The 269,411-nt window shown below is 56.5% G+C and overlaps 17 protein-coding genes, 1 long non-coding RNA gene and 1 pseudogene across 42 annotated transcripts; 9 read left to right on the plus strand and 10 right to left on the minus strand.

The window, feature by feature from the left end:
- The first annotated feature begins 25,222 nt into the window (after positions 1-25,222).
- LOC116781458 (class II histocompatibility antigen, B-L beta chain-like) lies at positions 25,223-84,052 on the plus strand. 2 transcript variants are annotated; one of them, XR_004354873.1, is made up of 6 exons: positions 25,223-25,675; positions 26,190-26,456; positions 27,158-27,439; positions 27,738-27,844; positions 27,949-28,125; positions 28,432-29,190. XR_004354873.1 is itself a non-coding variant. In XM_032677140.1 (5 exons), exons 1-5 carry the CDS (start codon positions 25,591-25,593, stop codon positions 83,991-83,993), a joined length of 750 nt encoding a protein of 249 aa, XP_032533031.1. In that variant the 5' UTR covers positions 25,223-25,590; the 3' UTR covers positions 83,994-84,052. The 2 variants fall into 2 exon arrangements, 1 of the variants encoding a protein (XP_032533031.1); XM_032677140.1 differs by lacking the exons at positions 27,949-28,125; positions 28,432-29,190 and adding an exon at positions 83,985-84,052.
- Positions 33,230-132,626, minus strand: LOC116781455 (class II histocompatibility antigen, B-L beta chain-like). 5 transcript variants are annotated; one of them, XM_032677137.1, is made up of 8 exons: positions 132,457-132,626; positions 131,943-131,956; positions 108,866-108,872; positions 106,182-106,185; positions 34,732-34,976; positions 33,765-34,046; positions 33,358-33,464; positions 33,230-33,253 (listed from the first exon to the last, which is right to left on the minus strand). In XM_032677137.1, the coding sequence occupies exons 1-8, from the start codon at positions 132,539-132,541 to the stop codon at positions 33,245-33,247; spliced, it is 753 nt and encodes a 250-aa protein (XP_032533028.1). In that variant the 5' UTR covers positions 132,542-132,626; the 3' UTR covers positions 33,230-33,244. The 5 variants fall into 5 exon arrangements, with proteins under 5 accessions (XP_032533028.1, XP_032533027.1, XP_032533025.1 ...); XM_032677136.1 differs by lacking the exons at positions 106,182-106,185; positions 108,866-108,872 and adding an exon at positions 128,159-128,169; XM_032677134.1 differs by lacking the exons at positions 106,182-106,185; positions 108,866-108,872 and adding an exon at positions 130,327-130,337.
- Positions 35,250-51,579, plus strand: LOC116781462 (C-type lectin domain family 2 member B-like). Of its 2 annotated transcripts, none has more exons than XM_032677148.1 (6): positions 35,250-35,267; positions 49,530-49,650; positions 49,982-50,092; positions 50,342-50,523; positions 50,816-50,916; positions 51,222-51,579. In XM_032677148.1, exons 2-6 carry the CDS (start codon positions 49,563-49,565, stop codon positions 51,379-51,381), a joined length of 642 nt encoding a protein of 213 aa, XP_032533039.1. In that variant the 5' UTR covers positions 35,250-35,267; positions 49,530-49,562; the 3' UTR covers positions 51,382-51,579. The 2 variants fall into 2 exon arrangements, with proteins under 2 accessions (XP_032533039.1, XP_032533038.1); XM_032677147.1 differs by lacking the exon at positions 35,250-35,267 and adding an exon at positions 47,257-47,470 and having other exon boundaries at positions 49,493-49,650.
- On the minus strand, positions 37,148-162,631 carry LOC116781444 (C-type lectin domain family 2 member B-like). Of its 2 annotated transcripts, XM_032677116.1 has the most exons (7): positions 162,592-162,631; positions 160,101-160,258; positions 159,634-159,744; positions 159,205-159,386; positions 158,793-158,893; positions 158,348-158,541; positions 142,388-142,423 (listed from the first exon to the last, which is right to left on the minus strand). In XM_032677116.1, the coding sequence occupies exons 2-6, from the start codon at positions 160,186-160,188 to the stop codon at positions 158,382-158,384; spliced, it is 642 nt and encodes a 213-aa protein (XP_032533007.1). In that variant the 5' UTR covers positions 160,189-160,258; positions 162,592-162,631; the 3' UTR covers positions 142,388-142,423; positions 158,348-158,381. The 2 variants fall into 2 exon arrangements, with proteins under 2 accessions (XP_032533006.1, XP_032533007.1); XM_032677115.1 differs by lacking the exons at positions 142,388-142,423; positions 158,348-158,541; positions 158,793-158,893; positions 159,205-159,386; positions 159,634-159,744 and adding exons at positions 37,148-38,010; positions 38,319-38,419; positions 38,708-38,889; positions 136,059-136,169.
- On the minus strand, positions 39,215-46,350 carry LOC116781447 (C-type lectin domain family 9 member A-like). 3 transcript variants are annotated; one of them, XM_032677123.1, is made up of 7 exons: positions 46,070-46,350; positions 45,577-45,693; positions 45,353-45,484; positions 45,081-45,235; positions 44,736-44,851; positions 39,588-39,745; positions 39,215-39,246 (listed from the first exon to the last, which is right to left on the minus strand). In XM_032677123.1, exons 1-6 carry the CDS (start codon positions 46,152-46,154, stop codon positions 39,691-39,693), a joined length of 660 nt encoding a protein of 219 aa, XP_032533014.1. In that variant the 5' UTR covers positions 46,155-46,350; the 3' UTR covers positions 39,215-39,246; positions 39,588-39,690. The 3 variants fall into 3 exon arrangements, with proteins under 3 accessions (XP_032533014.1, XP_032533015.1, XP_032533013.1); XM_032677124.1 differs by lacking the exon at positions 45,353-45,484; XM_032677122.1 differs by having other exon boundaries at positions 45,081-45,484.
- Positions 52,088-57,844, minus strand: LOC116781451 (killer cell lectin-like receptor subfamily G member 1). Its single transcript, XM_032677131.1, has 6 exons — positions 57,429-57,844; positions 57,018-57,146; positions 56,436-56,590; positions 56,105-56,214; positions 55,753-55,899; positions 52,088-52,197 (listed from the first exon to the last, which is right to left on the minus strand). The coding sequence occupies exons 1-6, from the start codon at positions 57,541-57,543 to the stop codon at positions 52,089-52,091; spliced, it is 765 nt and encodes a 254-aa protein (XP_032533022.1). The 5' UTR covers positions 57,544-57,844; the 3' UTR covers position 52,088.
- Positions 59,314-138,378, minus strand: LOC116781440 (early activation antigen CD69-like). 3 transcript variants are annotated; one of them, XM_032677112.1, is made up of 9 exons: positions 69,279-69,379; positions 65,262-65,296; positions 64,010-64,064; positions 63,894-63,973; positions 63,518-63,578; positions 60,449-60,483; positions 60,175-60,359; positions 59,972-60,072; positions 59,314-59,887 (listed from the first exon to the last, which is right to left on the minus strand). In XM_032677112.1, the coding sequence occupies exons 1-9, from the start codon at positions 69,350-69,352 to the stop codon at positions 59,770-59,772; spliced, it is 744 nt and encodes a 247-aa protein (XP_032533003.1). In that variant the 5' UTR covers positions 69,353-69,379; the 3' UTR covers positions 59,314-59,769. The 3 variants fall into 3 exon arrangements, with proteins under 3 accessions (XP_032533003.1, XP_032533002.1, XP_032533001.1); XM_032677111.1 differs by having other exon boundaries at positions 63,894-64,064; XM_032677110.1 differs by lacking the exons at positions 59,972-60,072; positions 60,175-60,359; positions 60,449-60,483; positions 65,262-65,296; positions 69,279-69,379 and adding exons at positions 63,004-63,104; positions 63,206-63,390; positions 137,729-137,790; positions 138,105-138,378 and having other exon boundaries at positions 63,492-63,578; positions 63,894-64,064.
- LOC116781469 lies at positions 74,579-76,681 on the plus strand. The gene is made up of 3 exons (XR_004354877.1): positions 74,579-75,132; positions 76,275-76,365; positions 76,474-76,681. It is a non-coding gene; the product is annotated as an uncharacterized LOC116781469 (long non-coding RNA).
- LOC116781446 (class II histocompatibility antigen, B-L beta chain-like) lies at positions 81,477-83,451 on the plus strand. 2 transcript variants are annotated; one of them, XM_032677121.1, is made up of 3 exons: positions 81,477-81,580; positions 82,078-82,347; positions 82,983-83,451. In XM_032677121.1, the coding sequence occupies exons 1-3, from the start codon at positions 81,496-81,498 to the stop codon at positions 83,423-83,425; spliced, it is 798 nt and encodes a 265-aa protein (XP_032533012.1). In that variant the 5' UTR covers positions 81,477-81,495; the 3' UTR covers positions 83,426-83,451. The 2 variants fall into 2 exon arrangements, with proteins under 2 accessions (XP_032533012.1, XP_032533011.1); XM_032677120.1 differs by having other exon boundaries at positions 81,481-81,580; positions 82,051-82,347.
- LOC116781450 (class II histocompatibility antigen, B-L beta chain-like) lies at positions 85,976-230,950 on the plus strand. Of its 5 annotated transcripts, none has more exons than XM_032677129.1 (6): positions 85,976-86,266; positions 86,792-87,061; positions 87,807-87,987; positions 88,287-88,321; positions 97,848-97,919; positions 230,859-230,950. In XM_032677129.1, the coding sequence occupies exons 1-6, from the start codon at positions 86,182-86,184 to the stop codon at positions 230,933-230,935; spliced, it is 720 nt and encodes a 239-aa protein (XP_032533020.1). In that variant the 5' UTR covers positions 85,976-86,181; the 3' UTR covers positions 230,936-230,950. The 5 variants fall into 5 exon arrangements, with proteins under 5 accessions (XP_032533020.1, XP_032533019.1, XP_032533017.1 ...); XM_032677128.1 differs by having other exon boundaries at positions 87,706-87,987; positions 230,859-230,932; XM_032677126.1 differs by lacking the exons at positions 97,848-97,919; positions 230,859-230,950 and adding an exon at positions 88,503-88,674 and having other exon boundaries at positions 88,287-88,393.
- LOC116781453 (class II histocompatibility antigen, B-L beta chain-like) lies at positions 93,928-96,396 on the plus strand. The gene is made up of 5 exons (XM_032677132.1): positions 93,928-94,151; positions 94,640-94,909; positions 95,504-95,785; positions 96,085-96,191; positions 96,301-96,396. The coding sequence occupies exons 1-5, from the start codon at positions 94,067-94,069 to the stop codon at positions 96,307-96,309; spliced, it is 753 nt and encodes a 250-aa protein (XP_032533023.1). The 5' UTR covers positions 93,928-94,066; the 3' UTR covers positions 96,310-96,396.
- On the plus strand, positions 139,092-158,026 carry LOC116781463 (C-type lectin domain family 6 member A-like). 2 transcript variants are annotated; one of them, XM_032677149.1, is made up of 6 exons: positions 139,092-139,406; positions 156,033-156,131; positions 156,413-156,541; positions 156,712-156,866; positions 157,088-157,197; positions 157,482-158,026. In XM_032677149.1, the coding sequence occupies exons 1-6, from the start codon at positions 139,334-139,336 to the stop codon at positions 157,552-157,554; spliced, it is 639 nt and encodes a 212-aa protein (XP_032533040.1). In that variant the 5' UTR covers positions 139,092-139,333; the 3' UTR covers positions 157,555-158,026. The 2 variants fall into 2 exon arrangements, with proteins under 2 accessions (XP_032533040.1, XP_032533041.1); XM_032677150.1 differs by lacking the exons at positions 139,092-139,406; positions 156,033-156,131 and adding an exon at positions 139,831-140,140.
- Positions 140,565-150,037, plus strand: LOC116781464 (killer cell lectin-like receptor subfamily B member 1C). Of its 2 annotated transcripts, none has more exons than XM_032677152.1 (3): positions 140,565-141,142; positions 141,350-141,459; positions 149,626-150,037. In XM_032677152.1, exons 1-3 carry the CDS (start codon positions 140,894-140,896, stop codon positions 149,783-149,785), a joined length of 519 nt encoding a protein of 172 aa, XP_032533043.1. In that variant the 5' UTR covers positions 140,565-140,893; the 3' UTR covers positions 149,786-150,037. The 2 variants fall into 2 exon arrangements, with proteins under 2 accessions (XP_032533043.1, XP_032533042.1); XM_032677151.1 differs by lacking the exon at positions 149,626-150,037 and adding an exon at positions 141,764-142,039.
- Positions 142,643-148,347, minus strand: LOC116781459 (early activation antigen CD69-like). 6 transcript variants are annotated; one of them, XR_004354874.1, is made up of 6 exons: positions 147,874-148,347; positions 147,559-147,654; positions 147,273-147,457; positions 147,047-147,171; positions 146,590-146,882; positions 142,643-142,926 (listed from the first exon to the last, which is right to left on the minus strand). XR_004354874.1 is itself a non-coding variant. In XM_032677145.1 (6 exons), exons 1-6 carry the CDS (start codon positions 148,037-148,039, stop codon positions 143,101-143,103), a joined length of 642 nt encoding a protein of 213 aa, XP_032533036.1. In that variant the 5' UTR covers positions 148,040-148,347; the 3' UTR covers positions 142,643-143,100. The 6 variants fall into 6 exon arrangements, 5 of the variants coding, with proteins under 5 accessions (XP_032533036.1, XP_032533035.1, XP_032533034.1 ...); XM_032677145.1 differs by lacking the exons at positions 146,590-146,882; positions 147,047-147,171; positions 147,273-147,457; positions 147,559-147,654 and adding exons at positions 143,380-143,480; positions 143,582-143,766; positions 143,868-143,954; positions 144,180-144,219 and having other exon boundaries at positions 142,643-143,215; positions 147,926-148,347; XM_032677144.1 differs by lacking the exons at positions 146,590-146,882; positions 147,047-147,171; positions 147,273-147,457 and adding exons at positions 143,380-143,480; positions 143,582-143,766 and having other exon boundaries at positions 142,643-143,215.
- LOC116781456 (class II histocompatibility antigen, B-L beta chain-like) lies at positions 189,959-193,021 on the minus strand. Its single transcript, XM_032677139.1, has 5 exons — positions 192,295-193,021; positions 191,516-191,785; positions 190,587-190,868; positions 190,180-190,286; positions 189,959-190,070 (listed from the first exon to the last, which is right to left on the minus strand). The coding sequence occupies exons 1-5, from the start codon at positions 192,377-192,379 to the stop codon at positions 190,062-190,064; spliced, it is 753 nt and encodes a 250-aa protein (XP_032533030.1). The 5' UTR covers positions 192,380-193,021; the 3' UTR covers positions 189,959-190,061.
- On the minus strand, positions 197,829-201,553 carry LOC116781437 (class I histocompatibility antigen, F10 alpha chain-like). 2 transcript variants are annotated; one of them, XM_032677108.1, is made up of 7 exons: positions 201,424-201,553; positions 199,682-199,945; positions 199,219-199,494; positions 198,739-199,011; positions 198,513-198,623; positions 198,376-198,414; positions 197,829-198,046 (listed from the first exon to the last, which is right to left on the minus strand). In XM_032677108.1, exons 1-7 carry the CDS (start codon positions 201,488-201,490, stop codon positions 198,033-198,035), a joined length of 1,044 nt encoding a protein of 347 aa, XP_032532999.1. In that variant the 5' UTR covers positions 201,491-201,553; the 3' UTR covers positions 197,829-198,032. The 2 variants fall into 2 exon arrangements, with proteins under 2 accessions (XP_032532999.1, XP_032532998.1); XM_032677107.1 differs by having other exon boundaries at positions 197,848-198,049.
- A 1,463-nt stretch (positions 230,951-232,413) lies between the features above and the next one.
- LOC116781428 lies at positions 232,414-242,454 on the minus strand (annotated as a pseudogene).
- Positions 242,455-258,068: 15,614 nt separating this feature from the next.
- On the plus strand, positions 258,069-260,191 carry LOC116781454 (class II histocompatibility antigen, B-L beta chain-like). The gene is made up of 5 exons (XM_032677133.1): positions 258,069-258,197; positions 258,457-258,726; positions 259,291-259,572; positions 259,873-259,979; positions 260,089-260,191. Exons 1-5 carry the CDS (start codon positions 258,113-258,115, stop codon positions 260,095-260,097), a joined length of 753 nt encoding a protein of 250 aa, XP_032533024.1. The 5' UTR covers positions 258,069-258,112; the 3' UTR covers positions 260,098-260,191.
- Positions 260,192-262,216: 2,025 nt separating this feature from the next.
- LOC116781420 (zinc finger protein 239-like) lies at positions 262,217-264,596 on the minus strand. Its single transcript, XM_032677074.1, has 2 exons — positions 264,572-264,596; positions 262,217-264,522 (listed from the first exon to the last, which is right to left on the minus strand). The coding sequence occupies exons 1-2, from the start codon at positions 264,594-264,596 to the stop codon at positions 263,792-263,794; spliced, it is 756 nt and encodes a 251-aa protein (XP_032532965.1). The 3' UTR covers positions 262,217-263,791.
- Positions 264,597-269,411: the final 4,815 nt, after the last annotated feature.

The raw sequence follows: 269,411 nt of genomic DNA on the forward strand, positions 1-269,411 counted from the left end.
GTTGTACAAACGCCTATGCAAGGTATATCTTAAGTTTACCATGTTCCAAGAATTTAAAGGGCAACCCATATAAGGAAGACAGCTGCTGCCAGAGCTAGAGGGCAAAAAGAGGACACCTGAGGAAGACGTCTTACTTCATCCTGAACGACCACCTGGAGGCAGAAACGACCCCCTAGCAACAGCCCAGGCATGCGCAGAGTACTATAACCACATCACAGAAGACGGAACTGGAAGGATATAAATAACTACTTGCTTAACATGTTAGTGCGGCAGTTGGTGGAGCGGAGACTCCCCTGTCGCCCAGCGCTGCATTTGTTCATATTCTGCTTGCTCTATTAATAAATTCCAATTGATAATTTGATCTGTTGTGGTCTAAATTTATAACAATTTGGTGCCGTGACTCGGATCAGGAACGGTGGGCTACGGTTCTTCGGGGAGGCACCCCGCGCTTGTCCGCGGCCCCGTAGGAGACCGACGGCTCACTGCACCCTGACCGACGAACCTAAATTTGGAATATTGAGCAAAGGAAGAACCGGTCAAATCCCGTAATATTTTGTGCACAAAAGTCCGGACGAAGACGCAGGAGGCGTAAGTGTATCGCGATTTTGGTTCGCGGGGATTACCGTTCGGGCGGGATTGGGATTCCTGGAATATAACGAATGAGAGGCTCGACACACTGAGCCAAGTGAGAGCGGACCCTTTAGTACTGCGGTTCCCATCTCCCGCGAGGGACTGGGCCAGGAATAAGGGGAACGAGTGTGTGTGTGGTTGTAGATATTCCAGAAGATGGGGGCAGAAGACAGCAAGCCTTCTGTCACCCATGGGAAGGGTACCTCTGTACCTAGGAATACCCCTCTTGCTTATATCTTAGCTAATTGGAAATACTTCCCGGGAACAATAGGGAAGAACAAGCAGAAAATGGTTATATATTGTACTAAGATATGGGGAGGGAAGAAAATTGTAAAAAATGTCTTCTGGCCAGTTTATGGGTCTGGAGAAGACTGGGTAAGGCAACAGTTAAAACTTTGGTTTAATAATAAAAAACCACTTAACTTGAAGTGGAACCCTCTGGGAGATAGACAGTCTGCACTAGGCAGCTGCGGCTCTCAGAGCAGAAGGAATCTTGTTAGGGACTTGTCTATCGCAGAAAAAGAGGAACCTCTGGGTGAGGTTAAAAATAATGAGAAAGAGGAACCCCAGAGAGAGATTGGAAATAGTTCTCTGGAGGAAAAGAGATTAATAAAAAGAGGTTTTGAAGTTAAGTTGCAGGGGATTCCACCTGAAAGCCCCCTTGGTAAGCTCCTTAAAAATTGGAGCTACTACTCCTGCACTTTTAGAAGATCGAAAGAAAAGATGGTCTATTATTGCATTGAAGAATGGGGAGGTAGAAAAATTGGAAATACCACTTACTGGCCAACATACGGCACTTTTGAGGACTGGGTCTGTGAACTTTTAAATTGGTATGTCAGTGATAAAAGACCCTTTTGTCCAGAAGAAAGTTTTTATGCTGTCATCTGGTTGGAGGCCAGTGAAAAGAATTATTTATTCCCCTTAAGGGAAAATAAGCAGGGGGACTCATTTAAGAATTTAGTGTCTTGGAACTCTCCTCCACCTTATATACCCCCTTGCAATGGAGGGAGTGTGACCATGCCAGGTGCCCCGGCGGAGTTAGAGTGGGGGTCTACCATCTTACCTACACAGGAACGAGGAGGAGTAGTTATCTTATCTCCTACCTCTATACATGCCACTATAGAAAAGCTTAACGAAATGAGTTTCAATATGACTGAACCTGAAGATTTTAAAGATCCTTTACTTCACTCCCAATTATACCCCCCCCCTCTGGGAGACAACATTACCAGGCAGACAAGATGAAATAGAGTTTGTGTCCGAACTGTTAAATTCCGGAGATGTCCGGGCATTTAAAAGAGAAATGGGAAATCTATTAGCAGATCCTATTGGAGTCTCCAAAAGATTTGATCAGTTCCTAGGGCCCAATCTTTACACCTGGGATGAAATGCAATCAATTCTAAGCCAATTATTTACTACTGAAGAACGAGACATGATTAGGTGGGCTGGGATGAGAATCTGGGACTCGCAGCACGCCCAGGGACCACAGGCAGAAACCAAGTGGCCACTCTGGAGACCTAATTGGAATGATCAAGACCCGGCCCACCGAACCAATATGCAAGATTTAAGAACAATAGTGATTCAGGGTATTAGGGAAGCTGTGTCTCATGGTCAAAATAAAGTATTTAATGAGATGCAAAAGAAAGATGAGAGTCCTACTGAATGGCTAGAGAGATTAAGAAAAGCTCTCCAGCTGTATTCAGGTGTCAACCCTGACAACCCATCAGGACAAATATGGCTTAAGCTACAGTTTGTGGCAAAATCATGGGAAGACATTAGAAAGAAAATTGAAAAGTTAGAAAATTGGCAAGATAGAGGACTGGATGAGTTGTTGAGAGAAGCCCAAAAGGTATATGTAAGAAGAAAGGGAGAGGGTAATAAACGACAAGTAAAGATGATGGAGGCAGCAGTAAGAGAAGACCATAGAAGGATGCTCAAAGACCGTAAATTTCTGGGAATGAGCAGGGAGAAAGAGGTGACAAGGCGAGAACAAAGAAGTTGTTTCCATTGTGGAAAAAAGGGCTATGTGAAGAGTTGTAAACAACAGATTCGAGATGAAAAAGACTTGAAGGAGAAATAAGACAGTCAAGAGCTCTATATTTTAAGGGACTGTAGTCATCCTGAGCCCTTGATGAAATTAAAATTAAGTCCCTGTAAACAAGAGTTCACCTTTTTAGTCGATACAGAAACTGAAAAGCCAACAGTTAAACAAATCCCTAATTCCTATAGAGCATCATCTGAAAGAGTGCAAGTAATTGGAGCAAAGAAAACTATTTAAAATAAGTAAAATTAAAATTGTGGTATTTAAAAATAAATTTAATATAGGTGAACTCTTGCTCGTCTCGAAAGCGGAATATAATCTGTTGGGACGAGATTAAATGAATAAATCCTAAACGAATTAAAGGTATTATAAACCTGCAGATTCCAAAGACAAAAATGATAAATTCGATATTGGTACTACTCAACACATTATGTAGAGGCATTCCCTACCTCAAGGGTTACAGCCAACCAAGTTACAAAAGTAAAGAATGAATGGGGAACTAAAAACAATTCTGTCCTGGTTAGAACAGCTGGGACCGATTCATCACTGAATGGGTATAGCCCAAACTGTGTATTCTATAGCCCTCCATGTCATTTCCCAGAAACTGTTGTCAGTAGAGGCCTGCGGGGGGGGGGGGGGGAATGTTCCTGAGCACCCTCATATCCTTTTATGGAATGAGCACCCTCATACCCTTTTATGGAATTCCCCGCTCTGAGGGGAGGACTGAACATTCCCACCTGAACTGGAGAGTATATAAACCTGGAGTTTCGGAACCCTTTTACCACTCGTGGGATCCAGAGGAGGACTGCAGCTCGTCGCTCTCAACCTGCAGCTCATCACCACCCTCGGCCGGACTACAATTACCACTTTTGGTTGGACTGCAGCAGCTCTCCCACCAGCAGGTTTTTCCCTTCTCCCTTTGCTTTGGACTCAAGGGGGGGCCCAGGGAGCACTGCTTTGTTTGTGCCCCGGGGTGCTGGGTTGTACATTTGGGCTTTTGTGGGTTAGTGCCTGTTGCTTGTCTGTGTGGTTGTACTTATTGTATTATTTTATTAAATTGTTATTCTGACTTGTAATCTCTCTTTGAGTTGGCTTGGTTTCCTCTGCTGGTTAACTTTCAAACCAGCACAATTTTGGCGCCCACTCGTGGGGCAGAGAGAGAGAAGTCAGAATCACAATTTCATTTTAAGCATTTGTCTATTTGGATATAGAAACTCCCTGATCACCATGTTGTTTGATGCATTCACGTGGATGTTGTATCTGAGCATGTTCATATTTCCACAAATGGGGAACTATTTGCCTGTTTTGATGCTCTTTTTAAAACCAGGGAGAGGGATCCAAATTGCTTTATTAGTTTACTATATTTATGTCATCATAACATCAGAAGCAATGAGTTTCATTGTAAATGTGTATTCAGTCCTGTTTGCCTGTCCTGGTTTGGGTTGCTACCTCTGGGGCCTCATTAAAAATCGCACCCAGCCCTTTGGGGAAACAGGGGGGAATGGTTGTTTCCAGCCTCTCACCTCCTTCTTCCCCTTCAGACCTGCTACGACAGTTTTTGAAAATATTGAGTTCCCTTTTGATGTTAAGGACAGCATAATGTTATTGTTAGTGTTGCTTTGTCTGCTCTGTACTGTCTACACCATGTTTAGGGTCAGAACAGGGCCTTCTAGGGAGGTTGTTTGGGCGCCTGCCCTGGGAGCAGATAATGCTGAGTGGCACGGGAAGTGGGAGGACATCGGCCAGTATTTGGAGAAGTTTTCTCCTCCAATGATCTGGAAATTCACCCCTGAACAACTGCAGGATCCTGTTAGCATGATAAGACTGGTGAAGGGAAAATGCTCTGGCAGCTCCAGAGATGGCCAGCTCACAGCAACCTGCTGGGCCCTGGCCACTGCCTACCGGACACTACTTGACATGGTACAGTGCTGTCAGGGGGAGGAGAGAAGGAGCAGATCCACAGGTACCACGTTCACCCAAACCACAACTGAGTCAGAGGGAGAAAGGAATGAATCAACCGGCACCGTGTTCACACAAACCATCGAGGAGCCAGAAGAACAACCCAAACCAATAGCAGTCGCCCCTGTCCAGAAAAGGAAATCAAAGACTAAATCAGTCCATATAGCAAATGATGATGAAGAGGCAGGACCTTCACATCCACCGGAGGAGACAGAGCCAGAAATAATCACTCGGTCCCTATCCCTGGGTGAGCTACGTGAGCTCCGGAGAGAGTTCACACGACAGGCGAATGAGTCCATTCTGACCTGGCTGCTCCGAATCTGGGATGCCGCAGCTAACGATACAATCCTAGATGGGAGTGAAGCCAGACAGCTGGGATCCCTGTCTCGAGATGTAGTCATTGACCAGGGGATTGGAAGGAGGCAGGAAACTCTCAGCCTCTGGCGGCGACTGTTGTCCAGTGTGAGGGAGAGATACCTTTGTAAGGAGGACCTCCACGTACAGCAAGGACAGTGGAACACGATGGAACAAGGTATCCGGTGTTTAAGAGAATTAGCTGTACTGGAGATAATCTTTTCAGAGGATGAAAGATTCCCTAAAAGTCCAGATGCTGTACAGTGCACATCCCAGATGTGGTTAAAGTTTGCACGACTCGGGCCAGAAATGTATTCCCGCTACTTAGCAACGCTGCAATGGAGGGAAGGAGAGGACAAGGTGGGCGCGTTGGTCAGTAAACTCAGGATTTATGAAGACACTGTCACCGCTCCACTGCAAGCCCATGTCTCATGTGTGGAAACCAAACTGGCCGAACATGTCCGAAGCCTGGAAGAGAAGATTGAAGAGGGACACCAGAAGCTAAGAGAAGAAATTAAGGAAGGGATCTTCCATATCGCGCCAGGACAAACAAGAGTCTCTGCTATTAGGAGCCAGCGTCCCCCAGCTAAGGAGAGAGAGCACACTCCACGTGGTAATCTATGGTTTTACCTCCGTGAGCACGGAGAAGATATGAGGAAGTGGGATGGGAAACCCACCTCTTCCTTAGCAGCCCGGGTACGTGAACTGAAAAGAGGAACAAGTGCCACAAGGAACTCTTCAAGGGTAAATGTTGCTCCAGTCTCTCGTGGGCAAGACTCCAGACGGTACAGGAATGATGACACGTCTGATCCTCTTGAAGGGACCTCCAGGTCATACTCACAAGAAGAGCACAACGAGTACCATGACCGGGATTAGGGGTGCCCTGCCTCTAGCCAGGTAGAGGAGAGGGACAATCGAGTCTATTGGACAGTGTGGATTCGGTGGCCTGGCACACCAGAGCCACAAAGATATAAGGCCTTAGTGGACACCGGCGCACAATGCACTTTAATGCCATCAAGATACGTAGGGGCAGAATCCATCTCTATTTCTGGGGTAACAGGGGGATCCCAACAGCTGACTGTACTGGAAGCTGAAGTGAGCCTGACTGGGAAGGAATGGCACAGACACCCCATCGTGACTGGCCCAGAGGCCCCGTGCATCCTTGGCATAGATTACCTGAGGAGTGGGTATTTCAAAGACCCAAAAGGACTTCGCTGGGCTTTTGGCATAGCTACTGTGGAGACAGAGGAAATTAGACAGTTGAACACCTTGCCTGGTCTCTCAGAGGACCCCTCTGCTGTGGGACTGCTGAAGGTTGAAGAACAGTTGGTACCGATAGCCACAGCAACAGTGCACCGTCGGCAATACCGCACCGACCGAGACTCTGTGACCCCTATACATAAGATGATCCGTGACTTGGAGAGCCAGGGGGTGGTCAGCAAGACTCGCTCACCCTTTAATAGCCCTATATGGCCAGTGCGTAAATCCAGCGGAGAGTGGAGGCTGACAGTGGATTACCGTGGACTCAATGAAGTCACACCACCCCTGAGTGCTGCTGTGCCGGACATGCTGGAGCTCCAGTACGAGCTGGAGTCCAAGGCAGCCAAGTGGTATGCCACCATTGACATTGCCAATGCCTTTTTCTCCATTCCTTTGGCAGCGGAGTGCAGACCACAATTTGCTTTCACTTGGAGGGGTGTGCAGTACACCTGGAATCGACTGCCTCAGGGGTGGAAACACAGTCCCAGCATTTGCCATGGACTGATCCAGACTGCACTGGAAAAGGGTGAGGCTCCAGAACATCTACAGTACATTGACGACATCATTGTATGGGGGAACACAGCGGGCGAAGTCTTCGAGAAAGGAGAGAAGATAATCCAGATTCTCCTAAGAGCTGGTTTTGCCATTAAACAGAGTAAGGTCAAGGGACCTGCTCAGGAAATTCAGTTCCTAGGAGTGAAGTGGCAAGATGGACGCCGCCTAATTCCAATGGAGGTGATTAACAAAATAGCAGCCATGTCCCCACCAACCAGCAAGAAGGAAACACAGGCTTTCCTAGGCGCTGTGGGCTTTTGGAGGATGCATATCCCCGAGTATAGCCAGATTGTAAGCCCTCTCTACCTTGTGACACGGAAGAAAAATGATTTCCAGTGGGGCCCTGAACAACAACAAGCCTTTGAACAAATTAAACAGGAGATTGCCCATGCGGTAGCCCTTGGGCCAGTAAGGACAGGACAGGACGTGAAGAACATGCTCTACACTGCAGCCGGGAAGAATGGCCCTTCCTGGAGCCTCTGGCAGAAGGTGCCTGGGGAGACCCGCGGACGACCGCTGGGATTCTGGAGTCGGGGATACAAAGGATCTGAAGCCAGCTATACACCAACTGAGAAAGAGATCCTGGCTGCTTATGAAGGAGTTCGAGCTGCCTCAGAAGTGATCGGCACCGAAGTGCAGCTCCTCCTGGCACCCCGACTACCAGTGCTGGGCTGGATGTTCAAGGGAAAAGTTCCTTCTACACATCACGCCACCGATGCCACATGGAGTAAGTGGATCGCTCTGATCACGCAGCGAACCCGGATAGGGAATCCTAATCGCCCTGGGATTCTGGAAATTATCACCAATTGGCCCGAAGGTGAGAGTTTTGGACTATCCTCTGAAGAAGAAGAAGAGCAGGTGACACGGGCTGAGGAGGCCCCACCATATGACAAGCTACCAGCAGATGAAAGGCGATATGCGCTCTTCACGGATGGCTCCTGTCGCATGGTAGGGACAAACCGAAAATGGAAGGCAGCCGTATGGAGCCCCACACGGCGAGTTGCAGAAGCGACTGAAGGACAAGGTGGGTCAAGTCAGTTTGCAGAGCTTAAAGCCGTTCAGTTGGCTTTGGATATAGCTGAACGAGAGAAGTGGCCAAGACTCTATCTCTACACTGACTCATGGATGGTGGCCAATGCTCTGTGGGGATGGCTGGAACGATGGAAAAAGGCCAACTGGCAGCGCCAAGGGAAACCCATCTGGGCGGCAGAGATGTGGCAGGACTTCGCTGGCCGGGTAGAGAAGCTGAGTGTGAAGGTCGGTCACGTAGACGCTCATGTAGGCAAGAAACGGGCTACTGAGGAGCATCGTAACAACGAGCAGGCGGACCGAGCTGCCAGGATTAAAGTCTCTCAGGTAGATCTGGATTGGCAGCACAAAGGAGAATTATTTCTGGCTCGATGGGCCCATGATGCCTCCGGTCACCAGGGGAGAGATGCAACATACAGATGGGCTCGTGACCGAGGGGTGGACTTAACCAAGGACATTGTCTCACAGGTCATCCATGACTGTGAGACATGTGCTGCCATCAAGCAGGCCAAGAGGGTGAAGCCTCTATGGTATGGTGGACGGTGGTCAAAGTACAGGTATGGGGAAGCCTGGCAAGTTGACTACATCACGCTCCCCAAAACCCGCCAAGGCAAGCACTATGTACTGACCATGGTAGAAGGAAGTACTGGATGGCTGGAGACATACCCTGTGCCTCATGCCACTGCCCGGAATACCATCCTGGGCCTTGAAAAACAAGTCCTGTGGCGACATGGCACCCCGGAGAGAATTGAGTCTGATAATGGGACCCATTTCAAGAATGGCCTCGTAGACACCTGGGCCAAAGAGCACGGCATTGAGTGGGTGTATCATATCCCCTACCATGCACCAGCGGCTGGAAAAGTTGAGCGGTGCAATGGACTGCTGAAAACCACCCTGAAGGCACTGTGTGGGGAGACTCTCAAACACTGGGAGTTGCATTTAGCAAAGGCCACCTGGTTGGTCAACACCCGAGGCTCCATCAATCGAGCTGGCCCTGCTCAATCAGAACTTTTGCATACTGTAGATGGAGATAAAGTCCCTGTGGTGCATATGAGAGGAATGTTAGGGAAGACTGTTTGGATTAGTCCCACCTCAAGCAAAGGCAAACCCATCCGAGGGATTGTTTTTGCTCAAGGACCTGGTTCCACCTGGTGGGTAATGCAAAAAGATGGGGAGACACGTTGTGTACCACAAGGGGACCTTATTTTGAGTGAGAATGGTCTGTAATGTTTCATTGTATATATATATATATATATGTAAGTGTATATAGTTTTAAGGAGACATAGTTTTTAAGGGGGTTAATTTGGGCATGACATGGACGGCATAGAATAAGGGGTGGATAATGTCCTGGTTAGAACAGCTGGGACCGATTCATCACTGAATGGGTATAGCCCAAACTGTGTATTCTATAGCCCTCCATGTCATTTCCCAGAAACTGTTGTCAGTAGAGGCCTGCGAGGGGGGGGGGGGGGAATGTTCCTGAGCACCCTCATATCCTTTTATGGAATGAGCACCCTCATACCCTTTTATGGAATTCCCCGCTCTGAGGGGAGGACTGAACATTCCCACCTGAACTGGAGAGTATATAAACCTGGAGTTTCGGAACCCTTTTACCACTCGTGGGATCCAGAGGAGGACTGCAGCTCGTCGCTCTCAACCTGCAGCTCATCACCACCCTCGGCCGGACTACAATTACCACTTTTGGTTGGACTGCAGCAGCTCTCCCACCAGCAGGTTTTTCCCTTCTCCCTTTGCTTTGGACTCAAGGGGGGGCCCAGGGAGCACTGCTTTGTTTGTGCCCCGGGGTGCTGGGTTGTACATTTGGGCTTTTGTGGGTTAGTGCCTGTTGCTTGTCTGTGTGGTTGTACTTATTGTATTATTTTATTAAATTGTTATTCTGACTTGTAATCTCTCTTTGAGTTGGCTTGGTTTCCTCTGCTGGTTAACTTTCAAACCAGCACAAATTCTTTTACTTATGGCCTTGCTAATCATTCGGACAAGGTCTCGGGCAGACTTAGGCGTATCAACCTTTGAAATGATGTATGGAATGCCCTACTGAATCGAAGAACCCTAAAATCATGTGGTAATAAGTGATAATAGTATTAACGAATATGTTTTTCAACTTTCAACCACCTTTAGATCTAAAAATCCATAACATCGAGCCAAGAGACTGGGTAATAGTAAAAAACCTGGAAAAACAAAGAGACATTAAAACCTAGATGGAAAGGACTTCATTTTGTTTTGTTTACTATAGAAACAGCAATTAGAGTTGCAGAATGTGAATGGACACATGCCAGTCACGTCAACGGATCAGTGAATCCCTCACACTGGAAAATAATCAGCATTTCTAGAGATACCAAACTGGTCCTGAGAAGATAGGCTATGATAGAGACATTGAATAATTTCTTTGCTACTAATTTAAATTTTTGCTGCTAATTTTAATTCAGAACTAAGTATTTACTAGTATTTATGGTATAGTGGGATTCTTTTTATTGATGTTTGTATATTATCTATGGAAAATTGCAAAGTGGGGCCAGGGCTTACTATAAGATTCGGGGGACGAGCAGACCTGGAATACCTTTATTGCCACAATATAAGAGTTCGGTGCAACATACTGGGTTGTGAATGCTATCCATTCATTTGTGTCAAGTGTAAAAAGTGCCAAGAGAAGTGGTGGACGCACTGTAGAGGAGGATTTCCTCCTAGAAGAATCTGCGAGCAGTGCTACCGAACAGAACGAAATTTTACTATTTGGGCATTGAAAACAACGGGGATCCCGTAGAAATCCCCCAGATGGTGGAGTTATTTTGCATTTGGAATTAATCCTCAATATTTCTGTTTCCACCTAAATGAACCAGCGCCTTTTTGTGGTAGATATAGTGAAAATCCAGTGCCGACGGGAAATTAGTGCCTTGCCGTGTGTCGGGTATATGGTAAAAGCCACCTCGTGGTCCGCGTATACATTACGGCTCACTAAAAACAAAAGGCATATTCCTACCTGGGACTTCTGCTGCCGAGAAGATGGAACACCCTGTGACTCGAGGCAACCGAGCCGACAGGTGAGGCAGAGGAGGAAATCCCGGAGAAGGAGGAAAAAGCCTAAGCCATGGGACACACAAGCTGCAATGGCCGAATTCCCCCACGACTGGTGAAGGTAAGAGGGCTGGTAATACCCAAATTAATAAAAGAATTGGAATTAATAAAAGTCAAAGTTTTTCTCTAGGCACTATTTACATAATTGCAGTCCCCATTGCACTGTTAGCAACACCAATACATGCGGGTAACCCCCATGAACTAATGACTTGGAAAATTTACAAAGCCATACTGCATCAAGAAGTAATTAGAATTTCACTGTACACTTATATTCCCTAATACCTATTGAAGCTGGAGGATGTGTTGGACAAACATGCCCAACATTGAGCAAGAAGCAAGTGCAGTGTAAAGCATTTTATATTTGTCCAGCCTCTAATCCAGGAAAGAGCTATTGTAATTATCCAGGGCATTATTTTTGTGGGTATTGGGGTTGTGAAACCATTGCCTCTGATTGGTCTACCGGAGGAGGCAGATATATAGATGTGACCTGGGGACCTCCCGGTTGTATTAAACCAAAACATAGCTATTCAGGAGGGGTACAAGGACCTATATGTGAAAAGTGATGAATGGTTAGCTGGGAAAATGTGGGGAATTAGATTTTAGGAACCGGGAGAAGACAGAGGGAGTTTTTTTTTTTAGGATTGTTAAAGAAAGAACCCCTTATGACCCTTTCCCCGTGGGACCAAATCCAGTTTTGAATCCCCCTGCTCCTAAAGAGGAATACCATCAGGAAGAGCCAAATGGGTATGCTCAGACATAGGAGTAACTCCATGCCTATCTCTCAATGTCTTTAATGAAAGTGTATTTTGTATCCAAGTAATTATCATACCCAGGATCATGTATCACACCTCAGAAGATGTATTTCGGCACTTTGAAAGAGGACTATCCAGACAAGTCAGAGAGCCTTTTACTGCGGTAACTATAGCAACCTTGTTGATTACAGGAGGAGTGGGAGCAGGAACTGGAATAGCTTCTTTGGTAAAGGGAAAAGAGATACAAAATTTACAACTAGCTGTTGATGAAGATTTAGCAAGAATAGAGCAATCTATACAAAACTTAGCTACATCTGTTAAGTCACTATCGGAAGTCGTTTTACGAAATAGAAGAGGGCTAGATTTATTATTTCTAAAAGAAGGAGGGTTATGTGTAGCCCTTAGAGAGGAATGCTGCTCCTATGCTGACCATACAGGGGTAGTACAAGATGCTATGGCAGAATTAAGGAAGCGGTTAGAACAAAGGAAGAAAGATAGAGAAAGTAATCAATCATGGTATGAAAACTGGTTTAATGTTTCACCATGGCTAACCACCCTGCTTTCAACCTTAGCAGGCCCAATATTCATGATCATACTAGAACTAGTGTTTGGACCATGCATTTTAAAGTATATCTTGCGCTTTATTAAAGAACGCTTTGAGATTGCAAAATTGTTAATGATTACTTCGAGATACAGTGTTGTAACCACCGATGAAGCTGATAATGATTTTGATTATGTACGTGATAATTGTTGTAAGCGAGAAAGTAAAGTTTGATAAACAAATTTTGATTGTGAAAAATAAAAAGGGGGGATTGTAATAGACTATGGTAAGTGGCATTGTTTATCAAACAGGATGTTCTGCTTAAAACCGCTATGCTAAGGCAAAGGCTAAACCACAAAAAGTTGTACAAACGCCTATGCAAGGTATATCTTAAGTTTACCATGTTCCAAGAATTTAAAGGGCAACCCATATAAGGAAGACAGCTGCTGCCAGAGCTAGAGGGCAAAAAGAGGACACCTGAGGAAGACGTCTTACTTCATCCTGAACGACCACCTGGAGGCAGAAACGACCCCCTAGCAACAGCCCAGGCATGCGCAGAGTACTATAACCACATCACAGAAGACGGAACTGGAAGGATATAAATAACTACTTGCTTAACATGTTAGTGCAGCAGTTGGTGGAGCGGAGACTCCCCTGTCGCCCAGCGCTGCATTTGTTCATATTCTGCTTGCTCTATTAATAAATTCCAATTGATAATTTGATCTGTTGTGGTCTAAATTTATAACAGAGGGGACAGGCCGTGACATCCCAAGAGGGCCCATGGCACAAAGGTGGGGCTTCACTTTGGGGTTGTAGGGCGTTGGTTCTTTGGTTGCCAGGGCCCATTGCGGAATGGAGAGGATAGGCTGTGACACCACAAAGGAGCCCTTGGCACACGGATGGGGTTGAACTGTCACATCCCTTTCCCCTGCGCTCCTTTCCAAAGCCCTCCTGGCAATTGCCAAGCCTGGACCCGGCTCTCATCCCTTCTCTGGCTCAGAGCCCTTGACTTATCTTGCAGGGAGCTGGGCCTGTTAATCCACCGTCCCTTTGGCTGGCTCAGAGGTTCCTGCAGTCGCTGGCTTCTTCTCTTTGTCAGCTCCAAGAAAGGAAACCAAAATCAGTGCAGGACTTTAGCAGCACATCGGCCAAAGCCCAACCATTCCACCACTCACCATCTCCTAAGTGCTCTGAGCTCCTCCAGTCCCTGGCTCCGGCCAGAGTCTCAGCCTGCGGCTCTCCCTGCATGGCACACCTGGAAGAGGGAAAGAAAACCTTCTGTGGCATTTCTGAAAGTTCCCTGGGCCCCTGCTCTTCCTCGCTCCCTCCCCGACTCACCTGCAACGCTCATCTCTTTCCAAAGGCTACCGGGACGGCCCCTGCAGAGAGAAGAGGGAACTGCTTCATTGCTGAGCCCTGCAATCCCCTGCCCTTGCCCACCAGGCCAGCACAAGAGCACTTGACCTTGTCGCTCGGCTCCTGGGCCTGTGGCTCTGCTCCCCTGGCAATAGGCACGGCCACTGCAAAGAAATCCCCCAGGGAAGGCACACACTGACACATCCCCTCAGAGGGCAACATTCTCACCAAAGCTCCCCTCGCAGCTCCCTTTACACTGACCTCTTATTGCAGGGACCTCCTTCCCACTCTGCTGATGCTTCTCAGGTTGCCAACCACCCGCAAAAAAAACAAATGCCAAGGGATGTGCTTAGATTCCCCAAAGATACAGACCACCAGAAGTAACATCTGATTCAGACTGGCAGGAAAATGCTCACCTTGCTCGCCGTCCCTCCGGTGCCCAAGGCCCAGCCCACCGCTTGCATCCCACCTGGAAAGAACAAGAAGACACTCACAGAACGACCTTTGAAGAGAAGTGCCTGTCACAACTGCAAGGAGGGATGCAGAACAATCTCACGGGGGGGATATTCTAAGCTCTGCCCTGCAAACCCTAGTGCTGGGGGCAAAACACAGCCTCTCTGCTTCCCTCTCCTGAGGGACTTGTTCTTAGCCATCCCTTTCCCCTGCCGGCAATTGCCAAGCCTGGACCCGGCTCTCATCCCCTCTCTGGCTCCGAGCCCTCAACTTCTCTTGCCGAGAGCTGGGCCTGGCAACCCACCTGCCAAAAGCACGGCCCTTGGGCTGCCTCGCAGGTTCCTGCAGTCGCCCCAGGCCCTGCCCGAGGCCCTCCCATCAGGGGCTGGGCCCTGGGGGCCGGGGGAGAACCCACCCGCGGCTTGGCCCTTCTTGCCCAGCCCTGCTCTGGCCCAGCCTCCTCCCCCCTGCACACTCCCCACTGCCACAGCCTGCGCTGGGGCAGCACTTCCTTCTTGGGCCCTTGCCAGCTGCCCCCATGGGGACACTTCCATTTGCTGGGCCAGGCCCCACAGGCAATCCCAGCCAGTCCTGCCCCTCGGCCCCAGCCCGGCTCACTGACTCCTGAGGGCCCCTGGAAGCCAAGAGCCAAAGGCTGACCCCCGCAGAGTGCAGCCCCACCCATCTGCCCTGGGGCCCCAGGGCTTCCCTTTCCCAAGCAGCCCCTGCAAAGCCTTGTCCCAGAGAAAATTGGGTGACCCGAGTCCTGGAGGCTTTTAGGAAAGAGGTCTAAACATTTCTTAAACAATGGAGGGGGATGACTTTTTATTCTTGACATTCCCTGTTCTCCATTTGGGGGCAGGATGTCCTCTGGGCCCATGTTTTGTTCCCTTTGCAGTGAGTGCAGCCTCAGAGGGCTGAGCCCTCTCTGGCTGGGCTTGGCCTCTCCTGGAGAGACTCAGGCCTGGCTGGGCTGCCCCAGGCAGATGGTGCAGGAAGAAGAGCTCAGGCTCTGGCTCTGGTGTCCCTGGGGCTCAGCCTGTGCCCCATTGCTGGGCAGGGGCTGAGCCCCACCTCTGCCTGGGGGCCTTGGCCAAAGGGCTGCCAAGGAAGAGGCCCAGCAGCCTTGGGGCCTGCCCAGCTTTCCTCCTCCCTGGGGACTCTCAGTCCCCGCCTGACACCGTCTGGGCCCAAGGCCTTGCTGCTTTCGGGCTCACGGCCCGCCGGCACCATCCCAGCGGCCTGACCCCCCTCCTTCCCCTCTCTCCAGCCTCTCCTGCCTTTTCTGCCAAGGGGCCATCCAAGGAAAAGCCCGCTTCTCACCAATGGCACCTGTGGCACGGCTGCAAGGCTCCAGTGGGCCAGGCAAGAGCAGGAGCACTGAGAGCCTGAGGAGCCAGGAGATGCCCTGGCTGGGCATGGTGCTGCTGCGGGACGAGCTGACACCTCTGCACAGTCTCTGCCCGTCCCTGCCAGCCGACTTCTGCCCAGGCTCTGGGCACGGGGACGCAGCGCTGACACTTTTCAGCCCCCGCGCTGTTCCACAGAGGCTGTGATGTCACAAGGCCCTTGCCTGGCAGCCAGGAGATGGGCAAGGCAAGGCAAGGACGCAGCCTCTGAGCCACCAGCACGCTGTCCCCAAAGGCTGGGCTGCCACAGAAGCCCAGAGTCCCTGAGCTTGGCAGACACTTGGGAGATCAACCGGCGTCCAGCCTACGCCCCATCCCTAGCACGTCAAGCAGAGCACGGCACTCAGGGCCATGGCCAGTCTTTGCTTAAACACCTCCAGGGACGGTGACTCCACCACCTCCCTGCGCAGTCCATTTCAATACCTAATCCCTCTTTCTCTCCAAAAAGTCCTGCTCCTGTCCCTGACAAACAGCCCCTGACAGGCAGGTCCTCGTGTCCTCTTGTCCTATGGCCTGTTGCCTCGCAGAAGGGGCTGACCCCCACCTGGCTCCAGCCTCCTGTCAGCAAGTTGTGGACAGGGAGAAGGTCAGCCCCGAGCCTCCTCTTCTCCAGGTTGGAGAAGCCCAGCTCCCTCAGCTGCTCCTCACAGCACATGCACTGCAGACCCTTGCCCAGCTCCATTGCCCTGCTCTCCACCCACTGCAGCCCCTCAAGCTTCTCCCTCAATTGAGGGGCCCAGAGCTGGACACAGCACTCCAGCTGTGGCCTCACCAGTGCCCAGTCCAGCAGAAGCATCCCTGCCCTGCTCCTGCTGCCACACTCTTTCTGATCCAGGCCAGCCTGCCCTTGGCCTTCTTGCCCACCCGGCCACCCGCTGGCTCAGCTTCAGCCTCTGTCCACCAGCACCCCCAGGGCCTCTCCCACGGGGACCCTTTTGCAGCTCCTCTGCCCCCAGCCTGGAGCTGCAGGGGGTTATTGTGGCCAGAGGCCCCAAAGGCCCCAAAGGTACTCTTGAACCTCATGCCCATGGGCTCAGCCCAGAGCTCCAGCCTGTCCAGGTCCCTCTGCACAGCCTTCCTACCCTCCAGCACATCCACACTGCAAGCCAGCTTGGGGTCCTCTGCCACTTTGCTCATGGAAGACTCAATGCCCTCCTGCACATCCCCACCAAAAATAGGCAACAGGACTGGGCCCGTTCCCCAACAAGTTCTAGTGCTTGACAAAGGAGCCCAGTCAGCAGTGGGGAGAAACTGCTGGCAGGAGATTGAATGGGGGCAATAGCCAATGGGGGATGGACAAGTTCTGGGCCATGGCCATTTGTTAGAAAAACAAAGGCAAAGTTGAAGGCCTGCCATATTTCAATGGTCAGAGACCTGGCAGAGAAATCTCTTTTGGAGATCTGGACACCAAGAAGGCAGAATTTCTAAACCACAAAGACCCTGAGAGAAAGCAGAGACGAAGACAAAACTAACAGACAGTTCCTGAGGCTCTCCCTATCTAGGGAAAAGACAAGAAAAGGACAACAATTGTGGACTAAGTCTCATGCCAAGTGAGAAATCAAGAGCCAATGGAAGAGAGAAGAAGAATTCCTGCTGAGAACTGGTAAGCCAATGGACAGGAGTTCTTTTGTCTGCTAAAATGTCAAAAGAGTTCCAAGTTTTGAGAACTGATGTCCAGGTGTTAGAGAGCAATTGTTGTGTCCCTTCAGTGCTGAATGAAGTAGGGTCACCTCTGGAAGCCAACCAACTGCTGCGAGATTTTATTGCCCGGCTTTGGCTGACAGTTTCTGGGGACCCAGATGAGACAAAGCAGTGCCGACAGGGCAGAGCAGAGGAATCGTTGGCCCTGCAGCGTGTAGCAAAGGAGTTTGGGGGAGATCTTCCAGTTCCCTGGTCTGGAGAGTTCAGCACGCCTTCTCTTCTGGGAAAAAGAACAGGCCATGAATTTTGGGTCCTTGATTTGAAGGCCTTTGGCCTGCACAGAAGGCACAGCAATGGGAAGGAGGCAGCGTGCGGCTGAGAGGTTTCTGTCCTGGTTTGTGGGCTTGGGTGAGATTGGGCCAGAATTACGGGACGCCTGTAAACTCTGGGCTTTGGGAAAGGTTGGGGAGGGTTGGCAAAGGTGTTCAAAGGGTGGTTTTGCCTGAGGTGTTAAACATGGGAGCGGGTCTATCTTGCCAATTGCCAAGAGAAGAGATCCCAGAAAGCTCCCCTGCAGGTTGTGTTTTAAGGAACAGAAGAAGAGCCTGAGGGTAAGGGGTTTCTTTGCTGGAGGGCAGGGCTGTCCTTGGCTTGCAGGAGCCCTGCGCTGAAATTGCCAGTCTGACTGGCCAAAGCGAACAGAGCTGAAGATTCCTGCCAGACAAAAAGGGTCAGGACAGAAAGCTCTTGCTGCCCATGCAGTGCCCAGGGTGGCCCCCCAACTGCATGTGAAACCCAAAGGTTGCAGGCTTTCTTTGCTGGGGGAAAGGCCGGGACATCCCCAAGAGTCCCGTGGCAGACGGGTGGGGCTGCACTGTGGGGGTGTGAGGGGTTGGTTCTTTGGTTGCCAGGGGCTATTCCAGAATGGAGAGGACAGGCCGTGACATCCCAAGAGGGCCCATGGCACAAAGGTGGGGCTTCACTTTGGGCTTGTAGGGCGTTGGTTCTTTGGTTGCCAGGGCCCATTGCGGAATGGAGAGGATAGGCTGTGACACCACAAAGGAGCCCTTGGCACACGGATGGGGTTGAACTGTCACCTGGTGGGGGATTGGTTCTTTGGTTTCCGGAGGCTATTGCGGAATGGAGAGGATAGGCCAGAATGGAGAGGACAACAAAAGGGCCCAAAGCACATGGGTTGGTCTGCACTATGGTGTGGGCTGTTGGCTCTTTGGTTGCCAGGGCCTATTCCGGAATGGAGAGGACAGGCTGTGACAAGAAGTGCCTGTCAGAAGGGACGCACAAGAATCTTCTGTGGGCATATTCTCTGCTCTGCCCTGCACATCTTTGTGCTTGGGTCAAAACTCAGCCTCTCTGCTTCCCTCTCCTAAGGAACTTGTTCTCAGACATCCCTTTCCCCTCCCGGCAATTCCCAAGCCTGGACCCCGCTCTCATCCCCTCTCTGGGTCAGAGCCCTCAACTTCTCTTGCAGAGAGCTGGACCTGTCAATCCACCATCCCTTTGGTGGCTGTGTTGGGGAGGGGTTCGGATCATACTGAAGCTGAAACCATGACACCGTTGAAAGCTCAACAAAACCAATATTTATTACCAAGAGGTGGCCAACAAAACAAACAAACCCAAGGAGAGGAAGGAGGAGAGAAACAAACCCCCAGCACAACCTCCCCCAGTCACCCAGTTGTTGGCCATAAAGTTCTCTCACTGACCCAGCAGGCCTGTAATTACCCACAGCAGAAACTGCATCCTTGGAGAGTCAGGAAGTGGCTTTCCCTGCGCCTGCGTACTGTGCTGGGGGGGTCTTTTCCAAATGAGTCTGGGGGCGTCCTTCATCATTATAGTCTTCATTTTCTCCTTCAAGCGACCTTGGAGGACGATTAGCCAATCACAGAACACCAATTAAATATAGTTTATACCAAAACTCCCTTCAAGGACAAAGTTCCCGTTTTATCAGTGCTTGTTTTCTCATAACTTTGCAGGGAAAGAACAAACCTGTTGCAGGTGGCTGGGCCAAACACAGACCAAAAGTATCAGGGGAATTAACCCCTGACACATCCCACCACGTGCTCTGTGGTTGGACCATGACACTGGTGAATGACTCAAACAGCATAGTGATGAAGTGTCATCTCCAAAAATGTAAAACAACCTAACAACTGAGTAACAGCAAAAGTACAGACAATAATATAATCATGTCCATCCCCAGTGAGGAGATCCAAGTGGGTTACAGTGGTCATTTCCTTGGAGTCATCAGTACCTGAGACAATCTTTTCCTGGTTGGCAGACCTAGTTCCCAGGTTTGGACAGGTGAACAGGTGTGTCCAATCGTATGGGCCCGGACAACGCGATGAATCTGGGGAATTTCTGCAAAATATAAAGTCTAGTACAACAGAACTTCTCATTTCAGACTTTTATAATTTGGATTCATCTTTTATAGTAGGAAGTAGTTGACTGCCAGTCACAAATGTAAGGGCCTGTTAGGAGCCATCACAGGCAATGTATATCTGGAGTTTGATGCAACACCAGACAACATCCTGGTCTCACCAACCGCTCCCCCAGAAAGCTTGCACTCTCTGTACAGATTCCAGGCCTCATCGGGGGCAAACCGTCCTGCCCCAGTTTCCCCCTGACTGCAGTCAATCCCCTCCACCTCATGCAGTGATAGCACAGGTTATCTCTTGCCTCCGTGCTATAAAAGAATTTTTTATTTGTCTTCACATTAACTATACCACTGAGTGTGAAACCATTTCTGTACTTAAATAGGACGTTACCAGTTCATCACAAGAACATTGCAGGCATGATGCGAGCCAGAGCCCATAGGGAGGTCCACAAACATTAGTCCTCTCTTACCCAAGAGCTCCTCGCCTGCAGGCAGGGGGGCTGCCAGTAACACCAGTGCCCATAAATGTCCCCCCAAAAAAGGGGTTAGGTGGGGTCCTGGGTGGACTCTGAGTGGGTTTGGGGGTTCCTTGGGGGGCTGTGGGGTGGTTTAAGGGGGTCCCAGCACACTTTGGGATGCGTTGGATGCCGTGTTGGGGTGCAGATGTCCCCCCAAAGCTCCCCCAGAACAGGGTGACACAAGGGGGGGGGCACAGAGGGGTCCCCATTCCTGATCCATCCTGGAACAACCACACTGGGGGCAACTGGGATCAGAGTGGGTGTCAGAGACTGAAACAGTTAATGATTTATGCATTCTAAGAGACCTCTGCAGGCTTTTGACTTTCTGATGGGCAACTGGGCCCATCCCCCTCCTCCAGTGCAGAAGATGTCAAGCCCCGAAAAGGCGGAAGAGCCGAGTTTCCCACGCCCTCCACATGAACTCCACACCAAAAAGGGGGACAGCGCCCTATGAAAACAACTCCCCGCCTTGGGGAGGTGCAAAGGATATGGATATTGACTGGTGACTTTGGGGGGGATTTTTCCTTCTTCTCCCCCCATCGCCTGCGGATCAAGACATGGCTGGATCCAGTGGGCGGTGATTATACCACTCTCATCTTTTCTTTTTTCTTGCTCTCCCTTACTCTTACCCTGTCTTTCTCTCCCCTGTGCATTTTTCTCCTCCCCCGAAAGGTTATGACAGCCCCCAAAATGCTGGCATACCTGTTGGTACAAAATTGTTAAAATAAACCTTGTCAATATGTTTTCAGACACCGATTATTCAGTGTCGTTTCACTTTAATCCACCCCAAGGGAATTATTGATAAAACCTGAGTTACCCCCCTGCCTTTTTCCTGGGGCGGGTCGTAACAGTCACCGCTGTCCCTGTGATGTCACTGCTGTCCCTGTGATGTCACTGCTGTCTCTGTGATGTCATCAATGTCTCTGTGATGTCACCAATGTCTCTGTTATGTCACCGACTTCTCTGTGATGTCACCGCTGTCTTTGTGATGTCACTGCTGTTTCTGTGATGTCACTGCTGTCACTGTGATGTCACCACTGTCTCTGTGATGTCATCGCTGTCGTTCTGATGTCACTGCTGTCCCTGTGATGTCACTGCTGTCCCTGTGACGTCACTGCTGTTCCTGTGATGTCACCACTGTCTTTGGGATTTCACTGATGTTCTTGTTATGTCACCGCTGTGCCTGTGATGTCACTGCTGTCTCTGTGATGTCACCGATGTCTCTGTGATGTCACCACTGTTTCTGTGATGTCACTGCTGTCTCTGTGATGTCATCAATGTCCCTGTGATGTCACTGCTGTGCCCGTGATGTCACTGCTTTCCCTGTGATGTCACCGATGTCCCTGTGATGTCACTGCTGTTCCTGTGATGTCAACGATGTCTCTGTGATGTCATCGCTGTCTCTGTGATGTCACCGATATATCTGTGATGTCACCGCTGTCTCTGTGATGTCACTGCTGTCACTGTGATGTCACCACTGTGTCTGTGAAGTCACTGCTGTTCCTGTGATGTCACCACTGTCTTTGGGATTTCACTGATGTTCTTGTGATGTCACCGCTGTGCTTGTGATGTCACTGCTGTCTCTGTGATGTCACCACTGTCTCTGTGATGTCACTGCTGTCCTTGTGATGTCACTGCTGTCTCTGTGATGTCATCACTGTATCTGTGATGTCACTGCTGTCCTTGTGATGTCACTGCTGTCCCTGTGATGTCACTGCTCTGCCTGTGATGTCAGCGATGTCTCTTCAACCAGACTGCAACCACCACTTTTCAATCAGACTGTGACCACCACTGTCAACCAGACTGCAGATCACCACTCTCCACCGAACTGCAACCACCACTCTTGACCACACTGCACCACCACTCTCACCAACAGGGGTTTTTTCCCCTCTCCTTTTACTTTGTGCTCATGGGGCCAAACAAACATCACTCTGTTCCTGCCCCAGGGTGCTGGGTTATACATTTGGGTTTGGTGGGTTAAAACCAACTGTTTGTCTGTATAATCCTACTTATTGTGCTATTTTATGAAATTGTTATTCTGACTTATAATCTCTCTTTTGGGTTGAGTTCATTTCCCCTGCTGGTTTCCCTTTAAACCAGCACAATCAGACTGCTCAAATTACCGGGGTATTACTCTGCTCCCCATTGCTGGCAAGATCCTGGCAAGAATACTCTTGAACAGACTAATACCCACTATAGCAGAAGGAATTCTCCCTGAAAGCCAATGTGGTTTCAGAGCCAACAGGAGCCCCACAGACATGGGATTTGTTCTCAGACAACTGCAAGAGAAGTGTAGGGAACAGAACAAAGGTCTCTATGGAACCTTTGTTGACCTCACCAAGGCTTTTGATACTGTGAGCAGAAAAGGTCTGTGGCAGATTTTGGAACGTTTAGGTTGTCCCCCAAGTTCCTTAAAATGATCATCTCACTCCATGAGGATCAGCACAGCCAAGTCAGATATGGCAATGCACTTTCTGAACCCTTTCTAATATCCAGTGGTGTGAAACAAGGCTGTGTTCTCACACCAACCCTATTCACAATCTTTTCCAGCAGGATGCTCCAAAGGGCCACGGCAGACCTCGAGGATCAGGACGGGATCTACATTCGATACCGTACTGATGGAAGCCCTTTCAACCTAAGGCGACTGAAGGCCCACACCAAGACCTTAAACCATCTTGTCCAGGAGCTGCTTTATGCTGATGACGCCGCCCTCGTCGCTCACACAGAAGCAGCTCTGCAGCGTTTAACATCCTGCTTTGCTGAGGCTGCTGAGCTCTTTGGGCTGGAAGTCAGCTTAAAGAAAACACAAGTTCTCCATCAACCTGCACCTCAGGAAGTCTTCCATCATCCCCATATCACCATTGGCCAATCAGAGCTCAAATCAGTCCAGCAGGTTAATTACCTAGGGAGCCTCATCTCCTCGGATGGTGAGATTGATGGAGAGATGGACAACAGGTTAGCAAAGGCATAGAGAGCTTTTGGGAAACTCCATAAAAGAGTTTGGCATAATAAACACTTGAAGAAAAGCACCAAGATCAGTGTTTACAGAGCCATTGTGCTGTCTACTCTCTTATATGGGTCCGAATCCTGGGTCATCTACAGCCACCACCTGCGACTCCTGGAACGCTTCCATCAACGCTGCCTCCGTACAATCCTAAACATCCACTGGTCAGATGATGTGACCAATCCATCTGTTCTAGAACAGGCAGCAGTCACAAGTATTGAGGCCATGTTGCTGAGAACACAGCTGCTCTGGGCAGGGCACGTCTCCAGGATGAAGGACCAACCACCGCCTCCCTAAGATCGTGCTCTCTGGTGAACTTGGCACCGGCTGCCGCAAGAGAGGAGCCCCGAAGAGGAGATACAAGGACTGCCTGAAACAACATCTCAGCCTTGGCCACACTGATCTTCATCACTGGTCTACTCTGGCCTCCAGTCGGGAGGTCTGGAGACACCCCATCTCTAACGCTGCTGCTTCCTTTGAGAACGCAGCAGGATCAGCATCGAGGAGAAAAGACAACGCAGAAAGAACCGTGTCCTGTCGATCCCATCCAAGGAGTCTTTCTGCTCTACCTTTGGCAACTGGACGTGTCTATCTCCTGTTGGCCTCTTTAGCCACCAGTGTGCTTGTAGCAAATGTGGGCAGAGCCCTTCCCAAATCTTCATTCACGCAGCCCAGCCATGATTCTGGATATTAATTTGGGAGTCTGGACTCATTGGTTTATTTGGTTGTGGAACTGGTATTTGGTTTAGTTGGTTTTGGAAACAGGTATTTGGTTTCTTTTGTATTATGGGTGCTTCAGGTGGCAAAGAAAGAATCTTGAAGAAATTCTTTCTGGTATTTTGGATATTAACTTGTGATTTCTGGACTTATAAGTTGATTTGGTTTTGGAAACTGGTATTTGGTTTATTTTGTATTCCTGAACCATTGGAAACAAATTGGGACCCCTTTGGAGGGACAAAGCTGTTGATGCTCCAGGGGTTCCAGGACCCTGAGGATTCCAGTGCCCACTGAAAGTGTTATTCAGGGAGATCCTCTCGGTCCCTGGAACCAGGGAGTTCCAAGCAAAATCCCTGGGAATTCATTAAGGCGTTAAAAGGTTTATAAAAGGTATATAAAAGTATATAAAAGGTATATAAAGGTTTATAAATGGTATATAAAGGTATATAAAAGGTGTACCTACCCAACATAGAAATGGAGCTCTATAATATAATATGACTGACTTATAAAAAGGTGTGATAGAACTGTAAAAGAAGAGGTGTGATGCCTCAGAGCTTTTTGGAATTTTTAACTTTGGTAGATTATAGAAGTAGTGGTGTAGTGATTGTAGATTTTAATGGAGCTGCATTCCATCCCTTACCCTGTATCATAATGTTTGCACATCCCCAACCCTGTTACCCCATCCCATATCAACCCCTCTAAATCCTGTTAGCATGTTTAGTCTTCTTTTCAAGGTAGAGTTGTAGAAAAGCCTGGACCAGAAGACATCACACAGACACAGCCACCTTCAAGCCCAGAACTCTGGAGGAGCTCCAAGGACTGTGGGAGGTGCGAAGAAGATGAAGCTGAGGAAGAAGGGGTCCCAAAGACCCCAAAGCCAATTCCCAAAGGGGTGTGTCGGGGGCAGAATGGGGCAGAAGTGGGGAGTGGAGAGATCTGGGGTTGGATGGACCTTGTTATAAAATCACAGAGCCACTGCCTGGGGGGTGCACGTCGTGTGTGTTCCCCTGGCCTGAGGCTCCACTAAAGGACCTGCTCTCTTTATCTCATCTCATCCACTCCCCTGGCAATGAGGACTGGACCCACCAGGTGCTGGGGATGCTGGAAATCCCCCCGGTGCCGGGTGGAGTGCGTCAACCTGGAGCACCCCCTCAGCCGGGACTGGGGTACGGCCCGGCCCCCCCAGCACCGGGGGCACACTGGGAGGGGGGTGAGGGGCTCTGGGGGCTGTGGGGGGAATTGGGAAGGAGTTTGGGGGGTAAGGGAAAGGGTCTGGGGGGGAATGGAGAGGTTGAGAAGGAGGTTGGTGAGTGCTGGGAGGGCTGAGAGGGGCTTTGGGGAGTCCTGGGGGCAACTGGGAGGGAGTTTTGTGGGAGCCTTTTGGGGATGGGAGCGGCTTTGGGGGTAAAATGGAAAGGCTGAGAAGGGATTTAGAGGGTCCTTAGAGGGATGACGGGGCCAAGCCTGGACCCCTCAATCCATCCCCGTGTTAATTTTGGGGGTGTCGTGTGTCCCCCTGTACCTGCATTTGTTCTGACACCAACAGACTGCTCCGGGTGTTCCCAGTAAAGCTTCCCAATTCTCTGCACTCCCTGGATGCCCATTTTTGGGTTCACCTGAGCTCCCCCCTCCCCCGCAGCCCACGGACCCCCCGAACCCCCCAGCCCCGGGGCTGCCGCGGGGGCCCCCAACGGCCCTCAGCCAATCCCAAAGCGCCCACGCCGCCCGCGCCCAATCCCAGCGCGCCGCGCTGATGACTCATCAGTCGCCGGGAAGACGCCTCGAAAAAAGGGCCCCAACTGCGCCCTCAGCCAAGCCCAGCGCGCCCCAAACCCCCCAAAACGGCGCCGCCCGGCTGGTTTGGGGCTGTCAGCAGCTGTCCGGCGCTGGGCATGGAGCGTGTGCGGGGAGCTGGGGCCGTGCTGGCGGTCCTGGTGCTGCTGGGAGCCCCCCCGGCTGCGGGCGAGGAGCTGTCGGGTGGGGGGGGGGGGGTGGGCTGGGGGTTGGGGTGGGAAAGGGGGGGCAAGAGGGGAGAAAAGAGGGGGTGGGAGCCCCAAAAGTGAGTGGGAGGGTGGTTGGAAGTCCCGGAGTGAGTGGGAGGGGGGTGGGAGCCCGAAAGTGAGGGCGGGGGGGTCTGGGGATTGGGGCACGGTGGGAAATGGGTGGGAGAGGGGGGAAAGGGAGTTGGTGGGAGAGCAGACAGACGGGTGCCCTGGGGGTCCCTGGGTGTCCCTTGAGCCCTGGAGCGGTTCCCTGGGGCTCTGGGGGGGTGGGATCGGCATTGAGGGGGTCCCCAAGGCCTCTGTCCATCCCCGGGGGGCTGATGGGGGGGTTCCCCCCACCCAAGAGCCGGTGCTGGGGCGTCCGTGGGGCAGAGGGGGGTGGGAAAGGGGGGTTCGGGGTGGCCCCCTGAGCTCCCCGCCTGCTGTGGGGGGCTGGGGGATGATGGGTGGGGACGGGGCACCCCCTGACCCGTGTCCTGCACACACAGGGGTGTTCCAGGAATTGACTACGAGCGAGTGTTACTTCATCAACGGCACTGAGCGGGTGAGGTTCTTCGAGACATTTGTCTACAACCGGCAGCAGTACGTGCACTTCGACAGCGATGTGGGGGTCTATGTGGGGGACACCCCGGACGGGGAGGAGGTTGCCAAGTACTGGAACAGCGACCCGGAATGGCTGGAGCACAGACGGTCTGCGGTGGACAGATGCCGGTACAACTACGAGGTGTCCACTCCGTTCCTGGTGAACCGCAGAGGTGAGCATGGGGCAGAGCGGGTCCCCTCGGCCCCGACTCCGGGAATGACCCTGGAGCCCCTCAAACCCTCCCTGGGAATCACCCCAGACCCCTCAGCCCTCCCTGTGTCCGTCCCCGTGCCCTCTGGCCCCCTCCCAGTTTCCCCCAGTCCATCCCAGCCCCTCCCAGTCCTTCCAATGCCCCCTACTCTCTCCTAGTCCATTCCAGTTTTTCGAAGTCCATCCCAGTCCATCCCAGTCTCTCCCAGTGCCCCCCCGCGTCTCCACCCCGCTGGGACCACCGAGCTCACGCCTCTCAGCCAATCCCAGCGCGCCTCTCTGATGACGCTCCAGTTGCCAGGCAGACCCAAAGCAAAGAGTTCCCACGACTCAGCCTCCCAGTCCCGAGCGCTTCCTTGCCAGTCCATACCAGTCCTTCCCAGTCCTTCCCAGTCATTCCCAGTCATTCCCAGTCCATCTCATTCCATTCCCAGACCCATTCACTCCATTCCCAGTCGTTCTCACTTCACTCCCACATCTCCCAACTCTCTCCCCAGTGCCCCCCCAGCCCAGCCCCTTCTACCCCACTCTATTCCCAGTCCCTCCCACTGCCATCCCAGTCCCTCCCAGTGCCATCCCAGTCCCTACCGATGTCCTCCAAGCCCTCTCCCCTCCCTCCCAGTGCCCCCCATCACATCCAAGTGTCTCCCCCGTCCCTCCCAGTGCCCCCCAGCGTGTCCATCTTGCTGGTGCCGTCGAGCTCCCAGCCCGGCCCCGGCCGCCTGCTCTGCTCCGGGATGGATTTCTACCCTGTGCCGGTGCAGGTGAGGTGGTTCCAGGATGGGCAGGAGGTGCTGAAGGATGTGGTGACCACCGACATGGTCCCCAACGGGGACTGGAGCTACCAGGTGCTGGTGCTGCTGGAAATCCCCCCCCGGCGCGGGGTCACCTACAGCTGCCAGGTGGAGCACGTCAGCCTGGAGCACCCCCTCAGCCGGCACTGGGGTACGGCCCGGCCCCCCCAGCCCCGGGGGCACACTGGCAGGGGGACCGGGGGGGAAAGGGGGCAACTGGGGGTGACTGAGAGGGAGTTTGGTGGGTGCTGGGGGTGATGGGAGGGGGTTGGAGTGTCCTAAAGGGTCTGGGAGAGGCTGGGTGGGATCCCTGCAGGGGCTGGGAAGGGACTGGCAGGAGGTTGGAGGGACCCCCGGGTGGGCTGGGGGAGAGCGGGCCAGGCTCTGTGGGGTGCCGGGGGGTGCGTGGGAGGAGGTTTTGGGGGTGCTGACCCCCCCGCTCCCCCCAGAGATGCCACCGGACACCGTCCGCAGCAAGATCCTGGTGGGGGTCGGGGGCTTCGTCTTGGGCTTGGTCTTCCTGGCGCTGGGGCTCGGCTTCTACCTGCGGGAGAAGGTAAAGGGGGGTCCCCAAATGGGGGTCATGTCCCTACCTTTCCCAGACCTTGTGTGCCCCCCTGCCCTTCCAACCCACTGTCACCCCCTTTTCTCTCCCCACAGAGCTCCTGAGCCACCAGCGGCCGCAGCCCCTCCTCGTGGCCTCGGGCCCAGCCGGGACTCCCCAGTCCATCCCCACGCTGAGTTTGGGGGGGCCGTTTGTCCCCTCCATCCCTGCTTTTATTCTGACCCCAGCTGGCTGCTCCCAGTGTTCCCAGGAAAGCTTCCCACTTCTCCCCAGTCCCTGTTGTTGGGGGGCAGTGAGGGCAGGGGGAGGGGATCCCTGTCACAGCTTTACTTCTTCTAAAAAACCAAGCAGGAATTTTTCTTTCCCCTGCCCCACTGCAAAAGAAAGATGTTCAATGGGGGAGGGGGCTTTGCCTTGGGTGACTCACACCCACCAAAGAACTGGCCCAGCCCACATTGCAGGTTGGGAGCCCTCAGAAGGCTGGGGGGGGGGGAGTTTTTTGCTTTCTCCTGGGCAAAGGGCAAGGCCCTTCACTTTGGCCTTAACTCAGGCAAGGGGTGTGTTGGAGAGGCTCCGAGGTCCTTTTGTTCTGGGCCTGCTCATCTGGCTGTTTGCTGGTTCCCGTTTGCCTTCGTTTCCTGCGCCCTGTTCTGCCCCCAGCCCGGACCTGCTCGGACTTCATGGGACAGGTTTGACCCCCTGTACCAGGGTGAATTTATGCTGATACTTTTGGTCTGTGTTTGGCCCTGCCACCTGTGAAAGCTTTGCTCTTTCCCTGCCAAGTTATGGGAAAACAAGCCCTGATATATGGGAAAGTTGTCCTTAAAGAGAGCTTCTTGTATAAACTGTTGTAATTGGCATTCTGTGATTGGCCAGTTGTCCTCCAAGGTCGCTTGAAGGAGAGATTGTGGAGGAGGATGAGGAAGGCTTGGCTCCAGACTCAATTAAGAAAGACCCCCAAAACACTCTGTGTGTGCGTGAGGGGATTTCCCAAGTTCTCACATGTGTACAGTAGAGATGCACTGACATAACCGGGGGTGGGACTGAGGGCCTCGGGCTGGGCGGTGCTGGCCACACCTGGGAGGTTGTGGTCACTCAGTTAATTGTTTAAAAAGCAGATAGTGCTTTCTTGGGGAGAGCTCACTTCACACCAAGGACAATGTTGCCTTTGGTGGGGACGCCTGCCAGTTTGTGAACTTACTGACTCTCCAAGGATGCAACTTCTGCTCTGGGTAATTATAGGCCTGCTAGGTCGGTAAGAGAACTTTATGGGCAACAGCTGGGGAACTGGGGGCTTATTTCTCTCCTCCTTCCTCCCTTTGGGTTTGTTTGTTTTGTTGGCCACCTCTTGGTAATAAATATTGGTTTTTGTTAAGCTTTTAATGGTGTCTTGGTTTCGAGTTTCAGTATGGTTTTGAACCCTCCCTAATACAATCAGGAACAGTGTGGTCAGCAGGTCCAAGGAAGTGATTCTTCCCCTGGACTCAGCGCAGGTGAGGCCACCCCTGGAGTGCTGTGTCCAGTTCTGGGCCCTCAGTTCAGGAAGGACATTGAGGGGCTGGAGCAGGTCCAGAGAAGAGCAACGAGGATGGGGAAGGGACTGGAGCACAAGTCCTATGAGGAGAGGCTGAGGGAGCTGGGGCTGTTCAGCCTGGAGAAGAGGAGGCTCAGGGGAGACCTTCTCACTCTCTGCAACTCCCTGACAGGAGGGGGGAGCCAGGTGGGGGTTGGTCTCTTTTCCCAGGTAACCATCAGCAAGACAAGAGGGTATGGTCTTAAGCTGTGCCAGGGGAGGTTTAGGTTAGATATTAGAAAGAATTTCTTTCCAGAGAGGGTGGTCAGATGTTGGAATGGGCTGCCCAGGGAAGTGGTGGATTCCCAGTCCCTGGAGATTTTTAAAAAGAGACTGGATGTGGCATCAGTGCCATGGCCTAGTAACTGCAGCGGTGTTGGATCAAGGGTTGGACTTGATGATCCTTGTGGGGTCCCTTCCAACTCGCACATTCTTTCATTCTGGGATTCTGTAACACTTTGCCTGCTTTGCTGCTTCTGTGAACACGAGTTCCTTATAGAATCATAGAATCATAGAATCAGCTGGGTTGGAAGGGACCTCTGAGATCAAGTCCAACCCTCAGCCCTGCAAAGGTCCATCCCCAAGAGTCCCAGCCTGTGCCCCAGAGGATCATCCAAACTCTGCTGGAGCTCTGTCAGCCTTGGGGCTGTGCCCACTTCCCTGGGGAGCCTGCTCAGTGCCAACCACCCTGGGGGGGAAGAACCTCTTTCGAACATCCAACCTGACCCTGCCCTGACACAACTCCAGGCCATTCCCTGGGGGCTGTCCCTGGTCCCCCCAGAGCAGAGCTCAGGGCCTGCCCCTCCTCTGCCCCTCCTGAGGAAGTTGCAACTGCCATGAGCTCTCCCCTCAGTCTCCTCTTGTGCAGCTGAACACCCCAAGTGCCCTGAGCTGCTCCTCCTTTGGGTTCCCCTGCAGAGCCTTCCCCACCCTGGTGGCCTCCTTTGGACACTCTCTACTGGCTCAATCTCTTCCTTCCATTGTGTCCCCCCAGAGTGCCCCACTCTTGAGGTGAGGCTGCCCCAGGGCAGAGCAGAGCGGGACAATCCCCTCCCTGGCCCGGCCATGCTGGGCCTGATGCCCCCAGGACAGGGTTGTCCCTCCTGGCTGCCAGGGCCCTGCTGACTCCTGGCCAAGTGGGCACCCCCAGGACCCCCAGGGCCCTTTGCCGGCACTGCCCACAGAGCACTGGCCCCCGGAGTGGCCAGCTGGGGACAGCTGCGTGCCACAGGAGCCCTGGCAGCCCTGGAGGAGCCCGAGATGTGGAAGGGCCCGAAGCAAAGCTTCCCCCCTGCTGGGGGGTGTCAGCAGCAAGGAGGTGCCGCTGTGCCGCTGTCCGGGCTGCGGGGGGGGATCCCCACACGCTGCCGGCGGGCAAAAGGTGCCCCAGAGCAGCTGAAAGGGCCCCGCCCTGAGCGGCTGTGCTGGAAGGGGCTGCTGGGGCCGCTTGCAGCCGGTTGTGGGCAGGGGCGTTTCCATGGCAAGTGCCAGGGCTGTGTGATGTGGGGCCTGCGGGTGCCCAGGGGCCACTGTGACCCTGCGGGGCCTCCTGGAACCGAGGGCACATTGTGACCCTGCGGGGCCTCCTGGAACCCAGGGCACATTGTGCGCCTTTGGGCCCCGCCCTGGCCTGGGGTGTTTCAGGAGCCCCCCGGGCGCCCAGTGCAGCTGAGGGCCGGGGCAGGAGGAGAGGCCGCTGCTGGGCCGGCGCCGGGCTCCCCAGCACTGTGGCGAGGCAGCCGCCTCCAGCCCAGGCCTCCTCCTGCCGCCGCCCTCAGCTGCAGCAGCGGCAGCCTCAGGGCAGCCGGGCCGGGCCTGGTCCCTGAGCGGGGCCGGGCCGTGCTGGCCCCGCAGCCCCCGCAGCTGCAGGAGCCCCGGGAGCCACGGCAGCCCGGCCCCGGGGGCACAGGGCCAAGGGCCGCAGCGGGGCAGGGCCCCCGCTGGGGGTCCCTGGCAGCCGGGCAGCCCGGCCAGCAGCAGCGCAGCCCGCGGCCAGCGCCGGCGGGGCAGGAGCTGCCGGGGCTGCGGCGGCTGGCGGGGCTGGAGCCCCAGCGGCACGCCAAGGAGCCGGCGGTGCCGAGCACGGAGGGACACGGGCAGGGCCCGGGCCCGGCAGGCTCCCTCTGTGCCGCAGCGCTGCAGCCCCGGCAAAATCAATTCCTCCCAACTCTTCTCTCTTTCCCTGTGCAGCTGAGCAGAGGGCAATGCTGAGGAGTGCTCAGGCTCTGCTGCCTGGAGCTGTCCCTGCCAGCAGCTGCTTCCCTGCGCCCAGGGCTGGGCCCTGGCAGTGCCTCCAGAGCCCATCCCAGCCCTGGGTGCTCAGCTCTGCCCTGCAGAGCCCTCCCAGCACAGGGCACTCTGGTGCCCAGGGGCACCTCTGGCTGGGCAGGCTCTGATGGCAACAACAGAGCAACCCTGAGGAGGCTGGAAAAGCACCACTGCTGCTGCCTGTGAGGCCCAGGGTGCTGATTTCTGACACTCCCTGTGCCATTGCCCTCGAAGAAGAAGAAGAGCTTTGGATTTTCCATGCTTCCTCCTGAATGGAGACATGAATTGATCTTTCTCATTGCCTGTCCCTGGGAACCCGAAGCAGAACACTGGAAGTACAGGATCCTTCCCTTTCAGGATGGCCCTGCCTTGCTGCATTTCTTGAAAATTGCTCTTAGAAATCTCCAGCAGTGCCCTCAGCCCTGCTGGGCTGTGCAGAGGAGCTGCTCCTGGGCAGAGCTGTCTCTCTGCAGCGCTGCCCGCTTGCCAGGAGCTCCCTGTGTGCCAGGAGCCCGGCCCAGCTCAGCAGCACAGACACAGCCCCAGGCACTGAATGACCCTCGGGGGTTGGGGATGAGTCCCTGAACATCAGACAAAGAGCAAGTTAAAGAAACCTCTGAAGAATTCCAAGTCAGATCCAAGTCCACAGTTTCTCCTGGCGTTAATGGGTCCCACTGAGGGCCAGCACTGAGAAATTGTCCCCTGCTTCCAGTTAGAGCTGAAAACTGGAGGCAGTGATGACAGGTGGGGACAAGCAAAGTCCCGGGGGCTGTGATGCTGAATAAATCTGGCTTTGTTTTGTTCTTGCAAAGGGCCAAGGCCTGACCCCCAGTCCCTGGGAAGGGAGATCCTGTGCCTGCCTCATTCCTCAGGGCTCTTGCTGGGGCTCTGGGATGTGGGGATGGGCAATGGCAAGGGCAGGAGCATGGGGCAGCACCTCTGTGTCAGTTGAATGAGACTGAAGTGTTTTGTTAAGGAGGATGAATTATGAGGAAACTGAAACTCCTCCCTGTAAGCAATTGTAAATCCAAAATTAAGAGGCTCCAATCGAGGAAGTATGGAAAAAGGAAAAATAACAGCTCTTTATTAAAGGATATCTGTGTATTGGCAGAACAACAAAAAGGGGAAAAAGTGGAAAAGGGCTCTTCCCACGAAACTCCCGCTGGCTGTGTCTGGCTGTGGCCGGGAATTCCCCCTTTTGGCCGATGAACACACGCCACTGCCAACACGGGAGCGCAGGAGGGAAAGGGCGACCTCCTCCCCAAAAGGTTCCTCTGTAGGGGGGCAGGGCAAAGAAAAATTCCTGCTCGGTTTTTTAGAAGAAGTAAAGCTGTGACAGGGATCTCCTCCCCCTGCCCTCACTGCCCCCCAATAACAGGGACTGGGGGAACTGGGAAGCTTTACTGGGAACACTGGGAGCAGCCGGCTGGGGTCAGAATAAAAGCAGGGCTGGGGGGGACACACACAACCCCCCAAACTCAGCGTGGGGCTGGACTGGGGGGTCCCAGCTGGGCCCGAGGCCACGGGGAGGGGCTGCGGCCGCCGGCAGCTCAGGAGCTCTGTGGGGAGAGAAAAGGGGGGAGAGAAAAAGGGCGGGGGGGGCCCAGAGGCTGTGGGAAAGCAAGGGGGGGGACACGACCCCCATTTCGGGACCCCCCTTTACCTTCTCCCGCAGGTAGAAGCCGAGCCCCAGCGCCAGGAAGACCAAGCCCAAGACGAAGCCCCCGACCCCCACCAGGATCTTGCTGCGGACGGTGTCCGGTGGCATCTCTGGGGGGAGCCGGGGGGGTCAGCACCCCCAAAACCTCCTCCCACGCACCCCCCGGCACCCCACAGAGCCCGGCCCGCTCTCCCCCAGCCCACCCAGGGGTCCCTCCAACCTCCTGCCAGTCCCTTCCCAGCCCCTGCAGGGATCCCACCCAGCCCCTCCCAGACCCTTTAGGACCCTCCAACCCCCTCCCATCACCCCCAGCACCCACCAAACTCCCTCCCAGTCGCCCCCAGTTGCCCCCTTTCCCCCCCGGTCCCCCTGCCAGTGTGCCCCCGGTCCTGGGGGGGGCCGGGCCGTACCCCAGTGCCGGCTGAGGGGGTGCTCCAGGCTGACGTGCTCCACCTGGCAGCTGTAGGTGACCCCGCGCCGGGGGGGGATTTCCAGCAGCACCAGCACCTGGTAGCTCCAGTCCCCGTTGGGGACCACGTCGGTGGCCACCACGTGCTCCGGCAGCTCCTGCCCATCCTGGAACCACCTCACCTGCACCGGCGCAGGGTAGAAATCCATCACGGAGCAGAGCAGGCGGCCGGGGCCGGGCTGGGAGCTCGACAGCACCAGCGAGATGGACACGCTGGGGGGCACTGGGAGGGACGGGGGAGACACTGGGCTGAGCTGGGGGGCACTGGGAGGGAGGGGAGAGGGCTTGGAGGGCATTGGGAGGGATTGGGATGGCACTGGGAGGGACTGGGAATAGACTGGGGTAGAAGGGGATGGGCTGGGGGGGCACTGGGGAGAGAGTTGGGAGATGTGGGAGTGAAGTGAGAACGACTGGGAATGGAGTGAATGGGTCTGGGAATGGATCAAGAGGGTCTGGGAGTGGAGTGAGATGGACTGGGAAGGACTGGGAATGACTGGTCTGGACTGGGAAGGAAGCGCTCGGGACTGGGAGGCTGAGTCCCGGTGAGGGAACTCTTTGGTTTGGGTCTGCCTGGCAACTGGAGCGTCATCAGAGAGGCGAGCTGGGATTGGCTGAGGGGCGTGAGCTCGGTGGTCCCAGCGGGGAGGAGACGCGGGGGGGCACTGGGAGAGACTGGGGTGAACTGGGATGGAGTAAGAAAAACTGGAATGGACTAGGAAAGACTAGATGGCATTGGAAGGACTGGGAGGGACTGGGATGGATTGGGAAGAACTGGGAGGGGGTAAAAGGCCACGGGGATGGGCAGAGGGAGGGCTTAGGGATCTGGGTTGATTCCAGGGAGGGTTTGAGGGGTTCTAGGGTCGTTATCGGGGCATGGGCCGAGGGGACCAGCTCTACCCCACGCTCACCTCTCCTCTCCACAATGAACGGAGCATCAAGCTCGTAGTTGTGCCGGCAGTACCTGTCCACCTGAGCCCGTTTGTACTCCAGTATTTCTGGTTTGCTGTTCCGGTACCTGGCCTGGATCTCTCCATACGGGGTGTCCCCCACATAGACCCCCACATCGCTGTCGAAGTGCACGTACTGCTCCCGGTTGTAGATGTACCTCTCCACGAACCTCACCTGCTCGGTGCCGTTGATGAAGTGACACTCGCTCGGAGACAACAACTGGAACACCCCTGTGTGTGCAGGACACGGGGCAGGGGGGGCCCCGTCCACCCCCATCATCCCCCAGCCCCCCACAGCAGGCTGGGAGCTCAGGGGGCCACCCCGGACCCTCCTTTCCCACCCCCCTCTGCCCCACGGATGCCCCAGCACCGGCTCTTGGCTGGGGGAGAACCCCCCCATCAGCCCCCTGGGGATGGATAGGGGTGTTGGGGACCCCCCCACTGCGGATCCCACCCCCCCAGAGCCCCAGGGAACCGTTCCAGAGCTCAAGGGACACCCAGGGACCCCCATGGCACCCCTCTGCCTGCTCTCCCACACCCCCTTGCCTCCCTCTCCCACCCCTTTCCCACTGACCCCACAATCCCCAAACCCTCCCTCCTCCCCAAAGCCCCACCCTCACTTTGGGGCTCCCACCCCCCTTCCACTCACTCCGGGCCTTCCAACCCCCCTCCCACTCACTTTTAGGGCTCCCACCCCCTCTTTTCTCCCCTCTTGCCCCCCCTTTCCCACCCCACCCCCCTTTCCCACCCCCCCGCTCACCCGACAGCTCCTCGCCCGCAGCCGGAGGGGCTCCCAGCAGCACCAGGACCGCCAGCACGGCCCCAGCTCCCCGCACACGCTCCATGCCCAGCGCCGGACAGCTGCTGACAGCCCCAAACCAGCCGGGCGGCGCCGTTTTGGGGGGTTTGGGGCGCGCTGGGCTTGGCTGAGGGCGCAGTTGGGGCCCTTTTTCGAGGCGTCTTCCCGGCGACTGATGAGTCATCAGCGCGGCGCGCTGGGATTGGGCGCGGGCGGCGTGGGCGCTTTGGGATTGGCTGAGGGCCGTTGGGGGCCCCCGCGGCAGCCCCGGGGCTGGGGGGTTCGGGGGGGTCCGTGGGCTGCGGGGGAGGGGGGAGCTCAGGGCCCACCAAAAATGCCCAGCCAGGGCTCCCGCAGCTCCCACTGGCCCCCAAAAATCACCTGAGGGCAGTCTCTGATTGGCTGAGCTCCGGGAGGGCTCCGTTCGGGACGGGGCTGGAAGTGCCCAAACCCCCCCGTTCCCACAATTTTTGCCGTCTGGGAGTACCTCAGCCTCTCTTTCCAGGATTTCTTGGGGCTGGGAGACCGCAAACCCCCCTGTTCCTGGGTTACTGGGAGGATGACATTGCCCAAATCCCCCTGTTCTGAAGAGTTTTAGGGTGTCAGTGTTCCCAACCCCCCTTTTCTGGTGGTTTTGAGGGGCTGACGTGTCCCAAACCCCCCTGTTCTCAGGATTTTGAGGGTCTGGGTGTGTCCCAAAGTCCCTGTTCCCAGGATTTCTGTAGTGTAGGACAGTCTAAGACCCTCTTTTTCAGTATTTTCTGCTCCAAGAGTGCCTCAATCCCCCAGTTTTTGGGATTTTTAGGGTCTAGAAGAGCCCATACCCACGAGCTCCCAAGATTTTTGGGCTCTGAATGTTCCCAGCCCCCCTGTTCCTAGGATTTTTTGGCTCTGGGAGTGCCCAGACCCCTCATTCCCAGGATTTTTAGGGTCTGGATGTGCCTAAACCACCTTTCTCCAGGATTTTGTAGTTCTGAGAGTGTCTAAACCCCCCCTGTTCCCCGGATTTTTACTGTCTGAGAGTACTCAAACCCCACTGTTCCCAGGATTTCTGGAGTCTAGGAGTGTCCATGTCCCTCTTTTCTGATATTTTGGGGTCAGGGAGTGCCCCAAAAACCTTCTCCCTGAATTTTCATGGCCTGGGAATACCAAACTGCCCTTTTCCCAGGATTTTGCGGCTCTGGATATGTCCAAACCCACCTTTTTCTATGATTTTCTAGTTCTGGGAGTGCCCAAACACCCTGTTCCTAGGAATTTTAGAGTCTAAGACTGTCCAATCTCCCCTTTCCAATATTTTGTGCTCTGGATGTGCCCAAACCACCTTTCTCCAGGATTTTTAATGTCTGGCAGTGCCCAAACCCCTCCTGTTCCCAGGATTTTTGGAGCCCCCCCACTGCCCCCCAACAACCAGGACTGCAGAGCACTGAGAAGCTTTATTGGGAACACTGGGAACAGCTGGGTGGGGTGCAAAGAAAAGCGGGGCTGGGGGGGATACACGACCCCCCCAAATCAGGGCAGGGTTTGGGGGGTCCCGGCTGGGCCCGAGGCCACGGGGAGGGGCTGCGGCCGCCGGCGGCTCCGCTCTGTCCCCCCCTCTTGAGTCCCCCTTTCCAGGGAGAAACAGATGGGGGAAATGGAGGGGATGGACAGGGGGAAAACAGGACACTAGGGAAAAGAATTCCAACATCTCTCTTCAAACCCAGGACAATATTAAACAGGACTGGGCCCAACGCTGATCCCTGGGCGACACCACTGGTGACCAGATCCCAACTGGATGCAGCTCCATTCCCACCACTCTCTGGGCCTGACATTCCAGCCAGTTCCTAACCCAGCACAGAGGGCTCTGTCCAGGCCATGGGCTGCAGCTTTTCCAGCAATGTGCCCTGGGAGACAGTGTCCAAGGCTTTGCTGGAGGACTTTTCAAGGTCCCCAGGGAAGGGCTGGAGCTGTGTCAGGGCAGGGTCAGGTTGGATCCCAGGAAAAGGTTCTTCCCCCGGAGGCTGGTTGGCACTGCCCAGGCTCCCCAGGGCAGTGGGCACAGCCCCAAGGCTGCCAGAGCTCCAGGAGGGTTTGGATGATCCTCTGGGGCACAGCGGGTGACTCTTGGGGATGGACCTGGGCAGGGCTGAGGGTTGGACTCCATGATCCTTGTGAGGTGCCATCAGATACAATATATTTCTGGGGTTCAGTGCAAATTTCCTGGCCAGACAAATGGCCAATCTGTTCCCCCAGCAGTTCCACTTGCAGTGCTGGGGTGAAGCTCCCTCATCTGGTCAGAGATTTAGGCTGAGAGTCCCGGTTTGGGGTCTCTTAATTTCCCCTCCCACAGGACAAAGTTGTCAGGGCGGCTGCAGATCCAGTTCTTCTCCGTGTGGCACAGGGACGAGCTGATCCACCAGTCATCGAGGTACCCACAGGGCCCCCCACCCCTCACCTCAAACCTGCAATGCCAACGGGACCAGAGTGAGAAAGGGAAAAGGAAAAGAAGGAAAATCCCCCCCCCCCAAAAAAAAATAAGAAGAGCTGGGATTTCCCCTCTGGCAGAGAAGGGCTTTGGCTGAGGGGGGTCTCTAATTCTCTGATCAGGGTTGGGGGGCAGCAACCTCGGCCCATCCCAACCCCCCATGGAAAGCCAGGAGCTGCCTGGACATGGGGCAGGAGAAGGTGCCCATCCCAGGATGGGGCATCCCAGACTCCAGGAAATCCCTGGGGCCCACCCCGGGGCTCCAGCACGGACACAGGGACCCACCTGCTGTTCAAGGCCGTGCCATTGATCCACTCCCAGCCGTTATCCCTCTTTCCCAGCCCGATCCAGTGGTTTGCTTCGCCTTTATAGCGCAGAAGGAAGGCCTGCAAAGCAAAGAAACGTTGGCTTTGGCCAGTCTTGCCTTCCCCACCTCCTCTTTCCCTCCTGTGTCCACCCCCAGCCAGACCTGGGGCTTTTCCCAAGGGGTTGACTCCCGGCTCCAGCACTGGCAGCACTTTGGGGCCAGCCTGGGGGGTTTGGGGCTGATTTATCCTCTGGGTTTCCCCGTGTTTCCCACCGTGCTGCTGCAGAGGCTCAAGCCCAGTCCTCACCAGTTCAGCCCAGTCCTCACCAGTTCAGCCCAGTCCTCACTAGTTCATCCCAGTCCTCACCAGTTCCTCCCTCGTGCTTATGGTGGCCAGTGAAGCTCCCAGGGCCTCACACCTTTCCCGGCCCGTGGTCCAGTTGCCCTCAGCCTCAGAAAAATAATAACATTTTCCTTGGAAACCAGGCCAGGTGTCTGGGCACACGTGGGAGAATTCCGGCTCAGAGAACCGGGGTCTCACGCTGAGAACTGAAACACAGAAAGCTGAGTCAGACACGTGGGCAGCCCTGAAATCAGCAAAATGGGGTTGATTCCTTGGGGTTTTTTCCAGCAGCTGGAAGAGGGAAACTGGGAATGATTCTCTTGGGTAAAGGTGTGACTGAGGGAGGAGCAGATGCCTGGAGCAAAGTGCAGGGAAAAAAGGGAGTCACCCACTTTGGGAGCCTCCCTGGATGCCGGGAAGGTCCTGGAATCCTCCCCCTGGGTGGGACTCACCAGTCACTGCTCCAGCCAGGCTCAAGCTGAGGATCCCCAGGAGCACACACAGAGCGAGGAGAACATGCACCTCTGGGGATGTTCTCTGGTCTGACTCGGTTCTGGAGGACCCTGGGGCAGGAAAGAGCAGGGTGAGGATGGCCTGGCTCCTCTCCCCTCTGCTTTGCCCTCCTGTGCTGGACCCTCAGTCCATCCCCAGCCCCACCCAGGCCCATCCAGGGACCCCTCTGGGGGCTCAGGAGTCCTTCAAAGCCACTGATGTGTTTGAGGGCCTGGAGACAGATCTTCAGCCCCAGAGGTGAATTCCACAGTGTGGAATTCAGTGCAGCTGTGCCTGGGCTGCTCCACACCCACCCAAAGGCTCCATCCCCATCCCACTGGTTCCCCCCCGGAGCAAGATGCTCTTCCCGCCCCCTGCCCTCCCCTGGAGCGTTTGGTTTTCCCAGCATTACCCCATTTGGACTGTTCCTCTGCATCACTGCAGATGTTCAGGGCTTCCTCTTGGCCTGAACAATTTGGCTTTTGGGTTTCTTTCCCCATCCTTGCAGAGAAGCCTCAGGGCCTGGGGCTGACGTTCCCTGGGCTCTGTGGGGTGGATGCACTCGGCAGCCTGGGGTGGAAGGAGAGGAGAGGCTGAGGGGACCTGCAGGGAGCTGAGACCCTCCTGGGCCACAGCCCAGCCAGGCACAACAGCCCTTGTGGGGCACTGACACACAAGGTGAATCAGCCTCTGGCAGGGGTGGTGGGTCACAAAGGACAGAGGGACAGGAAAAGAGAGGGGAGCAGCAAAGATCAAAGAGGGAAAAAAACCCAAACAAATTTAGCAGAAAGGAAAGAAAAAGACAAGTTTAAAAGGACTTGAACTATTAAATAAATAAGTCACTGAGAGCTCACAGCTCAAAGGCAGCTGAAGTGTTTGCAGGGGACAGGAGCCTGTTCAGGGATGGGGGCGGTGAAAGGCACTGAGGGCTCGGAGCAGACTTTGTGCTTTGGGGCCCTTTTGCAAAAACACAGAGGATTGAAAATAGCCTGTAACAGTTCACAGCATCTCTTCTGCTCGGGTTTTCTGTGTTGAGCTCGTTTTGCTCACAGGAATCCCTGCTCTGGTTCCCCCCCCCTCCCCGTGCCCACTGTTGCAGGAGCACGACCTGGTTCCCCGGACCCCAAACCAACAGGGGCAGCAGCTTTTGGTCCTTTTGGGTCTTGTGTAAGTTATTACCAGCACCAAATGTACCAACAGAAGCTCATCAGGAATTGTGGGTAAACAGATGTGAAAAAAACACAAAGCAATTCCCTCAGAGGGGATTTGCAGGAGGAAAGCTCAAGGAGTGCTCAGATAACAGCGTTTCCAGAGCAGTGGGAGGGTTAAATTGGTAGGTAAAAAAAACAAAACCAGGATGACTCAGGAAACCTAGGAGACCTGCTCGCAGTTTGTAAATTTGTACAGGATAATGGGCGTGTGCTTGACAGGAGATGGGGTGCCCTGGGCATTTCTGTGTGCAGAAAGGAACGAGAGAATGGGAGCTTCGCCTGTGCGGACAGTGCCATCGTGGGAGATGAGAGGGGAGCCCCAGAACACACAGAAGAGAAGGACAACTCTAAACCCGGGTAGATGGAGCTCATCAGCCCTGTAAGGCCATCCGTCTAAGAGAAGGTCACTCTAAACAAACCTACGTCCTGAGGACCTCACTGCCACCGTCCAAGCTCGCTCGGCCCCGGCAGATGAACCTTAGGATTAAAGGGTGGGCTCAGCTCAGCACACACTGTATCTCACCTAAAAAATCCACTGCGCAGGCTCGAAGGCCTTACCCGCATTCACAAAGCCCTGTATCACCAGCGTGCTTGTAACAAATGTGGGTAGAGACCTTTCCCAGATCTTCGTTCGCGAAGACTGGCCAGACTTTGAGACAGACCTTGTGCAAGCTCTGAGCTGAGTCTGATCCCAAAACCGGGGCAGATCACAGTACAGTACAAGTGAAGGGTTTCTGATTTCAAAAACTAAAGTTTCAAGTGCCTGGACCTGCTTGACATGGCAGAAGTCCCAGGGCACAAGTTCCACCCCCTCATTTCAAGCCAAAATTTCAGTCCTACTTTCATTTCTGCCTCACAATGTTGACTGTAAAAATTCAACAAATTTCCTTAAAAAGACCCCCGAAGGTTCACCTTGTAAGACCCCACCTGGGGCAGCTCGAGCTCCTGCTCGGGTTTAATCCCTCCCAAACCCAATTCTGAGCCAGAAACCAGTGGGCTGATGAAGGTTTTAATATTTGCAAAACTGAAGTATCTATTTGAAGCTAAAAGAGAGCCAGTGCAGTTACTGATTCACCCAGTCCCACTGTCATTTTTGCTCCTTTATGATGACTGTACAAATTCAACAAATTCCCTTAAAAAGACCCCCAAAGGTTCACATTGTGAGACCCCCCCTGGTGCAGCTCAAGCTCCTGCCCAGGTTCAATCCCTCCCAAGCCCATCGTGGTTTCCTCCAGCTCCCCCCAAAATCACTGTTCATTCCACTCAACTGAAACAAATTAAAGTCCTTTCTACCATATCATTATTTGCCTCTTTGCACCACGATTTGCTCAAATCTCTTTCTGAGAAGCAACCCTGTCAGCAACAAGGGGCTGAAAAAACCCCAACAGAACCACTGCAGAAGCTCTTACAAGGCAGCAAAAATGACAAACCAGCCCAACCCCGCAGCAGACACTCAAACCAACCCCACGGCAGCAAAAGCCTCACTAAACCAGCTGTAAAACTGTGAATTTTGGGGTTTATTCCCCCCTTCCCTTCAACGTGCCACATTTAATTAATCAGGTGGTCATTGCAGCCCCCCCAGAGACAAGACCCTGATGTGGGGGCTCAGCCCTGTCCCAGCCGTGGCTCACTGTGGGCAGGGAGCACCCACCACCCCGAGTTTGGCAGCCCAGGGGCTGCTCTGGAGTACTCACCCTGGCAGGGCAGCTCTCAGTGACTGGGAGATCTCCTGGTGCTGAATCTGTTGAGCCACAGATAGGGGAGGAGAGCCAACACAGAGGCGAGACTTTTTTTTTTATAGCTTTTGGACTGTTTTGCTCTTCTCCAGCAGATTTCAGCATTTCATCCAAGGCATTTTTTTCAACCCTTCCTTGCTTAAAAATATTTAAGGGTTCTCAGCCAAGGGAGATGTCATGGGCTGGCACCCTGATTGATGCCAGATGCTGCTCTGTCACCTCTCTCCTCATCTGGGCAGGGGACGGAATTATCCCAAACTTTCACCTCGTGAAAGCTGCACAGTTTGGAGCCAGAAGAAATGAGAAGCTGTTGGAGATGTATGACCACTGGTTGGAAATCTGAGAAACCCAGGGGGAGGTTTTTGGCTGAAGAGGTCCCACGTGGCTGGGATGGGGGTGTGCACTTTAAATGATACCCTAAGAGGTGGACCAAAATACACCCAACCCAAAATATTGTCCTAACTATATTTATGACCTTGTTATACAGCCTTTCATTATCAGGGGGAAGTGTTTAATTGAAGAAAGATTCTAAAGTCGTGCTGAGGGATCAGGGAGAGGTCACCAACCAGTAGTTCTTGTGGGCACAAGAAAGGAATGGATTAATGACTAAAACCAGTTTTTTCTAAATCCATCCTGGTGTTCTTTTAAGAGGAAATAAGAAAACACACGAACTTCAAACTGCAAATGCACGGGAAACTGCAGGCAGGGAACTGGAATTTGGTTTTTTTCACAGTTTTTTGTTGTTATTGTTGTTGTTGTTTTGTTGGGTTGGGTTTTTTTGAAAAAAAAAAAAAAACACCTGCAGACAAGCTCCCTGTCGTGACATGGGGGTGCCATTGCCAGGACGCTGCTGGCCCAGGGCAGCTGCAGAACGGGCTCAGCCTCCCAAGGGGAAGAACCAGCACCCGAGAGGGTGCTCAGGATTGTGCCCAGTGGCTCCTGCCCCCGCAGTTCGGAGCCCAGGGGCACCCAGCGCTGGTACTGAGCCCATTTGTGTGTCCCTGTTTGTTAATGTGGCTCGGCTTCTGGCAGGGAAAGCACAAGGGGAGTGGCTGCACCCCGAGGCGAACCCGGTCGGGACGAAGCTCTCGTCACCTCCCCGCGTCTCCTGAGTGACAGAAAGGTTGGACTTGAACGGGATCTTAAAGGGAGGGGGTTCGTAGGGACCCCCAGCTCCCCTCGCTGCCCACGAGGGGAAACGTCCCGAGGGAGCGGGAGCTGCGGGGGAGCTGCGGGCGGGGAAAGACCCGAGGGAACGTCCGCGGGTGCCGGGGGGGTCCCCGCCCGGCTCGTGGCCGTTCCCTGCCCCGAGGCACAGGAGGGAAGTCAGGCCGACCGAGCCATAACTGGGAAGGTCATTCCAGCAGTGGGAGGTCGCGACCACCGACTCGTTGACCACCCCAGAGTCCAGCGGAGAACTGCAGCTGCGACCGATCAGCACGAGAAGGAGAGAGACACCCGGCAAATGGGGGGTTGGGTGCTAATTAATAAGAGAATAAGGTCACGAGATAAAAACTTCACGAAAAGCTCCTTCAGTCCGTGGAAACTGTTTCCCGGCATTTCTTGGCTCCGCGGGGGCGTTAAAATCGCTGCACCGAGGGGTCCGAAAGAGCCGCAACGAGCGTGGGAACAGAAGAAACGGCAAGAAACAGAGTAAAATAGAATAAAAGGCTGCACCGAGGGGTCCCCCCCGCCCCGTGTCACTGAACGGGCGCTCTCGGGGGTGGCCAGAAGGGCTGCGCCGAGCGGGGTGGGAGCTGCGAATAAAATATACAGAGAATGGAATTAAACGCGATAGCAGAGCCGCGGCGGTGCTGGAGGAGCTGCCCGGAGGGACAGACAGATCCTGCCTTGGCTCGTGGGACCCACCCCCTGTCGCTGAAGAGATGCGACGAGGGGCGGGCGAGGGGCGGTGGCGGCGAAAGGGCCGCCCCGGGGCGGGGAGATGGGGGGCGTGAACGGAAAAAAAAGCGAGAAGGCAATAAAAGACCCGCACGGGGAGTGGCCGCTGTCCCGCGACCGAAACAGCGGCACCGAGGGACACTGCGAGGGGGGACGAGCGGCCCCGGGGAGCGTCCCCTGCCCCGCGTCCCTAAAAGAGCTGCCCCGTGGGACGGGCGGGTCCGCTCCGCCCTCGGGCACCGGGGCGGGAATCGGGGGGTTGTTCGCAACCGACTCCCCTGCAAAGTGAATGTCACAAGTTATTTTTAGTTTTTATTCTTTTCGCAGTTCGATTTCTCCTCCACCCCCCGTCCTCGCCTCGCCCATCCCAGGGCGACTTTCCCCGGCCGCGGTTCTGCCCGTGCCCCGGGAGCCGCCGGTGGGTGCCGAACCCGCGGGAATCGGGATTTTTTCCCGCATTAACGGTGGGATTTGGGTGCGGTGGAGGCTCAGATCCGGGCGGACTCCGTCTGGCAGATCCACTGCAGCCCCGTGTCGCAGGCGCGGGGGTCGATCCTGTCCCCCTTGAGCGCCCCGCAGGCTCCGCGACCCTCCCCGGGGTCCTGTGGGAACCTGCGGGTGCGGGAGGGGGCCCGTGTCACCCCCGGGGGGCCCTCGGAGGACAGGGGTGTGCCCACCCCGACCCCCCCAGCGCTCCCCCCCGGCCCTCACCGGCTCCAGTCCGGGCGGGAGCCGTTCACCCACGTCCAGCCCATCCCGGGCGCGGGCACCGAGAGCCCGATCCAGAAGTGGCGCGTGGGTTTCCTCAGGGTCTCATTGAGGGAATCCTGGCCCGGGGAAAGGGGCAGTGGTGGCGCTGCCGGGCTGTCGATGGTCACCCCAAAATAGGCTCCATCCTCACCCCGGGACCGAGCCAGACCCATCCCCCCTCCCCCCCCGGTCTGCCACGGGCACCGCGGGGAATTTGGGAATGAGAGCTCTGATCCCAGGCTTCTGGGGAGCCCTTCGCCCTCCCCTGGGGTGCCTCCAGCCCCTCTGTCCCCTCGGTCCCTTCACCAGCTCGTCCTTGTCCCACGGCATCGCCATCGCGGCCCCGCGGTCCCCGCAGTCCTCCCGGCTCCCGTGCCACGAGTTCATCCTTTCCGAGACCCAGTAGCACTTGGTCCTGCCCAGCATCCAGCCCACGGGGCAGAGCCTGCACCCCTCGGCCTCTGCGGACAGACAGACAGACAGACGGACCCCGGTGCGCTGAGGCACCGTGGGGGGACTGGGGGAGGCTCCAGTTTGGGGAGGGGGCATCGATGGGACCCCCGGGGGGTGGGGGTTACCTCGCGGGGGGCACAGGATCCTCCTCAGCTCCCTGAAGGTGCCGTCCAGGCTGGCACAGGGGGGTCTCAGGGAGGTGTTCCCCCACCCCGAGGTCGCCTCGGGCTGTGCCCTCTCTGCCACCCACCAGGACACTGGGACAGGAGGATGCCCAGCCCGGTCAGAGGCACTGGGGGGGGAAAGGGGCAGAGGGGTCCGGGTGCCCCTTCCCACCCCCCAAACTCACCCCACAGCACCAGGGACAGCGCCAGGGCAGCCGTCAGGGCCCCGAGGAGGCAGCGGGGACAGCAGGGGGGGGCTGTGGTGGGGACCCCCCGGGGTTCTGGAAAGTCAGATCCTACAGCTGAGGGGTGGAAAAGAGCACCCGTCACCCCCTCACCCACCCAGAGCCCGGGGCAGGGGGTTCTGGGGCAAAGCACCCTGGTGAGACCCCCCCAAACCCCTGCAGCCCCCCCTGCCCAGGAGCAGGAGGAGGTGGGTGCCCCCCAAGAATCCGTCTGCTCCCTCTGTTGGGTGGTCCCAGCTCGGGGGGTGGGACAGCAGCCAAACACAGCCCCGAGAACAGCCCCCCCAGCCCCTCCTTCCCCAATCCCTGCCTCAGTTTCCCCACCCTGAGCAGCTCTTGGGGACCCCAGGGGTGACACCACCCCCTGCCCCCGAGTCCCTCTTCCCCCCCACCGATCTGGGGGGGGCCCAGCGGACACGACCCCCCCCAGTACCTGCCCCCGGGGAGGACGGGGGGCTCCCCGCAGCCCCTCGTTTCCTCCACTGCTCTAAGGCCGTGTAGCCGTCCTGGTCCTCCATGTCCCGCCGCTCAGGGCCGGGGACCCGCAGTGGTCACACGGAGGAAGGGACAGGAAGCCAAAGCACCGCTGCCCCCCCGGGCTGGTGTGAACTGGCAGCGGGTTCAGAGCTTCCTGTCCCCAAACCAAAGCCCCACAACTGCTGGGGGGACTCGTCCTGACGGCCCCGAGGGGTGGGGGGTCGGGGGTCTGTGCCCAGAGGAAGGAAACCCACGGGAAGGGACAAGGAGGACAAGGAGCCACAGCACGAGGTGCTGGGAGAGAGAAATCACTCCTCACACCCCCCAAAAATGGTGAAAATAAGAGATCAAGGTGTTGATCGTGATCTCTAAGAGATGAGAGTCGATAAAATACCATCAAAAGGAGAGCAAAATGAGAGAACTGCTCGATAAAACACCAGTTGTGTCCAAAAATAGACACAGTTTCACGGAGCTCATGCCTGGTTTTCCCAGCCGTGTCTCACAATGTCTGTAGGGTAACACGGGCTCAGCCAGAAGCCCCACTTCTCTTGCCCCCTAATGAGGAGCAATTTTATTAGGCTAATTAATTAGTCCCTGATCTTTGCTCCTCTGCCAGGCACAGGCCAGCACGGGCTCCACAGGCTGCAGGGCTGCTGCGTCCTGCTGGGGCTTGACCCATCTGTTTTATTTGCCCCCAAAAGGGGAAAACAGCCCCAAATCCCTTTGGCCAAGCGGAGGAGGGGACAGAGTTCTGGTAGAAAAGTCCAAAAATCGGTTTTGCCCAGCTTGGGAAGAAAAAAACAAACAGAAGTGAGGTGGGACCCCCCCAGGAGCACTTGTGTGCCGTCCCCCCCCGAAGCCCTCCCTGGGGTGCTGGAGGGTGACTGGGCACATTGGGAAGGGGCCCCGGCCCGGGGCTCAGCCACACGTCCCCCCCGGGAGCTCCAAGGCTCCCACAGCCGGGATGGAAAGTGCGTGGATGGAGCAGGGGAAGGGACGGGACTGCCGGCGCTGGACGGGGCACGAGGAACAGGTGGGGAAGGCAATAAACAGTAAAACGACGACGAAATATAAAGCTCGGAGGCAGAGGAAGGTAGCCAAACCCGTCCCAGTTCACACCCAAAAGGCAGAGCCAGGGCGGGGGCGGCATCGAAAATCAGCCAATGGGAAGCGTCGGAGAGCCCCCGGCAGCCAATGGGAAGCCACGTTTCCTGATACCAAGTAAAGCTACCGAGAAGCTGCTGGAGAGCAGCCAAAATCAACTCAAATTGCGTCTGTGGGGGAGGTTTGCTCCTTGTTTATGACTAAACACACCCTACCGGGAAATCTCACAGTGTCTGAGAGCTGCCCTGCTAAGGTGAGTACTCGAGAGCAGCTCCTGGGCTGCCAAACTCGAGGTGGCAGGTGCTCCCTGCCCACAGGGAGCCACGGCTGGGACAGGGCTGAGCCCCCACATCATGGGCTTGTCTTTGGGGGGGCTGCAATTAATTAATTAAACGTGGTACGTTGAAGGGCAGGAAGGAGTAAACGCCAAAAGTCTCAATTTTACAGCTGGGTTTAGTGAGGCTTTTGCTACCATGGGTTTGGTTTGAGTGTCTGCTGCGGGGTTGTGCTGGTTTGTCATTTTTGCTGCCTTGTAAGAGCTTCTGCAGTGGTTTTGTTGGGGTTTTTTCAACCCCTTGTTGCTGACAGGGTTGCTTCTCGGGAAGAGAATTGAGCAAATCGTGCTGAAAAGAGGCAAATAATGATATGACAGAAAAAGGACTTTAATTTGTTTCAGTTGAGTGGAATGAACAGTGATTTTGGGAGGAGCTGGAGCGAACCAGCTGGAAACCACGGTGGGCTTGGGAGGGATTGAACCTGGGCAGGAGCTCGGGCTGCACCAGGGGAGGTCTCACAACGTGAACCTTTGGGGGTCTTTTTAGGGGAATTTGTAGAATTTGTACAGTCACACTGGGAGATAGAAATTAGTCATCATAAAGGAGCAAAAATGACAGTGGGACTGGGTGAATCAGTAACCGCGCTGGCTCTCTTTTAGCTTCAAATTGACACTTCAGTTTTGCAAATACTAAAACCTTCACCAGCTCACTGGTTTCTGGCTCAGAATTGGATCTGGGAGGGATTAAACCTGAGCAGGAGCTCGGGCTGCACCAGGTGGGGTCTCACAGCGTGAACCTTTGGGGGTCTTTTTAAGGGAATTTGTTGAATTTGTACAGTCGACACTGTGAGGCAGAAATTAAAGTAGGACTGAAATTTTGGCTTGAAATGAGGGGGTGGAACTTGTGCACTCGGGCTTCTGCCATATCAAGCAGGTCCAGGCACCCAATAGTTTCGTTTATAAAATAACAAAGCTTCATATCTAACGATCCCTCCCCCACTTTCAGGCTCAGATCCAGGTCAGAGCTTGGGCAAGGTCTGCCCTCTATCCTGTTGCACTTTAGAAACCCCCCGGATGAGGAAGCACCACCTCCTTCTGGCTCATCCTGTGTTTGTTTCTCCTATCAATTTAACCCTCTCACTGCTCTGGAAATGCTGTTATCTGAGCATTCCTTGAGTTTCCTCCTGCAAATCCCCTCTGAGGGAACTGCTTTGTGCTTTTTTCACATCTGTTTACCCACAATCAAACCTTTGCAGCTTTCAGAGCTCACTTTGGCAATGAAATATTGCTGTTTTATCAGGACACGTTCCTGATGAGCTTCTGTTGGTCCATTTGGTGCTGGTAATAACTTATACAAGACCCAAGAGGAACAAAAGTTGCTGCCCCTGTTGGTTTGGGGTGCAGGGAACCAGGTCGTGCTCCTGCAACATGGGAGGAGGAACCAGAGTGGGGTTTCCTGTGAGCAAAACAAGTTTGTGGGGAGCCACAAACAGAAAACTCGAGCAGAACAGGTGCTGTGAACTGTCACAGGCTATTTTCCACCCTGGGTGTTTTTGCAAAAGGGCCCCCAAAGCACAAACTCTGCTCCGAGCCCTCGGTGCCTCTTCTGAGCCCTGAACGGGCTCCTGTCCCCTGCAAACACTTCAGCTGCCTTTGAGCTGTGAGATCTCAATGACTTACTCATTTAATAGTTAAAGTGCCTTTAAACTTGTCTTTCTCTTTCCTTTCTGCTTAATTTGTTGGGGTTGTTTTTTCCTCTTTAATCTTTATCCCTCCCCTCTCTTTCCCTCCCTTATCTTTTCCCCTCCCCTCCCTCTGTCCTTTGTGCTGCCTCCTCTCCCAGATGTGTGTTCAGCCCTGCCAGATGGTGCCCCTTGGCACCAAGATAACGCTGAGAGCCAGTGCCAACCCCACAAGGGCTGTTGTGGCTGGCTGGACTGGGGCCCAGGAGGTCTCAGCTCCCTGCAGGTCCCCTCAGCCTCTCCTCTCCTTCCACCCCAGGCTGCCGAGTGCATCCACCCCACAGAGCCCAGGGAATGTCAGCCCTGGCCCCTGAAGCTTCTCTGCAAGGATGGGGAAAGGAACTCAAAGGCCAAATTCTTCAAGCCAGGAGGAAGCCCTGAATACCTGCAGTGATCCAGAGAAAGAGTCCAAATGTGGTAATGCTGGGAAAACCAAACGTTCTGATGGAGGGCAGGGGGTGGGAAGAGCATCTCACTCCAAGGCAGCACCAGTGGGATGGGGATGGAGCCTTTGGGTGGGTGTGGAGCAGCCCAGGCACAGCTGCACTGAATTCCACATTGTGGAATTCACCTCTGGAGGCTGAAGATCCGTCTCCAGGCCCTCAAACACATCAGTGGCTTTGAAGGACTCCTGAGACCCCAGGATGGGCCTGGGTGGGGCTGGGGATGGACTGAGGGTCCAGCACAGGAGGGCAAAGCAGAGGGGAGAGGAGCCAGGCCATCCTCACCCTGCTCTTTCCTGCCCCAGGGTCCTCCAGAACCGAGTCAGACCAGAGAACATCCCCCAAGGTGCATGTTCTCCTCGCTCTGTGTGTGCTCCTGGGGATCCTCAGCTTGAGCCTGGCTGGAGCAGTGACTGGTGAGTCCCACCCAGGGGGAGGATTCCAGGACCTTCCCGGCATCCAGGGAGGCTCCCAAAGTGGGTGACTCCCTTTTTTTTCCCTGCACTTTGCTCCAGGCACCAGCTCCTCCTTCAGTCACACTTTTTCCCAAGAGAATCATTCCCAGTTTCCCTCTTCCAGCTGCTGGAAAAAAACCCCAAGGAATCAACCCCATTTTGCTGATTTCAGGGCTGCCCACGTGTCTGACTCAGCTTTCTGTGTTTCAGTTCTCAGTGTGAGACCCCGGTTCTCTGAGCTGGAATTCTCCCACGTGTGCCCAGACACCTGGCTTGGTTTCCAAGAAAAATGTTATTATTTTTCTGAGGCTGAGGGCAACTGGACCACGGGCCGGGAAAGGTGTGAGGCCCTGGGAGCTTCACTGGCCACCATAAGCACGAGGGAGGAACTGGTGAGGACTGGGATGAACTGGTGAGGACTGGGATGAACTGGTGAGGACTGGGCTGAACTGGTGAGGACTGGGCTTGAGCCTCTGCAGCAGCACCAGGGTGGGAAACATGGGGAAACCAAGAGGAAAAAACCAGCCCCAAACCCCCCAGGCTGGCCCCAAAGTGCTGCCAGTGCTGGAGCCGGGAGCCAACCCCTTGGGAAAAGCCCCAGGTCTGGCTGGGGGTGGACACAGGAGGGAAAGAGGAGGTGGGGAAGGCAAGACTGGCCAAAGCCAACGTTTCTTTGCTATCCAGGCCTTCCTTCTGCGCTATAAAGGCGAAGCAAACCACTGGATCGGGCTGGGAAAGAGGGATAACGGCTGGGAGTGGATCAATGGCACGGCCTTGAACGGCAGGTGGGTCCCTGTGTCCGTGCTGGAGCCCCGGGGTGGGCCCCAGGGATTTCCTGGAGTCTGGGATGCCCCATCCTGGGATGGGCACCTTCTCCTGCCCCGTGTCCAGGCAGCTCCTGGCTTTCCATGGGGGGTTGGGATGGGCCGAGGTCGCTGCCCCCCAACCCTGATCAGAGAATTAGAGACACCCCCCCAGCCAAAGCCCTTCTCTGCCAGAGGGGAAATCCCAGCTCTTCCTAATTTTTTGGGGGGAAGAGTTTCCTTCTTTTCCTTTTCCCTTTCTGTCTCTGGTCCCGTTGGCATTGCAGGTTTGAGGTGAGGGGTGAGGGACCCTGTGGGTACCTGAGCTATGGGTGGATCAGCTCATCCCTGTGCCACACGGAGAAGAACTGGATCTGCAGCCGCCCCGACGACTATGAACTCTGGAAGGGGAAATTAAGAGACCCCAAAACAGGAGTTTCACCCTAGATCTCCAACCAGATGAGGGAGCTTCACCCCAGCACTGCAAGTGGTACTGCTGGGGGAACATCTCAGTTGTCTGGCCAGGAAATTTTCGCTGAATATCTCAAAAATATCTTGTATTGGAAAGCACCTCACAAGGATCATGGAGTCCAACCCTCAGCCCTGCCCAGGCCCATCCCCAGGAGTCACCCCCTGTGTCCCAGAGGATCATCCAAACCCTCCTGGAGCTCTGGCAGCCTTGGGGCTGTGCCCACTGCCCTGGGGAGCCTGGGCAGTGCCCCCCAACCAGCCTCTGGGGGAAGAACCTTTTCCTGGGATCCAACCTGACCCTACCCTGGCACAGCTCCAGCCCTTCCCTGGGGTCAGCATCCAGAGGGACCTTGAAAGGTCCTCCAGCAAAGCCTTGGACACTGTCTCCCAGGGCACATTCCTGGAAAAGCTGCAGCCCATGGCCTGGATAGGGTTGCACAGGAAAGCAGGGATGGAGCCGCTTGGCTTATTGTTATCTATAGTAATATAAAAGCATAAAAATAACTCTTAAGTATCAGGAGCCAACATTATATGACCCTGAGAGAATCTCAAGGGGAGCTCAGCAACTTTAATGCAGACATGGTGAGATGTATCCATGTGTGTGTGAAATTGGGAGTATTTTTCTCCTGCTCTGTAAATGCTTAATTAAAAAGTAGATACAGAGAAAAGTCACTCGCAGGAATTTACTGCTGATGTAACGGGGTGCGTAAACCATGAAAAAATGGTAATAAAATTTTTTTTTGTACCGCACGGGGTCCGTGCCCGAGTGTGTCAGATGGAGGCATCATCCAGCTTCCCAACCGTGGGCGGGGAGAGCTGGAAGGGGGCTTTTTGGCAAACCCACTTGTGATCAGCGGCACAACCATCACCATCCAAGCACTTCCCTTTCAGGGTACCACACCCTTCATCCAGCTCTGGCAGGCTCCCAAACCTGCACAACAAAGGGTTTATTGGCTGAGAGGAGCAAAAAGTGTCCCAGTCCTGCCGCAAAGGAGACAAAGGGGTGTTTCTCTTGCCCTTTTCCTGCACCGTTTCCCGCTGGAGGTGCCCGGCTGTGAGGGTGGTCAGTGCAGTGCAACCTCCTCTCTGCCTCGTCCCCACTTTCCTCGCCGACGTAACAGGCCCGTCGGGATAAAATGCTCCGGCCGTCAAGAAGTCGAGGCGGTGGCTGCGAGCACGTGTTCCAGGTGCAGGTGGGAGCGCCGGAGCTCGGGGAGCGGGAGGGGGCGAAAAGGGGGGTCTGAAAGGTTTGCCCTGCCCTGGGCCAGAGGAGTGCCAGCGGTGCTGGGGAGGGGGCTCTGGTGGGCACCGGGGGTGAAGTGTTTCGAGCGGCCGCCCCCGGTGGCTCTCACCGGGTCTCAGCGCCGGCCCCGCGCAGCCCGATCGCTCATCGCGCCGCATCGGCCGCGGGGTCGGGGAGGGGGGACCGGGGGGGAGCCACCGACCGGGCCGGCGGGGCTGTCCCTGTACCCAACCGTGCGCCCCCGTCGGGGATCGTCCCGGTTCGTCCCGGTCGGACAGAGTTGGCTGCCCCGTCCCCGGGAGTGTTCCCGGCCAGGTGGGACCGGGCTTGGAGCCACCGGGGCTGCTGCGAGGTGTCCGGGGCAGCGGGGGGATGGGACCGGGCTTGAAGGTCCCTCCCGTCCCAAACCATTCTTGCATTGAATTGATGCGATCCTGCAGCCAGCCTGGAGAAGATCGCGGTGCTGCTTTTCCTGCCGCTCCCTGGCACATTTTGCAAGTAGTGACTCATTGTCAGTGCTCAGTGCACCTGGGCTCCAAACTGCTGGGGCAGGAGCCACTGGGCACAATCCCCCTCTCTGGACTGTTCTCTATGTATTCTCTACGGTCTGACACAGTGCTCCTGTTAAATTTGCACTCAAAGGGGTTTTTTTCTCCCCTAGTGATGGCTCAGGTTCAAGATGGGGCTTGTCCCGGTCAGGAAGGTGTCTCTTCTAACTGGAATGATGAGAATGCAGAGAAGTCCCTGAGTCTCCGGGATGGATCACAAACAAGGAATATACACAGAAGGATCCTCAGAACATATCACGGTGAGTGCAGGGCCACCTGTGTCCTGTAGGGAGGGGACAGTGTTGCCCCACCAGGGCTGGGCTGGCAAGTGTGAGGCTGCTCCAGGGGTCTGCAAGAGGCCTCTCGGCCCCATCAGAGGCTGGTGCCGACACTTCTGGCTGCTCTGGTGTTGGTTGGGGGGATGTGAGGGCTGGGCCTGCTCAGCACAGCCCCGTCCTCACAGCCAGTGGCTCTTTCCTCCTCCAGGCAATTGGTTCAGATCCCATTCAGTGCTGACTGTGCTCCTGGTGCTGTCTGTGCTCCTGAACGTGGCTTTGGTGGTGGATAAGATTGTGTTGGCAGGTAAGGAAGGAGCAGCTGCCTTAGCACAGAGGCAGCTCTAGGCACAGGGCTGGGCTCCCTGCTGCCTGTAGAGGGGAATCCTCAGGCGTTCTCCCTTTCTCTATCCAGTAAAAAGTCATGGAGAGATTCCACCAGTTACACCTAAGGGTCCATGCTTGGTGCCTTGTCCTGAGGCCTGGGATCAGCACAACAGGGTCTGTTACTACCGCTCATGGGATTGGAGGACCTGGGAACAGGCTCAGTATCGGTGCTCCGGGCTCAGGGCCTCCCTGGCCGTGTTCAGCAACAAGGAAATGGTGAGTGAGGGGCTCTGGGGGGTGTGTGGGTGGCAGAGGGGAGGCTGAGGGGGGTTCCTGGGCTGGGGCAGCTCTCACTGCCCACTCCTCTCTCCCTCCCAGGACCACCTCCTCTCTCCCTCCCAGGACCTTCTCTTCTGCCTCAGTGGCAACCTGGATTACTGGCTCAGGCTGCGGAGACGGGGTGAGAGGTTTCAGTGGGTGGACGGCAGCAGCTACAACTTCTTGTGAGTCCCGGGGGGATGGGGAGGATGAGGCTGCTGGGACTGTCCCTCCTGGGCAGCGCTTGTCTCCTCATCTGCTGGGGGGAATGGGCAGAGACGACCTGTCCTGTTCACAGACCTGCCCTGTAACAGCGCTGTCTCTGCTCCTCATTGCAGGCTGGAGGTCCTTGGCAATTCAGAGTGTGTGTACCTGGCAGACCATAAACTCAGGAGTGAGGACTGTTCAAAGCAGCTGCCGTATCTCTGCAGCAAACCCCAACCTCACCTGTAATGGAAGTGAGGGAGAAAGGACCTTCTCCATCCCGAAGACTCACAGCTTTCCTTCTTCCACTAGCACAGGGATGTCCTTCTGCGGGTGAACATTTACTTTGTGACGCATCTCAGCACAACCTCAGGAACCTTCGTGCCTTTTGTCATTGTCACCTCAGTAGCTGGTCTCAAGGAGGTGAACCTGCAAGGACATGATGTGGAAGTGGATGTGTGCCTTCGTGGACTATGGGTTTCTTTCTCCACAAGTTTTCCTAATTTTCTATGGCTGTGTATTTACACCTTAACGGTGTAGGTGGATAACACTATGGTGCTTTAATGTGCATATATGAAGTATTTATCCGCTGCTGAACGCTATATGAATCTATCAATGTAAATGCAGAATGTCCTGATTGTGGCCCCAGCAGAGTTACTTTATCAGTGCTGCCGCTGTGCAACTCTCTCCTTCTCCTTTTTTTCCATTTTTATAAAGTTTGTACGACCCCCACCGCTGTCCCTTGTGTCCTGGTCGGTGCGGGAGCTGCGGGGGCCGCTCGCCCCGTCCGGGTGGGGAAAGAACCGAGGGAACACCCGCGGGTGCCGGGGGTGGCACGTTCGCCCTGAGGGAGCCAAGATGGCGGAACGCCCTCACAGAATGGCCCTCACAGAACCACCCTCACAGAGTCGCCCTCACAGAGTCACCCTCACAGAGTCGCCAGTTCCACCTGTTGGTGACACCCATTGAGGACGTGGCTAAAGGGCTGTTTGACTCATCATTCTTGGCTCCCGTGGGGTGGGTTTAGAGTGAAGACACCGAAGGGACGGGTGTTGGAATGTGTGTGTTTATTTTAGGAGAGTTTGGTTGCAAAGGAAAGCAGGGATGGAGCCGCTTGGCTTATTGTTATCTATAGTAATGTAAAAGCATAAAAATAACACTTAAGTGTCAGGACTGAGATTATATGACCCTGGGAGAAACTTAAGGGGAACTTGCAAGACAAATGCAGATGTGGTGATAAAGCTGTGTGTGTGTGAAATTGCTTGGGAGTATTTTTCACCTGGGCAGAGAATGCTTAACTAAAAAGTAGATATAGAGAAAACTCACTAGCAGGAATTTACTGCTGATGTAATGGGGTGGATAAACCATGGAAGAACTGTAATGAATTATTTTGTTATACCACACGTGTGTCAGGTGGAAGCATCATCCCAACTTCCCAACGTCTCCTGCCGTGGGCGGGGAGAGCTGGAAAGGGGTTTTTTGGCAAACCCACTTGTGGTCACTGGCACAGACATCAACATCCAAGCTCTTGCCTTTCAGGGTCCCACACAATTTATCCAGCTTCGGCAGGTCCCCAAACCTGCACAACAAAGGGTTTATTGCCCCATAACCAACCCCAACATACCCCATGCCCCCGATGTTCTCCAGGACCCCGACTCTTTGTCTGCAGAGTGTTGCCAGAGGAATAAGAGACCCTTGCATGGACCCCAGCGATGTGTGGACGTGGATCAGGGTCTCAAATGGACCAAAGCTGCTTTTTACTCCCCCAGACCTCGGACACTCACCTGTGGGGGTCGTAGGGGGTGTTGTCCACCCACGTCCACTCCTTCTGCTGCGACCTCAACCCGACCCACACTGACCACGGGCACCTGCCTGTGACACTCTCGATGTTCTCCTGGGACGTGGAAGGGACCAGTTGCTCCAAAAAAATATCTCTGTGGGGAGTTCCGTGGGGTGTGAAGCCACAGAACAAACCTGACCCCCCAAATCCGTGGGACATGAGTGTCCCGTGCTCTGAACCCCAAACCCTCCTGCTGCTGGGAGCCTTTTGCTCCCCTGCCCCCCTAAAAACCCAGGAATTTGGGGTCCTTTCCAAGCCTTCTCCTCCCTGTTTACCATTTCTGTCTCGTTCTTGAGCACCACCAGCTCAGAGCCCTGATCTTTGCAGCTTTTCCTGCCCTGGGTCCAGTTCCCCGATTCCTTGGAGAGCCAGTAGCATCTCTCCCCACGGAGCTGCCAGTCCTGGGGGCACAACTTGCAGCCAGCAGGGGCTGGAGAGGAGGAAAGGCCACGAATGAGACACCCCAAAGGTGGGCAAGGTCTTCCCCGCCCCCCCAAATGAAAGGCACCAAACCCTCGAGTCATTTCCCAGCATTGTGGTTTTTCTACTCTGCCACCACGGAGGAGGAGGAGGAAGAGAAAGAGGAGGGGGAAGAAGAGGAGGAGGAAGAAGCTGGGTGACCATAAGGGCACAGTGGGTGGTTGGGGTGCAGGAAGGGTGGTGAGAAACATCCCCCTTGGGCTGACTGTGCTCCTCCAGGGAGGTGGGACCACCAAAAATCCCACGGAAAAGGGAATTCTCCCTCAAAATGCTCCTTTTTGCCAAAGAACCCTCAGTGCAGGGCCTCCTCGCAGGAGGAGCCCCCCGAGGTCCCACCTGAGCCTCTCCCAGCAGAGCCAGGTGGGAAGGGGGCTCACCTGGGGGGCTCTGCCCCTGGGGCTGGCAGAAGTACCACACCAGGAATGGGAAGATGCATCGCTCCGTCTGGTTCCTGGCCTGGATCTCAACTCTGGGGTCACTTTCAGGACCTGGAGAGCCCTGAAAAACTGGGAGCAAAGACCTGGGGATGAGAAGCTGAAGCCAAACCACAAACCCCACAAAGCCAGGGTGGGTTTTGCCCCGCAGTTAATGAAGTTGGCCCGAAGCCCACGGGTCTTGCCCTCCTTCCTCGTTCGTGGGGATGCTCCAGGTGTGCCCAGAGGGGGTTTTGCTCTTGGCTCTCGTGTCTGCACCAACCCTCCAGGGCCTGAACTGCTGCAACAAACCCAGATTTCCGCTACCAGGCATCTTGCCAGGGTGTGAGATGGAGATAAGAGCTGGTTACTCACCACTCACATTTCGGAGCACCACCAGCACCAGCAGGACGAGGTGCCCCAGCGCCCCGGCTGTGAGGAGCACTCTGTGCCACCACAGGCACGGGTCAGGAGCTGGAAGAGGCCACATTTAAGCTCAAAAAAACATGAAGAAGATTGGGGGTTTAGAGCACAAAAAACCCCTCTGCTGAGCTGTGAGTTCGAGCAGAAGTTTCTGGTTGCTTTGCTTCCTCCAAAGCCATAAATTCCTCCCTGACAGGGCTTGAGCCAGGGCAGCATCCCCGGGGGGGACTGGGGGGCTCAGGGGGTGCAGCAGCCTCGGGAGCAGCCTCGAGGACCCAGTGCCAGAGGGCAGGACCTGGGAACTCCCAAACGGGCTCAGTCTCCAGCTGGGAGTTGGTGGCCGCGGGTCCCTCCAGCCCTCGACTCCTCCGGGGTCCGGACGGGCTCGGCCCCTTCCCTGCCCTCCCAGGGGTGGTGGCTCCCCTGGGGCTTCCTGGGGCCCCTTTTGACCACCAAGTGAAGGGTCTGGGAAACAAAACTGTTCTAGTTCTGGAGATTTTCCAGCCCCTCCTATCCCTGTCCCACTCTGGACAAGCCCAGACCCCATTTCAAAGGCCACCCCATGAGCTTGGAAACCTGAACGTGGGGATGGAGGAGCGAAGGGACCCCAAAGGTAACAGACCCAAAACTCTTCCCAGGGCCTGAAATAAGCCTTTTTTCCCCCCAAAATACACTCACCAGGACAATTCTCAGCTGGGGAAGGCCCATTCCCAGGATGTCTTAGATTGGCATGACCCATTTCCCCAGCCATGGTGGCTCTGGAGGTCGTTGGCGTGTCCCGAGAGCGACACCAGCCTCGGACACCTTCTCACCTCGTGACCAACGCGCGTCCGGTCCCAGGAAATGGCACCAACCAGGCCTTTTATCTGTTTCTTTCTTTTTTTTTTTTAAACATATCTCTATATTCTGCAGCCTCCCCTGTGCCTGGGGAAAGCGTTTGGGTGTCCCCAGCCAGGAGGAGGAGGAGGGGGGCTCACCTGGAGGTGCAGGAACACGGGCAAGGTTGGGCCGAACAGGCGGAAAATTATTAAATTAATCAAATTAATTTATTAAATTAACTCAAAAAGCCTCTGACTGAGGTTTTTAGGGGGTGAGGCTGAAACGTGACAGGTGATATTTGGTGTTGCTTCCCCAAGAAGCATCTTATGGCGAGGGGGGGTGGCAGAAATGCTGCAGCCATGGGAGGGTCAGAACCAGGCAGGGCAGGAGGAGCTGACACCCCCCGTTCATTTAGGGGGGGTTTTCCTCACTTGTCTGACACCCCCTCGTCCCCCTCAGCCCCATCGGTCGGGCACGGCCCCGTTCTGGGAGCACCGGGGGGATCCTTTACCCCTCTCGTGCAGCTCCAAGCGCCCGAGGGGCCGAGTCCTGGTTTCTGGGGCTGCCCCCACAGTTGCTCTTGGGGTCCCGCGGGGGCTGCGGGGACCGCTCGCCCCGTCCGGGGCTGGGACGGGACCGAGGGAATGTCGGCGGGAATGTCCGCGGGAATTCCCGGCTCGTGCGCATCCCCTGCCGGTCACGGCGCACAAACGCACCCGATTTCCCTCCGAAAAGGGAGGAAAAAAACGGCCGCAAATCCCTTTTGCCCGAGTGGAGGAGGGGGGCAGAGTTCGGGCGGAAAACTCCAAAAATCCGTTTTGCCCAGCTCGGGAAGAACGAACCACCCAGAAGTGAGGTGGGACCCCCCCCCAGCAGCCCCTGTGTGCTGTGTCCCCCTCCCCAAAGCCCTCCAGGGTGACTGGGCAGACTGGGAGCACTGGGAAGCAGCCCCAGGTCAGTCCCGGGAGCTCCAAAGCTCCGAAATTTGGGATGGAATCCCGGGGGGAAGGGACAGGGGTGGATTTCACAAGGTTTTATTGCAAAACTGAACAAGGTGAAAGAACAGAACAGCAGCACTGGTGGGGATCACTGACCTGTATCCAAGGTGGGATCTCCTGCTTCACTCCTGATGGGCAGCATCATACTCTTAGCTGTATGCAGGGTTAGGGTACAATCAGGGACTGTTAGAGAAGCAGGATGAGTTCTGGGATGGTTCTAGGAGGAGAAAGAAACCCAGAGCCCCCGGTCCAGGCAGCCACACATTGGCTTCCACATCATCTCCCCTCCCTGCAGGCTCATCTCCTTCAGCCCAGGCACTGAGGTGACCCTGAGGGGTTGCACTGAGGTATCCGTGGCACCAAACTCTGAGGTGATGCAGATAAATAACTGCAAGGCAGGTGGAGAGCTGAGGTGTGCTGGGAGAAGATGCAAAGCTGTTGAGTCTTCAGGATGGAGAGGGTCCCCTTCCCACCATTTATTGCAGGCGATCCTGGGGTCTGTTGCAGAGGTAAGGCCGCTGAGCCGAGCAGACCCCGCTCCTGAAGCGCCGGTGGCCCAGGTACACACACTCTGAGTCACCGAGGACAGGGACCCTGCAAGGAGGGGCAGAGACAGCACTGGCACCAGAGGGGGGATCAGTCTGTGGCCCCCTGTCCCCCCATCCCCCTGGGACTCACGAGGAGTTGTAGCTGCTGCCGTCCACCCACTGAAACCTCTCGCCCCGTCTCCGCAGCCCGAGCCAGTAATCCAGGCTGTCATTGAGGCAGAAGAGGAAACTCTGGGAGGGAGAGAGGAGCGGGCAGTGAGAGCTGCCCTGGCCCAGGAACCCCCCTCAGCCTCCCCTCTGCCACCCACACACCCCCCAGAGCCCCTCACTCACCATTTCCTTGTCACTGAGCACGGCCAGGGAGGCCCCGAGCTCGGAGCACCGATCCCGAGCCTGCTCCCAGGTCCCCTCATCCCTCGAGAGGTAGTAACAGACCCTGTTGTACCCGACCCAGGCCTCAGGACAGGCCAGAAACTCTGGAGCCCCGGGCGTGACTGGAATCTCTCCAAGTCTTCTCACTGAAGGAGGAAAGGGAGAACGTCTGAGGATTCCCCTCCACAGGGAGCCCAGCCCTGCTTCTGAGTTGAGGCAGCTGCTCCTCCCTTACCTGCCAGCACAGCCACGGCCACCACCAAAGCCAGGAGCAGGAGCAGAACCACTGCCAGGGCGAGATGCCCCAGGAGCCTCGTGCGTGGGGCAGGAAAGAGCCGTGAGGACGGGGCTCACATCCCTCACAGGGCTCCACCAGACCCCTGGAGCAGCCTCACACCTGCCAGCCCTGCCCTGGTGGGGTGACACTGTCCCCTCCCTACAGGACACAGGGGTGGCCCTGCAATCACCCAGAAGGCGTTTTCTTGTTTGCTGATCAATCCTGGGGACCCCGGGGGCTCCTTCACAATCCCGTCCCTGGAGCAGAAGCCACCCTCCACATCTGAACTCACGAGTGCCCTCTCTCTGCTTGTCACAACCTGCATCTTGAGTCATCAGTGGTGCTGGCAAAGCCTCTTTCAGCCCAGGCTTGGGGGTAGTTTTACCACCACTGTTTTGGCAGAGTGGAGAGACCATGATGAGAGGACACGGCTGGGCCCTGTGGGACACTCGGGCTCAGGAAGGCGATGCCAGCAAAGTCCTGCCCTGTCCGTTCACAGTGACCCGTGGAGAACAAACGGGAGCTCAGGGTCCAGCTCCTGAAGCCTCAGCCCCGTCCCCGGTCCCCTCATGGGCCCTTCCCAGCCCGGGAACAGCCCCTGCCCTGGCACTTTGGAGCATTTCCATGAAAAGATTCTGTTTATTGGGATATACTGATTATGAGAGGGAGGTGGCTACACCACTATGCAAGTCTGGGCTGTCCTAGTGGCATCTCACAGAATCATCGACCAGGTTGGAAAAGACCTCCGAGATCACCAAGTCCAACCCTCGATCCAACCCCTCCGTGCTTCCCACACCATGGCACTGATGCCACATCCAGTCTCACCTTCAACACCGCCAGGGACGGGGACTCCAGCCCCTCCCTGGGCAGCCCATTCCAATGGCTGATTACTCACTCTGCAAAGAATTCCCGCCTAATATCCAACCTAAACCTCTCCTGGCACAGCTTGAGACAGCGCCCTCCTGTCCTACTGCTGGTTCCTGGGAGAAGAGCCCGAAGCCCACCCGGCTCCCCCCTCCTGTCAGGGAGTTGTAGAGAGTGAGGAGGTCTCCCCTGAGCCTCCTCCTCTCCAGGCTGAGCCCCCCCAGCTCCCTCAGCCTCTCCTCAGAGGACCTGTGTTCTCACTGCGTTACGGAACCATTTGGGCTGAACGGGACCCCAAATTTACCTTTAAAACGCGGGGAAGGACCAAACCGCCAGAACCCCCGAGCGCCTCCAGCCCCAGGAGAAGCGAACGCGGGTCTCACCTGCGCCGGGGCCGCGTCCGAGCTCCGCCGCCGCCTCACCGGGGTCCGGACACTGCCGTCGCTCCCGGTGCTGCCACGACTCCGAGGACTCCGTGGACGACTACTCCGTGGACTCCTTCGTGGGCGTGACCCACCCTCACGGCCGTGACCAATCAGCGCACGGGAGCCGAGAGTGACGGGTCAAACAGCCAATAGCGAGGCTTTGGCCCCGTCCGCAGTGGGTGTCGCTGATTGGTGGAACCGTGAGGGCGTTCCGCCATCTTGGCTCCCTCAGGGCGAACGTGCCCCCCCGGCACCCGCGAACTTTCCCTCGGGTCTTTCCCCGCCCGCACGGGGCGAGCGGCCCCCGCAGCTCCCGCACCGACCAGGACACGAGGGACAGCGGTGAGGTCGTACAGACTTTAATATAAATGTAAAAAAAGGAGAAGGAGAGAGAAGCACAGCAGCAGCACTGATACAGTAAGTCTGCTGAGGCCACAATTAGTTCATTGTACATTCACATTGATAGATTCATATAGTGTTCAGCAGCAGATAAATACTTCATATGTGCACATTAAAGCACCATAGTGTTATGCATCCACACCGTTAAGGTTTATATATACAGTGATAGAAAATTAGGATGCAACTGGACATGCCTGTCTTGTATTGGCCTTTTTAGCCACCAACGCGCTTGCAAGAAACGTGGGTAAAGCCCTTCCCAAATCTTCGTTCGCGAAACCTGGCCATGAGAAAATTAGGAAAACTTCTGGAGAAAGAAACCCATAGTCCACGAAGGCACACATCCACTTCCACATCATGTCCTTGCAGGTTCACCTCCTTGAGACCAGCTACTGAGGTGACAATGACAAAAGGCACGAAGGTTCCTGAGGTTGTGCTGAGATGTGTCACAAAGTAAATGTTCACCCGCAGAAGGACATCCCTGTGCTAGTGGAAGAAGGAAAGCTGTGAGTCTTCGGGATGGAGAAGGTCCTTTCTCCCTCACTTCCATTACAGGTGAGGTTGGGGTTTGCTGCAGAGATACGGCAGCTGCTTTGAACAGTCCTCACTCCTGAGTTTATGGTCTGCCAGGTACACACACTCTGAATTACCAAGGACCTCCAGCCTGCAATGAGGAGCAGAGACAGCGCTGTTACAGGGCAGGTCTGTGAACAGGACAGGTCATCTCTGCCCATTCCCCCCAGCAGATGAGGAGACAAGCGCTGCCCAGGAGGGACAGTCCCAGCAGTCTCGTCCCCCCCATCCCCTGCCCGTCCCCCCGGGACTCACGAGGAGTTGTAGCTGCTGCCATCCACCCACTGAAACCTCTCGCCCCGTCTCCGCAGCCCGAGCCAGTAATCCAGGTTGCCATTGAGGCGGAAGAGGAAGCCCTGGGAGGGAGAGAGGAGCAGGCAGTGAGAGCTGCCCCAGCCCAGGAACCCCCCCAGCCTTCCCTCTGCCACCCACACACCCCCCAGAGCCCCTCACTCACCATTGCCTTGTCACTGAGCACGGCCAGGGAGGCCCCGAGCTCGGAGCACCGATCCCGAGCCTGCTCCCAGGTCCCCTCCTCCCTCGAGAGGTAGTAACAGACCCTGTTGTACCCGATCCAGTCCTCAGGACAAGCCACAAACTGTGGACCCTTAGGTGTAACTGGAATCTCTCCATGACTTTTTCCTGGAGAGAGAAAGGGAGAACGTCTGAGGATTCCCCTCCACAGGGAGCCCAGCCCTGTGCCCAGAGGTGCCTCTGTGCCGAGGCAGCTGCTCCTTCCTCACCTGCCAGCACAGCCACGGCCACCACGTTCAGGAGCACAGACAGCACCAGGAGCACAGTCAGCACTCGGCGGGATCTGAACCAATTGCCTAGAGCTGAAAAGAGCCGCTGGCTGTGAGGACGGGGCTGTGCTGAGCAGGCCCAGCCCTCATATTCCCCCACCCAACACCGGGGCAGCCGAGGGTGTTGGTACCAGCCACTGACGGGGCTGAGAGGCCTCTTCCAGACCCCAGGAGCCTCACACTTGCCAGCCCCGTCCTCTGTTGGCACCAGCCACTGTTGGTGGTGCCAAGCAGAGCACGAGGCCTCTAGCAGACCCCTGGAGCAACCTCCCACTTGCCAGCCCTGCCCTCGTGGGGTGACACTGTCCCCTCTCTACAGGACACAGGTGGCCCTGCACTCACCCAGATGTTTTCTGAGGGTCTTCCTTGTTTCTGATCCATCCTGGTGACTCAGGGGCTCCTCTGCATTCTCACCATTCCAGTTGCGTTCACCCTCCATATCTTGAATCCCTGCAAACTTAGAAGAGGCACCTTCCTGACCAGGACAAGCCCCATCTTGAACCTGAGCCATCGCTAGGGGAGAAAAAAACCCCTTTGAGTGCAAATTTAACAGGAGCACTGTGTCAGACTGTAGAGAAAACATAGAGAACAGTCCAGAGAGGGGGATTGTGCCCAGCAGCTCCTGCTCCAGAAGTTTGGAGCCCAGGGACACTGAGCGCTGAGGAATGAGTCACTGCACTCATACTGTGTGTGCCAAAGACCGGAAAGAAAAGCAGCAGCGCGGTGGCTCCAGCCCCGGGATGGCAGGATCGGATTTCTCATTCGATCCAAGAATGGTTTGGGACGGGAGGGACCTTCAAGCCCGGTCCCATCCCCCCGCTGCCCCGGACACCTCGCAGCAGCCCCGGTGGCTCCAAGCCCGGTCCCACCTGGCCGGGAACACTCCCGGGGACGGGGCAGCCAACTCTGTCCGACCGGGACGAACCGGGACGATCCCCGACGGGGGCGCACGGTTGGGTACAGAGACAGCCCCGCCGGCCCGGTCGGTGGCTCCCCCCGGCCCCCCCTCCCCGACCCCGCGGCCGATGCGGCGCGATGAGCGATCGGGCTGCGCGGGGCCGGCGCTGAGACCCGGTGAGAGCCACCGGGGGCGGCCGCTCGAAACACTTCACCCCCAGTGCCCGCCAGAGCCCCCTCCCCAGCACCGCCGGCACTCCTCCGGCCCAGGGCAGGGCGAACCCGCCAGACCCCCCTTTTCGCCCCCTCCCGAGCCCCGGCAGCACCGAGCGCATCCCACCTGCCCCTGGACCGCCGCCGCCCGCCGGCTCCGCCCCCCCGCCCGGCTCCGCCCCTCCGCCCGGCTCCGCCCCTCCGCCCGGCTCCGCTCCCTCTGCTCCCTCCGCTCCCTCTGCTCCCTCCGCTCCCTCCGCCGGCTCCAAACCCCCGTCTGCCCCGGCAGAGGGCGGGACCGCCCCTCCGCCGGCTCCGCCCCTCCGCGGGCGCGAGCGCCGGCCGACTGCAGAGGGGGGACACGGGAGGGGCGGGGGGACGGGGAGGAACGCGGGGACACGGGGGTGACCCAGGGATGCGGCGCGATGAGCGATCGGCCTGCGCGGGGCCGGCGCTGAGACCCGGTGAGAGCCACCGGGGGCCACTGCTCCAAACACTTCACCCCCAGTGCCCGCCAGAGCCCGCTCCCAGCACCGCCGGCACTCCCCCTTTTCACCCCCTCCCGCTCCCCGAGCCCCGGCAGCACCGAGCGCATCCCACCTGCACCTGGTCCACACGCGCTCTCCTTCTCCCTTCTCCTTCTCCCTTCTCTCTTCTCTTTCTCCTTCTCCTTCTTCTCCGCCGCCGCTTCCCTGCGTTTGGGTAACTGCCGTTCAGTGCTGGCGGGCGGGTGTAACAGGAGCCGTTCCCCGGACGGCCCCGTGACACCGAGGGGGCGGTGGCGGCTGCGGCACTGGGCGAGAGGAGAGCGGGGACTTCGGACCACACAGAGCTTTTTGCCAGTCCAATTTGGGGGAGGCAGAAGGGGCCCGGCGGGCTGGGGGGTCCTCGGACCGGCAGGAGGGTGGGTGGGACAGTCCTGCTCGGAGGGTCGTGGGTGAGCGAATCTCCCCGGGAATATCCCTGGGATTGTGTGTAGGTGGCTCAGGAAAAGCAGGGAGTGAGAGGCTTGCCCTAATCATTTTAGTGGGGCAGAAGCTTGTGTGCCCTTATGAGGTTGTGAGCTGTGCTGGTAGAGATATGTGCCCTTCCTAATAACCCCCAGTGCCTCCCAGATCCTCCCAGCGTGCCCTGGTGCCCTCCAAGTGCCCACCAATACTCCCTAGTGCCTCCCAGCCCAGATCCAGTGTTCCCCAGTGCCCACCAGTCTTTTCCCAGTCCCCCCCTGTGCCCTCCAATGCTCCCTGATGCTCCCCAGTGCCTCCCAGTACCTGCTGGGGGGCAAGGGAGGGAAACGAGGTCCCCTGGGATGTGTATTCCCTGGGATGGAACACGGGAAGGGAAGGGGCTGTCGGTGCCGACCAGGTCATGAGGGACAGCAGTGGGGTCGTACAAACTTTAATACAAATGAGTAAAAAAAGAGAAGAAGAGAGAAGCAGAGCAGCAGCACTGATACAGTAACTCTGCTGGGGCCACAATCAGGACATCCCGGGTTCACATTCATTGATTCAAGTAGCGTTCAGCAATGGAAAAATACTTTACACGAGCACATTCAGGCACTCTAGTGCTTGAATACAGTGCATGTAGTGTAAACTGTTAGAGTATAAATATAAAGTAAATATAAATAGAGAATGAGGAAGACTTCTGGAGAAAGAAACGCATAGTCCACGAAGGCACACGTCCACTTCCACGTCATCTCCCCTCGCTGCAGGTTCACCTCCTCGAGACCAGCTACTGAGGTGACAATGACAAAAGGCATCGAGGTTCCTGAGGTTGTGCTGAGATGTGTCACAAAGCAAATGTTCATCTGTGGAAGGACATCCCTGTGCTAGTGGAAGAAGGAAAGCTGTGAGTCTTCAGGATGGAGAAGGTCCTTTCTCCCTCACTTCCATTACAGGTGAGGGAGTTTGGGGTTTGCTGCAGAGATACGGCCGCTCTGTTGAACAGTCCTCACTCCTGAGTTTATTTTCCGCCAGGTACACACACTCTGAATTACCAAGGACCTCCAGCCTGCAATGAGGAGCAGAGACAGCGCTGTTACAGGGCAGGTCTGTGAACAGGACAGGTCATCTCTGCCCTTTCCCCCCAGCAGATGAGGAGACAAGCACTGCCCAGGAGGGACAGTCCCAGCAGCCTCGTCCCCCCCATCCCCCCAGGACTCACAAGGAGTTGTAGCTGCTGCCGTCCACCCACTGAAACCTCTCGCCCCGTCTCCGCAGCCCGAGCCAGTAATCCAGGTTGCCTGTGAGGCGGAAGACTTGGTCCTGGGAGGGAGAGAGGAGGTGGTCCTGGGAGGGAGAGAGGAGTGGGCAGTGAGAGCTGCCCCGGGCCAGGAACCCCCCTCAGCCTCCCCTCTGCCACCCACACACCCCCCAGAGCCCCTCACTCACCATTGCCTTGTCACTGAACACAGCCAGGGAGGCCCCGAGCTCAGAGCATCGATTCTGAGCCTGCTCCCAGGTCCTCCCATCCCTCAAGAGGTAGTAACAGACGCTGTTGTGCTGCTCCCAGTCCTCAGGACAAGCCACACGCTGTGAAAACTTAAGTGCAACTGGAGAGACAAAGGGAGACAAGGAATCTGAGGACTCCCCTCCACACAGAGCATGGACCCCAGCCCTGTGCAGAGCGGGTGGGTGAGGCAGCTGCTCCTCCCTTACCTGCCAGCACAATCACGATCACCACTAAAACCAGGATCACACACAGGAGCACAGTCAGCCCTCGGCAGGATCTGAACCAATTGCCTAGAGCTGGAAAGAGACAGTGGCCATGAGGATGGAGCTGTGCTGAGCAGGCCCAGCCCTCACATCCCCCCACCCAACGCCAGAGCAGCCAGAAGTGTCGGCACCAGCCACTGACGGGGCTGAGAGGCCTCTTCCACACACCTGGAGCAGCCTCACACTTGCCAGCCCTGCCCTCGTGGGGTGACACTGTCCCCTCCCTACAGGACACAGGTGGCCCTGCACTCACCCTGACATTTCCCGAGGATCGTTTTGTGTATGTTCGTTTTTTCTGTTCCATCCCGGAGACTCAGGGACTCCTCTGCATTCTCATCATTCCAGTTAGAAGAGGCACCTTCCTGACCGGGACAAGCCCCATCTTGGACCTGAGCCATCGCTAGGGGAGAAAAAACCCTCTTTCAGTGCAGATTTAACACCACTACAGATGTTTGCCTGGTGTTCCTGCGACCAGGAACCTGCGACTCCTGGTGCTGGGAGCGGGTGAGGGTCAGAGTGTCGTCTATGTGCCCCTTCTGGTGCAGGATGGCCTGGGGGGGGCCGGGGGGGTCAGAGGGGGGACCTCAAATCCTCAGGGACCCCCTAGGCTCCCCCAGATACACACAGACCCACAGGGACCTCCCCAGACTCATAGTGACCCCCCCAGAGCCCCCATGCCCCTCCTGGTGCAGGATGATGGCCTGGGGGGGGCGTGGAGGGGTCAGAGGGACCCCCGGGGACCCCTCCGAATCCACAGAGACCCACAGGGACACTCCCAGACCCACAGGGACCCCCCCCCAGGTAAACAGGGACCCCCCCAGAGGCCCCCACAGTCCATGTGCCCCTCCCAGTGCAGGATGGCCTGGAAGGGGGCATGGCAGGGGGTCAGAGGGGGTCCCCCACATCCTCAGGATAATGGGTGGGTCCGTTGGTGTGAGGTCAAGGCAGAGCTCCTGGAGAAGCTCTTCCCACACTCCCCACACTTGCAGGGTCTCTCCCCGGTGTGAATGTGCCGGTGCTTGACAAGACTGGAGTTCTGCTTGAAGCCCTTCCCGCAGTCGGTGCCTCTCCCCTGTGTGTGTCTGCTCATGCCTGAGGACATCTGAGCTGGTCTGAAACCTCTCCCCACATTCCAAGCACTTGTAGGGCCATTCCCCACTGTGGATGTGCCGGTGTTGGATCTGGGTGGAGCTGTCACTGAAGCTCTTCCCACACTCCCCACACGTGTAGGGCCGTTCCCCAGAGCATTGTGTCAGACTGTAGAGAATACGTAGAGAGGGACTGTGCCCAGCGGCTCCTGCCTGGACTAATGAGTCACTGCTTGTAAACTGTGCCGGGGACCGGAAAGAAAAGCAGCAGCGCGGTGGCTCCAGCCCCAGGATGGCAGGATCGGATCTGTCATTCAGTCCAAGAATGGCTTGGGACGGGAGGGACCTTCAAGCCCGGTCCCATCCCCCCGCTGCCCCGGACACCTCGCAGCAGCCCCGGTGGCTCCAAGCCCGGTCCCACCTGGCCGGGAACACTCCCGGGGACGGGGCAGCCAACTCTGTCCGACCGGGACGAACCGGGACGATCCCCGACGGGGGCGCATGGTCGGGTACAGAGACAGCCCCGCCGGCCCGGTCGGTGGCTCCCCCCGGCCCCCCCTCCCCGACCCCGCGGCCGATGCGGCGCGATGAGCGATCGGGCTGCGCGGGGCCGGCGCTGAGACCCGGTGAGAGCCACCGGGGGCGGCCGCTCCAAACTCTTCACCCCCAGTGCCCGCCAGAGCCCCCTCCCCAGCACCGCCAGCACTCCCCGCCCAGGGCAAGGCGAACCCTCCAGACCCCCCTTTTCGCCCCCTCCTGCTCCCCGAGCCCCGGCAGCACCGAGCGGCTCCCACCTGCGCCTGGACCACACGCGCCCTCCTTCTCCTTCTTCTCCTTCTCCGCCGACGATTCCCCGCGTTTGCACACCTGCGTTTCGGTGCCGGGGCATTTCAGGCACACGGGGGCGGGTGCAACATGACGCGCTGACCAGCTCCGGCCAATGAGAGGAGCGTAGGAAGAAAGCCCGGCGCGCTCCGATCGCCGGGCAGCCGGGCGCGGTTCGTTCTCGTTCTCGCCCGGGGCGCTCCGATCGCCGGGCAGCCGAGCAGGGCGCTGTTCGTCGTTCTCCTTCTCTCCCGGCGCGGCACGATCGCTGTGCAGCCGAGCAGGGCGCTGTTCGTTCTCGTTCTCGCCCGGTGCTGTTCATCATTCTCCTTCTCTCCCGGCGCGGTCAGATCGCCGTCCAGCAACTGCATCCTGCAGTCCTCTGAGGAACTTTTCTCCTTCAAGAAGAGCACGGGCTGGTTTGATGAAAACAATTAAGAGATCCAGGAATTGTTGAGGGAGAACTGCCCACCGAGCACACCTCGCTCAGCCTTCTTGTCATGTAAGAAAAGCCGGCGAGGTTGTCGCCGACGAAGGCACGGACGAGGCAGAGGAGAGATTGTCGCTGAGGAAGGCAGTGACGAGGCAGAGGACGCGAAAATACTGCCGAGGAAGGCGGGGACGAGGCAGAGGAGAGACTGTCGCCGAGGAGGGCAGGGTCAAGGCAGACGCGAAAACGTTGCCGAGGAGGGTGGGGACGAGACAGAGGAGAGACTGTCGCCGAGGAGGGCAGTGACGAGGCAGAGGACGCGAAAACGTTGCCGAGGAAGACAGGGACGAGGCAGAGGCGAGATTGTCCCGGGGGCGGGGACGAGGCAGAGGAGAGACTGTCTCCGAGGAGGCGGTGACGAGGCAGAAGACGCGAAAATGTTGCCGAGGAAGGCAGGGACGAGGCGGAGGAGAGACTGTCGCCGAGGAGGGCAGGGATGAGGCAGAGGAGAAATTGTCGCCGAGGAACGCAGGAATACGTGGAGACCCAGGGAACATGGGGGGACACGGGGGGGACACAGAAGACGTGGGGGGACACGGGGGGACACAGGGACACGGGGGTGACCCAGGGAGACACGGGACGGGGCGGTTACGGGGCGGCACATCCTCCGCGGAGGAGACCGGGTCTGAGGGGTACACGAGGGCTCCCCGGCCAGCTGCAGCCCTAAAAAAACAGGACTTTGCTGCCCACCTTGGAGGTGCGCACGGGGGATAAAGGATCCCCTGCCCCAACCCCACCCCGTGCCCCCAGCAGTGGCTCTGCCCCCTCCCCCCCCGATCGGGGCTGTGTTTGGGGTTTCGATGCCCTTTGGGACCTGAATGTACTCCCGTAACAGCCCCGTCCCGTGTTCCTCTGGGTCCCCCCGTGTCCCTGTGTTCCTCTGTATCCCCCCTCCTCTCCTGTGTTCCTCTGTATCCCCCCTCCTCTCCTGTGTTCCTCTGTATCCCCCCTCCTCTCCTGTGTTCCTCTGTATCCCCCCTCCTCTCCTGTGTTCCTCCATGTCCCCTCTCCTCTCCCGTGTCTCCCCGTGGCCCCTCGTCCCCTCCCGTGTCGCCCCTGTGTTCCCCCATCTTCCATGGCGGGGGGCGGGGCTTGTGGGGGCGGGGCCAAGAGGGAGGTGGCATTGGGGGCGGGGTCAAGGCGAGGGGGCGGGGACTAGGGCGGGGCTTGGGGCAGGGCGTGGGGTCCCCCCCTCAGCCCCCCCTTTCTTGTGACCCCCCCGGACCCCTCTCGTGTCCATGTGGCCCCACCTGAACCCCCCCAGGCCCCTCACCCCATGGAGCCAGGACACCCCAAATTCCTCACCTGACCCCCCCCAATGGAGCCAGGACACCCCAAATTCCTCACCTGACACACAGCCCACCCCCCCCCCCCGGAGCCAGGACACTCCAAATTCCTCACCTGATTCCCCATCCAGCCCCTCCTCTGTCCCCCCAACCTCTCCCCGTGCCTCCAGCCCACCTCAGTGACCCTCCCCTGTCCCCCCAGTCCCTCCCTGTCTCACCAGCCCCTCCTTGTCCCCCCAGCCCACCCCAGTGACCCTCCCCTGTGCCCCAACCCCTCCCTGTCCCCCCAGTCCCTTCCTGTCCCCCCAGTCCCTCCCCGTGCCCCCAGCCCACCCCCTGACCCTCCCCTGTCCCCCCAGTCCCTCCCTGTCCCCTCAGCCCACCCCCCTGACCCTCCCCCTTCCCCCCAACCCCTCCCTGTCCCCCCCAGCCACTCCCTGTGACCCCAGCCCACCCCCCTGACCCTCCCTGTCCCCCCAACCCCTCCCTGTCCCTCCAGTCCACCCCGATCCCTGGCTGTGCTCCCAACCCAGCCCATCCCCCTCACCCTCCCCTGTCCCCCCAGATCCCCCAGCCCACCCCAGTGACCCCTGCCCTGTCCCCCCCAGCCCCTGCCCGTGTCCCCGGAGCGGGGGGGTCGCCCCCGTGCCCCCGAGGTTGTCCGGTGGCAGCGGCGGCGGGAGTTGCCCCCAGCCCACCCCCCGACCCTCCCCGTGCCCCCAGTTCCCCCAGCCCACCCCCTGACCCTCCCTGTCCCCCCCAGTCCCTCCCTGTCCCCGCAGCCCATCCCCCTGACCCTCCCCTGTCCCCCCAACCCCTCCCTGTCCCCCCTGACCCTCCCTGTCCCCCCAGCCCCTCCCCGTGCCCCCTGTCCCCCCAGCCCACCCCTGACCCCTTTCCTGTCCCCCCCAGCCCCTGCCCTTGTCCCCGTGTCGGGGGGGTCGCCCCCGTGCCCCTGAGGTTGTCCGGCGGCAGCGGCGGCGGGAGTTGGACGCGCGGCGGAGCCGCTGCCGGATCCGCATCGGGGGGCACCTGGAGCGCTGGTGCCGCCTCAAGGAGCAGCTCGGCTTCGCCCTGCACTCCCAGCTCGCCCAGTTCCTGCTCGACAGGTCGCTGGGGGGGTCCCCTGAGCCCCCCAAAATTCATCCCCTTCACCCAGGGTTGGGGTCGGGCCGGTTCTACCCCCGCTCACCCCCCCACCTTGCTCACGCAGGTACAGCAACCCCGGCGATCTCCGGAGCTCAGGTGGGTGCCTCCCCCTCCCCAAAATTGGGGTGTTGCCCACCCAGGGTGGGTGCCTCCCCCTCCCCAAAATCGGGGTGCTGCCCACCCATTTGGATGTCAGTGGAGAGAGAGGGTTCCTGGCCCTCCCAGGTTGAGTCTCCCCCCACCAAAAAACACCATTTTGGAACCATTTCTTCAAGGATTTCCGTGTTTTCCCTGTTTAACCCCCCCAAAACACCATTTAGGAGCCCTTTCCTCAAAGATTTCCATATTTTGCTATTTGACCCCCCCGACCCCTATTTTGGAACCATTTCCTCAAGGATTTCCACGTTTTGCTATTTGACCCCCCCAACCATGCCCCCAAAACACCATCTTGGTTCCATTCCCTCAAGGATTTCAATGTTTAACCCCCCTGACCCCCATTTCAGAACCATTTCCTCAAAGATTTCCATATTTCCCCCATTCGCGCCCCCCCAAACCTCCCTCTCTGACCCATTTCCTCAAGGATTTTCCCTATTTCTGGTGTCTCCCAGGGGACCCAGGGGAGCCTGGCTATCTCCACCCAACCTCCCTGCAGCGCCTGGTGGTCCTGTCCCACGGGCACGGGCAGGAGTGTGGCTTCGTGCCCAACGTGCGGCCGCCGGCGCCGGGCAGCGCCGACCCCCTGGTCTGGGAGTGCATGGCCGGGCACCGCTTCTCCTGGGGGGCCCTGGGGGGCCTGGGACACCCCCAGGAGCCCCCCCAGGGCCGGGAGACCCCTTGGATAAGGAGGAGGAAGAAGAGGAGGAGGAGGAAGGGGGGCACGGCAGGGCTGGGGGCACAGGTGAGCACCCCCAATGCCCGGGGCCACCTCTGTGCCCTCAGCACCCCCTGGGTCCCCACCAGCACCCACCAGCACCCACCAGCACCCCATCCTGCTCTGGGGGCTCATCCCACTGGGATCAGGGGTTGGGACAACCCCGGGACCCTTCCCCCCCCTCCATCCTCACCCTCCTCCTCCTCTTCCTCTCACAGCCCCCCCCATCACCCTCCTGTCCCCTTCCACCCCCCCATCACCCTCCTGTCCCCCCCATCACCCTCCTGTCCCCCCCCATCACCCTCCTATTCCCCCCCCATCACCCTCCTATTCCCCCCCATCACCCTCCTGTCCCCTCCCATCACTCTCCTGTCCCCCCCTCCATCACCCTCCTGTCCCCTCCATCACCCTCCTATTCCCCCCCCATCACCCTCCTGTCCCCCCCATCACTGTCCTGTCCCCCCCATCACCCTCCTATTCCCCCTCCATCACCCTCCTATTCCCCCCCATCACCCTCCTGTCCCCTCCCATCACTCTCCTGTCCCCCCCTCCATCACCCTCCTGTCCCCTCCATCACCCTCCTGTCCCCTCCATCACCCTCCTGTCCCCTCCCATCACCCTCCTGTCCCCCCCATCACCCTCCTGTCCCCCCCCATCACCCTCCTGTCCCCCCCCATCACCCTCCTGTCCCCCCCATCACCCCCCTGTCCCCTTGCAGCCCCCCAGGTGCCCCCAGAGCCGTCCCCTGTGGCAGCAGCGGGTGGGAGGTGAGTGGTGACCCCCCCAGATTGTCCCTTTGTCCCAATCCAGCCTCTCCCTGGGCCCCCACCCAGGCTGAACCCCCCCCCCGTGTCCGTGTCCTGCAGCTCCAGCCCCGAGAAGGAGCCTGGGAATGAGCCCCGGGAGCAGGAGGAGGAGGAGCAGGAGAAGGACCAGGAGGAGGAGGAGGAGGAGGAGGAGGAGGAGGAGGAGGAGGAAGATGACCTGACCTACAGCAATGACCTGAGGGACCAGAGCTACCACCCGGGCCCGGGCAGGTGAGGTCCCAGTACAGACCAGTGAGGCACTGGGAGCTCTCGGGCTCCTCCTCCTCTGTGTCCCAGTACAGACCAGTGAGGCACTGGGAGCCTCTTGGGCTCCTTCTCTTACCCATCCCATCTAACCCAGTCCTTCCATGCCCAAACCACATCCAACCCGTTCCCCCCCACACCCCCCAACATCCCAGCCCCCCAAACCCCCTTGCCCACTCCATTTATCCCCCCCAAACCCCCTCACCCACCCCATTTATCCCCCCAAACCCTCTCACCCACCCCATTTATCCCCCCCAACCCCCCCAAACTCCCTCACCCTCCCCATTTCTCCCCCCAAACCCCCTCACCCTCCCCATTTTCCCCCTCAAACCCCCTCACCCACCCCATTTTCCCCCCCAAACCCCCTCACCCACCCCATTTCTCCCCCCCAAGCCCCCTCACCCTCCCCATTTCTCCCTGTTGAGGGCAGGGCACGAGCCTTGTGTCCCCGAGGGGGGGTGTCCCCCCTCCCCATGACCCCACTGGCCACCACGGGGCAGATCCGTGTTCCTGGGCCTGGTTTGGGTGTCCAGCACCCAAATTTGGGGGGGTTTTGGCTCCCTGACCTTGCTGGGGGGGGGATCCCCAACCCCTCTGACCTTCGTGGGGAGCCAGGAGGGGCCGAGGGGGACGAGGGATGGGGACAAAGACCCCCCCAGCCCCAAATCCGTGGATCCCAGCTCAGAATTCCCTGTTTTTGGGGTAAATGACCCCAAATCCCTCCCTGGGGGGGCCTCTGCTGGGCTGGGGGCTGCTCTGGAGCTCTGACACCCCTTCATGGATTTTCTGACACTTCCAAGACATCAAAGGGGTTGAAATCCCCTTTTTTCTGACACTTCCAAGACATCCAAGGGGTTGAAATCCCCTTTTTTCTGACATTTCCAAGACATCCAAGGGGTTGAAATCCGCTTTTTTCTGACACTTCCAAGACATCCAAGGGGTTGAAATCCGCTTTTTTCGGCCCAGCCCTGTCCCCAGGTGAGTCCTTTGCTGCTCCCATCGACTTTTTCCCCCCTCTGAGGGGCAATTTTTGGGTGCTGAACCCCCTCCCCACCCTCTCCTGGCAGCTCCAGACCCACTGGAAGAGCAGAGACCCCCCAGGAGAGCTGAGCCCAGGGAAGGTAAGGCTGGAATTTGCTCTTCCCTGGGCTCCCAAGTCCAGTTTTGGGGGGTGGGAAGCTCTGGGTGGGGGGCTGGGCCCTCCCTGCTGAGGCCAAAAGTGGGTTTTGATTGTTAAATATTTTATTGAATATATTATATTTATATATTATATAATATATTTATATAGTATTTATATGATTATTATAATTATTATATAATATATATTATATAATGTATTATATAATATATATTCTATAATATATATTATATGCATAATATAATATAATATATATTGCGCAATATATAATAATATATATAATATAAATGATATGTAATATAATAATTATAATTAATTAATATAATATATTTATATATTGTATTTGTATTATTAATATAATCTTAATAAAGTAACATTATTTGTATTATCAATATTATTATTAATAATCATTCCTAATAAAATACTGATCTATTAGTATTAACATTGATATAATATAATTAATATTAATATATTAACATGTATCAATAATATTAATATTATTAATCATTATTAATAATAAAATAATAGTTATTATATATACAATATATTTGTAGTATTAATGTAATTATTATCAATAAAATAATATTATTGTGTTATTAATATTATTAATAATCATTAATAAAACATATTAATATTGCTATTGATATAGTATAATTAATATTAATGTATTAATGCATATTAATAATATTAATGTTAATAATATAATTATTAATAATAGAAACAATAATTATTATTTATATATAACATATTTATATAATTATATATAATAAATATATTATTAAATTAAACAACTTTAAATGTGAGGTTTTTTCCCCACCCTTCTGGTGGGGGTTTTTTGGGGGGTTTCTGTCCCAAATCCCGGGATCCAGATCTCCAAAGTCACCCCTGGGATTTAGGGAAGGGGCCACCAAAGCCCAGCCTGAGCTTCAGCTTTGGGGGCAGGGATTGTATTTTTAACCATTTTCATTAATTTTTCTCCCAGGAAGTGGAAAATGGTGCTAAAATCCTGATTTCTGAGCAGAGCAAGAACTTCCAGCCCATCCTGGGGGTTCCTCCTCTCCTCCCTCCCCCAGGTAAAGTCAACCCTGAGCTGATAAAAAACCCTTTTTAACCCATTTGGGACCCAAATCCCCAAAAAAACCCTTTAGTCCATTTTTTAACGGCTCTTCCCTCGATTCCAGGGGCACCTCAATTCCAGGGGGAGCTGGGGATGAATTCTGGATCGATCCAGGCTGGGATCTTCGTCCTGGGATTGCAGCCAAAGCTTGGGAATGGATTTTTTTGGGAGCAAATAAAGGATTTATTCCCCCCTTTTCGACTCCTGAGCCGTGTGTTTGTTCCAGCGCCTCCTGCTCCCAAGGGATGGGGGAAAAATGGGAGGGGAAAAAGGGGAGGAAAAAGAGAGAACTGGTGGATTTAAAGTGGGATTTCCGTGGGAATTTCCTGGTGGGACAATGAGGGGACAAGGAGGGGACTCATCCAGGTTTTTCCCGTTGCAGCTGCCGGAGGAGGACACAGGGGAAGGACAAGGAGGAGGCTCAGATCAGCCCCAAAAGGATCAGGTACCCCAAAAAAAGGGGAAGGGAAGGGGCTGGAGGAGCTCCCGGGGCTCTTCCCAACCCGTGGGGAGGACGAGGAGCAGCTCCAGGGAAAGTTTTAGGGGGGGGAAAAAGAGGGAGCAGCTCCAAGGGGAGAAAGAAAAGAGGGAAAAGGGGTGAGAAGGGTGGAGGAGGGAGCCAGAGAGGCGTCCCAAAGGTTTTCCAGCCCTGCCCTGGGAAGGGTTTTCCTGGTTTTTGGTTTTACCCAAACCCCGCCCAAAACCACTCAAAAACTGCCCAAACCACCCAAACTCCCCCAAAACCCACCGAAAACCACTCAGAACCACCCAAACCCCACCCTGGGCCCCCCTGGGGCCAGGATTTGGGATCTGAGGAGGGTTTTTCCTGATCCTGCAGCACCAGCAGAAGTACCAGCACGTGCACCAGAAAACCTTCACCTGCCTCGAGCCCTCCTGCGGCAAAGCCTTCAACTTCAAGAAGCACCTCAAGGAGCACCAGAAGCTGCACAGCGGTGAGGGGGACATTCCAGAGGGATCCCAGCTCCTTCCAGGGGGATCTGATCCCGGTGCCTTTTCCCCCCCAGACCAGCGGGATTTCATCTGGGAGTTCTGCACCTGCTCCTTCTGCACCAGCAACAACCTCCTCATCCACCAGCGCATCCACACCAGGGAGAAGCTGCTCCAGTGAGTCCCAGTCCCATCCCTGCCCTTCCCAGTGAGTCATTCCCACCATCCCAGTGAGTCCCAGTCCCATCCCAGTGAGTCCCAGTCCCATCCCACCATTCCAATGAGTCCCAGTCCCATCCCACCATTCCAGTGAGTCCCAGTCCCATCCCACCATTCCAGTGAGTCCCAGTCCCATCCCACCATCCCAGTGAGTCCCAGTCCCATCCCACCATCCCAGTGAGTCCCAGTCCCATTCCTGCCCCTCCCAGTGAGTCCTAGTCCCATCCCACCATTCCAATGAGTCCCAGTCCCATCCCACCATCCCAGTGAGTCCCAGTCCCATCCCACCATCCCAGTGAGTCCCAGTCCCATTCCTGCCCCTCCCAGTGAGTCCCAGTCCCATTCCTGCCCCTCCCAGTGAGTCCCAGTCCCATCCCACCATCCCAGTGAGTCCTAGTCCCATCCCACCATCCCAGTGAGTCCCAGTCCCATTCCTGCCCCTCCCAGTGAGTCCCAGTCCCATCCCACCATTCCATTGAGTCCCAGTCCCATCCCACCACTCCAGTGAGTCCCAGTCCCATCCCACCATCCCAGTAAGTCCCAGTCCTTGCTGCTCCCTGTGTTTCCTGAGCCCCATCCCTCTCTATCCCTGTTTCCTGAGCCCCCTTGTTTCCTGAGCCCCCCCGTTTCCTGAACCCCATCCCTGTCTATCCGTATTTCCTGAGCCCCATCCCTGTCTATCCGTATTTCCTGAGCCCCATCCCTGTCAATCCCTGTTCCCTGAGCCCCATCCCTATTTCCTGAGCCCCATCCAAACCCATCCCTGTTTCCTGACCCCCATCCCATCCCCGTTTCCCAGGTGTGAGATCTGCGGCTTCATGTGCCGCCAAAAGGCCTCCCTGAACTGGCACATGAGGAAACACGACGCCGACTCCTCGTACCAGTTCATACACCAGATCAGGACGGGATCTACATTCGCTACCGTACTGATGGAAGCCCTTTCAACCTAAGGCGACTGAAGGCCCACACCAAGACCTTAAACCATCTTGTCCAGGAGCTGCTTTATGCTGATGACGCCGCCCTCGTCGCTCACACAGAAGCAGCTCTGCAGCGTTTAACATCCTGCTTTGCTGAGGCTGCTGAGCTCTTTGGGCTGGAAGTCAGCTTAAAGAAAACAGAAGTTCTCCATCAACCTGCACCTCAGGAAGTCTTCCATCATCCCCACATCACCATTGACCAATCAGAGCTCAAATCAGTCCAGCAGTTTAATTACCTAGGGAGCCTCATCTCCTCGGGTGCTGAGATTGATGGAGAGATGGACAACAGGTTAGCAAAGGCATAGAGAGCTTTTGGGAAACTCCATAAAAGAGTTTGGTGTAATAAACACCTGAAGAAAAGCACCAAGATCAGTGTTTACAGAGCCATTGTGCTGTCTACTCTCTTATATGGGTCCGAATCATGGGTCATCTACAGCCACCACCTGCGACTCCTGGAACGCTTCCATCAACGCTGCCTCCGTACAATCCTAAACATCCACTGGTCAGATGATGTGACCAATCCATCTGTTCTAGAACAGGCAGCAGTCACAAGTATTGAGGCCATGTTGCTGAGAACACAGCTGTGCTGGGCAGGGCACGTCTCCAGGATGAAGGACCAACCACCCCCTCCCTAAGATCGTGCTCTGTGGTGAACTTGCCACCGGCTGCCGCAAGAGAGGAGCCCCGAAGAGGAGATACAAGGACTGCCTGAAACAACATCTCAGCCTTGGCCATATTGATCTTCATCACTGGTCTACTCTGGCCTCCAGTCGGGAGGTCTGGGGACACCCCATCTCTAACGCTGCTGCTTCCTTTGAGAACGCAGCAGGATCAGCATCGAGGAGAAAAGACAACGCAGAAAGAACCGTGTCCTGTCGATCCCATCCAAGGAGTCTTTCTGCTCTGCCTTTGGCAACTGGACGTGTCTATCTCCTGTTGGCCTCTTTAGCCACCAGTGTGCTTGTAGCAAATGTGGGCAGAGCCCTTCCCAAATCTTTGTTCACGCAGCCCAGCCATGATTTTGGATATTAATTTGGGAGTCTGGACTCATTGGTTTATTTGGTTGTGGAACTGGTATTTGGTTTAGTTGGTTTTGGAAACAGGTATTTGGTTTCTTTTGTATTATGGGTACTTCAGGTTGCAAAGAAAGAATCTTGAAGAAATCCTGTCTGGTATTTTGGATATTAACTTGTGATTTCTGGACTTATCAGTTGATTTGGTTTTGGAAACTGGTATTTGGTTTATTTTGTATTCTTGAACCATTGGAAACAAATTGGGACCCCTTTGGAGGGACAAAGCTGTTGATGCTCCAGGGGTTCCAGGACCCTGAGGACTCCAGTGCCCACTGAAAGTGTTATTCAGGGAGATCCTCTCGGTCCCTAGATGCGGGGAGTTCCTAGCAAGATCCCTGGGATTTTATTAACGCATTAAAAGGTTTATAAAAGGTAAATAAAAGGTATATAAAGATATATAAAAGGTGTACGTAACCAACATAGAAATGGAGCTCTATAATATAATATGATTGACTTATAAAAAGTTGTGATAGAACTGTAAAAGAAGAGGTGTGATGCCTCAGAGCTTTTTGGAATTTTTAACTTTGGTAGATTTTAGAAGTAGTGGTGTAGTGATTGTAGATTTTAATGGAGCTGCATTCCATCCCTGACCCTGTAGTATAATGTTTGCACATCCCCAACCCTGTTACCCCATCCCATATCAATCCCTCTAAATTCCATTACTGTGTTTAATCTTCTTTTCAAGGTAGAGTTGTAGAAAAGCCTGGACCAGAAGACATCACACAGACACAGCCACCTTCAAGCCCAGAACTCTGGAGGAGCTCCAAGGACTGTGGGTGCTGTGAAGAAGATGAAGCTGAGGAAGAAGGGGTCCCAAAGACCCCAAAGCCAATTCCCAAAGGGGTGTGTCGGGGGCAGAACGGGGCAGAAGTGGGGAGTGGAGAGATCTGGTGTTGGATGGACCTTGTTATAAAATCACAGAGCCACTGCCTGGGGGGTGCACGTCATGTGTGTTCCCCTGGCCTGAGGCTCCACTAAAGGACCTGCTCTCTTTATCTCATCCACTCCCCTGGCCTGGAGTCTTTTCCTCTGCACTCTCTTGAGGCAACGGGGACTGGACCCACCAGGTGCTGGGGATGCTGGAAATCCCCCCCGGTGCCGGGTGGAGCACGTCAGCCTGGAGCACCCCCTCAGCCAGGACTGGGGTACGGCCCGGCCCCCCCAGCACCGGGGGCACACTGGGAGGGGGCTGAGGGGCTCTGGGGGCTGTGGGGGGAACTGGGAGGAAGTTTGGGGGGCAAGGGAAAGGGTATGGTGGGGAATGGAGAGGCTTAGAAAGAGGTTGTTGGGTCCTGGGAGGGCTGAGAGGGGCTTTGGGGAGTCCTGGGGGCAACTGGGAGGGAGTTCTGTGGGAGCCTTTTGGGGATGGGAGCGACTTTGTGGGGAAATGTAAAGGCTGAGAAGGGATTTGGGGGGGTCCTTGGAGGGGTGAGGGTCTAAGCCTGGGCCCCCCAATCGATCCCCTTGCTGATTTTGGGGGCTCGTGTATCCCCCTGTACCTGCTTTTGTTCTGACACCAGCCAACTGCTCCCGGTATTCCCAGTAAAGCTTCCCAATTCTCGGCACTCCCTGGATGCCCATTTTTGGGTTCACCTGAGCTCCCCCCTCCCCCGCAGCCCACGGACCCCCCCGAACCCCCCAGCCCCGGGGCTGCCGCGGGGGCCCCCAACGGCCCTCAGCCAATCCCAAAGCGCCCACGCCGCCCGCGCCCAATCCCAGCGCGCCGCGCTGATGACTCATCAGTCGCCGGGAAGACGAGGCTCCAAAAGTGCCCCAACTGCGCCCTCAGCCAAGCCCAGCGCGCCCCAAACCCCCAAAACGGCGCCGCCCGGCTGGTTTGGGGCTGTCAGCAGCTGTCCGGCGCTGGGCATGGAGCGTGTGCGGGGAACTGGGGCCGTGCTGGCGGTCCTGGTGCTGCTGGGAGCCCCCCCGGCTGCGGGCGAGGAGCTGTCGGGTGAGCGGGGGGGGGAGGGAAGTGGGGAAAGAGGGGAGAAAGGAGGGGGTGGGAGCCCCAAAAGTGAGTGGGAGGGCGGTTGGAAGGTCCGGACCGAGTGGGAGTGGGGTGGGAGCCCCAAAGTGAGGGCGGGGGGGGTCCGGGGATTGTGGGGACGGTGGGAAAGGGGTGGGAGAGGGGGGAAGGGGGTGTGGCAGAGCAGGCAGAGGGTTGCCCTGGGGGTCCCTGGGTGTCCCTTGAGCCCTGGAGCGGTTCCCTGGGGCTCTGGGGGGGGGTCGGATCCGCAGTGGAGGGGTCCCCAACCCCCCTGTCCATCCCCGGGGGGCTGATGGGGGGGCTCCCCCCCAGCCAAGAGCCGGTGCTGGGGCATCCGTGGGGCAGAGGGGGGTGGGAAAGGGGGGTCCGGGGTGGCCCCCTGAGCTGCCACCCTGCTGGGGGGGACTGGGGGACGATGGGGGGGGACGGGGCATCCCCTGACCCGTGTCCTGCACACACAGGAGTGTTCCAGCAGATGACAAAGAACGAGTGTTACTTCATCAACGGCACCGAGCGGGTGAGGTTCGTGCAGAGAAGTATCTACAACCGGGAGCAGTTCGCCCACTTCGACAGCAATGTGGGGGTCTCTGTGGGAGACACTCCGTTTGGACAGTTCTGTGCCAGGTACTGGAACAGCCAACAGGAAAGGATGGAGTTCTATCGGGCTCAGGTGGACACGTTCTGCCGGCACAACTACGAGGTGTTCGCCCCGTTCACCGTGGAGAGGAGAGGTGAGCGTGGGGCAGAGCGGGTCCCCTCGGACCCTGTCCCTGGAATGACCCTGGAGCTCCTCAAACCCTCCCTGGGAATCACCCAGACCCCTCAGCCCTCCCTGTGTCCATCTCTGTGGCTTTTGGCCCCCTCCCACTGCCCCCCAGTGCATCCCAGTCCATCCCAGTCCATCCCAGTCTCTCTCAGTGCCCCCCGCGTCTCCACCCCGCTGGGGCCACTGAGCTCACGCCCCTCAGCCAATCCCAGCGCGTCTCTCTGATGACGCTCCAGTTGCCAGGCAGACCCAGAGCAAAGAGTTCCCTCACCACGACTCAGCCTCCCAGTCCCGCTCCCTTCCTTCCCAGGCCAGACCAATCATTCCCAGTTCATCCCAGTCCTTCCCAGACCCTCTCACTCCACTCCCAGACCCTCTCACTCCATTCCCAGTCGTTCTCACTTCACTCCCACATCTCCCAACTCTCTCCCCAGTGCCCCACAGCCCATCCCCTTCTACCCCAGTCTATTCCCACTCCCTCCCACTGCCATCCCAGTCCCTCCCACTGCCATCCAAATCTCTCCCAATGCCCTCCAAGCCCTCTTCCCTTCTCTCCCAGTGCCCCCCAGCTCAGCCCAGTGTCTCCCCCGTCCCTCCCAGTGCCCCCCAGCGTGTCCATCTCGCTGGTGCCGTCGAGCTCCCAGCCCGGCCCCGGCCGCCTGCTCTGCTCCGTGATGGATTTCTACCCTGCGCCGGTGCAGGTGAGGTGGTTCCAGGATGGGCAGGAGCTGCCGGAGCACGTGGTGGCCACCGACGTGGTCCCCAACGGGGACTGGAGCTACCAGGTGCTGGTGCTGCTGGAAATCCCCCCCCGGCGCGGGGTCACCTACAGCTGCCAGGTGGAGCACGTCAGCCTGGAGCACCCCCTCAGCCGGCACTGGGGTACGGCCCGGCCCCCCCAGCCCTGGGGGCACACTGGCAGGGGGGCCAGGGGGGAAAGGGGGCAACTGGGGGCAATTGGGAGGGAGACTGGGGGGGAACAGGAAGGGCTCGAGGGTGATGGAGAGGCTGAGAAGGAGGTTGGTGGGTGTTGGGAGGGCTGAGAGGGGCTTTGGGGAATCCTGGGAGCAGCTGGGAGGGAGTTCTGTGGGACAGGAGGGAGGCTGGGGGGGCTTGTCATGACTGGAAGGGGTTCTGAGAAGTGGTGGGGGGTCTGGGAGGGGACTAGGAGGGGTTCTGGGGTGTCCTCGGCGTGATGGGAGGGGGTTTGGAGGGTCCTAAAGGGGCTGGGAGGGGCTTTGTGGAATCCCCAAAGGGGCTGGGAAGGGACTGGCAGGAGGTCTCAGGGGGTGCTGGGTGGGCTGGGAGAGACTGGGATGGGGTTTGTGGCGTCCTGGGTGGTGTCTGGGAGGTTTTGGGGGTGCTGACCCCCCCGGCTCCCCCCAGAGATGCCACTGGACACCGTCCGCAGCAAGATCCTGGTGGGGGTCGGGGGCTTCATCTTTGGCTTGGTCTTCCTGGCGCTGGGGCTCGGCTTCTACCTGCGGGAGAAGGTAAAGGGGGGTCCCCAAATGGGGGTCGTGGCCCCCCCCTTGCTCTTTCACAGCCTCTAGGCCCCCCTGTCCCCCCACCCCGCTCTCACCCCCTTTTCTCTCCCCACAGAGCTCCTGAGCCGCCGGCGGCCGCAGCCCCTCCCCGTGGCCTCGGGCCCAGCTGGGACCCCCCAGACCCTGTGCTGATTTGAGGGGCGGTGTCCCCCCCTTCCCTGTTTTTTTCACACCCCAACTGGCTGCTCCCAGTGTTCCCAGTAAAGCTTCTTAGTTGTCTGCAGTGCCTGTTATTGGGGAGAAGTGGGGGGGCTCCAAAACTCTTGGGAACGGGGGGGTTTGGGCACTCACAGAACTACAAAATCCTGAAAACAGAGTTTTGGGCATACCCAGAGCCCAAAATATTTAAAAAGTGCTGATTGGACACTCCAGACCCTTAAAGTCCTGGGAACAGGGGGGTTTGGGCACTTCCAGACCCCCCAAATCATGGAGAAAGGTGGTTTGGGCACATGCACAGCCCCAAAATCCTGAGAACCTGGGGGTTTGGGCACATCCAGAGGCCAAAATATTGGAAAATGGCTGATTGGACACTCCCAGACCCGAAAATTCCTAGGAACAGGGGTGTTTGGGCACTCTCAGAACTACAAAACCATGGAGAAAGGTGGTTTGGACATATCTAGAGCCCCAAACTCCTGGGAACAGGGCAGTTTGGTATTCCCAGACCATGAAAATTCAGGGAACAAGGGGGTTTGAGCACTCCCTGACCCCAAAATATCAGAAAAGAGGGACACGAACACTCCTAGACTCCAGAAATCCTGGGAACAGGGGGGGTTGAGTACTCTCAGACATTCAAAATCCTGTGAACAGGGGGGTTTGGACATTCTCAGAACTACAAAATCCTGGAGAAAGGTGCTTTAGGCACATCCAGACCCTAAAAATCCTGGGAATGAGGGGTCTGGACACTCCCAGAGCCCAAAAATCATAGGAACAGGGGGGCTGGGAACCTTCAGAACCCAAAAATCTTGTGAGCATGTGGGTATGGGCTCTTCTAGACCCTAAAAATCCCACAAACCAGGGTTTGGGGCACTGTGAGACCCCAAAATATTGGAAAAGAGGGACTTGGATACTCCCATACCCTAAGACTGGGGAGGTTGGATATTCCAGACATTATAAATCCTAGAGAAAGGTGGTTAGGACACACCCAGACTCTGAAAATCCTGGGAACAGGGGGTTTTGGGCAATGTCAGGCTCCCAATAAACCAGGAACAGGGGGGTTGGGATGTCCCAGAACCACAAAATCCTGTAAAAGAGGGTGTTATTTACTCCCAGACCCCTAAAATTGTGCGAACAGGGGAGGTTGGGCACTCCAAGTTCCTCAAATCTTATAAAAGAGCAGTTTGGGCAACATCAGCATCTAAAAAACACGGGAACAGGGGAGTTGGGAACATTCAGACCCTTAAAATCTTGAGAACATGGGAGTATGGGCTCTCCTAGACCATAAAAGTCCCAGGAACTGGGGGTTTGGGGCACTCTCAGATCCAAAATATCGGAAAGGAGGGTCTTAGACACTCCCAGACCATAAAACTGCTGGGAAAGGGAGGGTTTGGGCATTCCAGAGCCCAATAATCCTGGGAACAAGGGGGTCTGGGCACTCCCAGACCCAAAAAATTATAGGAATAGGGGGGTTGGGAACATTCAGAGCCCAAAACTCTTGTGAGCACAGGGGTATGGGCTCTCCTAGACCCTAGAAGTCAAAGAAACAAGGTGGATAGAGCAGTTCCAGACCCCAGAATACTGGAATCGTTTTGGCAATCTCAGACCCATAAAATCCTGAGAACAGGGGGTTAGGGACACACCCAGACCCTCAAAATCCTGGGAAAAGGAGGGTTTGTTCAAATGTCAGCACCCTAAACTCCCATAAATGGGGGGGTTTGGGCAATGTCAGCCCCAAAAAAGAAAGGTCTAGCTGCTACAAAACCCCCAAAACTGCGGGAACAGGGGGACTTGGGAATTCCCAGACCCCCAGAATTGTGAGAACAGTCGGGGTTTGGGCACTCCCAGCCCTCCAAAATCCTGGAGAAAAGTGGTTTGGCTGCCGCGGGGGCCCCCAACGGCCCTCAGCCAATCCCAAAGCGCCCACGCCGCCCGCGCCCAATCCCAGCGCGCCGCGCTGATGACTCATCAGTCGCCGGGAAGACGCCTCGAAAAAAGGGCCCCAACTGCGCCCTCAGCCAAGCCCAGCGCGCCCCAAACCCCCCAAAACGGCGCCGCCCGGCTGGTTTGGGGCTGTCAGCAGCTGTCCGGCGCTGGGCATGGAGCGTGTGCGGGGAGCTGGGGCCGTGCTGGCGGTCCTGGTGCTGCTGGGAGCCCCCCCGGCTGCGGGCGAGGAGCTGTCGGGTGAGCGGGGAGGGAGGGAAGGGGGGGGGTGGGAAAGGGGGGTAAAGAGGGGAGAAAAGAGGGGGTGGGAGCCCCAAAATTGAGTGGGAGGGGGGTTGGAAGGCCCGGCCTGAGTGGGAGGGAGGTGGGAGTCCCAAAGTGAGGGCGGGGCTTTGGGGAGGAGGGAGAGTTTGGGGATTGTGGGGCCGGTTGGAAAGGGGTGGGAGAGGGGGGCAAGGGGTGTGGGAGAGCAGGCAGAGGGGTGCCCTGGGGGTCCCTGGGTGTCCCTTGAGCCCTGGAGCCGTTCCCTGGGGCTCTGGGGGGGTGGGATGGGCAGTGGCGGGGTCCCCAACCCCCCTCTCCATCCCCGGGGGGCTGATGGGGGGGTTCCCCCCAGCCAAGAGCCGGTGCTGGGGCGTCCGTGGGGCAGAGGGGGGTGGGAAAGGGGGGTCTGGGGTGGCCCCCTGAGCTCCCAGCCTGCTGTGGGGGGCTGGGGGATGATGGGGGTGGGCGGGGCACCCCCTGACCCGTGTCCTGCACGCACAGGCGTGCTCCAGTGGATGGGAAAGGCCGAGTGTCACTTCATCAACGGCACCGAGCGGGTGAGGTATGTGGACAGGTACATCTACAACCGGCAGCAGTACGCCCACTTCGACAGCGATGTGGGGGTGTTTGTGGGGGACACCCCGTATGGAGAATTCTGGACCAGGCAATGGAACAGCAACCCCGAAATTCTGGAGTACGAACGGGGTGAAGTGGACAGGCTCTGCCGGCACAACTACAAACTTGGTGCTCCGTTCAGCGTGGAGAGGAGAGGTGAGCGTGGGGCAGAGCGGGTCACCTCAGCCCCTGCCCCGGGAATGACCCTGGAGCCCCTCAAACCCTCCCTGGGAATCATCCCAGACCCCTCAGCCTTCCCTGTGCCTTTCCCTTGGCCTTTTGCCCCTTCCCAGTCCATTCCAGTCTCTCCCAGTCCTTCCAATGCCCCCTACTCTCTCCTAGTCCATTCCAGTTTTTCAAAGTCTATCCCAGTCCATCCCAGTCTCTCCCAGTGCCCCCCCACGTCTCCACCCCGCTGGGGCCACCGAGCTCACGCCCCTCAGCCAATCCCAGCGCGTCTCTCTGATGACGCTCCAGTTGCCAGGCAGACCCAGAGCAGAGAGTTCCCTCCCCACGACTCAGCCTCCCAGTCCCAATCGCTTCCTTCCCAGTCCAGACCAGTCACTCCCAGACCCTCCTGATCCACTCTCAGACCCTCTCACTCCATTCCCAGTCGTTCTCACTTCACTCCCACATCTCCCAACTCTCTCCCCAGCGTCCCCCCATCTCAGCCCCTTCTACCCCAGTCTATTCCCAGTCCCTCCCACTGCCATCCCAGTCCCTCCCAATGTCCAACAAGTCCTCTCCCCTCCCTCCCAGTGCCCCCCATCACATCCCAGTGTCTCCCCCGTCCCTCCCAGTGCCCCCCAGTGTGTCCATCTCGCTGGTGCCTTCGAGCTCCCAGCCCGGCCCCGGCCGCCTGCTCCGCTCCGTGATGGATTTCTACCCTGAGCCGGTGCAGGTGAGGTGGTTCCAGGATGGGCAGGAGCTGCCGGAGCACGTGGTGGCCACCGACGTGATCCCCAACGGGGACTGGAGCTACCAGGTGCTGGTGCTGCTGGAAATCCCCCCCCGGCGCGGGGTCACCTACAGCTGCCAGGTGGAGCACGTCAGCCTGGAGCACCCCCTCAGCCGGCACTGGGGTACGGCCCGGCCCCCCCAGCCCCGGGGGCACACTGGCAGGGGGGCTGGGGGGGAAAGGGGCAACTGGGGATGGCTGGGAGGGAGTTTCCTGGGTGCTGGGGCTGATGGGAGGCGGCTTGGAGGGTCCTAAAGTGTCTGGGAGGGGCTGGGTGGGATCCCTGCAGGGGCTGGGAAGGGACTGGCAGGAGGTTTCGGGGACCCCCGGGTGGGCTGGGGGAGAGCGGGCCGGGCTCTGTGGGGTGCCGGGTGGTGCGTGGGAGGAGGTTTTGGGGGTGCTGACCCCCCCGGCTCCCCCCAGAGATGCCACCGGACACCGTCCGCAGCAAGATCCTGGTGGGGGTCGGGGGCTTCGTCTTGGGCTTGGTCTTCCTGGTGCTGGGGCTCGGCTTCTACCTGCGGGAGAAGGTAAAGGGGGGTCCCCAAATGGGGGTTGTGTCCCTCCCTTGCTCTCCCACAGCCTCTGGGCCCCCCCTGCCCCCCCACCCCGCTCTCACCCCCTTTTCTCTCCCCACAGAGCTCCTGAGCCGCCGGCGGCCGCAGCCCCTCCCCGTGGCCTCGGGCCCAGTTGGGACCCCCCAGTCCATCCCCATGCTGAATTTGGGGGGTCGTGTGTCCCCTCTGTCCATGCTTTTATTCTGACCCCAGCCAGCTGCTCCCAGTCTTCCCAGTAAAGCTTCCCAGTTCTCCCCAGTCCCTGTTATTGGGGGGCAGTGAGGGCAGGGAGGAGGGGATCCCTGTCACAGCTTTACTTCTTCTGAAAAACTGTAAAGGTGTGGCTAAAGGCACAAAGGATGTGCCCAGGTACAGAGCCAAGAGAGCGTGCCCCAGAGTTAGTAAACTGATTGCTTAAGAAAGTCACGTGGTATGTAGGGATATAAGGACCGGGAATTTTGAAATAAACGCTCTTTGTCCACACCACCGCACGAGGAGCGTCTTATTCCTTGTTATACAAGGACCCCGCCGCTACAGCAGTGGGGTGGTTTAAGGGGGTCCCAGCACACTTTGGGATGCGTTGGATGCTGTGTTGGGGTGCAGATGTCCCCCCAAAGCTCCCCCAGAACAGGGTGACACAAGGGGGGGGGCACAGAGGGGTCCCCATTCCTGATCCATCCTGGAGCAACCACACTGGGGGCAACTGGGATCAGAGTGGGTGTCAGAGACTGGAACGGTTTATGATTTATGCATTCTAAGAGACCTCTGCAGGCTTTTGACTTTCTGATGGGCAACTGGGTCCATCCCCCTCCTCCAGTGCAGAAGATGTCAAGCCCCAAAAGGCGGAAGAGCCGAGTTTCCCACGCCCTCCACATGAACTCCACACCAAAAAGGGGGACAGCACCCTATGAAAACAACTCCCCACCTTGGGGAGGTGCAAAGGATATGGATATTGACTGGTGACTTTGGGGGTTTGGGGGGGATTTTTCCTTCTTCTCCCCCCACCGCCTGCGGATCAAGACATTGCTGGATCCAGTGGGCGGTGATTATACCACTCTCATCTTTTCTTTTTTCTTGCTCTCCCTTACTCTTACCCTGTCTTTCTCTCCCCTGTGCATTTTTCTCCTCCCCCGAAAGGTTATGACAGCCCCCAAAATGCTGGCATAGCTGTTGGTACAAAATTGTTAAAATAAACCTTGTCAATATGTTTTCAGGCACCGATTATTCAGTGTCGGTGCGAGGGTGGTTGGAAGTCCCGGAGTGAGTGGGAGGAGGGTGGGAGCCCCAAAGTGAGGGCGGGGGGTTCTGGGGATTGTGGGGACAGTGGGAAAGGAGTGGGAGAGGGGAGAAAAAAGAGTGTGGGAGAGCAGACAGAGGGGTGCCATGGGGGTCCCTGGGTGTCCCTTGAGCCCTGGAGCGGTTCCATGAGGCTCTGGGGGGGTCGGATCCGCACTGGAGGTGGGTCCCCAACCCCCCTGTCCATCCCCGGGGGGCTGATTGGGGGTTCCCCCCAGCCAAGAGCCGGTACTGGGGCGTCCGTGGGGCAGAGGGGGGTGGGAAAGGGGGGTCCAGGGGTGGCCCCCTGAGCTCCCACCTTGCTGTTGGGGACTGGGGGATGATGGGTGGGGACGGGGCACCCCCTGACCCGTGTCCTGCACACACAGGGGTGTTCCAGGAGATGGCAAAGTGCGAGTGTCACTTCATCAACGGCACCGAGAGAGTGAGGTTCGTGGAGAGGCTCATCTACAACCGGCAGCAGTATGCCCACTTCGACAGCGATGTGGGGGTCTTTGTGGGGGACACCCCGTATGGGGAGATACAGGCCAGGTACTGGAACAGCGACCAGAACTTTCTGGACTACACACGGTCTTAGGTGAACACGGTCTGCCCGCAAAACCGTGGAGAGGTGAGCGTGGGGCAGAGCGGGTCCCCTCGGCCCCTGCCCCTGGAATGACCCTGCAGCCCCTCAAACCCTCACTGGGAATCACCCCAGACGCCTCAGCCCTCCTTCTGCCATTCCCCATGCCCTTTGGCCCCCTCCCAGTTCTTCCCAGTCCACTCCAGTTACTCCCAGTTTCTTCCAGTGCACTCCAGTCCATCCCAGTCTCTCCCAGTACCCCCCCGCGTCTCCACCCCGCTGGGGTCACCGAGCTCACGCCCCTCAGCCAATCCCAGGGCGTCTCTCTGATGACGCTCCAGTTGCCAGGCAGACCCAAACCAAAGAGTTCCCTCACCACGACTCAGCCTCCCAGTCCCGATCGCTTCCTTCCCAGTCCACACCAGTCACTCCCAGTCCCTCTCACTTAACGCTCAGTCCCTCTCATTCCACTCCCAGACCCTCTCAGTCCATTCCCAAACCTTCTCACTCCATTCCCAGTCGTTCTCACTTCACTCCCACATCTCCCAGCTCTCTCCCCAGTGCCCCCCCAGCCCAGCCCCTTCTCCCCCGGTCTGTTCCCAGTCCCTCCCAGTGCCATCCCAATCCTTACCAATGCCCTCCAAGCCCTCTCCCCTCCCTCCCAGTGCCCCCCAGCTCAGCCCAGTGTCTCCCCCGTCCCTCCCAGTGCCCCCCAGCGTGTCCATCTCGCTGGTGCCGTCGAGCTCCCAGCCCGGCCCCGGCCGCCTGCTCTGCTCCGTGATGGATTTCTACCCTGCGCCGGTGCAGGTGAGGTGGTTCCAGGATGGGCAGGAGCTGCCGGAGCACGTGGTGGCCACCGACGTGGTCCCCAACGGGGACTGGAGCTACCAGGTGCTGGTGCTGCTGGAAATCCCCCCCCGGCGCGGGGTCACCTACAGCTGCCAGGTGGAGCACGTCAGCCTGGAGCACCCCCTCAGCCGGCACTGGGGTACGGCCCGGCCCCCCCCAGCCCCGGGGGCACACTGGCAGGGGGACCGGGGGGGAAAGGGGGCAACTGGGGGAGACTGGGAGGGAGTTTGGTGGGTGCTGGGGGTGATGGGAGGGGGTTGGAGGGTCCTAAAGGGTCTGGGAGAGGCTGGGTGGGATCCCTGCAGGGGCTGGGAAGGGACTGGCAGGAGGTCTGAGGGACCCCCGGGTGGGCTGGGGGAGAGCGGGCCGGGCTCTGTGGGGTGCCGGGTGGTGCGTGGGAGGAGGTTTTGGGGGTGCTGACCCCCCCGGCTCCCCCCAGAGATGCCACCGGACACCGTCCGCAGCAAGATCCTGGTGGGGGTCGGGGGCTTCGTCTTGGGCTCGGTCTTCCTGGCGCTGGGGCTCGGCTTCTACCTGCGGGAGAAGGTAAAGGGGGGTCCCCGGGGGTCGTGTCCCTCCCTTGCTCTCCCACAGCCTCTGTGTCCCCCCTGCCCCCCCAGCCCGCTCTCACCCCCTTTTCTCTCCCCACAGAGCTCCTGAGCCGCCGGCAGCCGCAGCCCCTCCCCGTGGCCTCGGGCCCAGCCGGGACCCCCCAAACCCTGCGCTCATTTGGGGGGGTCGCCTGTCCCCCCCTTCCCTGCATTTCTTCCTGCACTAACCAGCTGTTCCCAGTGTTCCCAGTAAAGCTTCTTAGTGCTCTGCAGTCCTGGTTGTTGGAGAGAAGGGGCTGGGGGTGACTTAGGGGGAAACCACGGGGGGAGCAGAGTTTGAGAGGGGCAGAACCGGCCCCAGGATGGATCTTGCACCCAGCGCACCCCAAGAGGTGCCAGGACCCACGTAAACCCCGTAAAAGAGGTGCTGGGAATCCCAAATTCAGTGGGAGGGGAGTGGTACCCCCCAAAAGTGGATGAGGGCGAGATGGGACTGAGGAGTGGGGAATGATGGAAAAGGGGTGGGAGAGGTCAGAAAGGTGGGGAAAAGGAGGATGTGGGACATCAGCCCATCCCCAGCTCCCCACACACAGTGAAGCTTCCCAGTTCTCTGCACTCCTGGTGACTGGGGAGAAGGGGGGGGGCTTCAAAAATCCTGGCAACAGGAGGGTTTGGACACTCCCTGACCCCAAAATATCACAAAAGACGGATGTGGACACTCCTAGACTGCAGAAATCCTGGGAACAGGGGGGTTTGGATACTCTCAGAGATTAAAAATCTTGGGAGCAGGGGGGTTTGGACACTCTCAGAATTACAAAATCCTGGAGAAAGGTGGTTTAGGCATATCCAGACCCTAAAAATCCTGGGAATGAGGGGTCTGGACACTCCCAGAGTCAAAAATATCATAGGAACAGGGGGGCTGGAAACATTCAGACCCCAAAAATCTTGGGAACACGTGGATATGGGCTCTCCTAGACCCATAAAATACCAGAAACTGGGTTGGGGCATTACCAGAGCCCAAAATATTGGAAAAGAGAGGCTTGGGCACTCCCAGACTACAGAAATCCTGGGAACAGGGGCTTTGGGACACACCCAGACCCTCAAAATCCTGAGCACAGGGGGGTTTGGGACACGTCAGCTACTCAAAAACACCAGAATAGGGGGATTGGGAACATTGACACCCTAAAACTCCTTAGAACAGGGGGATTTGGGCAATGTCATCCTCCCAGTAACCCAGGAATGTGTGTTTGGGGTCTCCCAGCCCCAAGAAATCCTGGAATGAGAGGTTTAGGTACTCCCAGACCCCAAATTTTTGAGGAGGGAGGGGTTGGGGGGTCCAGGAAAGGCACTGGGAGGGAACTGGGAGAGACTGGGAGAGACTGGGAGAGACTGGAAGGGACTGATGTCACTGGTCCCTGTCACTGGTGTCACTGGTGTCACTGGTGTCACTGGTGTCACTGGTGTCACTGGTCCCTGTCACTGGTGGCGTTGGTGTCACTGATGTCACTGGTCCCTGTCACTGATCCCACTGGTCCCACTGTTCTCACAGGTGTCACTGGTCCCTGCCACTGGTGTCACTGGTGTCACTGGTGTCACTGGTCCCTGTAACTGATCCCACTGGTCCCACTGTTCTCACTGTTCTCACTGGTGTCACTGGTCCCTGTCACTGGTGTCACTGTTCTCACTGGTGTCACTGGTGTCACTGGTCCCACTGGTGTCACTGGTCCCACTGGTGTCACTGGTCCCACTGGTGTCACTGATGTCACTGGTCCCTATTACTGATCCCACTGTTCTCAGTGGTGTCACTGGTCTTACTGGTGTCATTGGTGTCACTGGTGTCTCTGGTCCCTGTCACTGGTGTCACTGGTGTCACTGGTGTCACTGGTGTCACTGGTGTCACTGGTCACAACTCTGGGGGTCTCCAGACAGTCCCTGGGGGTCCCTGGGGGATGCTGAAAAGGGCCGTGTGACTCCCAAAATCCAAGACGGACGAAGATCCCTCCCAGACCAAAAGTGCCAGGACAGAAATCTCCTCCTGCCTGCGGAGTCCGTACCCCCCCTGCTCCCCCTGCCCCTCCAGCCCCTTTTCTCTCCCCCCCTTTTCTCTCCCCCCCTTTTCTCTCCCCCAGCCCCTCCCCGTGGCCTCGGGCCCAGCCGGGACCCCCCCGACCCCAACGGCCCTCAGCCAATCCCAAAGCGCCCACGCCGCCCGCGCCCAATCCCAGCGCGCTGCGCTGATGACTCATCAGTCGCCGGGAAGACGAGGCTCCAACACTGTCCGAAACCGTCGCCGGGCTTTGCCCTCAGCCAATCAGAGCGCACCCAAAAACCCCCAAAACGGCGCCGCCCGGCTGGTTTGGGGCTGTCAGCAGCTGTCCGGCGCTGGGCATGGAGCGTGTGCGGGGAGCTGGGGCCGTGCTGGCGGTCCTGGTGCTGCTGGGAGCCCCCCCGGCTGCGGGCGAGGAGCTGTCGGGTGAGCGGGGGGTGGGAAAGGGGGGGAAAGAGGGGAGACAAGAGGGGGTGGGAGCCCCAAAAGTGAGTGGGAGGGGGGTTGGAAGTCCCGGAGTGAGTGGGGGGGTGTGGGAGCCCCAAAGTGAGGGCAGGGGAGTCTCGGGGGTGAAAGGAAAGTGTTGGGAGTGGGGGGCAAGGGGGTGTGGGAGAGCAGGTAGAGGGGTGCCCTGGGGGTCCCTGGGTGTCCCTTGAGCCCTGCAGCGGTTCCCTGGGGCTCGGGGGGGCGTGGGATCCGCATTGGGGGGGGGTCCCCAACCCCCCTGTCCATCCCCGGGGGGCTGATGGGGGGGTTCCCCCCAGCCAAGAGCCGGTGCTGGGGCATCCGTGGGGCAGAGGGGGGTGGGAAAGGGGGGTCCAGGGTGGCCCCCTGAGCTCCCACCCTGCTGGGGGGGGGCTGGGGGATGATGGGTGGGGACGGGGCACCTCCTGACCCGTGTCCTGCACACACAGGGCTGTTCCAGGAGATGGGAAAGCACGAGTGTCTCTTCATCAATGGCACCGAGCGGGTGAGGAACGTGTACAGGCAAATCTACAACCGGGAGCAGTACGCTCACTTCGACAGCGATGTGGGGGTGTTTGTGGGGGACACCCCCTACGGGGAGATCCAGGCCAGGTACTGGAACAGCAAACAGGAATTGCTAGAGTATTTTCGGGCAGGAGTGGACACGTACTGCCGGCACAACTACAAGATCGTCACCCCATTCACTGTGGAGAGGAGAGGTGAGTGTGGGCCAGAACGGGTCCCCTAGGCACCTGCCCCGGAATGACCCTGGAGCCCCTCAAACCCTCCCTGGGAATCATCTCAGACCCCTCAGCTCTCCCTGTGCCCGTCCCGTGGCCTTTTCTTCCCTCCTAGTCCATCCCAGTCCATCCCAGTCTCTCCCAGTGCCCCCCCGCGTCTCCACCCCGCTGGGGCCACCGAGCTCACGCACCTCAGCCAATCCCAGCGCGTCTCTCTGATGACGCTCCAGTTGCCAGGCAGACCCAAACCAAAGAGTTCTCTCCCCACGACTCAGCCTCCCAGTCCCGATCGCTTCCTTCTCAGTCCACACCAGTCACTCCCAGTCCAGCCCAGTCACTCCCAGTCCCTCTCTGTCCATTCCCAGACCCTCTCGATACATTCCCAGTCGTTCTCACTTCACTCCCACATCTCCCAACTCTCTCCCCAGTTCCCCTCCAGCCCATCCCCTTCTCCCCCACTCTATTCCCAGTCCCTCCCAGTGCCATCCCAGTCCCTCCCAATGCCCTCCAAGCCCTCTGCCCTCCCTCCCAGTGCCCCCCAGCTCAGCCCAGTGTCTCCCCCGTCCCTCCCAGTGCCCCCCAGCGTGTCCATCTCGCTGGTGCCGTCGAGCTCCCAGCCCAGCCCCGGCCGCCTGCTCTGCTCCGTGATGGATTTCTACCCTGCGCCGGTGCAGGTGAGGTGGTTCCAGGATGGGCAGGAGCTGCCGGAGCACGTGGTGGCCACTGACGTGGTCCCCAACGGGGACTGGAGCTACCAGGTGCTGGTGCTGCTGGAAATCCCCCCCCGGCGCGGGGTCACCTACAGCTGCCAGGTGGAGCACGTCAGCCTGGAGCACCCCCTCAGCCGGCACTGGGGTACGGCCCGGCCCCCCCAGGACCGGGGGCACACTGGCAGGGGGGCCGGGGGGGAAAGGGGGCAACTGGGGGCGACTGGGAGGGAGTTTGGTGGGTGCTGGGGGTGATGGGAGGGGGTTGGAGTGTCCTAAAGGGTCTGGGAGAGGCTGGGTGGGATCCCTGCAGGGGCTGGGAAGGGACTGGCAGGAGGTTTGAGGGACCCCCGGGTGGGCTGGGGGAGAGCGGGCCGGGCTCTGTGGGGTGCCGGGTGGTGCGTGGGAGGAGGTTTTGGGGGTGCTGACCCCCCCGGCTCCCCCCAGAGATGCCACCGGACACCGTCCGCAGCAAGATCCTGGTGGGGGTCGGGGGCTTCGTCTTGGGCTTGGTCTTCCTGGCGCTGGGGCTCGGCTTCTACCTGCGGGAGAAGGTAAAGGGGGGTCCTGAAATGGGGGTCGTGTCCCCCCCTTGCTCTCCCACATCCTCTGTGCCCCCCCTGTCCCCCCACCCCGCTCTCACCCCCTTTTCTCTCCCCACAGAGCTCCTGAGCCGCTGGCGGCCGCAGCCCCTCCCCGTGGCCTCGGGCCCAGCCGGGACCCCCCAAACCCTGCGCTCATTTGGGGGGGTCGCCTGTCCCCCCCTTCCCTGCTTTTGTTCACACCCCACCCAGCTGTTCCCAGTGTTCCCAGTAAAGCTTCTCAGTGCTCTGCAGTCCTGCTCACTGGAGAGAAGGGGCTGGGGGTGACTTAGGGGGAAACCACGGGGGGAGCAGAGTTTGAGGGGGGCAGAAGTGGCCCCAGGATGGATCGGGAATGGGGAACCCCCTGAGTTCTCCATGTGTCACCCCGTTCTTGGGGGAGTTTTGTGGGGGCATCTGCACCCCAACAGGGCACCCAGCGCACCCCAAGAGGTGCCAGGATCCACATAAACCCCGTAAAAGAGGTGCTGGGAATCCCAAATTCAGTGGGAGGGGAGTGGTACCCCCCAAAAGTGGATGAGGGTGAGATGGGACTGAGGAGTGGGGAATGATGGGAAAGGGGTGGCAGAGGTCAGAAAGGTGGGGAAAAGGAGGATGTGGGACATCATCCCATCCCCAGCTCCCCGCACACAGTGAAGCTTCCCAGTTCTCTGCACTCCTGGTGACTGGGGAGAAGGGGGGGGGCTTCAAAAATCCTGGCAACAGGAGGGTTTGGACACTCCCTGACCCCGAAATATCACAAAAGAGGGATGTGGACACTCCTAGACTGCAGAAATCCTGGTAACAGGGGGGTTTGGACACTCTCAGAGATTAAAAATCTTGGGAGCAGGGGGGTTTGGACACTCTCAGAATTACAAAATCCTGGAGAAAGGTGGTTTAGGCATATCCAGACCCTAAAAATCCTGGGAATGAGGGGTCTGGACACTCCCAGAGTCAAAAATATCATAGGAACAGGGGGGCTGGAAACATTCAGACCCCAAAAATCTTGGGAACACGTGGATATGGGCTCTCCTAGACCCATAAAATACCAGAAACTGGGTTGGGGCATTACCAGAGCCCAAAATATTGGAAAAGAGAGGCTTGGGCACTCCCAGACTACAGAAATCCTGGAACAGGGGCTTTGGGACACACCCAGACCCTCAAAATCCTGAGCACAGGGGGGTTTGGGACACGTCAGCTACTCAAAAACACCAGAATAGGGGGATTGGGAACATTGACACCCTAAAACTCCTTAGAACAGGGGGGTTTGGGCAATATCATCCTCCCAGTAACCCAGGAATGTGTGTTTGGGGTCTCTCAGCCCCAAGAAATCCTGGAAAGAGAGGTTTAGGTACTCCCAGACCCCAAATTTTTGAGGAGGGAGGGGTTGGGGGGTCCAGGAAAGGCACTGGGAGGGAACTGGGAGAGACTGGGAGAGACTGGAAGGGACTGATGTCACTGGTCCCTGTCACTGGTGTCACTGGTGTCACTGGTGTCACTGGTCCCTGTCACTGGTGTCACTGGTGTCAATGTTCTCACTGTTCTCACTGGTGTCACTGGTCCCACTGGTGTCACTGGTCCCACTGGTGTCACTGGTCCCACTGGTGTCACTGATGTCACAGGTCCCTGGTGGGGGTCGGGGGCTTCGTCTTGGGCTTGGTCTTCCTGGCGCTGGGGCTCGGCTTCTACCTGCGGGAGAAGGTAAAGGGGGGGTCCCCAAATGGGGGTCGTGTCCCCCCCCTTGCTCTCCCACAGCCTCTGTGCCCCCCCTGTCCCCCCACCCCGCTCTCACCCCCTTTTCTCTCCCCACAGAGCTCCTGAGCCGCCGGCAGCCGCAGCCCCTCCCCGTGGCCTCGGGCCCAGCCGGGACCCCCCAAACCCTGTGCTCATTTGGGAGGGTCGCCTGTCCCCCCCTTCCCTGCTTTTGTTCTCACCCCACCCAGCTTTTCCCAGTGTTCCCAGTAAAGCTTCTCAGTGCTCTGCAGTCCTGCTCACTGGAGAGAAGGGGCTGGGGGTGACTTAGGAGGAAACTACGGGGGGAGCAGAGTTTGAGGGGGGCAGAACCGGCCCCAGGATGGATCAGGAATGGGGAACCCCCTGAGTCCTCCACATGTCACCCCGTTCTTGGGGGGGTTTTGTGGGGGCATCTGCACCCCAACAGAGCACCCAGTGCACCCCAAGAGGTGCCAGGATCCACGTAAACCCCATAAAAGAGGTGGTGGCAATCCCAAATTCAGTGGGAGGGGAGTGGTAACCCCCAAAAGTGGATGAGGGCGAGACGGGTCTGAGGAGTGGGGAATGATGGGAAAGGGGCGGGAGAGGTCAGAAAGGTGGGGAAAAGGAGGATGTGGGACATCAGCCCCTCTTTCCTCCTCTTTTCCCCCCTTTTCCACCATCCCCCCGCTCACCCCACAGCTCCTCGCCCGCAGCCGGGGGGGCTCCCAGCACCACCAGTCCCACCAGCACGGCCCCAGCTCCCCGCACACAGTGAAGCTTCCCAGTTCTCTGCACTCCTGGTGACTGTGGAGAAGTGGGGGGGCTTCAAAAGTCCTGGTAACAGGAGGGTTTGAATACTCCCTGACCCCGAAATATCACAAAAGACGGATGTGGACACTCCGAGACTCCAGAAATCCTGGGAACAGGGGGGTTTGGATATTCTCAGAGATTAAAAATCCTGGGAACAAGGGGGTTTGGACACTCTCAGAACTACAAAACCCTGGAGAAAGGTGGTTTAGGCACATGCGGTGTATCAGGGAGGGAAAAGGTCCAAGAGACACTGGAAGGTGAAAAACTAGACACCGTTGCTAGTTAACAAAATAACTATTTATTATGAAACGTGGGTAACAGTAAAAACAGGCACTCGAGAAAGGGATTAGGAAGGAGAAAAGTGAACAAAAAGAACCTAAAAGGAAGGCACAACACCCTACTCACCCAGGTGTCCCTTATAAGAGAGTCTTACCCACTCTAACCAGTAATGAAGCCTCTCTGCAGCAGCTGCGTGTTCCGAAGGGGGGGCAGGCTCCCACTCCAGCAGGTGTCCCCGCTAAAAGCAACTTGGTCCTTCGTGTAGAGCCAGCCCCCAGCACGGAAAACGTGTCTGCTTTTATACAGTTCATTGAGCACACCTGCCAGGGGAGGTGTGGCCAGCACCGCCCCGTCAGGGGTTCCCAATCCCACCCCCTTGGTTATGTCAGTGCCCCCCTTCTGCACATGGGTGAGAACTTTGGAAATCCCCCCACACAGGCACAGTGAGTCCTGGGATCTTTCCCAATTGAGTCTGGGGGTGAGCCTTCCTCACCTCATCATCACTTTCTCCTCCAAATGCCCTTGACGAGCCATTGACCAATCACAGGAGACCAATTAAAACAGTTTATACAGAACTTCTCCCTCCAAGGATAAATGTAGTGTTTTATCAGTGAACTTGGCAGGAAGAACTATAAACTACTGCAGGTGCCTAAGGCCAAACACATACCAAAAATATCATCACAACTCCATCCCAGTACAAGGGCTCTGAGCCAGAGAGGGGATGAGAGCTGGGTACAGGTTTGGCAATTGCCAGGAGGGGAAAGGGATGTCTAAGAACAAGTCCCTTAGGAGAGGGAAGCTGTAGCGGTGGGGTCCTTGTATAACAAGGAATAAGACGCTCCTCGTGCGGTGGTGTGGACAAAGAGAGTTTATTTCAAAATTCCCGGTCCTTATATCCCTACATACCACGTGACTTTCTTAACCAATCAGTTTACTAACTCTGGGGCACGCTCTCTTGGCTCTGTACCTGGGCACATCCTCTGTGCCTTTAGCCACGCCTCTACACATCCCCTCCTTTAATTATATTAAGAAGTCACCAAAACAGTATGAACAGAAATGCAAAAAACAATGCAAACAATAATTTTAACACTTACAACATTATAAAACTACCGAGCTTCGCAGTGATCCCGCACATTGCTTTGCTCAGTTTCTTAACTCTAATGTAAACCTTTTTAAAACTTCCTTATATTCCTATAGGTTAGTGCAACTTGGATGGAAAACTTTATTAACTTAGGGGTCTTATCTTAACTGTGTATAAACTATAACTTTTCTTAATCTGAGGGTTTTTATAACTGGGGAATTCAACTTTATTTAAGAAACAGGGTAACCTTAGCAAACTACAATTTCTTAAAAGCGACCTGTGTGTGGTTGAGGTAATGTCATTTGTGAGGTGTTTGTTTTTTATTATTTGATCAGTCAAACACTATTTTCATTCATTCACACATCTCATTCATCGGTGGCCACCGCACACTTGAACACACACACGAACACACACACACACGCACATTTCAGAGACTGCTTTGCACCACGTTGGTCATTTCCTAATGTAAACTTGAAACATAACCTTAACTCTTTTCAAACTTCTGCGTTACTCTGTTTCCGGCTGCTGTGGTCACATATTTGAATAGGGTTTTACACACTCGGAAGAAACCTGCTTGAGTTCTTTTTTCTATATCTGCATAGGCATAGCTTTCTCTCCATGGCATAAAATCTAGGAATCTCATCTGTTGTCCTGAAATCAAATCTTACTATGATTAGTAGCTTAGGAGAAACAAACGCCTGAGGTGTGTGCTGCTTTTCAGACCTGCTTCTTTCAGCACTGTCACAACTCAAAAATTGATAACATACATAGCTTTTTACAAATGTTCTTACAGGTTACACCGGTTCTCCCCCTTTTGTTTAAACTTAGCATGTGTTTCAAAATGTGATTTTCCTTTTGCTGTGTTATGGCTTGGTGTGAAATGCTTGTGACATGAGAATTTTCCTATCTGATAGGAAGTAGCTGCTTAGTATTAATGTTAATCCATTTCAGTGTATCAATGTTGCTTAGCAACTAACTTGTGTTTTACACTTTTGTGTTTTGTCTAGTGGATGTAGTGGCAGTTATGTTTTGTGGATGTATATCTATTTGCATGTACATTTCAATATGTCTAATTCAGATATATATATCTATTTGCTAGATCTCACTTGCCATTAACCAGCTAGGGTTAATGCTTTCTCTGACACTGCATTAGATGATTTCCTGACAGTGTGGGTATACTTTGATGATGCAGTTTTTATTAATTGTTACTTTGAATGGTCTCTTAGAGAACTTGTATTTTGATGTAGTGAATGAGACAATTGCTTGCCTTAAAACTCTGGGTATACTGTTAAACATTGCTGCTTTAGCAGCTTCTTAGTTACTGTCAGTTATTGTCTGTGGCGTGTCAGGATGTGAGTTTGTGTGCACTTGTATAGAAATCATACCTTTTGTAACTCACAGGAACCAAACAGAACGCATTTCAAACAACAGGTAAGGGTTAACAATATCTCAAGGAAATTAACTTTCAAGACAGGTTATCAACCTTATAGCAAAATAAACACAATCATAACATCAGAGTATTGTTCAACAATTTTCCCAAGGCGATATGAATGACAATCAGTTCCAGAACTATACAGAAGCTTGGTTCATGGCTGTAGTTTTCTTACTGATCAGTGGCAGGATTTATTCAAGTCATTGCAGCATTTTGTGTTTCCTAGATGCATGTGTGAAGGCCCTAGGCCTTTCACTGGTTCAGTTTTGCATCTGGTGTGGCCTTTAAAGGTAAATTGCTGATTTCTGCCACAATCTGTGCTTAAGGAGATGAATTAAAATATTACCACTAAAACTTGCCAGGGTATCTTAAGATCCAGTGTCCTCAGCGATCATCCTATCCAAATTGTCTTTCAAAGCTGGAATGTTGGTAAAGGCAGGATCTCCTCTGTCCAGTTTTCTCAGTCGTGCTCTGCCCTAAATGACAAGCTTGCAAACTCTCATTAGCAATTCACACAGATTTTAGTTGGTGTGGTATGACAGAAAAGGCTGTTCTAGAATCAACAGTGGGCTTCTCTCAGTTTGATCCCACTGAAACAAACTGCAATGCTTCATATCTGCTGGAAACAAAAACTAGGCAGATTTGCCTTTCAGAATCTCTGTTGTTCTGTTTGCTTTTTATCACCTTGGCATAATTCTCTAACACTTGGTTTGCCTCTGCAGCTAGCGATTTGTCAGACTTTAGGTTGGAGTTCTCCCTTAGCAACACAAGGAGAGGGTATAGGTCCCCTATGGTTATGGTTAAAACAGGTTCTAAGCAATTGGTAGTTCTCTGAGGCTTCTGCAACTCGTGTAAATACAAATGTTTTTTACCTCGAGCTGTGTCACCTGTGTAGAGTCTTTTTGCTGTGTTCTCCTGTCTCGGGTAAGTCCAGAGTTGTGGTTGTTGGATTCTTCCTGAAACAACCTGAAGATCTGCACCTTGGGCAGTTTTGGTTAAAGTAGCAGGAACAATTAGCAGTTCATTTCTAGTGGCCGTGGTTATTAATGTGTCCTCTGCATAATGATGTATTATGGCTGTTTGATACTTTATCAAGGTATTTTGCATCCCCTGAGGAAGGGCAGCCCAGCAGTGACTTTGCATAGATCGTGCACTGTTTAAACCCATGATGGAAAAGAAGGGTTTCTGGGCATCCTCAGGGTGAAGGAGTATGGTAAAGGAATGTTTTTTTGAATCAGTTACCACTCGTGACCAATTTGCTAGAAGCCTTATAGGTAGGGGCAGTCCGATCTGCAAGGCTTCTGCATGTTTTTTGACTGCGTGTTCTGCTGTTAACCTTGGCAGTGTTTTCCACCTGTCACCTTTCTTTGGGGTACAGGGTACACAGGTACTTTGGGGGCTGGTTATTGGCATTTTGTGACTTGCCTTAATTTGTTTCCTTTCTTGCACATGAAAAGTAGTACCACAAAGGATTACAGCAAGCAGGGCTCCCACAAGCAGTATAATGCTTGTAGCACATCTTTTGCCTTGCTTATGGCACCTTTGGTGCAACTCAGTCATTTCTCTGCTGCTAGGGTGTTTATGGAATGTTGCTATTAGGGGCTTCCAAGGACAACTTTCCTGAAAGTGACCTATTTCTCCACAACTAAAACAACTGGCTGTGTGTCTGACTTCCTTCTGTACTCTTATCTGGGCATCTAAGGCTGCAACTAAAGAGGCAGGTAGCTGCTTCTCAGAGCTAGCTCCTTGATAGGGCTGTACCAGCTCAATAAAGTCACAGTTCTCCCTTGCAGGAGGGCTCTGCAAAGCTCTTTCACTGCTTGCATTTTCCCTTTCAAAAGCCAAATGCTCGTACAGTATCTCTCTGGCTTCATTGTATTCAATTTGCTTGTTTAAAGCAGACTGCAACTGGTCCAAGCATCTTAAATTTAACTCAGTATAACTTTGTAACCCTTTTAATGGAGGACAGATAATCATCTTGATCTGCAGTGAAAATGCTTTCCATAGCTTTTAGGGCTCGCCTGGCTATCTCTCTATGGTACTTTGATTGTACTTCTAAATTGTCATTTGTTTCCCCGTTTAATTGGTGTGCCTTAATGCTTGCCTGTGGATATTTAATATGAACAGAGCAATATTTCTGAAAATCAGTTAACTAGACTGTATATTGGGTGTCACTGAGAACTAATTTTATCAGTTCTTCCCAGTCATATGTGGTGAAAGGATAGGTGTAACTCAATGCCTCCAAATATTCGAAAATTTTGGTTAAAGACAGACCAGAACCTCTTATCAATTGCCTCAGGTTCTCTGTGGCCCTATGCAGGGCTTGACTCTGAGGGGGCTGGCTTTGGCTAATATCGTCTGGGCAGGCCTGATTAACATTCAGGCTTTCCATGCGAATTGCCTTGTCTAGACATTGTTCCCACATGTTGGCTGATTGCTCTTTATCTGCCCCTTTGTTCCCTCCCGTTGGAACCATGTTTTGTTCTTTCTCCCCCTCTTTCTTCCCTTCCCCCATCCCTCCCATTTCTCCCCCTTTGTTGCCCCGGCAAAACCGGTTCCCTGTGGGGGGATGGTGGGTGGTACAGGGGGCGAGTAGGGGGCGGGGTTGGCTCCCTCCTCGTGTCTGTGGGTGGGACGGGGCTGCGCCTGGGCCTGAAGAGAAAGTTCGGGGCTTGGGCCGTGTGGTGGGGAACGTGGCTGCGGCCACACGGGGCCACGTGGTCGCTGGTCATCCGCAGCGAAATGGGGTAGGCACGCTGAATTACCCCCCCCATCGCTGTAACAGAATTGCTTGCTGTGGTTCCATGGGCCAGGAACTTGCATGGCCATTCTGTCTCTTCCCAGCAACTGTGTTCTCCCGGCTCCCGTCCCTCCCCTGGTATGTTTCCTGAGTTTGTGTTACTATGTTGTGTTGTGCTGCTATCAGCAGTGTGTGCAGGGGGTTGGGGTGTGGGTTTTTTGTTCTTCCCTGTGTGCCTTGTGCAGGCAGAGTTTTATCACCGAGTAAACTGCTTTTGTGTTGCAAAAACTGGCAAAAGTTTGTGTCTGTGTTTCGTTTCAATGTATAATGAGGTTTCTATGGAAACAAGTGTCTGTTTACCTTATCTACGACCTGCTGGGAGCACACGTGTTCTGAGTCTTTTTGTAGCAGTTTGGGTACTTCGCAGTCTTTTTTCTGTGGTTTTTTTCTCTCGGCGTCTCTGCGGGGGTCCGGGCTTGATTCGGCTGTGGCGCGAGGGGAAGCGGCGCTGCTCCAACGGCGTGGGGGTCGGCGGCGGCGCGACTCAGCGTGGGGCAGGATCGGCGGGCGCGGGCGTCCGCGGCGTGGGCGCTGGCTTCTGCGATGAACGTTGGCGGGTGGGGGGTGGCTGGATCCTCGGGGTGGGCTGCAGCGGTGGCGGTGGCTCTGCGCGGGACGTCCTCGGCGTGCGGCTCGGCGGGCGCTGCGTGGCGCGGGGCCGGCGGGCGGTCCTAGCGCCGGTCCGACGGCAACAGGCGGCGAAAAGCGGCAAAAAGTTCTTTGGGGTTTTCACGGTTTCTGAAAAGTTTTTCCTCTGCTTGGATGGTCTACACTGTCGTCACAGACAGGTGGTGGCGGCCAGCCTCCTCCGATGCACAGGACTCATCAGGGGCTCCGATAGGGTCACGGCGCAGTTCTGCCTTTTCCACGTGGCTTTTAAGCGCAGCGCGGGTTTGGCAGGGGCAGCGGCACTCTCGGCGCGGGTCCGTGCCGCGGCGCGGTGGGGCGGCCAGCTCACGTGCTTGGCTCGGCCGTTTCCCCGGTACTTTCAAACTACGGCTTTTTTAGTTGCTAAAGTCTACAGGCACTAGGTGCCGGGCCGGCGGCGGAGCGGCACGGAGCTCTGCGCTTTCCGCTAAGCAGAAAGGCAATGCGGGGGTCGTGCGGTGGGGCTGGGATGGTACGGGCAGTAGCGGCAGAGCCGCTTTTGCGCACGGGGTCCGGCCGTGGCTCTCAGCAGTGGCAAGCTGCTTTTACCCTGTGACCGATGCACGGGGGACCAACAGGCTTTTCCCTGATGATCCTAAGGTGCTCCGTGGCTCGGGTCTCCGAGCTGCAGGCACCTGGCGCTCAGGGAGCAGTCTAGTCTTGTGGAATGCCTTTCAGCTGGACTCACCGCTTTGGTGTTGCGTTGGACCCTCTCCGCTCTCTCCGGTTGCCTGCTCTGACTTTTTGGCTTCTTCTTCTTCAACTTCTTTCTTCTCTTCTTCTCCTGTGCACTATTTCTAATATTTTTCAAGCTCGCTAAACTATCTTCCCGTTTCTCAGACGCCACTGAGACCACGGATTATTGACGTCAAAGTTTTTTGTGGTACAGACTCCCGTCTCTGCAAAATCGAGACGATCCCGGAGTCACCAGCTAATTTCTTGATACAAGACAGATATTATTTGCTTAATATAAGCTAAAATGTCCCGTTCGGGCTCCATATGTAGCGGCGGGGTCCTTGTATAACAAGGAATAAATACACTCCTCGTGCGGTGGTGTGGACAAAAAGCATTTATTTCAAAATTCCCGGTCCTTATATCCCTACATACCACGTGACTTTCTTAAGCAATCAGTTTACTAACTCTGGGGCACGCTCTCTTGGCTCTGTACCTGGGCACATCCCCTGTGCCTTTAGCCACGCCTCTACAGACCCCCACCTGGCTCCAGCCTCCTGTCAGGAAGTTGTGGACAGGGAGAAGGTCAGCCCCGAGCCTCCTCTTCTCCAGGTTGGAGAAGCCCAGCTCCCTCAGCTGCTCCTCACAGCACATGCACTGCAGACCCTTGCCCAGCTCCATTGCCCTGCTCTCCACCCACTGCAGCCCCTCAAGGTTCTCCCTCAATTGAGGGGCCCAGAGCTGGACACAGCACTCCAGCTGTGGCCTCACCAGTGCCCAGTCCAGCAGAAGCATCCCTGCCCTGCTCCTGCTGCCACACTCTTTCTGATCCAGGCCAGCCTGCCCTGGGCCTTCTTGCCCACCCGGCCACCCGCTGGCTCAGGTTCAGCCTCTGTCCACCAGCACCCCCAGGGCCTCTCCCACGGGGACCCTTTTGCAGCTCCTCTGCCCCCAGCCTGGAGCTGCAGGGGGTTATTGTGGCCAGAGGCCCCAAAGGCCCCAAAGGCACTCTTGAACCTCATGCCCATGGGCTCGGCCCAGAGCTCCAGCCTGTCCAGGTCCCTCTGCACAGCCTGCCTACCCTCCAGCACATCCACACTGCAAGCCAGCTTGGGGTCCTCTGCCACTTTGCTCATGGAAGACTCAATGCCCTCCTGCACATCCCCACCAAAAATAGGCAACAGGACTGGGCCCGTTCCCCAACAAGTTCTAGTGCTTGACAAAGGAGCCCAGCCAGTAGTGGGGAGAAACTGCTGGCAGGAGATTGAATGGGGGCAATAGCCAATGGGGGATGGACAAGTTCTGGGCCATGGCCATTTGTTAGAAAAACAAAGTCCAAGTTGAAGGCCTGCCATATTTCAATGGTCAGAGACCTGGCAGAGAAATCTATTTTGGAGACCTGGACACCAAGAAGGCAGAATTTCTAAACCACAAAGACCCCTGAGAGAAACCAGAGACGAAGACAAAACTAACCCAGACAGTTCCTGAGGCTCTCCCTATCTAGGGAAAAGACAAGAAAAGGACAACAATTGTGGACTAAGTCTCATGCCAAGTGAGAAATCAAGAGCCAATGGAAGAGAGAAGAAGAATTCCTGCCGAGAACTGGTAAGCCAATGGACAGGAATTCTTTTGTCTGCTCAAATGTCAAAAGAGTTCCAAGTTTTGAGAACTGATGTCCAGGTGTTAGAGAGCAATTGTTGTGTCCCTTCAGTGCTGAATGAAGTAGGGTCACCTCTGGAAGCCAACCAACTGCTGCGAGATTTTATTGCCCGGCTTTGGCTGACGGTTTCTGGGGACCCAGATGAGACAAAGCAGCGCCGACAGGGCAGAGCAGAGGAATCGTTGGCCCTGCAGCGTGTAGCAAAGGAGTTTGGGGGAGATCTTCCAATTCCCTGGTCTGGAGAGTTCAGCACGCCTTCTCTTGTGGGAAAAAGAACAGGCCATGAATTTTGGGTCCTTGATTTGAAGGCCTTTGGCCTGCACAGAAGGCACAGCAATGGGAAGGAGGCAGCGTGCGGCTGAGAGGTTTCTGTCCTGGTTTGTGGGCTTGGGTGAGATTGGGCCAGAATTACGGGACGCCTGTAAACTCTGGGCTTTGGGAAAGGTTGGGGAGGGTTGGCAAAGGTGTTCAAAGGGTGGTTTTGCCTGAGGTGTTAAACATGGGAGCGGGTCTATCTTGCCAATTGCCAAGAGAAGAGATCCCAGAAAGCTCCCCTGCAGGTTGTGTTTTAAGGAACAGAAGAAGAGCCTGAGGGTAAGGGGTTTCTTTGCTGGAGGGCAGGGCTGTCCTTGGCTTGCAGGAGCCCTGCGCTGAAATTGCCAGTCTGACTGGCCAAAGCGAACAGAGCTGAAGATTCCTGCCAGACAAAAAGGGCCAGGACAGAAAGCTCTTGCTGCCCATGCAGTGCCCAGGGTGGCCCCCCAACTGCATGTGAAACCCGAAGGTTGCAGGCTTTCTTTGCTGGGGGAAAGGCCGGGACATCCCCAAGAGTCCCGTGGCAGACGGGTGGGGCTGCACTGTGGGGGTGTGAGGGGTTGGTTCTTTGGTTGCCAGGGGCTATTCCAGAATGGAGAGGACAGGCTGTGACATCCCAAAGGGGCCCATGGCACACGGGTGGGGCTGCATTCTGACCTTGTGGGGGGTTGGTTCTTTGGTTGCCAGGGGCTATTCCGGAATGGAGAGGACAGGTCGTGACATCACAATGGGGCCCATGGCACAGGGGTTGGGCTGCACTGGGGGCTGTGAGACATTGGTGTTTTGGTTTCCAGCAGCCATTCTGGAATGGAGGGGACAGGCTGTGACATCCCAAGAGGGCCCATGGCACATGGGTGGGGCTTCACTTTGGGGTTGTAGGGCGTTGGTTCTTTGGTTGCCAGGGCCCATTGCGGAATGGAGAGGATAGGCTGTGACACCACAAAGGAGCCCTTGGCACACGGATGGGGTTGAACTGTCACATCCCTTTCCCCTGCGCTCCTTTCCAAAGCCCTCCTGGCAATTGCCAAGCCTGGACCCGGCTCTCATCCCCTCTCTGGCTCAGAGCCCTCGACTTATCTTGCAGGGAGCTGGGCCTGTTAATCCACCGTCCCTTTGGCTGGCTCAGAGGTTCCTGCAGTCGCTGGCTTCTTCTCTTTGTCAGCTCCAAGAAAGGAAACCAAAATCAGTGCAGGACTTTAGCAGCACATCGGCCAAAGCCCAACCATTCCACCACTCACCATCTCCTAAGTGCTCTGAGCTCCTCCAGTCCCTGGCTCCGGCCAGAGTCTCAGCCTGCGGCTCTCCCTGCATGGCACAGCTGGAAGAGGGAAAGAAAACCTTCTGTGGCATTTCTGAAAGTTCCCTGGGCCCCTGCTCTTCCTCGCTCCCTCCCCGACTCACCTGCAACGCTCATCTCTTTCCAAAGGCTACCGGGACGGCCCCTCCAAAGAGAAGAGGGAACTGCTTCATTGCTGAGCCCTGCAATCCCCTGCCCTTGCCCACCAGGCCAGCACAAGAGCACTTGACCTTGTCGCTCGGCTCCTGGGCCTGTGGCTCTGCTCCCCTGGCAATAGGCACGGCCACTGCAAAGAAATCCCCCAGGGAAGGCACACACTGACGCATCCCCTCAGAGGGCAACATTCTCACCAAAGCTCCCCTCGCAGCTCCCTTTACACTGACCTCTTATTGCAGGGACCTCCTTCCCACTCTGCTGATGCTTCTCAGGTTGCCAACCACCCGCAAAAAAAACAAATGCCAAGGGATGTGCTTAGATTCCCCAAAGATACAGACCTCCAGAAGTAACATCTGATTCAGACTGGCAGGAAAATGCTCACCTTGCTCACCGTCCCTCTGGCGCCCAAGGCCCACCCCACCGCTTGCATCCCACCTGGAAAGAACAAGAAGACGCTCACAGAACGACCTTTGAAGAGAAGTGCCTGTCACAACTGCAAGGAGGGATGCACAACAATCTCACGGGGGGGATATTCTAAGCTCTGCCCTGCAAACCCTAGTGCTGGGGGCAAAACACAGCCTCTCTGCTTCCCTCTCCTGAGGGACTTGTTCTTTAACATCCCTTTCCCCTCCCAGCAATTCCCAAGCCTGGACCCGGCTCTCATCCCCTCTCTGGCTCAGAGGCCTCAACTTCTCTTGCAGAGAGCTGGGCCTGGCAACCCACCGTCCCTTTGGTGGCTGTGTTGGGGAGGGGTTCTGATCATACTGAAGGTGAAACCACGACACCGTTGAAAGCTCAACAAAACCAATATTTATTACCAAGAGGTGACCAACAAAACAAACAAACCCAAAGGAGAGGAAGGAGGAGAGAAACAAGCCCCCAGCACGACCTCCCCCAGTTCCTTAGCTGTTGGCCATAAAGTTCTCTCACTGACCCAGCAGGCCTGTAATTACCTGTTTCCAAAACCAACTAAACCAAATACCAGTTCCAGAACCAAATAAACCAATGAGTCCAGACTCCCAAATTAATATCCAAAATCATGACTAGGCTGCATGAACAAAGATTTGGGAAGGGCTCTGCCCACATTTGCTACAAGCACACTGGTGGCTAAAGAGGCCAACAGGAGATAGACACGTCCAGTTGCCAAAGGCAGAGCAGAAAGACTCCTTGGATGGGATCGACAGGACACGGTTCTTTCTGCGTTGTCTTTTCTCCTCGATGCTGATCCTGCTGCATTCTCAAAGGAAGCAGCAGCGTTAGAGATGGGGTGTCTCCAGACCTCCCGACTGGAGGCCAGAGTAGATCAGTGATGAAGATCAATGTGGCCAAGGCTGAGATGTTGTTTCAGGCAGTCCTTGTATCTCCTCTTCGGGGCTCCTCTCTTGCGGCAGCCGGTGGCAAGTTCACCACAGAGCACGATCTTAGGGAGGGGGTGGTTGGTCCTTCATCCTGGAGACGTGCCCTGCCCAGCACAGCTGTGTTCTCAGCAACATGGCCTCAATACTTGTAATTACCCAGAGCAGAAGCTGCATCCTTGGAGAGTCAGTAAGTGGCTTTCCCTGCACCTGCGTACTGTGCTGGGGGGGTCTTTTCCAAATGAGTCTGGGGGCGTCCTTCATCATTATAGTCTTCATTTTCTCCTTCAAGTGACCTTGGAGGATGATTAGCCAACCACAGAACACCAATTAAATATAGTTTATACCAAAACTCCCTTCAAGGACAAAGTTCCCATTTTATCAGTGCTTGTTTTCTCATAACTTTGCAGGGAAAGAACAAACCTGTTGCAGGTGGCTGGGCCAAACACAGACCAAAAGTATCAGGGGAATTAACCCCTGATACATCCCACCACGTGCTCTGTGGTTGGACCATGACACTGGTGAATGACTCAAACAGCATAGTGATGAAGTGTCATCTCCAAAAATGTAAAACAACCTAACAACTGAGTAACAGCAAAAGTACAGACAATAATATAATCATGTCCATCCCCAGTGAGGAGATCCAAGTGGGTTACAGTGGTCATTTACTTGGAGTCAACAGTAGCTGAGATAATCTTTTCCCGGTTGGCAGACCTAGTTCCCAGGTTTGGACAGGTGAACAGGTGTGTCCAATCGTATGGGCCCGGACAACGCGATGAATCTCGGGAATTTCTGCAAAATATAAAGTCTAGTACAACAGAACTTCTCATTTCAGACTTTTATAATTTGGATTCATCTTTTATAGTAGGAAGTGGTTGACTGCCAGTCACCAATGTATGGGCCTGTTAGGAGCCATCACAGGCAATGTATATCTGGAGTTTGATGCAACACCAGACAACATCCTGGTCTCACCAACCCTCCCCCAGAAAGCTTGCACTCTCTGTACAGATTCCAGGCCTCATTGGGGGCAAACCATCCTGCCCCAGTTTCCCCCTGACTGCAGTCAATCCCCTCCACCTCATGCAGTGATAGCACAGGTTCTCTCTTGCCTCCGTGCTATAAAAGAATTTTTTATCCTTCTTCACATTAACTATACCACTGAGTGTGAAACCATTTCTGTGCTTAAATAGGACGTTACCAGTTCATCACAAGAAAATTGCAGGCATGATGGGAGCCAGAGCCCATAGGGAGGTCCACAAACATTAGTCCTCTCTTACCCAAGAGCTCCTCGCCTGCAGGCAGGGGGGCTGCCAGTAACACCAGTGCCCATAAATGTCCCCCCCAAAAAAAGGGGTTAGGTGGGGTCCTGGGTGGACTCTGAGTGGGTTTTTGGGATGCAATGGAGGCTGTGTTGGGGTGCAGATGTCCCCCCAAAGCTCCCCCAGAACAGGGTGACACAAGGGGGGGCACAGAGGGGTCCCCATTCCTGATCCATCCTGGAGCAACCACACTGGGGGCAACTGGGATCAGAGTGGGTGTCAGAGACTGGAACGGTTTATGATTTATGCATTCTAAGAGACCTCTGCAGGCTTTTGACTTTCTGATGGGCAACTGGGCCCATCCCCCCTCCTCCAGTGCAGAAGATGTCAAGCCCCGAAAAGGCGGAAGAGCCGAGTTTCCCACGCCCTCCACATGAACTCCGCGCCAAAAAGGGGGACAGCACCCTATGAAAACAACTCCCCGCCTTGGGGAGGTGCAAAGGATATGGATATTGACTGGTGACTTTGGGGGGGATTTTTCCTTCTTCTCCCCCCACCGCCTGCGGATCAAGACATTGCTGGATCCAGTGGGTGGTGATTATACCACTCTCATCTTTTCTTTTTTCTTGCTCTCCCTTACTCTTACCCTGTCTTTCTCTCCCCTGTGCATTTTTCTCCTCCCCCGAAAGGTTATGACAGCCCCCAAAATGCTGGCATAGCTGTTGGTACAAAATTGTTAAAATAAACCTTGTCAATATGTTTTCAGACACCGATTATTCAGTGTCGTTTCACTTTAATCCACCCCAAGGGAATTATTGATAAAACCTGAGTTACCCCCCTGACTTTTTCCCGGGGCGGGTCGTAACAGTCACTGCTGTCAATGTGATGTCACTGCTGTCCCTGTGATGTCATTGCTGTCCCTGTGATGTCACTGCTTTCTCTGGGATGTCACTGCTGTCTTTGTGATGTCACTGCTGTCTCTGTGATGTCATTGCTTTCTCTGTGATTTCACCGTTGTCTTTGTGATGTCACTGCTGTCCCTGTGATGTCACCAATGTCCCTGTGATGTCACTGCTGTCTTTGTGATGTCACCGCTGTCTCTGTGATGTCATAGCTGTCTCTGAGATGTCACCGATCTCTCTGTGATGTCACTGAGGTCTCTGTGATGTCATCACTCTTTCTGTGATGTCACTGCTGTCCCTGTGATGTCACTGCTGTCCCTGTGATGTCACTGGTGTCCCTGTGATGTCACTGATGTTCTTCTGATGTCACCGCTGTCCCTGTGATGTCACTGATGTCACTGTGATGTCACCACTGTGCCTGTGATGTCACTGCTGTCTTTGTGATGTCACTGCTGTACCTGTGATGTCACCGCTGTCTCTGTGATGTCACCACTGTGCCCTTCCTGTGCTGTCACTGCAGCCTCTGTGATGTCACTGCAGTCCCTGTGAAGTCACTGCTGTCCCTGTGGTATCACCAATGTCTCTGTGATGTCACTGTAGTCCCTGTGTTGTCATCACTCTCTCTGTGATGTCACCACTCTCCCTGTGATGTTGCCGCAGTCTCTGTGATGTCACCAATGTCTCTGTGATGTCACCGCTGTCCCTGTGATGTCATTGCTCTACCTGTGATGTCAGCGATGTCTCTTCAACCAGACTGCAACCACCACTTTTCAATCAGACTGTGACCACCACTCTCAACCAGACTGCAGATCACCACTCTCCACCGAACTGCAACCACCACTCTTGACCACACTGCACCACCACTCTCACCAACAGGGTTTTTTTCCCCTCTCCCTTTCCTTTGGGCTCATGGGGCCCAACAAACACCACTGTGTTCATACCCCAGGGTGCTGGGTTATATATTTGGGTTTGGTGGGTTAAAACCAACTGTTTGTCTGTATAATCCTACTTATTGTGTTATTTTATGAAATTGTTATTCTGACTTATAATCTCTCTTTTGGGTTGAGTTCATTTCCCCTGCTGGTTTACCTTTAAACCAGCACAATCAGACTGCTCAAATTACCGGGGTATTACTCTGCTCCCCATTGCTGGCAAGATCCTGGCAAGAATACTTCTGAACAGACTAACACCTGCTATAGCAGAAGAACTTCTTCCTGAAAGCCAATGTGATTTCAGAGCCAACAGGAGCCCCACAGACATGGGATTTGTTCTCAGACAACTGCAAGAGAAGTGTAGGGAACAGAACAAAGGTCTCCATGTAACCTTTGTTGACCTCACCAAGGTTTTGGATACTGTGAGCAGAAAAGGTCTGTGGCAGATTTTGGAACGTTTAGGTTGTCCCCCCAAGTTCCTTAAAATGATCATCTCACTCCATGAGGATCAGCACAGCCAAGTCAGATATGGCAATGCACTTTCTGAGACCTTTCTAATAACCAGTGGTGTGAAACAAGGCTGTGTTCTCGCACCAACCCTATTCACAATCTTTTCCAGCAGGATGCTCCAAAGGGCCATGGCAGACCTTGATGAAGAAAATGGGATCTACATCCGATATCGTACTGATGGAAGCCTTTTCAACCTAAGGCGACTGAAGGCCCACACCAAGACCTTAAACCATCTTGTCCAGGAGCTGCTTTATGCTGATGACGCCGCCCTCGTCGCTCACACAGAAGCAGCTCTGCAGCGTTTAACATCCTGCTTTGCTGAGGCTGCTGAGCTCTTTGGGCTGGAAGTCAGCTTAAAGAAGACAGAAGTTCTCCATCAACCTGCACCTCAGGAAGTCTTCCATCATCCCCACATCACCATTGGCCAATCAGAGCTCAAATCAGTCCAACAGTTTAATTACCTAGGGAGCCTCATCTCCTCGGATGGTGAGATTGATGAAGAGATGGACAACAGGTTAGCAAAGGCATAGAGAGCTTTTGGAAAACTCCATAAAAGAGTTTGGTGTAATAAACACCTGAAGAAAAGCACAAAGATCAGTGTTTACAGAGCCATTGTGCTGTCTACTCTCTTATATGGGTCCGAATCATGGGTCATCTACAGCCACCACCTGCGACTCCTGGAACGCTTCCATCAACGCTGCCTCCGCACAATCCTAAACATCCACTGCTCAGATGATGTGACCAATCCATCTGTTCTAGAACAGGCAGCAGTCACAAGTATTGAGGCCATGTTGCTGAGAACACAGCTGTGCTGGGCAGGGCACGTCTCCAGGATGAAGGACCAACCACCCCCTCCCTAAGATCGTGCTCTCTGGTGAACTTGCCACCGGCTGCCACAAGAGAGGAGCCCCGAAGAGGAGATACAAGGACTGCCTGAAACAACATCTCAGCCTTGGCCATATTGATCTTCATCACTGGTCTACTCTGGCCTCCAGTCGGGAGGTCTGGAGACACCCCATCTCTAACGCTGCTGCTTCCTTTGAGAACGCAGCAGGATCAGCATCGAGGAGAAAAGACAACGCAGAAAGAACCGTGTCCTGTCGATCCCATCCAAGGAGTCTTTCTGCTCTGCCTTTGGCAACTGGACATGTCTATCTCCTATTGGCCTCTTTAGCCACCAGTGTGCTTGTAGCAAATGCGGGCAGAGCCCTTCCCAAATCTTTGTTCATGCAGCCCAGCCATGATTTTGGATATTAATTTGGGAGTCTGGACTCATTGGTTTATTTGGTTCTGGAACTGGTATTTGGTTTAGTTGGTTCTGGAAACAGGTATTTGGTTTCTTTTGTATTATGGGTACTTCAGGTGGCAAAGAAAGAATCTTGAAGAAATCCTTTCTGGTATTTTGGATATTAACTTGTGATTTCTGGACTTATAAGTTGATTTGGTTTTGGAAACTGGTATTTGGTTTATTTTGTATTCCTGAACCATTGGAAACAAATTGTGACCCCTATGGAGGGACAAAGCTGTTGATGCTCCAGGGGTTCCAGGATCCTGAGGATTCCAGTGCCCATTGAAAGTGTTATTCAGGGAGATCCTCTCGGTCCCTGGATGCAGGGAGTTCCAAGCAAGATCCCTGGGATTTTATTAAGGCATTAAAATGTTTATAAAAGGTGTATAAAGGTATATAAAAGGTATATAAAGATATATAAAAGGTGTACGTAACCAACATAGAAATGGAGGTCTTTAATATAATATGATTGACTTACAAAAAGTTGTGATAGAACTGTAAAAGAAGAGGTGTGATGCCTCAGAGCTTTTTGGGCTGCCCAGGGACGCGGTGGAGTCACCGTCCCTGGAGGTGTTTAAGCAAAGACTGGCCATGGCCCTGAGTGCCGTGCTCTGCTTGACGTGCTGGGGATGGGGCGTAGGCTGGACGCCGGTTGATCTCCCAAGTGTCTGCCAAGCTCAGGGACTCTGGGCTTCTGTGGCAGCCCAGCCTTTGGGGACAGCGTGCTGGTGGCTGAGAGGCTGCGTCCTTGCCTTGCCTTGCCCATCTCCTGGCTGCCAGGCAAGGGCCTTGTGACATCACAGCCTCTGTGGAACAGCACGGGGGCTGAAAAGTGTCAGCGCTGCGTCCCCGTGCCCAGAGCCTGGGCAGAAGTCGGCTGGCAGGGACGGGCAGAGACTGTGCAGAGGTGTCAGCTCGTCCCACAGCAGCACCATGCCCAGCCAGGGCATCTCCTGGCTCCTCAGGCTCTCGGTGCTCCTGCTCTTGCCTGGCCCACTGGAGCCTTGCAGCCGTGCCACAGGTGCCATTGGTGAGAAGCGGGCTTTTCCTTGGATGGCCCCTTGGCAGAAAAGGCAGGAGAGGCTGGAGAGAGGGGAAGGAGGGGGGTCAGGCCGCTGGGATGGTGCCGGCGGGCCGTGAGCCCGAAAGCAGCAAGGCCTTGGGCCCAGACGGTGTCAGGCGGGGACTGAGAGTCCCCAGGGAGGAGGAAAGCTGGGCAGGCCCCAAGGCTGCTGGGCCTCTTCCTTGGCAGCCCTTTGGCCAAGGCCCCCAGGCAGAGGTGGGGCTCAGCCCCTGCCCAGCAATGGGGCACAGGCTGAGCCCCAGGGACACCAGAGCCAGAGCCTGAGCTCTTCTTCCTGCACCATCTGCCTGGGGCAGCCCAGCCAGGCCTGAGTCTCTCCAGGAGAGGCCAAGCCCAGCCAGAGAGGGCTCAGCCCTCTGAGGCTGCACTCACTGCAAAGGGAACAAAACATGGGCGCAGAGGACATCCTGCCCCCAAATGGAGAACAGGGAACGTCAAGAATAAAAAATCACCCCCCTCCATTCTTCAAGAAATGTTCAGACCTCTTTCCTAAAAGCATCCCGGATTCAGGTCACCCAATTTTCTCTCTGACAAGGGTTTTTCCATGGATCCCCTCAATTCCCAGCCTGCCCAGGATCACTTTTGGGGTCCCAACCCCCACTTTTTCCCCCTCTCCCACTCCTTACATATCATTCCCCCAATCCCCAGTCCCCTCATGCTCAGTTTGGGGGTCCCACCCTCCGCTTTTCCCCACTCTTCTGACCTCTCCCACCCCTTTCCCATCATCCCCCAACCTTCAGTTGCCCTCCTCCTCCACTTTTGGAGAGTCCTACTCTCATCCCACTCAGTTTGTGGTCCCACCACCCCTCTTATCCCCTCTGACTCACTGACCCCCCCTTCCCAACACCCCCTCTCACCCGAGATCTCCTCACCTGCAGCGGGGGGGGGCTCCCAGTAACACCAGTGTCTATAAATGTCCCCCCCAAAAAAAGGGTTAGGTGGGGTCCTGGGTGGGTTCTGAGGGACTTTGGGGCTACCTTGGAGGGCTGTGGGGTAGTTCAAGGTGGTCCCAGCACACTTTGGGATGTGTTGGATGCCGTGTTGGGGTGCAGATGTCCCCCCAAAGCTCCCCCAGAACAGGGTGACACAAGGGGGGGCACAGAGGGGTCCCCATTCCTGATCCATCCGGGAACAACCACACTGGGGGCAACTGGGATCAGAGTGGGAGCAGCTGGGCCCCTGCTGAGGTCGTACAGGGACCATACTGGGAGTGACTGCAATAATACTGGGAGTATGGGAGAGGGATTGCAACCATACTGGAGATGACTGGGATCAAACTGGATTCATACTGGAAGTCTCTGCAAGCTCCTGGGATCATACTGGGAGTGACTGGACTCATAGTGGGATCATCCTGGGAGCAACTGGGACCATGCAGGGGCAAATGGCATCGTCCAGGCAGTGACTGAAAGTGCCTGGGGCCAGACTGGACTCAGACTGGGAGTCACTGAGAGGGAAAGGAACCATCCTGGGGGGGGCTGGGAGCAACTGGAACCACCTTGGGGCAACTGGGATCCAATTGGGAGTGACTGGGATCCTATTGGGAGTGACCAGGACCATTCAGGAACCATCCTGGGAGTGACTGTCAGTGACCAGGATCATTCTGGGAGCTACTGGGATCATGCTGGCAGCACAAAGGACAGAGGGAGGGGAACAGAGAGGGGAGGGAAAGAGAGGGAGGGAGAATTTTAGAAAGGATAAAGAGGAAAGAAAGTCAAAAAAAAGAAGAAAAGTAAGAGAAAAAAAGCCGAGTTTAAACCTTCAGTAAATGTGTGAGTCACTGAGAGCTCCCAGGTCAAAGGCAGGTGAAGTGTTTGCAGGGGACAGGAGCCTGTTCAGGGCTCAGGAGCTGCTGCTGCCCAAAGGGAGGAAATGCAGCGAGGGCTCGGAGCAGAGTTTGTGCTTTGGGGCCTTTGCCAAGAACCCGCAGGAGGGAAAGCAGCTCCAGCCAGGGGGGCCCAGGGGCTCCCAGCACGGGCCCAGGGGCTCCCAGTCACCCCCAGGATGATCTCAGTCACTTTTAGTCACGCCCAGTCTGATCCCAGCATGATCCCAGTCACTCCCAGTCTGATTCCATTCTCTCCTAGTAGGATCCAAGTTACCCCCTGCAAGGTCCCAGTTGCTCCCAGTCAGTCTCAGTATAATCTCAGTCAGTCCTGGTGTCTCCCACTATATCCCAGTCACCCCCGGTGTGGTCCTAGTTACTCCCAGTATGATCCCAGTCACCTCCAGCCTGATCCCACTTGCTCCCAGTATGATCCCAGTCACCTCCAGCCTGATCCCACTTGCTCCCAGTATATCCCAGTTGCACCAGCATGGTCTCAACTGCCCTCAAAATGCTCCCAGTCACTCCCAGTATGACACCAGTCACCCGAGCATGGGCCAAGCTGCTCCCACTGAGATCCCAGTATGATCCCACTTGTCCCCAGCTTGGTCCCAGTTGGTCCCAGTTCCTCTCAGTGTGATCCCAGTTGCTCCCAATTGCCCCTAGCAGAGACCCAGTCGCTCCCAGTATGATTCCATTGTGATCCCTGTATGATGTCAGTACAATCACAGTTATCCCAGCATGGGCCAAGCTGTTCCCAGTTGCCTCCAGCACAGATCCAGTCAATCCAAGTATGGTCCCAGTCTTCCCCCACCATGGTTCCAGCCAATCCCAGTTTCCCTATTGTAGATCCAGTCACTCCCAGGTGCTCCGAGTGTGATCCCAGTACCCACCAGGATGGTTGCAGACACTCCCAGTATATCCCAGTTGTGACAATATGGTCCCAACTGCCCTCGGAATGCTCCCAGTCATTCCCAGTATGGCCCCAGTCACCCTCACTGTGGGCCCAGTGGCTCCCAAGATGATCCCATTGCCCCCAGCATGGACCAACCTGCTCCCACTGTGATCCCAGTATGACCCCAGTTATCCCCAGTGTGGTCGCAGTTGCTCCCAGTTGCCTCCAGCACAGATCCAGTCAAACCAAGTACAATCCCAGTTGCCCCCCACAGGGTACAAGTCAATCCCAGTGTGGTCCCAGTCACCCCCAGGATGGTTGCAGACTCTCCCAGTATATCCCAGTTGCCCTCAGCATGCTCACAGTCATACCCAGTTGCTTCCACTTGCCCCAGGATGCTTCCAGTTCCCATCAGTACAATCCCAGTCACTCCCAGTCACTCCCAGTCTATGCCAGTTGCCTCCAACACGCACCCTGTCACTCTCAGTCACTCCCAGTTTCTTCCAGGATGATCCCAGTTGCTCCAAGTATGTCCCCAGTTGGCTTCCAGCATGACCCCACTGGTTCCCAGTTCCCCTCTGTGTAGTTCCACTCACTCCCAGTTATGGTCCCAGTCACTCTCAGTCACTCCCAGTAGGATCCCAGTCACTACCAATCAATCCCACTAGGATTCCAGTCACTACCAGTCACTCCCAATAGGATCCCAGTCACTCCCAATAGGATCCCAGTTGCCCCCAAGGCGGTCCCAGTTGCTCCCAGTCCCCCCCAGGATGGTTCCTTTCCCTCTCAGGGACTCCCAGTCTGAGTCCAGTCTGGCCCCAGGCACTTTCAGTCACTGCCTGGACGATGCCATTTGCCCCTGCATGGTCCCAGTTGTTCCCAGGATGATCCCACTATGAGTCCAGTCACACCCAGTAGGACCCCAGGAAGACGCTTGCAGACACTTCCAGCGCGAAACCAGTTTGATCCCAGTTACCGCCAGTATGGCTGCAGTGCCTCTCACATACTCCCAGGAGTATTGCAGTCACTCCCAGGATGATCCCTGTCAGTCCCAGTATGGTCCAGTATGAGCCCAGCAGGGGCCTGGCTGCTCCCAGTATGATCCCAGTTGCCCCCAGTGTGGTTCCAGTTGCTCCCATTCACTCCTACTATGATACCAGTAACTCCCAGTAGGATCCCAGCCACTCCCAGTCCAATACCACTCTATCCTAGGAGAATCTGAGTTACCCTCTGCATGGTCCCAGTTATTCCCAGTCACCCCACTAGAGTTCCAGTCTCTCCCAGTATGATCCCTGTCACTGCCAGTCTCTCCCAGTAAACCTCAGCATGCTCCCAGTCACATCAATTATGCTCCCAGTCAGTCCCAGTGTGGTCCTAGTCGCTCCCAGTATGATGCCAGTTGCCCCCAGCGTGGTTGCTCCAGGATGGATGAGGAATGGGGACCACCCGGAGTTCCCCCCGTGTCACCCCGTTCTGGGGGGGCTCTGGGGGGGCACCTGCACCCCAACACGGCACCCAGCGCTCCCCAAAAGGGGCCGGGACCCCCCGACACCGCCCCCCAGACCCCCCAGGACCCCTCAACCCGCTCAGAGCCCACCCAGAGCCCCCAAAGCCCAACTGTGGGGAGACCTTTGTGGGCACTGGGGGTGCCGGGAGCCCCCCCGTGTGCGGGGTCAAGTCGTCGGTGTGCAGGCAGAGCCGCAGCGCCCAGCGGTCCCCAGCTGGAGGCCAGCGGCGCCCCCCCCTCGCCCCCAGCGCCCCCCGGGAGGGGAATTTGGGCAGGGGGGAGGGGGGGTCGTCTGCGGCCGGGCCCCCCCTTGGTGTCCCGGTCGTGGCGGCTGCGGCGGGGTCCGAGTGCGGTCGGGAGCGGGCAAGAGCCCAGCGCTGCCCCATGGCGACGTGCCCCAGCTGCAGCCCTGCTCCTGCGGCGGGAGGCCATGGCTTTGGGGCAAGGGGGGGCAAGGGGGGGGCAAGGGGGGCCCAAGGGGGGCGCAAGGGGTCTGGTCCAGGGGGGGAAGGGCTGCAGGGGGCGGCTCCCGGAGGAGGAAATCCGGCCAAAGCGGCGGCCCAGGCGAGGGAGGAGCCGAGCGGGAGCCCAAAGAAGAGCAGCCCAAAGGTGCTGGCGGTGGCTCGGCAATGGCGGGGGGGCGAGAGCGGTTTGGGGCTCCCCGTGAGAGCCGGGGGGGAATCCCGGTAGCCGCGGAGTGGGGAGAGCGGAGAGGGGCGATCCCGGAGCTGGGGGACCCCCGGAATGCTGGAGGGGGGGGAGCAGAAAGGGAGGGCCGGGCCCCTTAAGCGGGGGTCCCGGAGAGGGGGAAGGCCTTGGAGTGTGGAGAGGAGGGGGGGCCTTGAGGCGGGGTGGGAGCCGAGAGCGCCAAGAGGTTTGCGAGGCTGGGAGCCGAGAGAGGAGGGCCGGCCGGCCCCGGGAGGCAGAGTGGGGAGAAGTGAGCCCTGGGACCCCCCTGGCAACACTCAAGGGGACCCCGGGAGTGGGAACCCCCCGGAGCCGCGGGACCCCCGTCAGGGCGGAGAAGGGGGACCCCCAATGCAGGCAGAAGTGCCATCAGGCCAGACAGGGGGGACCCCCTAACCCCAGAGAGCAGAGAGGGGGAACTCCTGGGAGGGGGTTTTGGGCTGAATGTTGTTGTTTTGAGGGTTTTTATGAGCACAGGATGCCCGGTGAGTTCTAGGGATGGACTTGGGCAGGAGAAACTCCCAAGGCAATGCGCTCACCCTTTGTTTTTCTCCCCCCCCGGCGGTCGGGGCCGTGCTGTTGGTTGCCGATCCCGGGCGGCTGAAGCAAGAGCCCGGCCACGTGTGCGGGGCCCGATCCGCTCCCTGCTCTCGTTGTCCCGGGGCAGCGTCTGGTGTCCCCCCGGCTGTGGGGGCGTTTTGTTGTGTCGGGCCCAGGCGGCCCTTGTGCGGGGCTGTGTGCCGGGGGGCTGTTGGGGGTGGCCGGTGGGTGTTTTGGGGCGGTGTCGGGGTGGGTTGTGGGCAGAGCCCCGTGGGTGGTCGGGGGGCTGCGGGTCCCCCCCTTGTTGGGGGTTGGTGTTGGTGGGTCAGGCCCCGGCGGCTCCATTGTGAGGCCGGTGTGGGCGGGGGGGGCTGGTGCGGGGGAGCCGGAGGGAGCCGAGGCAGCGGGTTTGGGGAGCCCTCGGGAGAGCCGGGGGTGGGGGGAGGAAGGGCGGGAGCCCCGGAGTGTGGAGAGCGGAGCGGGGCGATGGCGGAGCTGGGGGACCCCCGGCAGGTAAAGGTGCAGAAACCAGAGAGGGAGAACTTCTGGGAGGGTTTTTTTGAGCTGAATGTTCATATTTTGGAGTATTTTTTTGCTGACTCTTGATCTTTTGCAAATTTGTGGGGAGTTTGTGTGGGGGTTTTTTCCCAAATCTTGTTTTTTTGTTTTTTTCTGGGCTAAATGTTGGTGTTTTGGGGGTTTTCAGAGACACAGGATGCCCGGTGAGTTCTAGAGATGGAATTGGACAACATGCTCACCCCCTTTTTTTTCCCCCCCATGGCAGGATTTCTGCTTCCCAAAGCTTGGGCGGATGGAGGAGGAGGCTGTGAGGAAGAGGAAGATGCCTTGGGCCCCCCAGGCAGGTGAGGAGGAAGTCAGTGCCCCTTTGGGTGGGTCTTTTGTGGCCATCCTGCCAGGGCCAGAGTTGGGGGGATGTCCTTGGGCTTCCCTGTGGGCCGGAGGCAAATCCCCTGCGTGTCCTTGTTGCTTCCTGCCCCAGGCCCCGAGGTGAGGCCGGAGAGCGCGGAGGACAAATCCCCCCGTCAGAGCCTGGTGGGAGAGGCCGTTTTGAAGGGCTCCCCGGCGCAGGAAGGCAGCGGGGAGGAAAAGGGCCGGAGATGCCCCCGCAGGAGGGGCTCCAAAGCCAGCCCAGGGGGCTGTGAGGAGGAAAGAGCCAGCGTGTGCCGGGAAGGCGGCCGGAGCTTGAGGGGGAGCTGCGAGCTGGTGGTCCCTGAGCAGCCTCCCAGCAGGGAGAAGCCCTTCAGGTGTCTGGAATGTGGGAAGAGCTTCAGCAGGAGAACCAACCTCCTCAGCCACCAGCACATCCACACTGGGGAACGGCCCTACACGTGTGTGGAATGTGGGAAGAGCTTCGGCCATAGCACCACCCTCCACAGGCACCAGCACATCCACACTGGGGAACGGCCCTACACATGTGGGGAGTGTGGGAAGAGCTTCAGTCAGAGCTCCAACCTGCTCCGTCACCAGATGATCCATAGTGGGGAAAGGCCCTACACATGTGAGGAATGTGGGAAGAGCTTCAGCAATAGCACCAACCTCCACAACCACCAGCTCATCCATACTGGGGAACGGCCATACAAGTGCTTGGAATGTGGGAAGAGCTTCAGCACAAGCACCAAGCTCCTCAGCCACCAGCTCATCCACAGTGGGGAACGACCCTACACGTGTAGGGAATGCAGGAAGAGCTTCAGACGGAGCTCCCACCTGCTCCGACACCAGATGATCCACAGCAGAGAAAGGCCCTACAAGTGTTTGGAATGTGGGAAGAGCTTCAGCACAAGCACTGACCTCCTCAGCCACCAGCACATCCACACTGGGGAACGGCCCTACACGTGTAGGGAATGTGGGAAGAGCTTCAGGCGGAGATCCACCCTCCACACCCACCGTCGTATACACACTGGGGAACGGCCCTACAAGTGCTTGGAATGTGGGAAGAGCTTCAGCACGAGCACCAACCTCCTCAGCCACCAGCTCATCCACACTGGGGAACGGCCCTACACGTGTGGGGAGTGTGGAAAGAGCTTCAGAGACAGCTCCACCCTCCGTACCCACCGACGCATCCACACCGGAGAGAGGCCCTACAAGTGCGGGGAGTGTGGGAAGAAGTTCAGTGAGAGCTCCACCCTCCACAAGCACCAGCGCATCCACACTGGAGAGAGGCCCTACAAGTGTGGGGAGTGTGGGAAGAGCTTCACCCAGAGCTCTTCCTTGACCAAACACCAACGGACCCACCTGTAGGGAAGCCCCGAGTGCCCCGAGTGCGGGAAGAGCTTCGGCCGCTGCTCCAACTCCATCAGCCATCGGAGGACCCGCGTTGGATGATCCACAGGGACCCACGCTGGGCACAGACCTGGTGACCCAACATTCCTGGTGACCCCTGTTTAGCAGAGACCTGGGGCTGGAATAGAGTTCAAACACTGAAGAAGAAGAAGGACTGGCACATCTGATGAGAAAGAGAAGACTCCAGTTCCCAGATAACATGAAGGTCAGGATGGTCTCCCCAAAGAAAAACCCTGAGAGACACCTGGTGTGAAAGGATGTACTGAGGAATGGGGCCAGTGAAGGTCCCACAGCCTTTCTTCACAACCATCCTGCAGGGTGGGAATAGGGAACCTTTTTGACCTCTGTGATTTATCTGTCAAGAAAGAATAGATGCCTGTCATGTTACCCCAAATTTAGGTTTGTGACTAAAGTAACTCAAAACTCCACCTAAACATGGAAAAGAGTCTAAAAAGAAGTCAAGGCTAAGGAGAAATGGAAGGAAGATTTGTATTGAAAGTGCTGGATGGGCCGAGGGGCTGATCCTGCCTTCCCTTCCCCTTTCAGGTGGCTCGTGGGGTGAGAAATTTAAAGTTCTGCACGCTGATTCCTTGCTTTTACACAACTCGAGTTTGCTTTTGCTTCCCAGTGTTTTAGTAGATTGCTGGTGTGGTTTAGAGTTTGTGCTTTGGTTGCTTTGTGGTGTTCTTGCTGTGTTTGAAGTGTGTTTTTGTAGCCAGAGCCTCTCAGCGAGGCCTACGAGCTTTTGTGAGCTGGTCAGGGTTTGTCTTGATCAAGAGTGTTCTTGGGTGAGCTGCTGCAGGGATTCCTTTGTAAAGGTGCTGCCAGTTTGTGGGCAGTGCAATAAGTGGTGGGAGATTGTGCTGAGGGAGTTTCCCTGTCCCTGGGAAGTGGCAGTGCCCGAAAAGGGGGATGGAATCCCCTGCCCTTGGGAATGTGTTTGGGGCAGAGTTGGTGTGGGGAACAGCCGAGAGCCCAGACTGGACTGACATGGTTTGGGCTTCCCTGGGGCACTAAGAGGCAAAGAGACCTTTGAAGAGTGGGGTAAATGTGCCCTGACCCTCTGTTTTCCGTGACCCCCCTGTGTTGAACCCCCCCTTAAAGGGGTGGTCGAGGTACATCCTTAAATGCCGTCATTAAAGCCTGGGGGACAAAGGTGGTTCAGTCCCCCCTCTAGAATTGCTCTAAATTTCAACTGTTGGCACAATGCAAGGCTGAGATTGGATCCAGCAGCCCCCAGCACCCAGAGGAAGTTGGGAGCTCAGGGGGACCACCCCCTTTCCCAACCCCCCAGTGCCCAAAGACCCCCATGGGACCATCCATCCCTCCAGACCACCCCCCTTTTCCACCCCTCTCTCTGTTCCTCCCACTTTTCCATGCTCCCCTCAATCCCCAGCCCTTCCCAGATGAGTTTTGGGGTCCCAACCCCCTCTTTTCCCCCCTCTTCCACCCCTTACACATCATTCCCCCAATCCCCAGCCCTCTCATACTCAGTTTTGGGGTCTCACCCTCCCCTTTTCCCCACTCTTCTGACCTCTCCCACCCCTTTCCCATCAGCCCCCAATCCTCAGTCTCCCTCCCCCTCCACTTTTGGGGGGTCCCATTCCTGTCCCATTCAGTGTGGGGGTCCCACCTCCCCTTTTCTCTCCTTTCCACACCCCTTTTCCCACCCACCCCCCTCTTCCCATCCCCCACTCACCCCAGAGCTCCTCTCCCAATGCTGGGGGGGCTCCCAGTAACACCAGAGCCCATAAAAGTCCCCCCAACAATGGGGTTAGGTGGGGTCCTGGGTGGGATTTGAGTTGGTTTGGGGGGTCCTTGAGGAGCTGTGGGTGTTTTAGGGGTGTCCCAGCACCTTTTGGGATGTGCTGGGTGCCGTGTTGAAGGGCAGGTGCCCTCCCAAAGCCCCCAAAATCAGGGCAGGGTTTGGGGGGTCCCGGCTGGGCCCGAGGCCACGGGGAGGGGCTGCGGCCGCCGGCGGCTCAGGAGCTCTGTGGGGAGAGAAAAGGGGGTGAGAGCGGGGTGGGGGGACAGGGGGGACACCGGGATACACCGAGACCTGGACTGGAGCCAGCGGGACCAGAACTGGGGCAACTGGGAGCGTATTGGGGGCAACTGGGATATACTGGGAGTGTCTTGGAGTGAGTGGAACCATAGGAGGGGCGAATGGACGTAACTGGAACCACGCTGGGGGCAACTGGGATCATCCTGGGAGCAGCTGGGCCCTTGCTGGGCTCATGCTGGGATCACACTGGGACTGACAGGGGTCATCTTGGGAGTGACTGCAATAATACTGGCAGTATGTGAGAGGCACTGCAACCATACTGGGGATGACTGGGATCAGACTGGATTCACTGAATCCATTGGAAGTGTCTGGAAGTTACTGGGATCATTAGGAGTGACTGGACTCCTAGTAGGATCATACTGGGAGCAACTGGGACCATGCAGGGGCAAATGGAATCCTACAGGGAGTAACTGAAAGTGTCTGGGGCCATACTGGACTCAGACTGGGAGTCCCTGAGAGGGAAAGGAACCATCCTGGGGGGGACTGGGAGCAACTGGGCCCACCTTGGGTGTAGCTGTAAAATATGGAACTTTATTAGAAATTGTCAGCCATAGAATTTCTGTATTTTTCACCAAGCACTTGGAAAGGACAGTGCTACCACAGAACTCGTGGATTTTAGTGAGATTGGAAGGTCTCGAGGGAAAGGGCAGAGTTACCATTTCTTGTGAAAATTCTTTACATGGTAAAAACAGAGAGGGTTCTTGCAGCTGTGAAGAGACTGATAGAAAGTGAGAAAGGACAGAAAACAGATCCACGAGACTGGGCCTAGGCCTTGGAGCAGCTTCAGAGAGCAGGAAACAGTGCCAGAAGCACGGGGTGAAGAGAAGACCAGAGCAAGAAAGGTGTTGGTGCCTGGCCCCAGGGGTTGCTTTGTGACCTCCGAGGCAATTCCAGGGGGGCATAGGGTGGGTGGAAACTGGGGTGGAACAGGGAGGTAATGGAGTCCAACCCTCAGCCCTGCCCAGGACCATCCCCAAGAGTCCCAGCCTGTGCCCCAGAGGATCATCCAAACTCTCCTGGAGCTCTGTCAGCCTTGGGGCTGTGCCCACTGCCCTGGGGAGCCTGTTCAGTGCCAACCACCCTGGGGGGGAAGAACCTCTTTGGAACATCCAACCTGACCCTGCCCTGACACAACTCCAGGCCATTCCCTGGGGGCTGTCCCTGGTCCCCCCAGAGCAGAGCCCAGGGCCTGCCCCTCCTCTGCCCCTCCTGAGGAACTTGGAACTGCCCTGAGGTCTCCCCTCAGTCTCCTCTTGTGCAGCTGAACACACCAAGTGCCCTGAGCTGCTCCTCCTTTGGCTTCCCCTGCAGAGCCTTCCCCATCCTGGTGGCCTCCTCTGGACACTGTCTACTGGCTCCATCTCTTCCTTCCATTGTGTCCCCCCAGAGTGCCCCACTCTTGAGGTGAGGCCGCCCCAGGGCAGAGCAGAGCGGGACAATCCCCTCCCTGGCCCGGCTATGCTGGGCCTGATGCCCCCAGGACAGGGTTGTCCCTCCTGGCTGCCAGGGCCCTGCTGACTCCTGGCCAAGTGGGCACCCCCCAGGACCCCCAGGGCCCCCTTTGCAGGCACTGCCCACAGAGCACTGGCCCCCAGAGTGGCCACCGAGGGCACATTGTGACCCTCCTGGAACCGAGGGCACATTGTGAGCCTTTGGGCCCCGCCCTGCCCTGGGGTGTTTCAGGAGCCCCCCAGGTGCCCAGTCCAGCTGAGGGCCGGGGCAGGAGGAGAGGCCGCTGCTGGGCCGGCGCCGGGCTCCCCAGCACTGTGGCGAGGCAGCCGCCTCCAGCCCAGGCCTCCTCCTGCCGCCGCCCTCAGCTGCAGCAGCGGCAGCCTCAGGGCAGCCGGGCCGGGCCTGGTCCCTGGGCGGGGAGGGGACAGGAGAGGCAGCACAGTCAGGGCAGGGCTGCCTTGAGTCAATCCTCTGCTGCTTTACAATCTACGCCAAATTCTTTGGATTTCTTTGGGGGAAAGTTGTTCAGCTCAGCTCTGTGCTGCTCAGCAAGAGCACTTTCCTTGACCGGGCAGGAATTCTCACCCTCCCCATTGCTCTCAGCCTGAACCCTGGACAGCTCTGAGGTCCCAAAGGGCTCCCTGTGCCCCAGTGCAGGCTCAGGAGAGCTGCTCTGCCCACAAGTGACCTGCTGCTCAGCACACAGGTTCCCTGTGCTATTTGCACCTCTCTATTGGTGGATGATCCACTTCAAAGATGCCTGAAAAAAAAGTGGGATTTTGTGAAGACTCCACTTGCAAAATCAATTCCTCCCAACTCTTCCCTCTTTCCCTGTGCAGCTGAGCAGAGGGCAATGCAGAGGAGTGCTCAGGCTCTGCTGCCTGGAGCTGTCCCTGCCAGCAGCTGCTTCCCTGAGCCCAGGGCTGGGCCCTGGCAGTGCCTCCAGAGCCCATCCCAGCCCTGGGTGCTCAGCTCTGCCCTGCAGAGCCCTCCCAGCACAGGGCACTCTGGTGCCAGGGGCACCTCTGGCTGGGCAGGCTCTGATGGCAACAACAGAGCAACCCTGAGGAGGCTGGAAAAGCACCACTGCTGCTGCCTGTGAGGCCCAGGGTGCTGATTTCTGACACTCCCTTTGCCATTGCCCTCGAAGAAGAAGAAGAGCTTTGGATTTTCCATGCTTCCTCCTGAATGGAGACATGAATTGATCTTTCTCATTGCCTGTCCCTGGGAACCCGAAGCAGAACACTGGAAGTACAGGATCCTTCCCTTTCAGGATGGCCCTGCCTTGCTGCATTTCTTGAAAATTGCTCTTAGAAATCTCCAGCAGTGCCCTCAGCCCTGCTGGGCTGTGCAGAGGAGCTGCTCCTGGGCAGAGCTGTCTCTCTGCAGCGCTGCCCGCTTGCCAGGAGCTCCCTGTGTGCCAGGAGCCTGGCCCAGCTCAGCAGCACAGACACAGCCCCAGGCACTGAATGACCCTCGGGGGTTGGGGATGAGTCCCTGAACATCAGACAAAGAGCAAGTTCAAGAAACCTCTGAAGAATTCCAAGTCAGATCCAAGTCCACAGTTTCTCCTGGCGTTAATGGGTCCCACTGAGGGCCAGCACTCAGAAATTGTCCCCTGCTTCCAGTTAGAGCCAAAAACTGGAGGCAGTGATGACAGGTGGGGACAAGCAAAGTCCCGGGGTCTGTGATGCTGAATAAATCTGGATTTGTTTTGTTCTTGCAAAGGGCCAAGGCCTGACCCCCAGCCCCTGGGAAGGGAGATCCTGTGCCTGCCTCATTCCTCAGGGCTCTTGCTGGGGCTCTGGGATGTGGGGATGGGCAATGGCAAGGGCAGGAGCATGGGGCAGCACCTCTGTGTCAGTTGAATGAGACTGAAGTGTTTTGCTAAGGAGGATGAGTTATGAGGAAAACCAAACTCCTCCCTCTAAGCAATTGTAAATCTGAAATTAAGAGACTCCACCTGAGGAAGTATGGAGAAAGGAAAATTAACAGCTCTTTATTAAAGGATATCTGTGTATTGGCAGAACAACAAAAGGACACAAAACCAACCAAAAAATGATCCTGTAGCCAAAAATCCCCTTCCAAAGGAAAGGCCAAAGTGAAGGGCCTTGCCCTTTGCCCAGGAGAAAGCAAAAAACTCCACCTCCCCCCAGCCTTCTGAGGGCTCCCAACCTGCAATGTGGGCTGGGCCAGTTCTTTTGGGGGTGTGAGTCACCCAAGGCAAAGCCCCCTCCCCCATTGAACATCTTTCTTTTCCAGTGGGGCAGGGGAAAGAAAAATTCCTGCTTGGCATTTTAGAAGAAGTAAAACTGTGACAGGGATCCCCTCCCCCCTGCCCTCACTGCCCCCCAATAACAGGGACTGGGGAGAAGTGGGAAGCTTTCCTGGGAAGACTGGGAGCAGCTGGCTGGGGTCAGAATAAAAGCAGGGCTGGGGGGGACACACGACCCCCCAAACTCAGCGTGGGGCTGGACTGGGGGGTCCCGGCTGGGCCCGAGGCCACGGGGAGGGGCTGCGGCCGCCGGCAGCTCAGGAGCTCTGTGGGGAGAGAAAAGGGGGTGAGAGAGGGGTGGGGGGACAGGGGGGAGACAGAGGCTGTGGGAGAGCAAGGGGGGGGACACGACCCCCATTTGGGGACCCCCCTTTACCTTCTCCCGCAGGTAGAAGCCGAGCCCCAGCGCCAGGAAGACCGAGCCCAAGACGAAGCCCCCGACCCCCACCAGGATCTTGCTGCGGACGGTGTCCGGTGGCATCTCTGGGGGGAGCTGGGGGGGTCAGCACCCCCAAAACCTCCTCCCACGCACCCCCCGGCACCCCACAGAGCCCGGCCCGCTCTCCCCCAGCCCACCCGGGGGTCCCTCAAGCCTCCTGCCAGTCCCTTCCCAGCCCCTGCAGGGATCCCACCCAGCCTCTCCCAGACCCTTTAGGACCCTCCAACCCCCTCCCATCACCCTCAGCAACCACCAAACTCCCTCCCAGTTGCCCCCAGTCGCCCCCTTTCCCCCCCGGCCCCCCTGCCAGTGTGCCCCCGGGGCTGGGGGGGCCGGGCCGTACCCCAGTGCCGGCTGAGGGGGTGCTCCAGGCTGACGTGCTCCACCTGGCAGCTGTAGGTGACCCCGCGCCGGGGGGGGATTTCCAGCAGCACCAGCACCTGGTAGCTCCAGTCCCCGTTGGGGACCACGTCGGTGGCCACCACGTGCTCCGGCAGCTCCTGCCCATCCTGGAACCACCTCACCTGCACCGGCGCAGGGTAGAAATCCATCACGGAGCAGAGCAGGCGGCCGGGGCCGGGCTGGGAGCTCGACGGCACCAGCGAGATGGACACGCTGGGGGGCACTGGGAGGGACGGGGGAGACACTGGGCTGAGCTGGGGGGCACTGGGAGGGAGGGCAGAGGGCTTGGAGGGCATTGGAAGGGACTGGGATGGCACTGGGAGGGACTGGGATGGCAGTGGGAGGGACTGGGAATAGAGTGGGGTAGAAGGGGCTGGGTTGGGGGGGCACTGGGGAGAGAGTTGGGAGATGTGGGAGTGAAGTGAGAACGACTGGGAATGGACTGAGAGGGTCTGGGAATAGATCGAGAGGGTCTGGGTGTGGAGTGAGAGGGACTGAGAGTGACTGGGAATGACTGGGAGTGACTGGTGTGCAGTGGGAAGGAAACGATCGGGACTGTGAGGCTGAGTCGTGGTGAGGGAACTCTTTGGGTTGGGTCTGCCTGGCAACTGGAGCGTCATCAAAGAGCCGTACTCTCATTGGCTGACTGGCGGGAGATCGATGACATCGACGCGTGGGGACGCGGTGCGGCACTGGGAGAGACTGAGATGGACGGGGATGGACTGGGATGGACTGGGATCGACTGGGAGGGGACAAAAGGCCACGGAAAAGGCACAGGGAGGGCTGAGGGGTCTGAGGTGATTCCCAGGGAGTGTTTGAGGGGCTCCAGGGTCATTCCCGGGGCAGGGCCCGACGGAACCCACTCTGCCCCATGCTCACCTCTGCGTTCACGAGGAACCGGCTGAACACCTTGTAGTTGTGCCGGCAGTACCAGTCCACCGCAGACCGTCTGTTCTCCATTCTTTCCGGGTCGCTGTTCCAGTACCTGGTCTGGATCTCCCCAAAGGGGGTGTCCCCCACATAGACCCCCACATCGCTGTCGAAGTGCATGTAAAGCATGTACTGCTCCCGGTTGTAGATGTACCTGTGCACGAGCCTCACCCGCTCGGTGCCGTTGATGAAGTAACACTCGCCCCTTCTCACCTCCTGGAACACCCCTGTGTGTGCAGGACACAGGTCAGGGGGTACCCCGTTCCCCACCATCATCCCCCAGCCCCCCACAGCAGACTGGGAGCTCAGGGGGACACCCCGAACCCCCATTTCTCACCCCCCTCTGCCCCACGGACACCCCAGAACCGACTCTTGGCTGGGGGGGAACCTCCCCATCAGCCCACCGGGGATGGACAGGGGGGTTGGGAACACCCCCAATGCAGATCCGACCCCCCCCCGAGCCCCCAGGGAACGGCTCCAGTTCTCAAGGGACATCCAGGGACCCCCAGGGCACCCCTCTGCCTGCTCTCCCACACCCCCTTGCCCCCCTCTCCCACCCCTTTCCCACCGGCCCCACAATCCCCCGACCCCCCCAACCTCACTTTGGGGCTCCCACCCCCCTCCCACTCACTCCGGGACTTCCAACCCCCCTCGCACTCACTCTCGGCTTCCCACCCCTCTTTTCTCCCCTCTTTCCCCCCCTTTCCCACCCCCCCCCCCCGCTCACCCGACAGCTCCTCGCCCGCAGCCGGGGGGGCTCCCAGCAGCACCAGGACCGCCAGCACGGCCCCAGCTCCCCGCACACGCTCCATGCCCAGCGCCGGACAGCTGCTGACAGCCCCAAACCAGCCGGGCGGCGCCGTTTTGGGGGGTTTGGGGCGCGCTGGGCTTGGCTGAGGGCGCAGTCGGGGCCCTTTTTTCGAGGCGTCTTCCCGGCGACTGATGAGTCATCAGCGCGGCGCGCTGGGATTGGGCGCGGGCGGCGTGGGCGCTTTGGGATTGGCTGAGGGCCGTTGGGGGCCCCCGCGGCAGCCCCGGGGCTGGGGGGTTCGGGGGGTCCGTGGGCTGCGGGGGAGGGGGGAGCTCAGGGCCCACCAAAAATGCCCAACCAGGGCTCCCGAAGCTCAGGGCAACCCAAAACCGCCCAGCCAGGGCTCCCGCAGCTCCCACGGGCCCCCAAAATGAGCTGAGGGTAGTCTCTGATTGGCTGAGCTCCGGGAGGGCTCCGTTCGGGACGGGGCTGGAAGTGCCCAAACCCCCCTGTTCTCACAATTTTTGCCGCCTGGGAGTACCTCAACCTCTCTTTCCAGGATTTCTTGGGGCTGGGAGACCGCAAACCCCCCTGTTCCTGGGTTACTGGGAGGATGACATTGCCCAAATCCCCCTGTTCTGAGGAGTTTTAGGGTGTCAATGTTCCCAACCCCCCTTTTCTGGTGGTTTTGAGGGGCTGACATGTCCCAAACCCCCCTGTTCTCAGGATTTTGAGGGTCTGGGTGTGTCCCAAAGCCCCTGTTCCTAGGATTTCTGTAGTCTAGGACAGTCTAAGACCCTCTTTTTCAATATTTTCTGCTCCAAGAGTGCCTCAATCCCCCAGTTTCTGGGATTTTAAGGGTCTAGGAGAGCCCATACCCATGTTCTCCCAAGATTTTTGGGCTCTGAATGTTCCCAGCCCCCCTGTTCCTAGGATTTTTTGGCTCTGGGAGTGCCCAGACCCCTCATTCCCAGGATTTTTAGGGTCTGGATATGCCTAAAGCACCTTTCTCCAGGATTTTGTAGTTCTGAGAATGTCCAAACCCCCCTGTTCCCTGGATTTTTACTGTCTGAGAGTACTCAAACCCCACTGTTTCCAGGATTTCTGGAGTCTAGGAGTGTCCATGTCCCTCTTTTCTGACATTTTGGGGTCAGGGAGTGCCCCAAAAACCTTCTCCCTGAATTTTCATGGTCTGGGAATACCAAACTGCCCTTTTCCCAGGATTTTGCGGCTCTGGATATGTCCAAAACCACCTTTTTCTATGATTTTCTAGTTCTGGGAGTGCCCAAACACCCTGTTCCTAGGAATTTTAGAGTCTAAGACTGTCCAATCTCCCCTTTCCAATATTTTCTGCTCTGGATGTGCCCAAACCACCTTTCTCCAGGATTTTTAATGTCTGGCAGTGCCCAAACCCCCCCTGTTCCCAGGATTTTTGGAGCCCCCCCACTGCCCCCCAACAACCAGGACTGCAGAGCACTGAGCAGCTTTACTGGGAACACTGGGAACAGCTGGGTGGGGTGCAAAGAAAAGCGGGGCTGGGGGGGATACACGACCCCCCCAAATCAGGGCAGGGTTTGGGGGGTCCCGGCTGGGCCCGAGGCCACGGGGAGGGGCTGCGGCCGCCGGCGGCTCCGCTCTGTCCCCCCCTCTTGAGTCCCCCTTTCCAGGGAGAAACAGATGGGGGGGATGGAGGGGATGGACAGGGGGAAAATGGGACACTAGGGAAAAGAATTCCAACATCTCTCTTCAAACCCAGGACAATATTAAACAGGACTGGGCCCAACGCTGATCCCTGGGCGACACCACTGGTGACCAGATCCCAACTGGATGCAGCTCCATTCCCACCACTCTCTGGGCCTGACATTCCAGCCAGTTCCTAACCCAGCACAGAGGGCTCTGTCCAGGCCATGGGCTGCAGCTTTTCCAGGAATGTGCCCTGGGAGACAGTGTCCAAGGCTTTGCTGGAGGACCTTTCAAGGTCCCCAGGGAACGGCTGGAGCTGTGTCAGGGCAGGGTCAGGTTGGATCCCAGGAAAAGGTTCTTCTCCCAGAGGCTGGTTGGCACTGACCAGGCTCCCCAGGGCAGTGGGCACAGCCCCAAACCTGCCAGAGCTCCAGGAGGGTTTGGATGATCCTCTGGGGCACAGGGGGTGACTCCTGGGGATGGACCTGGGCAGGGCTGAGGGTTGGACTCCATGATCCTTGTGAGGTGCCATCAGATACAATATATTTCTGGGGTTCAGTGCAAATTTCCTGGCCAGACAAATGGCCAATCTGCTCCCCCAGCAGTTCCACTTGCAGTGCTGCGTGAAGCTCCCTCATCTGGCTGGAGATTTAGGCTGAGAGTCCCGGTTTGGGGTCTCTTAATTTCCCCTCCCACAGGACAAAGTTGTCGGGGCGGCTGCAGATCCAGTTCTTCTCTGTGTGGCACAGGGATGAGCTGATCCACCAGTCATCAAACTCCCCCCCGAAAAAAAATTAAGAAGAGCTGGGATTTCCCCTCTGGCAGAGAAGGGCTTTGGCTGGGGGGGTCTCTAATTCTCTGATCAGGGTTGGGGGGCAGCGACCTCGGCCCATCCCAACCCCCCATGGAAAGCCAGGAGCTGCCTGGACATGGGGCAGGAGAAGGTGCCCATCCCAGGATGGGGCATCCCAGACTCCAGGAAATCCCTGGGGCCCACCCTGGGGCTCCAGCACGGACACAGGGACCCACCTGCCGTTCAAGGCCGTGCCATTGATCCACTCCCAGCCGTTATCCCTCTTTCCCAGCCCGATCCAGTGGTTTGCTTCACCTTTATAGCGCAGAAGGAAGGCCTGGATAGCAAAGAAACGTTGGCTTTGGCCAGTCTTGCCTTCCCCACCTCCTCTTTCCCTCCTGTGTCCACCCCCAGCCAGACCCAGGACTTGTCCCAAGGGGTTGGCTCCCGGCTCCAGCACTGGCAGCACTTTGGGGCCAGCCTGGGGGGTTTGGGGTTGGTTTTTTCCTCTTGGTTTCCCCGTGTTTCCCACCCCGGTGCTGCTGCAGAGGCTCAAGCCCAGTCCTCACCAGTTCAGCCCAGTCCTCACCAGTTCAGCCCAGTCCTCACCAGTTCAGCCCAGTCCTCACCAGTTCCTCCCTCGTGCTTATGGTGGCCAGTGAAGCTCCCAGGGCCTCACACCTTTCCCGGCCCGTGGTCCAGTTGCCCTCAGCCTTAGAAAAATAATAACATTTTCCTTGGAAACCAGGCCAGGTGTCTGGGCACACGTGGGAGAATTCTGGCTCAGAGAACCAGGATCTGACACTGAGAACTGAAACACAGAAAGCTGAGTCAGACACGTGGGCAGCCCTGAAAAGCAGCAAAATGGGGTTGATTCCTTGGTTTATTCCAGCAGCTGGAAGAGGAAATTGGGGGATGATGCTCTTGGAAAAGGTGTGACCAAGTGAGGAGCAGATGCCTGGAGCAAAGTGCAGGGGAAAAAGGGAGTCACCCACTTTGGGAGCCTCCTTTGATGCTGGGAAAGTCCCAGGATCCTCCCATCTCCCAAAACGGAGGCACCTGGCCCGGATCCTCCCCATGGAGGTGCCTGGGTGGGACTCACCAGTCACTGCTCCAGCCAGGCTCAAGCTGAGGATTCCCAGGAGCACACACAGAGCGAGGAGAACACACACCTTGGGGGATGTTCTCCGCTCTGACTCTGTTCTGTAGGACCCTGGGGCAGGAAAGAGCAGGGTGAGGATGGCCTGGCTCCTCTCCCCTCTGCTTTGCCCTCCTGTGCTGGACCCTCAGTCCATCCCCAGCCCCACCCAGGCCCCCCCACTGGTGCCGCCCCAGAGTGAGATGCTCTTCCCACCCCCTGCCCTCCCCTGGAGCGTTTGGTTTTCCCAGCATTACCACATTTGCACTGTTCCTCTGCATCACTGCAGGTGTTCAGGGCTTCCTCCTGCCTTGAAGAATTTGGCTTTTGGGTTTCTTTCCCCATCCTTGCAGAGAAGCCTCAGGGCCCGGGGCTGACGTGTCCCTGGGCTCTGTGGGGTGGATGCACTCGGCAGCCTGGGGTGGAAGGAGAGGAGAGGCTGAGGGGACCTGCAGGGAGCTGAGACCTCCTGGGCCACAGCCCAGCCAGGCACAACAGCCCCTGTGGGGTTGGCACTGGCTCTCAGCATTGTCGTGGTGCCAAGGGGCACCATCTGGCAGGGCTGAACACACATCTGGGAGAGGAGGCAGCACAAAGGACAGAGGGAGGGGAGGGGAAAAGATAAGGGAGGGAAAGAGAGGGGAGGGAGAAAGATTAAGGAGAAAAAAAAACCCCAACAAATTAAGCAGAAAAGAAAGAAAAAGACAAGTTTAAAGGCACTTTAACTATTAAATAAGTAAGTCAATGAGAGCTCACAGGTTTGCAGGGGACAGGAGCCTGTTCAGGGCTCGGTGGGGGGGAAAAGGCACCGAGGGCTCGGAGTAGAGTTTGTGCTTTGGGGGCCCTTTTGCAAAAACACACAGAGTGGAAAGTAGGTTGTAACAGTTCACAGCAGCTGTTCTGCTTGGGTTTTCTGTTTGTGGCTCCCCACGAGCTTCTTTTGCTCTGGTTCCCCCCTCTCCTCGTGCCCTCTGTTGCAGGAGCACGACCTGGTTCCCTGCACCCCGAAACAACAGGGGCAGCAGCTTTTGGTCCTCTGGGGTCTTGTGTAAGTTACCAGAACCAAATGGAGCAACAGAAGCTCATCAGGAACATGTCCTGATAAAACAGCAATATTTCATTGCAAGGTGAGCTCTGAAAGCTGCAAAGGGGCAGGTTGGTTTGTGGGTAAATGGATGTGGGAAAAAAGCACAAAGCGGTTCCCTCAGAGGGGATTTGCAGGAGGAAACTCAAGGAGTGCTCAGATAACAGTGTTTCCAGAGCAGTGAGAGGGTTAAATTGGCAGGAGAAAGGAACAAAAACAGGATGAACCAGAAGAGGGTGGTGCTTCTGCACCCTCAAGGTTTCCAAAGCTGAACAGGACAAAGTTCAGAAATGAAAGGAAGTCATACCTTGAGATGGCAGAAGTCCAAGTGCACGAGTTCAGCCCCCTCATTTCAAGCCAAAATTTCAGTCCTACTTTAATCTCTGCGTCACAGTGCCAACAAAACAATTCAACAAATTCCCTTAAAAGGACCCCCAAAGGTTCACCTTGTAAGACCCCGCCTGGTGCAGCCCGAGCTCCTGCCCCGGTTCAATCCCTCCCAAGCCCACCATGGTTTCCAGCTGGTCCTTTCTGTCATATCATCATTTACCTCTTTTCACCACGACTTTCTCATTTCTCTTCCCAAGGAGCAACTCTGTCAGCAACAAGAGGCTGAAAAAGCCCCAACAAAACCACTGAAGAAGCAGCAAAAATGACAAACCAACCCAACCCCGCAGCAGACACTCAAACCAACCCCACGGCAGCAAAAGCTTCACTAAACCGAGCTGTAAAACTGTGACTTTTGGGGTTTATTCCCCCCTTCCCTTCAACGTTCCACGTTTAATTAATCAGGTGGTCATTGCAGCCCCCCCAGAGACAAGACCCTGATGTGGGGGCTCAGCCCTGTCCCAGCCGTGGCTCCCTGTGGGCAGGGAGCACCTACCACCCCGAGTTTGGCAGCCCAGGAGCTGCTCTGGAGTACTCACCTCACAGGGCAGCTCTCAGCGACTGGCAGATTTCGCGGTAGGGTCGGTTTAGTCATAAAGTAGGAAAAAACTTTCGCAAGTGACGCAATTTCAGTTCAGTCTGTCTCTTCTCCAGCAGCTTCTCAGTGTGGTTTAATTGACATCAGGACACATTGCTTCCCATTGGCTGCCGGTGGCTCTTCGACGCTTCCCATTGGCTGACGGGGGCTCTCCATCGCTTCCCATTGGCTGTTTTCCGATCCCCCTCCCTCCCTGGCTCTGCCGTGTGGGTGTGACATGGATGGCCCTTTCGCCGCGTTTTTTCTTTCGTCGTCGTTTTACTGTTTATTGCCTTCCCCACCTGTTTCTCGTGCCTCGTCCAGCGCCGGTAGTCCCGTCCCTTCCCCTGCTCCCTCCGCCGCGTTCCATCCCGGCTCTCGGAGCCTTGGAGCTCCCGGGGGTGAGGTGGGGCTGAGTCCCTTCCCAGTGCTCCCAGTGTGCCCAGTCACCCTCCAGCACCCCGGGGAGGGCTTCGGGGGGACACAGCACACAAGGGTTGCTGCGGGGGGGGAGGGGGGTGTCCCACCTCACTTCTGTTTGTTCTGTTCTTCCCAAGCTGGGCAAAACGGATTTTTGGACTTTTCTGCCCGAACTCTGTCCCCCAGTACCCCCCAGTAGCAGCTCTGCCCCCCCAGAACGGGGCCGTGTCCGGACTGATGGGGCTGAGGGGGACGAGGGGGTGTCGAGACAAGTGGGGAAAACCCCCCTAAATGACCGGGGGGTGTCAGCTCCTCCTGCCCTGCCTGGTTCTGCCCCTCCCACGGCTGCAGCATTTCTGCCACCACCCCATCCCTGAGAGATGCTTCTTGGGGAAGCAACACCAAATATCACCTGTCACGTTTCAGCCTCACCCCCTAAAAACCACAATCAGAGGCTTTTTGAGTTAATTTAATAAATTAATTTGATTAATTTGATAAATTAATTTCCACCTGTTCGGCCCAACCCTGTGCGTGTTCCTGCACCTCCAGGTGAGCCCCCTCCCTCCTCCTGGCTGGGGACACCCAAACCCTTTCCCCAGGCACATTGGAGGCTGCAGAATATAGAAATATGTTTAAAAAACAACCCAAAGAAACAGATAAAAGGCCTGGTTGGTGCCATTTCCTGGGACCGGACGCGCGTTGGTCACGAGGTGAGAAGGTGTCCGAGGCTGGTGTCGCTCTCGGGACACGCCAACGACCTCCAGAGCCACCATGGCTGGGGAAATGGGTCATGCCAATCTAAGACATCCTGGGAATGGGCCTTCTCCAGCTGAGAAATGTCCTGGTGAGTGTATTTTGGGGGAAAAAAGGCTTATTTCAGGCCCTGGGAAGAGTTTTGGGTCTGTTACCTTTGCGGTCCCTTCACTCCTCCATCCCCACGTTCAGGTTTCCAAGCTCATGGGGTGGCCTTTGAAATGGGGTCTGGGCTTATCCGGAGTGGGACAGGGACAGGAGAGGCTGGAAAATCTCCAGAGCTGGAACAGTTTTGTTTCCCAGACCCTTCACTTGGTGGCCAAAAGGGACCCCAGGAAGCCCCAGGGGAGCCCCCACCCCTGGGAGGGCAGGGAAGGGGCCGAGCCCTGTCCGGACCCCAGAGGAGTCGAGGGCTGGAGGGACCCACGGCCGCCAACTCCCAGCTGGAGACTGAGCCCGTTTGGGAGTTCCCAGGTCCTGCCCTCTGGCACTGGGTCCTCGAGGCTGTTCCCGAGGCTGCTGCACCCCCTGAGCCCCCCAATCCCCCCCGGGGGTGCTGCCCTGGCTCGAGCCCTGTCAGGGGGGAATTTATGGCTTTGGAGGAAGCAAAGCAACCAGAAACTTCTGCTCGAACTCACAGCTCAGCAGAGGGGTTTGGGGTTTTTTTGTGCTCGAAACCCCCAATCTTCTTCATGTTTTTTTAAGCTTAAATGTGGCCTCTTCCAGCTCCTGCCCCATCCCCTTGGTGGCACAGAGTGCTCCTCACAGCCAGGGTGCTCGGGCACCTCGTCCTGCTGGTGCTGGTGGTGGTCCTGAGCGTGAGGGGTGAGTAACCAGCTCTTATCTCCACCCCACACCCCGGCGAGGAGAGGCCTGGGAGCGGAAATCTGGGTTTATTGCAGCAGTTCAGGCCCTGGAGGGTTGGTGCAGACACAAGAGCCAAGAGCAAAACCCCCTCTGGGCACACCTGGAGCATCCCCCAAATGAGAGAGGAGGGCAAGACCCGTGGGCTTCGGGCCAACTTCATTAACTGCGGGGCAAAACCCACCCTGGCTTTGTGGGGTTTGTGGTTTGGCTTCAGCTTCTCATCCCCAGGTCTTTGCTCCCAGTTTTTCAGGGCTCTCCACGTCCTGAAAGTGACCCCAGAATTGAGATCCAGGCCAGGAACCAGTCGGAGTGATGCATCTTCCCATCCCTGGGGCGGTACTTCTGCCAGCCCCAGGGGCAGAGCCCCCCAGGTGAGCCCCCTTCCCACCTGGCTCTGCTGGGAGAGGCTCAGGTGGGACCTCGGGGGGCTCCTCCTGCGAGGAGACCCTGCACTGAGGGTTCTCTGGCAAAAAGGAGCATTTTTAAGGAAGAATTCCCTTTTCCATGCGATTTTTGGCGGTCCCACCTCCCGAGAGGAGCACGGTCAGCCCAAGGGGGATGTTTCTCACCACCCTTCCTGCACCCCAACCACCCACTGTGCCCTCATGGTCACCCAACTGAATCTTCTTCCTCCTCCTCTTCTCCCCCCTCCTCTCCCTCTTCCTCCTCCTCCTCCGTGGTGGCAGAGCAGAAAAACCACAATGCTGGGAAATGACTCGAGGGTTTGGTGCCTTTCATTTGGGGGGTCAGGGAAGACCTTACCCACCTTTGGGGTGTCTCATTCGTGGCCTTTCCTCCTCTCCAGCCCCTGCTGGCTGCAAGTTGTGCCCCCAGGACTGGCAGCTCCATGGGGAGAGATGCTACTGGCTCTCCAAGGAATCGGGGAACTGGACCCAGGGCAGGAAAAGCTGCAAAGATCAGGGCTCTGAGCTGGTGGTGCTCCAGAACGAGACAGAAATGGTAAACAGGGAGGAAAAGGCTTGGGAAGGACCCAGAAGTCCTGGGAGTTTTAGGTGGGCAGGGGAGCAAAAGGCTTCCAGCAGCAGGAGGCTTTGGGGTTCAGAGCATGGGGAGGCTCATGTTCCATGGATTTGGGGGGTCAGGTTTGTTCATGGAACTCCTCACGGAGAGATTTTTTTGGAGCAACTGGTCCCTTCCACGTCCCAGGAGAACGTCGAGAGTGTCACAGGCAGGCGCCCGTGGTCGGTGTGGGTTGGGTTGAGGTCGCAGCAGAAGGAGTGGACGTGGGTGGACAACACCCCCTACGACCCCCACAGGTGAGCGTCCAAGATCTGGGGGGGTAAAAAAGCAGCTTTGGTCCATTTGAGACCCCGATCCACGTCCACACATCGCTGGGGTCCATGCAAGGGTCTCTTATTCCTCTGGCAACACTCTGCAGACTGAGAGTTGGGGGCATGGGGCACACTGGGGGCATGGGGCACATTGGGGTTGGTTATGGGGCACATTTGGGTCATGGGGCATGTTGGGGTTGGTTATGGGGCATATTGGGGTTGGTTATGGGGCACATTGGAGTCATGGGACACTTTGCTCCTCTCAGCCAATAAACCCTTCATTGTGCAGCTTTGGGGTCCTGCAGGAGCCAGACAGAGGGTCCTGTGGGACCCTGAAAGGCAAGAACTTGGACGTTGATGTCTGTGACAGTGACCACAAGTGGGTTTGCCAAAAAGCCCCTTTCCAGCTCTCCTCACCCACGGTTGGGAAGTTGGATGATGCCTCCACCTGACACACTCAGGCAATGGACCCCGTGTGGTACAAAAAAAAAATTTATTACAATTTTTTCATGGTTTATCCACCCTGTTACATCAGCAGTAAATTCCTATTAGTGACTTTTCTCTATATCTACTTTTTAATTAAGCATTTACAGAGCAGGAGAAAAATACTCCCAAGCAATTTCACACACACGAATTTATCACCACATCTGCATTTATCTCGCAAGTTCCCTTTAGTTTCTCCCAGTCACGTAATCTCGCTTCCCGACACTTAAGTGTTATTTTTATGCTTTTGTATTAGTATAGATGACAATAAGCCAAGCAGCTCCATCCCTGCTTTCCTTTGCAACCAAACTGTCCTAAAATAAACACACATATTCCAATACCCGTCCCTTCTGTTTCTTCACTGTGAGGGTGACTCTGTGAGGGCAGTTCTGTGAGGGCAGTTCTGTGAGGGCAGTTCTGAGAGGACAACTCTGTGAGGGCGACTCTCTGAGGGTGACTCTGTGAGGGTGACTCTGTGAGGGCAGTTCTGTGAGGGCGATTCTGTGAGGGCCATTCTGTGAGGGCGTTCCGCCATCTTGGCTCCCTCAGGGCTCCTTCAGCCACCCCAGCACCCGCGGGTGTTCCCTCGGTTCTTTCCCCACCCGGACGGGGCGAGCGGCCCCCGCAGCTCCCGCACTGACCAGGACACGAGGGACAGTGGTGAGGTCGTACAGACTTTATAAAAATGGAAAAAAAGGAGAAGGAGAGAGAAGCACAGCGGCAGCACTGATACAGTAACTCTGCTGGGGCCACAATCAGGACATTCTGCATTTACATTGATAGATTCATATAGCATTCAGCAGTGGATAAATACTTCATATATGCACATTAAAGCACCATAGTGTTATCCACCTACACCGTTAAGGTGTAAATACACAGCCATAGAAAATTAGGAAAACTTGTGGAGAAAGAAACCCCTAGTCCATGAAGGCACACGTCCACTTCCACATCATGTCCCTGCAGGTTCACCTCCTTGAGACCAGCTACTGAGGTGACAATGACAAAAGGCACGAAGGTTCCTGAGGTTGTGCTGAGATGTGTCACAAAGCAAATGTTCATCTGTGGAAGGACATCCCTGTGCTAGTGGAAGAAGGAAAGCTGTGAGTCTTCAGGATGGAGAAGGTCCTTTCTCCCTCACTTCTATTACAGGTGAGGTTGGGGTTTGCTGCAGAGATACGGCAGCTGCTTTGAACAGTCCTCACTCCTGAGTTTATGGTCTGCCAGGTACACACACTCTGAATTGCCAAGGACCTCCAGCCTGCAATGAGGAGCAGAGACAGTGCTGTTACAGGGCAGGTCTGTGAACAGGACAGGTCGTCTCTGCCCATTCCCCCCAGCAGATGAGGAGACAAGCACTGCCCAGGAGGGACAGTCCCAGCAGTCTCATCCCCCCCATCCCCTGCCCGTCCCCCCGGGACTCACGAGGAGTTGTAGCTGCTGCCGTCCACCCACTGAAACCTCTCGCCCTGTCTCCGCAGCCTGAGCCAGTAATCCAGGTTGCCATTGAGGCGGAAGAGGAAGCCCTGGGAAGGAGAGAGGAGCAGGCAGTGAGAGCTGCCCCAGCCCAGGAACCCCCCCAGCCTCCCCTCTGCCACCCACACACCCCCCAGAGCCCCTCACTCACCATTGTCTTGTCACTGAGCACGGCCAGGGAGGCCCCGAGCTCAGAGCACCGATCCCGAGCCTGCTCCCAGGTCCTCCCATCCCTCGAGAGGTAGTAACAGACCCTGTTGTACCCGATCCAGTCCTCAGGACAAGCCACAAACTGTGGACCCTTAGGTGTAACTGGAATCTCTCCATGACTTTTTCCTGGAGAGAGAAAGGGAGAACGTCTGAGGATTCCCCTCCACAGGGAGCCCAGCCCTGTGCCCAGAGGTGCCTCTGTGCCGAGGCAGCTGCTCCTCCCTCACCTGCCAGCACAGCCACGGCCACCACGTTCAGGAGCACAGACAGCACCAGGAGCACAGTCAGCACTCGGCGGGATCTGAACCAATTGCCTAGAGCTGAAAAGAGCCGCTGGCTGTGAGGACGGGGCTGTGCTGAGCAGGCCCAGCCCTCACATCCCCCCACCCAACACCGGGGCAGCCGAGGGTGTTGGTACCAGCCACTGATGGGGCTGAGAGGCCTCTTCCACAACCTGGAGCAGCCTCACACTTGCCAGCCCCGTCCTGGTGGGGTGACACTGTCTCCTCCCTACAGGACACAGGTGGCCCTGCATTCACCCAGATGTTTTCTGAGGGTCTTCCTTGTTTCTGATCCATCCTGGTGACTCAGGGGCTCCTCTGCATTCTCACCATTCCAGTTGCATTCACCCTCCATGTCTTGAATCCCTGCAAACTTAGAAGAGGCACCTTCTTGATGGGGACAAGCCATGTCTTGAACCTGAGGCATCGCTAGGGGTGAAATAAAAACCCTCTTTGAGTGCAGATTTAACAGGAGCACTGTGTCAGACCGTAGAGAATACATAGAGAACAGTCCAGAGAGGGGGATTGTGCCCAGCAGCTCCTGCTCCAGAAGTTTGGAGCCCAGGGACACTGAGCGCTGACAATGAGTCACTACTTGCAAAATGTGCCAGGGAGTGGCAGGAAAAGCAGCACCGCGATCTTCTCCAGGCTGGCTGCAGGATCGCATCTGTCATTCAATCCAAGAATGGTTTGGGACGGGAGGGACCTTCAAGCCCATGCCATCCCCCCGCTGCCCCGGACACCTCGCAGCAGCCCCGGTGGCTCCAAGCCCGGTCCCACCTGGCCGGGAACACTCCCGGGGACGGGGCAGCCAACTCTGTCCGACCGGGAGGCACCGGGACGATCCCCGACGGGGGCGCATGGTCGGGTACAGAGACAGCCCCGCCGGCCCGGTCGGTGGCTCCCCCCGGTCCCCCCTCCCCGACCCCGCGGCCGATGCGGCGCGATGAGCGATCGGGCTGCGCGGGGCCGGCGCTGAGACCCGGTGAGAGCCACCGGGGGCCACTGCTCCAAACTCTTCACCCCCAGTGCCCGCCAGAGCCCCATCCCCATCACCGCCGGCACTCCTCCGGCCCAGGGCAGGGCGAACCCGCCAGACCCCCCTTTTCGCCCCCTCCCGAGCCCCGGCAGCACCGAGCGCATCCCACCTGCCCCTGGACCGCCGCCGCCCGCCGGCTCCGCCCCCCCGCCCGGCTCCGCCCCTCCGCCGGCTCCAAACCCCCGTCTGCCCCGGCAGAGGGCGGGACCGCCCCTCCGCCGGCTCCGCCCCTCCGCGGGCGCGAGCGCCGGCCGACTGCAGAGGGGGGACACGGGAGGGGCGGGGGGACGGGGAGGAACGCGGGGACACGGGGGTGACCCAGGGATGCGGCGCGATGAGCGATCGGCCTGCGCGGGGCCGGCGCTGAGACCCGGTGAGAGCCACCGGGGGCCACCGCTCCAAACACTTCACCCCCAGAGCCCGCCAGAGCCCCCTCCCCAGCACCGCCGGCACTCCCCCTTTTCACCCCCTCCCGCTCTCCGAGCCCCGGCAGCACCGAGCGCATCCCACCTGCACCTGGTCCACACGCGCTCTCCTTCTCCCTTCTCCTTCTCCCTTCTCTCTTCTCTTTCTCCTTCTCCTTCTTCTCCGCCGCCGCTTCCCTGCGTTTGGGTACCTGCCGTTCAGTGCTGGCGGGCGGGTGTAACAGGAGCCGCTCCCCGGACGGCCCCGTGACACCAAGGGGGCGGTGGCGGCTGCGGCACTGGGCGAGAGGAGAGGGGGGACTTCGGACCACACAGAGCTTTTTGCCAGTCCAGTTTGGGGGAGGCAGAAGGGGCCCGGCGGGCTGGGGGGTCCTCGGACCGGCAGGAGGGCGGGTGGGACAGTCCTGCTCGGAGGGTCGTGGGTGAGTGAATCTCCCCGGGAATATCCCTGGGATTGTGTGTAGGTGGCTCAGGAAAAGCAGGGAGTGAGAGGCTTGCCCTAATCATTTTAGTGGGGCAGAAGCTTGTGTGCCCTTACGAGGTTGTGAGCTGTGCTGGTAGAGGTATGTGCCCTTCCTAATAACCCCCCCAGTGCCTCCCAGATCCTCCCAGCGTGCCCTGGTGCCCTCCAAGTGCCCACCAATACTCCCTAGTGCCTCCCAGCCCAGATCCAGTGTTCCCCAGTGCCCACCAGTCTTTTCCCAGTCCCCCCCTGTGCTCTCTAATGCTCCCTGATGCTCCCCAGTGCCTCCCAGTACCTGCTGGGGGGCAAGGGAGGGAAATGAGGTCCCCTGGGATGTGTATTCCCTGGGATGGAACACGGGAAGGGAAGGGGCTGTCGGTGCCGACCAGGTCATGAGGGACAGCAGTGGGGTCGTACAAACTTTAATACAAATGAGTAAAAAAAGAGAAGAAGAGAGAAGCAGAGCAGCAGCACTGATACAGTAACTCTGCTGGGGCCACAATCAGGACATCCTGGGTTCACATTCATTGATTCAAGTAGCATTCAGCAATGGAAAAATACTTTACACGAGCACATTCAGGCACTCTAGTGCTTGAATACAGTGCATGTAGTGTAAACTGTTAGAGTATAAATATAAAGTAAATATAAATAGAGAATGAGGAAGACTTCTGGAGAAAGAAACCCCTAGTCCACAAAGGCACACGTCCACTTCCACATCATCTCCCCTCGCTGCAGGTTCACCTCCTTGAGACCAGCTACTGAGGTGACAATGACAAAAGGCATCGAGGTTCCTGAGGTTGTGCTGAGATGTGTCACAAAGCAAATGTTCATCTGTGGAAGGACATCCCTGTGCTAGTGGAAGAAGGAAAGCTGTGAGTCTTCAGGATGGAGAAGGTCCTTTCTCCCTCACTTCCATTACAGGTGAGGGAGTTTGGGGTTTGCTGCAGAGATATGCCCGCTGTGTTGAACAGTCCTCACTCCTGAGTTTATTTTCCGCCAGGTACACACACTCTGAATTGCCAAGGACCTCCAGCCTGCAATGAGGAGCAGAGACAGCGCTGTTACAGGGCAGGTCTGTGAACAGGACAGGTCATCTCTGCCCATTCCCCCCAGCAGATGAGGAGACAAGTGCTGCCCAGGAGGGACAGTCCCAGCAGTCTCGTCCCCCCCATCCCCTGCCCGTCCCCCCGGGACTCACGAGGAGTTGTAGCTGCTGCCGTCCACCCACTGAAACCTCTCGCCCCGTCTCCGCAGCCCGAGCCAGTAATCCAGGTTGCCTGTGAGGCGGAAGACTTGGTCCTGGGAGGGAGAGAGGAGGTGGTCCTGGGAGGGAGAGAGGAGCGGGCAGTGAGAACTGCCCCGGGCCAGGAACCCCCCCAGCCTCCCCTCTGCCACCCACACACCCCCCAGAGCCCCTCACTCACCATTGCCTTGTCACTGAGCACGGCCAGGGAGGCCCCGAGCTCAGAGCATCGATTCTGAGCCTGCTCCCAGGTCCCCTCATCGTTCAAGAGGTAGTAACAGACGCTGTTGTGCTGATCCCAGGCCTCAAGAGAAGGCACAAAGCATGGATCCTTAGGTGTAACTGGAATCTCTCCATGACTTTTTCCTGGAGAGAGAAAGGGAGAACGTCTGAGGATTCCCCTCCACAGCGAGCCCAGCCCTGTGCCCAGAGCTGTCTCTGTGCTAAGGCAGCTGCTCCTTCCTTACCTGACAGCACAGCCACCACCAAAGCCACGTTCAGAAGCACAGACGACACCAGGAGCACAGTCAGCACTCGGCGGGATCTGAACCAATTGCCTAGAGCTGGAAAGAGCCACTGGCTGTGAGGACGGGGCTGTGCTGAGCAGGCCCAGCCCTCACATCCCCCCAGTCAACACCAGAGCAGCCAGAAGTGTCGGCACCAGCCACTGACAGGGCCGAGAGGCCTCTTGCAGACCCCTGGAGCAGCTTCCACTTGCCAGCCCCGTCCTCATGGGGCAACACTGTCCCCTCCCTACAGGACACAGGTGGCCCTGCACTCACCCTGACATTTCCCGAGGATCATTTTGTGTATATTCCTTTTTTCTGTTCCGTCCTGGAGACTCAGGGACTCCTCTGCATTCCTACCATTCCAGTTGCTTCCACTCTCCATATCTTGAATCACTGCAAAGTTAGAAGAGGGACAAGTCGCAACTTGAACCTGAGGCATCGCTGGGGGTGAAAAAAAGCTCTTTGAGTGCAGATTTAACAGGAGCACTGTGTCAGACTGTAGAGAATATTCAGAGAACAGTCCAGAGAGGGGGATTGTGCCCAGCGGCTCCTGCCCGGCCAGTTTGGAGCCCAGGGACACTGAGCGCTGATGAAAGAGTCACTGCTTGTAAACTGTGCCGGGGACCGGAAAGAAAAGCAGCAGCGCGGTGGCTCCAGCCCCGGGATGGCAGGATCGGATCTGTCATTCAGTCCAAGAATGGCTTGGGATGGGAAGGACCTTCAAGCCCATGCCATCCCCCCGCTGCCCCGGACACCTCGCAGCAGCCCCGGTGGTTCCAAGCCCGGTCCCACCTGGCCGGGAACACTCCCGGGGACGGGGCAGCCAACTCTGTCCGACCGGGAGGCACCGGGACGATCCCCGACGGGGGCGCACGGTCGGGTACAGAGACAGCCCCGCCGGCCCGGTCGGTGGCTCCCCCCGGTCCCCCCTCCCCGACCCCGCGGCCGATGCGGCGCGATGAGCGATCGGGCTGCGCGGGGCCGGCGCTGAGACCCGGTGAGAGCCACCGGGGGCCACCGTTCCAAACACTTGACCCCCAGTGCCCACCAGAGCCCGCTCCCAGCACCGCCGACATCCTCTACCCAGGGCAGGGCGAACCCGCCAGACCCCCCTTTTCGCCCCCTCCCGGAGCCGCGGCAGCACCGACCGGATCCCACTTGCCCCTGGAGCGCACCTCGTGGCGGAAGAGGGCGGTCCCGCCCTCCGCCGAGACGGGCGGTCGAGCCCGCTCCCAGCATCGTCGACATCCTCCACGCAGGGCAGGGCGAACCCTCCAGATTCCCCTTTTCGCCCCCTCCCGTTCCCCGAGCCCCAGCAGGACCGAGCGGATCCCACCTGCGCCTGGGCCGCCCGCGCCCCGCGCCCTCCCCGCCCGGCTCCGCCTCCGCCGGCGGTTTCGCCTCTACCTCCGCCGGTTGGTCGCTCCACAAGGGGGACACGGGAGAGGCGGGGGGACGAGGAGGAACACGGGGGTGACCCAGGGATGCGGCGCGATGAGCGATCGGGCTGCGCGGGGCCGGCGCTGAAGCCTCAGCGAGAGCCACCGGGGGCCACCGCTCCAAACACTTCACCCCCAGTGCCCGCCAGAGCCCGCTCCCAGCACCGCCGACATCCACCACCCAGGGCAGGGCGAACCCTCCAGATCTCCCTTTTCGCCCCCTCCCGCTCCTCGAGCCCCGGCGCTCCCATCCGCACCTGGAACACGGGCTCGCGGCCGCCTCGATTCTTGGCCGCCGGGGCGTTTTATTCCGATGGGCCCGTGACGTCGGCGAGGAAGGCGGGGACGAGGCAGAGGAGAGGTTGTCGCCGAGGAAGGCGGGGACGAGGCGGACGCGAAAATGTCGCCGAGGAAGGCGGGGACGAGGCGCAGGCCGATATTGCACTGCACTGACCGCCCTCACAGCCGGGCACCTCCAGCAGGAAACGGTGCAGGAAAAGGGCAAGAGAAACACCCCTTTGTCTCCTTTGCGGCAGGACTGGGACACTTTTTGCTCCTCTCAGCCAATAAACCCTTTGTCGTGCAGGTTTGGGGACCTGCCGGAGGTGGATGAAGGGTGTGGGACCCTGAAAGGCAACCGCTTGGATCTTGAGATCTGTGTCGGTGACCACAAGTGGGTTTGCCAAAAAGCCCCTTTCCAGCTCTCCCCGCCCACGGTTGGGAAGCTGGATGATGCCTCCACCTGACACACTCGGGCAAGGACCTCGTGTGGTACAAAAAAAAATTTTATTACAATTTTTTCATGGTTTATGCACCCTGTTACATAAGCAGTAAATTCCTGTGAGTGACTTTTCTCTGTATCTACTGTTTAATTAAGCATTTACAGAGCAGGAGAAAAATACTCCCAAACAATTTCACACACACATGGATACATCTCACCATGTCTGCATTAAAGTTGCTGAGCTCCCCTTGAGATTCTCTCAGGGTCATATAATGTTGGTTCCTGATACTTAGAAGTTATTTTTATGCTTTTATATTACTATAGATAACAATAAGCCAAGCGGCTCCATCCCTGCTTTCCTGTGCAACCCTGTCCAGGCCATGGGCTGCTGCAGCTTTTCCAGGAGTGTGCCCTGGGAGACAGTGTCCAAGGCTTTGCTGGAGGACCTTTCAAGGTCCCTCTGGATGCTGACTCCAGGGAAGGGCTGGAGCTGTGCCAGGGTAGGGTCAGGTTGGATCCCAGGAAAAGGTTCTTCCCCCAGAGGCGGGTTGGCACTGAACAGGCTCCCCAGGGCAGTGGGCACAGCCCCAAGGCTGCCAGAGCTCCAGGAGGGTTTGGATGATCCTCTGGGGCACAGGGGGTGACTCCTGGGGATGGGCCTGGGCAGGGCTGAGGGTTGGACTCCATGATCCTTGTGAGGTGCCTTCCAATACAAGATATTTTTGAGATATTCAGCAAAAATTTCCCGGCCAGACAACTGAGATGTTCCCCCAGCACTTCCACTTGCAGTGCTGGGGTGAAGTTCCCTCATCTGGTTGGAGATCTAGGGTGAAACTCCTGTTTGGGGTCTCTTAATTTCCCCTTCCACAGGACATAGTCATTGGGGTGGCTGCAGATCCAGTTCTTCTCTGTGTGGCACAGGGACGAGCTGATCCACCCGTAGCTCAGGTACCCACAGGGTCCTCCACCCCTCACCTCCAACCTGCAATGCCAACGGGACCAGAGTGAGAAAAAGGGAGAAAAGGAAGAAAACTCCCCCCCAAAAAAAATTAGGAAGAGCTGGGATTTCCTCTCTGGCAGAGAAGGGCTTTGGCTGGGGGGGTGTCTCTAATTCTCTGATCAGGGTTGGGGGGCAGCGACCTCGGCCCATCCCAACCCCCCATGGAAAGCCAGGAGCTGCCTGGACACGGGGCAGAAGGTGCCCATCCCAGGATGGGGCATCCCAGACTCCAGGAAATCCCTGGGGCCCACCCCGGGGCTCCAGCACGGACACAGGGACCCACCTGCCGTTCAAGGCCGTGCCATTGATCCACTCCCAGCCGTTATCCCTCTTTCCCAGCCCGATCCAGTGGTTTGCTTCGCCTTTATAGCGCAGAAGGAAGGCCTGCAAAGCAAAGAAACGTTGGCTTTGGCCAGTCTTGCCTTCCCCACCTCCTCTTTCCCTCCTGTGTCCACCCCCAGCCAGACCTGGGGCTTTTCCCAAGGGGTTGGCTCCCAGCTCCAGCACTGGCAGCACTTTGGGGCCAGCCTGGGGGGTTTGGGGTTGGTTTTTTCCTCTTGGTTTCCCCGTGTTTCCCACCCCGGTGCTGCTGCAGAGGCTCAAGCCCAGTCCTCACCAGTTCAGCCCAGTCCTCACCAGTTCAGCCCAGTCCTCACCAGTTCAGCCCAGTCCTCACCAGTTCCTCCCTCGTGCTTATGGTGGCCAGTGAAGCTCCCAGGGCCTCACACCTTTCCCGGCCCGTGGTCCAGTTGCCCTCAGCCTCAGAAAAATAATAACATTTTCCTTGGAAACCAGGCCAGGTGTCTGGGCACACGTGGGAGAATTCTGGCTCAGAGAACCAGGGTCTGACACTGAGAACTGAAACACAGAAAGCTGAGTCAGACATGTGGGCAGCCCTGAAAAGCAGCAAAATGGGATTGATTCCTTGGGGTTTTTTTTCCAGCAGCTGGAAGAGGGAAACTGGGAATGATTCTCTTGGGAAAAGGTGTGACTGAGGGAGGAGCAGATGGCTGGAGCAAAGTGCAAAGGCTCCCAAAGTGGGAGCCTCCCTTGATGCTGGGAAGGTCCTGGGATCCTCCCACCTCCCAAAACGGAGGCACCTGGCCCGGATCCTCTCTGTGGGGGTGCCTGGGTGGGACTCACCAGTCACTGCTCCAGCCAGGCTCAAGCTGAGGATTCCCAGGAGCACACACAGAGCGAGGAGAACATGCACCTTGGGGGATGTTCTCCGCTCTGATTTGGTTCTGTAGGACCCTGGGGCAGGAAAGAGCAGGGTGAGGATGGCCTGGCTCCTCTCCCCTCTGCTTTGCCCTCCTGTGCTGGACCCTCAGTCCATCCCCAGCCCCACCCAGGACAGGGACCCCTCTGGGGGCTCAGGAGGGCGGGAGAGCTGAGGGGGGTCCTTCAGAGACACCGACGTGTGTTTGAGGGCCTGGAGACGGATCTTCAGCCTCCAGAGGTGAATTCCACAGCATGGAATTCAGTGCCTGGGCTGCTCCACACCCACCCAAAGGCTCCATCCCCATCCCACTGGTGCTGCCTTGGAGTGAGATGCTCTTCCCACCCCCTGCCCTCCCCCGGAGTGTTTGGGGTTTTCCTAGCATTACTCCATTTGCACTGTTTCTCTGGATGGCTGTAAGTGTTCAGTGTTTCTTCCTGGATTGAAGAATTTGGCCTTTGAGTTCTTTTCCCCATCCTTGCAGAGAAGCCTCAGGGCCCGGGGCTGACGTGTCCCTGGGCTCTGTGGGGTGGATGCACTCGGCAGCTTGGGGTGGAAGGAGAGGAGAGGCTGAGGGGACCTGCAGGGAGCTGAGACCTCCTGGGCCACAGCCCAGCCAGGCACAACAGCCCCTGTGGGGTTGGCACTGGCTCACAGCGTTGTCGTGGTGCCGAGGGGCACCATCTGGCAGGGCTGAACACACATCTGGGAGAGGAGGCAGCACAAAGGACAGAGGGAGGGGAGGGGAAAAGATAAGGGAGGGAAAGAGAGGGGAGGGAGAAAGATTAAGGAGGAAAAAAAAACCCCAACAAATTAAGCAGAAAGGAAAGAAAAAGACAAGTTTAAAGGCACTTTAACTATTAAATAAGTAAGTCAATGAGAGCTCACAGGTTTACAGGGGACAGGAGCCTGTTCAGGGCTCGGGAGCTGCTGCCAAAAGGGGGGAAAAGGCACCGGGGGCTCGGAGCAGAGTTTGTGCTTTGGGGGTCCTTTTGCAAAAACACACAGGGTGGAAAGTAGGTTGTAACAGTTCACAGCAGCTGTTCTGCTTGGGTTTTCTGTTTGTGGCTCCCCACGAGCTTCTTTTGCTCTGGTTCCCCCCTCTTCCTGTACCCACTGTTGCAGGAGCACGACCTGGTTCCCTGCACCCCGAAACAACAGGGGCAGCAGCTTTTGGTCCTCTTGGGTCTTCTGTAAGTTACTAGAACCAAATGGAGCAACAGAAGCTCATCAGGAACATGTCCTGATAAAACAGCAATATTTCATTGCAAGGTGAGCTCTGAAAGCTGCAAAGGTTTGTTTGTCAGTAAATGGATGTGAAAAAAGCACAAAGCGGTTCCCTCAGAGGGGATTTGCAGGAGGAAACTCAAGGAGTGCTCAGATAACAGTGTTTCCAGAGCAGTGAGAGGGTTAAATTGGCAGGAGAAAGGAACAAAAACAGGATGAACCAGAAGAGGGTGGTGCTTCTGCACCCTCAAGGTTTCCAAAGCTGAACAGGACAAAGCTCAGGAATGAAAAGAAATCATATTTTGTGACTTGGCAGAAGTCCAAGCACACAAGTTCAGCTCCCTCATTTCAAGACAAGATTTCAGTCCTACTTTAATTTCTGCCTCCCAGTGTCGACTGTACAAATTCAACAAATTCCCTGAAAAAGACCAGCAAATGTTCATGTTGTGAGACCCTCCCCTGGTGCAGCCCGAGCTCCTGCCCAGGTTCAATCCCTCCCAAGCCCACCGTGGTTTCCAGCTGGTTCTCTCCAGCTCCCCCCAAAATCACTGTTCATTCCACTCAACTGAAACAAATTAAAGTCCTTTTTATATCATTATTTACCTCTTTTCACCACAATTTACTCAGTTCTCTTCCCGAGAAGCAACCCCCGTCAGCAACAAGGGGCTGAAAAAGCCCCAACAGAACCACTGAAGAAGCAGCAAAAATGACAAACCAGCCCAACCCCGCAGCAGACACTCAAACCAACCCCACGGCAGCAAAAGCCTCACTAAACCCAGCTGTAAAATTGAGACTTTTGGCGTTTACTCCTCCCTGCCCTTCAACGTGCCACGTTTAATTAATCAGGTGGTCATTGCAGCCCCCCCAGAGACAAGACCCTGATGTGGGGGCTCAGCCCTGTCCCAGCCGTGGCTCCCTGTGGGCAGGGAGCACCCACCACCCCGAGTTTGGCAGCCCAGGAGCTGCTCTGGAGTACTCACCCTGGCAGGGCAGCTCTCAGTGACTGAGATCTCTCTCGGTAGGGTCGGTTTAGTCAGAAAATAGGAAACTTCCCCCCCCAGACGCAATTTATGTTGATTTTGGCACTTTTCCACTCACTTCTCAGGGTGCTTTTCCGGGTATCAGGAAACGTGGCTTCCCACTGGCTGTTTTCCGACCTCTCTCCCTCCCTGGCTCTGCCGTGTGGATGTGACCTGAGATGTTGTGACCCACTGGACGTTTATTCTTTTTACTGTTTGTTGCCTTCCCCACCTGTTCCTCGTGCCCCGTCCAGAGCCGGCAGCCGCGTCCCTTCCCCTGCTCCCTCCGCCGCGTTCCATCCCGGCTCTCGGAGCCTTGGAGCTCCCGGGGGTGACGGGGGGGCTGAGCCCCTTCCCAGTGCTCCCAGTGTGCCCAGTCACCCTCCAGCACCCCGGGGAGGGCTTCAGGGGGACACAGAACACAAGTGCTGCGGGGGGTCCCACCTCACTTCTGTTTGTTCTGTTCTTCCCAAGCTGGGCAAAACCGATTTTTGGACTTTTCTGCCCAAACTCTTTCCCCCCAGTGCTCCCCAGGATCGGCTCTGCCCCCTCAGAACGGGGCCGTGTCCCGACCGATGGGGCTGAGGGGGACGAGGGGGTGTCAGATAAGTGGGGAAAACCCCCCTAAATGACCGGGGGGTGTCAGCTCCTCCTTCCCTGCCTGGTTCTGACCCTCCCATGGCTGCAGCATTTCTGCCACCACCCCTGCCCATGAGATGCTTCTTGGGGAAGCAACACCAAATATCACCTGTCACGTTTCAGCCTCACCCCCTAAAAACCTCAATCAGAGGCTTTTTGAGTGAATTTAATAAATTAATTTGATTAATTTAATAATTTTCTGCCTGTTCGGCCCAACCCTGTGCGTGTTCCTGCACTGCCAGGTGAGCCCCCCTCCTCCTCCTGGCTGGGGACACCCAAACCCTTTCCCCAGGCACAGGGGAGGCTGCAGAATATAGAGATATGTTTAAAAAAAAAAAAAAAGAAAGAAACAGATAAAAGGCCTGGTTGGTGCCATTTCCTGGGACCGGACGCACGTTGGTCACGAGGTGAGAAGGTGTCCGAGGCTGGTGTCGCTCTCAGGTCGCAAAAACGACCTCCAGAGCCACCATGGCTAGGGAAATGGGTCATGCCAATCTAAGACATCCTGGGAATGAGCCTTCCCCGGCTGAGAAATGTCCTGGTGAGTGTATTTTGGGGGAAAAAAGGCTTATTTCAGGCCCTGGGAAGAGTTTTGGGTCTGTTACCTTTGCGGTCCCTTTGCTTCTCCATCCCCACGTTCAGGTTTCCAAGCTCATGGGGTGGCCTTTGAAATGGGGTCTGGGCTTGTCCAGAGTGGGACAGGGATAGGAGGGGCTGGAAAATCTCCAGAACTAGAACAGTTTTGTTTCCCAGACCCTTCACTCGGTGGCCAAAAGGGACCCCAGGAAGCCCCAGGGGAGCCCCCACCCCTGGGAGGGCAGGGAAGGGGCCGAGCCCCGTCCGGACCCCGGAGGAGTCGAGGGCTGGAGGGACCCGCGGCCACCAACTCCCAGCTGGAGACTGAGCCCGTTTGGGAGTTCCCAGGTCCTGCCCTCTGGCACTGGGTCCTCGAGGCTGCTCCCGAGGCTGCTGCACCCCCTGAGCCCCCCAATCCCCCCCGGGGGTGCTGCCCTGGCTCGAGCCCTGTCAGGGAGGAATTTATGGCTTTGGAGGAAGCAAAGCAACCAGAAACTTCTGCTCGAACTCACAGCTCAGCAGAGGGGTTTTTTGTGCTCTAAACCCCCAATCTTCTTCATGTTTTTTTGAGCTTAAATGTGGCCTCTTCCAGCTCCTGACCCGTGCCCGTGGTGGCACAGAGTGCTCCTCACAGCCGGGGCGCTGGGGCACCTCGTCCTGCTGGTGCTGGTGGTGCTCCGAAATGTGAGTGGTGAGTAACCAGCTCTTATCTCCATCTCACACCCTGGCAAGATGCCTGGTAGCGGAAATCTGGGTTTGTTGCAGCAGTTCAGGCCCTGGAGGGTTGGTGCAGGCACGAGAGCCAAGAGCAAAACCCCCTCTGGGCACACCTGGAGCATCCCCCAAATGAGAGAGGAGGGCAAGACCCATGGGCTTCGAGTCAACTTCATTAACTGCGGGGCAAAACCCACCCTGGCTTTGTGGGGTTTGTGGTTTGGCTTCAGTTTCTCATCCCCAGGTCTTTGCTCCCAGTTTTTCAGGGCTCTCCAGGTCCTGAAAGTGACCCCAGAGTTGAGAGCCAGGCCAGGAACCAGACGGAGCGATGCATCTTCCCATCCCTGGTGCGGTACTTCTGCCAGCCCCAGGGGCAGAGCCCCCCAGGTGAGCCCCCTTCCCACCTGGCTCTGCTGGGAGAGGCTCAGGTGGGACCTCGGGGGGCTTCTCCTGCGAGGAGACCCTGCACTGAGGGTTTGGTGCCTTTCATTTGGGGGGTCAGGGAAGACCTCACTCACCTTTGGGGTGTCTCATTCATGACCTTTCCTCCTCTCCAGCCCCTGCTGGCTGCAAGTTGTGCCCCCAGGACTGGCAGCTCCGTGGGGAGAGATGCTACTGGCTCTCCAAGGAATCAGGGAACTGGACTCGGGGCAGGAAAAGCTGCAAAGATCAGGGCTCTGAGCTGGTGGTGCTCAAGAACGAGACAGAAATGGTAAACAGGGAGGAGAAGGCTTGGAAGGGACCCAGACGTCTTGGGGTTTTTAGGGGGGCAGGGGAGCAAGATGCTCCCAGCAGCAGGAGGGTTTGGGGTTCAGAGCATGGGGACGCTCGTGTCCCACAGATTTGGGGGGTCAGGTTTGTTCTGTGGCTTTGCACCCCATGGAACTCCCCACAGAGATTTTTTTGGAGCAACTGGTCCCTTCCATGTCCCAGGAGAATGTCGAGAGTGTCACAGGCAGGAGCCCGTGGTCGGTGTGGGTCGGGTTGAGGTCACGGCAGAAGGAGTGGACGTGGGTGGACGACACCCCCTACGACCCCCACAGGTGAGTGTACGAGGTCTGGGGGGGTAAAAAACCGGCTTTGCTGCGTTTGAGACCCTGATCCACGTCCACACATCGCTGGGGTCCACGCAAGGGTCTCTTATTCCTCTGGTAACACTCTGCAGACCAAGAGTTGGGGTCCTGGGGCACACGGGGGGCATGGGGCACATTGGGGCTGGTTATGGGGTATTTGGGGTCACAGGGCACATTGGGGTTGGTTATGGGGTGTTTGGGGTCACAGGGCACGTTGGGGTTGGTTATAGGACAATAAACCCTTTGTCGTGCAGATTTGGGGACCTGCCAGAGGTGGATGAAGGGTGTGGGACCCTGAAAGGCAAGAACTTGGAGGTTGATCTGTGACAGTGACCACAAGTGGGTTTGCCAAAAAGCCCCTTTCCAGCTCTCCCCGCCCACGGCAGGAGACATTGGGAAGTTGGGATGATGCCTCCACCTGACACACTCAGGCAACAGACCCCATGTGGTATAACAAAATCATTTATTTCAGTTCTTTCATGGTTTATACACCCCGATACATCAGCAGTAAATTCCAGTCAGTAGCTTTTCTCTGTATCCACTTTTTAGTTAAGCATTCTCTGCCCATGAGAAAAATACTCCCAAGCAATCTCACACACACACAGATACATCTCACCATGTCTATATTCAGATTGCCAAGTTCCCCTTAAGTTTCTCCCCAAGTCACGTAATCTCTCTTCCCTACACTTAAGTGTTATTTTTATGCTTTTACATTACTATAGATAACAATAAGCCAAGCGGCTCCATCCCTGCTTCCCTTTGCAACCAAACTGTCCTAAAATAAACACACATATTCCAACACCCGTCCCTTCGGTGTCTTCACTGTGAGGGCAACTCTGTGATGGTGATTCTGTGAGGGCAACTTCCCCCAGAGGGTGGTTGGCACTGCCCAGGCTCCCCAGGGCAGTGGGCACAGCCCCAAGGCTGCCAGAGCTCCAGGAGGGTTTGGATGATCCTCTGGGGCACAGGGGGTGACTCCTGGGGATGGGCCTGGGCAGGGCTGAGGGTTGGACTCCATGATCCTTGTGAGGTGTCTTCCAATACAAGATATTTTTGAGATATTCAGCAAAAATTTCCCGGCCAGACAACTGGGATGTTCCCCCAGCACTTCCACTTGCAGTGCTGGGGTGGAGCTCCCTCATCTGGCTGGAGACTTAGGCTGAGAGTCCCGGTTTGGGGTCTCTTAATTTCCCCTCCCACAGGACAAAGTTGTCGGGGCGGCTGCAGATCCAGTTCTTCTCCGTGTGGCACAGGGACGAGCTGATCCACCAGTCATCGAGGTACCCACAGGGCCCCCCACCTCGAACCTCAAACCTGCAAAGCCAAAAGGGCCAGAGAGAGAAAGGGAAAAGGAAAAGAAGAAAACTCCCCCCAAAAATTAAGAAGATCTGGGATTTCCCCTCTGGCAGAGAAGGGCTTTGGCTGGTTTTCCAATCCTCCATGGAAAGCCAGGAGCTGCCTGGACACGGGGCAGGAGAAGGTGCCCATCCCAGGATGGGGCATCCCAGACTCCAGGAAATCCCTGGGGCCCACCCCAGGGCTCCAGCACGGACACAGGGACCCACCTGCCGTTCAAGGCCGTGCCATTGATCCACTCCCAGCCGTTATCCCTCTTTCCCAGCCCGATCCAGTGGTTTGCTTCACCTTTATAGCGCAGAAGGAAGGCCTGCAAAGCAAAGAAACGTTGGCTTTGGCCAGTCTTGCCTTCCCCACCTCCTCTTTCCCTCCTGTGTCCACCCCCAGCCAGACCTGGGGCTTTTCCCAAGGGGTTGGCTCCCGGCTCCAGCACTGGCAGCACTTTGGGGCCAGCCTGGGGGGTTTGGGGCTGATTTATCCTCTGGGTTTCCCCGTGTTTCCCACCCCGGTGCTGCTGCAGAGGCTCAAGCCCAGTCCTCACCAGTTCATCCCAGTCCTCACCAGTTCAGCCCAGTCCTCACCAGTTCAGCCCAGTCCTCACCAGTTCAGCCCAGTCCTCACCAGTTCCTCCCTCGTGCTTATGGTGGCCAGTGAAGCTCCCAGGGCCTCACACCTTTCCCGGCCCGTGGTCCAGTTGCCCTCAGCCTCAGAAAAATAATAACATTTTCCTTGGAAACCAGGCCAGGTGTCTGGGCACACGTGGGAGAATTCTGGCTCAGAGAACCGGGGTCTGACACTGAGAACTGAAACACAGAAAGCTGAGTCAGACACGTGGGCAGCCCTGAAAAGCAGCAAAATGGGGTTGATTCCTTGGGTTTTTTTCCAGCAGCTGGAAGAGGGAAACTGGGGATGATTCTCTTGGGAAAAAGTGTGACTGAGGGAGGAGCAGGTGCCTGGAGCAAAGTGCAGGGAAAAAAGGGAGTCACCCACTTCGGGAGCCTCCCTGGATGCCGGGAAGGTCCTGGAATCCTCCCCCTGGGTGGGACTCACCAGTCACTGCTCCAGCCAGGCTCAAGCTGAGGATCCCCAGGAGCACACACAGAGCGAGGAGAACACGCACCTTGGGGGATGTTCTCCGGTCTGACTCGGTTCTGTAGGACCCTGGGGCAGGAAAGAGCAGGGTGAGGATGGCCTGGCTCCTCTCCCCTCTGCTTTGCCCTCCTGTGCTGGACCCTCAGTCCATCCCCAGCCCCACCCAGGCCCATCCAGGGACCCCTCTGGGGGCTCAGGAGGGCAGGAGAGCTGAGGGGGGTCCTTCAGAACCACCGACGTGTGTTTGAGGGCCTGGAGACGGATCTTCAGCCTCCAGAGGTGAATTCCACAGCCTGGAATTCAGTGCCTGGGCTGCTCCACACCCACCCAAAGGCTCCATCCCCATCCCACTGGTTCCCCCCCAGAGCAAGATGCTCTTCCCACCCCCTGCCCTCCCCTGGAGCGTTTGGTTTTCCCAGCATTACCCCATTTGGACTGTTCCTCTGCATCACTGCAGATGTTCAGGGCTTCCTCTTGGCCTGAACAATTTGGCTTTTGGGTTTCTTTCCCCATCCTTGCAGAGAAGCCTCAGGGCCTGGGGCTGACGTTCCCTGGGCTCTGTGGGGTGGATGCACTCGGCAGCCTGGGGTGGAAGGAGAGGAGAGGCTGAGGGGACCTGCAGGGAGCTGAGACCTCCTGGGCCACAGCCCAGCCAGCCACAACAGCCCCTGTGGGGCACTGACACACAAGGTGAATCAGCCTCTGGCAGGGGTGGTGGGTCACAAAGGACAGAGGGACAGGAAAAGAGAGAGGAGCAGCAAAGATCAAAGAGGAAAAAAAACCCAAACAAATTTAGCAGAAAGGAAAGAAAAAGACAAGTTTAAAAGCACTTTAACTATTAAATAAATAAGTCACTGAGAGCTCACAGCTCAAAGGCAGCTGAAGTGTTTGCAGGGGACAGGAGCCTGTTCAGGGCTGGGGGCGGTGAAAGGCACTGAGGGCTCAGAGCAGACTTTGTGCTTTGGGGTCCTTTTGCAAAAACACAGAGGATTGAAAATAGCCTGTAACAGTTCACAGCATCTCTTCTGCTCGGGTTTTCTGTGTTGAGCTCGTTTTGCTCACAGGAATCCCTGCTCTGGTTCCCCCCCCTCCCCGTGCCCACTGTTGCAGGAGCACGACCTGGTTCCCCGGACCCCAAACCAACAGGGGCAGCAGCTTTTGGTCCTTTTGGGTCTTGTGTAAGTTATTACCAGCACCAAATGTACCAACAGAAGCTCATCAGGAATTGTGGGTAAACAGATGTGAAAAAAACACAAAGCAATTCCCTCAGAGGGGATTTGCAGGAGGAAAGCTCAAGGAGTGCTCAGATAACAGCGTTTCCAGAGCAGTGGGAGGGTTAAATTGGTAGGTAAAAAAAACAAAACCAGGATGACTCAGGAAACCTAGGAGACCTGCTCGCAGTTTGTAAATTTGTACAGGATAATGGGCATGTGCTTGACAGGAGATGGGGTGCCCTGGGCATTTCTGTGTGCAGAAAGGAACGAGAGAATGGGAGCTTCGCCTGTGCGGACAGTGCCATCGTGGGAGATGAGAGGGGAGCCCCAGAACACACAGAAGAGAAGGACAACTCTAAACCCGGGTAGATGGAGCTCATCAGCCCTGTAAGGCCATCCGTCTAAGAGAAGGTCACTCTAAACAAACCTACGTCCTGAGGACCTCACTGCCACCGTCCAAGCTCGCTCGGCCCCGGCAGATGAACCTTAGGATTAAAGGGTGGGCTCAGCTCAGCGCACACTGTGTCTCACCTAAAAAATCCACTGCGCAGGCTCGAAGGCCTTACCCGCATTCACAAAGCCCTGTATCACCAGCGTGCTTGTAACAAATGTGGGTAGAGACCTTTCCCAGATCTTCGTTCGCGAAGACTGGCCAGACTTTGAGACAGACCTTGTGCAAGCTCTGAGCTGAGTCTGATCCCAAAACCGGGGCAGATCACAGTACAGTACAAGTGAAGGGTTTCCGATTTCAAAAACTAAAGTTTCAAGTGCCTGGACCTGCTTGACATGGCAGAAGTCCCAGGGCACAAGTTCCACCCCCTCATTTCAAGCCAAAATTTCAGTCCTACTTTCATTTCTGCCTCACAATGTTGACTGTAAAAATTCAACAAATTTCCTTAAAAGACCCCCGAAGGTTCACCTTGTAAGACCCCACCTGGGGCAGCTCGAGCTCCTGCTCGGGTTTAATCCCTCCCAAACCCAATTCTGAGCCAGAAACCAGTGGGCTGATGAAGGTTTTAATATTTGCAAAACTGAAGTATCTATTTGAAGCTAAAAGAGAGCCAGTGCAGTTACTGATTCACCCAGTCCCACTGTCATTTTTGCTCCTTTATGATGACTGTACAAATTCAACAAATTCCCTTAAAAAGACCCCCAAAGGTTCACATTGTGAGACCCCCCCTGGTGCAGCTCAAGCTCCTGCCCAGGTTCAATCCCTCCCAAGCCCATCGTGGTTTCCTCCAGCTCCCCCCAAAATCACTGTTCATTCCACTCAACTGAAACAAATTAAAGTCCTTTCTACCATATCATTATTTGCCTCTTTGCACCACGATTTGCTCAAATCTCTTTCTGAGAAGCAACCCTGTCAGCAACAAGGGGCTGAAAAAACCCCAACAGAACCACTGCAGAAGCTCTTACAAGGCAGCAAAAATGATAAACCAGCCCAACCCCACAGCAAACACTCAAACCAACCCCACGGCAGAAAAAGCCTCACCAAACCCAGCTGTAAAACTGTGAATTTTGGGGTTTATTCCCCCCTTCCCTTCAACGTGCCACATTTAATTAATCAGGTGGTCATTGCAGCCCCCCCAGAGACAAGACCCTGATGTGGGGGCTCAGCCCTGTCCCAGCCGTGGCTCCCTGTGGGCAGGGAGCACCCACCACCCCGAGTTTGGCAGCCCAGGGGCTGCTCTGGAGTACTCACCCTGGCAGGGCAGCTCTCAGAGACTGGCAGATCTCCTGGTGCTGAGTCTGTTGAGCCACAGACAGGGGAGGAGAGCCAACACAGAGGCGAGACTTTTTTTTTTATAGCTTTTGGACTGTTTTGCTCTTCTCCAGCAGATTTCAGCATTTCATCCAAGGCATTTTTTTTCAACCCTTCCTTGCTTAAAAATATTTAAGGGTTCTCAGCCAAGGGAGATGTCATGGGCTGGCACCCTGATTGATGCCAGATGCTGCTCTGTCACCTCTCTCCTCATCTGGGCAGGGGACGGAATTATCCCAAACTTTCACCCCGTGAAAGCTGCACAGTTTGGAGCCAGAAGAAATGAGAATCTGTTGGAGATGTACGACCACCGTTGGGAAATCTGAGAAACCCAGGGGGAGGTTTTTGGCTGAAGAGGTCCCACGTGGCTGGGATGGGGGCGTGCACTTTAAATGATACCCTAAGAGGTGGACCAAAATACACCCAACCCAAAATATTGTCCTAACTATATTTATGACCTTGTTATACAGCCTTTCATTATCAGGGGGAAGTGTTTAATTGAAGAAAGGTTCTAAAGTCGTGCTGAGGGATCAGGGAGAGGTCACCAACCAGTAGTTCTTGTGGGCACAAGAAAGGAATGGATTAATGACTAAAACCAGTTTTTTCTAAATCCATCCTGGTGTTCTTTTAAGAGGAAATAAGAAAACACACGAACTTCAAACTGCAAATGCACGGGAAACTGCAGGCAGGGAACTGGAGTTTGTTTTTTTTCACAGTTTTTTGTTGTTATTGTTGTTGTTGTTTTGTTGGGGTGGGGTTTTTTGGAAAAAAAAAAAAAAACACCTGCAGACAAACTCCCTGTTGTGACATGGGGGTGCCATTGCCAGGACGCTGCTGGCCCAGGGCAGCTGCAGAACGGGCTCAGCCTCCCAAGGGGAAGAACCAGCACCCGAGAGGGTGCTCAGGATTGTGCCCAGCGGCTCCTGCCCCCGCAGTTCGGAGCCCAGGGGCACCCAGCGCTGGTACTGAGCCCATTTGTGTGTCCCTGTTTGTTAATGTGGCTCGGCTTCTGGCAGGGAAAGCACAAGGGGAGTGGCTGCACCCCGAGGCGAACCCGGTCGGGACGAAGCTCTCGTCACCTCCCCGCGTCTCCTGAGTGACAGAAAGGTTGGACTTGAACGGGATCTTAAAGGGAGGGGGTTCGTAGGGACCCCCAGCGCCCCTCGCTGCCCACGAGGGGAAACGTCCCGAGGGAGCGGGAGCTGCGGGAGCTGCGGGAGCTGCGGGGGAGCTGCGGGAGCTGCGGGAGCTGCGGGAGCTGCGGGAGCTGCGGGAGCTGCGGGAGCTGCGGGCGGGGAAAGACCCGAGGGAACGTCCGCGGGTGCCGGGGGGGTCCCCGCCCGGCTCGTGGCCGTTCCCTGCCCCGAGGCACAGGAGGGAAGTCAGGCCGACCGAGCCATAACTGGGAAGGTCATTCCAGCAGTGGGAGGTCGCGACCACCGACTCGTTGACCACCCCAGAGTCCAGCGGAGAACTGCAGCTGCGACCGATCAGCACGAGAAGGAGAGAGACACCCGGCAAATGGGGGGTTGGGTGCTAATTAATAAGAGAATAAGGTCACGAGATAAAAACTTCACGAAAAGCTTCTTCAGACCGTGGAAACTGTTTCCCGGCATTTCTTGGCTCCGCGGGGGCGTTAAAATCGCTGCACCGAGGGGTCCGAAAGAGCCGCAGCGAGCGTGGGAACAGAAGAAAAGGCAAGAAATAGAGTAAAATAGAATAAAAGGCTGCACCGAGGGGTCCCCCCCGCCCCGTGTCACTGAACGGGCGCTCTCGGGGGTGGCCAGAAGGGCTGCGCCGAGCGGGGTGGGAGCTGCGAATAAAATATACAGAGAATGGAATTAAACGCGATAGCAGAGCCGCGGCGGTGCTGGAGGAGCTGCCCGGAGGGACAGACAGACCCTGCCTTGGCTCGTGGGACCCACCCCCTGTCGCTGAGAGATGCGACGAGGGGCGGGCGAGGGGCGGTGGCGGCGAAAGGGCCGCCCCGGGGCGGGGAGATGGGGGGCGTGAACGGAAAAAAAAGAGAGAGAAGGCAATAAAAGACCCGCACGGGGAGTGGCCGCTGCCCCGCGACCGAAACAGCGGCACCGAGGGACACTGCGAGGGGGGACGAGCGGCCCCGGGGAGCGTCCCCTGCCCCGCGTCCCTAAAAGAGCTGCCCCGTGGGACGGGCGGGTCCGCTCCGCCCTCGGGCACCGGGAGGGAGGCGGGAATCGGGGGGTTGTTCGCAACCGGCTCCCCTGCAAAGTGAATGTTACAAGTTATTTTTAGTTTTTATTCTTTTCGCAGTTCGATTTCTCCTCCACCCCCCGTCCTCGCCTCGCCCATCCCAGGGCGACTTTCCCCGGCCGCGGTTCTGCCCGTGCCCGGGAGCCGCCGGTGGGTGCCGAACGCGCGGGAATCGGGATTTTTTTCCCGCATTAACGGTGGGGTTTGGGTGCGGTGGAGGCTCAGATCCGGGCGGACTCCGTCTGGCAGATCCACTGCAGCCCCGTGTCGCAGGCGCGGGGGTCGATCCTGTCCCCCTTGAGCGCCCCGCAGGCTCCGCGACCCTCCCCGGGGTCCTGCGGGAACCTGCGGGTGCGGGAGGGGGCCCGTGTCACCCCCGGGGGGCCCTCGGAGGACAGGGGTGTGCCCACCCCGGCCCCCCAGCGCTGCCCCCCGGCCCTCACCGGCTCCAGTCCGGGCGGGAGCCGTTCACCCACGTCCAGCCCATCCCGGGCGCGGGCACCGAGAGCCCGATCCAGAAGTGGCGCGTGGATTTCCTCAGGGTCTCATTGAGGGAATCCCGGCCCGGGGAAAGGGGTAGTGGTGGCGCTGCCGGGTCGTCGATGGTCACCCCAAAATAGGCTCCGTCTTCACCCCGGGACCGAGCCAGACCCTTTTCCCCCCACACACGTTCTGCCACGGGCACCGCGGGGAATTTGGGAATGAGAGCTCTGATCCCAGGCTTCTGGGGAGCCCTTCGCCCTCCCCTGGGGTGCCTCCAGCCCCTCTGTCCCCTCGGTCCCTTCACCAGCTCGTCCTTGTCCCACGGCATCGCCATCGCGGCCCCGCGGTCCCCGCAGTCCTCCCGGCTCCCGTGCCACGAGTTCATCCTTTCCGAGACCCAGTAGCACTTGGTCCTGCCCAGCATCCAGCCCACGGGCACCCAAGAGGGACTCAAGAGTCGCCCACGGGACTCAAGAGGGGGGGACGGAGCAGAGCCACCTCCCCGTGGCCTCGAGTCCAGCCGGGACCCCCCAAACCCTGTGCTGATTTGGGGGGGTCGTGTATCCCCCCAGCCCCGCTTTTCTTTGCACCCCACCCAGCTGTTCCCAGTGTTCCCAGTAAAGCTTCTTAGTGCTCTGCAGTCCTGGTTGTTGGGGGGCAGTGGGGGGGCTCCAAAAATCCTGGGAACAGGGGGGGTTTGGGCACTGCCAGACATTAAAAATCCTGGAGAAAGGTGGTTTGGGCACATCCAGAGCACAAAATATCGGAAAGGGGAGATTGGACAGTCTTAGACTCTAAAATTCCTAGGAACAGGGGTGTTTGGGCACTCCCAGAACTACAAAATCATAGAGAAAGGTGGTTTGGGCATATCCAGAGCCGCAAAATCCTGGGAAAAGGGCAGTTTGGTATTCCCAGACCATGAAAATTCAGGGAGAAGGTTTTTGGGGCACTCCCTGACCCCAAAATGTCAGAAAAGAGGGACATGGACACTCCTAGACTCCAGAAATCCTGGGAACAGTGGGGTTTGAGTACTCTCAGACAGTAAAAATCCTGGGAACAGGGGGGTTTGGACATTCTCAGAACTACAAAATCCTGGAGAAAGGTGCTTTAGGCACATCCAGACCCTAAAAATCCTGGGAATGAGGGGTCTGGGCACTCCCAGACCCAAAAAATCATAGGAAAAGGGGGGCTGTTATGTGGCCGGCGCAGGGCAGGAGGTGGTTTGCCCTGGGGGGACTGAAAGGAGAGTGGGGGACATGCAGAGGCCGCCCGGCTCCCCCCAGCCAAGTCCTGCCGGGCCCCACCCTGAGCGGCTGCTGGCCCAGGGCCGGGCAGATGCCGGGGCTGCAGCGCTGGGGCGCAGAGGGAGCCTGCCGGGCCCGGGCCCTGCCCGTGTCCCTCCGTGCTCGGCACCGCCGGCTCCTTGGCGTGCCGCTGGGGCTCCAGCCCCGCCAGCCGCCGCAGCCCCGGCAGCTCCTGCCCCGCCGGCGCTGGCCGCGGGCTGCGCTGCTGCTGGCCGGGCTGCCCGGCTGCCAGGGACCCCCAGAGGGGGCCCTGCCCCGCTGTGGCCCTTGGCCCTGTGCCCCCGGGGCCGGGCTGCCGTGGCTCCCGGGGCTCCTGCAGCTGCGGGGGCTGCGGGGCCAGCACGGCCCGGCCCCGCCCAGGGACCAGGCCCGGCCCGGCTGCCCTGAGGCTGCCGCTGCTGCAGCTGAGGGCGGCGGCAGGAGGAGGCCTGGGCTGGAGGCGGCTGCCTCGCCACAGTGCTGGGGAGCCCGGCGCCGGCCCAGCAGCGGCCTCTCCTCCTGCCCCGGCCCTCAGCTGCACTGGGCACCCGGGGGGCTCCTGAAACACCCCAGGCCAGGGCGGGGCCCTGTCATGGTTTGAGATAGCCCAAAAATCCAATTCTCTACCTCCATTCCCCCTCCCACATCTCAACCCAATGTGAGATGGGTTTTTCCAGACAAAACACAACCAGACTCAGGATGGGGGAAAGGGAATATATTACAATGACTGTACAAATAAATACTACAATACATTATATACAACCTTAGCTATCTCTACTATGACATATAGTATTTACAATGGATCAGATCTCTTCTCCCCTCCAAATAAAAGTCCAGGAGGGAAAGAAAGACAGATCCCTTCCAGTCTCTCAGGGCAGCAGCTTCTTCTAAGGCAGCAGGCTCTCTCATGCATGCAGCTGTTGCTGGATCTCTGCCAGCACACACGAGGGGGAATCCAAGCCCCTCGCGGCCCCATCGTCAACCAACCGAGGGGTCTTTCGTGGCCTTTGTAACCCCAGACAAAGGTCGTTTCACCACGTCATATCACGAAGCACAGGGGGTCTTCATGACGGTCTGGTATCTCCAGGAGATTCAAGCTCCTTGCAGGGCCTCTGTGCCCTGTCTCAGGCTGCGAGCTTCTTTGTAGCTTGCAGCAAGGGAGGGCCCTCAAGGCCAACCTCCCACACACCGTCCTGGCTGAGCTCTCAGGACGACCGAGCTTCTTAGCTCCTTTACCCATTTAGGACTTCTAATCAGTAAGAGTCCACCCCCTCCATTTTTGGAGGGATCTCCAAGGAAGTTTAGGGGAGTTTTGCAGTCCTTACCCCCAAGCTTTCTCTCTGTAGAAACTTAGTTCTGTTCTCTGCTGCCAGTTCTCTACCTCGGCTTGAGCAGCTCTGAGTCTTCCTTGGCTGCATGCTGTTTCTGCTGCTTCTCTGGTTCAGGTCTTATCAGTTGGCTTTTAGCCACAACCTCTGGACGCTGCCGCCGCTTCTGCTCTGTCTCTGCTCACTCACGATGGAAAACATCCCCCAGCTCACAGTTACAGACACATAGTCCAGCTTAACACTGTTCCAAGTCTCTGTAGCCCCCAGCTGGGGCTGGGGGGGGGCAGAGGCCCCCCCCAGAGGGCTCCTGCCCTCTCCTCGTGGCTTTCACAACATGGCTACTTCTTCTAACCTAAAATTACAACTCTTCTCTTCCGTTTGGTTGTGGTATGTTTACATTTTTGCAGGAGCGCTCATTGGACAGAATTTCAAAACTTCCGGGGGTTTCCACCCCATGGGGTCTACCACTTTTCTTATCCTCTGGGGGAAAACAAAGTCCAAACCACTACAGGCACCAAAGGCACTCTTGAACCTCATGCCCACGGGCTCGGCCCAGAGCTCCAGCCTGTCCAGGTCCCTCTGCACAGCCTTCCTACCCTCCAGCACATCCACACTGCAAGCCAGCTTGGGGTCCTCTGCCACTTTGCTCAGGGAAGACTCAATGCCCTCCTGCACATCCCCACCAAAAATAGGCAACAGGACTGGGCCCGTTCCCCAACAAGTTCTAGTGCTTGACAAAGGAGCCCAGCCAGCAGTGGGGAGAAACTGCTGGCAGGAGATTGAATGGGGGCAATAGCCAATGGGGGATGGACAAGTTCTGGGCCATGGCCATTTGTTAGAAAAACAAAGGAAAAGTTGAAGGCCTGCCATATTTCAATGGTCAGAGACCTGGCAGAGAAATCTCTTTTGGAGACCTGGACACCAAGAAGGCAGAATTTCTAAACCACAAAGACCCTGAGAGAAACCAGAGACGAAGACAAAACTAACAGACAGTTCCTGAGGCTCTCCCTATCTAGGGAAAAGACAAGAAAAGGACAACAATTGTGGACTAAGTCTCATGCAAAGTGAGAAATCAAGAGCCAATGGAAGAGAGAAGAAGAATTCCTGCAGAGAACTGGTAAGCCAATGGACAGGAATTCTTTTGTCTGCTCAAATGTCAAAAGAGTTCCAAGTTTTGAGAACTGATGTCCAGGTGTTAGAGAGCAATTGTTGTGTCCCTTCAGTGCTGAATGAAGTAGGGTCACCTCTGGAAGCCAACCAACTGCTGCGAGATTTTATTGCCCGGCTTTGGCTGACAGTTTCTAAGGACCCAGATGAGACAAAGCAGCGCCGACAGGGCAGAGCAGAGGAATCGTTGGCCCTGCAGCGTGTAGCAAAGGAGTTTGGGGGAGATCTTCCAGTTCCCTGGTCTGGAGAGTTCAGCACGCCTTCTCTTCTGGGAAAAAGAACAGGCCATGAATTTTGGGTCCTTGATTTGAAGGCCTTTGGCCTGCACAGAAGGCACAGCAATGGGAAGGAGGCAGCGTGCGGCTGAGAGGTTTCTGTCCTGGTTTGTGGGCTTGGGTGAGATTGGGCCAGAATTACGGACGCCTGTAAACTCTGGGCTTTGGGAAAGGTTGGGGAGGGTTGGCAAAGGTGTTCAAAGGGTGGTTTTGCCTGAGGTGTTAAACATGGGAGCGGGTCTATCTTGCCAATTGCCAAGAGAAGAGATCCCAGAAAGCTCCCCTGCAGGTTGTGTTTTAAGGAACAGAAGAAGAGCCTGAGGGTAAGGGGTTTCTTTGCTGGAGGGCAGGGCTGTCCTTGGCTTGCAGGAGCCCTGCGCTGAAATTGCCAGTCTGACTGGCCAAAGCGAACAGAGCTGAAGATTCCTGCCAGACAAAAAGGGCCAGGACAGAAAGCTCTTGCTGCCCATGCAGTGCCCAGGGTGGCCCCCCAACTGCATGTGAAACCCGAAGGTTGCAGGCTTTCTTTGCTGGGGGAAAGGCCGGGACATCCCCAAGAGTCCCGTGGCAGACGGGTGGGGCTGCACTGTGGGGGTGTGAGGGGTTGGTTCTTTGGTTGCCAGGGGCTATTCCAGAATGGAGAGGACAGGCTGTGACATCCCAAAGGGGCCCATGGCACACGGGTGGGGCTGCATTCTGACCTTGTGGGGGGTTGGTTCTTTGGTTGCCAGGGGCTATTCCGGAATGGAGAGGACAGGTCGTGACATCACAATGGGGCCCATGGCACATGGGTTGGGCTGCACTGGGGGCTGTGAGACATTGGTGTTTTGGTTTCCAGCAGCCATTCTGGAATGGAGGGGACAGGCTGAGACATCCCAAGAGGGCCCATGGCACATGGGTGGGGCTTCACTTTGGGGTTGTAGGGCGTTGGTTCTTTGGTTGCCAGGGCCCATTGTGGAATGGAGAGGATAGGCTGTGACCCCACAAAGGAGCCCTTGGCACACGGATGGGCTTGAACTGTCACCTGGTGGGGGATTGGTTCTTTGGTTTCCGGAGGCTATTGCGGAATGGAGAGGATAGGCCAGAATGGAGAGGACAACAAAAGGGCCCAAAGCACATGGGTTGGTCTGCACTATGGTGTGGGCTGTTGGCTCTTTGGTTGCCAGGGCCCGTTCTGGAATGGAGAGGACAGGCTGTGACAAGAAGTGCCTGTCAGAAGGGACGCACAAGAATCTTCTGTGGGCATATTCTCTGCTCTGCCCTGCACATCTTTGTGCTTGGGTCAAAACTCAGCCTCTCTGCTTCCCTCTCCTAAGGGACTTGTTCTTAGACATCCCTTTCCCCTGCGCTCCTTTCCAAAGCCCTCCTGGCAATTCCCAAGCCTGGACCCGGCTCTCCTCCCCTCTCTTGCTCAGAGCCCTCAACTTCTCTTGCACAGAGCTGGGCCTGTCAATCCACCATCCCTTTGGTGGCTATGTGGGGGAGGGGTTTGGATCATACTGAAGCTGAAACCACGACACCATTGAAAGCTCAACAAAACCAATATTTATTACCAAGAGGTGGCCAACAAAACAAACAAACCCAAAGGAGAGGAAGGAGGAGAGAAACAAGCTCCCAGCACAACCTCCCCCAGTTCCCCAGCTGTTGCCCATAAAGTTCTCTCACTGACCCAGCAGGCCTGTAATTATCCAGAGCAGAAGCTGCATCCTTGGAGAGTCAGTAAGTGGCTTTCCCTGCGCCTGCGTACTGTGCTGGGGGGGGTCTTTTCCAAATGAGTCTGGGGGCGTCCTTCATCATTATAGTCTTCATTTTCTCCTTCAAGCGACCTTGGAGGATGATTAGCCAATCACAGAACACCAATTAAATATAGTTTATACCAAAACTCCCTTCAAGGACAAAGTTCCCATTTTATCAGTGCTTGTTTTCTCATAACTTTTCAGGGAAAGAACAAACCTGTTACAGGTGGCTGGGCCAAACACAGACCAAAAGTATCAGGGGAATTAACCCCTGATACATCCCACCACGTGGTCTGTGGTGGGACCATGACACTGGTGAATGACTCAAACAGCATAGTGATCAAGTGTCATCTCCAAAAATGTAAAACAACATAACAACTGAGTAACAGCAAAAGTACAGACAATAATATAATCATGTCCATCCCCAGTGAGGAGATCCAAGTGGGTTACAGTGGTCATTTACTTGGAGTCAACAGTACCTGAGATAATCTTTTCCCGGTTGGCAGACCTAGTTCCCAGGTTTGGACAGGTGAACAGGTGTGTCCAATCGTATGGGCCCGGACAACGCGATGAATCTCGGGAATTTCTGCAAAATATAAAGTCTAGTACAACAGAACTTCTCATTTCAGACTTTTATAATTTGGATTCATCTTTTATAGTAGGAAGTGGTTGACTGCCAGTCACAAATGTATGGGCCTGTTAGGAGCCATCACAGGCAATGTATATCTGGAGTTTGATGCAACACCAGACAACATCCTGGTCTCACCAACCCTCCCCCAGAAAGCTTGCACTCTCTGTACAGATTCCAGGCCTCATCGGGGGCAAACCATCCTGCCCCAGTTTCCCCCTGACTGCAGTCAATCCCCTCCACCTCATGCAGTGATAGCACAGGTTATCTCTTGCCTCCATGTTATAAAAGAATTTTTTATCCTTCTTCACATTAACAATAGCACTGAGTGTGAAACCATTTCTGTGCTTAAATAGGATGTTACCAGTTCATCACAAGAAAATTGCAGGCATGATGCGAGCCAGAGCCCATAGGGAGGTCCACAAACATTAGTCCTCTCTTACCCAAGAGCTCCTCGCCTGCAGGCAGGGGGGCTGCCAGTAACACCAGTGCCCATAAATGTCCCCCCAAAAAAGGGGTTAGGTGGGGTCCTGGGTGGACTCTGAGTGGGTTTTTGGGATGCAATGGAGGCTTTGTTGGGGTGCAGATGTCCCCCCAAAGCTCCCCCAGAAGAGGGTGACACAAGGGGGGGGGCACAGAGGGGTCCCCATTCCTGATCCATCCTGGAGCAACCACACTGGGGGCAACTGGGATCAGAGTGGGTGTCAGAGACTGGAACGGTTTATGATTTATGCATTCTAAGAGACCTCTGCAGGCTTTTGACTTTCTGATGGGCAACTGGGCCCATCCCCCTCCTCCAGTGCAGAAGATGTCAAGCCCCGAAAAGGCGGAAGAGCCGAGTTTCCCACGCCCTCCACATGAACTCCGCGCCAAAAAGGGGGACAGCACCCTATGAAAACAACTCCCCACCTTGGGGAGGTGCAAAGGATATGGATATTGACTGGTGACTTTGGGGGTTTGGGGATTTTTGCTTCTTTCTTCTCCCCCCACTGCCTGCGGATCAAGACATCGCTGGATCCAGTGGGCGGTGATTATACCACTCTCATCTTTTCTTTTTTTCTTGCTCTCCCTTACTCTTACCCTGTCTTTCTCTCCCCTGTGCATTTTTCTCCTCCCCTGAAAGGTTATGACAGCCCCCAAAATGCTGGCATACCTGTTGATACAAAATTGTTAAAATAAACCTTGTCAATATGTTTTCAGACACCGATTATTCAGTGTCGTTTCACTTTAATCCACCCCAAGGGAATTATTGATAAAACCTGAGTTACCCCCACCCTTTTTCCTGGGGCACGTTGTAACAGTCACTGCTGTTCCTGTGATGTCACCACTGTCCCTGTGACGTTACTGCTGTCTTTGTGATGTCACCAATGTCTCTGTGATGTCACCGCTGTCCCTGTGATGTCACTACTGTCTTTGTGATGTCACTGCTTTGTCTGTGATGCCACCACTGTCCCTATGAGGTCACTGCTTTCTCTGTGATGTCACTGCTGTCTCTGTGATGTCACTGCTGTCTTTGTGATGTCAGCATTGTCTCTGTGATGTCATAGCAGTCTCTGTGATGCCACCGATCTCTCTGTGATGTCACTGTAGTCCCTGTGATGTCACTGCTGTCCTTATGATGTCACCGATGTCCCTGTGATGTCACTGATGTTCTTGTGATGTCACCACTGTCCCCGTGATGTCACTGCTGTCTCTGAGATGTCACCACTGTGCCTGTGATGTCACCGCTGTCTTTGTGATGTCACTGCTGTGACTGTGATTTCAGCGCTGTCTCTGTGATGTCACCCCTGTCACTGTGATGTCACCGCTGTCACTGTGATGTCACTACAGTCCCTGTGATGTGGCTGCTTTGCCTGTGATGTCACCAATGTCTTTGTGATGTCACTGCAGTCTCTGTGATGTCATCGATGCCTCTGTGATGTCATCGCTGTCTCTGTGCTGTCACTGATCTCTGTGTGATGTCACCGATGTCTCTGTGATGTCACTGCTGTCTCTGTGATGTCACTGTTGTCCCTGTGATGTCACCAATGCCTCTGTGATGTCCCTGCTGTCCCTGTGATGTCACTGCTCTGCCTGTGATGTCAGCGATGTCTCTTCAACCAGACTGCAACCACCACTTTTCAATCAGACTGTGACCACCACTCTCAACCAGACTGCAGATCACCACTCTCCACCGAACTGCAACCACCACTCTTGACCACACTGCACCACCACTCTCACCAACAGGGTTTTTTCCCCTCTCCCTTTCCTTTGGGCTCAGGGGGCCCAACAAACACCACTCTGTTCATGCCCCAGGGTGCTGGGTTATACATTTGGGTTTGGTGGGTTAAAACCAACTGTTTGTCTGTATAATCGTACTTATTGTGTTATTTTATTAAATTGTTATTCTGATTTATAATCTCTCTTTTGGGTTGAGTTCATTTCCCCTGCTGGTTTACCTTTAAACCAGCACAATCAGACTGCTCAAATTACCGGGGTATTACTCTGCTCCCCATTGCTGGCAAAATCCTGGCAAGAGTACTCTTGAACAGACTAATACCCACTAGAGCAGAAGGAATTCTCCCTGAAAGCCAGTGTGGTTTCAGAGCCAACAGGAGCCCCACAGACATGGGATTTGTCCTCAGACAAGTGCAAGAGAAGTGTAGGGAACAGAACAAAGGTCTCTATGGAACCTTTGTTGATCTCTCCAAGGCTTTCGATCCTGTGAGCAGAAAAGGTCTGTGGCAGATTTTGGAACGTTTAGGTTGTCCCCCCAAGTTCCTCAAAATGATCATCTCACTCCATGAGGATCAGCACGACCAAGTCAGATATGGTAACACACTTTCTGAGTCCTTTCTAATAACCAGTGGTGTGAAACAAGGCTGTGTTCCTGCACCAACCCTATTCACAATCTTTTCCAGTAGGATGCTCCAAAGGGCCATGGCAGACCTCGAGGATCAGGATGGGATCTACATTCGATATTGTACTGATGGAAGCCCTTTCAACCTAAGGCGACTGAAGGCCCACACCAAGACCTTAAACCATCTTGTCCAGGAGCTGCTTTATGCTGATGACGCCGCCCTCGTCGCTCACACAGAAGCAGCTCTGCAGCGTTTAACATCCTGCTTTGCTGAGACTGCTGAGCTCTTTGGGCTGGAAGTCCGAATCATGGGTCATCTACAGCCACCACCTGCGACTCCTGGAACGCTTCCACCAACGCTGCCTCCGTACAATCCTAAACATCCACTGGTCAGATGATGTGACCAATCCATCTGTTCTAGAACAGGCAGCAGTCACAAGTATTGAGGCCATGTTGCTGAGAACACAGCTGTGCTGGGCAGGGCACGTCTCCAGGATGAAGGACCAACCACCCCCTCCCTAAGATCGTGCTCTGTGGTGAACTTGCCACCGGCTGCCACAAGAGAGGAGCCCTGAAGAGGAGATACAAGGACTGCCTGAAACAACATCTCAGCCTTGGCCATATTGATCTTCATCACTGGTCTACTCTGGCCTCCAGTTGGGAGGTCTGGAGACACCCCATCTCTAACGCTGCTGCTTCCTTTGAGAACGCAGCAGGATCAGCATCGAGGAGAAAAGACAACGCAGAAAGAACCGAGTCCTGTCGATCCCATCCAAGGAGTCTTTCTGCTCTGCCTTTTGCAACCCATTTTGTCTATCTCTCATAGTGACCTGTTTAGCCACCAGTGTGCTTGTAGCAAATGTGGGCAGAGCAAGATCCCTGGGATTTTATTAAGGAATTAAAAGGTTTATAAAAGGTATATAAAGTTATATAAAAGGTATATAAAGATATATAAAAGGTATACATAACCAATATAGAAATGGAGCTCTATAATATAATATGATTGACTTGATAATATGAGTGCCGTGCTCTGCTTGACGTGCTGGGGATGGGGCGTAGGCTGGACGCCGGTTGATCTCCCAAGTCTCTGCCAAGCTCAGGGACTCTGGGCTTCTGTGGCAGCCCAGCCTTTGGGGACAGCGTGCTGGTGGCTCAGAGGCTGCGTCCTTGCCTTGCCTTGCCCATCTCCTGGCTGCCAGGCAAGGGCCTTGTGACATCACAGCCTTTGTGGAACAGTGCGGGGGCTGAAAAGTGTCAGCGCTGCGTCCCCGTGCCCAGAGCCTGGGCAGAAGTCGGCTGGCAGGGACGGGCAGAGACTGTGCAGAGGTGTCAGCTCGTCCCGCAGCAGCATCATGCCCAGCCAGGGCATCTCCTGGCTCCTCAGGCTCTCGGTGCTCCTGCTCTTGCCTGGCCCACTGGAGCCTTGCAGCCGTGCCACAGGTGCCATTGGTGAGAAGCGGGCTTTTCCTTGGATGGCCCCTTGGCAGAAAAGGCAGGAGAGGCTGGAGAGAGGGGAAGGAGGGGGGTCAGGCCGCTGGGATGGTGCCGGCGGGCCGTGAGCCCGAAAGCAGCAAGGCCTTGGGCCCAGACGGTGTCAGGCGGGGACTGAGAGTCCCCAGGGAGGAGGAAAGCTGGGCAGGCCCCAAGGCTGCTGGGCCTCTTCCTTGGCAGCCCTTTGGCCAAGGCCCCCAGGCAGAGGTGGGGCTCAGCCCCTGCCCAGCAATGGGGCACAGGCTGAGCCCCAGGGACACCAGAGCCAGAGCCTGAGCTCTTCTTCCTGCACCATCTGCCTGGGGCAGCCCAGCCAGGCCTGAGTCTCTCCAGGAGAGGCCAAGCCCAGCCAGAGAGGGCTCAGCCCTCTGAGGCTGCACTCACTGCAAAGGGAACAAAACATGGGCCCAGAGGACATCCTGCCCCCAAATGGAGAACAGGGAATGTCAAGAATAAAAAGTCATCCCCCTCCATTCTTCAAGAAATGTTCAGACCTCTTTCCTAAAAGCATCCCGGATTCAGGTCACCCAATTTTCTCTCTGAGAAGGGTTTTTCCATGGATCCCCTCAATTCCCAGCCTGCCCAGGATCACTTTTGGGGTCCCAACCCCCACTTTTTCCCCCTCTCACACCCCTTACATATCATTCCCCCAATCCCCAGTCCCCTCATGCTCAGTTTGGGGGTCCCACCCTCCCCTTTTCCCCACTCTTCTGACCTCTCCCACCCCTTTCCCATCATCCCCCAACCTTCAGTTGCCCTCCTCCTCCACTTTTGGAGAGTCCTACTCTCCTCCCACTCAGTTTGTGGTCCCACCACCCCTCTTATCCCCTCTGACTCACTGACCCCCCCTTCCCAACACCCCCTCTCACCCGAGATCTCCTCACCTGCAGTGGGGGGGGGGCTCCCAGTAACACCAGTGTCTATAAATGTCCCCCCCAAAAAAAGGGTTAGGTGGAGTCCTGGGTGGGTTCTGAGGGACTTTGGGGCTACCTTGGAGGGCTGTGGGGTGGTTCAAGGTGGTCCCAGCACACTTTGGGATGTGTTGGATGCCGTGTTGGGGTGCAGATGTCCCCCCAAAGCTCCCCCAGAACAGGGTGACACAAGGGGGGGCACAGAGGGGTCCCCATTCCTGATCCATCCTGGAACAACCACACTGGAGGCAACTGGGATCAGAGTGGGAGCAGCTGGGCCCCTGCTGGGCTCATACTGGGATCATCCTGGGAGTGACTGCAATAATACTGGGAGTATGGGAGAGGGATTGCAACCATACTGGGGATGACTGGGATCAAACTGGATTCATACTGGAAGTCTCTGCAAGCTCCTGGGATCATACTGGGAGTGACTGGACTCATAGTGGGATCATCCTGGGAGCAACTGGGACCATGCAGGGGCAAATGGCATCGTCCAGGCAGTGACTGAAAGTGCCTGGGGCCAGACTGGACTCAGACTGGGAGTCCCTGAGAGGGAAAGGAACCATCCGGGGGGGGGGGCTGGGAGCAACTGGAACCACCTTGGGGACAACTGGGATCCAATTGGGAGTGACTGGGATGATAGTGGGAGTGACCAGGACCATTCAGGAACCATCCTGGGAGTGACTGTCAGTGACCAGGATCATACTGGGAGCAACTGGGTCATGGTTGCAGCACAAAGGACAGAGGGAGGGGAACAGAGAGGGGAGGGAAAGAGAGGGGAGGGGGAATTTTAGAAAGAATAAAGAGGAAAGAAAGTCAAAAAAAAGAAGAAAAGTAAGAGAAAAAGCCGAGTTTAAACCTTCAGTAAATGTGTGAGTCATTGAGAGCTCCCAGGTCAAAGGCAGGTGAAGTGTTTGCAGGGGACAGGAGCCTGTTCAGGGCTCAGGAGCTGCTGCTGCCCAAAGGGAGGAAACGCAGCGAGGGCTCGGAGCAGAGTTTGTGCTTTGGGGCCTTTGCCAAGAACCCGCAGGAGGGAAAGCAGCTCCAGCCAGGGGGGCCCAGGGGCTCCCAGCACGGGCCCAGGGGCTCCCAGTCACCCCCAGGATGGGCCCAGTCACCCCCAGGATGATCTCAGTCACTTTTAGTCACTCCCAGTCTGATCCCAGCATGATCCCAGTCACTCCCAGTCTGATTCCATTCTCTCCTAGTAGGATCCAAGTTACCCCCTGCAAGGTCCCAGTTGCTCCCAGTCAGTCTCAGTATAATCTCAGTCAGTCCTGGTGTCTCCCACTACATCCCAGTCACCCCCAGTGTGGTCCTAGTTACTCCCAGTATGATCCCAGTCACCTCCAGCCTGATCCCACTTGCTCCCAGTATATCCCAGTTGCACCAGCATGGTCTCAACTGCCCTCAGAATGCTCCCAGTCACTCCCAGTATGACACCAGTCACCCGAGCATGGGCCAAGCTGCTCCCACTGAGATCCCAGTATGATCCCACTTGTCCCCAGCTTGGTCCCACTTGGTCCCAGTTCCTCTCAGTGTGATCCCAGTTGCTCCCAATTGCACCTAGCAGAGACCCAGTCGCTCCCAGTATGATTCCATTGTGATCCCTGTATGATGTCAGTACAATCACAGTTACCCCAGCATGGGCCAAGCTGTTCCCAGTTGCCTCCAGCACAGATCCAGTCAATCCAAGTATGGTCCCAGTCTTCCCCCACCATGGTTCCAGCCAATCCCAGTTTCCCTATTGTAGATCCAGTCACTCCCAGGTGCTCCGAGTGTGATCCCAATACCCACCAGGATGGCTGCAGACACTCCCAGTATATCCCAGTTGTGACAATATGGTCCCAACTGCCCTCGGAATGCTCCCAGTCATTCCCAGTATGGCCCCAGTCACCCTCACTGTGGGCCCAGTGGCTCCCAAGATGATCCCATTGCCCCCAGCATGGACCAACCTGCTCCCACTGTGATCCCAGTATGACCCCAGTTATCCCCAGTGTGGTCGCAGTTGCTCCCAGTTGCCTCCAGCACAGATCCAGTCAAACCAAGTACGATCCCAGTTGCCCCCCACAGGGTACAAGTCAATCCCAGTGTTGTCCCAGTCACCCCCAGGATGGTTGCAGACTCTCCCAGTATATCCCAGTTGCCCTCAGCATGCTCACAGTCATACCCAGTTACTTCCACTTGCCCCAGGATGCTTCCAGTTCCCATCAGTACAATCCCAGTCACTCCCAGTCACTCCCAGTCTATGCCAGTTGCCTCCAGCACGCACCTTGTCACTCTCAGTCACTCCCAGTTTCTTCCAGGATGATCCCAGTTGCTCCAAGTATGTCCCCAGTTGGCTTCCAGCATGACCCCACTGGTTCCCAGTTCCCCTCTGTGTAGTTCCACTCACTCCCAGTTATGGTCCCAGTCACTCTCAGTCACTCCCAGTAGGATCCCAGTCACTACCAATCACTCCCACTAGGATTCCAGTCACTACCAGTCACTCCCAATAGGATCCCAGTCACTCCCAATAGGATCCCAGTTGCCCCCAAGGTGGCCCCAGTTGCTCCCAGTCCCCCCCAGGATGGTTCCTTTCCCTCTCAGGGACTCCCAGTCTGAGTCCAGTCTGGCCCCAGGCACTTTCAGTCACTGCCTGGACGATGCCATTTGCCCCTGCATGGTCCCAGTTGTTCCCAGGATGATCCCACTATGAGTCCAGTCACACCCAGTAGGACCCCAGGAAGACGCTTGCAGACACTTCCAGCGCGAAACCAGTTTGATTCCAGTTACCCCCAGTATGGCTGCAGTGCCTCTCCCATACTCCCAGGAGTATTGCAGTCACTCCCAGGATGATCCCTGTCAGTCCCAGTATGGTCCAGTATGAGCCCAGCAGGGGCCTGGCTGCTCCCAGTATGATCCCAGTTGCCCCCAGTGTGGTTCCAGTTGCTCCCATTCACTCCTACTATGATTCCAGTAACTCCCAGTAGGATCCCAGCCACTCCCAGTCCAATACCACTCTATCCTAGGAGAATCTGAGTTACCCTCTGCATGGTCCCAGTTATTCCCAGTCACCCCACTAGAGTTCCAGTCTCTCCCAGTATGATCCCTGTCACTGCCAGTCTCTCCCAGTAAACCTCAGCATGCTCCCAGTCACACCAATTATGCTCCCAGTCAGTCCCAGTGTGGTCCTGGTCACTCCCAGTATGATGCCAGTTGCCCCCAGCGTGGTTGCTCCAAGATGGATGAGGAATGGGGACCACCCGGAGTTCCCCCCGTGTCACCCCGTTCTGGGGGGGCTCTGGGGGGGCACCTGCACCCCAACACGGCACCCAGGGCTCCCCAAAAGGGGCCGGGACCCCCCGACACCGCCCCCCAGACCCCCAAGGACCCCCCAAGCCGCTCAGAGCCCCCCCAGAGCCCCCAAAGCCCAACTGTGGGGAGGCCTTTGTGGGCACTGGGGGTGCCGGGAGCCCCCCCGTGTGCGGGGGCAAGTCGTCGGTGTGCAGGCAGAGCCGCAGCGCCCAGCGGTCCCCAGCTGGAGGCCAGCGGCGCCCCCCCCTCGCCCCCAGCGCCCCCCGGGAGGGGAATTTGGGCAGGGGGGAGGGGGGGTCGTCTGCGGCCGGGCCCCCCCTTGGTGTCCCGGTCGTGGCGGCTGCGGCGGGGTCCGAGTGCGGTCGGGAGCGGGCAAGAGCCCAGCGCTGCCCCATGGCGACGTGCCCCAGGTGCAGCCCTGCTCCTGCGGCGGGAGGCCATGGCTTTGGGGCAAGGGGGGGGCAAGGGGGGGGCAAGAGGGGCCCAAGGGGAGCCCAAGGGGTCTGGTCCAGGGGGGGAAGGGCTGCAGGGGGCGGCTCCCGGAGGAGGAAATCCGGCCAAAGCGGCGGCCCAGGCGAGGGAGGAGCCGAGCGGGAGCGCAAAGAAGAGCAGCCCAAAGGTGCTGGCGGTGGCTCGGCAATGGCGGGGGGGGCGAGAGCGGTTTGGGGGCCCCCCGTGAGAGCCGGGGGGGAATCCCGGTAGCCGCGGAGTGGGGAGAGCGGAGAGGGGCGATCCCGGAGCTGGGGGACCCCCGGAATGCTGGAGGGGGGGGAGCAGAAAGGGAGCGCCGGGCCCCTTAAGCGGGGGTCCCGGAGAGGGGGAAGGCCTTGGAGTGTGGAGAGGAGGGGGGGCCTTGAGGCGGGGTGGGAGCCGAGAGCGCCAAGAGGTTTGCGAGGCTGGGAGCCGAGAGAGGAGGGCCGGCCGGCCCCGGGAGGCAGAGTGGGGAGAAGTGAGCCCTGGGACCCCCCTGGCAACACTGAAGGGGACCCCGGCGAGTGGGAACCCCCCGGAGCCGCGGGACCCCCGTCAGCCCGGAGAAGGGGGACCCCCAATGCAGGCAGAAGTGCCATCAGGCCAGACAGGGGGGACCCCCTAACCCCAGAGAGCAGAGAGGGGGAATTCTGGGAGGGGTTTTTGGGCTGAATGTTGGTGTTTTGGAGGTTTTTATGAGCACAAGATGCCCTGTGTGTTCTAGAGCTGGACTTGGGCAGGAGGAACCCCCAAGGCAACGCACTCACCCCTTGTTTTCCCCCCCCCCCATCAGGATTTCTGCTTCCCAAAGCTTGGGCGGATGGAGGAGGAGGCTGTGAGGAAGAGGAAGATGCCTTGGGCCCCCCAGGCAGGTGAGGAGGAAGTCAGTGCCCCTTTGGGTGGGTCTTTTGTGGCCGTCCTGCCGGGGCCGGAGTTGGGGGGATGTCCTTGGGCTTCCCTGTGGGCCGGAGGCAAATCCCCTGCGTGTCCTTGTTGCTTCCTGCCCCAGGCCCCGAGGTGAGGCCGGAGAGCGCGGAGGACAAATCCCCCCGTCAGAGCCTGGTGGGAGAGGCCGTTTTGAAGGGCTCCCCGGCGCAGGAAGGCAGCGGGGAGGAAAAGGGCCGGAGATGCCCCCGCAGGAGGGGCTCCAAAGCCAGCCCAGGGGGCTGTGAGGAGGAAAGAGCCAGCGTGTGCCGGGAAGGCGGCCGGAGCTTGAGGCGGAGCTGCGAGCTGGTGGTCCCTGAGCAGCCTCCCAGCAGGGAAAAGCCCTTCAGGTGTTTGGAATGTGGGAAGAGCTTCAGTCAGAGCACCAACCTCCTCAGCCACCAGCACATCCACACTGGGGAACGGCCCTACACTTGTGAGGAGTGTGGGAAGAGCTTTGGCCATAGCACCACCCTCCTCAGGCACCGTCGCATCCACACCGGAGAACAGCCGTACAGGTGTGAGGAATGTGGGAAGAGCTTCACTCGGAGCTCCAGCCTCCACAACCACCAGCACATCCACACTGGAGAACGGCCCTACAAGTGCTTGGAATGTGGGAAGAGCTTCAGGGACAGCTCCACTCTCCTCACCCACCTGCACATCCACACTGGGGAACGGCCCTACACATGTGGGGAATGTGGGAAGAGCTTCAAGAGCAGGTCCGCCCTCTGCAGGCACCGTCGCATCCACACCGGGGAGAGGCCCCACAAGTGTGGGGAGTGTGGGAAGAGCTTCATCCGGAGCTCTGCCTTGACCAAACACCAACAGACCCACTGGTAAGGGAAGCCCCGAGTGCCCCGACTGCGGGAAGAGCTTCGGCCACTGCTCCAACTCCATCAGCCATCGGAGGACCCGCGTTGGATGATCCACAGGGATCCCCGTTGGGCACAGACCTGGTGACCAACATTCCTGGTGACCCCTTGATATAGTTTGAAGCTGGCTCTCTACCAAGTCTCCAAACCTTTCCACAAGAAGTCCCCACCCCCCCAAACCTCAGGGAGAAGAGGGAGAAAAAAACAACTAAGAAAACCCGAAACAAAGAGTGACAGCTAAAGTGATATATATAAATATATTTACACTTATGTTACAGTTATATACAATTGCAATATATACAATTTCAGAAGGGAAAGGGAAGGGGGAAAGGAAAAAGAATGAAACTGAAATAAAAAATATATATATATCCCAATTAGTAGCCCAATATCTATCCACTAAAAGAGTTAGCAAAGAAATATCTCATTACTCTCCTTGGGACAACCAAGAGTCGCTCCGGAACGATCGCCGGCAACCTCTGTCTCCCAAGGTCGACAAGACCTAACCAGGCCTCACTCCCCAACAGGACAGACTCAACAGCAGGGAACCTGCACCTCCAAACCGCCCGAAGGAAAGAGAGTGAAGGCCTCTCCTCCTTTCTTCTTATAGTCTGGTTTACGTAAAAATCGTAGGGAATACTGGGTACATCTGGACCCTTCCTTGGTAACAAACCGGTCACCAAGGAAGGCCTAGCCCAGACTACCACACTCCTGTTTAGCAGAGACCTGGGGCTGGAATAGAGTTCAAACCTGGAAGAAGAATAAGAACTGGCACATCTGATGAGAAAGAGAAGACTCCAGTTCCCGGATAACATGAAGGTCAGGATGGTCTCCCCAAAGAAAAACCCTGAGAGACACATGGTGTGAAAGGATGTACTGAGGGATGGGGCCAGTGAAGGTCCCACAGCCTTTCTTCACAACCATCCTGCAGGGTGGGAATAGGGAACCTTTTTGACCTCTGTGATTTATCTGTCAAGACAGAACAGATGCCTGTCACGCTATCCCAAATTTAGCTTTGTGACTAAAGTAAGTCAAAAGTCCACCTAAACCTGGAAAATAGTATAAAAGAAGTGAAGGCTAAGGAGAAATGAAAGGAAGATTTGTATTGAAAGTGCTGGATGGGCCGAGGGGCTGATCCTGCCTTCCCTTCCCCTTTCAGGTGGCTCATGGGGTGAGAAATTTAAAGTTCTGCACGCTGATTCCTTGCTTTTACACAACTCGAGTTTGCTTTTGTTTCCCAGTGTTTTAGTAGATTGCTGGTGTGGTTTAGAGTTTGTGCTTTGGTTGCTTTGTGGTGTTCTTGCTGTGTTTGAAGTGTGTTTTTGTAGCCAGAGCCTCTCAGCGAGGCCTACGAGCTTTTGTGAGCTGGTCAGGGTTTGTCTTGATCAAGAGTGTTCTTGGGTGAGCTGCTGCAGGGATTCCTTTGTAAAGGTGCTGCCAGTTTGTGGGCAGTGCAATAAGTGGTGGGAGATTGTGCTGAGGGAGTTTCCCTGTCCCTGGGAAGTGGCAGTGCCCAAAAAGGGGGATGGAATCCCCTGCCCTTGGGAATGTGTTTGGGGCAGAGTTGGTGTGGGGAACAGCCGAGAGCCCAGACTGGACTGACATGGTTTGGGCTTCCCTGGGGCACTAAGAGGCAAAGAGACCTTTGAAGAGTGGGGTAAATGTGCCCTGACCCTCTGTTTTCCGTGACCCCCCCTGTGTTGAACCCCCCCTTAAAGGGGTGGTCGAGGTACATCCTTAAATGCCATCATTAAAGCCTGGGGGACAAAGGTGGTTCAGTCCCCCCTCTAGAATTGCTCTAAATTTCAACTGTTGGCACAATGCAAGGCTGAGATTGGATCCAGCAGCCCCCAGCACCCAGAGGAAGTTGGGAGCTCAGGGGGACCACCCCCTTTCCCAACCCCCCAGTGCCCAAAGACCCCCATGGGACCATCCATCCCTCCAGACCACCCCCCTTTTCCACCCCTCTCTCTATTCCTCCCACTTTTCCATGCTCCCCTCAATCCCCAGCCTCTCCCAGTTTTAGGGTCCCAACCCCCACTTTTCCCCCCTCTCCCACCCCTTACACATCATTCCCCCAATCCCCAGCCCCTGAAGCTCAGTTTGGGGGTCCCACCCTCCCCTTTTCCCCACTCTTCTGACCTCTCCCACCCCTTTCCCATTATCCCCCAATTCTCAGTCTCCCTCCCCCTCCACTTTTGGGGGGTCCCACTCCTGTCCCATTCAGTGTTGGGGTCCCACCACCCCTTTTCTCTCCTTTCCACACCCCTTTTCCCACCCACCCCCCTCTTCCCACCCTCCACTCACCCCAGAGCTCTTCTCCTGAAGCCGGGGGGGCTCCCAGTAACACCAGAGCCCATAAAAGGGGCTAGGTTAGGTGGGGTCCTGGGTTTAGGGGTCCTTGGGGAGCTGTGGGCATTTTAGGGGTGTCCCAGCACCTTTTGGGGTGTGCTGGGTGCCGTGTTGAAGGGCAGGTGCCCTCCCAAAGCCCCCCAAAATCAGGGCAGGGTTTGGGGGGTCCCGGCTGGGCCCGAGGCCACGGGGAGGGGCTGCGGCCGCCGGCGGCTCAGGAGCTCTGTGGGGAGAAAAAAGGGGGTGAGAGCGGGGTGGGGGGACAGGGGGGACACCGGGATACACCGAGACCTGGACTGGAGCCAGCGGGACCAGAACTGGGGCAACAGGGATCATACTGGGAGCAATTGGGAGCATGTTGGGGGCAACTGGGATATACTGGGAGTGTCTGGGAGGGAGTGGAACCATAATAGGGGTGAATGGGAGCAACTGGAACCACGCTGGGGGCAACTGGGATCATCCTGGGAGCAGCTGGGCCCCTGCTGGGTTCATACTGGGATCACACTGGGACTGACAGGGATCATCCTGGGATATGTGATCCCCATAATACTGGGAGTATGGGAGAGGCACTGAAACGATACTGGGGATGACTGGGATCAAACTGGATTCATACTGAAAGTGTCTGCAAGTTCCTGGGATCGTACTGGGGGTGACTGCTCTCATACTGGGAGCAACTGGGACCATGCAGGGGGCAAATGGAATCTTCCAGGCGGTGACTGAAAGTGCCTGGGGCCATACTGGACTCAGACTGGGAGTCCCTGAGAGGGAAAGGAACCATCATGGGAGCAACTGGGACCACCTTGGGGGCAACTGGAATTCTATTGGGAGTGACTGGGAGTGACTGAGATCCTATTTGGAGTGACCAGGACCATACTGGGACCATCCTGGGAGTGACTGTCAGTGACTGGGATCATACTGGGAGTGATCTAAGCAGGGGGGAACTGGGAGCAACTGGGATCATGCTGGAAGCAAGTGGGAGTAACTGGGAGTGACAGAGTGCATGCTGGAGGCAACTGGCATAGACTGGGAGTGACTGGGAGTGACTGGGATTGTACTGATGGGAACTGGAAGCATCCTGGGGCAAGTGGAAGAAACTGGGTGTTACTGTGAGCATGCTGAGGGCAACTGGGATCTACTGGGAGAGTCTGCAACCATCCTGGGGGTGACTGGGACCACACTGGGAGTGACTTGGACTCTGCGGGGGGGAATTGGGAGCAAGTGAGAGTGACTGGATGTACAATGGGGTAACTGGATGGCTGGGACCATGGTGGGGGAAGACTGGGATCATACTTGGATTGACTGGATCTGTTCTGGAGGCAACTGGGAGCAGCTTGGCCCGTACTGGGGTAACTGTGATTGTACTGGGATCATACAAAGATCATACTAGGATCATACTGGGAGCGACTGGGTCTCTGTTAGGGGCAGCTGGGAGCAGCTGGGATCACACTGGGAGGAACTGGGATCAAGTGGGACCTTGCTGGTCCCAGTGGGATCACACTGGAATCACAGTGGGAGCAGCTTGGCCCCAGCTCGGGCACCTGGGCCCACAGTGAGGGTGACTGGGGTCATCTTGGGAGTGACTGGGAGCATTCTGAGGGCAGTTGGGACCATGCTGGCACAACTGGGATATACTGGGAGCCGTGTATACAGAGGTCCATGTGCTGCCTGCCTGCCACTGGAGACTGGAACCCTGCCCTGCTGGAGAGGACTGAGAACCTCTGTGCCATAGATGGGAGTCAAATCTCATTTCTCCACCCTGACTGTATTTCTGAGGGCCCAAAGGAGTGGCTGAATGAGACTCTGCAGGGCCTGAGATCCAGCCCTGCTTGAGCAGTGAACCCACATCCTGGCTGCATTCCAGAGAGCTAAAGCTGTAAAGACCCCCTGCAGCTAAAGAGAGAACAGCAAAAGCAGCAGAGACAGAAGAAAAAAAAGGCAGAAAATCTGCTTCTTCCCCCACCCCCACAGACCAGCTGGAAGGAAAGGTAGTTTTTGGTGGCATCTTTTCTCTGCTTCTCGAATAAATCTTAGCATTTTCTAACCTTTTCTTATTTTTTCCTCTTTCTCTTTGCATCCTTTAGCAATTAATAAAATCAGGTTTGGTATCAACAGATAAGTTGTATGAGTTTTAATTTTGCTCACAGGAATATTGGAATGTGAAGTTCTTTCTGCACATTTTAAGCAGATTGTAACAAGGCCGCCCCAGGGCAGAGCAGAGCGGGACAATCCCCTCCCTGGCCCGGCCATGCTGGGCCTGATGCCCCCAGGACAGGGTTGTCCCTCCTGGCTGCCAGGGCCCTGCTGACTCCTGGCCAAGTGGGCACCCCCAGGACCCCCAGGGCCCTTTCCCAGCACTGCCCACAGAGCACTGGCCCCCGGAGTGGCCAGCTGGGGACAGCTGCGTGCCACAGGAGCCCTGGCAGCCCTGGAGGAGCCCGAGATGTGGCAGGGCCCGAAGCAAAGCTTCCCCCCTGCTGGGGGGTGTCAACAGCAAGGAGGTGCCGCTGTGCCGCTGTCCGGGCTGCGGGGGGGGATCCCCACACGCTGCCGGCGGGCAAAAGGTGCCCCAGAGCAGCCGAAAGGGCCCCGCCCTGAGCGGCTGTGCTGGAAGGGGCTGCTGGGGCCGCTTGCAGCCGGTTGTGGGCAGGGGCGTTTCCATGGCAAGTGCCAGGGCTGTGTGATGTGGGGCCTGCGGGTGCCCAGGGGCCACTGTGACCCTGCGGGGCCTCCTGGAACCGAGGGCACATTGTGACCCTGCGGGGCCTCCTGGAACCGAGGGCACATTGTGAGCCTTTGGGCCCCGCCCTGGCCTGGGGGGTTTCAGGAGCCCCCCGGGTGCCCAGTCCAGCTGAGGGCCGGGGCAGGAGGAGAGGCCGCTGCTGGGCCGGCGCCGGGCTCCCCAGCACTGTGGCGAGGCAGCCGCCTCCAGCCCAGGCCTCCTCCTGCCGCCGCCCTCAGCTGCAGCAGCGGCAGCCTCAGGGCAGCCGGGCCGGGCCTGGTCCCTGGGCGGGGAGGGGACAGGAGAGGCAGCACAGTCAGGGCAGGGCTGCCTTGAGTCAATCCTCTGATGCTTTACAATCTAAGCCAAATTCTTTGGATTTCTTTGGGGAACTTTGTTCAGCTCAGCTCTGTGCTGCTCAGGGAGAGCATTTTCCTTGGCCGGGCAGGAATTCTCACCCTCCCCATTGCTCTCAGCCTGAACCCTGGACAGCTCTGAGGTCCCAAAGGGCTCCCTGTGCCCCAGTGCAGACTCAGGAGAGCTGCTCTGCCCACAAGTGACCTGCTGCTCAGCACACAGGTTCCCTGTGCTATTTGCACCTCTCTATTGGTGAATGATCCACTTCAAAGATGCCTGAAAAAAAAGTGGGATTTTGTGAAAGACTCCACTTGCAAAATCAATTCCTCCCAACTCTTCCCTCTTTCCCTGTGCAGCTGAGCAGAGGGCAATGCAGAGGAGTGCTCAGGCTCTGCTGCCTGGAGCTGTCCCTGCCAGCAGCTGCTTCCCTGTGCCCAGGGCTGGGCCCTGGCAGTGCCTCCAGAGCCCATCCCAGCCCTGGGTGCTCAGCTCTGCCCTGCAGAGCCCTCCCAGCACAGGGCACTCTGGTGCCCAGGGGCACCTCTGGCTGGGCAGGCTCTGATGGCAACAACAGAGCAACCCTGAGGAGGCTGGAAAAGCACCACTGCTGCTGCCTGTGAGGCCCAGGCTGCTGATTTCTGACACTCCCTGCGCCATTGCCCTCGAAGAAGAAGAGCTTTGGATTTTCCATGCTTCCTCCTGAATGGAGACATGAATTGATCTTTCTCATTGCCCGTCCCTGGGAACCCGAAGCAGAACACTGGAAGTACAGGATCCTTCCCTTTCAGGATGGCCCTGCCTTGCTGCATTTCTTGAAAATTGCTCTTAGAAATGTCCAGCAGTGCCCTCAGCCCTGCTGGGCTGTGCAGAGGAGCTGCTCCTGGGCAGAGCTGTCTCTCTGCAGCGCTGCCCGCTTGCCAGGAGCTCCCTGTGTGCCAGGAGCCCGGCCCAGCTCAGCAGCACAGACACAGCCCCAGGCACTGAATGACCCTCGGGGGTTGAGGATGAGTCCCTGAACATCAGACAGAGAGCAAGTTCAAGAAACCTCTGAAGAATTCCAAGTCAGATCCAAGTCCACAGTTTCTCCTGGCGTTAATGGGTCCCACTGAGGGCCAGCACTCAGAAATTGTCCCCTGCTTCCAGTTAGAGCCGAAAACTGGAGGCAGTGTTGACAGGTGGGGACAAGCAAAGTCCCAGGGTCTGTGATGCTGAATAAATCTGGCTTTGTTTTGTTCTTGCAAAGGGCCAAGGCCTGACCCCCAGCCCCTGGGAAGGGAGATCCTGTGCCTGCCTCATTCCTCAGGGCTCTTGCTGGGGCTCTGGGATGTGGGGATGGGCAACGGCAAGGGCAGGAGCATGGGGCAGCACCTCTGTGTCAGTTGAATGAGACTGAAGTGTTTTGCTAAGGAGGATGAGTTATGAGGAAAACCAAACTCCTCCCTCTAAGCAATTGTAAATCTGAAATTAAGAGACTCCACCTGAGGAAGTATGGAGAAAGGAAAATTAACAGCTCTTTATTAAAGAATATCTGTGTATTGGCAGAACAACAAAAGAACACAAAACCAACCAAAAAATGATCCTGTAGCCAAAAATCCCCTTCCAAAGGAAAGGCCAAAGTGAAGGGCCTTGCCCTTTGCCCAGGAGAAAGCAAAAAACTCCACCTCCCCCAGAGCCTTCTGAGGGCTCCCAACCTGCAATGTGGGCTGGGCCAGTTCTTTTGGGGGTGTGAGTCACCCAAGGCAAAGCCCCCTCCCCCATTGAACATCTTTCTTTTGCAGTGGGGCAGGGGAAAGAAAAATTCCTGCTTGGTATTTTAGAAGAAGTAAAGCTATGACAGGGATCCCCTCCCCCCTGCCCTCACTGCCCCCCAATAACAGGGACTGGGGAGAAGTGGGAAGCTTTCCTGGGAAGACTGGGAGCAGCTGGCTGGGGTCAGAATAAAAGCAGGGCTGGGGGGGACACACGACCCCCCAAACTCAGCGTGGGGATGGACTGGGGGGTCCCGGCTGGGCCCGAGGCCACGGGGAGGGGCTGCAGCCGCCGGCGGCTCAGGAGCTCTGTGGGGAGAGAAAAGGGGGTGAGAGCGGGGTGGGGGGACAGGGGGGAGACAGAGGCTGTGGGAGAGCAAGGGGGGGACACGACCCCCCTTTGGGGACCCCCCTTTACCTTCTCCCGCAGGTAGAAGCCGAGCCCCAGCGCCAGGAAGACCGAGCCCAAGACGAAGCCCCCGACCCCCACCAGGATCTTGCTGCGGACGGTGTCCGGTGGCATCTCTGGGGGGAGCCAGGGGGGTCAGCACCCCCAAAACCTCCTCCCACGCACCCCCCAGCACCCCACAGAGCCCGGCCCGCTCTCCCCCAGCCCACACGGGGGTCCCTCAAACCTCCTGTCAGTCCCTTCCCAGCCCCTGCAGGGATCCCACCCAGCCTCTCCCAGACCCTTTAGGACCCTCCAACCCACCTCCCATCACCCCCAGCACCCACCAAACTCCCTCCCAGTCGCCCCCAGTTGCCCCCTTTCCCCCCCGGCCCCCCTGCCAGTGTGCCCCCGGGGCTTGGGGGGCCGGGCCGTACCCCAGTGCCGGCTGAGGGGGTGCTCCAGGCTGACGTGCTCCACCTGGCAGCTGTAGGTGACCCCGCGCCGGGGGGGGATTTCCAGCAGCACCAGCACCTGGTAGCTCCAGTCCCCGTTGGGGACCACGTCGGTGGCCACCACATCCTTCAGCACCTCCTGCCCATCCTGGAACCACCTCACCTGCACCGGCGCAGGGTAGAAATCCATCACGGAGCAGAGCAGGCGGCCGGGGCCGGGCTGGGAGCTCGACGGCACCAGTGAGATGGACACGCTGGGGGGCACTGGGAGGGACGGGGGAGACACTGGGCTGAACTGGGGGGCACTGGGAGGGAGGGCAGAGGGCTTGGAGGGCATTGGTAAGGATTGGGATGGCAGTGGGAGGGACTGGGATGGTACTGGGAGGGACTGGGAATAGACTGGGAGAGAAGGGGCTGGACTGGGGGGGCACTGGGGAGAGAGTTTGGAGTTGTGGGAGTGAAGTGAGAACGACTGGGAATGGAGTGAGAGGGTCTAGAAATGGATCGAGAGGGTCTGGGAATAGAGAGAGAGGGACTGGGAGTGACTGGGATGGACTGGGAGTGACTGGGCTGGACTGGGAAGGAAGCGCTCGGAACTGGGAGGCTGAGTCGTGGTGAGGGAACTCTTTGGTTTGGGTCTGCCTGGCAACTGGAGCGTCATCAGAGAGACGCGCTGGGATTGGCTGAGGGGCGTGAGCTCGGTGGCCCCAGCGGGGTGGAGACGCGGGGGGGCACTGGGAGAGACTGGGATGGGCTGGGATGGACTGGGGGGCACTGGGAGGGGGCAAAAGGCCAAGTGGAGGGGCACAGGCAGGGCTGAGGTGTCTGGGGTGATTCCCGGGGTGGTTTGAGGGGCTCCAGGGTCATTCCCGGGGCAGGTCCCGAGGGGACCCGCTCTGCCCCACGCTCACCTCTGCGGTTCACCATGAACGGGGTGAACCCGTCGTAGTTGTGCCGGCAGAGCCTGTCCACCGCAGACCGACGGTACTCCAGCTTTCCCGGGAGGTAGTTCCACTCTCTGTAAACCTTCTCCCCAAACAGGGTGTCCCCCACATAGGTCCCCAAATCGATCTCGAGGTGGGCGTACTGCTGCCGGTTGTAGATGTACCTCTTCACGAGCCTCACCCGCTCGGTGCCGTTGACGAAGTGACACTCGGACTTTGTCATGTGCTGGAACACCCCTTGTGTGCAGGACACGGGTCAGGGGGTGCCCCGTCCCCCCCCATCATCCCACAGCCCCCCATAGCAGGCTGGGAGCTCAGGGGGCCACCCTGGACCCCCCTTTCCCAACCCACTCCACCCCACGGACGCCCCAGCACCGGCTCTTGAGTGAGGGGAACCCCCTCATCAGTCCCCCAGAGATGGACAGGGGGGTTGGGGACCCCCACAATGCGGATACAACCCCCTCCAGAGCCCTAGGAACTGAACCCCCCACCAGGGCTCAAGGGACACCCAGGGACCCCCAGGGCACCTCTCTGCCTGCTCTCCCACCACCCCTTTCCCCCCCTCCCTTTCCCAGAGTTCTCTCAATCCCCAGAAACCCCCACCCTCACTTTGGGGCTCCCACACCCCTCCCAGTTAGTGCGAGCCTTCCAACACCCCCCCCCCCCCCCCCCCCCGCACTCACTTTTGGGGCTCCCACCCCCTCTTGTCTCCCCTCTTTCCCCCCCTTTCCCGCCCCCCCGCTCACCCGACAGCTCCTCGCCCGCAGCCGGGGGGGCTCCCAGCAGCACCAGGACCGCCAGCACGGCCCCAGCTCCCCGCACACGCTCCATGCCCAGCGCCGGACAGCTGCTGACAGCCCCAAACCAGCCGGGCGGCGCCGTTTTGGGGGGTTTGGGGCGCGCTGGGCTTGGCTGAGGGCGCAGTTGGGGCCCTTTTTTCGAGGCGTCTTCCCGGCGACTGATGAGTCATCAGCGCGGCGCGCTGGGATTGGGCGCGGGCGGCGTGGGCGCTTTGGGATTGGCTGAGGGCCGTTGGGGGCCCCCGCGGCAGCCCCGGGGCTGGGGGGTTCGGGGGGTCCGTGGGCTGCGGGGGAGGGGGGAGCTCAGGGCCCACCAAAAATGCCCAGCCAGGGCTCCCAAAGCTCTGGGAACCTCAAACAGCAGATACCGTTGTCCCGGAGCTCAGAGTTGCCCCAAACAAGAGGGAGATGGGGGGCTGAGGGTGCCCAATCCCCCTTTTCCCGGCATTTTCGGTTGTAACCAAACCCCTCTTTTCCAGGACTTTTGGGGGCTTGGAGCTTCTCTGCATTTGGGTGGGGTCTGGTAGTGCCCAAATAGCCCTTTGACCAAGATTTTTGGGGTTGCTCTGGGGTTGCTCAACACCTGCTGTTCTCAGGATTCTTGGGGTCTGGCAGTGCCCAAACCCCCCTGTTCCTCGGTTTTTGGGAGGCTAACATTGGCCAACACACCTCTCCCCCTTTCCCAGATATTTGGGGATCTGGGTGTGCCCAAACCTCTCTTTTCCCACAATTTTTGGGGTCTGTGTGTGCCAAATCCCCCTTGTTCCCGGGTTTTTCAGGGGCTGGCAGTGCCCAAAGCCACTTTATCCAGCATTTTCCAAGTCTGGGATTGCCAAAAGCCCAGTTTTCTCAAATGTTGAGGGCCTGAACCTGCACATTCCGAGGATTTTGAGGGATTGGGGGTGACTAAACATCCCTTTCCCAAAGATTTTGTGTCTCTGGAAGTGCTAAAACCCCCCAGTTCCCAGGATTTTGGGTGGGTTGGGAGTGCCCAAACCCCCCTGTTTCCAGAATTTTTAGGGTCTGGGAGTGTCCAACCCCTCTTTTACAATCTTTTGTGGTCTGGCAGTGCCCAAATCCCGCAGTTCCTGGGTCTTTTAGGGTCTAGGAGAGCCCATATCCCCATGTCCCCAAGATTTTTGGAGTCTGAATGTTCCCAACCCCCCTGTTCCCGTGTTTTTCAGACACTGGTGGTGCCCAAACCCCTCTTTTCCAAGACTAGAGGAGCTGGCAATGCTCAAAACCCCTGTTTCCAGGATTTTTGGAGCCCCACCACTGCCCCCCAGTAACCAGGAGTGCAGAGAACTGGGAAGTTTTACTGGGAGCACTGGGAGCAGCTGGCTGGGGTCAGAATAAAAGCAGGGCTGGGGGGGACACACGACCCCCCAAACTCAGCGTGGGGCTGGACTGGGGGGTCCCGGCTGGGCCCGAGGCCACGGGGAGGGGCTGCGGCCACCGGCGGCTCAGGAGCTCTGTGGGGAGAGAAAAGGGGGTGAGAGCGGGGTGGGGGGACAGGGGGGACACAGACACTCTGGGAAGTGACTTGGAGCCTGCAGGGGGCAAGTGGGATCAACTGGGAGTGACTGGATCTACAAGGGGTCAACTGGGATTGACTGGGACCTTGCTGAGGGAAGACTGGGACCATACTTGGATTGACTGGATCTGTGCTGGAGGTAACTGGGACCATGCTGGAGTAACTGTGATTGTACTGGGATCATACAGGGATCATACTGGGATCATACTAGGAGTGACTGGGTCTATGCTCAGGGCAACTGGGAGCAACTGGGAGCAAGTGGGACCGTGCTGGAGACAAGTGGGATCACATTGGAATCTCAGTGGCAGCAGTTTGGCCAATGCTTGGGCATCTGGGCTGTGGTGGTTTGAAAAACCTTTTTTGAGGTAGTAATGGTTTGCCCCACTGATAATACTGGACCAATCAATAGTCCACGTGCGCCCTACGGAAATTACATACCCACAGAAACAGAAGGGAAGGTGGTGAAGATAGTTTAGAAGGCAGGTAGCCATGATCTGAGCCACGAGGAAGCAGGGGGCCAGTGATCCCCTCTGGGGGCCAAGGGCCCCCAGCCCCCAGCTGAGGCTACAGGAGACCCGGGATAGTGTCACAGCTGGACCGGGTCCCGTGATCAAGAGCTGGAAGAGTTCCCTTACTGTCAGCAACAGCAGAAGACACTGAAATCGGCAGTGGAGCAGTCCTGAACAGAGACAAGGGTGGCTAAAAGCCAAAAGATAGCCAGTAGCAGAGAGATAATGTGAAGCCGGCTGAGAGACGCAGAGATGTTCCTGCAGGAGGGAGAGCCGGCAACAGAACAGAGGAAAATTCAACGGGGCTCTTTTGGGGTAAGACTGTGTCACTCTCCCAAAACTCAGAGACCTCCTGAAGAGGAAGGGTGGACTTCCAAACCCTTAGGGAGTTCCAAAATGCAGCAGCAGCTGGAGAAAGAGAGAAAGGAGCTGAAAAACTCGGAGTCATCCTGAGAGCTGAGCCAGGACGGAATGCGGAGGAGGTGGCCGTGCCCTCCACTGCTGCTGCTGCTGCTATCAAGCTGGCGAGCTGAGACAGAGCAGAGGAGCTCTGGTAAGACTGAACTGAAAGCTGCCTTCAATGCTCTAACCCAAGAGAAGTGAAGGTCTCTAAGGAAAATCCCCCAAAGGCTCGGGCTCGGGGTTGGAATTTCCACAAAGCAAGAACAAAAATCCAGACTGCCACACTTAAATCTGCTGCCTCAGGAAAATGAAGGACACTAAGCAGTGACACAAAAAACTGAAATGAAGGAACTGTGGCCTGAGAAGTGACAGAAAGACTTTTCTCTTTTCTTCGTAGACTTTTATTGAAGGAAAAGAGGAATTTAATTCAATGTAAATATATATATGTGTGTGCATAAATAAACCTTTGTAAATATTTTCCCCTTCCCTCAGTAATGAATGGTTGTGTTTTGTCTGAAAACTCTCCACATGAGGTGAAAAATATATCAAAGTCCATACCATCACTAAACCCTCTGACAAGGGCAAATTGTGGCAAGGGGGCTTGAACTTAGAAATTAGATTCTTGGGAGTTTCAAACCACCACACGGCTGAAGATTCCTGCCAGACAAAAAGGGCCAGGACAGAAAGCTCTTGCTGCCCATGCAGTGCCCAGGGTGGCCCCCCAACTGCATGTGAAACCCGAAGGTTGCAGGCTTTCTTTGCTGGGGGAAAGGCCGGGACATCCCCAAGAGTCCCGTGGCAGACGGGTGGGGCTGCACTGTGGGGGTGTGAGGGGTTGGTTCTTTGGTTGCCAGGGGCTATTCCAGAATGGAGAGGACAGGCTGTGACATCCCAAAGGGGCCCATGGCACACGGGTGGGGCTGCATTCTGACCTTGTGGGGGGTTGGTTCTTTGGTTGCCAGGGGCTATTCCGGAATGGAGAGGACAGGTCGTGACATCACAATGGGGCCCATGGCACAGGGGTTGGGCTGCACTGGGGGCTGTGAGACATTGGTGTTTTGGTTTCCAGCAGCCATTCTGGAATGGAGGGGACAGGCTGTGACATCCCAAGAGGGCCCATGGCACATGGGTGGGGCTTCACTTTGGGGTTGTAGGGCGTTGGTTCTTTGGTTGCCAGGGCCCATTGCGGAATGGAGAGGATAGGCTGTGACACCACAAAGGAGCCCTTGGCACACGGATGGGGTTGAACTGTCACCTGGTGGGGGATTGGTTCTTTGGTTTCCAGAGGCTATTGCGGAATGGAGAGGATAGGCCAGAATGGAGAGGACAACAAAAGAGCCCAAAGCACATGGGTTGGTCTGCACTATGGTGTGGGCTGTTGGCTCTTTGGTTGCCAGGGCCTATTCCGGAATGGAGAGGACAGGCTGTGACAAGAAGTGCCTGTCAGAACTGCAAAGACAGACGTACAAGAATCTTCTGTGGGCATATTCTCTGCTCTGCCCTGCACATCTTTGTGCTTGGGTCAAAACTCAGCCTCTCTGCTTCCCTCTCCTAAGGGACTTGTTCTTAGACATCCCTTTCCCCTACGCTCCTTTCAAAAGCCCTCCTGGCAATTCCCAAGCCTGTACCTGGCTCTCATCCCCTCTCTGTCCTCTTCCCACTCCCCTGGTCAATCCCAACATCCCAGGACAGGGATCCCAGTTGCTTGGCTGCACTCCCACCGAGTTCCATATGCTGGGCCATGATATCCCAGTACTGGAGCAGCCAGGTCAGCAGGGGCTCTCCCAGCTGGAGGCTGAAATCTTTTCACATCTCTCACAGCTCAGCTGGGGATGGGGATCAGTTGATTATCTCTGGCCCTGCCTCTTACTCCTGTTCTGAGGGCTCTGCTTCCCCTTCATCCCTCACTAACTGAGCTGATTTGGTCTTGGATTTCTTCTGTAGAGGGGCAACTACTACAGGCACAGGTGGTTCCTCTGCAGTTTGAGTGGCCACGGTACCTCTTGGTCTCCTTTCCTCCTCCTCCCCCTGAGGGCACTGGGTCTTAGTTTAACAAGATTACAACTTAGAAATTAAGAGACTTCAGGTGGAAGTGTGGAAAAGGAAAAGAAACAGCTTTTTATTAAGAAAATCTGAATAAACAACAAATGGTGCAACCAAAAACTTTCAGAAGAAACAAAACAAAGTCCCAAATCCTCAGGTGGGGGGGGAGAAACTGTCCCGGCAGTTCAAAGCTCTCGCAGCCCCGTGTGCTCGCAGCCAGCAGTGAAGGAGTCCCTTTTCCCAGGGGCAGTCCCCAAAGCAGAACACCTCGCTCCGAGATGGGTCGGGCTCTCTCTCTCTCTCTCTCTCTCTCTCTCTCTCTCTCTCTCTCTCTCTCTCTCGGTTGTTCTCCACAAGGTGTCCCCGTGGGGAAAAACTTTCCTCTCAGGAAAAGAGAACGAGGCGGCCAAAAACCAGCTCCCGCTCTGTCCGGTCCCGGACAAACCCCAGAAGCCCCCGAACAAAGGACCCCCCGCCCTCCCCGCGGCCACCGCGGTGTCCCCGAGAGCCGCCCTCCCCCCACTGCCCCTGCCCAGCGCCTGCGGCTCCGCTCCAACCCACCCCATCCCGGGAGACACAGATGGCAATGGGGGGACATGGAAAAAATTCCAACACCTCTTTTCAAACCTCTGACACCTGGTTCCCAGACATTCCCAAAGAAGGGGCTTCCCGTGGCCTCGAGCCAGGGACCGACCTTTGTATTGAACCAACTCCTGGAGAGACACGTTCCCATCCCTGTCCCCATTCCCATTCCTGGGGTTCCCATCCCCGTCCCCATTCCCAGTTCCTGCTGTCCCAACCTGCTCCCAGTGTCCCCATCCCTGTCCCCACTGTCCCTATCCAGGTCTCCCATATCCCTGTTCTCATTCCCAGTCCCCATGTCCCCATTCCCAGCCCCTGGCGACTCCAACCTGCTCCCAGTGTCCCCATCCCAGTCCCCCCTGTTCCCATTCCCATTCCTGGTTCCCAGAGAGAAACTGCCGAATGCTGGAGGAGGGAGCCAAGATTTTCACACCAAAATTAAAGCTTCAGGAATAATTGTGGTCCTGGGTTTCACACAGGAAAAAGCAGGAAGTTGATCCATCGGGAAGAGCCGCAGGGGGGCCGGGGTGGGTGGGAGCAGCGGGATGAGCTCTGCCAGCAGCTCCTGCCTTTCCACAGGGAGAGGGAAGGGGCGGATCCAGCTCCGGGATCGCTCAGGCTGTGATTCCTGCTGGGATGAGAGCGGGGAAAGGAGTCACCATGTCCCTGTTCCCATCCCAGGGGATGGAGCCGGCTGTGGAGCCCAGGAAGAGCAGGAACTGCTCCGGATTCCCTCCTGATCCTGCTCCGTCCATCCCACCCCAATCCCACTCCAGAATCCAGCCCTGATCCCAGTCCACAATTCCACCTGATCCCACTCTGGAATCCTGCCCTGAGCTGGAATCCCCTTCCAATCCTGCTCCAGCCATTAGGCCCCAATTCCCCTCTGGAATCCCGGCATCCATCCTGGGATCCCTGCACAGAGGATCTGGATCCACACACGCTGCTGGTACTCACTGGTGGGCGCGGGGTCGTATCCATTCCCCTCCCTCTTCCCTATGGAAATAAAGTGGGATCAGCACCCGTGGCACAGGATCCCCGGAATGCTGCCGGGCGGATCCGTGCCCCTTCCCGACCCCCATCCCGGGAGTTACCGGATCGGAGCTTCCAGACACCGACTCCCACGAGGCCGATGATGATGATGATGAGAGCGATGACGGACACAGCCACCAACACTGGGATGGAATTCCAGACGGATTCCGGCTCTGGGAAGGGCAGGAGGGGCAGGAGGGGGAGGGTTACCCCCATCCCACTGTCCCACACTCCCAAATTCCTCCTTCCCAAACCCCCAGTTCCCACATTGCCCGTTCCCAGCCTCACCCCAGGCGAAGATCCCGGGCTCCGGCATTCCGGCGTGCTCCACCCGGCACCGGTACTGCTCCCGCTCCCCCGGCAGCGCCTCGATCCTGGCCCAGCTGTGGAAGGTGCCGTCGCTGTTGGGAACGATCCCGCCCCACTCCGTCTCCTGATCCCGCAGTTCATCCCCCTTCAGCCAGTTGATCCCGATCATCCCGGGGTAGAATCCGTACGCGTGGCAGGACAACGTCAGGATCCCGTGTTCCTCTTTCCCGGACACGTGGACATCAGGGGGCTCTGGGATGGGGTAAAGGTGAGATCCATCCATGGAATTCCCATGGGAATGGGATTGGAGTGAGATCCATTCACAGAATTCCCATGGGAGTTGGATGACTCAGATTCATCCACAGAATTCCCATGGGAGCTCCCGTGTTCCTCAGTTCCATCCTCCCAAATCCCACATTCCCAAATTCCACATTCCCATGGGAATTCTGTCTCCCTCACCTTTGCGCTCCAGCGCCTCCCGCCCATATCCAACATATTTCCGGAGCCATTCTGGACAGATGTTTTTTAGGTAATGTGTCTGTCTCTCTGCCACGATCCCGTCATGTTCCCATTTCCTCTTGGTGATCTGGGCAGCTCCATCGGCCGCCACGAAGCTCCCGGATCCCAGCTCGAAGGAGATGAAATCCCGCCCGTCGTAGCCTTGATGAAAGAATCCACGGACGCTCCCGTCGGACAGGAGATCACAGCCACAAACTCGCTGTACCGTGTGGAGACCTGGGGGGTGGGATCAGACCCATGGAGACCCTGGAATTGTGTCCCAGCCCCACGGAGCCCCATTCCAGCCCTATGGAGCCCCAGAGTCCGATGGAGACCCACAGACCCTCATCCCAGCCCCTTGGAGCACCCTGGATCCACATCCCAGCCCCACAGATCCCCTCATTCCCCGACTCCCTCCACTCACCCCCACTCCAGTTGTACAGGCCCTGCGCTGTCTCCAGGTCAGTGGTAGCAATGAGCCGGTTCCTCTCGTTGATCTGGGTCTCTCTATCCCAATATCCCGGCTCGGCTCCGGCCGCCATCCACGGCGTCTGCGGCTCCGTCCGGCCCCGCTCGCTGTCGTAGCGCTCAAAGGGGATCCCGTCCACGTATCCCATGGACAGGTATTGAGGGATCCCCGGGCTGGGCTCTGACACTGTCACATCCAGGTAACGCAGGGAGTGGAGAACTGGGGGGACATGGAGATTTGAGGGGTCCAGGGCGGTCATGGGAAGGGGGAACTGGGAGAGCTGGGAGAACTGGGAAGGGGGTTTGGGGATCCCAGGGCCAAGGAAAGGAGGGTGTAGGGACTGGGAGAGGTGGGATGGAGTATTCAGGGGTCCCTGTGCCCAGGAAAGGGGGGCCCGGGGGGCCCCAGGGGTTGGGCAAGAGGGGTCATGGGATGAGGAGACCCAGAACAGCTGGGAATGAGGGTGCAGGGGGGTCCTAGTACCAGAGAGGGGGGTCAGGGGGGTCTGAGTGCTGGATAAAGAGGGGGGCAGAGGGGTCCCCATGCCCAGGAATGGAGGTTCAGGGGGTCCCAGGGTCAAGGAAAGGGGGTGCAGGGGCTGGGAGAGGTGAGATAGGGAGTCTAGGGGGTCCCTGTGCCCAGGAAAGGGGGGTCCAGGGGTCCCCAGTGTTGAGGAAAGTGGGGTCTGGGGGCTGGTTAAGGCAGGAAAGGGGGTCCAGGGGGTCTCAGGGTCAGGGAAAAGGGGGGTCTGGGAGAGGAAGGATGGCCAGGAAAGGGGGTGCAGGGGGGTGTCGGTGCAGGATAAGGGGGTTCAGGAGGGTCCCGGTGCCCAGGAATTGCGGTCGAGGGCGTTCCCGGTGCCTGGGACCCCCCTGCAGGAAGCACAGGGAGGGGAGAACTGGGGGGAGTCACAGAGATTGGAGGGTTTGGGGGGTCCAAGGGTCAAGGGAGCACAACTGGGAGAGCTGGGAACGGCCCAAGGTTCAAGGAAAGGGGGGACTGGGACTGGGAGAGGTGGGATAGGGGATCCAGGGGGTCCCTGTGCCCAGGAAAGGGGGGTCCAGTGGTCCCCGGTGTTGAGGAAAGTGGGGTCTGGGGTCTGTGAAAGGCAGGAATGGAGGTCCAGGGGGTTCCAGGGTCAAGGAAAAGGGAGGATCAGGAGTCTTGGAGAGGCGGGATTGGCAGGAAAAGGGGCACAGGGGGGTATTTGTTGAAGATAAGGGGGTTCAGAGGGGTCCTGGAGCTGGGGATGGGAGTTGAGGAGGTCCTGGTGCAGGATAAGGGGGTTCAGGGGGGTCACAGTGTCCAGAAATGGAGGTTCAGGGAGGTTCCCAGAGCCCAGGAATGGGTGTTCAGGGGGGTCTCAGTGCCTAGGGATAGAAATCGGGGGGTTCCGGTGCCAGATAAGGAGGTTTAAGGGGGTCCTGGTGCTGAGGGAGAGGGTGCAGGGGGGTCAGAGTACCCGGAAAAAGAAAGTTCAGGGGGGTTCCCGTGCCCGGGAATGGGTGTTCAGGGGGGTCTGCTTCCGGGAATGGGGGCTCAAGGGGTTCCCGTGCCCAGCAATCGGGATTCAGGGGGTCCCGGTGCGGAGGGAGAGGGCGCAGGGGGGTCCCGGTGCCCGGCAATGGAGGTTCAGGGAAGTGCCGGTGCCCGGCAATAAAGGCTGAGGAGTTGCCCGTTCCGGGGGTCCCACTTACCCTCGGGCTGCCCCCCCGAGACCCCCAGGAGCGCCAGGAGCGCCCCCAGCCCCAGCGCTGGAGCCATCGCGCTGCTCCGCTGGCCCCGCCCACACAGCAGCGTCCCGCGCCGCTAGTTCTTCTGCACCAATGGCAACCCGACTGGGCCGTGACGTCACCGGGCACCGGGCAGATCCCGCCGCCGCAGGTTGGGAGACGCGACAGTGCCCGAGGCAGCGCGGGGGAGGGGAGGGGACGGGGGAATTCCTGGGAACTGAGCGGAATGTCCTTTGGGAGCCCTGCTGGGACCCCCCTGAGTCCTCCTGAGACCCTCTGCAACCCTCCGCGGCCACGTGTTGCGGGACCCCCGGGCCGGGCCGAGCTGAAGTCGCGGGCCCTGCGCTTAAACTCGGCCTTAAAGGCGCCGCTTTGGGGCCAAAGCGGGGGAAGCGCCGCGATCAGCGGATGCCGCGGGGGCGGGGGGCGATCTCCCTGGGCCAGTGCCCGCCCTGGGCAGCCCCCACTGCCCCCCGCAGGGGTCCCGGGGTCAAGGCAAAGGGGGGCTCCCAAAGCCCCTGCCCAGGGGGGAGCGGGAGCTGGGGCAGGAGCTCCGTGGGGAGAGAAAAGGGGGGGACAGCGGGATGGGGGTCCCGGGGGGGCACACACGCTCCGGGGGGGACACACGACCCCCGGGGACCCCCCTCAGCTCCTCCCGCAGGCGGAGGCCGAGCCCCAGCCCAGGGAGACGAAGGCAAAGACGGAGCCCCGACCCCCGTCAGCATCTTGGGGGGGCGGGGGGGGGGCAGGACCCGGGAAACGGCGGCGGCTGCTGGGAAGGGACCGGGACGGACTGGGATGGACTGGGATGGACTGGGACAGACTGGGACGGACTGGGATGGACTGGGACAGACTGGGGTGGACTGGGACAGACTGGGACGGACTGGGACAGCCTGCCGGCAGCCCGGGCACATCGCCAGGGCTGGGACTCCTAAAGCAGCGGCTCCGGGCACATCGCCAGGGCTGTTTCCCGTAAACCGCGGCCGGTTCAGCACCGGGCGCTGGGATTCTGGGCCAAGCCGGGCGGGCACTCGGGGAGGCGGTGGCGGTGGACTGGGACAGACTGGAATGGACTGGGACAGACTGGGATGGAGTGGGACAGACTGGGATGGACTGGGACACCGGGATACACCACGACCAGACTCAGCAGAACCCCTGGGAGCAGGATCTGAGCACACTGGGACCCTCCAGGACCAGAACTGGGGCAACAGGGATCATACTGGGAACATGTTGGGACCACACTAAAGGCTACTGGGAGCAACTGGGAGCATGCTGGAGGCCACATGGGGTATACTCAGGTATACTGGGAGTGACTGGGATCTTACTGGCAGAAACTGGAACCTCACTGGGGCAACTGGATGTACCTGGGAATGACTATGAGCCTGCTGAGGGCTCTACTGGGCTATACTGGGAGTGTCTGTAACCATAGTGGGGGTGACTGGGACCACACTGGGAGCAACTGGGATCATGTGGGGGGGAACTGGGACCATACTGGGGATGATTGGAAGTGGCTGTGAGCAACTAGGTTCATGCTGGAAGTATTGGGAAACTGGGAAACCGGGAATGAGTGGAACTCACTGGGGGAAGCTGGGAGAGGCTGGGGCTAACAGGGGTCATGCTGGTTGTGACTGGGATATTCTGCCTAAAGCCCCTCTGTGTGGCCCCATAACCAGCACTGCTGATGAGACCCTTGGAGCTCTCTGGGGCCGCAGCAGCTGCAGGGACTCTGCTCCAGCACGGGCTTCCCACGGGCTCACATCCTTCTTTGTGGGCATCCCCTGCTCCGCCGTGGGCTCCTCCTTGGGCTGCAGGGGAATCTCAGCTCCAGGCCTGGAGCACCTCCTGCCCCTCCTCCTGCACTGCCCTGGTAACTCCCACTATCATCCCAGTCACTCCCAATTGGATCCCAATTGCCCCCAAGGTGGTCCCAGTTGCTCCCAGTCCCTCCCAGGATGGTTCCTTTCCCTCTCAGGGACTCCCAGTCTGAGTCCAGTCTGGCCCCAGGCACTTTCAGTCACTGCCTGGACGATGCCATTTGCCCCTGCATGGTCCCAGTTGCTCCCAGTATGATCCCACTATGAGTCCAGTCACCCCCAGTATGATCCCAGGAACTTGCAGACACTTCCAGTATGAATCCAGTTTGATCCCAGTCATCCCCAGTATGGCTGCAGTCCCTCTCCCATACTCCCAGTATTATTGCAGTCACTCCCAGTATGGTCCCACTATGAGCCCAGCTGGGGCCCAGCTACTCCTACTCTGATCCCAGTTGCCCCCAGTGTGGTTGTTCCAGGATGGATCAGGATTGGGGACCCCTCTGTGCCCCCCCTTGTGTCACCCTGTTCTGGGGGAGTTTTGGGGGGACATCTGCACCCCAACACGGCATCCAACGCATCCCAAAGTGTGCTGGGACCCCCTTGAACCTGGGAATTGAGAGGAACCATGGAAAAACCCTTCTCAGAGGGAAAATTGGGTGACCCAATTCCTGGATGCTTTTAGTAAAGACGTCTAAACATTTCTTAAACAATGGAGGGGGGCGACTTTTTTATTCTTGACATTCCCTGTTCTCCATTTGGGGGCAGGATGTCCTCTGGGCCCATGTTTTGTTCCCTTTGCAGTGAGTGCAGCCTCAGAGGGCTGAGCCCTCTCTGGCTGGGCTTGGCCTCTCCTGGAGAGACTCAGGCCTGGCTGGGCTGCCCCAGGCAGATGGTGCAGGAAGAAGAGCTCAGGCTCTGGCTCTGGTGTCCCTGGGGCTCAGCCTGTGCCCCATTGCTGGGCAGGGGCTGAGCCCCACCTCTGCCTGGGGGCCTTGGCCAAAGGGCTGCCAAGGAAGAGGCCCAGCAGCCTTGGGGCCTGCCCAGCTTTCCTCCTCCCTGGGGACTCTCAGTCCCCGCCTGACACCGTCTGGGCCCAAGGCCTTGCTGGCTTCGGGCTCACGGCCCGCCGGCACCATCCCAGCGGCCTGACCCCCCTCCTTCCCCTCTCTCCAGCCTCTCCTGCCTTTTCTGCCAAGGGGCCATCCAAGGAAAAGCCCGCTTCTCACCAATGCCACCTGTGGCACGGCTGCAAGGCTCCAGTGGGCCAGGCAAGAGCAGGAGCACCGAGAGCCTGAGGAGCCAGGAGATGCCCTGGCTGGGCGTGGTGCTGCTGCGGGACGAGCTGACACCTCTGCACAGTCTCTGCCCGTCCCTGCCAGCCGACTTCTGCCCAGGCTCTGGGCACGGGGACGCAGCGCTGACACTTTTCAGCCCCCGCGCTGTTCCACAGAGGCTGTGATGTCACAAGGCCCTTGCCTGGCAGCCAGGAGATGGGCAAGGCAAGGCAAGGACGCAGCCTCTGAGCCACCAGCACGCTGTCCCCAAAGGCTGGGCTGCCACAGAAGCCCAGAGTCCCTGAGCTTGGCAGACACTTGGGAGATCAACCGGCGTCCAGCCTACGCCCCATCCCCAGCACGTCAAGCAGAGCACGGCACTCAGGGCCATGGCCAGTCTTTGCTTAAACACCTCCAGGGACGGTGACTCCACCACGTCCCTGGGCAGCCCAAAAAGCTCTGAGGCATCACACCTCTTCTTTTACAGTTCTATCACAACTTTTTATAAGTCAATCATATTATATTATACAGCTCCATTTATATGTTGGTTACGTACACCTTTTATATATCTTTATATACCTTTTATATACCTTTATACACCTTTTATAAACCTTTTAATGCGTTAATAAAATCCCAGGGATCTTGCTTGGAACTCCCCGCATCCAGGGACCGAGAGGATCTCTCTGAATAACACTTTCAGTGGGCACTGGAATCCTCAGGATCCTGGAACCCCTGGAGCATCAACAGCTTTGTCCCTCCATAGGGGTCACAATTTGTTTCCAATGGTTCAGGAATACAAAATAAACCAAATACCAGTTTCCAAAACCAAATCAACTTATAAGTCCAGAAATCACAAGTTAATATCCAAAATACCAGAAAGGATTTCTTCAAGATTCTTTCTTTGCAACCTGAAGTACCCATAATACAAAAGAATCCAAATACCTGTTTCCAAAACCAACTAAACCAAATACCAGTTCCAGAACCAAATAAACCAATGAGTCCAGACTCCCAAATTAATATCCAAAATCATGGCTGGGCTGCATGAACGAAGATTTGGGAAGGGCCCTTCCCACATTTGCTACAAGCACACTGGTGGCTAAAGAGGCCAATAGGAGATAGACACGTCCAGTTGCCAAAGGCAGAGCAGAAAGACTCCTTGGATGGGATCGACAGGACACGGTTCTTTCTGCGTTGTCTTTTCTCCTCGATGCTGATCCTGCTGCGTTCTCAAAGGAAGCAGCAGCGTTAGAGATGGGGTGTCTCCAGACCTCCCGACTGGAGGCCAGAGTAGACCAGTGATGAAGATCAATATGGCCAAGGCTGAGATGTTGTTTCAGGCAGTCCTTGTATCTCCTCTTCGGGGCTCCTCTCTTGCGGCAGCCGGTGGCAAGTTCACCACAGAGCACGATCTTAGGGAGGGGGTGGTTGGTCCTTCATCCTGGAGACGTGCCCTGCCCAGCACAGCTGTGTTCTCAGCAACATGGCCTCAATACTTGTGACTGCTGCCTGTTCTAGAACAGATGGATTGGTCACATCATCTGACCAGTGGATGTTTAGGATTGTACGGAGGCAGCGCTGATGGAAGCATTCCAGGAGTCGCAGGTGGTGGCTGTAGATGACCCATGATTCGGACCCATATAAGAGAGTAGACAGCACAATGGCTCTGTAAACACTGATCTTGGTGCTTTTCTTCAAGTGTTTATTACACCAAACTCTTTTATGGAGTTTCCCAAAAGCTCTCCATACCTTTGCTAACCTGTTGTCCATCTCTCCATCAATCTCAGCACCCGAGGAGATGAGGCTCCTTAGGTAATTAAACTGTTGGACTGATTTGAGCTCTGATTGGCCAATGGTGATGTGGGGATGATGGAAGACTTCCTGAGGTGCAGGTTGATGGAGAACTTGTGTTTTCTTTAAGCTGACTTCCAGCCCAAAGAGCTCAGCAGCCTCAGCAAAGCAGGATGTTAAACGCTGCAGAGCTGCTTCTGTGTGAGCGACGAGGGCGGCGTCATCAGCATAAAGCAGCTCCTGGACAAGAGGGTTTAAGGTCTTGGTGTGGGCCTTCAGTCGCCTTAGGTTGAAAGGGCTTCCATCAGTACGGTATCAAATGTAGATCCCATCCTGATCCTCGAGGTCTGCCATGGCCCTTTGGAGCATCCTGCTGGAAAAGATTGTGAATAGGGTTGGTGCAGGAACACAGCCTTGTTTCACACCATTGGTTATTAGAAAGGGCTCAGAAAGTGCATTGCCATATCTGACTTGGCCGTGCTGATCCTCATGGAGTGAGATGATCATTTTAAGGAACTTGGGGGGACAACCTAAACGTTCCAAAATCTGCCACAGACCTTTTCTGCTCACAGTATCGAAAGCCTTGGTGAGGTCAACAAAGGTTCCATAGAGACCTTTGTTCTGTTCCCTACACTTCTCTTGCAGTTGTCTGAGAACAAATCCCACGTCTGTGGGGCTCCTGTTGGCTCTGAAACCACACTGGCTTTCAGGGAGAATTCCTTCTGCTCTAGTGGGTATTAGTCTGTTCAAGAGTATTCTTGCCAGGATCTTGCCAGCAATGGGGAGCAGAGTAATACCCCAGTAATTTGAGCAGTCTGATTGTGCTGGTTTAAAGGTAAACCAGCAGGGGAAATGAACTCAACCCAAAAGAGAGATTATAAGTCAGAATAACAATTTCATAAAATAACACAATAAGTACGATTGTACAGACAAACAGTTGGTTTTAACCCACCAAACCCAAATGTATAACCCAGCACCCTGGGGCATGAACAGAGTGGTGTTTGTTGGGCCCCCTGAGCCCAAAGGAAAGGGAGAGGGGAAAAAAGACCCTGTTGGTGAGAGTGGTGGTGCAGTGTGGTCAAGAGTGGTGGTTGCAGTTCGGTGGAGAGTGGTGATCTGCAGTCTGGTTGAGAGTGGTGGTCACAGTGTGATTGAAAAGTGGTGGTTGCAGTCTGGTTGAAGAGACATCGCTGACATCACAGGCAGAGCAGTGACATCACAGGGACAGCAGGGACATCACAGAGACATTGGTGACATCACAGAGACATCAGTGACATCACAGAGACAACAGTGACATCACACAGACAGCAGTGACATCACAGAGAAAGCAGTGACATCACAAAGACAGCAGTGACATCACAAAGACAGCGGTGACATCACAGACACAGCAGTGACATCACAGAGAAGTCAGTGACATAACAGAGACATTGGTGACATCACAGAGACAGCAGTGACATCACAGTTACAGCAGTGACATCACAGACACAGTGATGACATCACAGAGACAGCAGTGACATCACAGAGAAGTCGGTGACATAACAGAGAAGTCAGTGACATCACAGGGACAGCAGTGACATCACAGAGACATCACTGACATCACAGGGACAGCAGTGACATCACAAAGAGAGCGGTGACATCACAGAGACAGCCGTGACATCACAGAGAAAGCAGTGACATCACAGAGAAGTCAGTGACACAACAGTGACAGCAGTGACATCACAGGGACAGCAGTGACATCACAGGGACAGTGGTGACATCACAAGAACATCAGTGACATCACAGGGACATTGGTGACATCACAGAGACATTGGTGACATCACAGAGACAGTGATGACATCACAGAGACATTGATGACATCACAGATACAGCTGTGAAATCACAGGGACAGTGGTGACATCACAGAGACAGTAGTGACATCACAGAGACATCGGGGACATGACAGGAACAGCAGTGACATTACAGAGACAGTGGTGACATCACAGGCACAGTAGTGACATCACAAAGACAGTGGTGACATCACAGAGGTATTGGTGACATCACAGGGACATTGGTGACATCACAGAGACAGCAGTGACATAACAGGCACAGCGGTGACATCACAAGAACATCAGTGAAATCCCAAAGACAGTGGTGATATCACAGGAAACGCAGTGACGTCACAGGGACAGCAGTGACATCACAGGGACAGCAGTGACATCACAAAGACAGCGGTGACCTCACAGAGATATCGGTGACACCACAGAGACAGCGATGACATCACAGAGACATTGATGACATCACAGGGACTGCTGTGACATCACAGAGACAGCGGTGACATCACAGGGACATTGGTGACATCACAGGGACAGCAGTGACTGTTACGACCCGCCCCAGGAAAAAGGCAGGGGGGTAACTCAGGTTTCACCAATAATTCCCTTGGGGTGGATTAAAGTGAAACGACACTGAATAATCGGTGTCTGAAAACATATTGACAAGGTTTATTTTAACAATTTTGTATCAACAGGTATCCCAGCATTTTGGGGGCTGTCATAACCTTTCGGGGGAGGAGAAAAATGCACAGGGGAGAGAAAGACAGGGTAAGAGTAAGGGAGAGCAAGAAAAAAGAAAAGATGAGAGTGGTATAATCACCGCCCACTGGATCCAGCGATGCCTTGATCCGCAGGCTGTGGGGGGAGAAGAAGGAAAAATCCCCCCCAAACCCCCAAAGTCACCAGTCAATATCCATATCCTTTGCACCTCCCCAAGGCGGGGAGTTGTTTTCATAGGGTGCTGTCCCCCTTTTTGGTGTGGAGTTCATGTGGAGGGCGTGGGAAACTCGGCTCTTCCGCCTTTTCGGGGCTTGACATCTTCTGCACTGGAGGAGGGGGGATGGACCCAGTTGCCCATCAGAAAGTCACTGGACTTTCCACTCAGAGTCCACCCAGGACCCCACCTAACCCCTTTTTGGGGGGGACATTTATGGGCACTGGTGTAACTGGGAGCCCCCCTGCCTGCAGGCGAGGAGCTCTTGGGTAAGAGAGGACTGATGTTTGTGGACCTCCCTATGGGCTCTGGCTCCCATCATGCCTGCAATTTTCTTGTGATGAACTGGTAACATCCTATTTAAGTACAGAAATGGTTTCACACTCAGTGGTATAGTTAATGTGAAGACGAATAAAAAATTCTTTTATAGCACGGAGGCAAGAGATAACCTGTGCTATCACTGCATGAGGTGGAGGGGATTGACTGCAGTCAGGGGGAAACTGGGGCAGGACGGTTTGCCCCCGATGAGGCCTGGAATCTGTGCAGAGAGTGCAAGCTTTCTGGGGGAGCGGTTGGTGAGACCAGGATGTTGTCTGGTGTTGCATCAAACTCCAGATATCCATTGCCTGGGATGGCTCCTAACAGGCCCTTACATTTGTGACTGGCAGTCAACCACTTCCTACTATAAAAGATGAATCCAACTTATAAAAGTCTGAAATGAGAAGTTCTGTTGTACTAGACTTTATATTTTGCAGAAATTCCCGAGATTCATCGCGTTGTCCGGGCCCATACGATTGGACACACCTGTTCACCTGTCCAAACCTGGGAACTAGGTCTGCCAACCGGGAAAAGATTATCTCAGCTACTGTTGACTCCAAGGAAATGACCACTGTAACCCACTTGGATCTCCTCACCGGGGATGGACATGATTATATTATTGTCTGTACTTTTGCTGTTACTCAGTTGTTATGTTGTTTTACATTTTTGGAGATGACACTTCATCACTATGCTGTTTGAGTCGTTCACCAGTGTCATGGTCCAACCACAGACCACGTGGTGGGATGTATCAGGGGTTAATTCCCATATACTTTTGGTCTGTGTTTGGCCCAGCCACCTTTAACAGGTTTGTTCTTTCCCTGCAAAGTTATGAGAAAACAAGCACTGATAAAACGGGAACTTTGTCCTTGAAGGGAGTTTTGGTATAAACTATATTTAATTGGTGTTCTGTGATTGGCTAATCATCCTCCAAGGTCCCTTGAAGGAGAAAATGAAGACTATAATGATGAAGGACGCCCCCAGACTCATTTGGAAAAGACCCCCCCAGCACAGTACGCAGGCACAGGGAAAGCCACTTACTGACTCTCCAAGGATGCAGCTTCTGCTGTGGGTAATTACAGGCCTGCTGGGTCAGTGAGAGAACTTTATGGGCAACAGCTGGGGAACTGGGGGAGGTCGTGCTGGGGGCTTGTTTCTCTCCTCCTTCCTCTCCTTTGGGTTTGTTTGTTTTGTTGGCCACCTCTTGGTAATAAATATTGGTTTTGTTGAGCTTTCAACGGTGTCGTGGTTTCAGCTTCAGTATGATCCAAATCCCTCCCCCACACAGCCATCAAAGGGATGGTGGATTGACAGGCCCAGCTCTCTGCAAGAGAAGTTGAGGGCTCTGAGCCCGAGAGGGGATGAGAGCCGGGTCCAGGCTTGGGAATTGCTGGGAGGGGAAAGGGATGTCTAAGAACAAGTCCCTCAGGAGAGGGAAGGAGAGAGGCTGAGTTTTGACCCCAACACTAGGGTGTGCAGGGCAGAGCAGAGAATATGCCCACAGAAGATTCTTGTGCGTCCCTTCTGAGAGGCACTTCTTGTCACAGCCTGTCCTCTCCATTCCGGAATAGCCCCTGGCAACCAAAGAACCAACCCCCCACAAGGTCAGAATGCAGCCCCACCCGTGTGCCATGGGCCCCTTTGGGATGTCACAGCCTGTCCTCTCCATTCTGGAATAGCCCCTGGCAACCAAAGAACCAACCCCTCACACCCCCACAGTGCAGCCCCACCCGTCTGCCACGGGACTCTTGGGGATGTCCCGGCCTTTCCCCCAGCAAAGAAAGCCTGCAACCTTCGGGTTTCACATGCCCCAGGGGGGCCACCCTGGGCACTGCATGGGCAGCAAGAGCTTTCTGTCCTGGCCCTTTTTGTCTGGCAGGAATCTTCAGCTCTGTTCGCTTTGGCCAGTCAGACTGGCAATTTCAGCGCAGGGCTCCTGCAAGCCAAGGACAGCCCTGCCCTCCAGCAAAGAAACCCCTTACCCTCAGGCTCTTCTTCTGTTCCTTAAAACACAACCTGCAGGGGAGCTTTCTGGGATCTCTTCTCTTGGCAATTGGCAAGATAGACCCGCTCCCATGTTTAACACCTCAGGCAAAACCACCCTTTGAACACCTTTGCCAACCCTCCCCAACCTTTCCCAAAGCCCAGAGTTTACAGGCGTCCCGTAATTCTGGCCCAATCTCACCCAAGCCCACAAACCAGGACAGAAACCTCTCAGCCGCACGCTGCCTCCTTCCCATTGCTGTGCCTTCTGTGCAGGCCAAAGGCCTTCAAATCAAGGACCCAAAATTCACGGCCTGTTCTTTTTCCCACAAGAGAAGGCGTGCTGAACTCTCCAGACCAGGGAACTGGAAGATCTCCCCCAAACTCCTTTGCTACACGCTGCAGGGCCAACGATTCCTCTGCTCTGCCCTGTCGGCGCTGCTTTGTCTCATCTGGGTCCCCAGAAACTGTCAGCCAAAGCCGGGCAAGAAAATCTCGCAGCAGTTGGTTGGCTTCCAGAGGTGACCCTACTTCATTCAGCACTGAAGGGACACAGCAATTGCTCTCTAACACCTGGACATCAGTTCTCAAAACTTGGAACTCTTTTGACATTTGAGCAGACAAAAGAATTCCTGTCCATTGGCTTACCAGTTCTCTGCAGGAATTCTTCTTCTCTCTTCCATTGGCTCTTGATTTCTCACTTTGCATGAGACTTAGTCCACAATTGTTGTCCTTTTCTTGTCTTTTCCCTAGATAGGGAGAGCCTCAGGAACTGTCTGTTAGTTTTGTCTTCGTCTCTGCTTTCTCTCAGGGTCTTTGTGGTTTAGAAATTCTGCCTTCTTGGTGTCCAGGTCTCCAAAAGAGATTTCTCTCCAGGTCTCTGACCATTGAAATATGGCAGGCCTTCAACTTTGACTTTGTTTTTCTAACAAATGGCCATGGCCCAGAACTTGTCCATCCCCCATTGGCTATTGCCTCCATTCAATCTCCTGCCAGCAGTTTCTCCCCACTGCTGGCTGGGCTCCTTTGTCAAGCACTAGAACTTGTTGGGGAACGGGCCCAGTCCTGTTGCCTATTTTTGGTGGGGATGTGCAGGAGGGCATTGAGTCTTCCATGAGCAAAGTGGCAGAGGACCCCAAGCTGGCTTGCAGTGTGGATGTGCTGGAGGGTAGGAAGGCTGTGCAGAGGGACCTGGACAGGCTGGAGCTCTGGGCCGAGCCCATGGGCATGAGGTTCAAGAGTGCCTTTGGGGCCTTTGGGGCCTCTGGCCACAATAACCCCCTGCAGCTCCAGGCTGGGGGCAGAGGAGCTGCAAAAGGGTCCCCGTGGGAGAGGCCCTGGGGGTGCTGGTGGACAGAGGCTGAAGCTGAGCCAGCGGGTGCCCGGGTGGGCAAGAAGGCCAAGGGCAGGCTGGCCTGGATCAGAAAGAATGTGGCAGCAGGAGCAGGGCAGTGATGCTTCTGCTGGACTGGGCACTGGTGAGGCCACAGCTGGAGTGCTGTGTCCAGCTCTGGGCCCCTCAATTGAGGGAGAACCTTGAGGGGCTGCAGTGGGTGGAGAGCAGGGCAATGGAGCTGGGCAAGGGTCTGCAGTGCATGTGCTGTGAGGAGCAGCTGAGGGAGCTGGGCTTCTCCAACCTGGAGAAGAGGAGGCTCGGGGCTGACCTTCTCCCTGTCCACAACTTGCTGACAGGAGGCTGGAGCCAGGTGGGGGTCAGCCCCTTCTCCGAGGCAACAGGTCATAGGACAAGAGGACACGAAGACCTGCCTGTGAGGGGCTGTTTGTCAGACCGTCCCTGGAGGTGTTTAAGCAAAGACTGGCCATGGCCCTGAGTGCCGTGCTCTGCTTGACGTGCTGGGGATGGGGCGTAGGCTGGACGCCGGTTGATCTCCCAAGTCTCTGCCAAGCTCAGGGACTCTGGGCTTCTGTGGCAGCCCAGCCTTTGGGGACAGCGTGCTGGTGGCTCAGAGGCTGCGTCCTTGCCTTGCCTTGCCCATCTCCTGGCTGCCAGGCAAGGGCCTTGTGACATCACAGCCTCTGTGGAACAGCGCGGGGGCTGAAAAGTGTCAGCGCTGCGTCCCCATGCCCAGAGCCTGGGCAGAAGTCGGCTGGCAGGGACGGGCAGAGACTGTGCAGAGGTGTCAGCTCGTCCCACAGCAGCACCATGCCCAGCCAGGGCATCTCCTGGCTCCTCAGGCTCTCGGTGCTCCTGCTCTTGCCTGGCCCACTGGAGCCTTGCAGCCGTGCCACAGGTGGCATTGGTGAGAAGCGGGCTTTTCCTTGGATGGCCCCTTGGCAGAAAAGGCAGGAGAGGCTGGAGAGAGGGGAAGGAGGGGGGTCAGGCCGCTGGGATGGTGCCGGCGGGCCGTGAGCCCGAAAGCAGCAAGGCCTTGGGCCCAGACGGTGTCAGGCGGGGACTGAGAGTCCCCAGGGAGGAGGAAAGCTGGGCAGGCCCCAAGGCTGCTGGGCCTCTTCCTTGGCAGCCCTTTGGCCAAGGCCCCCAGGCAGAGGTGGGGCTCAGCCCCTGCCCAGCAATGGGGCACAGGCTGAGCCCCAGGGACACCAGAGCCAGAGCCTGAGCTCTTCTTCCTGCACCATCTGCCTGGGGCAGCCCAGCCAGGCCTGAGTCTCTCCAGGAGAGGTCAAGCCCAGCCAGAGAGGGCTCAGCCCTCTGAGGCTGCACTCACTGCAGAGGGAACAAAACATGGGCCCAGAGGACATCCTGCCCCCAAATGGAGAACAGGGAATGTCAAGAATAAAAAGTCATCCCCCTCCATTGTTTAAGAAATGTTTAGACCTCTTTCCTAAAAGCATCCAGGACTCAGGTCAGCCAATTTTCTCTCTGAGAAGGATTTTTCCATGGTTTCCCTCAATTCCCTGCCCGACCAGGATCACTTTTGGGGTCCCAACCCCCACTTTTCTCCCCTCTCACACCCCTTGCACATCATTCCCCCAATCCCCAGCCTCCTCATGCTCAGTTTGGTGGTCCTACCCTCCCCTTTTCCCCACTCTTCTGACCTCTCCCTCCCCTTTCGCATTATTCCCCAATCCTCATTCCCCCTCCCCCTCCACTTTTGGGGGGTTACACTCTCCTCCCACTCAGTTTGGGGTCCCACCACCCCTTTTATCCCCCCTGACGCACTGATCCCCGTCTTCCCAACACCCCCTCTCACCCGAGAACTCCTCGCCTTCAGCGGGGGGGGCTCTCAGTAACACCAGTGCTCATAAATGTCCCCCCAAAAAATGGGTTAGGTGGGGTCCTGGGTGGGCTCTGAGTGGGTTTGGGGCTACCTTGGGGGTCTGTGGGATGGTTTTAGGGGGTCCCAGCACACTTTGGAATGTGTCGGATGCTGTGTTGGGGTGTAGATGTCCCCCCAAAGCTCCCCCAGAACAGGGTGACACAAGGGGGGGGCACAGAGGGGTCCCCATTCCTGATCCATCCTGGAGCAACCACACTGGGGGCAACTGGGATCATAGTGGGAGCAGCTGGGCCCCTGCTGGGCTCATACTGGGATCACACTGGGAGTGACTGCAATAATACTGGGAGTATGGGAGAGGGACTGCAACCATACTGGAGATGACTGGGAACAAACTGGATTCATTGAATCCACTGGAAGTGTTTGGAATTTACTGGGATCTTTGGGGGTGACTGGACTCATAGTGGGATCATACTGGGAGCAACTGGGACCATGCAGGGGCAAGTGGCATCCTCCAGGCAGTGCCTCCCCTTTCTGAGGAGAGAGTTAAAAAAACCCCACACCCCTCCACAGCCTTTGGAGGGTTTTCAGCTTGGAATGTGGATCTGCTGGTTGGTTCTTTTGTGTGGGTCAATCACCCAAGGCAAAAACTCCCCTCCCCTGTTCAACATCCCCCCCTTACAGCAATGCAGGGCAAAGAAAGATTCCCTGCCTGGGTTTTTTTGAACAAGTAAACCTGTGACAACCTCCCAGGCTGCTGAGCAGGGACAAGGAGGCAATGAGGCCCCAGGGCTGCAAGGGGCACTTGTCTCCTCATGGTGGGACCATAAATGGGCAGAAAAGAAACCCCCAAGGCTCAATTTGGGAGCAATAGTGGGCAGCCATTCTTTGTTATCAGTCCCTCACCCATGGGAGGATCTTCCCCCCAACCACGAGTGTGCCCCGTTCTCCCCCAGCACAGCTGAGATTTACTCACAATTTTACATATCCAGCAAATGTCTTACATATTCACTCCTTCCCTCAGAAAGATCACACCCATGGGAATCAGCTCAGAGAGGTCCTTCTGAAGTCCTTCCAAAGTCCTTCTTTGGTCACTGGGGGTCTTCTGGTGGCCTCTTGGTGGTCTCTGGTGCTGGTTTGGAGCTTGAACTTTACTTGACCTTGTCTGTTGAGCAGAGTATTTACAGCTGGATATAGAGGGCCCTTGTTCAGCATCTCTTCTCCAAAACCTGGACACTTATGTGACAACTACCCCAACTGAAAAGCATTCAGAAACTTCCCGATTTTGTAACTCCCCTGCCAGAAACTTCCACTGTAAAGGCCCCTGGAAAATTGCCGAGCAAGGGAGAATTCCTGCTCTCAGGAGAGACCCCGCCTCGTTTGACGGGAGGCCTGGGAAGGACCCCCCTGGCAGAAGCTTTCCCCCCAGGCTCTCCAAGCTCCCGGCTGTGGGCAAAGGCAGCCCATGGCCCAGCGGGGTGGGCTGGGGCTGCCCAGGGGCAGGAGACACGGGCACCACGGAGCGAGGCCAGCGGAGCCCCAGTGGGCCGGGGCTGGAGCGCCCGAGGCACGGCAGAGGCTGGAGAGCAGGCAGGGAGCCCGCAGGCCTGCCCGCTCCCAGCTGGCAAGGGCTGCAGGCAAAGAGGCAGCTCTGCAGGCCTGGAGCAGCACAGGGGCTCTCCAGCTCTGCCCTCGACACAGGCCTCTCCCAGTGCACCAGGCACAGACCAGCACCATTGCAAAGGGGAACCTTTTAGTCCCAGGTTCGGGGGGAATCACAGACTCGCCCCAAGGAGCCACAGCCAAGAGTCTGGTGGCAGCACGGGGCCCTTCCTGGAAATTAGAGAACTTCCCTAATCTTTCAATGGGCCCACTTTGCCTTTGGATTCGTTGTTGCCATTAATCACAGAGGGGGTGTTAGGCCATAAATCACCTTTAGCCAGCACACAGCAAAAGTTTCTCACAAGCTACTTTGGAGAGAACACAGCTTGGGAAAAGCACTAGAACTGTCAGTTTTGTGAGAGTTCCCCTTGATAAGCTTCAGTGAACAAAGCCTGGGAGAGAAAGATGTGTTCTTGAACCTGCATATCTGGAAACAAGGGCTTTCTGCAGAAAGCAGCAGGTGAGGAGGAAGATGAACAAAGGCTCAGCATTTGTGGGGGAAAATGCCCACTGGAGCAAAAAGATGCTAAAATGAGTAAGCAACAAGAGAGTACTGAGCAAGAGTGGCTAAAATACTGATTAATGAAATGGAACAATGAAATGGTGCCATTTGGCACCAATGAACATTAATTTCTTTGTCAAAAAAGTGTAAATGGGTGCAAAAGTGATGTACTGCTGTCTGTGTGAAGGCAGCATTGTTGTTGGCCAGGAACCTGTTGCTGGCCTTTGCCTGCCCTGGGCACCCTGTCACCTGCCCCTGAAACACTGGGGCTGGGGGCTTTCCTTCCCAAGGACAGTTAATGGCACCAACTTTCAGGAGCCCACCTCTGAGCTTTGGGCATCATCTCTGTCCCCCAAAAGGGGCGTTTCCTCAACCCTTTGTGTTCCCTTGGTCTGTCACAGCCCCAAGAAGGCTGAGACCCTTGTTCCTGACCACTTTTAAAGAGGATTTGAAGCTTGAAGTCTTTTAGGAAACTAATCCAAAAGAGCCCCCCGTTTCCAGCAGTGGCTTTCCTACCTTACTGGAGGGAGCAGTGAGAATTTTGGGATGAAGTCTTTACTCTGCTGCTGATGAGCTCAGAGTCGGTGTCTCCTGTGCTCTGGCCACGGGGCAGGGCCTCCCTGCCCTTTGGTCCCTGCCTCGTGGCCACCCCTGGGCCAGGGGATACTGTGCAGGCCACCTGGAAACAAACCCATTCCAGCCCAGCATTCCCCTGGGTGCCCACTGGAATGTGCACCAGACACCCTGAGGGGAGAAACATTTCCAGAGGAGAAGACTTTGCTCTTCCTGCTGCAGCCACAAATGGGAAAAATGAAACCCTCCAACTCTGTCCTTTTTGTATCAGCCAGTCAGGCACCACTTTCTTCTGGCCAGGGGGTGTGCTGGGGATAACTCCAGCCCTCCCTGCCCCCCCTGCCTTTTCACTTATTTATATGTTTTTAACAAAGAAAGAATTTAAAGGGCATCAGTTCTAACTTACATCATCCTCTTCAGTATTTAGTATTCTGTCCTCTATTGGTTATTGGTTTCTCACTTTTCACGCTAATTAGTCCCCATTTTTCAGGCTTTTTATTATCCTTTTCCCAGGTAGGGAGTTTCCAACACCTATTGTATGGTCTTTGTTAACCTCTTCTTTGTCTTCTAGTTCCTGCACAATGTCCTTGTGGTCTGTAAATTCTGCATTCCTTGTGTCCAGTTTCAGCAATCCATCTCTCTCCCCAGGCTTTGTTCACTGAAGCAGATCAGGACTAGTTTAGCAAAACTCAGAGTTGCAATAATTTTCCCAAGCCTGTTCCCACAAGAGCAGGTGATGACAAACTTTGCTAAGTGCTGGCCAATAGTGACTTAAGACTAACCCAGTGTTTAGGATGAATATTCTGGTGATGATTCACTAAAGCAATTAACTAACAAGTTAATGAACACCATTCATTTAAAAGAATCAGAAAATGATCTCGTTGCCAGCAGCAGCACCGAGTGCCCGGAGCCGATGTGTGCAAGTGCTGGGCTGGAGCAGAGAGGTGCTGGAGGGGCAGATGGCAATGGGACAGCACAGAAAGGGGAAACGCTTCCCCCCAGGCCAGGGAAAAGCTGGGTTGGTCTCTGCAGCCCTGGCAGGAGAGGCCTTTGCTGTCGGGGGGGTCTCTGCAGCCCCTGAGGGGCTGTGCTGGAGGAGAAGCTGATCTCAAGGCAGGACAGAGATGCTGAAAATGTCTTTGGGTGGGCACATCCCGTGATTCAGGAACACTGACAATCATCCCCCAGAGCCTTGGTTGAATCCTCAGGTGGGTGATGAAGGGACAGAAGGGCCTGCAAAGCCTGGGAGCAGGTCCCCCATTCCATTGCAAGTGGAAACACCGTGGGATCTTCTGGCAGGGCAGCAGGGCTGGGCACAGGCAAGCCAGGAGATGCTGGAGGCTGTGGCAGACAGCTCTGGGCCCCAGACAATCCCTGGGCTGCCCAGGGCTGCTCTCTTGCTGCCAGACAAGGGGGTCTGGCTGGGCAGGGGAAGGCTGAGGGAGCCAGGGCTGCAGGGAGCAGGGAATGCTGGAGCTGCAGGACAAGGAGCAGAAGGGCCCTGCAGGGCTGCAGCAGAGCTGATTGCAGGGAGCTGCCTTCAGGCCAGGGATTCTGCCCCTGGGCTGGGCCCTGCTGAGGCCACCCCTTGAGTGCTGTGCCCAGTTCTGGGCCCCTCACTTTGGGGAAGATGTTGAGGTGCTGGAGCGTGTCTGGAGAAGGGCACTGGGGCTGCTGAAGGCTCTGGAGCACAAGTGCTGTGAGGAGCAGCTGAGGGAGCTGGGCTTGCTGAGCCTGGGCAGAAGGAGGCTCAGGGGGGACCTTCTCACTCTCTACAACTCCCTGACAGGAGGGGGGACCCGGGGGGGGTCGGTCTCTTCTCCCAGGCAACCAGCAGTGGGACAAGAGGGCACAGCCTAAAGCTGCCCCAGGGGAGGTTTAGGTCAGACAGTTCTTCCCAGAAGGGGTGACTGGGTGTTGGAATGGGCTGCCCAGGGAGGGGGTGGAGTCACCATCCCTGGAGGTGTTTCAGAAAAGACTGGATGTGGCTCTCAGGGCCATGGTCCACTTGACAGGGTGGGGTTGGGTCATGGCTTGGACTCCATGACCTCAGAGGTCTTTTCCCACCTCATTGATTCTGTGATTCTGGAATGGCCCCTTGGTTCCATGAGGGTTTGCAGTGTCACAGTGGCCCTTTGATTCCATGAGGTCCCACATGTCACACTGGCAACTTGGTTCCATGAGGTTCCAGCAGTGGCCCCAGGGTTCCTTTAATTCCATGAGGTCCCGCAGTGTCACAACGGTCCCTTGATCCCATGAGGTTCCGCAGTGTCCCAGGGTTCCTTTGGCTCCATAAGGCTGATCTCGGGCTCTGAGACAGAACTGAACCAGCAGTGGTTGTCCAGAATGTGCCCTAGAAAAGATCTGTGTAACCAACTGCAATGGAGAGAAACCAGCCAAGGAAAGGAAAGAAACAATCAAGGAAGGAACTCGTGGTTCACAGAAGCAGCAAAGCAGGCAAAGGTGGGGTGTTAGAGAATCCCAGAATGAAAGAATGTGCGAGTTGGAAGGGACCCCACAAGGATCATCAAGTCCAACCCTCAGCCCTGCCCAGGCCCATCCCCAAGAGTCACAGCCTGTGCCCCAGAGGATCATCCAAACTCTCCTGGAGCTCTATCAGCCTTGGGGCTGTGCCCACTGCCCTGGGGAGCCTGTTCAGTGCCAACCACCCTGGGGGGGAAGAACCTCTTTGGAACATCCAACCTGACCCTGCCCTGACACAACTCCAGGCCATTCCCTGGGGGCTGTCCCTGGTCCCCCCAGAGCAGAGCTCAGGGCCTGCCCCTCCTCTGCCCCTCCTGAGGAAGTTGCAACTGCCATGAGCTCTCCCCTCAGTCTCCTCTTGTGCAGCTGAACACCCCAAGTGCCCTGAGCTGCTCCTCCTTTGGCTTCCCCTGCAGAGCCTTCCCCATCCTGGTGGCCTCCTTTGGACACTCTCTACTGGCTCCATCTCTTCCTTCCGTTGTGTCCCCCCAGAGTGTCCCACTATTGTGGTGAGGCCGCCCCAGGGCAGAGCAGAGCGGGACAATCCCCTCCCTGGCCCGGCCATGCTGGGCCTGATGCCCCCAGGACAGGGTTGTCCCTCCTGGCTGCCAGGGCCCTGCTGACTCCTGGCCAAGTGGGCACCCCCAGGACCCCCGGGGCCCTTTCCCAGCACTGCTCTCCAGCCTCTCATTCCCACTCTGTCCCCACATCTGGGGTTGCCCCATCCCAGGGGCAGAATCCGGCACTGCCCCTTGTTGAACTTCAGTGGCTCTGCCGCCAACCCATCCCGCCACCGCCGCAAAACACCCACCGGGGACCCCCCAAATCCCCCTAAGGGGCATTTGCGGCTCAGCTTTGGAGGCCTGCAAGATCCAAACATTCTCCCCCCTAACCCCCCCCCCCCCGAAAAAGAAACAAACACCAAAACCCCCACCAAGATATTTGGGACGAGCTCCCCCTTCCCGATCCCCCGCGAGATGGGGCGGGGGGGACGATCCTGTTGCTGTTCCCGCTCCGCCTTTCTCCCTGCCCTTCCTGCCGCCCCTCCTTCTCCTGCTGCAGCGCTGCGGCCGCGGAGCTCTCGGGTGAGCGGGGGGAGGGGGACGAGCCGATGGGCAAGGGGGGAAAGGGAGGGAAACGGGGGGTAGGACCCCCAAAGGGAGCGCGGGGGGCGGTGGGTGAGCCCCAAAGGGAGCTGGGGGGAGCCGGGGTTTGGGGGGCCGGTGGGCGAGGGGTGGGCGAGGGGGGCTAAGGGGAGGTGGGAGAGCGGGCAAGGGGTTCCCTTGGGGGTCCCTCGGTGTCCCCATGCCTTGATGTGTGGAGAGGGGGGGCCCTGGAGAGGGGACACCCCCGGGCTGGCTGTGCCGAGCCGGCGGTCGGGGCCGTGCTGTTGGTTGCCGATCCCGGGCGGCTGAAGCAAGAGCCCGGCCACGTGTGCGGGGCCCGATCCGCTCCCTGCTCTCGTTGTCCCGGGGCAGCGTCTGGTGTCCCCCCGGCTGTGGGGGCGTTTTGTTGTGTCGGGCCCAGGCGGCCCTTGTGCGGGGCTGTGTGCCGGGGGGGCTGTTGGGGGTGGCCGGTGGGTGTTTTGGGGCGGTGTCGGGGTGGGTTGTGGGCAGAGCCCCGTGGGTGGTCGGGGGGCTGCGGGTCCCCCCCTTGTTGGGGGTTGGTGTTGGTGGGTCAGGCCCCGGCGGCTCCATTGTGAGGCCGGTGTGGGCGGGGGGGGCTGGTGCGGGGGAGCCGGAGGGAGCCGAGGCAGCGGGTTTGGGGAGCCCTCGGGAGAGCCGGGGGTGGGGGGAGGAAGGGCGGGAGCCCCGGAGTGTGGAGAGCGGAGCGGGGCGATGGCGGAGCTGGGGGACCCCCGGCAGGCTGGAGGGGGGAGCAGGGAGAGGGAGGAGCCCCGGGAGCCCCGGGAGGCTGCAAGGGGGGTCCCGGAGAAGGGGGAGCCTGGGCAGTGGGGACCCCTGGGATCCCCGGGCCAAGAAAGTGGAGAAGGCGGAGAGGGGGAATGTCTGGGAACCCGGCCCCCTGAAGCAAGAGAGTGAGGGGAGAAGGGACCCCTGGGATCCCCAAAACCCCCGGCATCCCTAAGAGGGACCCCCAGCAGCCCAGAGAGGGGAGAGCCCAGAAGGTAAAGGTGCAGAGAGGGGGGACTTCTGGGAGGGCTTTTTTGAGCTGAATGTTCGTATTTTGGAGTATTTTTTTGCTGACTCTTGATCTTTTGCAGATTTGAGAGGAGTTTTGGTGTTGTGTTTTTTTCCCAAATGTTGCTGTTTTCTGTTTTTTTGGGGTAAATCTTGGTGTTTTGGAAGTTTTTATGGGCACAAGATGCCCGGTGAGTTCTAGAGCTGGACTTGGTAGGAGGAACCCCCAGAGCAGTGTGCTCCCCCCTTGTTTCCCCCCCCCATCAGGATTTCTGCTTCCTAAAGCTTGGGCGGATGGAGGAGGAGGCTGCGAGGAAGAGGAAGATGCCTTGGGCCCCCCAGGCAGGTGAGGAGGAAGTCAGTGCCCCTTTGGGTGGGTCTTTTGTGACCGTCCTGCCGGGGCCGGAGTTGGGGGGATGTCCTTGGGTTTCCCTGTGGGCCGGAGGCAAATCCCCTGCGTGTCCTTGTTGCTTCCTGCCCCAGGCCCCGAGGTGAGGCCGGAGAGCGCGGAGGACAAATCCCCCCGTCAGAGCCTGGTGGGAGAGGCCGTTTTGAAGGGCTCCCCGGTGCAGGAAGGCAGCGGGGAGGAAAAGGGCCGGAGATGCCCCCGCAGGAGGGGCTCCAAAGCCAGCCCAGGGGGCTGTGAGGAGGAAAGAGCCAGCGTGTGCCGGGAAGGCGGCCGGAGCTTGAGGGGGAGCTGCGAGCTGGTGGTCCCTGAGCAGTCTCCCAGCAGGGAGAAACCCTTCAGGTGCTTGGAATGTGGGAAGAGCTTCAGCAGGAGCACCACCCTCCTCAGCCACCAGCACATCCACACTGGGGAACGGCCCTACACATGTGGGGAATGTGGGAAGAGCTTCAGGCAGAGCTTCCACCTGCTCCGACACCAGATGATCCACAGTGGGGAAAGGCCCTACACGTGTGTGGAATGTGGGAAGAGCTTCAGGGAGAGCTCCCACCTCCTCAGCCACCAGCTCATCCACACTGGGGAACTGCCCTACACGTGTAGAGAATGTGGGAAGAGCTTCAGGCAGAGCTCCACCCTCCACACCCACCGTCGCATCCACACCGGGGAACGGCCCTACAAGTGCTTGGAATGTGGGAAGAGCTTCAGCAAGAGCAGCGACCTCCTCACCCACCAGCACATCCACAGTGGGGAACGGCCCTACACGTGTAGGGAATGTGGGATGAGCTTCAGCCAGAGCAGCGACCTCCTCACCCACCAGCACATCCACACTGGGGAACGGCCCTACACGTGTAGGGACTGTGGGAAGAGCTTCAGAGACAACTCCACCCTCCACAGGCACCGACGCATCCACACCGGGGAGAGGCCCCACAAATGTGGGGAGTGTGGGAAGAGCTTCATCCAGAGCTCTGCCTTGACCAGACACCAACAGACCCACCAGTAAGGGAAACCCCGAGTGCCCCGACTGCGGGAAGAGCTTGTCATAGTTTGAAATTGGCCCCCCTGAGAGGCTGGGGGGGCTCAGAGGTGATTGGGTGCCAGGGCAGTGTTCCCTGGAGAGCTGATCACCGTCCTCGTTGTTCACTTCTGCTCAAAATCACCTATCACAGCCCCGGAAGCTGTTGGCAGTTCTGCCTGGGTTGTTTTGCTGTTGGTGTCTGCTGCAGGTAGGTGGACAAGGCCAGGGGGTGGCTGGGCTCCCTCTCTTCCCCTCTGGGGGGGAGAGGGGAGCCCTGCGGCCCCCCAGCTCAGCCTTTGGCCAGAGTTAGAGGCAGCATTTGGAGTGTGTGCTGTGAAAGAAGAATTTCACAGCCCCTGAGGTAAGAGGGAGGAGGCCAGGCCTTCTTTCCCCCCCTGCAGCTGTGGGAGACTTGGGACAGTGCAGAACTGAACCGAGTGCCTGTGGCCAAGGCTAGGGGGCTTTTCCTCCCCACTGCATTTAGGTTGGTGGGGGGTGGATTTGGAGGCTCAGCATTAAAGCAGAGCCAAGTGGACGGGCTGATAAATCAACTCGGGGCTCGGGAAAGGAATCCCAAGCGAAATTGGAGACGGACCCCAGAGAGAGAGAGAGGGGGGCCCAGAGGATGTCTCTGCCGTGAACTAAAACGCAAGACAAGTGAAAACCCGAGGAGAAATCAACATTCCAGGACGTGGATGCTTGATAAGCTGAACTACACTGCAGCAGCCCATGAACCCAGGTATGAAACAGAGAGAGAGAAATCCCACAGCGGCAGAAGAGCAAGGACTCAAAGCTATCTTCTTGGACTTCATGAGGAGGAGAGACTGCAACAAACAACTAGAACTTGGTGAGGGGGGAGTGTTCAGGAGCCCAGAACACTCCCACAGCAGACTGTGTTACGTATCAGCCTTGAAAAGCTGCTCCTGGACTAAAGTAGTTAAAAGGAGGGGCTTGAAAGGACTGACTGATAGAAATGTAATATATATCTAGTTGCCTTTAGTTTGTACAGTGTATTTATTTGTGTAAATAAATGTATATACTTCCCCTTCCCCTACAGAAACCTCTGGCCTGAAAGTTTCTCTCCGGTGTTGAGATAAATTGTGGGAAGGGGTGGGGGGAAGCCTGGAAATTGGATTTTGGGTTTCTAATATGGCTCAAACTGCCACAGCCAAGCACAGCACCAACCCTGGGACATTCCTTCCTTAGCTGAGGGCAAGACCCTGGGAGGGGACCCAAGCAGGCCAGCTGAGCCCAACTGACCACAGGGACATTGCAGACCATGGGAGGTCAGCTCAGCTCTAAAAGCTGAGGCAGGGAGCAGGAGGGGGGCATTCACTGTCCAATGGCTGCCTGCTGAGGAACCCTCACAGGTACCCAGCCAGCAGAAAATGTCAACACTGCTGAACGGGACAAGGGATCCGAGATCCTGCTGAAAGCCCAAAATTCAGACAATCCCCTGTCACCTCCCAGCTCTGGTGTGACCCTTCCAAAGCCTAAAGGGGCTCCAGGAGAGCAGGAGAGGGACTTGGGACAAGGGATGGAGTGCCAGGACACAGGGAATGGCTTCTCACTGCCAGAGGGCAGGGAGAGATGGGAGATGGGGAAGGAATTCCTGGCTGGGAGGGAGGGGAGGGACTGGGCTGGAATTCTCAGAGAAGCTGTGGCTGCCCCTGGATCCCTGGGAGTGTCCAAGGCCAGGTTGGAGCAACCTGGGATAGTGGGAGGTGTCCTTTCCCACGGTGGGGGGTGGCTCTGGGTTATTTGGAAGGTCCCTTCCCACCCAAACCATCCCATGATCCCAGGACATCCCCATCCTCTTGGGAAGCCCCAACCCAGCAAAGTGTCAGTTCCCAGCTCAGGCACCTCAGAGCTCAGTTCTCTTCTGGGTGCTGGAAGATCCACATTTTCCCTGTTCCACGAGGATTTATCCCCCCACCAAATCTACAAACCAGGTGATGAAGAGGAGCAGAGGAGCTCAAGGGTAAAATCACTGAACCATGAGCTCTGGCAGAGAATCACAGAGTCACAGAGTTACACAATCACAGAGTCACAGAATCACACAGTCACAGAATCACACAATAACAGAGTCATACAATTGTGCAATCACGCAATCACATAAACACAGTCACACAATCACAGAATGAAAGAATCACAGAATCGTAGAATGACACAATCACAGAGTCACAGAGCCACAGAATCACACAATCACACAATCTCAGTCACACAATCACACAATACAGAGTCACACAATCACAGAATCACAGAATCACGTAATCACACAATGACAAAATCACACAATCATGGAATCACACAGTCACAGAATCACACAGAGAGTCACAGATTCACACAGTTACACAGTCATGGAATGACACAATCACACAATCACATAAACAGTCACACAATCAAACAATCACATAAACAGAGTCACACAATCACAGAATCACACAATCACAGAATCACACAATCACAGAGTCACAGAATCATACAGTCATAGAATCTCAGTCACACAATCACACAATCAAACAATCACAGAATCAGAGTGACACAATCACACAATAACAGTCACAGAATCACACAATCACAGAGTCACAGAGTCACACAGTCACACAATCACACAGTCACACAATCACAGTCACACAGTCACACAGTCACACAATCACTTGATTCCATGGAGTTCTGGGCAGTCACAGTGGCCCTTTGGTTCCATGAGGCTCCACATGTCACAATGGCCCCTTGTCCATGAGATTCCACAGTGTCCCCTCATTCCTTTGGTTCCATGGGGTCCTGCAGTGTCCCAGTGCCACTTGATTCCACAGGTTACACAGAATCCCAATGGGCCCTTGAGTTCAGGAGATTCCACTGTGTCCCAGGGTCCCTTGGATTCCAGGAGGCCTGGAAGTGTCACAATGGCCCCTTGACTCAAGGAGATTGCCCTGAGTCACAATGGACCATTAAATTCTGGAGGTTCTGCACTTTCCCAGGGTTTCTTTGTTTCCATGAGACCCTGCAGTGTCACAGTGTCCCCTTGGTTCCATGAGGTTCCAAAATGATTCAGCATTCAGCATTCCTGAGGCCCTGTATTGTCACAATGGCCCTTCTTATCCCAAGAGCTTCCCAAATGTCTCAGGGTTCCTTCTGTTCCATGAGGCCCCAGATGCCACAGTGGCCCCGTGGTTCCAGGAGATTCCACAGTGTCCCTGTGTTCCTTTGGATCTGTAAGTCCTTGTAGTGACACAATGGCCCCTTGGTTCCAGGAGGTTCCAGAGCATCAGGATGGCCCCTTGTTTCCATGTGGCTCTCCAGTGTCACAGTGGTCCCTGGATTTCCTGAGGCTCCACTGAGTCCCAGGTTCCTTTGGTCCCTGTGTCCCAGTGGCCCTTTGATTGCAGGAGGTTGCCAAGTGTCTGCGGATCCCTCCAGCTCCAGAATGCCCGGCAGTGTCAGAGTGGTCCCTGGAGTCCCTGGTCACTCCCACTAGGATCCCAGTCACTCCCAATACGATGCCAGTTGCCCCCAAGGTGGTCCCAGTTGCTCCCAGGCCCCCCCAGGATGGTTCCTTTCCCTCTCAGGGACTCCCAGTCTGAGTCCAGTCTGGCCCCAGGCACTTTCAGTCACTGCCTGGACGATGCCATTTGCCCCTGCATGGTCCCAGTTGCTCCCAGGATGATCCCACTATGAGTCCAGTCACCCCCAGTATGATCCCAGGAACTTCCAGACACTTGCAGTACGACTCCAGTTTGATCCCAGTCACCCCCAGTATAGTTACAGTCCCTCTCACATACTCCCAGTATTGCAGTCACTCCCACTATGATCCCTGTCAGTCCCAGTATGGTCCCAGTATGAGCCCAGCAGGGGCCCAGCTGCTCCCAGGATGATTCCAGTTGCCCCCAGTGTGGTTCCAGTTGCTCCCATGAACCACTTATCTGGTTCCAGTCACTCCCAGTATGATCCCAGTCACTCCCAGTACAATACCACGTATTGTGACCCTTGTCACACTTGTATCCTTGTGAACTGTGGAATTCATGGAATCCAGGGGCCTTTGTGACATGGGGGCCTCATGGAACCAAAGGAACCCTGAGGTGTTTCAGAAGGTCCTGGAATCAAGGGGCCACTGGGACACTGCAGGGCCTCTGGGAATTAAAGGAACACTGGGACACTGGGGCAGGACATCCCCCCTGCAAGAACCCTTCTTGGGGGGGGTGTGCAGATTCCTGCCTTGGCTGGGGACCCCCCAAGGTCACTGCTGGAGGTTGAGAGCAGAGATCTCCCCACGAGCGCTGGTCTGGGGGAGTTCCATCCAGCTCTAATTAAGAATTATTGCTTGTTTGTCACCTTTAGTAGAATTGCTTCAACAATTGCTTTAGTGTAGTGCCCTGTCCTACCTTATCCTGTACTACTGGTAGTTTTAGTGTGTATGTTATGTAGTAAATAATTCTGGTTTAGTCCTTTTGTCTGATCATTATTAAGAATAAGTAGTTCATTGATATAAATATATCTGCTTTTCCATCATTAAAACCTGTGGGACAAAACTGGTTCAATCCCATCTCCATAATTCCTTAAATTCAAACCATTGGCATAACCCAAGGCTGAGATTGGATCCAGCTGCCCCCAGGCTCCTCTGGGAGCAGGAGTTTAGAAAGCCAGGGAGTCCATTCTGCACCTCGGGACTCCAAGGCAGGACTTCTCCAATCAACTTTGTCTAAGTCTTGAACTCCCCCTGCCACAGGGGGGATGGGGGAAAGGGAGCAGGAAAGGGGAGAAAAGGTGGGAAAAAGGGGGGGCTTTGGCCCCTTCAGCTGAGGGGCCAAAGGGGTGGGACCCCCAAAGGGAGCACAGGGAAGCTGTGGTTTAGTGGGACAATAGGAAAGGGGTGGGAGAGAAGGGAAAAGTGGTGGGCTGAGACCCCCAAAACTGAGTGTGAGGGGTGTTGGGACCCCAAAGTTATTGGGAGGGGGGTGGGAGCCCCAAACTGAGTGCAGGGGGGGTCTGGGGGTCAGGGGGACCATAGGAAAGGGGTGGGAGAGGGGCAGAAAAGGGGGGTGGGACAGCAGGAAGAGGAGTCCCATGGGGGTCCCTCGCTGTCCCCATCACTTGAGCCCTGGAGCAGTTCCCTGCGGCTCTGGGGGGGTTGGATCTGCGCTGGGGGGTCCCCAACCCCCCTGTTCATCCCTGGGGGGCTGATGGGGGGTTCCCCTCCACCCAAGAGCCGGTGCTGCAGTGGCCACAGGGGAAAAGGGGGAAAAGGGGGGTCTGGGGTGGCCCCTGAGCTCCCACCCTGCTGTGGGGGATCACAGCCAGCACGGCTTCCCCAGAGGAAAGGCCTGCTGATCAAACCTGAGTTACTTTATGACAATGTCACCCCCTGGCTGATGAAGGGAAACCAGTTGATGGGATCTTTTTGGGTTTCAGTGAAGCTTCCCACAGTGTCTGTGCCCAGATCCCTCTGGACAAAGTGTCCAGCCCAGAGCTGGATAAACACACCCTGTGCTGGGCGAGCAATGGGCTCCCGGGTCGGGCACAGAGGGTGGCAGTGACTGGGGGGACATCAGATGGGGGTCACTCGGGGGGTTCCCCAGGGCTCCATCTGGGCCCTGTGCTCTCCAACATCTCCATCCATGACTTGGGCACAGCACTGGAAGGGACACGGAGCAAGTTTGCAGATGACCCCAACCTGGGAGGAGCTGCTGAGTCCCTGGAGGGCAGGGAGGGCCTGCAGAGAGACCTGGACAGATCCCAGGGCTGGGAATCACCACCCATGGAAGTTCAACAAGGGGCAGTGCCGGATTCTGCCCCTGGGATGGGGCAACCCCAGATGTGGGGACAGAGTGGGAATGAGAGGCTGGAGAGCAGTGCTGGGAAAGGGCCCTGGGGGTCCTGGGGGGTGCCCACTTGGCCAGGAGTCAGCAGGGCCCTGGCAGCCAGGAGGGACAACCCTGTCCTGGGGGCATCAGGCCCAGCATAGCCGGGCCAGGGAGGGGATTGTCCCGCTCTGCTCTGCCCTGGGGCGGCCTCACCTCAAGAGTGGGGCACTCTGGGGGGACACAATGGAAGGAAGAGATGGAGCCAGTAGACAGTGTCCAAAGGAGGCCACCAGGATGGGGAAGGCTCTGCAGGGGAAGCCAAAGGAGGAGCAGCTCAGGGCACTTGGTGTGTTCAGCTGCACAAGAGGAGACTGAGGGGAGAGCTCATGGCAGTTGCAACTTCCTCAGGAGGGGCAGAGGAGGGGCAGGCCCTGAGCTCTGCTCTGGGGGGACCAAGGACAGCCCCCAGGGAATGGCCTGGAGTTGTGTCAGGGCAGGGTCAGGTTGGATGTTCGAAAGAGGTTCTTCCCCCCCAGGGTGGTTGGCACTGAACAGGCTCCCCAGGGCAGTGGGCACAGCCCCAAGGCTGACAGAGCTCCAGGAGAGTTTGGATGATCCTCTGGGGCACAGGCTGGGACTCTTGGGGATGGGCCTGGGCAGGGCTGAGGGTTGGACTCCATTACCTCCCTGTTCCACCCCAGTTTCCACCCACCCTACACCCCTCTGGAATTGCCTTGTAAGCCACAAAGTGACCCCTGGGGCCAGGCACCAACACCTTTCTTGCTCTGGTCTTCTCTTCACCCCGTGCTTCTGGCACTGTTTCCTGCCCTCTGCAACTGCTCCAAGGCCTAGTCCCATTCTCGTGGATCTGTTTTCTGTCCTTTCTCACTTTCTATCTGTCTCTTCACAGCTGCAAGAACCCTCTCTGTTTTTAGCAAAATTCCTGCCTGTAAAGAATCTTCACAAGAAATGGTAACTCTGCCCTTTCCCTCGAGACCTTCCAAGATCACTAAAATCCACGAGTTCTGTGGTAGCACTGTCCTTTCCAAGTGCTTGGTGAAAAATACAGAAATTCTATGGCTGACAATTTCTAATAAAGTTCCATATTTTACAGCTACACCCAAGGTGGGCCCAGTTGCTCCCAGCCCCCCCCAGGATGGTTCCTTTCCCTCTCAGGGACTCCCAGTCTGAGTCCAGTATGGCCCCAGGCACTTTCAGTTACTCCCTGTAGGATTCCATTTGCCCCTGCATGGTCCCAGTTGCTCCCAGTATGATCCTACTAGGAGTCCAGTCACTCCTAATGATCCCAGGAACTTCCAGACACTTCCAATGGATTCAGTGAATCCAGTCTGATCCCAGTCATCCCCAGTATGGTTGCAGTGCCTCTCACATACTGCCAGTATTATTGCAGTCACTCCCAAGATGACCCCTGTCAGTCCCAGTGTGATCCCAGCATGAGCCCAGCAAGGGCCCAGCTGCTCCCAGGATGATCCCAGTTGCCCCCAGTGTGGTTCCAGTTATGCCCATTCGCCCCTCCTATGGTTCCACTCACTCCCAGACACTCCCAGTATATCCCAGTTGCCCCCAACATGCTCCCAGTTGCCCCAGTTCTGGTCCCGCTGGCTCCAGTCCAGGTCTCGGTGTATCCCGGTGTCCCCCCTGTCCCCCCACCCCGCTCTCACCCCCTTTTCTCTCCCCACAGAGCTCCTGAGCCGCCGGCGGCCGCAGCCCCTCCCCGTGGCCTCGGGTCCAGCCGGGACCCCCCAAACCCTGCCCTGATTTTGGGGGCTTTGGGAGGGCACCTGCCCTTCAACACGGCACCCAGCACACCCCAAAAGGTGCTGGGACACCCCTAAAACACCCACAGCTCCTCAAGGACCCCCCAAACCAACTCAAATCCCCCCCAGGACCCCACCTAACCCCATTGTTGGGGGGACTTTTATGGGCTCTGGTGTTACTGGGAGCCCCCCCGGCTTTGGGAGAGGAGCTCTGGGGTGAGTGGGGGATGGGAAGAGGGGGGTGGGTGGGAAAAGGGGTGTGGAAAGGAGAGAAAAGGGGAGGTGGGACCCCCACACTGAATGGGACAGGAGTGGGACACCCCAAAGGTGGAGGGGGAGGGGGACTGAGGATTGGGGGCTGATGGGAAAGGGGTGGGAGAGGTCAGAAGAGTGAGGAAAAGGGGAGGGTGGGACCCCAAAACTGAGTATGAGAGGGCTGGAGATTGGGGGAATGATGTGTAAGGGGTGAGAGAGGGGGAGAAAAGTGGGGGTTGGGACCCCAAAACTGATCTGGGAAGGGCTGGGGATTGAGGGGACCATGGAAAAGTGGGAGGAACAGGGAGAGGGGTGGAAAAGGGGGGTGGTCTGGAGGGATGGACGGTCCCATGGGGGTCTTTGGGCACTGGGGGGTTGGGAAAGGGGGTGGTCCCCCTGAGCTCCAAACTTCCTCTGGGTGCTGGGGGCTGCTGGATCCAATCTCAGCCTTGCATTGTGCCAACAGCTGAAATTTAGAGCAATTCTAGAGGGGGGACTGAACCACGTTTGTCCCCCAGGCTTTAATGACGGCATTTAAGGATGTACCTCGACCACCCCTTTAAGGGGGGGTTCAACACAGGGGGGGCACAGAAAACAGAGGGTCAGGGCACATTTACCCCACTCTTCAAAGGTCTCTTTGCCTCTTAGTGCCCCAGGGAAGCCCAAACCATGTCAGTCCAGTCTGGGCTCTCGGCTGTTCCCCACACCAACTCTGCTCCAAACACATTCCCAAGGGCAGGGGATTCCATCCCCCTTTTCGGGCACTGCCACTTCCCAGGGACAGGGAAACTCCCTCAGCACAATCTCCCACCACTTATTGCACTGCCCACAAACTGGCAGCACCTTTACAAAGGAATCCCTGCAGCAGCTCACCCAAGAACACTCTTGATCAAGACAAACCCTGACCAGCTCACAAAAGCTCGTAGGCCTCGCTGAGAGGCTCTGGCTACAAAAACACACTTCAAACACAGCAAGAACACCACAAAGCAACCAAAGCACAAACTCTAAACCAAACCAGCAATCTACTAAAACACTGGGAAGTGAAAATAAACTCTAGTTGTGTAAAAGCAAGGAATCAGCATGCAGAACTTTAAATTTCTCACCCCATGAGCCACCTGAAAGGGGAAGGGAAGGCAGGATCAGCCCCTCGGCCCATCCAGCACTTTCAATGCAAATCTTCCTTCCATTTCTCCTTAGCCTTGACTTCTTTTTAGACTATTTTTCCAGGTTTAGGTGGACTTTTGACTTACTTTAGTCACAAAGTTAAATTTGGGGTAGCATGACAGGCATCTATTTATTCTTAAAAGGTAAATAAGAGACGTCAGAAAGGTTCCCTATTCCCACCCTGCAGGATGGTTGTGAAGAAAGGCTGTGGGACCTTCACTGGCCCCATTCCTCAGTACATCCTTTCACACCAGGTGTCTCTCAGGGTTTTTCTTTGGGGAGACCATCAGGACCTTCATGTTATCTGGGAAGTGGAGTCTTCTCTTTCTCATCACATGTGCCAGTCCTTATTCTTCTTCCAGGTTTGAACTCTTGTAGAGAATTGCCTAGCAAGACAGGGACATATGGATATAGCTAAAGCTATGGATGAGCTGTTAGAGTGTAGAACACGGCCTGTCTAGGCCCTTGAGAAGATCTGAGATAACGAGGTTACAATGCCCTTGTACGTGTTAGTTAGCTAGTAAACAGGACACTGTGATTAGCAAAACAAAAAGCAACTGAAAGCCACCTGTGTCAACAAAGGAAGGGAGTAAGAGACAGAATTAACATCTAAGTGTCAACAATGTTAAGGAGTAAGGAATGAAGTCAGCATTTAAGCAGAACCAATGATGAGCTTAGCTTCTGCAATATGTATGGGCTAATTATAAAGTGTATATTAAGCTGTTAGTAGTGATCAATAAACGAAGTTTGCTGATTCTCATATTGAGCGTCTCATTCTTCCCTCGTCACGACAAACTCTATTCCAGCACCAGGTCTCTGCTAAACAGGGGTCACCAGGAATGTTGGTCACCAGGTCTGTGCCCAGCGTGGGTCCCTGTGGATCATCCAACGCGGGTCCTCCGATGGCTGATGGAGTTGGAGCAGCGGCCGAAGCTCTTCCCGCACTCGGGGCACTCGGGGCTTCCCTTACCGGTGGGTTCGTTGGTGGGAGGTCAAGGCAGAGCTCCGGATGAAGCTCTTCCCACACTCCCCACACTTGTGGGGCCTCTCCCTGGTGTGGATGCGACGGTGCCTGCAGAGGGCAGACCTGCTCTTGAAGCTCTTCCCACATTCCCCACATGTGTAGGGCCGTTCCCCAGTGTGAATGTGCAGGTGGGTGAGGAGAGTGGAGCTGTCCCTGAAGCTCTTCCCACATTCCAAGCACTTGTAGGGCCGTTCTCCAGTGTGGATGTGCTGGTGGATGCGGAGGGTGGAGCTCCGAGTGAAGCTCTTCCCACATTCCTCACACCTGTACGGCTGTTCTCTGGTGTGGATGCGACGGTGGTTGCGGAGGTTGGAGCTCTGAGTGAAGCTCTTCCCACACTCCTCACACGTGTAGGGCCGTTCCCCACTGTGGATGTGCTGGTGGCTGAGGAGGTTGGTGCTCCTGCTGAAGCTCTTCCCACATTCCAAGCACCTGAAGGGTTTCTCCCTGCTGGGAGGCTGCTCAGGGACCACCAGCTCGCAGCTCCGCCTCAAGCTCCGGCCGCCTTCCCGGCACACGCTTGTCGCGACGGAAAGCTCTCAGACACCTTAATGTAAGGATCCAGGAACTTCGTTTATTGAAGATTGACAGCAGCTTAATATACACTCTATAATAAGCTCATGAATATTACACGGTTAGGCTCCTTATTGGTACACAGTTAGGTGGTGATATCATCTCAATTGCCTCTCATTGTTTACACAGGTGGCTCGTTAAGGGTCTTTGTTGTGTTAATGCCAAGCTCCTGTTTTTCAGCCCAATTTAGAATGCCCAAGGACATTGCTGCTTTCTCATGGCCCTGCTATCTCAGAGTTCTCACGGGCCTAGCTGGACTTTAGCAGCTCATACATGGCCTTAGCCATGCTCATATGTCCTCGCATTTCTAACCAAATCCTCTACAATTTCCCCCGTTTTTATTTTGGGTCAATAATGCTTTCTTTGTCGTAGCATTTACACGTCTGGTAATACAAGAAAAGGCAACACGAGCTATTACTAAGATTACAATAACTGTCAAATCAATAATAACAATGGGTTATTCAGCAGAAGGCACAGAAGGGGTCAGTAAGCCAATGCTTACTAACCATGACTGCACCAACCCGTCTGAGATCATGCAACAGTTTTCATTTCACATATTTTTTCTTTATCACAAACACAGGGGTAATTAAAGGATTCTGAGATGGTTCAATGTAATCAGCATCAAGCTGCTTTTTGACAAGCTGTTGCAGGGCCAACAGCTGCTCTGTAGGTAGGAGCCATTGCTTAAGTCACACAGGATCTGTATGTTCTAGAAGAAAACTCTGAGCAGTACCTCTTAGTATCACAACTCTAACTCTTAGAATGACTACAGAAGTTTGTCTGTTTGCTTGGACAATTAACAACAAGCTTTGAGCATCACAAAGAGTACAGGTTGCTTCTACAACCCTAAACATTCACTAGTCAAATTATGCAAGCAATAAGTCTGGTATGAAACAAGTAGTAGCCACAAGTAGTGAGGCTATTTTGCTGAGAACACAGCTGCAATGGGTAGGGCATATTTTAAGGAGGAGAGACTAGCTGTTTTACAATGAATATTGCTACCAGCTGTTGCACGGGAGGGGTTTTGAAGACAATATATAAGGACTCTTTAAAAACAACACTTCAGCTCTGGTCACACTGATCAACGTAACTGGTCTGCTCTGGCCTCCAGCCAGGAGGCCTGAAGACACACTATCCACAACGCTGCAGATGTTTTGAGAAGGCACACAGGATGGCCTTGACAGCCTGCAAGGGCCCCTCTGCAACGAGCTGAACAAGCAAGGCAGCAACATCGACAACTCTTGATTTAAATCCTGGAAAACACAGAAAAGCTCAAAACGACCCACACTACTGCCATAGCAGATGCAAATGCAATTATTTGATGGTCTAAGGACTCCACTCTAGCACAATCTTGCATTATCTCTAGCTAGTTATGTAACTAGCAACTTCTATAACTGTCACAAAACTTGTTTCTCTACAGCGTCTTGCAGCTTCTCTACAAATTGTAAGAATGGTTCCCGGGCACCTGGATGCATAGTGGTGCACCCTGCTCCGGGCTCTGCTAACCTTGCAGTCTGCACTAATGTTTGCTGGCTTATGGTTTTACTCGCTCTAAGACTAGTGGTCTCTTGCGCAGCTTGCACAGCTAAGGAACAACAGCAGTGGAAAAACTCCACCTGAGACTTAACTTGTACAAATTTCATACAAGGCTGTAATAGAATACCAAATTTTTGTAAGAATCTCTTATTTAACTTCAGTCTTAACACCTTGTTAAAATCTCGACACCGACGGAAAGTATTTTTAAGTTTACACAGTTACACATTCATGTAGCTTTTCTCTTTCACACAATCTTTTTCCATACACTCTTAGGTGGCCACCTCAGTCATTCATCATTCACACACACATTTTCACGTAGTTATTGGCTGTGCACTTCTTATCAGTTTCATAATTCAAAGGAAATTCATGGCATAGTCGCCCGACAGCAATCTGCAAATCTTGCATAACTCTCCATGTAAAAGACAAATGCAGCAAGAAAGAACAGAATATTATCTTGGAAATTTTCAACCCTTCTTATAGAGCAATGATATTCTGTCATAAAGGCAATAAAACTACTTCTGCAGGGAGTAGAACTATATCCCCTTTTGTCTCATCGTTCCATCTGCAAACCTTCTACCTGCACCCTGCTCCCGGGGGAAACAGCCAAATTTCATGTGAGAGAAGCAAAATGGCAAACTATAGAAAATTCTTAACAGTTTTCTGCAATATATAAAAAGCTAAGCACGGGTGTTGTGTTATTTCTAATCTTACTTCAAGGGATTTTTCGTCAGTCTCTTTTTCTGTCTTTGGAGAAAATGTTTGAGAATGCTATGAACACGCTGCATGCGTAACACTTATTGCTGTAAAAACAGTGTAATCTTATTTGATTTATAAGTTGGGGTATTGTTAATCTTAAATTGTTTTTTCCCTTTTCCCCTTTTCCTGTGTTTTACCGTCTTTGCCCCCCCCCACGCCTCTCATTGCCGAAGGACGAAAGAGGAGGAGGAAGGGTCGGGCTCACTCAGAGAAAATTAGCAGAAGGAACTTAACTTAATCACAGGGTCTGCTTAAGAAAAGACAAAAACATAGGAGAGAGAGAAAACAGCTGTAAACAGGCACGTTTCAGAGAGGGGGTGATTGGTGTAACGAGGAAAAAAAGAGAAATAGCTTTCTCCTCTCCCCCGACCGCACCTTCGAAGCTTTTGCTACCGTTATTAACTCGACACTCTAGGAAGAGGAGCGGCACTAGGGAAAAAATATTCGCTGTAAAGAAGGGGAGGGGAACCTACATCTCTTGGGACCATGGCTGTCAGCAGTGCGGGGGAAACAGAGCCCCCCCCGCCGCTCGCCGCGCCCGGGGCCGCCGGCGTGCACGCGCACGGGCGCACCGCTCCGAGCCGGGGCCGCGCACGGCACCGCGACCACCGCCACTGCCCCGCCGCCCGGCACCGCCCCGGGTTCACTCAGCACGGCGGCGCAGGCACCCAGCGCCGTGGACACAGCCACAAATGCGCGGCGCAGTCCCGCAGCACAGTTCAGATGAAAAGCTGGAAATGTCTTAAGGTGGAACTCAGTCATAGTGCTCGTAAAGTTCATCTCCGGTCCATCAGCAGCACTTTCACGCCGCAGCCGTCGTCTCCGATCGTCCTGGATATGCACTGCCGAGACGCCAGCACCGCGTTCATTTTGCCGGGGCCGCTCGGTTGTCCCCGGCCCCGCTCCGTGATCTCTGGTCCCGCTCCAGCTCCCTTCAACTCCGCTCGACTCCCTTTTTGCACGATTTCTCCGTATGATGGTATCCAGTAGCATTCTAATGTCCTCAAACTGTGCTTTAATGTCTTTTACTGTTCCAGATAACAATCGCCAAGTTGTAAGAAGGGAAGCAGCAACTTTTACTCTCTTAGAGTCAGCAGTAAAGAGCTTATCACTAAGTTCTTTCCAAGTAGAGATAATAAAGGTAGTTACAGCGTTCGCTTCAAATCCCTGGCCCTTACACGAAAGTAGCATCCGTCGCAAAGCCAGTTCGTCTAATTTTTCTCTCTTTTAAGCATCAAAAACTACATTAGGGTCCACAAAGCAACCTTTAGCAACCCTCGTCGCAAGCAATCTTGGTAATTCTTTTTAAAATTTAACTTTTTAACTCCCCGCTTTTCTAAAAAGCATTGGAGCAATGATAAGGCCGCCTGTCTCTACATTACCTAAAAAACGTGTTACCACGCTTCGTGCAGCCCTTTCCACGAAACTCCTTGCGGCTTTGTCGGCGGGCCCCCTTCTTCAGGAGTCGTCCCGGGCGCTGGGTCCAACTAATTTCGTTGCCGGAAGCGCGGAACTCAACTCTTTCGCCGTCCGAAATCCCCAAGAGGGAGGCGTTCGGTAGCGGCAAGTTAGAGCTCTTTTCGCTACGTGGGACGCGGAACTAAACTCTTTCGCCGTCCAAAATCCTCAAAAGGGAGGCGTTCGGCAGCGGCAGGTTTGAGCTCTTTTCGTCCAACCCTTTCGCCTACTTGTGCTGCACAGCAAGACCGACCGAAACACTACGTCCGACCGTGGCTGCGAGAACCCGACTTGGCTCTCGGGAGTCCGACTTGACTCCTAACCCAGGAAATCCGACTTGATTCCCTAGGGACCCCCTCTGGTCCCTGTCCACGGGCGCCATTTGTCGCGACGGGAAACTCCGGACACCTTAATGTAAGAATCCAGGAACTTCGTTTATTGAAGATTGACAGCAGCTTAATATACACTCTATAATAAGCTCATGAATATTACAGGGTTAGGCTCCTTATTGGTACACAGTTAGGTGGTGATATCATCTCAATTGCCTCTCATTGTTTACACAGGTGGCTCGTTAAGGGTCTTTGTTTTGGTAATGCCAAGCTCCTGTTTTTCAGCTCAATTTAGAATGCCCAAGGACATTGCTGCTTTCTCATGGCCCTGCTATCTCAGAGTTCTCACGGGCCTAGTCAGACTTTAGCAGCTCATACATGGCCTTAGCCATGCTCATATGTCCTCGCATTTCTAACCAAATCCTCTACAATTCTGTGGCTCTGTGACTCTGTGATTGTGTCATTCTACGATTCTGTGATTCTTTGATTCTATGATTGTGTGACTCTGATTGTTTGATTGTGTGACTCTGTGACTGTTTCTGTCATTGATTCTGTGATTGTGTGATTGTGTGACTGTGTGATTGTTTGATTCTGTGATTGTGTGACTGTGTTTATGTGATTGGGTGATTGCACGATTGTACGACTCTGTTATTGTGTGACTCTGTGATTGTGTGATTCTGTGATTCTCTGCCGGAGCTCATGGTTCAGTGATTTTACCCTTGAGCTCCTCTGCTCCTCTTCATCACCTGGTTTGTGGATTTGGTGGGGGGATAAATCCTCGTGGAACAGGGAAAATGTGGATCTTCCAGCACCCAGAAGAGAACTGAGCTCTGAGGTGCCTGAGCTGGGAACTGACACTTTGCTGGGTTGGGGCTTCCCAAGGGGATGGGGATGTCCCGGGATCATGGGATGGTTTGGGTGGGAAGGGACCTTCCAAATAACCCAGTGGCACCCCCCACTGTGGGAAAGGACACCTCCCACTATCCCAGGTTGCTCCAACCTGGCCTTGGACACTCCCAGGGATCCAGGGGCAGCCACAGCTTCTCTGGGAATTCCAGCCCAGTCCCTCCCCACCCTCCCAGCCAGGAATTCCTTCCCCATCTCCCATCTCTCCCTGCCCTCTGGCAGTGAGAAGCCATTCCCTGTGTCCTGGCACTCCACCCCTTGTCCCAAGTCCCTCTCCTGCTCTCCTGGAGCCCCTTTAGGCTTTGGAAGGGTCACACCAGAGCTGGGAGGTGACAGGGGATTGTCTGAGTTTTGGGCTTTCAGCAGGATCTCGGATCCCTTGTCCCGTTCAGCAGTGTTGACATTTTCTGCTGGCTGGGTACCTGTGAGGGTTCCTCAGCAGGCAGCCATTGGACAGTGAATGCCCCCCTCCTGCTCCCTGCCTCAGCTTTTAGAGCTGAGCTGACCTCCCATGGTCTGCAATGTCCCTGTGGTCAGCTGGGCTCAGCTGGCCTGCTTGGGTCCCCTCCCAGGCTCTTGCCCTCAGCTAAGGAAGGAATGTCCCAGGGTTGGTGCTGTGCTTGGCTGTGGCAGTTTGAGCCCCATTAGAAATCCAAAATCCAATTTCCAGGCTTTCCCCCACCCCTTCCCACAATTTATCTCAACACCGGAGAGAAACTTTCAGGCCAGAGGCTTCTGTAGGGGAAGGGGAAGTATATACATTTATTTACACAAATAAATACACTGTACAAACTAAAGGCAACTAGATATATATTACATTTCTATCAGTCAGTCCTTTCAAGCCCCTCCTTTTAACTACTTTAGTCCAGGAGCAGCTTTTCAAGGCTGATACGTAACACAGTCTGCTGTGGGAGTGTTCTGGGCTCCTGAACACTCCCCCCTCACCAAGTTCTAGTTGTTTGTTGCAGTCTCTCCTCCTCATGAAGTCCAAGAAGATAGCTTTGAGTCCTTGCTCTTCTGCCGCTGTGGGATTTCTCTCTCTCTGTTTCATACCTGGGTTCATGGGCTGCTGCAGTGTAGTTCAGCTTATCAAGCATCCACGTCCTGGAATGTTGATTTCTCCTCGGGTTTTCACTTGTCTTGCGTTTTAGTTCACGGCAGAGACATCCTCTGGGCCCCCCTCTCTCTCTCTCTGGGGTCCGTCTCCAATTTCGCTTGGGATTCCTTTCCCGAGCCCCGAGCTGATTTATCAGCCCGTCCACTTGGCTCTGCTTTAATGCTGAGCCTCCAAATCCACCCCCCACCAACCTAAATGCAGTGGGGAGGAAAAGCCCCCTAGCCTTGGCCACAGGCACTCGGTTCAGTTCTGCACTGTCCCAAGTGTCCCACAGCTGCAGGGGGGGAAAGAAGGCCTGGCCTCCTCCCTCTTACCTCAGGGGCTGTGAAATTCTTCTTTCACAGCACACACTCCAAATGCTGCCTCTAACTCTGGCCAAAGGCTGAGCTGGGGGGCCGCAGGGCTCCCCTCTCCCCCCCAGAGGGGAAGAGAGGGAGCCCAGCCACCCCCTGGCCTTGTCCACCTACCTGCAGCAGACACCAACAGCAAAACAACCCAGGCAGAACTGCCAACAGCTTCCGGGGCTGTGATAGGTGATTTTGAGCAGAAGTGAACAACGAGGACGGTGATCAGCTCTCCAGGGAACACTGCCCTGGCACCCAATCACCTCTGAGCCCCCCCAGCCTCTCAGGGGGGCCAATTTCAAACTATGACAAGCTCTTCCCGCAGTCGGGGCACTCGGGGTTTCCCTTACTGGTGGGTCTGTTGGTGTCTGGTCAAGGCAGAGCTCTGGATGAAGCTCTTCCCACACTCCCCACATTTGTGGGGCCTCTCCCCGGTGTGGATGCGTCGGTGCCTGTGGAGGGTGGAGTTGTCTCTGAAGCTCTTCCCACAGTCCCTACACGTGTAGGGCCGTTCCCCAGTGTGGATGTGCTGGTGGGTGAGGAGGTCGCTGCTCTGGCTGAAGCTCATCCCACATTCCCTACACGTGTAGGGCCGTTCCCCACTGTGGATGTGCTGGTGGGTGAGGAGGTCGCTGCTCTTGCTGAAGCTCTTCCCACATTCCAAGCACTTGTAGGGCCGTTCCCCGGTGTGGATGCGACGGTGGGTGTGGAGGGTGGAGCTCTGCCTGAAGCTCTTCCCACATTCTCTACACGTGTAGGGCAGTTCCCCAGTGTGGATGAGCTGGTGGCTGAGGAGGTGGGAGCTCTCCCTGAAGCTCTTCCCACATTCCACACACGTGTAGGGCCTTTCCCCACTGTGGATCATCTGGTGTCGGAGCAGGTGGGAGCTCTGCCTGAAGCTCTTCCCACATTCCCCACATGTGTAGGGCCGTTCCCCAGTGTGGATGTGCTGGTGGCTGAGGAGGGTGGTGCTCCTGCTGAAGCTCTTCCCACATTCCAAGCACCTGAAGGGTTTCTCCCTGCTGGGAGACTGCTCAGGGACCACCAGCTCGCAGCTCCCCCTCAAGCTCCGGCCGCCTTCCCGGCACACGCTGGCTCTTTCCTCCTCACAGCCCCCTGGGCTGGCTTTGGAGCCCCTCCTGCGGGGGCATCTCCGGCCCTTTTCCTCCCCGCTGCCTTCCTGCGCCGGGGGAGCCCTTCAAAACGGCCTCTCCCACCAGGCTCTGACGGGGGGATTTGTCCTCCGCGCTCTCCGGCCTCACCTCGGGGCCTGGGGCAGGAAGCAACAAGGACACGCAGGGGATTTGCCTCCGGCCCACAGGGAAGCCCAAGGACATCCCCCCAACTCCGGCCCCGGCAGGACGGTCACAAAAGACCCACCCAAAGGGGCACTGACTTCCTCCTCACCTGCCTGGGGGGCCCAAGGCATCTTCCTCTTCCTCGCAGCCTCCTCCTCCATCCGCCCAAGCTTTAGGAAGCAGAAATCCTGATGGGGGGGGGGAAACAAGGGGGGAGCACACTGCTCTGGGGGTTCCTCCTACCAAGTCCAGCTCTAGAACTCACCGGGCATCTTGTGCCCATAAAAACTTCCAAAACACCAAGATTTACCCCAAAAAAACAGAAAACAGCAACATTTGGGAAAAAAAACACAACACCAAAACTCCTCTCAAATCTGCAAAAGATCAAGAGTCAGCAAAAAAATACTCCAAAATACGAACATTCAGCTCAAAAAAGCCCTCCCAGAAGTCCCCCCTCTCTGCACCTTTACCTTCTGGGCTCTCCCCTCTCTGGGCTGCTGGGGGTCCCTCTTAGGGATGCCGGGGCTTTTGGGGATCCCAGGGGTCCCTTCTCCCCTCACTCTCTTGCTTCAGGGGGCCGGGTTCCCAGACATTCCCCCTCTCCGCCTTCTCCACTTTCTTGGCCCGGGGATCCCAGGGGTCCCCACTGCCCAGGCTCCCCCTTCTCCGGGACCCCCCTTGCAGCCTCCCGGGGCTCCCGGGGCTCCTCCCTCTCCCTGCTCCCCCCTCCAGCCTGCCGGGGGTCCCCCAGCTCCGCCATCGCCCCGCTCCGCTCTCCACACTCCGGGGCTCCCGCCCTTCCTCCCCCCACCCCCGGCTCTCCCGAGGGCTCCCCAAACCCGCTGCCTCGGCTCCCTCCGGCTCCCCCGCACCAGCCCCCCCCGCCCACACCGGCCTCACAATGGAGCCGCCGGGGCCTGACCCACCAACACCAACCCCCAACAAGGGGGGGACCCGCAGCCCCCCGACCACCCACGGGGCTCTGCCCACAACCCACCCCGACACCGCCCCAAAACACCCACCGGCCACCCCCAACAGCCCCCCGGCACACAGCCCCGCACAAGGGCCGCCTGGGCCCGACACAACAAAACGCCCCCACAGCCGGGGGGACACCAGACGCTGCCCCGGGACAACGAGAGCAGGGAGCGGATCGGGCCCCGCACACGTGGCCGGGCTCTTGCTTCAGCCGCCCGGGATCGGCAACCAACAGCACGGCCCCGACCGCCGGCTCGGCACAGCCAGCCCGGGGGTGTCCCCTCTCCAGGGCCCCCCTCTCCACACATCAAGGCATGGGGACACCAAGGGACCCCCAAGGGAACCCCTTGCCCGCTCTCCCACCTCCCCTTAGCCCCCCTCGCCCACCCCTTGCCCACCGGCCCCCCAAACCCCGGCTCCCCCCAGCTCCCTTTGGGGCTCACCCACCGCCCCCCGCGCTCCCTTTGGGGGTCCTACCCCCCGTTTCCCTCCCTTTCCCCCCTTGCCCATCGGCTCGTCCCCCTCCCCCCGCTCACCCGAGAGCTCCGCGGCCGCAGCGCTGCAGCAGGAGAAGGAGGGGCGGCAGGAAGGGCAGGGAGAAAGGCGGAGCGGGAACAGCAACAGGATCGTCCCCCCCGCCCCATCTCGCGGGGGATCGGGAAGGGGGAGCTCGTCCTAAATATCTTGGTGGGGGTTTTGGTGTTTGTTTCTTTTTCGGGGGGGGGGGGTGGTTAGGGGGGAGAATGTTTGGATCTTACAGGACTCCAAAGCTGAGCCGCAAATGCCCCTTAGAGGGATTTTGGGGGTCCCCGGTGGGTGTTTTGCGGCGGTGGCGGGATGGGTTGGCGACAGAGCCACGGAAGTTCAACAAGGGGCAGTGCCGGATTCTGCCCCTGGGATGGGGCAACCCCTGATGTGGGGACAGAGTGGGAATGAGAGGCTGGAGAGCAGTGCTGGGAAAGGGCCCTGGGGGTCCTGGGGGGTGCCCACTTGGCCAGGAGTCAGCAGGGCTCTGGCAGCCAGGAGGGACAACCCTGTCCTGGGGGCATCAGGCCCAGCATGGCCGGGCCAGGGAGGGGATTGTCCCACTCTGCTCTGCCCTGGGGCGGCCTCACCTCAATAGTGGGGCACTCTGGGGGGACACAACGGAAGGAAGAGATGGAGCCAGTAGAGAGTGTCCAAAGGAGGCCACCAGGATGGGGAAGGCTCTGCAGGGGAAGCCAAAGGAGGAGCAGCTCAGGGCACTTGGTGTGTTCAGCTGCACAAGAGGAGACTGAGGGGAGACCTCAGGGCAGTTCCAAGTTCCTCAGGAGGGGTAGAGGAGGGGCAGGTCCTGAGCTCTGCTCTGGGGGGACCAGGGACAGCCCCCAGGGAATGGCCTGGAGTTGTGTCAGGGCAGGGTCAGGTTGGATGTTCAAAAGAGGTTCTTCCCCCCCAGGGTGGTTGGCACTGAACAGGCTCCCCAGGGCAGTGGGCACAGCCCCAAGGCTGACAGAGCTCCAGGAGAGTTTGGATGATCCTCTGGGGCACAGGCTGGGACTTTTGGGGATGGGCCTGGGCAGGGCTGAGGGTTGGACTTGATGATCCCCCTGGGGTCCCTTCCAACTCGCACATTCTTTCATTCTGGGGTTCTGTAACACCCCACCTTTGCCTGCTTTGCTGCTTCTGTGAACCACGAGTTCCTTCCTTGATTGTTTCTTTCCTTCCCTTGGCTGGTTTCTGTCCATTGCAGTTGGTTACAGAGATCTTTTCTAGGGCACATTCTGGACAACCACTGCTGGTTCAGTTCTGTCTCAGAGCCCGAGATCAGCCTTATGGAGCCAAAGGAACCCTGGGACACTGCGGGACCTCATGGGATCAAGGGACCATCGTGACACTGTCACTGTCCTTGGGAAGGAAAGCCCCCAGCCCCAGTGTTTCAGGGGCAGGTGACAGGGTGCCCAGGGAAGGCAAAGGCCAGCAACAGGTTCCTGTGCTGGCCCCTTTTGGGTGGGAGCAATCCCTGACAGAGTCAGGTTGGCAGGTGGCATCTAAGGTTTGGAGGTGGCTCCCGGGGGGGATGACAGTCCCTTTCCTTGGGAAGGACAGCACCCAGCCCCAGTGCTGGGGGGCAGAGGAAAGGTTTCCCAGGGCAGGCAAAGGCCAGTAGCAGCTTTCTGTCCTGCCCCTTTTAGCATGGCAGCAATCCCCAGACAGATCCAATTCGGGAAGTGCTATCCAAATTTTGGAGCTGGGCTCCTGGAAATGATGGCAGTCCATGTTTTTTCCAAGGACAGCATTTGGCCCCCATGCTGGCAGTGCAAGTGAGTGAGTGCTGAGGGTGTTGCCAAATGCTCTGACATTGTTGGGATCAATCAAACCCTCTAACAGGGTGGGTTTAGTGTGACAAAGCAAGGCATTACTCTTTGCTGGTTGTGTATGTGACCAACAACAATGCTGCCTTCACACAGCCAGCCTCATCCATTGGGAGAGGCCTGTGCCGAGGGCAGAGCTGGAGAGCCCCTGTGCTGCTCCAGGCCTGCAGAGCTGCCTCTTTGCCTGCAGCCCTTGCCAGCTGGGAGCGGGCAGGCCTGCGGGCTCCCTGCCTGCTCTCCAGCCTCTGCCGTGCCTCGGGCGCTCCAGCCCCGGCCCACTGGGGCTCCGCTGGCCTCGCTCCGTGGTGCCCGTGTCTCCTGCCCCTGGGCAGCCCCAGCCCACCCCGCTGGGCCATGGGCTGCCTTTGCCCACAGCCGGGAGCTTGGAGAGCCTGGGGGGAAAGCTTCTGCCAGGGGGGTCCTTCCCAGGCCTCCCGTCAAACGAGGCGGGGTCTCTCCTGAGAGCAGGAATTCTCCCTTGCTCGGCAATTTTCCAGGGGCCTTTGCAGTGGAAGTTTCTGGCAGGGGAGTTACAAAATCGGGAAGTTTCTGAATGCTTTTCAGTTGGGGTAGTTGTCACATAAGTGTCCAGGTTTTGGAGAAGAGATGCTGAACAAGGGCCCTCTGTATCCAGCTGTAAATACTCTGCTCAACAGACAAGGTCAAGTAAAGTTCAAGCTCCAAACCAGCACCAGAGACCACCAAGAGGCCACCAGAAGACCCCCAGTGACCAAATAAGGACTTTGGAAGGACTTCAGAAGGACCTCCCCGAGCTGATTCCCATGGGTGTGATCTTTCTGAGGGAAGGAGTGAATATGTAAGACATTTGCTGGATGTGTAAAATTGTGAGTAAATCTCAGCTGCCCTGGGGGAGAATGGGGCACACTCGTGGTTGGGGGGAAGATCCTCCCATGGGTGAGGGGCTGATAACAAAGAATGGCTGCCCACTATTGCTCCCAAATTGAGCCTTGGGGGTTTCTTTTCTGCCCATTTACGGTCCCACCTTGAGGAGACAAGTGCCCCTTGCAGCCCTGGGGCCTCATTGCCTCCTTGTCCCTGCTCAGCAGCCTGGGAGGTTGTCACAGGTTTACTTGTTCAAAAAAACCCAGGCAGGGAATCTTTCTTTGCCCTGGATTGCTGTAAGGGGGGGATGTTGAACGGGGGAGGGGAGTTTTTGCCTTGGGTGATTGACCCACACAAAAGAACCAACCAGCAGATCCACATTCCAGGCTGAAGGCCCTTCAATAGCTGTGGGGGTTGAGGAGGTTTTTATTTTACTCTCTTCTTGGAAACAGGAGGCACTGCCTGGACAATGCCATTTGCCCCCTGCATGGTCCCAGTTTCTCCCAGGATGATCCCACTATGTGTCCAGTCACCCCCAGTATGATCCCAGGAACTTCCAGACACTTCCAGTATGAATCCAGTTTGATCCCAGTCATCCCCAGTATGGTTGCAGTCCCTCTCACATACTCCCAGGAGTATTGCAGTCACTCCCAGTATGGTCCCAGTATGAGCCCAGCAGGGGCCCAGCTGCTCCCACTCTGATCCCAGTTGCTCCCAGGGTGGTTGCTCCAGGATGGATCAGGAATGGGGACCCCTCTGTGCCCCCCCTTGTGTCACCCTGTTCTGGGGGAGCTCTGGGGGGACATCTGCACCCCAACACGGCATCCAACGCGTCCCAAAGTGTGCTGGGACCCCCTTAAACCACCCCATAGACCCCCAAGGAATTCCCAAACCCACTCAGAGCCCACCCAGGACCCCACCTAACCCCTTTTTTGGGGGGACATTTATGGGCACTGGTGTTACTGGGAGCACCCCCCGCTGAAGGCGAGGAGTTCTCGGGTGAGAGGGGGTGTTGGGAAGACGGGGATCAGTGCGTCAGGGGGGATAAAAGGGGTGGTGGGACCCCAAACTGAGTGGGAGGAGAGTGGAACCCCCCAAAAGTGGAGGGGGAGGGGGAATGAGGATTGGGGGATGATGGGAAAGGGGTGGGAGAGGTCAGAAGAGTGGGGAAAAGGGGAGGGTAGGACCACCAAACTGAGCATGAGGAGGCTGGGGATTGAAGGAATGATGTGCAAGGGGTGGGAGAGGGGAGAAAAGTGGGGGTTGGGACCCCAAAAGTGATCCTGGTCAGGCAGGGAATTGAGGGGAACCATGGAAAAATCCTCATCAGAGAGAAAACTGGGTGACCTGAGTCCTGGATGCTTTGAGGAAAGAGATCTGAACATATCTTGACTAATGGAGGGGGGTGACTTTTTTATTCTTGACCTTTCCAGTTCTCCATTTGGGGGCAGGATGTCCTCTGGGCCCATGTTTTGTTCCCTCTGCAGTGAGTGCAGCCTCAGAGGGCTGAGCCCTCTCTGGCTGGGCTTGGCCTCTCCTGGAGAGACTCAGGCCTGGCTGGGCTGCCCCAGGCAGATGCTGCAGGAAGAAGAGCTCAGGCTCTGGCTCTGGTGTCCCTGGGGCTCAGCCTGTGCCCCATTGCTGGGCAGGGGCTGAGCCCCACCTCTGCCTGGGGGCCTTGGCCAAAGGGCTGCCAAGGAAGAGGCCCAGCAGCCTTGGGGTCTGCCCAGCTTTCCTCCTCCCTGGGGACTCTCAGTCCCCGCCTGACACCATCTGGGCCCAAGGCCTTGCTGGTTTCGGGCTCACGGCCCGCCGGCACCATCCCAGCGGCCTGACCCCCCTCCTTCCCCTCTCTCCAGCCTCTCCTGCCTTTTCTGCCAAGGGGCCATCCAAGGAAAAGCCCGCTTCTCACCAATGGCACCTGTGGCACGGCTGCAAGGCTCCAGTGGGCCAGGCAAGAGCAGGAGCACCGAGAGCCTGAGGAGCCAGGAGATGCCCTGGCTGGGCATGATGCTGCTGCGGGACGAGCTGACACCTCTGCACGGTCTCTGCCCGTCCCTGCCAGCCGACTTCTGCCCAGGCTCTGGGCACGGGGACGCAGCGCTGACACTTTTCAGCCCCCGCGCTGTTCCACAGAGGCTGTGATGTCACAAGGCCCTTGCCTGGCAGCCAGGAGATGGGCAAGGCAAGGCAAGGACGCAGCCTCTGAGCCACCAGCACCCTGTCCCCAAAGGCTGGGCTGCCACAGAAGCCCAGAGTCCCTGAGCTTGGCAGACACTTGGGAGATCAACCGGCGTCCAGCCTACGCCCCATCCCCAGCACGTCAAGCAGAGCACAGCACTCAGGGCCATGGCCAGTCTTTGCTTAAACACCTCCAGGGACGGTGACTCCACCACCTCCCTGCGCAGTCCATTTCAATACCTAATCCCTCTTTCTCTCCAAAAAGTCCTGCTCCTGTCCCTGACAAACAGCCCCTCACAGGCAGGTCTTCGTGTCCTCTTGTCCTATGGCCTGTTGCCTCGGAGAAGGGGCTGACCCCCACCTGGCTCCAGCCTCCTGTCAGCAAGTTGTGGACAGGGAGAAGGTCAGCCCCGAGCCTCCTCTTCTCCAGGTTGGAGAAGCCCAGCTCCCTCAGCTGCTCCTCACAGCACATGCACTGCAGACCCTTGCCCAGCTCCATTGCCCTGCTCTCCACCCACTGCAGCCCCTCAAGCTTCTCCCTCAATTGAGGGGCCCAGAGCTGGACACAGCACTCCAGCTGTGGCCTCACCAGTGCCCAGTCCAGCAGAAGCATCCCTGCCCTGCTCCTGCTGCCACACTCTTTCTGATCCAGGCCAGCCTGCCCTTGGCCTTCTTGCCCACCCGGCCACCCGCTGGCTTAGGTTCAGCCTCTGTCCACCAGCACCCCCAGGGCTCTCCCACGGGGACCCTTTTGCAGCTCCTCTGCCCCCAGCCTGGAGCTGCAGGGGGTTATTGTGGCCAGAGGCCCCAAAGGCCCCAAAGGCACTCTTGAACCTCATGCCCACGGGCTCGGCCCAGAGCTCCAGCCTGTCCAGGTCCCTCTGCACAGCCTTCCTACCCTCCAGCACATCCACACTGCAAGCCAGCTTGGGGTCCTCTGCCACTTTGCTCATGGAAGACTCAATGCCCTCCTGCACATCCCCACCAAAAATAGGCAACAGGACTGGGCCCGTTCCCCAACGAGTTCTAGTGCTTGACAAAGGAGCCCAGCCAGCAGTGGGGAGAAACTGCTGGCAGGAGATTGAATGGGGGCAATAGCCAATGGGGGATGGACAAGTTCTGGGCCATGGCCATTTGTTAGAAAAACAAAGTCAAAGTTGAAGGCCTGCCATATTTCAGTGGTCAGAGACCTGGAGAGAAATCTCTTTTGGAGACCTGGACACCAAGAAGGCAGAATTTCTAAACCACAAAGACCCTGAGAGAAAGCAGAGACGAAGACAAAACTAACAGACAGTTCCTGAGGCTCTCCCTATCTAGGGAAAAGACAAGAAAAGGACAACAATTGTGGACTAAGTCTCATGCCAAGTGAGAAATCAAGAGCCAATGGAAGAGAGAAGAAGAATTCCTGCAGAGAACTGGTAAGCCAATGGACAGGAATTCTTTTGCTCAAATGTCAAAAGAGTTACAAGTTTTGAGAACTGATGTCCAGGTGTTAGAGAGCAATTGCTGTGTCCCTTCAGTGCTGAATGAAGTAGGGTCACCTCTGGAAGCCAACCAACTGCTGCGAGATTTTATTGCCCGGCTTTGGCTGACAGTTTCTGGGGACCCAGATGAGACAAAGCAGCGCCGACAGGGCAGAGCAGAGGAATCGTTGGCCCTGCAGCGTGTAGCAAAGGAGTTTGGGGGAGATCTTCCAGTTCCCTGGTCTGGAGAGTTCAGCACGCCTTCTCTTGTGGGAAAAAGAACAGGCCATGAATTTTGGGTCCTTGATTTGAAGGCCTTTGGCCTGCACAGAAGGCACAGCAATGGGAAGGAGGCAGCGTGCGGCTGAGAGGTTTCTGTCCTGGTTTGTGGGCTTGGGTGAGATTGGGCCAGAATTACGGGACGCCTGTAAACTCTGGGCTTTGGGAAAGGTTGGGGAGGGTTGGCAAAGGTGTTCAAAGGGTGGTTTTGCCTGAGGTGTTAAACATGGGAGCGGGTCTATCTTGCCAATTGCCAAGAGAAGAGATCCCAGAAAGCTCCCCTGCAGGTTGTGTTTTAAGGAACAGAAGAAGAGCCTGAGGGTAAGGGGTTTCTTTGCTGGAGGGCAGGGCTGTCCTTGGCTTGCAGGAGCCCTGCGCTGAAATTGCCAGTCTGACTGGCCAAAGCGAACAGAGCTGAAGATTCCTGCCAGACAAAAAGGGCCAGGACAGAAAGCTCTTGCTGCCCATGCAGTGCCCAGGGTGGCCCCCCTGGGGCATGTGAAACCCGAAGGTTGCAGGCTTTCTTTGCTGGGGGAAAGGCCGGGACATCCCCAAGAGTCCCGTGGCAGACGGGTGGGGCTGCACTGTGGGGGTGTGAGGGGTTGGTTCTTTGGTTGCCAGGGGCTATTCCAGAATGGAGAGGACAGGCTGTGACATCCCAAAGGGGCCCATGGCACACGGGTGGGGCTGCATTCTGACCTTGTGGGGGGTTGGTTCTTTGGTTGCCAGGGGCTATTCCGGAATGGAGAGGACAGGTCGTGACATCACAATGGGGCCCATGGCACATGGGTTGGGCTGCACTGGGGGCTGTGAGACATTGGTGTTTTGGTTTCCAGCAGCCATTCTGGAATGGAGGGGACAGGCCGTGACATCCCAAGAGGGCCCATGGCACATGGGTGGGGCTTCACTTTGGGGTTGTAGGGCGTTGGTTCTTTGGTTGCCAGGGCCCATTGCGGAATGGAGAGGATAGGCTGTGACACCACAAAGGAGCCCTTGGCACACGGATGGGCTTGAACTGTCACCTGGTGGGGGATTGGTTCTTTGGTTTCCAGAGGCTATTGCAGAATGGAGAGGATAGGCCAGAATGGAGAGGACAACAAAAGGGCCCAAAGCACATGGGTTGGTCTGCACTATGGTGTGGGCTGTTGGCTCTTTGGTTGCCAGGGCCCGTTCTGGAATGGAGAGGACAGGCTGTGACAAGAAGTGCCTGTCAGAAGGGACGCACAAGAATCTTCTGTGGGCATATTCTCTGCTCTGCCCTGCACACCCTAGTGTTGGGGTCAAAACTCAGCCTCTCTGCTTCCCTCTCCTGAGGGACTTGTTCTTAGACATCCCTTTCCCCTCCCAGCAATTGCCAAGCCTGGACCTGGCTCTCATCCCCTCTCTGGCTCAGAGTCCTCAGCTTATCTTTCAGAGAGCTGGACCTGTCAACCCACCATCCCTTTGCCTGGCTGTGTTGGGGAGGGGTTTGGATCATACTGAAGCTGAAACCACGACACCATTGAAAGCTCAACAAAACCAATATTTATTACCAAGAGGTGGCCAACAAAACAAACAAACCCAAAGGAGAGGAAGGAGGAGAGAAACAAGCCCCCAGCACGACCTCCCCCAGTTCCCCAGCTGTTACCCATAAAGTTCTCTCACTGACCCAGCAGGCCTGTAATTACCCAGAGCAGAAGCTGCATCCTTGGAGAGTCAGTAAGTGGCTTTCCCTGTGCCTGCGTACTGTGCTGGGGGGGTCTTTTCCAAATGAGTCTGGGGGCGTCCTTCATCATTATAGTCTTCATTTTCTCCTTCAAGTGACCATGGAGGACGATTAGCCAATCACAGAACACCAATTAAATATAGTTTATACCAAAACTCCCTTCAAGGACAAAGTTCCCGTTTTATCAGTGCTTGTTTTCTCATAACTTTGCAGGGAAAAAACAAACCTGTTACAGGTGGCTGGGCCAAACACAGACCAAAAGTATCAGGGGAATTAACCCCTGACACATCCCACCACGTGGTCTGTGGTTGGACCATGACACTGGTGAATGACTCAAACAGCATAGTGATGAAGTGTCATCTCCAAAAATGTAAAACAACATAACAACTGAGTAACAGCAGAAGTACAGACAATAATATAATCATGTCCATCCCCAGTGAGGAGATCCAAGTGGGTTACAGTGGTCATTTACTTGGAGTCAACAGTAGCTGAGATAATCTTTTCCCGGTTGGCAGACCTAGTTCCCAGGTTTGGACAGGTGAACAGGTGTGTCCAATCGTATGGGCCCGGACAACGCGATGAATCTCGGGAATTTCTGCAAAATATAAAGTCTAGTACAACAGAACTTCTCATTTCAGACTTTTATAATTTGGATTCATCTTTTATAGTATGAAGTGGTTGACTGCCAGTCACAAATGTAAGGGCCTGTTAGGAGCCATCACAGGCAATGTATATCTGGAGTTTGATGCAACACCAGACAACATCCTGGTCTCACCAACCGCTCCCCCAGAAAGCTTGCACTCTCTGTACAGATTCCAGGCCTCATCGGGGGCAAACCGTCCTGCCCCAGTTTCCCCCTGACTGCAGTCAATCCCCTCCACCTCATGCAGTGATAGCACAGGTTATCTCTTGCCTCCATGCTATAAAAGAATTTTTTATTTGTCTTCACATTAGCTATAGCACTGAGTGTGAAACCATTTCTGTACTTAAATAGGATGTTACCAGTTCATCACAAGAAAATTGCAGGCATGATGCGAGCCAGAGCCCATAGGGAGGTCCACAAACATTAGTCCTCTCTTACCCAAGAGCTCCTCGCCTGCAGGCAGGGGGGCTCCCAGTAACACCAGTGCCCAAAAATGTCCCCCCCAAAAAAGGGGTTAGGTGGGGTCCTGGGTGGACTCTGAGTGGGTTTGAGGATTCCTTGGGGGGCTATGGGGTGGTTTAAGGGGGTCTCAGTGCATTTTGGGATGCAATGGAGGCTGTGTTGGGGTGCAGATGTCCCCCCCAAAGATCCCCCAGAACAGGGTGACACAAGGGGGGGGGCACAGAGGGGTCCCCATTCCTGATCCATCCTGGAACAACCACACTGGGGGCAACTGGGGGCATCAGAGTGGGTGTCAGAGACTGGAACGGTTTATGATTTATGCATTCTAAGAGACCTCTGCAGGCTTTTGACTTTCTGATGGGCAACTGGGCCCATCCCCCCTCCTCCAGTGCAGAAGATGTCAAGCCCCAAAAGGCGGAAGAGCCGAGTTTCCCACGCCCTCCACATGAACTCCGCGCCAAAAAGGGGGACAGCACCCTATGAAAACAACTCCCTGCCTTGGGGAGGTGCAAAGGATATGGATATTGACTGGTGACTTTGGGGGTTTGGGGGGGATTTTTCCTTCTTCTCCCCCCACAGCCTGCGGATCAAGACATGGCTGGATCCAGTGGGCGGTGATTATACCACTCTCATCTTTTCTTTTTTCTTGCTCTCCCTTACTCTTACCCTGTCTTTCTCTCCCCTGTGCATTTTTCTCCTCCCCTGAAAGGTTATGACAGCCCCCAAAATGCTGGCATACCTGTTGGTACAAAATTGTTAAAATAAACCTTGTCAATATGTTTTCAGACACCGATTATTCAGTGTCGTTTCACTTTAATCCACCCCAAGGGAATTATTGGTGAAACCTGAGTTACCCCCCTGCCTTTTTCGTGGGGCGGGTCGTAACAGTCACTGCTGTCCCTGTGATGTCACTGCTGTTCCTGTGATGTCACTGCTGTCCCTGTGATGTCACTGCTTTCTCTGTAATGTCACTGATATCTCTGTGATGTCACTGCTGTCTTTGTGATGTCACAGCTGTCTCTGTGATGTCATAGCTGTCTCTGTGATGTCACCGATCTCTCTGTGATGTCACCGAGGTCTCTGTGATGTCACCGTTGTCTCTGTGAGGTCACTGCAGTCCCTGTGATGTCACTGCTGTCCCTGTGATGTCACCGAAGTCCCTGTGATGTCACTGATGTTCTTGTGATGTCACCGCTGTGCCTGTGATGTCACTGCTCTCCCTGTGATGTCACTGCTGTCTCTGTTATGTCACCAACTTCTCTGTGATGTCACCGCTGTCCCTGTGATGTCACCGCTGTCTCTGTGATGTCACCACTGTGCCTGTGATGTCACCACTGTCTTTGTGATGTCACTGCTGTCTTTGTGATGTCACCACTCTCTCTGTGATGTCACTGCTGTCCCTGTGATGTCACCACTGTCTCTGTGATGTCATCGATGTCTCTGTCATGTCACTGCTGTCCTTGTGATGTCACTGCTGTCCCGGTGATGTCACTGTAGTCCCTGTGATGTCATCGATGTCTCTGTGATGTCACTGATCTCTCTGTGATGTCATTGATGTCTCTGTGATGTCACCGATGTCCCTGTGATGTCACCGCTGTCCCTGTGATGTCACTGCTTTTTTTGTGATGTCACCAATGTCCCTGTGATGTCACTGCAGTCCCTGTGATGTCAGCGATGTCTCTTCAACCAGACTGCAACCACCACTTTTCAATCAGACTGTGACCACCACTCTCAACCAGACTGCAGATCACCACTCTCCACCGAACTGCAACCACCACTCTTGACCACACTGCACCACCACTCTCACCAACAGGGTTTTTCCCCCTCTCCCTTTACTTTGGGCTCAGGGGGCCCAACAAACACCACTCTGTTCATGCCCCAGGGTGCTGGGTTATACATTTGGGTTTGGTGGGTTAAAACCAACTGTTTGTCTGTACAATCGTACTTATTGTGCTATTTTATGAAATTGTTATTCTGACTTATAATCTCTCTTTTGGGTTGAGTTCATTTCCCCTGCTGGTTTACCTTTAAACCAGCACAATCAGACTGCTCAAATTACCGGGGTATTACTCTGCTCCCCATTGCTGGCAAGATCCTGGCAAGAATACTCTTGAACAGACTAATACCCACTAGAGCAGAAGGAATTCTCCCTGAAAGCCAATGTGATTTCAGAGTCAACAGGAGCCCCACAGACATGGGATTTGTTCTCAGACAACTGCAAGAGAAGTGTAGGGAACAGAACAAAGGTCTCTATGGAACCTTTGTTGACCTCACCAAGGCTTTCGATACTGTGAGCAGAAAAGGTCTGTGGCAGATTTTGGAACGTTTAGGTTGTCCCCCAAGTTCCTTAAAATGATCATCTCACTCCATGAGGATCAGCACGGCCAAGTCAGATATGGCAATGCACTTTCTGAGTCCTTTCTAATAACCAATGGTGTGAAACAAGGCTGTGTTCTCGCACCAACCCTATTCACAATCTTTTCCAGCAGGATGCTCCAAAGGGCCATGGCAGACCTCGAGGATCAGGATGGGATCTACATTTGATACCGTACTGATGGAAGCCCTTTCAACCTAAGGCGACTGAAGGCCCACACCAAGACCTTAAACCATCTTGTCCAGGAGCTGCTTTATGCTGATGACGCCGCCCTCGTCGCTCACACAGAAGCAGCTCTGCAGCGTTTAACATCCTGCTTTGCTGAGGCTGCTGAGCTCTTTGGGCTGGAAGTCAGCTTAAAGAAAACACAAGTTCTCCATCAACCTGCACCTCAGGAAGTCTTCCATCATCCCCATATCACCATTGGCCAATCAGAGCTCAAATCAGTCCAGCAGTTTAATTACCTAAGGAGCCTCATCTCCTCGGATGGAGAGATTGATGGAGAGATGGACAACAGGTTAGCAAAGGCATAGAGAGCTTTTGGGAAACTCCATAAAAGAGTTTGGTGTAATAAACACCTGAAGAAAAGCACCAAGATCAGTGTTTACAGAGCCATTGTGCTGTCTACTCTCTCATATGGGTCCGAATCATGGGTCATCTACAGCCACCACCTGCGACTCCTGGAACGCTTCCATCAACGCTGCCTCCGTACAATCCTAAACATCCACTGGTCAGATGATGTGACCAATCCATCTGTTCTAGAACAGGCAGCAGTCACAAGTATTGAGGCCATGTTGCTGAGAACACAGCTGTGCTGGGCAGGGCACGTCTCCAGGATGAAGGACCAACCACCCCCTCCCTAAGATCGTGCTCTGTGGTGAACTTGCCACCGGCTGCCGCAAGAGAGGAGCCCCGAAGAGGAGATACAAGGACTGCCTGAAACAACATCTCAGCCTTGGCCACATTGATCTTCATCACTGGTCTACTCTGGCCTCCAGTCGGGAGGTCTGGAGACACCCCATCTCTAACGCTGCTGCTTCCTTTGAGAACGCAGCAGGATCAGCATCGAGGAGAAAAGACAACGCAGAAAGAACCGTGTCCTGTCGATCCCATCCAAGGAGTCTTTCTGCTCTGCCTTTGGCAACTGGACGTGTCTATCTCCTATTGGCCTCTTTAGCCACCAGTGTGCTTGTAGCAAATGTGGGCAGAGCCCTTCCCAAATCTTCCTTCACAAAGCCCAGTCATGATTTTGGATATTAATTTGGGAGTCTGGACTCATTGGTTTATTTGGTTGTGGAACTGGTATTTGGTTTAGTTGGTTTTGGAAACAGGCATCTGGTTTCTTTTGTATTATGGGTACTTCAGGTGGCAAAGAAAGAATCTTGAAGAAATCCTTTCTGGTATTTTGGATATTAACTTGTGATTTCTGGACTTATCAGTTGATTTGGTTTTGGAAACTGGTATTTGGTTTATTTTGTATTCCTGAACCATTGGAAACAAATTGGGACCCCTTTGGAGGGACAAAGCTGTTGATGCTCCAGGGGTTCCAGGACCCTGAGGATTCCAGTGCCCACTGAAAGTGTTATTCAGGGAGATCCTCTCGGTCCCTGGATCCAGGGAGTTCCAAGCAAGATCCCTGGGATTTTATTAAGACATTAAAATGTTTATAAAAGGTATACAAAGGTATATAAAGATATACAAAAGGTGTACCTAACCAACATAGAAATGGAGCTCTATAATATAATATGATTGACTTATAAAAAGTTGTGATAGAACTGTAAAAGAAGAGGTGTGATGCCTCAGAGCTTTTTGGAATTTTTAACTTTGGTAGATTTTAGAAGTAGTGGTGTAGTGATTGTAGATTTTAATGGAGCTGCATTCCATCCCTGACCCTGTGGCATAATGTTTGCACATCCCCAACCCTGTTACCCCATCCCATATCAACCCCTCTAAATTCCATTACTGTGTTTAATCTTCTTTTCAAGGCAGAATTGTAGAAAAGCCTGGACCAGAAGACATCACACAGACACAGCCACCTTCAAGCCCAGAACTCTGGAGGAGCTCCAAGGACTGTGGGTGCTGTGAAGAAGATGAAGCTGAGGAAGAAGGGGTCCCAAAGACCCCAAAGCCAATTCCCAAAGGGGTGTGTCGGGGGCAGAACGGGGCAGAAGTGGGGGGTGGAGAGATCTGGGGTTGGATGGACCTTGTTATAAAATCACAGAGCCACTGCCTGGGGGGTGCACGTCGTGTGTGTTCCCCTGGCCTGAGGCTCCACTAAAGGACCTGCTCTCTTTATCTCATCCACTCCCCTGGCAATGAGGACTGGACCCACCAGGTGCTGGGGATGCTGGAAATCCCCCCCGGTGCCGGGTGGAGCACGTCAGCCTGGAGCACCCCCTCAGTCGGGACTGGGGTACGGCCCGGCCCCCCCAGCACCGGGGGCACACTGGGAGGGGGGTGAGGGGCTCTGGGGGCCTTGGGGGGAACTGGGAGGGAGTTTGGGGGGTAAGGGAAAGGGTCTGGGAGGGAATGGAGAGGCTGAGAAGGAGGTTGGTGAGTCCTGGGAGGGCTGAGAGGGGCTTTGGGGAGTCCTGGGGGCAACTGGGAGGGAGTTTTGTGGGAGCCTTTTGGGGATGGGAGCGGCTTTGGGGGAAAATGGAAAGGCTGAGAAGGGATTTAGAGGGTCCTTAGAGGGATGAGGGGGCCCAGCCTGGACCCCTCAATCCATCCCCGTGTTAATTTTGGGGGGGTCGTGTGTCCCCCTGTACCTGCTTTTGTTCTGACACCAGCCGACTGCTCCGGGTGTTCCCAGTAAAGCTTCCCAATTCTCTGCACTCCCTGGTTGGGCATTTTTGGTGGGCCCTGAGCTCCCCCCTCCCCCGCAGCCTACGGACCCCCCGAACCCCCCAGCCCCGGGGCTGCCGCGGGGGCCCCCAACGGCCCTCAGCCAATCCCAAAGCGCCCACGCCGCCCGCGCCCAATCCCAGCGCGCCGCGCTGATGACTCATCAGTCGCCGGGAAGACGCGACGCAAAACCGTTCCCGGACTTTACCCTCAGAAGGTCAAAGAGCGTCCAAAACAAACCAAACCGGCGCCGCCCGGCTGGTTTGGGGCTGTCAGCAGCTGTCCGGCGCTGGGCATGGAGCGTGTGCGGGGAGCTGGGGCCGTGCTGGCGGTCCTGGTGCTGCTGGGAGCCCCCCCGGCTGCGGGCGAGGAGCTGTCGGGTGAGCGGGGGGGGCGGGAATGGGGCGGCAGCGGAAACGGGGTGAAAAGAGGGGAGAAAAAAAGGGGGTGTGGGGGGCCCAAAAGTGAGTGCGAGGGAGGGTGGAATTCCCCTACCCAAGAGCTGGCGCTGGGGCGTCCGTGGGGCAGAGGGGATGGGAAAGGGGGGTCCGCGGTGACCCCCTGAGCTCCCACCCTTCTGGGGCTGGGGTCTGCTGGGAGAGGATGGGGCACCCCCTGACCCGTGTCCTGCACACACAGGGGTGTTCCAGTTTCTAGGAAAAACCGAGTGTTACTTCATTAACGGCACCGAGCAGGTGAGGTTAGTGGACAGGTACATCTACAACCGGAAGCAGTTCGTGCACTTCGACAGCGATGTGGGGGTCTATGTAGGGGACACCCCTTTTGGGGAGATCCTGGCCAAGCAGTGGAACAGCGACCAGGAGTATCTGGAGTATGCACGGTCTGCAGTGGACAGGCACTGCCGGTACAACTACGAGTTGTCCACCCCGTTCCTGGTGAACCGCAGAGGTGAGCGTGGGGCGGAGCGGGTCCCCTCGGGCCCTGCCCCGGGAATGACCCTGGAGCCCCTCAAACCCTACCTGGGAATCACATCAGACTCCTCAGCTCTCCCTGTGCCCGTACCCGTGGCCTTTTGTTCCCTCCCAGTCCATCCCAGCCCATCCCAGTCTCTCCCAGTGCCCCCCGCGTCTCCACCCCGCTGGGGCCACCGAGCTCACGCCCCTCAGCCAATCCCAGCGCGTCTCTCTGATGACGCTCCAGTTGCCAGGCAGACCCAAAGCAAAGAGTTCCCTCACCACGACTCAGCCTCCCAGTCCTTCCCGGTTATTCCCAGTCCAACCCAGTCATTCTTAGTCCATCCCAGACAATCTCATTCGACTCCCAGACCCTCTCACTTCACTCCCAGATCACCCAACTCTCTTCCCAGTGCCCCCCCAGCCAATCCCCTTCTACCCCAGTCTATTCCCAGACCCTCCAAACTGCCATCCCAATCCGTACCAATGTCATCCAAGTCCTCTGCCCTCTCTCCCAGTGCCCCCCATCACATCCCAGTGTCTCCCCCGTCCCTCCCAGTGCCCCCCAGCGTGTCCATCTCGCTGGTGCCGTCGAGCTCCCAGCCCGGCCCCGGCCGCCTGCTCTGCTCCGTGATGGATTTCTACCCTGCGCCGGTGCAGGTGAGGTGGTTCCAGGATGGGCAGGAGCTGCCGGAGCACGTGGTGGCCACCGACGTGGTCCCCAACGGGGACTGGAGCTACCAGGTGCTGGTGCTGCTGGAAATCCCCCCCCGGCGCGGGGTCACCTACAGCTGCCAGGTGGAGCACGTCAGCCTGGAGCACCCCCTCAGCCGGCACTGGGGTACGGCCCGGCCCCCCCAGCCCCGGGGGCACACTGGCAGGGGGGCCGGGGGGGAAAGGGGGCAACTGGGGGACACTGGGAGGGAGTTTGGTGGGTGCTGGGGGTGATGGGAGGGGGGTGGGAGGGTCCAAAAGGGGCCGGGAGGGGCTGGGTGGGATCCCTGCAGGGGCTGGGAAGGGACTGGCAGGAGGTTGGAGGGACCCCCGGGTGGACTGGGGGAGAGCGGGCCGGACTCTGTGGGGTGCCGGGGGGTGCGTGGGAGGAGGTTTTGGGGGTGCTGAACCCCCCGGCTCCCCCCAGAGATGCCACCGGACACCGTCCGCAGCAAGATCCTGGTGGGGGTCGGGGGCTTCGTCTTGGGCTTGGTCTTCCTGGCGCTGGGGCTCGGCTTCTACCTGCGGGAGAAGGTAAAGGGGGGTCCCCAAAGGGGGGTCGTGTCCCCCCCTTGCTTTCCCACAGCCTCTGGGCCCCCCCTGTCCCCCCACCCCACTCTCACCCCCTTTTCTCTCCCCACAGAGCTCCTGAGCCGCTGGCGGCCGCAGCCCCTCCCCGTGGCCTCGGGCCCAGCCGGGACCCCCCAAACCCTGCCCTGATTTGGGGGGGGTCACCTGTCCCCCCCTTCCCTGCTTTTGTTCTCACCCCACCCAGCTTTTCCCAGTGTTCCCAGTAAAGCTTCTCAGTGCTCTGCAGTCCTGGTTGTTGGGGAGAAGGGGCTGGGGGTGACTTAGGAGGAAACTACGGGGGGAGCAGAGTTTGAGGGGGGCAGAACCGGCCCCAGGATGGATCAGGAATGGGGAACCCCCTGAGTCCTCCACATGTCACCCTGTTCATGGAGGGGGTTGTGGGGGCATCTGCATCCCAACAGGGCACCCAGTGCACCCCAAGAGGTGCCAGGACCCACGTAAACCCCATAAAAGAGGTGCTGGGAATCCCAAATTCAATGGGAGGGGAGTGGTACCCCCCAAAAGTGGATGGGGGCGAGACGGGACTGAGGAGTGGGGAATGATGGGAAAGGGGTGGGAGAGGTCAGAAAGGTGGGGAAAAGGAGGATGTGGGACATCAGCCCCTCTTTCCTCCTCTTTTCCCCCCTTTCCCACCATCCCCCCGCTCACCCCACAGCTCCTCGCCCGCAGCCGGGGGGGCTCCCAGCACCACCAGTCCCACCAGCACGGCCCCAGCTCCCCACACACAGTGAAGCTTCCCAGTTCTCTGCACTCCTGGTGACTGTGGAGAAGTGGAGGGGCTTCAAAAATCCTGGCAACAGAAGGGTTTGGACACTCCCTGACCCCGAAATATCACAAAAGACGGATGTGGACACTCCTAGACTGCAGAAATCCTGGGAACAGGGGGGTTTGGATATTCTCAGACCTTAAAAATCCTGGGAACAGGGGGGTTTGGACACTCTCAGAACTACAAAATCCTGGAGAAAGGTGGTTTAGGCACATGCGGTGTATCAGGGAGGTGACAGTTCAAGCCCATCCGTGTGCCAAGGGCTCCTTTGTGGTGTCACAGCCTATCCTCTCCATTCCGCAATGGGCCCTGGCAACCAAAGAACCAACGCCCTACAACCCCAAAGTGAAACCCCACCCATGTGCCATGGGCCCTCTTGGGATGTCACGGCCTGTCCCCTCCATTCCAGAATGGCTGCTGGAAACCAAAACACCAATGTCTCACAGCCCCCAGTGCAGCCCAACCCCTGTGCCATGGGCCCCATTGTGATGTCACGACCTGTCCTCTCCATTCCGGAATAGCCCCTGGCAACCAAAGAACCAACCCCCCACAAGGTCAGAATGCAGCCCCACCCGTGTGCCATGGGCCCCTTTGGGATGTCACAGCCTGTCCTCTCCATTCTGGAATAGCCCCTGGCAACCAAAGAACCAACCCCTCACACCCCCACAGTGCAGCCCCACCCGTCTGCCACGGGACTCTTGGGGATGTCCCGGCCTTTCCCCCAGCAAAGAAAGCCTGCAACCTTCGGGTTTCACATGCAGTTGGGGGGCCACCCTGGGCACTGCATGGGCAGCAAGAGCTTTCTGTCCTGGCCCTTTTTGTCTGGCAGGAATCTTCAGCTCTGTTCGCTTTGGCCAGTCAGACTGGCAATTTCAGCGCAGGGCTCCTGCAAGCCAAGGACAGCCCTGCCCTCCAGCAAAGAAACCCCTTACCCTCAGGCTCTTCTTCTGTTCCTTAAAACACAACCTGCAGGGGAGTTTTCTGGGATCTCTTCTCTTGGCAATTGGCAAGATAGACCCGCTCCCATGTTTAACACCTCAGGCAAAACCACCCTTTGAACACCTTTGCCAACCCTCCCCAACCTTTCCCAAAGCCCAGAGTTTACAGGCGTCCCGTAATTCTGGCCCAATCTCACCCAAGCCCACAAACCAGGACAGAAACCTCTCAGCCGCACGCTGCCTCCTTCCCATTGCTGTGCCTTCTGTGCAGGCCAAAGGCCTTCAAATCAAGGACCCAAAATTCATGGCCTGTTCTTTTTCCCACAAGAGAAGGCGTGGTGAACTCTCCAGACCAGGGAATTGGAAGATCTCCCCCAAACTCCTTTGCTACACGCTGCAGGGCCAACGATTCCTCTGCTCTGCCCTGTCGGCGCTGCTTTGTCTCATCTGGGTCCCCAGAAACCAGCTGTCCCTCGGGCTGCCCGGGGAGTTGCCCCCACGGGCTCTTGGGGCGGGGCTGGAGGGGTCCCGCTGCCCCTCTGCTGTGTTCCAGCACCTGAGGAACAGGGAGCAAACCCCCAGATCGGGTTTCCCGGCTGCAAAACTCGGTGGGGCTGCCCCACCAGGAGGAATTTGGGGCTCGGGGACAGGAACAAAACACAACATCAATTAAACCTTATTAAAAATTCAAGCATTGGGACAGGAGAAAAAAATCATCCTTTGGGGTCTTCCCTTTGCAAACACAGACAGAGGGTTCTCACCTGGGGAAGTACCAGCCCAGTACTAATTTTATTTACATTAGTGATGCCAATAACACCTGCTGGACATTGATGGGGGGGTTATATAGTTTTAGTAAGTATAGAAACACTTTGCAGTTGCCAGTGACTCAACAGCAGCATCCACAGGTATTTTAGTCTCTGTCAGTTGATCCTTGGTCTGGTTTTTTGACTTTTTTTCCTTATAAATATTCCACAAATCACTCCTATGGAACCAGTTTTGCTTTGCTGAGGAGAGCTGTGACTGCTGGGCCCTTGGGGGATTATGAGCTTTTTGTGTTTTTATTTGAGGAGCACAGGAGCATCCAGGCAAAGCCCCAGGAGGGAGCAGGACCTGCCCAGGCCCCGGGAGCTCGGGCTGTTGTCCCAGCTCAGCTCGTGGCAGGAGGAGCTGAGGGTGCCCCTGTCCCCTCTGTGCCCCCCAGGGGTGGCAGAAGCCCCTCAGGAGGCAGGTCCAGAGGCACCATCCCCTGTCCCGGGGGCTCCATGAGCTGCCCTGCACAGGGTGGGCACACGGGGGGTGGGCTCAGGTGGGTCTGAAGGGCCGTCCAGCACCTTGGGGGGTGACCTGGGGGCTGGGACTGAAAACCCCTCGGAGCTGTGCAAGTCCTTGAGACAACAAGCTCCTGCTTTTTTAATGAACAACCTGAAAAACAACCCAAGTGGAATCCTATTTTTGTTCTCCAACTTTCAGAGAAAGTCACAGAACTGCATTAGGGCCAGGAAGGACAATTTCTGTGCCTAAAGCCCCTCTGTGTGGCCCCATAACCAGCAGTGCTGATGAGACCCTTGGAGCTCTCTGGGGCCGCAGCAGCTGCAGGGACTCTGCTCCAGCACGGGCTTCCCACGGGCTCACATCCTTCTTTGTGGGCATCCCCTGCTCCGCCGTGGGCTCCTCCTTGGGCTGCAGGGGAATCTCAGCTCCAGGCCTGGAGCACCTCCTGCCCCTCCTCCTGCACTGCCCTGGGGGTCTGCAGAGCTGTTCCTCTCCCCTATTCCCACTCTGCTCCTCTCTGCACCCAATTCCATCTGCACAAGGACATTTTCCTCCTTAAATATGTTCTCCCTGAGGCCCCAATACACTGCCCAGCTTGGATCACCTGGAATGTGGGTCACCAGGTCTGTGCCCAACATGGATCACCTGGAATGTTGGTCACCAGGTCTGTGCCCAACGGGGGTCTCTGTGGATCATCCAACGCGGGTCCTCCGATGGCTGATGGAGTTGGAACAGCGGCCGAAGCTCTTCCCGCAGTCGGGGCACTCAGAGGCCTTCCATTACTGGTGGGTCCGTTGGTGGTAGGTCAAGGCAGAGCTCACGGTGAAGCTCCTCTCACACTCGTCACACTTGTAGGGCCTCTCCCCGGTGTGGATGCGACGGTGGATGACGAGGTGGGAGTTGCGTTTGAAGCCCTTCCCGCAGTCGCTGCAGCGGAAGGGCCTCTCCCCCGTGTGTGTCTGTTCATGCATGAGGAGATGGGAGCTGATCCTAAACCTCTTCCCACACTTGGGGCACTTGTAGGGCCGTTCCTCACTGTGGATCTTCTGGTGCTGGAGCAGGCCAGAGCTCCGGCTGAAGCTCTTCCCACATTCCAAACACTTGTAGGGCCGTTCCCTGGAGTGCAGGCCCAGGTGGGTGTGGAGGCTGCCTCTCCGGTTGAAGCTCTTCCCACATTCCCCACACGTGTAAGGTTGTTCTCCAGTGTGGAGGATCTGGTGGCGGATCAGGCAGGACTTCTGGCTGAAGCTGTTCCCACATTTCCCACACGTGTAGGGCTTTTCCCCAGTGTGGATCACCTTGTGTCGGAGCAGGTGGGAGCTCTGATTGAAGCTCTTCCCACATTCCCCACACGTGTAGGGCCGTTCCCCACTGTGGATGTGCTGGTGCTTGAGAAGGTCAGTGCTCTTGCTGAAGCTCTTCCCACATTCCAAACACCTGAAGGGCTTTTCCCTGCTGGGAGGCTGCTCAGGGACCACCACCTCGCAGCTCCCCCTCAAGCTCCGGCCGCCTTCCCGGCACACGCTGGCTCTTTCCTCCTCACAGCCCCCTGGGCTGGCTTTGGAGCCCCTCCTGCGGGGGCATCTCCGGCCCTTTTCCTCCCCGCTGCCTTCCTGCGCCGGGGAGCCCTTCAAAACGGCCTCTCCCACCAGGCTCTGACGGGGGGATTTGTCCTCCGCGCTCTCCGGCCTCACCTCGGGGCCTGGGGCAGGAAGCAACAAGGACACGCAGGGGATTTGCCTCCGGCCCACAGGGAAGCCCAAGGACATCCCCCCAACTCCGGCCCCGGCAGGACGGCCACAAAAGACCCACCCAAAGGGGCACTGACTTCCTCCTCACCTGCCTGGGGGGCCCAAGGCATCTTCCTCTTCCTCACAGCCTCCTCCTCCATCCGCCCAAGCTTTGGGAAGCAGAAATCCTGCTGGAGGGGGGAAACCAGGGGTGAGTGCGTTGCCTTGGGTGTTTCTCCTGCCCAAGTCCAGCTCTAGGACTCACCGGGCATCCTGTGTCCATAAAAACTCCCAGAACACAAAGATTCAGCCCAAAAACCCCTCCCAGGAGTTCCCCCTCTCTGCTCTCTGGGGTTAGGGGGGTCCCCCCTGTCTGGCCTGATGGCACTTCTGCCTGCATTGGGGGTCCCCCTTCTCCGCCCTGACGGGGGTCCCGCGGCTCCGGGGGGTTCCCACTCGCCGGGGTCCCCTTGAGTGTTGCCAGGGGGGTCCCAGGGCTCACTTCTCCCCACTCTGCCTCCCGGGGCCGGCCGGCCCTCCTCTCTCGGCTCCCAGCCTCGCAAACCTCTTGGCGCTCTCGGCTCCCACCCCGCCTCAAGGCCCCCCCTCCTCTCCACACTCCAAGGCCTTCCCCCTCTCCGGGACCCCCGCTTAAGGGGCCCGGCGCTCCCTCTCTGCTCCCCCCCCTCCAGCATTCCGGGGGTCCCCCAGCTCCGGGATCGCCCCTCTCCGCTCTCCCCACTCCGCGGCTACCGGGATTCCCCCCCGGCTCTCACGGGGGGCCCCCAAACCGCTGTCGCCCCCCCCGCCATTGCCGAGCCACCGCCAGCACCTTTGGGCTGCTCTTCTTTGCGCTCCCGCTCGGCTCCTCCCTCGCCTGGGCCGCCGCTTTTGCCGAATTTCCTCCTCCGGGAGCCGCCCCCTGCAGCCCTTCACCCCTGGACCAGACCCCTTGGGCCCCCCTTGGGCCCCCCTTGCCCCCTCCATTGCCCCCAAAGCCATGGCCTCCCGCCGCAGGAGCAGGGCTGCACCTGGGGCACGTCGCCATGGGGCAGCGCTGGGCTCTTGCCCGCTCCCGACCGCACTCGGACCCCGCCGCAGCCGCCACGACCGGGACACCAAGGGGGGGCCCGGCCGCAGACGACCCCCCCTCCCCCCTGCCCAAATTCCCCTCCCGGGGGGCGCTGGGGGCGAGGGGGGGCGCCGCTGGCCTCCAGCTGGGGACCGCTGGGCGCTGCGGCTCTGCCTGCACACCGACGACTTGACCCCGCACACGGGGGGGCTCCCGGCACCCCCAGTGCCCACAAAGGTTTCCCCACAGTTGGGCTTTGGGGGCTCTGGGTGGGCTCTGAGCGGCTTGGGGGGTCCTTGGGGGTCTGGGGGGCGGTGTCGGGGGGTCCCGGCCCCTTTTGGGGAGCGCTGGGTGCCGTGTTGGGGTGCAGGTGCCCCCCCAGAGCCCCCCCAGAACGGGGTGACACGGGGAGGGGTGACACGGGGATTGAAATTCCCGATCCATCCCGGGGCCGGTTCTGCCCCCCACCCAACCACGGTTCCCCCAATGGGGTCTCCACAAGCTCTCTCCCCCTGCCTCGAGTATGCAGGACTGGGGAGAACTGGGAAGCTTTTCTGGGAACACTGGGAGCAGCCGGCTGGGGTCAGAATAAAAGCAGGGCCAGGGGGGGACACAAACTCAGGGGGGACACCGGGATACACCGAGACCTGGACTGGACCCAGCGGGACCAGAACTGGGGCAACTGGGATCATACTGGGAGCAGCTGAACCCCTGCTGGGGTCATCCTGGGATCAGACTGGGATATTACAGGGAGCAACTGGGTCAGTCCCAGAGGCAACTTGGAGCAACTGGGATCACACTGGGAGGAACTGGGAGCAACTGGGACCATGCTGGGATTACAGTGGGAGAGCTTGGCCCATGCTGGGAGCAACTGGGGCCAGAGTGAGGTTGACTGGGGTCATACTGGGAGTGACTGGGAGCATTCTAAGAGCAGCTGGGACCATGTTGGGGCAACTGGGATATACTGGGAGCAAGTGGGATCACGCTGGAGGTGACTGGGATCATAGTGGGAGCATACTGGTAGCATACTGGGAGTGACTGGGAGCATGGTGAGGTCAACAGAGATCATACTGGGAATGACTGGAACCATAATAGGGGTGAATGGGAGCAACTGGAACCATACTGGGAGCAGCTGGGCCCCTGCTGAGCTCATACTGGGATCGCACCGGGACTGACAGGGATCATCTTGGGAGTGACTGCAATACTCCTGGGAGTATGTGAGAGGGACTGCAACCATACTGGGGATGACTGGGATCAAACTGGATTCGTACTGGAAATGTCTGCAAGTTCCTGGGGTCCTACTGGGTGTGACTGGACTCATAGTGGGATCATCCTGGGAGCAACTGGGACCATGCAGGGGCAAATGGCATCGTCCAGGCAGTGACTGAAAGTGCCTGGGGCCAGACTGGACTCCGACTGGGAGTCCCTGAGAGGGAAAGGAACCATCCTGGGGGGGACTGGGAGCAACTGGGACCACCTTGGGGACAACTGGATCCTATTGGGAGTGACTGGGATCCTAGTGGGAGTGCCTGGGAGTGACTGGGATCGTATTGGGAGTGACTGGGATCCTAGTGGGAGTGACCAGGACCATACAGGAACCATCCTGGGAGTGACTGTCAGTGACCAGGATCATACTGGGAGTGAGTGGAACTACCCAGAGGGGAACTGGGAGCCTGTGGGACCATGCTGGAAGCCAACTGGGGACATACTTGGAGCAACTGGGATCATCCTGGAAGAAACGGGGAGTGACTGGGAGTGACAGGGTGCATGCTGGAGGCAACTGGCATAGACTGGGAGTGACTGGGATGGTACTGATGGGAACTGGAAGCATCCTGGGGTAAGTGAAGTAACTGGGTGTGACTGTGAGCAATGCTGAGGGCAACTGGGATATACTGGGAGTGTCTGCAGGCCATCCTGGGGGTGACTGGGACCACACGGGAATGATTTGGACCCTGCAGAGGGGAACTGGGATTGTACTTGGTTTGACTGGATCTGTGGGGGAGGCAACTGGGAGCAACTGGGATCACATGGGAGGAACTGGGAGCAACTGTCCACCTGGGGATAACTGGGGTCATACTGGGAGTGACTAGGACCACACTGAGACTGACTGGGAGCATAATTGGTGTGACTGGGAGCATGCTGAGGTCGACTGTGAGAGACGGGAGAGAGTGGCAGTGACAGGGATCATACTGGGAGGGACTTGAACTCTAGTGGGGGTGACTGGGAGCAACTGGGACCATGCAGGGGTAACTTAGATTCTCCTAGGATAGAGTGGTATCGTACTGGGAGTGGCTGGGATCATACTGGGAGTTACTGGAACCAGAGAATTGGTTAATGGGAGTAACTGGAACCATGCTGGGGGCAACTGGGATCAGAGTGGGAGCGGCCGGGCCCCTGCTGGGCATACTGGGATCACACTGGGACTGACAGGGATCATCCTGGGAGTGACTGCATACTCCTGGGAGTATGTGAGAGGGACTGCAACATACTGGGGATGACTGGGATCAAACTGGATTCGTACTGGAAGTGTCTGGAAGTTCCTGGGATCATACTGGGAGGACTGGACTCATAGTGGGATCATCCTGGAACAACTGGGACCATGCAGGGGCAAATGGCATCGTCCAGGCAGTGACTGAAAGTGCCTGGGGCCAGACTGGACTCCGACTGGGAGTCCCTGAGAGGGAAAGGAACCATCCTGGGGGGGACTGGGAGCAACTGGGACCACCTTGGGGGCAACTGGGATCCTATTGGGAGTGACTGGAATCCTATTGGGAGTGCCTGGGAGTGACTGGGATCGTATTGGGAGTGACTGGGAGTGACTGGGATCCTAGTGGGAGTGACTGAGAGTGACTGGGATCCTAGTGGGAGTGACTGAGAGTGACTGGGATCCTATTGGGAGTGACTGAGAGTGACTGGGATCCTAGTGGGAGTGACTGAGAGTGACTGGGATCCTAGTGGGAGTGACCAGGACCATACAGGAACCATCCTAGGAGTGACTGTCAGTGACCAGGATCATACTTGGAGTAAGTGGAACTACATAGTAGGGAATTGGGAGCCAGTGGGGCCATGCTCCAAGGAACCCCCAAACTCACTCAGAGCCCACCCAGGACCCCACCTAACCCTTTTTTTGGGGGGGACATTTATGGGCACTGGTGTTACTGGGAGCACCCCCGACTACAGGCGAGGAGCTCTCAGGTGAGAGAGGGTGTTGGGAAGGGGGGCAGTGAGTCAGAGGGGATGAAAGGGGTGGGGACCCCAAAGTGAGTGGGAGGAAGTGGGACCCCCAAAAGTGGAGGGGGACGAGACTGAGAATTGGGGGCTGATGGAAAAGGGTGGGAGAGGTAAGAAAGGTGGGGGAAACGGGAAGGTGGAACCCCAAAGTGAGCATGAGGGGCTGGGGATTGGGAGATGATGGGTAAGGGATGGGAGAGGGGGAAAAAGTGGGGGTTGGGACCCCAAAAGTGATCCTGGGCGGGCTGGGAGTTGAGTGGAACCATGGAAAAACCCTTGTCAGAGAGAAAATTGGGTGACCGAGTCCTGGAGGCTTTTAGGAAAGAGATCTGAACATTTCTTGACTAATGGAGGGGGGGACTTTTT

Source organism: Chiroxiphia lanceolata (assembly GCF_009829145.1).
Source record: "Chiroxiphia lanceolata isolate bChiLan1 chromosome W unlocalized genomic scaffold, bChiLan1.pri scaffold_46_arrow_ctg1, whole genome shotgun sequence".
Taxonomy (NCBI): domain Eukaryota; kingdom Metazoa; phylum Chordata; class Aves; order Passeriformes; family Pipridae; genus Chiroxiphia; species Chiroxiphia lanceolata.

Excerpts from the sequence above, each read along its gene's own strand:
- LOC116781420 (XM_032677074.1), bottom strand. The coding sequence starts at position 264,596 with ATGCCCCCGCAGGAGGGGCTCCAAA. Across the intron at positions 264,523-264,571 it reads CCCGCAGGAGGGGCTCCAAA|GCGGCCGGAGCTTGAGGGGG; the intron begins GCCAGCCCAGGG and ends TGTGCCGGGAAG.
- LOC116781440 (XM_032677110.1), bottom strand. The coding sequence starts at position 138,160 with ATGACTAAACCGACCCTACCGCGAAATCTGCCAGTCGCTGAGAGCTGC. Across the intron at positions 63,391-63,491 it reads GGCCGTGGCTGTGCTGGCAG|GAAAAAGTCATGGAGAGATT; the intron begins GTGAGGAAGGAG and ends TTCTCTCTCCAG. Across the intron at positions 63,105-63,205 it reads TGCTCAGTGACAAGGCAATG|GGCTTCCTCTTCCGCCTCAA; the intron begins GTGAGTGAGGGG and ends TCTCCCTCCCAG.
- LOC116781451 (XM_032677131.1), bottom strand. The coding sequence starts at position 57,543 with ATGTGGCCTCTTCCAGCTCCTGACCCGTGCCTGTGGTGGCACAGAGTG. Across the intron at positions 56,591-57,017 it reads CCAGGGGCAGAGCCCCCCAG|CCCCTGCTGGCTGCAAGTTG; the intron begins GTGAGCCCCCTT and ends CCTCCTCTCCAG. Across the intron at positions 52,198-55,752 it reads ACGGCAGGAGACGTTGGGAA|CTGGATGATGCCTCCATCTG; the intron begins GTTGGGATGATG and ends ACGGTTGGGAAG.
- LOC116781454 (XM_032677133.1), top strand. The coding sequence starts at position 258,113 with ATGGAGCGTGTGCGGGGAGCTGGGGCCGTGCTGGCGGTCCTGGTGCTG. Across the intron at positions 258,198-258,456 it reads TGCGGGCGAGGAGCTGTCGG|GGGTGTTCCAGTTTCTAGGA; the intron begins GTGAGCGGGGGG and ends CTGCACACACAG. Across the intron at positions 258,727-259,290 it reads GTTCCTGGTGAACCGCAGAG|TGCCCCCCAGCGTGTCCATC; the intron begins GTGAGCGTGGGG and ends CGTCCCTCCCAG.
- LOC116781456 (XM_032677139.1), bottom strand. The coding sequence starts at position 192,379 with ATGGAGCGTGTGCGGGGAGCTGGGGCCGTGCTGGCGGTCCTGGTGCTG. Across the intron at positions 191,786-192,294 it reads TGCGGGCGAGGAGCTGTCGG|GGGTGTTCCAGCACATGACA; the intron begins GTGAGCGGGGGG and ends CCTGCACACAAG. Across the intron at positions 190,869-191,515 it reads GTTCATGGTGAACCGCAGAG|TGCCCCCCAGCGTGTCCATC; the intron begins GTGAGCGTGGGG and ends CGTCCCTCCCAG.
- LOC116781463 (XM_032677149.1), top strand. The coding sequence starts at position 139,334 with ATGGCTGGGGAAATGGGTCATGCCAATCTAAGACATCCTGGGAATGGG. Across the intron at positions 156,132-156,412 it reads GGTGCTCCGAAATGTGAGTG|TTTTTCAGGGCTCTCCAGGT; the intron begins GTGAGTAACCAG and ends CTTTGCTCCCAG. Across the intron at positions 157,198-157,481 it reads ACCCCCTACGACCCCCACAG|ATTTGGGGACCTGCCAGAGG; the intron begins GTGAGTGTACGA and ends TTTGTCGTGCAG.
- LOC116781444 (XM_032677115.1), bottom strand. The coding sequence starts at position 160,188 with ATGGGGAAAGAAACCCAAAAGCCAAATTGTTCAGGCCAAGAGGAAGCC. Across the intron at positions 136,170-160,100 it reads AGAGGAACAGTCCAAATGGG|GGTCCTACAGAACAGAGTCA; the intron begins GTAATGCTGGGA and ends TTCCTGCCCCAG. Across the intron at positions 38,890-136,058 it reads CCTGGCTGGAGCAGTGACTG|TTCTCAGCGTGAGACCCCGG; the intron begins GTGAGTCCCACC and ends TCTGTGTTTCAG.
- LOC116781464 (XM_032677151.1), top strand. The coding sequence starts at position 140,894 with ATGACTCGAGGGTTTGGTGCCTTTCATTTGGGGGGTCAGGGAAGACCT. Across the intron at positions 141,143-141,349 it reads TCCAGAACGAGACAGAAATG|GAGAACGTCGAGAGTGTCAC; the intron begins GTAAACAGGGAG and ends TCCACGTCCCAG. Across the intron at positions 141,460-141,763 it reads ACCCCCTACGACCCCCACAG|CTTTGGGGTCCTGCAGGAGC; the intron begins GTGAGCGTCCAA and ends TTCATTGTGCAG.
- LOC116781453 (XM_032677132.1), top strand. The coding sequence starts at position 94,067 with ATGGAGCGTGTGCGGGGAGCTGGGGCCGTGCTGGCGGTCCTGGTGCTG. Across the intron at positions 94,152-94,639 it reads TGCGGGCGAGGAGCTGTCGG|GGCTGTTCCAGGAGATGGGA; the intron begins GTGAGCGGGGGG and ends CTGCACACACAG. Across the intron at positions 95,786-96,084 it reads CCCCCTCAGCCGGCACTGGG|AGATGCCACCGGACACCGTC; the intron begins GTACGGCCCGGC and ends GGCTCCCCCCAG.
- LOC116781437 (XM_032677107.1), bottom strand. The coding sequence starts at position 201,490 with ATGGCTCCAGCGCTGGGGCTGGGGGCGCTCCTGGCGCTCCTGGGGGTC. Across the intron at positions 199,012-199,218 it reads GGAGGCGCTGGAGCGCAAAG|AGCCCCCTGATGTCCACGTG; the intron begins GTGAGGGAGACA and ends ACCCCATCCCAG. Across the intron at positions 198,415-198,512 it reads TGTCTGGAAGCTCCGATCCG|GGAAGAGGGAGGGGAATGGA; the intron begins GTAACTCCCGGG and ends TTATTTCCATAG.
- LOC116781459 (XM_032677141.1), bottom strand. The coding sequence starts at position 148,039 with ATGCCTCAGGTTCAAGTTGCGACTTGTCCCTCTTCTAACTTTGCAGTG. Across the intron at positions 147,458-147,558 it reads GGTGGTGGCTGTGCTGTCAG|GAAAAAGTCATGGAGAGATT; the intron begins GTAAGGAAGGAG and ends TTCTCTCTCCAG. Across the intron at positions 146,883-147,046 it reads GGCAGCAGCTACAACTCCTC|GCTGGAGGTCCTTGGCAATT; the intron begins GTGAGTCCCGGG and ends TCCTCATTGCAG.
- LOC116781455 (XM_032677135.1), bottom strand. The coding sequence starts at position 132,541 with ATGGAGCGTGTGCGGGGAGCTGGGGCCGTGCTGGCGGTCCTGGTGCTG. Across the intron at positions 35,002-132,456 it reads TGCGGGCGAGGAGCTGTCGG|GGGTGTTCCAGTTGTTGTCT; the intron begins GTGAGCGGGGGG and ends CTGCACACACAG. Across the intron at positions 33,465-33,764 it reads CCCCCTCAGCCGGCACTGGG|AGATGCCACCGGACACCGTC; the intron begins GTACGGCCCGGC and ends GGCTCCCCCCAG.
- LOC116781462 (XM_032677148.1), top strand. The coding sequence starts at position 49,563 with ATGGGGAAAGGAACTCAAAGGCCAAATTCTTCAAGCCAGGAGGAAGCC. Across the intron at positions 49,651-49,981 it reads AGAGAAAGAGTCCAAATGTG|GGTCCTCCAGAACCGAGTCA; the intron begins GTAATGCTGGGA and ends TTCCTGCCCCAG. Across the intron at positions 50,524-50,815 it reads TAAGCACGAGGGAGGAACTG|GCCTTCCTTCTGCGCTATAA; the intron begins GTGAGGACTGGG and ends TTTGCTATCCAG.
- LOC116781450 (XM_032677126.1), top strand. The coding sequence starts at position 86,182 with ATGGAGCGTGTGCGGGGAGCTGGGGCCGTGCTGGCGGTCCTGGTGCTG. Across the intron at positions 87,062-87,806 it reads GTTCAGCGTGGAGAGGAGAG|GTGAGGTGGTTCCAGGATGG; the intron begins GTGAGCGTGGGG and ends GAGCCGGTGCAG. Across the intron at positions 87,988-88,286 it reads CCCCCTCAGCCGGCACTGGG|AGATGCCACCGGACACCGTC; the intron begins GTACGGCCCGGC and ends GGCTCCCCCCAG.
- LOC116781458 (XM_032677140.1), top strand. The coding sequence starts at position 25,591 with ATGGAGCGTGTGCGGGGAGCTGGGGCCGTGCTGGCGGTCCTGGTGCTG. Across the intron at positions 25,676-26,189 it reads TGCGGGCGAGGAGCTGTCGG|GGGTGTTCCAGGAATTGACT; the intron begins GTGGGGGGGGGG and ends CTGCACACACAG. Across the intron at positions 27,440-27,737 it reads CCCCCTCAGCCGGCACTGGG|AGATGCCACCGGACACCGTC; the intron begins GTACGGCCCGGC and ends CGCTCCCCCCAG.
- LOC116781446 (XM_032677120.1), top strand. The coding sequence starts at position 81,496 with ATGGAGCGTGTGCGGGGAACTGGGGCCGTGCTGGCGGTCCTGGTGCTG. Across the intron at positions 81,581-82,050 it reads TGCGGGCGAGGAGCTGTCGG|CCCCTGACCCGTGTCCTGCA; the intron begins GTGAGCGGGGGG and ends GGGACGGGGCAT. Across the intron at positions 82,348-82,982 it reads GTTCACCGTGGAGAGGAGAG|TGCCCCCCAGCGTGTCCATC; the intron begins GTGAGCGTGGGG and ends CGTCCCTCCCAG.
- LOC116781447 (XM_032677122.1), bottom strand. The coding sequence starts at position 46,154 with ATGGAGGACCAGGACGGCTACACGGCCTTAGAGCAGTGGAGGAAACGA. Across the intron at positions 45,485-45,576 it reads GCTGTCCCTGGTGCTGTGGG|TGTCCTGGTGGGTGGCAGAG; the intron begins GTGAGTTTGGGG and ends CTCCTGTCCCAG. Across the intron at positions 44,852-45,080 it reads CGTGGGACAAGGACGAGCTG|GATTCCCTCAATGAGACCCT; the intron begins GTGAAGGGACCG and ends TCCCCGGGCCAG.